The sequence below is a fragment of the Colias philodice genome, chromosome 21 (genome assembly GCF_061535455.1).
Source record: "Colias philodice isolate Cphi_HAF_F1 chromosome 21, ilColPhil1 Martin Lab GWU primary, whole genome shotgun sequence".
In the NCBI taxonomy this organism is placed as follows: domain Eukaryota; kingdom Metazoa; phylum Arthropoda; class Insecta; order Lepidoptera; family Pieridae; genus Colias; species Colias philodice.
In genome coordinates this window covers 5169204-5380138 of record NC_143106.1, presented here as the reverse complement: position 1 = coordinate 5380138, position 210935 = coordinate 5169204, and the positions used below count along the sequence as shown (strand labels likewise).

Sequence of the window (210935 nt, the reverse complement as noted above, 5' to 3'; positions counted from 1 at the left end):
TTGTTAACCCGGCGTCATTGTGGTAGAAAACAGATACGCGAACGTTGAGGTGGGTCAATATTACCCATAAATTTTATAGTTGTTATTTTTAAACTTTTTAAGAAAATTAGTATTTTGTGTTATTATTATAGGTTATAGGTATTCTGGTTTTGATAATATAAAATAAAAATAATAATTAACCAACGTTTTATTCACTTTAATCAACTTTGACATAAACTCATAAAAATAGGAACAAAATATAGACCTCTTACGTTTTGATGTCATTCCTACACTAATAACCAGTAATTTTGGTTACAAATAGCATTTTTATAAACTTAGGTCTAATATATTAGAAAAAAACTTTAACAAAGCTAATTAGAATCTTCGTTGTAAATGAAATCAATACAGAAAGCCATGATGCGTTCAGGACAAAAAAATTTTGGGCAAGCTTGACAAAAATGTTTTGTTTTACTATTTTTATTTCCGGACACACTAAAAATCTTTTGCGGCAATTGCAGGTGGCTCCTGTGATGATCCACCAATAAATTATCTGATTCTTTTGTCCATTTGTCATTGCTATCGATCAATTCCTGGCGAATTTTCAAATGTTCTAAGACCAGAGCAAGACCTAAGTTTTTCAAAAAATTACGTTGCTTATCGTTTGCTTTGTTTTTATTTATGCGACGTATTATAAGCGCATTAATTCCTGTGTGTCCAACATGGCATAAAAATTATCAGGGGCCACCTTTTGGAGTTACGACTCACATCATATGAGGCGCAAAGTTCATCAGCGACGTCAACCCCATATTTAGTTTTATTGTAAAAGGTATTGAATACGGGTTTTCGCTTTTCTCTGCTCGAAACACACTCTGAACTCTAACATGATCCTCTTCTTCTACTTCATCATCATAATAAGGTAAGTCTGAGTCAGACAAGAGTCTAAACCCGCCATGATACGTGATATTTTCTATTCTATCCGTTTATAGTACCTATTTTATAATAAGTACCTGTTGGACAAACAAAAACATTAAATTCACAGAAACAAGCAAAAAAAATGTTTGCAGACACCAAGAAATCATACACAACAGTAAAAATCGATAACTTAGCCATGGCGCGAAATTGTTACATCAATTGTGAGGATGGGTCATATTTACCTTTTTCGAAAATACACGCGTGTAGCTCCCAGTACACTCGACGTGGAAAGGATTTCATTTCCAAAACGTTTAATGTACATTATTAGCTCCAGCTACTACAAAGAACAGCACAATCGTGCACGTAATTACAAGAATATTGTGAATTATAAACAAGCCGGGTCATTTTGACCCAACCTCAATGACACCGGGTTAATTGTCATTATGTATTCGAACCCTTCTCTCCTCCCCACTGACCAATTCAATGACAATAATCTATTGCAGCCTGTCTTGTCTGTACTGTGGAAGTCGAATAGAGTGCAGTGGTGGATCCTGATTGATTAAATCTTTCTATATATATGTAACTAGTATATTATACCCATTTTAAAGTATCAATTATTTAAAGGTGGTAAATTTAAGCGCTTTATAGTTACTCACAAATCCACCGTATTAACGATGTGTAAAAGAGATCTATGTAAATTTGCTATGCACTTTTTAAATGAGCGCATCAACAGAATAAAATCTATTTAGAACCTAAATTAATATATCGGTGATATCAATTAATATTAACTGTTTTAATTTATTTAAATATTCTTTAGGTTAAATTATTAACGTTTTATCTGAAGAGTGACCTTATCCAGTGAAAATTAATATTTTAACATTTTAACTAAATATAATATTAATAATGGCCACCGTTGTACTCTACGGGGTAAATAATATCAGGTTAGGAGCACCATGGAATTGATTTGTAAGCTGTATTTAAAGCTTGCGTGCGACAGTTGGTCGGCATTACGATAAGGCTTCGCTATCGGCTTACCCCCTGTGCCGTTCGTACGTTCGGTTGTTGGTCACAATGAGGACAGCGAACGCGCACGCGGGGCGCGAGTGTAGTGCGTAGACGCGTCCGACGCCCGTTCCAATCTCCCACCACTGCTGTTTTTTAGAGATAGATCCTCATCATCACGTTAAGTCAGAGCGACAAATTATTAAGTATAGAAGTACCAAACCCTTAGTTAGCGTTCACGTATTATGTACATTGTAACTATTATTTTTTATATTTTACCATTGTATAGACCTTCGTCGGCGACAGGTAGTTAGCAATATTAAGTGCGAGGTGCGACAAGGTGCGCGGCGCCGCGGACGGGGGGCGGCACCGACGCACCGTTGTTGATTTCTTTTTATTTTTTGTTATATATTTAAATAACACAATCGACTTGTAGGTTTAATAATTATTATTATCATTAATTACTATATTGTAATATAATCTTATTAATGAAAAAATCAAACTGAAAATAAATAAATAGAAATGAAATTTAAACTTGTTTTCTTTCCATTCCTCATCAATCATCATACCATTGTAATTTGGCCATCATAGAAATATCTCGAAAAAACAATAAAAGGAAAAAAATGTCTACAAACAACAGGCAGTCTTAACACTGCAATGATTATTACAATGTGAGCTGGACATACAAACTATCTTTATGTCTATTCAGATAAATAAAATAAGTGTGTCCATTTATCATATTTAAAGAACCGCTTGTCATACCAAAATAACATTTACAATCGTTGTCTGAGTTTCTGTTTATAGCGGCTGGAGCAATTTGAAATTTAAACAGGTGAAATGGATACCTACTGAATCCTTAACTGCACAAAAATTCTTAAGTGACTATATGCAATTATTCCAATATCTGAGCATTGCTTTTAACCAAAGGAGATGTCCAAAAATGTATGAGCCAAAAACCCAGAATCGACAGGCAATGGATTGGCATTGAAGTATTATATAATAATACCTTGAAAAATACCAAGGGGGCAACTCTGAAATCGTTATAGTATAGGAGCTAGGAGCAAAATAAAATAACTAAGAAATTCCTTAAAAAACATAATATACATAAGTTTCCGTTATGTTGTGGCTTAGTATGACGATGTTAGAATGTTTTATCACTTGTGTAACACATAATAAATATCATATTTTACAAGCAACATAACAAAAACTCTAGATTTTGTAGTTTTGTTCTTTAAGTTTATAGATACCTACTACGATTGTTATAGTACTATATTATGTATTATTGGTAATTCTATGGCTAAAGATTGAAAAAAGAACTGTTTAGTATAGGAGCTAAGAGCCAAAAAACAATGTGAAAAATCGTTTGAAAATAATAAAAACTCGTTATGTTGTATATTAGAAAATCGTTTTTATTCATTTATTTTTATACTTAGGTCTAATCTTGTTAAGTTGTAATGATATTATAATCTACCTATCTATAATAACAATTACTACATTCGAATCTACAACAATTGTGTTACACATGAATGTACAAGCAACAACGATAATCTCATGCACATCATAATAATTTTCAAACGATTTTTTATTCAGTTCTATTGTCATTTAACTCCTATACTATACATATTATTATTTTTTATTTCCATTCTTTAGAAACAGAATTAGGCAGCAATAATACACACAGTACTATAGCAATTGTAGTATCTTGAACCAAAATAAAAACTACTAAAACGGAATCATTAGTCAGTTATGTTGTGACTTGTGATTGAACATGATGCTATTATGTTGCTGTTGCTTTTAAAATGTGTTGATGATAATTATCATGTATAAGTATAACACATGTGATACATTATTATAACGTCATAAGTTACAACATGACGTAATAGACCGGGAGATACTGACACAAAATTTCGAGTCATTTGTAACAGGATGGCGGTTCTACATGGGTCTTAGTACGCAATGACAAAAAGAAAAACGATGGTGTGAACGCTGGTACCGGCGGCTTAGTCGCGTGGGCGTTAGTCGAACTCGTTGGAAAAATAGCGAAGTCAAACGATTTGTAACACAAAAATTTTAGAATTTACCGATAGCCCATAAAAAAGAAGTAGGCGGTAGTGTCATGCCATACTTTTCCGGTGTGACTTACAGCCCGCCATACCGACGCGAATGTGTTGATTTAAAAAAAAACAATTCAACCATTTGTACCAGGCTAACTTTTGCACAGGTAACCATCGTCGTGCAGCCATTTACGAAAATCGCCATGCCATACTTTTCGGACGATTCCAAATGGTCGCCATACCGCCGAAAATCTGCAAATTTTTTTTTTCGCCGAACCATTTGTAACACCCTAAATTTTTTTTTCAACAACTCCTGAATGATTATAAATAGAAGTGTGATAATGCCATACCTGTGGGAGGTGGCGAATGTGTATAAGATTTTTTTTAATTGTATGATTTTATTCGTATTTTGAACGATTTGTAACAGTATGGCATTAATCTTTCCTATAAGTTTGAGGTTCAACAAATATGAATACAAAATTTCAAAGATCTAGGTGGTAGAAATCTTCACTTCTATAAATTAATAATAAATTTATTTATGAAGTATGGCAGCACTTTTTCCCCCTACTAGAAGTATGGCAAATATAATAATGGTCACATTTTATCAAATACTCTCCAAAAATCCAAATGCAATACTGGTACAAAAAGTTTGGCGAAAAAAAAAATTTTTGCAGATTTTCGGCGGTATGGCGACCATTTGGAATCGTCCGAAAAGTATGGTATGGTGATTTTCGTAAATGGCTACACGACGATGGTTACCTGTGCAAAAGTTAGCCTGGTACAAATGGTTGAATTGTTTTTTTTTAAATCAACACATTTGCGTCGGTATGGCGGGCTGTAAGTCACACCGGAAAAGTATGGCATGACACTACCGCCTACTTCTTTTTTATGGGCTATCGGTAAATTCTAAAATTTTTGTGTTACAAATCGTTTGACTTTCGCTATTTTTACGACGAGTTCGACTAACGCCCACGCGACTAAGCCGCCGGTACCAGTGTTCACACCATCGTTTTTCTTTTTGTCATTGCGTACTAAGACCCCTGTAGAACCGCCATCCTGTTACAAATGACTCGAAATTTTGTGTCAGTATCTCCCGGTCTATAAACTTGTTTTATTTTGCTCCTAGCTACTATTAGACTAGAGTAGATAATTTTTGAAACAAAAAAAAATCGCAGTCGGATGAAACCCATTAGAAAAGGAGGGGAATATGATAAAAATGTAAGGAAAAATAAATTACGGTCAATCCGAGTTCGGGAAGTGGGAGGGGGGAGCTTTTAAGAGAAAAAAATGGTCTCTCTCGATTTCCAACAAAACTACAAGTCCTACGGAAAAAAGTTCAATGGCAAAGTTGTAGGTAATAAAAGGATCTACAACTTTTGTATTAACAATTTTGTTCACAATACCTCAAAATTTAGGTGAAAAATTCAAAAAACCAAGTTTTTGGTTTTTTATTTTTATCTACTTCAAAATTTATTGTTTTTCTACGAAATTTGGTGAAAACTTACTTTATTATGTCCCAAATACACTGTAATTTATTTGATTGAAAATATTTATTTTTTCGCCTTATTTTGAAATAATACCAAAAAAACAACCTAATTTTCAATCGAAAAGTCACCCGTCAAAATATCAGCTTTTTTCAAAAACTTGGGGTGCCTTTTATTCATTGAAATCTCTACTTTCATATGGTGTAAAAAAAAATAAACACCACCATAGTAAATGTTCTCAGGAAATGCATACAAACAGTGTGAAAATTAGCTTTTACTAAATCAGGCACACTTCTCGAACTACCTGAAATGTTTTGATCGACATCATTTTGCTTTTGAATATGCTGTAAAATATTAAACTTTTAAATTAAATTAAATTAAAATTATTTTTCTTTTGAAATATTACCGAAAAGCCGATACAAGAGAAGATATAGAGTTCGAGAAGTGTGCCTGATTTAGTAAAAGCTTATTATCACACTGTTTGTATGCATTTCCTGAGAACATTTACTATAGTGGTGTTTATTTTTTTTACACCATATGAAAGTAAAGATTTCAATGAATAAAAGGCACCCCCAGTTTTTGAAAAAAGCTGATATTTTGACGGGTGACTTTTCGATTGAAAATTACGTTGTTTTTTTGGTATTAATTCAAAATAAGGCGAAAAAATAAATATTTTCAATCAAATAAATTACAGTGTATTCGGGACATAATAAAGTAAGTTTTCACCAAATTTCGTAGAAAAACAATAAATTTTGAAGTAGATAAAAATAAAAAACCAAAAACTTGGTTTTTTGAATTTTTCACCTAAATTTTGAGGTTATGTGAAAAAATTGTTAATACAAAAGTTGTAGATCCTTTTATTACCTACAACTTTGCCATTGAACTTTTTTCCGTAGGACTTGTAGTTTTGTCGGAAATCGAGAGAGACCATTTTTTTCTCTTAAAAGCTCCCCCCTCCCACTTCCCGAACTCGGATTGACCGTAATTTATTTTTCCTTACATTTTTATCATATTCCCCTCCTTTTCTAATGGGTTTCATCCGACTGCGATTTTTTTTTATCTTTTCATTATTTTTAAAGGCTTCTACCCCAGTCTATATAACGATTTCAGGATTACCGCTTTTGCTACATTATAATATATTTAATTATCAATCCATTGGTACACATTTCATTCCTGTCGATTCTGGGTCATTTTTTGGACAACTCCTTTCAACATTTCGTGTACACCGGAAGTAGGTACATATTGATTCCCTTGCGAATGTTAAAATTTGCGGAAATTTGCAACAGTACCTATCTTTTGATTGCGTTTGCGAAGTTTATACTTATATATTTCCATGGTTAGCTTATTAATTTGACATTTTCACAGCTTCAAGGGACCGTAGACTTTACCTCCACACGTAACACTTTCCCGAGAAAAAGGGTGTTGACAGATAGACAGACAGCTATAATGGTTGTGACTTTTGGCGCACAGGTTCTTAGCTACATATAAAAAAAGATATTTCTATACTTCCGTTCCTTAACCAAACAGACTTACTTTGCTTATCCTTGTCCTCATTCAATTTCTATACAATATGTAGTTAAGTATCGCCAGACGCTAAGTATAAGCATAGACAAATATACTAGAATATATAGACAAACATACACAAATATACACTTTAGATTCTATTAGTCCATGGTATAAGATATTAGGAACACTCGTAAATCGTAGTGACGGATATAAATAAAACAACAATTGAAGCATTAAATTACATATTTAATGAATTTTCATAACTCAATGCAAAAGTTGTAAACTATATAAAAGTCTATGTAAATATAGAGACGGCTTATTGCTCCATTTATTGAAATAACAAACAAAATAAAAAATGTAAAATAAATCCTATATCTACTTTATCGATACATAATATACAATGATTTTATTTTTACTTAAATGCTAAAACATGACTTATAAGCCACATGGCGATTAAATGATGAAATCATTTCTTGAAACTTTTGTTATTAACTGACTGCCAGCAGTTTCTGCTCAATATTTACAATAATTGATTATTTTAGGTAATATTTTGTAACTTTACCGATTTCAGGCGCACATCCATTTTTTATCTCATTATAAATTACACAATGCATGCAAAATAAAAAGTCTCTAATAATTATTAAAATTTGTGTAATTTGCAATAATTTTATAATAATATAATTGATGACGTAGATAAAACTTAGCAATTTAGTTTGACGTGCAAAATGAACTGTGTTCTGCATTTTAAGTGATATTCTACAATTATTATAAATCGTAATTTATCAAAAACTAGACGATTAAAAGATCTACATATAATTACAAAATGTAGGTAGTGGATTGTAAACATTTTTGGCAGCATTATTAGTATTTTCATATTTATGGAGTTTATCCGTAGGCACGCACTCATTTAACGAAAAACCATTCGTTAAGGAAATAAAACATAAACTTAAAACTTAACTAGATTATAAAGTTGTATACAGTCGTTTATGAAAGCCAGTTATCATCGTCGAATCATCGAAGCAATTTTCTTTACAAATTAATGAATACTTTCTCAAATATTCGTAAGTGCGCAGCAAAACATAAATAGGTGTGGCGTGTGCGTTTAAAATAAATTATATAAATGTGTAGTACAGATGCAAAATATTATTCTTTCGTAACAAATGTAAGCAACACAGTATTGTTTTATTCTTATTATACAAAAATAGGTTGTTTATGATTTATATACCATTTATTAATCTCTCTAAACATTTTGTATAGGCCTCGCTTTTTCACGTAATGCATGATCGAAATTAAGTTTTTTAGAATTATAAATTTCAAAAGTTCTGGTTTATTCCTTTTGTTGAATAATTTAATATAATTATGAGAAGGTAAAAACTAAAAAGTATCCTACAAAAAATCACCAAATTAAGAGACAACGCATATTTTGTTGTACTATTATTTTGATGAAAAAGAGACAGAATCGCCGTTATTATGGTATTAAAATGGTTTACGTTACGCAAACCAGTTTGGCATTATGTATCATTCAATTAACTTCAATAGTGCGTGTCGGCGTAATGTTTCGGTTAATGGGGCAGCAGACCAAATAATGTCGGTGTAATGTGTCGCCCAGTTGGGCATCAGACCAGTTGTGTCGGTATAATGAGTCGATCAGTTGGGCAGTGGACCAGTCGCGTCGGTATAATATATCGGTCAGTTGGCAGCGGACCCGTCGCGTCGGTGTAATGTGTCGGTCAGAGGGGCAGCGGACCCGTCGCGTCGATGTAATGCGTCGGTCAGTTGGCAGCGGACCAGCCCCGTCGGTGTCACGTGTCGGTCAGCTGCGGCGAGTGGCGCGTGGTGTCGGTCTACTGTGTCGGCGAGAACTCCGTGGGCTCGAGGATGCGGCAATGCATCTCACGTATGAGCGGCACGGTGTACGCGACACACTCGTCCCATCCGGGGTTCCGCCATGTGCTCTCGCGCGTTTCCCGACGGGCTTGCAGGTCCTTGTAGCCTGGAAGATAATGCTTTTTATTATATATGTGATGAAAAATTAAATTATATGTTCATGTATGTTTGATTATATGACGATAATGATTATTAAGTGCGTTGTTTTTTTTTATTATTAACTTCCATATTGCATTAACTAGGGCTATTGTAATATGTTTAATGTATTAGGAACAAAATTGGAACAAATCATACAAAATTAAGATTATAAATAAGTAAGTATTCAAGGAAGGAACGAATATATAAATTCAAAAAATAAACTCGCTCTAGTTACTTCATATTTTCCCCTGACTATGTAGCATTAAATATTAGAGAATGACGTTTCAATGACACTAACTTGCAGTCTATATATTTTTTCACTTGTATTAAGGGCTTGGTCTAGTAGTGCAAACAAATGCATCCTGTCATCCTATATGTAAATAATACAAATGTACTAAGGGAAAGTTGCTCCACTTAATTTTTAAAAATTAAATCATTCGTATGCATAATTTAATATTCGTAATAAGTACCAAAAATGACAATTTGAAACAATTTTCGTGAAAATTACACCGGGTGATTTTTTTTTTATCAGTACACAAAATTTGCGAATACTTTCTATTGATATCTTCAACTTCATGTTTATATAACTGATCAACTTTTACAAATAAATTTGGACGAAATATAAAAAAAATAAGCTTTCCATACAAAATGCATAACTCTATACATTTTTTTCGACCTAAGTTTCTTAGTGAAAGTTGTTCAGTTTAACTAATAAAACGGATAAACAAATTTTGTATATAATAAAAAAAATGTAATGTTTGTGTTAAAAAATTATAAAATAGAAAAATACGCAAATGAAAACAAAAGATATTTATTTCTGACTGGCTTCCGCCCGCGACTCCGTCCGCGCGGATGTCGGTCTTCGCGTCTTCTACAGATTTATTATATTATGTATAATATATAGATTTATATTGATAAACCTAATAAATCTTTTGCTAGCATTCTGATGCTTTATCGGTTGCACTGGATTTATCTCTTTTTTTTCAATCGCTTGAATGATATAGGATGGGTCCTTGATGGGCATCGAATGCTGAAGTCTCGAATCAATCAATTCTGACAGTAGGCAATTTATGTAAAATCTTGATAATGGTCCATCATTTTATTTTGCCTAAACGTTACATACTTTTTTATATATTCTATTTTTAACGAATGATTCACTCCAGTCCAAACAGCAAATAAGCAGACTTCTGCTTCTGCAACGTTTAGTTGTCCCTGAATTTGGAAAAAATAGTCATGATTCTTTTCTATGAAAAAAGTGTTATTTTTTGCATTGTATTTCAAATATTAAATTTTTTTATTTTTAACTGCATCTACCGCATTCATGTCTTTTGCCGGAATTAGACATTTAACTTCTACTAGTCCCATTTTCCCTTTTTGATACGGGAGTGTATAAAGTAAATTTTTTAGATATTTCTCGTTATACTTTTAAAAAGTTATTATTGTCATTTTGCTCATTAGGTAAAGTAATTTCGATATCAGTTTTAAGTTTTTTGATACCTGCAATAATAACGTCATAATCGCCTGCACATACTTATCGATTACACCCTGTATACAATCCACCATCCACATTCATAATGTTTTCCTGTCCTCCTCTCCTTTACGCTGTTCACCGATACATTTTAAATGAGTAAATCTGCTACCACTGAAGGATGTTTCATTGTGATCAGCAAATTTTCACCACTGTTGTCGATTATTTGTTTTTCATTTTTAATCAGCAATTGGGAATCATCAGTTTTGTTTTTTGCAGATTGGTGATGTACCCTAACAATACGTCGAAAAGGGAAAGCATCAACGAATTATCGTTTTCGTCCTCTTTTTTTTATTCTTCGCGTCTCTGTTACTTGTGTTTGTTTAGTTCTCAACACCCACTGAATTTTCTATGTTATTGTGATCTTCCATTACATCTGAGTTTTGATGATGTAATGATAATCCATTCGTTTTAATATTGGTACTTAGAGTTGGTGGACTAAACTAGAAATGGCGGACTAAATTTGTCAGCGCGTCTGTAAGATCAGAATATAAAACCAACACCCTGTATTTAAGTTACAAAATTAATAATCGAACAACATGCCGCTACGTTGAAAATGACTAGAAGAAAAAATTAAAACACCTCGGCATATAATTTTGGAGTAAACAAATCATTTTCCTTGGGGATTTCCCCGGATGAACTTGGGAAGTTCAAGTTCTCAATACAAGTTTATATTATATTTCGTATTTCTCAAACGAAAAATAAACATTTTTGGAACTTCAAAAAAAAATGTTGTGTGGTTTTATGAAACCACGGTAAAAGTGAAACTGTTCGAACGGTTCCGAACACTGCTTTGTGTAGCGCATGTCGCGTGTCGGTCGGCTGCCGAGTAGGTATAGGTACCTACCTACTCGGCAGCGGCGATACACGCGACATGCGTTACACAGACCAAAAAGTTTGAGACGATGTAATAAAAGTTTCACTTTAAAAATTATATTATAAGAAAATTTATGAGCTTACTTTAGTTTTAAAGAAATATACATCCCTTTACTGACACTCCGTAAAATAAAGAAATTGTTGCCAATCACCTTTGCAATCTATTTGGTTTCATTAACTTTATGTTCGAAGATAATTTTTTTTCTAGTAGTTACACGCGTATTTTTTTCGTTTATTTTCCATATCGAAATCAAATGTTTAAAAATACGAATATTTGCACAAAACTAAGATAAAAATAGTTTGGAAAATCCAAAAGTGCACGCCTCATAATTTTTTTTTAATAATTATTTATTAATTACTATTATTTTTGTTTATTTAATAACAATTAAACCACATCGAATCAGACCCTGAAAAATGAAAGGGTTCTATTCCTGAGCATACTCAAGCGTAAGAGAAAAAAAAAAGACTCGATTAGTAAAGTATTTCGGTCGCTATCGTGTTAACAAGAAAATCCTCCGCACATACAGACACACGGACGTCCAAGACAGAACTTTTTTAAACTGTTGTTTAACTAGTTTAAATAACAAAAAAGACATCAAAAATATCATGAACGTTAAAAATAGTGATTTTTCTTAATATGTGTGTGTATGTATTATCTTACAAGTGCAATGTATGATACATAAAGACATTTTAAGTTTGAAAAATCAGATGTTTTGCGCGAAGTGACAGTAGTACCCAACTCAACGCTTCGCTTATGAGGCGTGCAATAATCAATTAACAAAAATATTAAATTTAATGAAGTAGAGCAACTTTCACTTCGGTATGAAGGAAAATCGAGCGTAGAGCACACGTCAGAACGCTCCGGCCCAAGGAGCGCGACTAAAGAAATTCGCTAGGATTTTTCCTAATTATTTTAAATATTTTTTTAATATTTAAAGAATTATCAAAATTCAAAAAAAAATTTTTTAAAAGGATTAATACTCATTGGTCTTCAACCAACTCGAATAAATTAATGGAAAAAATAACTTTTAGCAGTATTTATCAATAGATTTTGTAAGGCAAAAAATGGGAAATTTAATGAATTTATAACGTTCTAATTAGGAAAATCATAAGTTTTTCGGCAATTGTATTCAGCAGTTTTTAATAACGACTATATAAGGATAATAATGCGCTGATCAGATTGTGTAAATTGTAATCGGTTGCAACGTAGTGAGTGCACAAACTTAGCTCGAAATGTCTTTGGGGGAAAGAGACTTATCTTGAAGGCCTGATTAAGGTAACATAAAGTAACTTTATAAATGTGAAAAAATTCACGCGCATTTCTTATATGTATAACACTAATTGATAAACAAGAAAAAAAAATTCAGTTTATCATTTCATTAGCCGGGAAAAAATTGTCAAATAACTTGTTGAAAACGCAATTTTGCTAGACTTAAATATAGCCTTAAATATACTAAAAGAAAAAACACCAAAATATGCTATAAACTGTACTGCATACTCACACCAAATATGATGAACATTGTAAAGCCGTCCAATCTGCGAGAAGTACCCAGCGAAGGCCTCGTTCTTAGCGCGACGGTACGTGAGCCCGCGCGCCCAGTTGTTGCCCCACTCGATCATTGTGCCCGGCTTTAGACTGGAACACAATATTACGATAATATTAAGATTCATTCTTGGTCATAACGATAAAACCTCGAGCAATATGTATTGCGTACCCATCAAAGCACACGATAAAGGAACAAGGGATAATATATTGTAATACATACATATTGTACTACTAATACTGCATTGCTCTTTACTTGAATTGATTGAAACCACAGACATGTATCAAGATAGACTAAGCGAGTGTATGTACTTCCCGTGTCCAAACTAAGATTATGAAACTTACTTGACGCTGGCCTACACTCAGTCCGCGCTTGCAGTTCGCCAAGGAAAGACGTGAAGCTGAATAAAGTAAAATGCCGAATTACGCCGTTATAAACTGTAGAAACTCCACAGCTGTGAGTGGCCGAGTTAGCAGAGATGTTTCCTTCAACCGGTAAGTAATTTTCTAATCAGAATATGCACTATTTATTTTAAAATCAAATAAAGAATATCTGTGGAAAACGATCGTGACAAACACGGATACCAAATCATACGAAATGATTCGGAATACATTGCGGCTTTTACTTGGCACGGTAAAGATCGAGTCGTATGATAACAAGCAATGAATAGCGTCTTCTCATTTTTCTGTTCTCATTTTTCTGTCCAATTTTGTGGTTAGTGATGTTCATTTGATGCAACAGTTCTCGATTCTAATCGATTTTATAATCGAACAGAAAAATGATAATTTGAAGGAGCAATTTTTCAGAAAAAAAGGCATAGATTTTTTTTGTCAAAACTCCTTATTGCTTAGACTATGTTTGTTTTTTCAGTTTTCCAAGTAACCCGAACATAAAAGAAAAATGGATTGATGCAACGGGACATAAAGATTGATTGATTGACAGTTTCATTACTTTCTTTCGATGGCCTCTCTAGTACGTAGAAAAAGCTAAAACACATTAGTTTACTTGTTAGAATATTAAAAGGTTTATAAATTTATTTTATCATTCCTCTGTCTATGGTAATTATCATTTTTCTGTCTTGAATCGATTTAGTAATCGATTACGATTCATTTATTTAATTACCTCTTAGACATAGATCTAGTTTGATCTGATTTCTTTCGATTTACTTCGATGGGATAGGACGATACTAGAATCGCCGCGCGAGTGGCGTCCTAATCGATTTAGCGTAAAATGAAATTACCATCACTAAAAAGCGCTCGTGACGTCATAACGCGTCAAGGTCAGTACAAAAAATATGACACGCTTGGTTTTCATACAGATCGCGGTACTTGCGTAGTCTATCTATGTCTGTGATTGAAACAGATTTGAGAGTGCCGCTGTGGAAAAGCATTAGTTCATTAATTAATTCCCTCAGTATTCTTTTACAAGCAATGCTTACTAGACATGGTTGGGCTTTATAAGACATTGAACATGAACTTCAAAATCTTTTTCGGTATCTATTTGAACAATACACAAAAATAAAGTGTAGTTTATAAAAGTATTAATGCGATAGATTAGATTAGTTTCACTGCTTAGTTAGCTGTCCGGACATTATTTTTGTTATTGTTCAATTATTATTACGACTCGTTTTATAGCTTAAATTTTAGAACAACGAAAAAATGTTCTACGCCTGTTTACACCTAAAAAAAACGCATAGTGGGGATAGAATGATCATATTCGCTCGTTTCATATAAATGCACCGTAAGACATGTCGCTTTCATCAATTTTTGGTAAAGATGAGACTTTTCTAATTGATATTATGTACTCAAGATTTTCGAATTTAAAAAACGATGTTTTGCGTTATACTATTTTATCATACCGTTGCGTTGTCATCCAGCTACAAATATTTTTCTCAAAAAATCCTATCATGTCCTATCTCTACTATAGAGTGTAGATCTATAATTGGCACTTAATCAAAATCGGTTGTTGTACTTTATACCTACATAGTTATCAACATAGATAACAATAATTAATAATGTTTAAGATCACGATTATTATTTATTGAACATATAGTAATAACAATACATATAAAACTTCGTGTGAATCTTACTATTTATCGAATATTGTACATCTGTATTGCAAGTCATCGGAAGTTTTTGATCTTAAAATAGACTTGTATATTTAGCCGCGCCGCGTTGCGATGCAACTCGTATTATTTATTTTTTGTGAACTTCGAAGCGTGTTTTGCGCAGATGATGTTTGCGTCCATAAGACACTTTTATTGCTTATATAAATTATGCGATTATACTACTGGTGGCTATCATTCGCCTCAATAAATATCATATAGATAGTGAATGTTTTTTGATATTTTAAAATACACAATAAATAAACAAATTATACAAACAGTCAGTTTGTATAAATTAAAATTAAATGACCTGCCTAAACACAACACAGCAGCAACACATAGATCTTGTAACAGCTGCCAGTAGATTCATTTCTATTGTATAAGTTAATATAATGATTTCAAGCCATAATTCTTTAAGCTGTTTACTCAACAGTGTGCCAAAGAATAATGCTACTCTAAGAACATAAACAACACATGTTTATGTTATCACATTAAACACATTTAAGCGAGAAATAGTGAAAGCGGATTTATTTTACATGACATAATATTATGTTAAGTTAATACTCTATTTATAGAGATACATATATTTTAATATAAAGTATATTATAATGACGTAAGGTTTCTGTATTGATACAATCATGAAAATTCTTTAATTAACACAAGTTTATCTCTTTCTTTTACATACTTTAATCATCTTAAACTACTAAGTAAGCTCTCCTTGGGTTACCATGATGTTTTAAAGTAAGTAGTATTATATCCAATATGGGAAAGTGATGGTAATACATGACCTACATAGTTCAGTCATTTTTCTAATATTTTGAAATAATACTGCTTTAAGACATCATGGTAATCCACCAGGAATGACAAAGGCATATATACCCCTATGTCACAAATAAAAAAAATTACCTGTAAGATCTAATTTCATAGATGTTGCTGGGATCTCGTTTTTCGCCAGACGGCCAGAAGCTGAAGGCAAGAAGGTATTGGAGATGACGAGACCTCACGAAATTGCCTCTCTCTTTTTCTAATGCTCTGTATTCCTGTTCAAAAGATTTGATTTATTTAATGTTTTATGTTTGTATCTACAATATAGAATCTAAAATTATATCCATAGAGATAGATAGTAAAACAAGCTAGTTAGGAGGATCAGTATCCTCTCTAAAATGACATATGGCATATTCTACTAATATTATAAATGTGAAAGTTTGTTATTCATATACAGGGTGTCCCAAAAAGTAGTGATGAACGGAAGTTGGGAGGTAGAGGACCTAGAGGGCTATCCGAATCACCCCCATGTATGTTATGCGATTTTTCGTATTTTCGGAGTTATGACGTTTTTTTCAATTTTTCTGCTATCGCCGAGTACGATGATATTTTCACTCATGATGACGTGAATTATTGCGCTAGATGCTTGATTTTTTTTGTGTGCTAAGCTGAAAGATAGGTCAATTCAGTATGGTAACATTTATTATCGTTAGATCTTCGAATGGAATAAAAAAAAGAGTTAAATGCCAAGAAAGATAAAATTATCCAGTATGTTCAAAACTTCAAGGGCCCCTAAAAAAATAAAATCACATAAAAAAAGTTTTCCATTTGGCTTTTAAAAACTTGCTCTATCTATCAGGTAGCTACCCTAAAAATTTAATTTTATTATTCAGAAGGCTTCAATCGAAAAATTGAAATCTAATGTGGTAAGTGCAAAAATTTTATTAACATGATGATCATTAAAACCAATAAATAGGTGTTTAATTACCAGAAATTTTTAAAATAACCCCTCTGTTGCTCAATGCAAGTGCGACATCACCTTAAAAAGTTGTCTTTTAAACGTCTGAATGCCCTTTTATCATTTTTAATGGTTTCTTCTGCTACTATGAATTTCGGGGTTATTTCGTCCAAATTGTGGCCTTCTTTCAAGTAGCCGAGGTCTTTTTAGTATCCCCATTGAAACAATTCAATGGGGTTTAGGTCGAGGGACCGTGGAGGCAAGGATTTAAGGCAGGCGTCACCGGTGCATGCGCAGGCTGCAACGACCAATCCATCTTTCAGGGTATCTTTGCCCTTTAGCCTAGCCTCCATGGTCCCCGGACATAAACCCTATTAATTTTTTTCCGTGGGGATACTACATAGACGAGAGACTGCCACAATTTGGACGAAATAACCCCGAAATTCATAGTAGCAGAAGAAACCATTAAAAATGATAAAAGGGCATTCAGACATTTAAAAGACAACTTTTTACGGTGATGTCGCACTTGCACTGAGCAACAGCGGGGTTATTTTAAAAATTTCTGGTAATTAAACACCTTGTTATTGGTTTTAATTTGTTTTTATTAATCATCATGTTAATTCAATTTTTTCACTTACCTCATTTAGATTTCAATTTTTCGATTGAAGCCTTCTGAATAATAAAATGAAATTTTCAGGGTAGCTACCTGATAGATAGAGCAAGTTTTTAAAAGCCAAACGGAAAACTTTTTTATGTGATTTTATTTTTTTACGGGCCCTTGAAGTGGTGAACATACTGGGTAATTTTATCTTTCTTGGCATTTAATTATTTTTTTATTCCATTCAAAGATCTAACGATAGTAAATGTTACCATACTGAACTGGCCTATCTTTCAGCTTAGCACAAAAAAAAATCAAGCATATTCCGCAATAATTGACGTCACCATGAGTGAAAATATCATCGTACTTGGCGATAGCAGAAAAATTGAAAAAAACGTCATAACTCCGAAAATACGAAAAATCGCATAACATACATGGGGGTGATTCGGATAGCCCTCTAGGTCCTCTACCTCCCAACTTCCGTTCATCACTACTTTTTGGGACACCCTGTATATAGGTATATAAAAGATAATATAGAGATATTATCGGTAGAATTTCATAATAATAAATTATTTTCACTGTGCAGTGTTTATTTTCCTTGTGATAACTAACACTAACAATCGTATTTTAATACTAGCTGTGCTTCACGGTTTCACCCGCGTGGCTCCGCTTCTGTTGGTCTTAGCGTGATAATCATAGTGATAATATATTATAGCCTATAGCCTTCCTCGATAAATGGGCTATCTAACACCAAAATAATTTTTCAAATCGGACCAGTAGCTCCTGAGATTAGCGCGTTCAAATAAACAAACAAACTCTTCAGCTTTATAATATTAGTATAGATTATCAAGTGTGTTTTGTTTAAAAAGCATACTATAATCACAAACTAATCGTATTTTTCTCATACTAATAATAACTGTGTAAAACTTAACATAATATTTTGCTTTATTTATTTACTAGCTTTCCGCCCGCGGCTTCGCCCGCGTTTTCAAATGGTTTTCAAAGAAAAACCCGTTCCCGTGGGATTTCCGGGATAAAACCTATCCTATGTGTTAATCCAAGTTACCCTCTATATGTGTGCTTAATTTCATTGTAATCGGTTCAGTAGTATTTGCGTGAAAGAGTAACAAACATCCATACATACAAACTTTCGCCTTTATAATAGTATTAGGATTAGAAGGATATCATATTATGACAAAATTAAAGTATTCATATATATATTACAACGTACACAACTACCTACTATTTATTAAAATTAAATTGAAAATCATGAAAAATATTCAAGTAATTTATTAGGTTAATAACTAAGTGAACAATATCTCACATATAAATATTACACTATCTCAAAAGAACTAAGATAGTGCATTCAAAAATTCACTCTTTCTTACTTTATTTTTATTTTTTTTTCTTCAAGGGTCAATTCTGTACATTGAAAATATTGAAAAAATAAATAGCAGGGGGTGTTATTGGATCGATACCAAACCCAAATATGTGATTAAAAAAATTTTTGTATGTCTGTCTGTCTGTATGTGAAGGCATCACGGGAAAACTGACGGTTCGATTTCGATGAAACTTGGTATAATTATACCTTATTATCCTGGGCGTAAAATAGGATACTTTTTATCCTGAAAAATACGTAGAAAAAAAATTAATCTTAATTCTTCAGTTTTATCCATAGACGTTGTTCTGTAGAGTGTAGAACCGCGAACACACGTTCCGTATTATTATAGGCCTAGCCGTATTTGGGTCCAATAGATATTTATAAGATGTCATTGTCAGAGTTACTCAAAATGGAGAAATAAACCATCCACGCGAAGACCGACATCCGCGCGGACGGAGTCGCGGGCGGAAGCTAGTGTTATATAAATGGGTTTAGTTCTGAAAAGAACTTTTTAAATCGGTTTAGTTACTTACTAAACGAATTATTATCAAGCGTAAATTCCGCACACGTCCATCACGTAGGGAGCCGACCGCGCGAGTAAGCCGCGCGGCAAGTTTATTTCGTGATCTTAACCCCCCTCCCGTACCCCTGCCCGAGTGACGCCTACAACGCATAGCTAGCCGAATACAGTTTATTTTTTAATTTTTTTTTAACTCGTGATATCTTTTGAATGGATTGTCAGAATCGAATAATTCAAAAAGTAATATAAAGATATTGAAGCAGTCTTAAATAATACATCGTTTATTTTGATAAGGGTTAATACCAAGGTACAAATAAAGAGCTTTTTGTAGCGGTGGTATTTTAATTTCTTTTTTTCAATAAAAAAACGCTTATTGTGACATGACTGTAATAGTTAGAGATATGCTGCCGCTGATTTTTTGTAGATAATGGTGTGTTCTAAAAAAATGTAGTATATCATTTTGTTCTATCATCAATAGTTTTCGCAGCGCACGCGATGTAAGGTAGTTTTTTGATATTTTTTTCACACCTTGGATTACGTTATCGTAATTTTAGTAAGGATGCCTATTTTTTTTGAAAATGAAATATAGCCTATGTCACTCAGAAATGATGTAGCTTTCCAACAGTGAAAGAATTTTTCAAATCTGCCAAGTAGTTTCGGAGCCTATTCAATTCATACAAACAAACAAACAAACAAAAAATCAAACCTTTCCTCTTTATAATATTTGTATAGACTTACAGGATTTTCTCTGAACAATATCTTTGCTTTGTCAATTTTCTCGAAGCCACCAACATACCGCCACAAATGCAATGCCTGGTCCATATCTCCCACAGAGACAGTCCATGATCCGACGAGCTCACAACCCAACTCAGGTTTACGAGATTCCACAAACTCTACGGAAGTTTTACTGGAAATATTCAATAAAGTGTTTGAAATGACCTGTGTTTTTTATTTACCTTTATTTAAAATGTAATATATTAATTTTAAAGTAAAACTTTCCATAAAGACAGGAAATTTCATAGGATCATTTGACATTTCTATAGTAAGCTCTTCATGAGAACCCTTTACAATGGGATGATTAGGTAGTATGGATGATTTAATGATTTACAACAGCTCTATATTTGTATTTTGTTACTATTTAAACTTAAAATTTCTCATACAATACTACACTCACAAACAGTGTAATAATATTGGTAATGTATTAAAATTTCCATTTTCAATTATTTGTATTGACTATTCCATGTGATTACTGATTATATTGACCTATAAGCTATAACATTCTTCTGATTTGTTGTTGTTGAATTTGAGTTTAACTTATTTCATTATCAATCAATTATTATACCTATAATGATTTTACACAATATAGGTATAATAATTGCTAAATTCTTATCAAGAACACCATAAGATGTTTATTTTAGTGTGATATATCTTTAGTTATTTGTTAGTTTTATGTAAACATGGATGAGGTCAAAGTTAGGGGCATGATAACACAATGTGTGAAGAAATAGACAGCAAAAATATAAAAGGTTGTTATAGTTTAAATGGCATACACGCTATTTTAAGACAGTTACATAACCATATTATATTATTTGCCGGTTGATTGCAAGATACTTTGTACCGTGTTTGACTTATTTATAACTCACTAGTTTTTCAGGTATTTATCCACAGAATCAGGCCTTATGTTGTGCGTATGTAGAGCGTATACAATCTCCTTGTCGCTAAGCATACGACTGTGGGATTCTTTAGTAGGTTCGATTTTTCGAACCAGAAGTTTCGAAAGCCATCCATCATCGGCATTTAATCTTGCACTTGTCGTAGCGATGAATCTAAAACAAAATTTTACTTGCAAACTTTGCAGATCACTCAAAGACAACTCACAACTTAATATACCTACAAACTCTACCCATCTTCGAAATTCAAAATTCAAAATATTGTACACTAAAAAAAAATAAACCTACCTTGCATTTTTTGGTACGCTTGAACTGTACACTATAATTCTATTTAAGGTATTCATCTTCACAACTCTAAAAACATGAATTTACAGTATTGAAGACAGTTGAACAATCTGCCGACGAGTACGATATTGACTTGTTATCAATTCATTAAAAAATAAATCACTTGAAGGTTATCTTGAAAATAGGTTTATTCCTCTGAGGTTTTAGGTTTTAAAAAGAGACATCTATTGAGCGTGACCTCAACCAATGATAATTTAGTGACAAGTGACACAGACCACAGAGCAAGTAAACAAGTGTATACCACAGTGTATACTTGCTCTAAAAAACCACAGTGTATACTTGCTCTGTACTGTATACCACAGTGTATACTTGCTCTAAACTGCTAAAATATGAAATCTGAAATAGTTTTGACAGATGGATATGTGTTTATTTTACGGTACAAACAAATATTTGTCACTTATTTGAACTATAAAACCTATAAAAAGCCTTTTATTACTACTGTGCTTAAGCGCAATACACATTGAGCCCACCGGGCCGCCGACATATGTCGGCAACTTTTTGTCGGCGGTCTAGTTGGCGGCTTCACTTATTACAAGTCGGAAAATTTGGTCGGCGGCATGTCGGCGGCTTGAGATGAGAAATTTATTTGGCAGTCAGTGATTGCCGTGTGTCGATAAAGGTTGTGTGGTTGTGTCATATAATTTTGGTGGTGTATCTTCGATAATTCAGTAATTAGAAATAATCTTAAAAATGGTACATGTCGTAAAAAATACAAGCACGTCACTACAGGTCGAGCGTCGCCGGGCAACTGAGCGCAGGCGTACCCAAGCCGCCAACATGTCGGCGGGTAACACACGCGGGCGCATGTTGCCGACATGATTCTTTTCATACAGGCCGCCGGGTTGTGTCGCCGGGCTTTGTCGGCGGCCCGGCGGGCTCAATGTGTATTGCGCTTTAGAGTATATAATTACAGTAGTATAGAGCGAGTGTATTGCACAAATTCCTCAGTGCGCATCGTAGGCAGATGAGCTATAGATAATATATAGATGTGTGTGTGACAAATAGGGATGGGTAGGTATCAATTGCGTGCCGAGCTATCGATAAGTTATGTAAATAAATAGGTATGTATCTTTTGTAAATTTTATGTTCAATGTGTCATTTAAGGAGAAATGTATGAATAAAGTATAAATATGTCATTTTAAATTTGTTTGCCAAGAGAATAAAGTGTTTATTCCATTTGAATATTTCTTGTATTAATTTTAAGTACTTAAAAAAAATATGTTTATGAATATCAGAAAAACGAGTTCGATATTAAAGTTAATAAAATAAAAATTCGGGTTTGGTGCTATTTCTTTAATAATAAATGAAACAATAATAATAATGTTTTAAAAATGTTAAATAACAATAAGAAATTAATAGTTATTTAAAATGATAATATAATAAATCATATAAATAATTTTTTTATTTAATTTTATCCATTCTACTATAAAATGTTCAAAATCAATTTAGCGATATTTCAGAAAATATATCGTAACATTACATACTTTACATTTACACTATAATACATTTGCATTCATAATATTAGAAAGTCTATCATACAAAACACACCACAAATTTATTTATAATACATTTTTAAAAGAGTTTTAATTTTAAAGTTAAATAAATAATTTGTTAAAATATAGTTCTTCTAGTAAACTTTATATCGAGTACAGCGTTGGTCAGGTCACATCACTATGATCACGTGGCGGCAGTGAGGTGCGCGAGCGAGCCTGCGCGTGTCCGCCTCCCACCTCCCCTTCACCCCCGCGATGCTAGATTTATTTTCATAAAAATAAGTATAACAATCGACTTACTGATGAAATGTGATACTAGATTTCAATTTTGTGTATTTTCTAGTATCGTTTTTGCAAGATATAACTGCAGATTTCACCATGTTTATTCCTAGATATGAATAAAAATCCAGAGCAACGCACTTCGTCAGCACTCAACCACGACTACGAGCGCGCGCGGTGGGAACGTCGTGTTGTTCCCACCTGTGCCTACCTACTGTTCCCACTTGGTTGTTCGTACTCTATAGATACTATCTATACTCTAAGCTACCTACTGTGTCTATAATAAAAAAAAAATCGGTATTAGGACCCACAGGTCCTTGTCTAAACGTGGTCTAAACGGTAATTTTTGGTTTATTTAAAATGGCAATAAGGCTTGTCAGAAGATCATTGATGAATGATGTCCTCATTGCTCTGAGATGTCCTCTGTCAAATGTCAGCTGTCCAATCAGCAGAAGTGTCAACATTAAATGGTCTTCGTTTATTTGTCATTATTTTATGTTATAAATAAATTAAGAAAATAAATAAAAATTAAGAAGGGCTACAAATACAACGAAGTTGGTGGATTAATTTCGCTATGGGTAAGTTAATGTGAAATTTAATCACTACATTTCTGGTAGGCTTGTTTTAGTGGGCGTTGTTATTAGTTTCCTGACTAGTTTATGAAAGTGATTATGATAATTTGTGCAGCATCAAGCGAAGTTACGAAGCTTCAGCAACATTTGGCGTTGCTGAAGGAGGAGTATGGGAAACTGCAAAGTCATTGCGCTGAAGTAGAGAGGAAGTACACCCTCGCTGCGGCGTCCGCCGGCGACTTGAGTGAAACTAGCTTTGTAGCGAGACTTTTGATGACAGTTTCTTCGTTGTATGGAAGAGAAACATATTCAGATATCGCGATTAAGCTACAGAACAAATCAATGCCTGGTCATAAGTTTGTATTAAATGCTCGTTCTGATGATTGGAATGAAGAAGCACTGAAAAACCAATCCGAATTAGGTAAGTTGAATATGCTAGCTATAGATATTTATTTAGCCGCATTTAGAGCATTTGTTTAGCCAAAATATTTTTTCACAAAAATAAATCATTAGTAATACAAATTGATTTCCTTGATGATAAATACATACTCCATATTGTGAAATAATTATTATAACTATCAGTAGACATAAATCTAATGTAATCTTTGAATGTCATCATGTTGAAAATATTATAATGCTGTAACATTCACCTATCTACAAAACTTACTGTTTTAAATAATCTTACAGATTGGTCATCTCTCCCTGACGATGTTGGGTCAGCTCTTCTCAAGTGGCTTTACACAGATTTGGTGGATTTATCAAGAGGGGATTCCTTTGCCCTCCAGTTGATGAAATCAGCTGCAAGTTTCAAGCTATATGGCCTTGTGGGCAAGTGTGAACAGGCCCTAATTGCATCTGTTGGTGTAAGGTGTGTATAATGTGCATATTTTGTTATTTTTTATTAATAGCAACCCCAAAACATTTGTTAAATAGGGCAAGTGTGAATGGGCACTTAGTGGCTAGTGCATCTCACCAGATGTTATAACTTTTACAAGTACAATAACATTATTTATTAAATTTTAATAATTTAGTAAGTATTTGATTTATAACAAGTAACAACCCAAGACTCATAAAATGTACCAATACTGAATGTATGTTGATAGTATAGCATTTGATTTTTTAATATTCTATTTTTTTATTACAGAACATGTGTAAAGTTTTACTCAGCAGCAGATGAAATTGGTGCCACTGCATTAAAAGAACACTGTTCTGGCCTTATTTCAGCACATTGGGATGATCTCACAGGTATATTACTTTGTTTTAATGTTAATTAATAAATTAATATTTCAGTACAATTTTCACACATAGTAAAATCTGATCCCATACTAAGCTTTCGCTTGTGTTATGGAAACCAGATGGCTGATAAACATACATATATAATTTTAAATAAATACTTATATAGAATATAGATAATTAACAGACCCAGAGCAAACATCTATGTTCATCAAACAAATATTTGCCCTATATGGGAATCGAACCCTCAACCTCTGTCTTGGAAGGTAGGGCCACTACCAAGTACCAACCTAGCCAACCGGTCGGTCTAAATGAACAATATATGTTTTTACTATTTTAACCCATTGACCACCGAGCACCCCGATCGGGGCGCGACACAATAGATTATCTATTGTGTCTGTGATTCCGGGGACTGATGGATTAACTATTACTTGTCCACTTAGTTTCAATTACTTTAATGCATCAGCTAATCATTGCTTGGTAAACATTTATAAAATTGATGCAACAGTGATGTCTAGTGGAGTAAGGGGCAGATTCATAAACCTGTTTCACTGATCTGTTTTCTTTTGGGAAAAGCAGGTAAACAGCCTTCTGTAGCCTGTCAGACCAAGATTTGTTTTTCTTTGTATCAACGAGGAATCAAATCCAAGACCCATTGTGCATAGGTTTTTATGGTCACATGTTAACAAGTGCACTAATTTGGTGGTCCAATTGATCAAATACAAGTTTAAAATAATTTCATAATTGAAATGTTACACAGCATTTTATACACAATTTTCCGACAACATCCATCAAGGCCTAGCCAGTTGCCTGTAAAATGTATGATATTCAGTTGGAAGAGTACATACTACATTCCTTCATCCACAATACTTTATATTGTGATAATGCATGACAATCTATTTGGACTATCAATTCTGTTTTAGTTAGATATGTCTATAATTAGGTGAGTATATTAATTGAGGTGCATTGCAAAATTATACTATATTAATTATTTTTGGTGGTGATAGCAATTTTATTTTTTTTTACTGACTGATATAATATTATATAAACTGATGATTTTTTCTATAGCATAATGTTGTCTATGGTTTTTGTTAATTAATGTTGGAACTTTTTCATGTAATTCACTATAATATTTTGATTTTTTTTTATGCACATAAAACGTATTTACAAGAAATTAAGAAATTTTACTACGATAAATCTATCAAATAGCTACATAACTTTTTAACCCTCAAAATACTTTTTTTTACTGATTGCATACAAAATCCTATTTATTATTTTTTTACTTATTTAGGTTCATTAAGATGTGAGTGCTCAATTTCAACCTACTACCAAATCAAAATTAGGGACTTCTTTTTCGTCTGTGTGTATTTTGTTTCCAGTTGTAAATATCTATTTTAATTGAATATTTATCCTGTGTATAACGATACAGGGGAGGACTTCGCGCACATGTCCTCAGCACTCCTCTATCGCATGCTAAAGAGCAAAACGCCGCAACCGCTGCACGGCGCGGTCCGCTTGCTGCGTGAGGATGTCGTATTCTTGTGCCTTGTCGAAAACCACGCTAATGTGAGTACACCTTTATTATATTTTTGGTGATGCAATGTGTACAGTACTTCCAAACTGATAATGCGCATAGAAATCTTCGTCATTGTTCGGCAACTGTCATATACCAGTGCTTCACATGTGTTCAAACGTGTGTGCATAATTTAACTAAGGAGGTGATTAGAATCAGAACAAACCGATAGTGCTGCGAAGGTAGCACAATTTCACTAGTTTGTTGAAATGTAACCAGCAACATTCATAAATATGCGTCACCAGATGTCACTGTGAATACAGATAACCAAAAGATTAATTAAAACACATTTTCAAATAAGTTATCTTATATTTAAATCTAAAGACTTGAGGAATGACGACATCATTAAATATTAAAAATTTTGCATACACATAGCAGTAAAATAAACGACAAAGTTTTGTATAAACGTACAAGCTACAGCTTATGTTTTATAAACACTATCCTTGGCAGTATAGAGCATTTAACATAACAATTATTTTATTAATAACCTAACTCGATTGTGATTATGACTAGGTAGTTGTTTATAAAGCTCGTGTGATGCTTAACATTTTCACGTGTCTTTGGATTCATTACTCTTAGAAAGCGCTTATATTTTTATGTTACAAAAGTATTTCGTCAAAGTGACTTGTTCATAGATAATAAAAAACTCAACTTTTGATGGCTTACGTATCTTTTAACATATAATAAAGCATTTACTAAAACTAAAAGAAAATACAGAATGAAATGACGAGACAACGCGAGCCATATTTGCCCAATGGCATAAAGAATCAATAATTTAAACAGTCCTAAAGTTAATTTTCCACCTCGTCACTACCGTAAAAAATATAATAGCGGGATTAACAGCATTGAAACGAAGCTAAATTGATTTTGATACGAGCTATTACAAAGATCCCCACGACAGTAACAGTCGAGAGTCTTTGTGGGTCTGTCAAACAAGTTAGGAACTTCTTGGCAACCATCATCGTAGGCATCGTAAATGGTGTCCACTGGTGTCCATTTGCCGTTGATTTTTTCTTGATTACCGCTCATTGTTTGCGCAGCACATCCTCGAGATATGGACACAAACGCCTCTGGAAATGAAAACGTTACATTGTATTTGTACGTTTACATTGTTGAAGAACTTTAAATCTTAATATGTACTATTATAAAGGCGAAAGTTTGTAAGGATTTATGGATGTATGGATGTATGGATGTTTGTTACTCTTTCACGTAAAAACTACTGAACCGATTACAATGAAATTAAGCACACATATAGAGGGTAACTTGGATTAACACATAGGATAGGTTTTATCCCGGAAATCCCACGGGAACGGGAACTATGCGGGTTTTCCTTTGAAAACGCGGGCGAAGCCGCGGGCGGAAATCTAGTGTATATATAAGTCTTTGTATAGCATTTTATGATGAATTTGGTGAAAAATCTTCATATACATAGTAGGTATTAAATGGTTCAAGAAATGAATAGTATATATAAAGTATACCACCAAGTAGTATTTAATTCATTTTTTTTTTGCTATAAATATAAAGTTAAACATATGAGGTAGATATTAAGTTCATAACGTCTAGAATCATAAAGAAAAAGTCGTAAACGTAAATAAACCGGAGGGAGGATTAACTTGATTACTTAGTCTCCATAAAGCAAAATAAATTTGATAGTCGTGGTGTGGTCGTGGGCAGAATACTTTAATTAGTCTGCTTAAATACAATTGAATTGTATTCAACATAATGCAACAATAATCGTCTGGTTATTTTATCCCTATGTAATATTATCATAAGGAAATTTGCATGCCCTCGAATTAAAGGATCATAATATGTTAGGTACACCGTACATGCATTAAAGTGCACCACATCTGTTTACAGTTGACAAATAGGTTCTCATAAATTTTATGGAAAACTGAAATACTGAATATTATGATAGAAATTTTACATATTATAATTAAGTACGATAAGCGCTATAAATAAAACAACACAAAAATGGTAAAATTTAATTTTTATGCATAAATGGTCTTTTGTCTGATGTATTTTTTTTTAATTCTATTGTTTGTTATTAATGCGCATAAATAAATTTTAATTTTTCTTAAATTATAACAAAACAGATAACCAGACAGTAATAGCCGATGAGTTTCCTCTAACTTCCCGCGGGATTACCGATGTGTGTAAGCCCAGTAATGAGTAACTACAATAAAGCTTTGTTACATTATACGGAAAACAATACATTGTAGCATTACTATTAATAGGTACTTTATGATAAATTAATGTAGTTAAATTCATTAATTAGGACATAGTGTCCGTGAAAGGAATGCTTCAGTATTGTTTTCGTTTTTATTATAGAGCATACCTTAACGAGATTTAAAGTAACGATTCCGACTGTATTTTAAAGTCCGCCCAAGATTCGTCTTAATACATAAATAATATTATCTATTTCTATATATTCTATAATATAAAAATGATTCGCAAAATGTGTTGGTAAGCGCTTCTCGAGAACGGATGATTTCGTTAAATATTTTTTTTTATAATATTCTTTGAAATACGAGGATGGATCTTATGGACAGAAAACGTAAACATGTACCAGGTCCACGGCCGAAGCCGGGGCGGACCGCTAATAAAATAGTAAACAACTCTATAAAATAAGCGAAATGTCAAATATCTGAGTGAGTATTCTGAAGACTTTTCACTAATAATAGTTGTGCTAAATATTTTGCAGGTAGGTAGAACAAAATATTGCACTGAAATCTATTATACTAAGAAAAATGTCAAATGACCAAATTTTTGAACAGGATTAAAACTGGTTTTACGGTTCTCCTCAAATAACGTTACAAACGAAGCTATCTAATTCTTATAACAACTGTCGATAATCTTTCGGTTCAAAAACCTATCAAAATATATGTATTTTGTATTTTCTTTTCTTTTTTATAAACGTGTTATTTAACAACATAGATAATTGAACCTACTTAGTTCACTAATTGTGCTGCTAAAAGTCATCTTCTATTAGCAGCGTTTACTATTGCTAATTGATTTTCTATTACAGTAAGTACATAACGCTAACTGTGCCAAATATAATATAAAACAAAATATTAAAACCATCCGGCTAAATCACAAACGATACTCTGACATGTGGTATGAAACTCGATATTAAATAGGTACTTGAAATCGTCAGATGTAAAGAGCTTCGGCAATGATTTCACGAATTACGCTAATTGACCGTCTTTGCATTCTGCGACATGTGTGTCGGCTTCTTAGTGTAATCAGTTGACCTAATTGTATGTAGGATAATGATGTACCTTAATGTAAAAGTTAGCGATGTACATACAAGGGTTCTGCATGAAACCTAAGGAATGCGAATCAAATCGAATAAAACTACCACTGTCTTTTTGTTTTACGAAGCTTATTTTAAAAATGTGGTTACCCAGCTCCGAAACAGTGTAAAATTTGAAGTTCTATATAATTGGGTGTAGCAGCAATATATTTTTCATATTGCTTTTCGTTCTTCGTAAATGGTTCAACACAAAATTATAAGTATGAGGACAAAATACAAGTTTCCTCGTTTAGTTATAAAATTCTGTAGCAATTATATTTGATTTGGAATAATTTTAATTGAAAAAGGAAACATAAGTTCACACAAGGAAAATCGTATGAATATTAATTGAGATTAAAAACATTTAGTTAATCATGACTGTAACAGACTGACATAACGCCTTTTAAGTGCTAGGTGTATCGCGTATTTAGCAACATTTGACACACTTTGCCTCCGACACATAAGGTCGCTCCAACTATGGCTAAAATATATTTCTTTGCGGTAATGCATATAGGTTTGTTCTTAGCACTGCCATAGATACTCGACATAGTATATTCAGTCAGTAGGCTTAGATATAATGTAGATTGTAGCAGGATGATAATGATAGTCATTATCGTCCGATAGTTATTTTATGAGTTACTTAGTACTTACTTCCATTTCCTAAATCTAATGAGGTTTCTCTCTTAAAACACATAGTGGAATGTTTGCAATCACCCAGGTATCTGTCACTGCCGTTGAAGGTTTGACATAATGGTATACCTTCGTATGTTTGTTCGGGCACACATATGTAGCAACGAATCGACGATGACACTGAAAATATGATAAAAATATGAATATTAAATCGATTGCGTAGGATCGTCGCGAGATATGATGAAAAATGATTTATCATAAGTCTATTCATATTCCAATTTCCAATAAGATTGTTGTGTCATTAGAATTGGGTTGAAATTTACATTTGATGATATTTTTCACACATTTATTCAAAAATTATAATTTCTTCACAAATCTAAATAATTAAATAAAAAAGGAAGCGTATAAGTATATGCATTTGAATAAATATTTAATTATGTGGGTTTGTAAATGACAGAGCCCTGAAATACTAGGTCAAACTCCATTGAAAGAAGATCGTATTCCCTGTGTAGGCGATATCATTTTCTTAATTCGATGGCCGTGCTCGATTTGAATTTAACTATGTATAAAGTTGTATTGCCAGTTAATGTTTTTTTTCTCAAATTATAGTATTATTTTTCTGATGTCACAAATGAAAACACCTGAAACAACTCTACGAAAAAGATCGAGTTATTTTTATTTGGCGTCGTCACACATTCAAACGATATTTTTTTTTTTTTTTTTTTGTGTGGTGTCTCTCAATGTTAGCCAGAAGGGCTTCTACATTTTAACGCGGACGCGGGGGTGAACTGAAGGTTCACCCTGGTAGCGACATGCACAAGGGCGTCCCCCCTTGACGGGGACCACGAACCTCGGCTTGAGCTGTCGCTTGAGTGGAGGAGGCCAGAAGGGCCCTAATCGGACGGGAAACGATATTTTATTATGCAGCTATTGAACTTGTAATTTAACATTGTTATTATAACTGTGTTCAATATTGTTAATGAGCCACTGATATGCCTTATCAAGTGCACTGTAATACAATTTTCAGTTTGCTGTACGCAAAATATATTGTTATATTTCGCATTTATAAATTACAATACAACAATCAAAATTTGTTACGGTTTGTAGGTCGAAACTCTCGAACTTTTATAACCACGTTTTAGTTAACTATTCCCAAGTTATAATATTATAGTAATAATTTACTAACATAAGCACCATATATTAGCATTCCTAGACCAGACTCAAAACAGATGCTAATGTGTTATTTTTATATTCTAACATAGATTAATCTATGCCACGCTTGTATAACACTCGGTTCGATAACCGTATAATGTATTCTTTTTAATATTATAATTCTCAGACCATGTCTACCATATTCCAGTAAACTATGATGATAAATATTGATGAAAGCACTTTACAATAATTAACGTATGCTAATCAAAACAGTTCGTATGGTTGGTGCTGCAAGAACAAAAGTGTTTAAAATTCACAATGAAAAATAATTTTATTTAAAATAATTTGATTTGTGAACATTTCACTGTAATGTCGGGCGGACCATTTAGAAAATTGGAATGTGAAACAAAAAGGAAAAGTTGCTAAATAGGTACGAGACTTATCTTATCAGGTACCTATCAGCCAAAATTTTGTTCTACCGAAAGTTCTAATCTACATATTACCGAATTTTATTAATCAATTTATTTACTAACGTAAAATAACTTCATTTCATGAGATTCTTGTTCTATTTAATAGATACCTACTTATTAAACGTTTTGCGTACGTACTTAATACAAAAAAAACATCGTTTTGACTTTTTCAGACATTAACGTTATCATTTCGGTTCCCCATTTATTTCTGTCTCCAATTTAATCAAGTCGTTTAATTAATTGCTTTGTACTGTCTGGTGTTTATTTAACTTTCAACTATTCGTGTATAACATTCTTTAGTCAATTTCAAAAGTTTTAATTATTGTCTTTACAAATATTTTGTGACACCTTCAAAAGAAAATAAAACTTGATTGAAACGTAGAATATTAAAAAAAATAAGAATAAAATATTACAACAGCTGTGTTGCCATAATTTATAGATATTTTGTCCTAAAATATTTTACTGAAACATCCATCATATTTTAATATCCAGATAGAAATAATATAAGACTTGTTTTAAAGTACATACTTAATTAGAGAATAAATAAATTTAGTTTCACCGTTTAAACAGTTTTGGAATAAATTTACTTTTACTGCCTTAAAAATATTAATTTTCCGTCATTCGCGCGCGTACTTTTGTAAAGCCGAAAGAAAACAGCAATTATGTTTGAAGTCAAACAAATAATACATAAGTATCATAAAATATATTGAAATCGAATTTATACAACGAATGTGTATATTTACAATTTTATTAACATCACAGCAAGGTCAGTAATAAATAACAGGATATCAGTTTAAGTTTTGATAGTACGTTTTAATTCCGTCTTTGTAGTGTTGTTCTTCCTACTTCAAAATTTGACTTGAATACTAATTAGATTTCAATTTTATTAATGTCCGTTAGACAATAAAAATGTGTTACGCTATATGTCACTGTCCTACTTAAATAAAAAAAAAATAGAATCATAAAAATTCACAAATAATACTTACTTTTCCAAAACAATGTTAACACGAGATAACGTAAGAGCAACTCCATAGTGAAACACGGTTCGCCACTCAAATGCTCTTAGAATCCATAAATCAAATAAACAAACTTGCATTAAAGCCGCATACGAGTTTTAAGTGTCGAAATTGCGTTAAGTGTGTAACGCCGACTTACGCGGTCGCGCGCCCGGCGCATATTGCTACATGTGCTTCGGCTGGCTTCGACCCACTGAAATCGCTCAAGTCATGATTCACAGGAAGTAAAGCCAGCAGTGGAACGGGTCTTCTCTAAATATCAAAGGAATAAGGCTCTCGGATCCGCGCGCTGGTGGTGATTCACGCGATCGATGCTGGCGCCGGCGCATTACTGAATCGCGGTTTGCCGCTCCGCTAAAGAATTTTATTTTTGTTACACTACGCGGACGATTTGCCCATTGTTTTGTTTTTTATCAATGCCTACGTCATGCGATAGATAATGGCCGTTGTCATATTATCTCGTCCATAGTTTTATAGATGTACAATAAATTTAATTATTGACAACTTCAGCCCTGCTCTACATTTGCGTTTTATGACTGCCTTCGAGTTTTCTTGTCGGCTTGTTAACAGCAAATAGCAATGGTTAATTAGAATACGATAGTACATAGTACTAATTAATGATGGTTTGGTGTAATTATTACTAAATATTGTTTATGATATCTATGCAGTTTCTTTCATTTTTGATTCAAAAGATAACTCTTTCTCCAATTGCATCAAAAACAACGTACCTAGAAGTATTTCAAAATTGTTGGCAAGTGCCAAGCGTACCTACTGAAGAGTTTATTTGTGTTTATTTTTAAACTTTTTTAATATTTATAGGTGTGGTTTGCCAATTAGAAGTGAAATGAATATATGAAAAAATATCACCTTGGCTTATGTCTCTTTAGCATGAATCGATACATTGTTGGCTACAAAAACTAATATGTACATTAGCTTACGAAGATTTGTAGACGCTCTAGGTACAGCTGAATCTAGCTGTTGTGATTTATCATTTAGTTATATTATTTGTCATGGATATCTTTTTGTTAAAATGGAAGCCATAATGTAAATTTTAAATATTCACATCTGTGTTAGCAATAAAATAAAATTTACGTTATATACAATAATTATTTTCTAAATGAATACACTTATCACTACCATAAATTAAAAATGTAAAACCTTAAACTTTAACCACTAAAGAGTAGTGTTTTATTGCAAATACGTGTGGTTGTGAAATATTTCACATGATATCAGTATCCACATCCTTTATAAAATGTGGCCACGTGATCGGGCAATCTGGCGAAATTTTTTATGTCACACGAGCGCTTTATCTGCATTATGATAGTCTCGCTTTTTAAGATATTTTTATCTGTGCAGTGTAATTCGTCTGTAGTGAACATTGCAGTTTATCTTTCTCAATTAGATGTGTATTTGATGATATCTTGGAAACGACTTAATGACAACATAAAATTAGCACTTACAATTTGAGATTATATGGTCCCTGAATTTTCATATCCAGTTGGATTTTCATATCCAGTTGGATATTGTATATATCCAACCGAATTTGCTCTCATAAAACTCGACAACTCTGTAAAATAAATTCGTGTTTGTGTTTAGGCTAGGAGTTAGAACAAAGAATTCTTTGAGGACTCATTTACTGTAAAGCGTCGTAAAAAACGTAGGATTTGTCTTTTGTTGTGTTAGAAACCGAGGATATGTCTCAAGGATTTTTATGTATGCAGTATTTATATCAGACATGTGTCGAACAGAATAAAGTGACAAACCATTCGCCAAACAATGACCCTTCCACGAGGTCACAAACCTCTTGGCGACGAAATTCGTAAGGAAAACTGAACAAATACAGCCTTTAGTTTGGATTGCTTGTTACGAATATTAATATCAGTGCACTGTTTATTTGTAGCACGGAATATTCATATATTATGTATTAAGTCATTATGTTTGCCTTCTTATCATCAAGCTGTTTAATTACATTTTTCTAATTGTCAGAGTTTACTACGTAATAAAGATTTGTCATAAAATCTACCCTACTAGAGTAAAATATCGTGTCCCTCCTTTGTTCGTAATAAAGCAAAAGGGCGCCAACCTTATGGTAATCGTCATATATGATATATGTATAGATATTAGATACATCCTGTAGGAAACATCCAATGAATCAGACAAAGTATTGTATTACTTGCTTACACATGGACTTTATTTTTTATTTATTACTATTTAGGTATATTCAGATTTCCATAATAAAAATGCGTATAATTCTAGGTATACAGCAAAATTATTTAGGTGGAGTGATATAAATTAATACCTAAATTGCCTCTGTTATAGTTTTAATGAAAGTGTGCGTCTAGGTCGTGTCGTGTCTCCAGACAATTTATAAATTAGGACATTTAGAATTTAATTAATAAATTGGCACGCAAATATTAGGTTAAATGTTTAGCATTAATATAGTCGGCCGAATATGAAACGAATTTTTTTTACATTGGGTATGTTATTATTTATTAAATTCTAACAGGAGTTTTTTATAAAAAATCCGTTATAGTGCTTATAAATGGCAATTGTAGCACACTTAGTATATTTACTACGCCTTAGAACTATTTAAACATGCTTATTATTATCTTTCTAGGTATCAAAAATACTAGTTTTTTTTGGCTTGCCGTTAATGCCATACTTTTTTTCATCCCCTTTACATTTTGCAGTCGCCATAAATTCTATTCCATCTATACATGCGAATCAATTTGGTGTTTCAGACGTGATAAAACATCTAAGAGACATAATTTATTTTACATAATATTTTTAATATTAGTATAGATTAGAAGATTTACCAAAAAGAAGATATGAGGGAGGGTCACAGTTCAAAATAAACTCAATTAATGATGTTTATATACCTCTGACTAATTGTTCTCCTCGAAAAATATTTACAAATTCATTAGGAGATAAAATTTAAAGCCGTATGATAATTTGTTAAAGATAAGAAATGTAATACGCTGTACGCATCGCTAAATTTTGAATGCCTGAGAAAAAATAAGTGAGAGTTTTAGTTATTACTTTATATAATCCTAACTTCTAATTAAGTAACAGAACTTATAAGTCTAGAACTACTGAAATTAGCATAATAATTAATGAATGTTATAAATAGACCAGAATCTTAGTGGAGTTTCGTTTGCAAAAATAGCGGACCTAAATCTGACTTCTGATATATATTGTATAGATCCCAGACATCCTATAGACAGATGTTGCCAACCAGTTTTGTGGTCCCCCTCTTCCCACCACTGTAATTAAATATGGCATACAAAGAAAAAATAAAAATTTCCAAAACATGCCGTGATCTATACAATATATATCAGAAGTCAGATTTAGGTCCGCTATTTTTGCAAACGAACATCTCCTTGGAGCCTGCTCTAAAAGATGAATGTTATAAAGTTTCACCACGGTGGAATGTAGGTTATGTCACTCCTGAATATCATAAGACAAAAAAATTCATAAAAAATTAAAATATTATTTAACTTAATTATTATGACAAAATGCTCCTCTGTGCGAGATTTCCGAGCATTATATAGATTGTAATAAAAAGCACAACAAATTTTTCACTTTTTTATTGAAAACAACTCGAAAACACGATAACAATATTCACAAAATCATTTTGATTCTGAATTCAAGATAACCTCACATCAAGTATGAAGCCTTCTTCTTAATTAGTAAGCATTTAAAGTACCGTTATCCAATGAAGGTCTTTGCCAATGCTGATATTTATCACACATTAAATAACTATTTGCTTATGAATTATTCAAAGATATTTCGGCAAATAAAAGCTTTGAAAATAATATTTTATGAATGCTACGTAAAAATTTAAAAAATGCAGTGATGAAGAAATATCAATCTGTTTTTAAGATTTGACACACTACTTATTTATATCTAAGTATTGAACTTGAAATATCTGAACTTTAGCATTCTATGCATTTTGTTCTTAAAATGTTTATAAGGAAATGAAGTTTTGTACACGTAATTAAAATATATTTGCTACTAAGGTATTTACAGTTAGAGCCCTTATAACTAACGGTTTGAATATCACAAATATGATTTATCACATAACATTGGTTAAGCACGAACATTTTGAATACATAATATTACAATTTACAATGATTTTTAATCGACAATAACATGAAATAATTAGGTGCATAATGCATACTCATTTTATTTTTTATTTTTCGACCACATTTCTCTTATGCTTGTTATATAGTACAAGATATTACAATCGTTTGTAGAATGATTATAATATTCATATTTTATCATGGAATTATTTGAAAAATTTCACATTTTGTGAAATTATATTGTTTTAAATGTAGATATTTTAGGTATGGAAATATAGCCGCATCAATTTGTTTATGTATTGATTGTTGTCTTAAATTTTTCACATGTCGGCTTAATCATCAATCACATTTACCTAACATGTCAGTCTATTCTTGGAATGATGTTTCTTGAGATTGCTCACTCCATTCCCACAATTGGCACTTATCACTCACAAGAGTATTAGTAACATTATTCTACATTAATTGTTGACTACCTAAGACTGTTGATATATTTCATTAGATTAAAAACGACGATGACACCCATTATGTCGGTGTAGCCCTCGTGGTTCGTGTTCGATGAATTGCATAGGTTGCTTCGACAGTAGCAGTACCTGTAAAAAGGAAAATTTGGTAACTAGTAAATATACACTAACTATAGTACACTTCAATTTCTAAATTCAAAGTGGTAATAATTAATTTTTCGTATCGAAACAATTTTTGATATCGTAGACTTATTTTGATCGTATAGTTATCTATTAAGTTATCACTAATTAACACTTAATAGGTAACTATACTGGTATAATTAAATACTGATGGATATCCATTTCATCTGTATGATGCATTTCATCATTATCATGCTGAAATTTCTCGTCTCAAGTATGTATCTTGCTCTTGCTCTATACTCTTGTAAAGATCACTCAAAACCACTCGATCTTTCTTTTGTACGTATCGCCTTTAATTTTTGTGTCAAGGTGAACGGTGACTAGACGTATCTTTTATTATGCTTATTAAAGAATACATGCTAATATCATTAAACATACTTACTTAGTAACCACTGCTCTTTCGCCTTTGTAGTCCGGACTCGAACAACCTTCCTCGTAGGCCTCAACGACCTCTGTTTTTGGTGACCATTTGCCATTCTTGTAATCCTGGTACTCGTGTTTTTGCTGAGCGCAGTCACGAAGAACACCGTTTATCCTCACTGAAATAGATAATAAGTTCCAATTAATGAACAGCTCTAATGTTTTTGTAAATAGTAATTTGTTTACGTATACTTTGTTTTGAAACTTAGCAAGTTCCATCAGAGACGAGTCTGTCAAACATTTGTACACCGCGTATGTTTAACGTCTGTAAACAGTACCCCGGCTTGTTTGTTTGGCTTCAGTTTGGAGTGTTAATTGCTGGGTTCGCGCCGGTAAATAACATGAAACCTTTGCCCATTGATACGGAATGTTTAATCCTACTGTTAATTCATTGGGGCCCCTTTTGCGATAAAATGCAAATATTTTCTTTAAATTTCAACTGTAGTAAATTGGATGTTCTATTATAATGTGTTTATCAAAGTAATCATACATTTTGTATTCAGATTTAGATGACTTGCAGTTTCATAGTAATCAGTAGTGTAGTTAATTATATTAAAAGTTTTTTAATAAATAATAAGTAGGTAGTAAATCTTACATGTTGATACTGACCTCCATTCTGTATGTCAAGGTAGAAATCCTGCTTCATACACATAGTTGAGAATGGACAGTCCACAATGAACTTATCAGAATAATCGAAGTGGACACACAATCGTTTCGTTGTGTTGTAATATTCTCCAGGTGGTGGATTAATTAAACACTGGTAGCACTGCAACGAAGATACTCCTGAAAATATAGTCAATATAATTAAAATAAATGTTTTCTGCAGTATGATACACCGAAGCATTTAATTTGGGGCATTTTACATAATGACATAAACAAGTTTCATTTCATTGAAATGTTTAAACCTAAAAGGGATCTGAATACATAAAAAATTACAAAGCATTTCTTAGAAGATTATTTTACTCGTACTATAATAACATTGAGATAGTTATCTTGCTAAAAAGGTATAATCAAGTACAAAACGTTCTTGGTAATTATATACACAGGAATCAGGATACAATTAAATTCATAACTAATAATTTATCCGCTTACTTAACACATTACACATAGCTATCAAATGGTTATGTGTTAGAAAAATTATCTTTAAATGAATGGAAGTATGACGTATTCAATGTATTCCGTGATACCATAATATTTCTGATGAATCAGAGCGCGTTGCTCCTTGTACGCCTACACATAGCATCGTACACTATAAAACTAATTGTTCTCCGAATTGGATCGTCTTAATCACTTGCCAGAGTTAATGGTTGTAGAATAATAATTATTTATGTATTATATGCAAAACTTATTTGAAAAGGTTCAATATGTATTATAGAGACACATTGCTTATTAAAATAATATGTCAAGTATAACTGTATTTAAATAGACAATGATTTATGTAAATGTTCGTTAAATATCAAGCTGGCCATGTACGACGACAATTGATGAAAGTTTAACATGTATGTTATAGGTTTCTTCAAGATATTATTTCTTTTGATAACTGGTTCTTACCATATTGATGTTGACTATTACGACGACGATAATAATAGTGATCAAAATGAAAATATAAGTTATATTGATTCAATAGAACGAAGACGCGGTTATGATGATTATAATAATCTAACATTTAACCTTGAATCAACAGAATACAATAACTTCTATCCACATAATAATATCAGTGATCGTACTTTATTATACAATACAGAAAATAATAAAACAATTGATAATTTTCCAACTTTAAATATTACTAAATATTCCGGTCAAAACATTAATATCGATAATCTGAACAGCCAAGATAAGTCCGAATCGACATCGACTTTCGTGCCAAAATCAGATATATTTAAGGATTACTTATATGCATATGAAGATGATAAAGAAAAAATATTACGCCAAGTTAATATTTCGCAAAATAAAGATAATGAAGAAATAGCCAACGACACAACTCAACTAAAGTTGAAGGATCATTCCGTTCAGTTTTATAATTTAGAACCAGCTGTTGAGAATGATATTTTAAAGGATATTATTAATGATACACAAAATGCTAATGTATGGTACGTTCCAGAAAAATATCCATGCTGGGAACTTCCACTATTATATGGCGAGTTAGGACGAAGAAAAATTACGTCAAAAATTTTCGGTATATATGGTGGCCATTTAAACAATGTGATAGATCCAGGGTATAATATTAAAGGCGATAGGTCGTTTCACCCACCGTTTACGCAAGTTATGAACCGATGGTGCGGTGTACAACCATGTTACGGCGATCATACTCTTTGCTTGTTCCCAGATGCAACTTTGTCAAAACTATGTGAGAAAGGGTATACGGTTCAAGTGCCGACTATTTTGGATCATATTGCTTTAGTAAATACAATTAATTCTATGCGTAATCAAGTTGCAAGTGGCGATTCTGATAGATATTCTCATTTACCTCCTGCAGCAAATATGCATCAAATAACTTATGATTATGATTTACAAAAGATTTCTGAAGCGTGGTTACGTCAGTGTCTTCCTGGGCCTGCACCATGCTCTGCTCTTGACGGGAAGTTTGTAACTCATCTTGAATGCACTAAATATTCTGATTTTTGTTGCGTTAGGGCAAGCGATTCAGCTTTTAAATGGTAATTAATTAAATTAAATAATAAATTAATAAGTTAAATCAACAGTGGATTTAACTTTAACTTTAATTTCAGCGCACCGAAATTGGAATGCTTTATCTCACCAGTAATAGGTTGTATTCATGAATGGTTTTGGAGCGGTGGGCAAGAAATAAAATTAGCAGACGTACACTGTGGACGAACATCGATTAAAAATTTTAATTCCGTACAATTGCTTTGGGCAAAAACTATAAAAGTTGGATGTGCCTTCGGGCAAAGAAATAACGGTGATGTACGGGTTGTATGCAACTTCGCTCCTGGTGCTCCATTTATTTTAGATACAAAGTTATACTGTGGAATCATAGGGCATAACAATATGTTAATAGCAAAAAACAATTCTGTCGAAGCAGATTTTCTCTCTTCGATAGGAATTTTTTGGGATGATGTAAGAGAAAGTGAAAGAAAGTTTCCTGAATTTAAACATACAAATAGCGTTCTAAGTTACTTTAATGTTCAGGAAAATGTAAAAACTATATGGGGTGTACAAAGTTTACACAGAATCTATAAAGATGGATGGATTAGAGATCATCTAGAAAAGCGGCAGAACGGTACAAAAGGGATGATTGCTCGCTTAGTAACGAAGTACACTTTTGTTGATGAAAGTGGAGCTCGTTGCGATACCAACGAATCCATGTATATTGCAGGAGAATCAGGCTCTTTGTGTGTGGAGCGAGGAAGAAGATACAAAAATTTATGCTTTGACTTCAGAGATCCAACACCTGGGTATAGATTAGTTGCAGTCGCTGCTCCCATTGCATTGTTTACCCTAATATTATATGACTTATTTAGCGGTGTTGTTAGACAATCTGAATAATTAATATTTTGTTGTGATTCATACATATTACTAATGGTTTTTGGAATATCGGCAGAAAATACATATTATATGGAATTTTGTCCATATGGTTATTTACTCTGCCGTATCCACTTATAGCGTGACTCATTGTATAGTTCAGCGCACCGCATCATTGAATTATTATTATTGGGCTTTAGTTACTGTTTATAATTTAAAAATAAAACTTGTGGTGTTGTCACTTATGATTCATACCACGTACGTTTGAGTGACCTAAAAATAAAAATGCTTTGGCTACTTTGATAAATCACTAAGTGTTTGATTTCAATCGTAATAAGGTTTCCTTTTTAATGAAAGTAATCGAATTATAAGTTTAGAAGTTCATCCAAAATATCCTCAATAAAAGGCTTTCCTAACTGATACACTACGAAGACTTTACATTAACGTGCACTTGCTTACATTTATGCAATTATTTGAGCACTAGCTGCGCTCCACGGTTTCACCCTAGTGGGTCCGCTCCTGTTGGTCTTAGCGTGATGATATATAGCCTTCCTCGATGAATGGGCTATCTAACACCGAAATAATTTTTCTAATCGGACCAGTAGTTCCTGAGATTAGCGCGTTCAAACAAACAAACAAACAAACTCTTCAGCTTTATAATATTAGTATAGATTACAGCGTATCACGCACTAATTATGGTTTTATTTTCAATTGTGAATCATAATTTAGTTTATTGGTTGTAGTCACAAATAACCTTCAGTACTGTTGGTTGTGGTCGGTGATTGGGAAATTATCTGAATGAGGATGCTCGCATAATGAGGCTATATTCGTTTGATAATAATTAATTAATAAACAAATTGTGTTATTTTAAAAAAACCTTCACGATATATTGAAGGTTCTATAAGAAACATTACACAGTAACACGAGATTTGAATGGATCGTGAGTCATGTAATAAAATGGATTTTAAACCTTTTTAAAAAGGTTCAATTTAATATTCCGAGTGCGAATTTCATCCCATCATTTAACGTTTACAGAATAAATAATATATTTTTTTAAAGTGATCTGAATTTTTTATCTGCATCATTATTTGAAATACTACGTAAGCAAGGTAAAAATTTGAACGAGAAACATACCTGTTGTAATCAACGACAAAGTCACCACGGCCAGATATTGCTCCATACTCGGTTCTGGCTCTCACAGCGCGTTTAGTCCAGTTTAAATTTGTGCAATTGAACTACGCTAATATTAGTTCAAAAGGTACACTCGTTCGGCTCTGAAATATTAAATTTTGCCCTATAATTTTACTTTGACTTTATTAAATTCTACAACAATTTTGTTGTGTATAAATATAGTTTACGTGAACGATTCACAATTTCTTAATTAACAATCGTCAAATTATATGGTAACAATTTGTAACGTTCAAGTGATAATAACCAATTCAAAAAATGTAGAGCACTTTATAATCAATCATTGGAATTGTACGTTATCTATACCTACTCAGGGATTTCCATATTGCATTGTAGAAATTAACAACAACATAATTTAATTCAATGTGTATGTGCAATGTGCACCTTAAAATTTTGTATGCCTGATCAGATTTTATTGTTTCCAAGGAGTTCCAAGGACAAAGAACACTGACGTGATAGTTGATAAGAATCGAGCTTTTGCAGATTTAGATTGGCTAATAGCTTGCAACTTCAAAATAATCTTTTCAAGTTATAAAAAGATACGTAATGGTCAATTTTTTTATCATGTTTTTTTTTTCTTGGCAGCAAACTTGCCTGGTGTGATCCTGGATCTGTGTTATTTCAATACTTCAACCACAATTTATTTTTTAATTCTACAACTCACTACATACCTAACTATTACTATTTCTCGTTTATGTGTGTGGTATGCAAACTAAGTAAGAGTTGGTAAAAGCTGTGTAATAATATGCTTTATGTGGTTTTTCGTAAAGCGTTGCCGTTAAATTATGGTCTATCGTAGTATAGGATACTCGTATTATACCATGGTTTCGTAATGCATAACCGGTACGATTATAAAATACTATAGTATTTGGCTCGTTCAATTTTATTGTCAAGGCCATGACCGAATTTTTTAGCCTTTCTATTTTTTATTAATTTTGTAATTTATGTAAACTGGTTGTATCTAATACAAATATAGACGTCAAGGCTAGTGACCCTGTAGTAAAGAAGACTTTGAGCTAATGAGAATAGAGGAATTTTTTATTTATGTATTTTTTTTTCAATTTTACCGTTTAGTAAACTCATGTTTACAGAAAGCAGAAATAGACAAAGCTATATTTTCTACAAAAAAGATAATGGACATTGCCTTTCATAGGTACAGTCTCTTCTAAGGAAATGTTTGGTAAAATATAACTAAGAAATAAAACAATCGATAGGTATTGTTTAGGTGAATTTGCAAAATAAAATAATTGTTTTCAGAATAAATTTAAAAACGTAATCGGAATTACAATTATTGTAAGGTTCACATATTTAACCTTCTGTCTAAGCTGTAGGTAGGTTTAAATCGCAGTTTCAAGGTGTAACGTTGATAACGTACTTACATATTTTAATACGATTCAATGAAGAATTTACGACATAAAAAGTTAACGTATAATGACCTCATATTATATGTTTGCATTAACTTTAAGTAGTATGTATTTATTTCAGTGAGTGTAGATTTATCTATCAATTCTTAATATGCACGGTGATTTATTATGTCAACAATAAAACATGACCTTGTATGTACATTTACTGCTCATTTATTATTTTAAATTTGAGGATTGTTGCGAAAAAATTCATGACATTCAAAGGGTCTTTATTAATATTTATATGTTACTGAAAAGCGAATCTGCGAATAAGGTGCTTTCAACGCGAACTGCGAAACGTTTTAAATCCGGTTATAAGACTTTATGTGCACTTACTCACTATATTTAGAGCAAAGCCGCTGTCTCTGAATTTTTAGGGTCCTCATTGTTTTATCGCTTCTAATTCCAAATTGCTTTTGGTTTTAATATTTCTGCCTCTCTGTTCGTATTGAGATAACCTTGATACACACTTCGTATGCAGACACTAAACTGCGTGAACTTGACACTATTTTGAAGAATCTATTTTGCCATATTTGTATGTATTAGGATAATAGATTTTTATTATACTTCCGATTTTGTACTTCCACAACCCATAACATGAGATCTTGATAGGACGGTAGATACTTATTTCTGATTGAAAGAACAAGTAGGTAAACAATGTGTAAGTAGATACTTATAAAAAGTATTTTTAGGAACAATGTTTTCTTCTTACGTAATAGAATAGAAAAAAAAATAAACAATAATTATTGACTGACAGCGCATTTATAAGTTCCATTGCAGACGTGACAGTGCGAACTGTAAATAAAAGATTGAATGCGCTGACCTAAAAGTTACACATGTCGTTTGTCAGTTTCACTAAAGTACCTATACAATATGAGTAGATAGTTTATGGCCAGAAAGTTGCACGGCGAGGATGTGGTAACCGCACTCAAGGATATGGGATACCGCACAATATCGGTTGGAGCTTTTATTTTTCAGGTTAAATGGCATACACGACCCTTTATCAAGTCACTTAGATTTTGCTCTTTCCGTGTATCGTTTGAAATGGGAGATACATCATCAAAATCATCAATATTTATATTGGTTTCCTTTAAGGGCTTTCCCCTCATTTGCAAGAATTAATTTTTATTACTGCATCTATTTATCTTATAATTTCAACCTAAATTTATCGTTATTCATACTTTTTTTTTACGTGAGGAAATTCTCATGAATACCGACTGCTTCGGGGGCAGCAGCACGGTTATGTCAGACTCCTACTGAGTAAAACCTCACGGTGGCCTACTTCCGCGCAAGTAAAGAGGGGATCCCGGGATCTCCGGTGGGAACGATCGTTATTCATACTAAATCAATAACTAGTCGTGTACCGACAATCCTCAGACACATTGTTTTTATAATAAATTTTTTTTCTAGAAAATAGTAGAGGCCTCGTCTATGTTTTGTTCACTTACTCTTGAATGATGAGTCTTAATCTGACTCACTGTGGAGTTGTAACAGCTTGGGATAATGTAATAAGAGATAGTAATAGTATATTAATGATCTTTGTCCTAAGAAAATTTGTTTATGTATGTATAATTTGGCACCGAAGAAATTAAGCGATGTGTAAACACGCGTATGCGTCATCTTTAAATTCATACGTTGCTGCTGATCGTTGTTGACATTAATATTCATCAATGATGTTTTCAATACCTTAATTTCATACCAATCAATGATAATTATTATTATTTTCAATTTAAATGTCAATTCCAATTGTATAATTTTTACTTCGACGTAATTCAAACAATGTTGTTTAATCGTTGAATTCAAACCCAATGCAATAGCAATAATTCGAATATTTTGATTATTGGGTTATAGCTGACACAGTTGAGTAGGCCAGCAGCTTCTAAAAACCGGGTCACTCGGTCCATTAGACGGAGTAAGTCCCCGAGTTACATCACATTTGATTGTAATTAACATTGCCGCGACAGTTCTTGCTACACTTGATGACCGTATCATAAGGGATTGTAGATAAGAGCTTCTCAATAAAACGTTCGAACGGCGAGTCATCAATGAACACAGCGATCGCGTAATTCTCTTTGATGAAGATTAAGTAGATAGTAAATTTGTATGAAAGAACTCGTCTATTTACAAGCTTGAACTATTTCATTATTTGGGTTTTTTGTTATTGAATGCTCTAGCTCGGTTGTGCTTAGATTGCAATCGATAAAAAATTAAAATGGATTTAAATTTTAATAATTCCAAAACAATGTACATTTGTATTATAATATTGTTTTTATAAATGCTTTTATGTCTGGTACTTTTAATAAGTACTAGATAAATCAGAATTTTATTTTATAGCTGCGAGCAAACTACGATATCAAATTTTATTATTGCACCTAATGTGGATGTTAATACATGCTAAAGCAAAACATTTTAGATAATTGTATTTCTTCTAACCTGTTTTTTGTCGCAGCCTTAATTTTATTATTTGCTCTTAAATTATTTACAAAAGTTTACCTATAGGTACCTACTTACTAAATTTACGATTTACAAAATAATTAAGATGTTTTTCGAATTTGGTTTAAGAAGGAAATATTTTCTTTACCTGATTTCATAAAAAAAAACAAACAAGAAACAAGAGCATATTCTAAATTACCCAAATTTTTATATTTATGAACAAAAACCCTAATAAACTTTCAAGGAATATTCTTCATATAATATTTACCTTACTATTAACGAACAATCACAATACTCTTATCACACTGGCTTATTATCACAAACGCACAAGATCACATTAACGACTACAATTTCTATCGTGTTACGAATGCAGCGAGCCGTCTTGGTATACGCGTGACTCAATGTGTAGTTTAGAGTTTACTGGGCGCACGCTCTCCGCCCAACCGCCTTACCTCAAGGACTTGTGTCATACTACGTAACATATTGTGTACTTGACCGTTCGATGGCTAGATCGCGAACAATTTAAACCTTGCTCGAATTAACAGCTCTAATAGATATAAATAGTTCTCACCTGTCTGATTGGGGTTTTTTAGCTGTTTTTGTAGTTTGGCGATTGCTATTTATAGATTTTATAGTATGTGTAGTGTTGAGATGTTATGATTGATAGAAAATGCATTTTACGCTAGCTAGTCTTGTTAACAAATCGCGATTGGCAATGCAATAAAATCGATAGGTATAGGCGTTGAATTCGGGAACCTCGTCCTTATCCTTAATCGTTGGATCATTCTCAATTGTTTTATTTTTGTTTTTCAAAACTGTAACGGTAACTGGTTCTTGTTTATTTGAGAAGATCCCGATACTTTTTATCCAAACAGGTTACAAAGCGTCAATATTAGCGTGCATTTATCGGATAAACACAATCTGTCGACAGTACTGATTTTACTCACAGTAATTTTAACGAAAAATTAAATTTCAAGGGACTTAAAATAAAAAGGCTCGCTTTTAAATTAATAAAACCGACAGGTTCGTGTTCGAATAAATAATTATTAAAATACAATATAATATAATTACTTTTACGTCAGACTATTAGTAGGTAGAGTCAGGTTATTAGTATCGCACACTATTTTGCGCCGTAAATGTAAAAAAATCAATGTAACTATTCTAAAAGAATGCTGAATTTTGGTTACCATGATGTATCTTGTATACTTACACTTAACGGTACCTTATACGTTTTTTGCGTTATTAAAATAATATATTATGCTTTTAACATATTAACATTTTTATTGATTAAATTACATAAACATTTACAAATCCTTATCATCGATCACTCGATATTTTTTTTAATTTATGTTTCACTAGCTGTGCTGCGCGGTCTCTGACCCGTGAACGATCCGGCGTGCAAATTCTAGTATGTATGTGTATAGTTTATGTGATACTTAACTGTAAAGTTTTATTCATGTCCGTCCTGTAGCTTTTCGTGAAAGAGTAACAAAAATACACTCATCCATCCATCCATCCATCCTCACATACCTACTTACACTTTCGCATTTATAATATTATGTAGGTTAAGATATTATTTTATCCTCTTTGCAGACAGGCGGGGGAGATATCGTCGTCCTACACTCCACAGTGTATGACTCCCTGTGGGGTCCATGTGGGATTTGTACCGATGCGATGCAACAACTAAACGAGCAATAACACGTGCATTATGCACACTTATTCAATAATAATTTCCCGCTAGTTTATATTGTTTATGGTTAATGTGGTATGAGGATGTAGGGATGATGTAAGTTTGTTCGGATTAGTGATTGCAGATATTGTTTCCAAAATTTTACAGAAAGTTTATCCCGCAAAATTAATACAAAAATTTACTAATTTATTAAGAATTATCTCCAAACTATAATTAACTTCGATAATTATTAAACAGTGTACAACTGTAAAAGTTGTCTATCATCTTAATAATTAATATTAACCTTAACTTTAACTATACATTAAAATTATTAATCGACAATCGACAAAGGTAAAGCTAAGTATATGTTTATTCAATTCTAGAAACATATTGCACATGACGCTTGACTTTTAAACGTTGCTTTTAAAGGTCTTAACACTTAAACATATCTGTATTTTTTTTGTAATATACAAGAAATATACGCATCTACAAAAACGTATGGAATAATTTATTTACGATTATTATTCGTTTGAATGCGTATTAGAACATAAATTTATCATATCATTTACATTTCTATTACCTTACATTAGCAAAGTTGGCAGACGGCATACGTATTGTACGATTCCACGAGCGGGTTCTACATCATTTCATAACTACTTCGTAATTAACAACTATCTATAATTAATGTATGTAATGATGTATGTCTATTGTTTATATAGTTATGTAACCGTGAAAGTATTCGATTACCATTCATCACATAGCACATGGCAGCTACGGGCGCGGTGTGTTCAGCATCTATAACATGTAGTCCATTCCATCTGTTGATTTTTGTCGATCGCTCTGTACGCAAGGAATGACACTGTTAGCTTCCGTTACCTCATTCGCATCATTGTCTCCACTTACTTAATAATTGAGTAAGCGTGACGTGAGATATTTTCATAATTTTATGATCGTCAAATATCGTTACGAACGGATCGAATAATCCAGTTCACCGATGTGTGAACTACGTCTCGACTGTGAAATTTTTTTGTTAGATTTATTAAAATCTAGAAACTATGTTTTATGCTAAAGTGCTCTTAAAATTAGGGAATACGGTGCTTTTAATTTAATTTAATTATTAAATGTAATGAGTTACTTTATCTTTTATATTAAAATGTATTATATTACTAAGATACGATTTTTACTTCTTAAAAAGTTATATAACATAAGGACCTAAATATGTTAAAAATAAATGCTATGCGATCATTCTCTTTAAGTTAATAAAAGTATCACGCAAATGGGCCACAGAAACCCAATGAAATTGATATACAGTATTCAACTTTTATAGCACTTCCCTTTGTAATAATCAGTTAAGTATTATAACAATATTACATTCATTAGCATTATGCTAACATTGCGCTATGAACAAATATTCTTAAATCTTAGTCTCGCGTTACCTTCGGCCTGTAGGCTGTAGACTGTAGTGTTATTTGCTCAAGCGGCAGCTTAGTGTTTGGAGACGACGTGAATAAAAGGGATTGTTAACCTAAATCTCGAGTGCTCATTTTCCATTCATTCTCAATGCTCTCCACTCTGAGCGAGCCAGTAAAAAAGCATAGCTTTAAGCGTCTCCATAAAAGGACGCAGTTCTTGACACGAACATCCAAAAATAAGTTTCTGATGTACCTAAATATGGTGTACTTTATTTATTTGTGAAATGTTTCTGGTATATAAATAATAATGGATACTTGTCCGAATGCATTATAACTATCATGATTAATTTTTTACCCGTTCGTACACTTTAATATTTGAGATATTTGAGGAAAATACTACCAAAAATGATCTTGAGGAAAACAATAATTAGGTACCTACCTAAAATGGAATATTTACGAATATTAATATGATTAAAATACAAAAAATAAATATGTATCAGTAGGTAGGTTATTACTTATTAGGTACCTTGAAAACTGAACATGTTTGTAATAATTACACACTATATAAATTGTTACAGTTAACAGATATAGTAAATGCGATGTCCACGAGAGGGGAACTGCCCCTAGAGCTGGCGTTGCGAGGTCGCAGCGCGTCCATCGCCACCACACTCCTCCAGCACTGCGCTGATGCAGATGCTCGAGGACCCAGGGGAAGAACATTGCTGCATAGAGCCATTGACGCGAGAGACGCCTTCTCAGCTAAGTTCCTGGTGGAGAACTCGGCAGATCCCAATCTGACGACAAAGTAAGTGAAATTAGAGGAAAGAAAAACTTGACAATAACACTATTAAGGAAGCTTTATACTGAAATATTTTCGGACTCTTCACTCATCTCATTTAAAATAATGCAACCGTATATGTCTATCAATGAATTGAGTCATTCGAAGATAAATTATTTAAGAATTATTCATGATTAATTGAGAATTATGAGTCAAGTTATTAACGTGCTGGTATTTGCATTCTTGGTTTGCACATTTTAAAATCACTTATGCAAAATTAAACGTAGCTAATAAGTATGTGATAAACTGGGGAAATGCGATTGGCAAATCACACGATGCATCGATAAGCATTCAAATCCGTATTCATTATTTATCACTTTCCCTATAAACTAGTGATCAATAACTAGTTAATTGGAAAAAATTATACATATTTGTGTTTCAATCGCTATTTCGTCATACAAAATTGGTACTGCTTACGTCCCTAGGCGTGACTTGAGTACTCCAATACAGGTTGTACCAACGAACGTCAGCGCCTAAACTATTGATTTATTACGACATAACCTGTTACGTTTAAACCAGCGTTAAATTTTATCAACATAAATTATTTTTATTGAATCCCCATTAAGAATGCGAATTGCCATATACATCCAAACACGCAAACGTGTTCCGCATCGGGTCAAGGTTTAATTTAAATTTTTATATTATATAATAATGACTGAACAGCAATTTGGGGCACTACGTATTAAACATGCTTTTCAAATTAACTGCCTTATAACATTACCATGTGGTCTTTTGCTAATGATATATTTAATGGCAAATTGTCTGTAATAAATTGCGAGAAAATTATTTGCCCTTTTTCTCTGCATAGATAATTACTGCGATTGCATTCTTATCCATCAAAAAATACTAACCTACTTTGATTGTATAAAATGATACATAACTGTTATAGATATGCTGTATAATCAAGGTAATATGTACTCCAAAATGACAAAACAACTACAATTACCTGACTCAACCGGCTTATGAAGAAGATACTATGTATTTGAATAAACATGCTTCGATAAACCTGTAGAACATCAGTTATTATAGACGTAGAATATCGACTTAATTTGCACATAATTTGTCCATATAATAGTGGAATTTAATGCGCAATAAGGATAAGTGTTGCTGGATGCTATATTCTCAGAATTGTTAAAATATGTTGTAAGATGATCTTGGTTATTATAGACAAGTACTGATTGCAGAGAAATACCTAAGGCTTTACTTCACTAAGCAAAGGAAATTAAGCATGGTTTTGTCTTGTCTTTAATAAATGTAATTATTATAACAATATAAATGTACTTCCTTGAACGTATACGTAAGTATTTGACTTACCAAGCTAATGAAAAGATTTATTTTATCATACACCAGGTATTTAATTTTGTTAATCGTAAAATTTTATTGATGTAACCTACATTTCTTGTGCGAACAATGGTTTCGTAATAAAAATATATAAGATTATTATGAAATTGTTGACTCTGGACTCTCACAAGAATATGACGTTGCATAAAGTTAACTATGTATAATGTTAATAGATTAAATTACCGTTGACGGAAACTAAACATTACATATTGAGTGTTATGTACTTAAACGCAACAATATTGTCTAGTTTTAACTTTAGTTTTCAATTTAAAATTATTTCTTCTATTAAACGTTTGGAAACTGTTATTTATTAGTTGTAATAACAGCATAGTTACAAAAATATAAATCATTTACGTTGAGAGTTTGAGTAACTCAGATTTATTGTTTTGTGTTATTGCAGAGAAGAGGGCGACACTGTTTTACACCTTATAGCCGGTCTTACGGCAAGTTCATGCGATCCGGAAACAATGGAACAAATGGTGGAAATTGCAGAAATTGTAGTGCAAAAAGGAACCGATATTAACCGACAGAATAGGAAAGGCTTGTACGTAATATCTTTCCACTGAAATTTGCATTTAAAATAAGCAATATGTTCATATTTAATAATGTCTCTTTTATTTCAGCACACCTCTTCATCAAGCAGTTATAGCTAGGAATCAAAAGATATTCGATCTCCTCCTTAAACAGCCTACCTTAGACACTAATTTGCGAACTACATCAGATGAGCATCCACCTTTGTACTACGCGCTCGTAGATGACAGGCGAGCGTCAATATCTTCGAGCGAGACTTTAGTCATGAATGGATCCAATCCTTTCGATACACCAGTCACGAATAAGAATGCATTCACTGAAGATCCCGTTGAAGGAAAGACTGAAAGTATAATTGAGAGAGGTTTCGCTGCCAAATTGTTAGAAAAGGGATGCCAACCAAATCCTCTTTATTCTGCATCAGGGGATAGTTTACTTCATATTTTGGCTCAAGGATGGTTTGAGGTAAAGACCGATAGCTTTTATCTTCCCGGATGTTTACAATAACTGCAAACTTGTTTTCATAAATAAATATATTAAAATAATTAAAAACATGTTGTGTTTATAAAAAAATATATATTTTTTATGAACACATAACTTGTTTTTAATTCTATTTTTATAGAACATTTTGAAATATTCTAAATAATAAACAAATTGAAGGTCAATGATAATTTTATACGCTCTCCGAAATCTATTAATAGTTTATTCAAGTTCAAAAACAAGAAAAGAATGATTACATAAATGACGCGTAATATTAAAAAAAAATCTTTTAGTTTATTTAATAGTCGAATTTTATCAGGAATCAGCAGTTTTCTTAGCATCTAACCTCAATGGTGATTTAAATCACACGAATGAAGCGGGGCTAACAGCACTCCATGCATCTTGTGCAAGTGGCTTGACCAAACTGACAGCCACACTATTGGAGCATGGAGCGAGACCTAACCTACAGACTGCTTATGGGGAACACGAAGATACTGTTTATAGGTATGTCTTTAATTTTCTGAATTATAAAGAACTAGCATTCCGCCCGCGGCTTCGCCCGCGTTTTCAAAGAAAAACCCGTTCCCGTAGGATTTCCGGGATAAAACCTATCCTATGTCCTTTCTCGGGTATCAAAAAATCTCTATACCAAATTTCATGCAAATTGGTTTAGTAGTTAAGGCGTGATTGAGTAACAGACAGACAGACAGAGTTACTTTTGCATTCATAATATTAGTATGGATTCTTTTTATTTTTTAAAGATAATTTTGGTTTGGTTGTAAAAGGAGTGCTCGGAGGAGCGAGAAATAGTAATTACTAGATTTCCGCCCGCGGCTTCGCTCGCGTTTTCAAAGGAAAACCCGCATAGTTCCCGTTCCCGTGGGATTTCCGGGATAAAACCTACCCTATGTGTTAATCCAAGTTACCCTCTATATGTGTGCTTAATTTCATTGTAATCGGTTCAGTAGTTTTTACGGGAAAGAGTACCAAACATCCATACATCCATACATCCTTACAAACTTTCGCCTTTATAATATATATTAGATTAGATGCAAACATCGTATTAGATAATACAAATAAATTTATATTACTCAGAGAAAGGAAAAGTTTTAATTTTATCGTATTATTTTAATTTTTCTAACAGACAAAACTTTGAAGATAACTTCTTATTTCAGACAGACACCATTACACTTAGCAGTACTGAACAATCACGAAGGATGTGTATTGGCTATCATAGAACATAAGAAGAACATCGAAAAGGGAGACTTGCCCGCGAATGATAGATCCAATGTTAGCCTTGTACCTAACCTTAATTTGAAGAATTCGGAAGGAGATACGCCTCTTAGTTTAGCTCTTACAGAAGGTAAGATTATTTAGCTTTTTTTATTTAATGTTCTGCTGTGTTATGTGCATGTATATCAAAAAAAGATACCAAAATCGTCGCCTTACTCCATGACGTGGCGGTATTGCCATGACGCGACCTTGAAATTTCACTTCAAAAATTCATTCATTTCCAACTTTTTTATATTAAAATTCTGCCAATGATTTATCCAACTGTTAAATACTGGAATAAAAGTTATATTGATTCTAAAACCTAGTAAATTCTTACGTAGAAATGTTTGTAAATATTTTTAAATAATACTATTTGTTTATTATACTAGGTCACAAGCACTTAGTGGCACCATTAATAGACGGTGGTGCGGATCCAAACGTACGCAATGGAAAGGGATTCACACTATTGCATCAATCCATCATCGAAGAAGATTCTAGAACTGCCATATACTTACTGGACCATGGCGCTGATATGAATATACTGTAAGTTACTTTGACCAAGGATTTTAATCCCTTTTAACCATTGAGGTATTATTATACACACTTTTATTTTTATTAGTTTCACCTGTATGTTTGTATGTAACCGCCCCGATTTTGACTTTAAACGGACAGATTGTATTCCAACTTTGTATACTTAGCGACAAAATAACAATTCGGGACCAGGCAAGCGTGCAAGAAATTAATTGATTTTTTATTTATACGCGCATATTATATCATCACTACTGCTCGAAACGGTGAAGGAAAACATCTTGATGAAACCGACATGTCGAAGAATCAAAAGTTCGATGACATGTGACTTCTGCCAACACTTGGCCAGCGTGGTGGATTACGGCTTGATCCCTTACGGGAGGCCTGTGTTTCCAGCAGTAGGAACATAATGTGCTGATGATGATTGTTTATTTTTTTCAATAATTTGAGTTGAACTTTGATTAAATTAATTTGATTAACCAGGTATAAATAACACGTTCAGGTTTAAATGATTAATATAGATGTTGATGAGCCCATACTAAAATTAATCTAAATAACGAGATTATGTGGCACAGCTAAATCTCATCATGTAATGTTCAATTAATCCGTACTAGTGTAATAATCGCCTTAATCAACTATTATAACGTATGTTTTGTTATTTAACAAAGTTGTGTTTGTGCTGGAATGTTTTGGATGCATATTTTTTTCTTCTTTCTTACTCAATCAAGCGAATTATTAAAAAAATCAATATTCTGATCTGTATCAAGTTATTTGAGTTAATAATGAGAGACTTATATAAACCAATAATTTTAAATTATAATGATTAATCATCAAACATAATATGATTATTAATTATATAAAAATAACCATATATTATGTATCAAGTATAAACATTATTAATTGTGTATTAGCATATTTTATTTGTACCATTTGTAATACAAACGGATATGCCACGTTTTCAAAATTTCTTTATTGCAGTTCTTTCATACCAAACCTTCCAAACTCTCCTACCCAAAGGAATTATATTCTATTCTCTCAATTTGTCTCCAGGACAGACGCGGGTGAGACCCCCCTTCAGCTAGCTATACACTGCCGCCTGGGTTTGGTCGTGGAAGCTCTATGTGTCCGTGGAGTAGATATGAGCAAGTTGGACGCGAATGGCGTACCTCCCTTGTGGGCAGCGCTCGATTCGGGACAGGAGGAAGTTGCTAGTGTAAGTATTTTATAATGCAGAAGTACTGGGATTAGCTCAAGGTGACATATATTTTACAGTATTGAGTGTTTTTCAATGTAATTTTGAGAAAGTAGGCAATTGAATGGAGCTCAAAGTGATTATGTCCAGATAACCTGGGCAAGTGTGAGGCAGCGAAAGCAAAGTGAAAACTGAATAAAGTAGAAGTGTGTATAAGTCGTAAAGCTCGAAAGAAGAATAAGAAGAATTTATTTAGATTAATTTGTTGATATTGTATGACCTTAAAATAGTTGCGTATATTGCATTATTTTTACAGATTTTAGTAAGAAATGGAGCTGATGCAGACTGTTGGGGGCCGGGGCCCGATGGATGTCTACAAACATTACTACACAAGTGAGTATTATATGCAATTCAATTGGATTCAGTAATTAACATTAAAATACTTTTAATAGCACGTAATTTATTCCTAATAAATATGTTGAAAATAATTCTTAATTATTTCTTTAGCTCGATCAATGTTCAAAGTTACAAAAATTCCCATTCAGCTGCAAATTGGTGTTTGGTAAAATTCCCCATCATTCCAGTACTTGGAAAAAAATACTCGAGTTCAATGGTAAAAAAAAATAATTTTCACGGTAACGGCAAGTTCAATAATAGATAATAAAAAAAAGACAGGTTGCACTCCGGGAGTGCCGGCAGAAGTGAAAACTTGATTATTAACGTTCAGCATGTTTGATATTTTGGAATGGTATCCGTCTTACGCATGGAATATAAGGGCTAAAAAAAACATCCGTCTTACGCTTTTTCGATCAGGCCACGTGTCCTGACGCGAGTTAGATTTTATACCCAACGCCGCTACAGAAGTTTTCACTTCAAAATATTATAAAAGTTATCGTCAAAAAGTGCACAAATTTCCACTGCGTTTCCACCGCTGATGAACTTAGTGCGTCTTTATTGACGTAGGTAGGTTATTTAGGACCGTGCGGGTTATTATCCTCTTTTTTTTCTTATTTTTTGTTTTACCCGTCTTTTTTAAATTTCAACTATATAGATTTTCTCAAAAATAATATTATAATATTAAATTAAAAAATGCCAATATTTTATAAAATGATATTTAAACGGACGTTTTGACGTCTTAATTTTCAGTTCTGATGAATTTAAGCACATAGATATGAAATTGTTAATTTAATGAAGTGTATCTTCGGCGCGTTGAGAGTAAAATTTCAAGGTCGCGTCATGGCAATACAGTCACGTCATGGAGTAAGGCGACGATTTTTGCATCTTTGAATATTGCCAAAGAAGTTTCACTTCTGACACGTTTGCTTGGCACACACGCTCTTTTTTATGTATTTATGTATTTGACAAAAAATTGTGTTTGTGTAATGCTCAAAGAATGAAATCGTTTATTGACCAAAAAAATACACACAAAAATTTAAGATCTTTATCGCAAGAGACGAGTGGCAGAATCGACTTTATTTTATATATGAAATTCAAGTTGTTTCAAGTCATAAAATGTTAAATGATGTTCTTCGTGTAATGATAAACTACTTAATTTTCAGAATGCATTATCGTTTTTCTTGACTAGGAATAATAAACTTTTACGTCGTTTTTTTTTAGTGAGCACGACGCGTTGTGGTGTGGTGTTTTCGGTTTTTTAGCATAATACATGTATTGTATACCTATAAGATCTATCTATCTATCTAATGCGCGCATACTTGAGTATTTTTATTTATCTATCAAACAAGGGCAATAGACGAGAACAAAGAATCACTGGCCACGTTCCTGATCCGCTCTGGTTGTGACGTGGAGTCGCCGCGGCGTGTGGGCCCCGCGGGCGAGGGCGCGGACGCAGCTGCCGACCGACACACGCCGCTGCACCTGTGCTGTACTTGGGGACTCACTGACGTCATACAGGTGACTTGTATAGGCAATAGATGGGAATAAAGAGTCGTTAGCCATGTTACTAAACCGCTCCGCTAACATGAAGACACTGCTGCACAGGGGTACATATAAAAGGTTACATGTTAGTTAAACCTAGACCGTTTCTTTTGTCACAATATAATGCAATTTACTAGTAAATTCGCCTTAGACTTTTCTGCAATGTGAAGAACGAAGGATTATCTTTAACGCAATTTTCATTTGGTTTTTGCCTTCTTAATATACGTTTTTTTTAATACAACCAGTTGTAATCTTTTTTTACCACTGAATAAAATTACTTACAAGTATTAATTACTGTATTAAAAATATTCAACATATCTTCTAGACACTTCTCGAACACGGTGCGAACATAAACTCTAAAGATGCAGAAGGAAAAACACCCCTCCACATCGCGATAGAGAACCAACACGCTACGATAATTTCACTGCTTCTCTCGCAACCGGGAGTTGACCTCTCAGCGAGAGATAATAAAGGAGTAACTCCGTTTGCGGCAGCACTCACTGCGAGGAATAATAAGGCAGCTCAGGCCATATTGGAAAAGAATCCTTCGGCCGCGGAACAGGTATTTTATATATTAGTTGAAAATATCTATGGCAAAAATATGTATGTATATTTTTCTTAGTCCATTTGAGATTGGTAACAAAGTCAGTATTTATTTGGTATAAATTAAATATTTTTATTATTTTACAGGTAGATAAAAAGGGGCGAAACTTCTTACACGTAGCAATACAGAAATGTGATATGGAGAGCTTGATGTTTTTGCTATCCGTGAAGGTAGATGTAAACTCGCGCGTGCAAGACGCCACACTAGCGCCGCCGTTGCACCTGGCGGCCGCTGCGGGAAACGAAGTGCTTTTGAGAAGTTTGCTATTGGCGGGAGCACGGCCCAACGATAGAGATGCACATAAGTAAGCATTTCATGTTAAATGTAATATTATAATTATTTGTAATATTAAAATGAAAATAGTTTTTGCTTATAGTTCATACGATTTATTTATACATTTGTCACGGGCCGCGCTATGCACAGGACGCTACAGTACAATTTGCGTTACGCACAACCGCTGTGCGCAACGCGTAACGGGTTAATCTCGTTAGTTTCGCTGTTCGATATTATGTATGTTGACACTTAAGTGCTATAACCCCGGGCGTAGTCGAGGTGGACTGTTTGTAACAATAATTATATTCTGTCTGTAGGCGCACGGCGCTGCACGTGGCGGCGGGCGCGGGCGGCGGCAGCGGCGCGGCGCTGGTGTCGGCGCTCGTGTCGGGCGGCGCGGAGGTGGGCGCCGTGGACGCGGCCGGCGACAACGCGCTGCACGTGTGCGCGCGCGAGGGCCACGCGCACGTGGCGCGCGCGCTGCTCGCCGACTCCGATATAGACGCGGCCGCTACCAACCTGAAAGGTGACCCTGTGCCGTGCGCGCTGTTCCCCGCTACCGGCACAACGCGCTGCACGTGTGCGCGCGCGAGGGCCACGCGCACGTGGCGCGCGCGCTGCTCGCCGACTCCGATATAGACGCGGCCGCTACCAACCTGAAAGGTGACCCTGTGCCGTGCGCGCTGTTCCCCGCTACCGGCACAACGCGCTGCACGTGTGCGCGCGCGAGGGCCACGCGCACGTGGCGCGCGCGCTGCTCGCCGACTCCGATATAGACGCGGCCGCTACCAACCTGAAAGGTGACCCTGTGCCGTGCGCGCTGTTCCCCGCTACCGGCACAACGCGCTGCACGTGTGCGCGCGCGAGGGCCACGCGCACGTGGCGCGCGCGCTGCTCGCCGACTCCGATATAGACGCGGCCGCTACCAACCTGAAAGGTGACCCTGTGCCGTGCGCGCTGTTCCCCGCTACCGGCACAACGCGCTGCACGTGCGCACAGATAAAGAAATTGGTTGAAAAGACAGTAAATTAATGTCTTATCATTATAATCTTGGTCCTTCGAGCCAGATGTCGATAAAGCCGTTTTTAAATGCACAATTAAAGTTTGCAACATACTTAACACACGTGTACTTACAGGTCGCAACCCACTCCACGAGTTATGTTGGTGTAAAAAGGATAACGCAGCAACGATATGTGAAATTTTCCTCGAGTTTATGCCAGATTTCCCCATCAACAGGACTGACTTACAGGTATTTATTATATTTGTTTTTTTTTTCATCAATATGTGGTGTGATATTTTTATATTATTTTACCATTTGACGACGCGGTTGGCGCAGTGGTAAAGTAACTGCCTACTGAGCCGATGGTCCCGGGTTCGATCCCCGGTCAGGGCAAATATTTGTGTGATGAACTCAATTATTTGTTCTTGGGTCTGGGTGTTATTATCTATATATGTATTTATTAAATATTATATTTATCGTCGCCTAGTACCCACAACACAAGCCTTAATTGAGCTTACTGTGGGACTAGGTCGATTTGTGTAATAATGTCCTATAATGTCCTATAATATTATTTTACCATGATTTTTTTTCGTAGGGTAACACTCCACTTCTCCTGGCGTATATGAACGGTCAAGCGGCGATGTGCCGCGTGTTGGTGAAGGCGGGAGCTTGTCTCGCACACGAGAACAAGGAAGGAGTTTCTATATTTAATTATCAGGTAATCCTAATACTTTCAAATTGACGTGTAATTATATCGGTCTGTTGTGTGGTGGTGTGTCTTATAAAAATGGTCATGTGATCTGCACAAAATTTGCAATTTCCAGCCTCCTAACTTTCTTCTATTATAACGTTCTAAAATAAGCATTTTAATCAAAAATACCTTATCAACGTGAAATAAAAACTTATTAAAGTAAAAACAAAACATTCAGGTAGCAACAAGGCAGCTCCTCCACCGTTTGTTGGACGCCTTGCCCGCAGAGGCGCCGTGGGCAGAGAGCGACCTGTGCCAAGAGTGCGGAACCAAGTTCACACTCACTATGAGGAAGCATCATTGGTAATTATTATATATTTTCATTAAATTAATAAAGATTGAACTTGAAAATAATTTTTGTTGGTTGTTGAAATTATTTTACAATATATTGGTAGGCACAGGTTTTATTGCAGCTACCCATATTTTTATAGTATTTATTTATTTTTTTTATATATTTATGGTTAGCAGGCAAGAGACAAATCCAGCTAATTAAAAATCATGATTCAAACGAGTTGGGTAATATAAATTACAGAATGTTAAAAATATTTACTTTACAAACAGAAATAGTGTGTAAAAATCACATTGACATAATGTATTCAAATTAATTAATTACTAATTACCGATCAAATCACATATGCTATTACACAATGTGGTTAATATTAAATAATTGTTTAATAAATTGTTCTTTTCCTCAGTCGACACTGCGGCCGCATGTTGTGCAACAAATGTTCCAGCCAAGACATCCCCATACTCAAGTTCGGAATGAACAAGCCCCAAAGAGTTTGCGAAATTTGTTTCAACGTGCTACAAGTTGGCGCCAGTTAGTTTATACAACGAGTGATATGTTTGATAGGAATGAAATTAGGGAAGGCTTTTATACGTTAAACGCGTTTATACATTTTAAATACTGACCTGTATAAGTACGTTAAGTATTTTATTCTGGATATCGGTTAAGCGATATTGTTTTGTTTCGGAAGTATTTTTTTCCTGTCACAATATATGTTGCCAGCTTAATGACGACATTTACGACTTGCTTGGGGAAATATTAAAGTAAAATTAAGATTGATGGAAATATGCTGTGTTTAGTGATGTGCTATAGAGTTAGTGCCTGTTAGTTATACTTATTATTCTGAGTACTATAAATATTTAATTGCAATAATATGCCAAGTGACCTTAAAGTAAGCAATGTTCGAAATGCCTCTTTTGTTGTAAATGTCGTTATTAAGCTTCTCCTATAAACAGTCTAAATTTATTCTTGCAGTAGATTAGACTTGGTGCCTCGCTTCACCTTAACGATAATGCCAAAGGTGTAGTGTGCTTTTTATTATATCGACACTCATCGATTTTATAAATGATCTTCATTGTGTATATTTATGTTTAAAAATTTATTCCATGAAATTTTTATAGTTTTGTTTAATGTTTAAAAATTTTTATATATTTTTTTATATACTTAATTATAATGGTGTTAACGATAATTTTGGAATTTGCATTTGATATATTACATTCCAGTACATCGGTATTATTTTAAATATTATTTATATCTGTTATTGCACCATTTGAGAGATGTGTGAAAATAGTCAGGCTATGAATAACATTTTCTATTTACGTAATGATTTATTTGCTGAAATAAATTGATATACATACTATAAATGTATTTTATTTTTGGTCTCTTGAGATCTTGGTTATAATAACATTAATAATATGATCAACTTTTGAACTCCAGGATATGAGTTAAGTGTGTGTTAACAGTAAATGGGCCCCGAGGCAGTCCGAATTTTTCCAGTGCTCCTAATAAAAAACCTTTTCTTTTAAAGGGATATTTATTGATTAGTTCTCAAAATCAATACATGTCTTGATATTATGTGGTATAAGGTAATTGACAAAAATAATAAAACGTAAAAAGATTAAACTTTGATTGTTTATTTACAAGAAATCTCCACAAAACGTCATACAGATAAATTAATTAACTAATTGAATCTACAACCCAACTGTGACATTACTAGAACATATGCAGTGAACATAACGGTTTTAACAAATAACAGCGGGGCAATAATCGGCTGTTTACTTTAGCCTTTTGAAGAGGTCTTTGTTGACACATTTGTCGAGGACATGTACATAATCAATAAGTTCTTCTTCACAGGTCTCGGCGGTGTTTGAGCGGGAATTTACTCGGTCATTGCATTCTTGGAATTTTGACCACAAATTTTGCAGTTCAGGTTTTTCAGCACACTGCTCCTGTAACAGACAAATAAAAAACATTAAAAAAGCAAAGAAATAAAGGCTGTTAAACAAACTAGTTTTACTTTTTTCTATAATTCACTAAGTATAAATTCAAAGTAAATTAATTAGGTTATGTTATGCTGTAATGTAAAACATTTTCACACAGAATAATTTGATTTTTTTAATATTTAAATAACTATAGGCACTACATATAACCTTATTTTATATAATTAACGTTTACCAATAAAACTGATACTGATTTTGAGAGTAAAAATAATTTACTACCTAAGGAGTTTAGACTAGAATACAAATTATGCTACAATCAATTAACATAATTTTATTAATACTTTATACCATTGAAACCATAGATACCCATAATATTTAGGGCAGATTTAAAACTCTTCTTGATGGTGCCATCTATAAAAGCAAAGATGTAATGTAATAATTATCAATTAAATTTTTAATATATAATTGTCACTGATGGGAAATGTTTCCATGGACAGAAATCAGCATTATGCTTCACTGAAACTATTTTTGTGTCTCCACCAGAACATAAAGTGTGTAATCCATAACGAATTCTCCTATCCTATGAATACCCATCATAAGTATAGTATTCTAAACAAGTAAAACATTGTAATTCATAAATGACAGTAAAATGTATACCAAATCAAGAACAAGAAGCTGATATTAAAAATAATCACAAAGATGTAAATTCCAATATTCTTCTAAAAGACTGTTTCCTTGTATGATGGAATGAGAATAATGGGTACCCAAGGATAAATTCTGAACAATGTATGTCTGTTTAAAGGTTATGTCTTAGAGGTCACAATTTCCCAACAATAAATAATTAATATGAAGTCTAAATGAAAATTACCCTAAGCTGTTGTTGTGGGTCAACCATTTCTTCTTCCTCGGCTTCTTCTTCATCAGCCTTTACCACGGGAATAATTTTTTCAGCCATTTTTCCTGAAACCACGGAATAACTTGCTTGAAAACTATGTAGACAATAAACTGACAAAGTTTACTTATTAAAAGCGTGTAGGTTATACAATTTCAATCACGTTAAATTATTAAAATTTACCAAAATCGGTGACGCAACACCCTTAGACCAAAATTATCAAATGCAAAATTCTGATTTTTCTGATAATTGATATCTGGCATCTGCTAACGTGAGTTGCCAGTTGCAATTGCAATTTTGAACTTTTGAAGTTTGAACTTTGACACTGACTTTGGTTTTTATTATTTTTTAAACTTATTAATTAATATCATGATGTTTAGTTCAATAAAAGAGATAAAATTGAAGTGGAAATACTTTTAATTAATAATAGAAAAAATGTGAATAGTATATAATACTTATTAGAAATAATACGACGGTCAAAATACTTAAAAAAATGATCCTACCTTTTTTCTTCTTGTTATCCTCAGATCACATATCATGAGCAATTTTGTTTATAAAACTTATCATGAGAAAAAATTATTAATATAAATACACACAAAAAACACAAGGAAATTTAAGCAATATTTTTTTAATGTGTAAACACAAGTATCAATTCCAACAACATTACGGAACTTTAAACGTTCTGAAATTAAATATGAAAAGTTTGATGAAAAGTTAATTCTGTGAACTATCTGAATGCTTCTTAAATTTTTCAATTCAATTATTTATGTACAAAATCTTATCATTTTTATAAAAAAAATATTATATACAATACAGTTTAATGATCCTTTATTTCGTCATTATGTTATGAATTTTGTAATGTGTAGATACTGTTTTATATGTGTATTGTGTATCATCATCTTAAATCGAGTGGTCGTCACCATGGAGAGTGCTTGCTGTGAAATTTTATTTAAATAATTACGTTTTATTAATTAAAATAAAGAATTGTTTTGTTAAACATGTGTTTTGTATGTAAGAAATTTGTACTTTCATACGGAATTGAAAATGTTGCGTCATTGTAGCTATATTCTTACAATATTTCAATTGTATAGATATCATAAATTACAATAAAATCATTCAGGTTTGTTAAAATGATTGTATATGAAATTCTTGTATAATTGTCAAAGATTTGTCTAAAAATATTTATCATGTTTTCTCTTTTATTGTTTTAATTTGAAGAGGTTATGTTTTTACAGTAATAATTGTAATTTAACTTTTCAGAATGAATGGAGGAATGGAGCATAAAACGCCAGGTCACAATGCAGTGCTTCATAAAGCACCAAAAAACTACAAGTTATTAATAGATCCATTTCTGGTAAAAGGTGCAACAAAACTGTACCGCTATGATGGAGTGGTACCTGGAGATCAAACATATCCTCCAGTTCAATGTAGAGATCCTAGATCTCAACTATCTAGAATATGGAATAAGCTGGAACCAGCGGACTTACCAGTACCTAGGTATTGAGCAATTATTGTTTATCTTATTTTGTTTATATGCAATATTACCAATTCAAACAATCATTATAATGGAGTGTTTCTTGTAAATTGCACTCTGTGAACAGTTTATACAGCAATTTGTTATAACACTACAGTAATTTCTGATAAAATTAACCTTTTATAAACTATAAAGTGTACATTTTTACAAATTATACTTGATGATTTATGGTCAAACTGTTTATACATTTTTGATCTGAATATCAATTTTTTAATGAAAGTGATTGGAAATTATGGAGCATAAATATAATTTAAAATGAAAAATACAAAAGCAATTACAAAATAACTTGAATTTTACTTATAATTGGGTTATAAAATTCTTTGTTTTTATTATACCATTTGCTCCAGTAGTACCAACATTAGCATTTGACATTCAATTTTAATGGCGGGAGTTTTAAATGCATACTACTTTTCATGCTTTATTTCAGATTTAGGATAGATAAAAATTATATAGGCATTCCACCAGCAGTTGAAATAACAATTGGAAATTTAAATGACAACATAGATAAAGCTTTTCTGTCTGATATGATGAATAAAGTAGGACCTTATGAAGAATTAACAATTTTTTATCATCCTTTAACAAATAGACATTTGGGATTTGCAAGAATTGTATTCCAAGAAGTCAAATATGCAAAGTTGTGTGTTGAAAAATACAATGGGAAATCAGTTATGGGAAAGGTAAGCACTTTCTTCATTATTTCAAAAAAAAATAAAATTCGTATTTTCTGCCTCTATAAGTTCTCCTGCTTCACCAAATCATTCTATGAAATATATAAATATAAGGTATAAACTACAAATTGCCCAGTAAAATAAACATACAATATATTGTGCAGATAATTGACCATGTACGCAAATGAAAATTGTTATAGGCAGAAACTTTATACATATCCATTGAGTTACTGTGTACTATGTACTAGAGAGGACATTGCTGCTACACTACTTGTACCACGAGTTAGAGCCAAGCTTCTCAAACATCGCTTATATCTATGACTAACTAGCCTCCCCACGCGCGCCCCGCACCGCCGTGATTCTCGCACAGATTTTGTTCCTGGTGTCCTCTCTATACGTAGTAATAATACCTCAATGACCATATCAGATGTTTTTGCTACTACTTATGACAAGCAAGAAGTAACAAACTGAATGTTTGCTTAAAGGAACTAGTAGAAGTTATTAGTGACCATTCAATTTTCACTTCCCAGTACAACTTGTCACTAACTAATTTCTTGTGTTGTTGCACAGAAAGTGATAACTTCAAGCAACATCACCATTGCCCATCAACAACAATGTTTATTAACTGTTGTTATTCAAATGTTTACAAATTCAAAGTCTTAGATGTTACAACAACTGACACAAATATTAATGTAACAATTACTATAATTTACACATTGTGCTTTTGGGAAAAATTATTATGCAATAAGTATTTTAAGTTAAGGCTAATTTGCTTACAGTTCATTGAAATTCTCTATATGAAAAACCATTACGTATTTATAAACAAGAAAATGTTATACATAATATTTAATAGCGTAAATGGTTTTATTATGAACTCGGATATAATTCAATTTTTGAAGTGAAAACTTCTTTAGCGGCGTTAGGCACTTTTTCTGTAATGGGTATAAAATCTTAAACTCGCGTTAGGACACGTGACCTGATCGAAAAAGCGTAAGACGGATACCATTCCAAAATATCAAACATGCTCAACGATAATAATCAACTTTTCACTTCTGCCGGCACTCCCGGAGTGCAACCCGTCTTTTTTTATTTTTATTAATAACAATTTAGTCTCTTATATGTGCCAATAATCTTTGAAAATATAAAAAACTAAATGGTAGATTATAAATTTGTTTTAGGTTTTGGATGTGTTACATGATGCTTTCGGTAAGAAATGTCAAGAGATGTACGAAGACAAGACAATGGATAAGAAACCGCAACCAATAATTCCTGCTATAAAAGTACCACCACAGGAAGATGCACGGCTGGCCAAGATTGACCCAGCGCTCAGTAAGAGATTAGAGGATACGAAAATAGTTGAAAAGGTAAGTTAGATTTTAGAACTTAAACCTTCATGGTAGGAGTGAAATGGCCAATAAATAAAAGAAGTTTTTTATTTTAAAGGCAAAATTTAAGCAGTTTTGATCTTAAATTCATTTAATATGCAACTTATTAATAGACTAGTGGTCCGCCCCGGCTTCGCCCGTGGTACCTACATGTTTAAACGATCCTATCTCTCAAGTTGAATCAAACTGCACATTGTGTGCGAATTTTATTATAATCGGTTAAGTGGTTTAAGAGTCCATTGAGGACAAATATTGTGACACGAGATTTATATATATTAAGATATTCGTATTTCTCTATACTATGTATTAAAATAATCGTTAACAAAATTAATAAAAAACAAATGTTCATTTTAGGAGCCATATTCTCGTTTCAAAGACATAGAACATAGCGATAGCAACACGCGGTGGTCGGACGACGAGCGTGAGTACCGCAGGGAGCATCGGCACCGCCACAGGAGCGACAGGGACAGAGACGGTGACAGGGATCGCGAGAGGGACAGAGACAGGGATAGGGATAGAGATAGGGATAAGGATAAAGATCGGTAAGTAACATATGGTCATAGTTTATCTAAAAAAAGTGCTTTTAAAAAAGAATTTGTAACATGCATCCTATTTATTATGTTGTAACATAGAAAATAGACTTTTTTATATCTTCTTATATATAAAAATGAATCGCAAAATGTGTTGGTAAGCGCATAACTCGAGAACGGCTGAACCGATTTCGATAATTCTTTTTTTATTATATTCCTTGAAGTACGAGGATGGTTTTTATGTAGAGAAAACGTAAATATGTACCACGGGCGAAGCCGGGGCGGACTGCTAGTTAAATTATAAATTTGTTGGAAACTTTTTGTTTTTATAATTATTTATGTGTTAATTCACAATAATAATGCAAAAATTTTATCTCATTTATTGATGTAAGAAGATTTTCAATTTTTTATTTTTTACAAGCAAACGATGCAAGAGGAAATGTAGAAGGAGGTAATGGAAACAGCTTATTTCTTAAGCGTTAAATTAGATAAAGATATTGAATTTGAAAATTTATAAGTTACAAACAATTTAGTTTTGTATTTTTAATTAACTGTATGTATTATAATTGTACTACACACTCATCGAAAATAAACCTTTGACGGTGCCTTAAGTAAAATTTTTACCCTCAACGGTTACAGACATCGTGACCGCTACGCGCGTAGTTCGGAGACCGTTGAGAGTTATGCAACGTCTAGCCACGCCTCTGATGTGCCCTACACACCTGCTGGACCTATGTCCTATGATCCTTACTATCAGTCTGGGTGAGTTGTCCTTTCTCACAATGGATTTTAACTTTTAACTAATGTTTTTAGTGGGTTATTTCATATTTGTTACACTTTTAGGTAGTTATGTGAATTCGATGATATGATAGTTATTTTTAAATGTGTCTGGCAAGATGTAAGAACCTATACTATTTACTACTATTTTATACACCTTTACTACCTGTTTCCTGCCAAAGCTAAAGTAACCACAATCCAAACTTGATAGTCGCTGGTCGTTCTTATCCATTTGTTCCCAACGAGTAACACCCTCAAATGTCACACTGTTACTCGATGGGATTTTTTTCTGAAAAAATTCCCAACCGGTCACACTACCAGTCACACTGTTACTCGATGGGAATTTCTTCAGAAAAAAATCCCAACCAGTCACACTGTTACTCGATGGGAACACACTGTTGAACTTAATGAAAATAAGAATTAAATCGGTTTTTTAAATTTTTATTAAAATCAACAAAATAACAACATTGGTAAATACAGTTACTTAATTACGGACGTTATACGTTAACATTCGTCATATTGCTAGTAATTCTCATTTTAATGTTTTACAATAATTAACAGTCCTTATTTCTAATATTAATTTGAACCTTTAAAGAAGAATTTTCTAAATATAATCAGCCTTATGTTTGCACTTTGCTTCGTTGCACTGCTCTGACTAATTCATTTTGCGTCCCTCTCCCCCACTTACGACACGTGGCCGCCGCCGTCGGGGCCGCGGGAAGAGGGATGCAAAAGTATTTTTACATTAAATGTGCATGGAAAATAACCGCCATTACACACTCGCGATAACTGATGTTGCCGGCTTATCATAACTTTATTTTGCTATACATAATTTTAATTGTCACAACATACTTATGACTAATTATATGTATTTGGAAAATTGTTTAAAGTTCAAATTAACATTAGAAATTAGAACTGATAATTGTTGTAAAATGTGATGATTTACTCTGATATATTATATAAAGCTGATTGTATTTAGGTACCTCCCCCCCCTTATTACGTGGGACTTAAATGTAGATGGCGAGATGTGGGTGTAATATTACACCTCTGCCTACCCCTTTGGGGATACAGGCGTGAGTCTATGTATGTATGTATGTATTTAGGTATTGTAATTTTATTTAATTATTTAAGAATAAAACGTTCAAAGGAGAATCACCAGCAATATGACGAATAAATGTTTTTAAAGTAAAAACCGATTTAATTCTTCTTTTCATTAACTACTGTAATATTGTGACTGGTTGGGAAATTACTAATAAGAAGTTCCCTTCGAGTAACAGTGTGACTGGTTGGGAAATTAGTAATAAAAAGTTCCCATCGAGTAACAGTGTGACTGGTTGGGAATTTTTTCTTAAAAACATTCCCATCGAGTAACAGTGTGACATTTGAGGGTGTTACTCGTTGGGAACAAATGTTCTTATCTGTGTAGGAGACTTACACAGAGAAACTTTCAACTTTTCTAAAATAAGGAATGTCTGGCCGTCGTGGGCTCTTGATATATAACTCAACTGCAAATTTCCCCGGATAGCCTATTTGACATTCTTATGCATTATTTATCATTTTAATATTAGATAACAGAACTTATCCAGTATGGTATAATAAGTTATATCTTAAACAGTTACGGGTACGGGTACGGTGCGGGTGCGACACCCGGCGGGTCGGGCGTGTGGTGGGACTGGCGGCACCACACGCCGCACACGCCGCACACGCCTCACACGCCGCACACGCCGCACCATCACACGCCCGTGAGTATGCGCTAGCTGTAATAGTTGGAACCGGTCCTCTATATGGCTGAGGGTACGAAACGGACGAGACGCGACGGCGATGTGAACAAAAGCAATGCATAGTATAGTGATGGGCACGAAACGGGCAAAAACGGGGAGGAGACCGCGAAAATATATACATATATATGTATAAATTTATTTATTTATTTATAAATCAATTAAAAACATATTGCTATTACCCTTCCACAGAAGAATTGGATGTGAACAATTTTTGTTCTACTCGAATATATTTAAGTTTATAATTACACAAGGGAACACTTTTAAAATTAAATCAAACTTCTCATAAAATGAATGTTGATACAGACCACAAAATTCAGTTTATTATATAAACCACAAACGTTCAGCTCTCCCTTTTCAAGGCTTGTTTCACATTGTCTAATGAAATTTTAATACTTTTAATTGGAGTTTATATAATTTTTTTTTGTATGTATTTAAATGTGTATGGTATTTTTACTGTCCTGCCCAGACATAGTGAAACAGCCTTACTCATAAATCATTCCATGTAATTTAAATTCCATATGAAACTCATTTCATGACCGTTTATTTCATTCATACCTATGCTGCTTTACTCGTAACAACATGTTAATTATAATCATGTGTTTTTTGTGTGTATTAAACAATTAAAAGTGTATCACAGAATTGGTCCAACCCGTTAATGGCTGAAATGTCCTCTTGATCATTTCTTTGTAAAATATGTATATTTTATTGATAGGTTTTAATTGTAAAATAACGGCAGTTTTGAGTATATTTGTTTATGTTTTTAACTAAAAGTTTTAATAAAAACATGGTGAAAAAAAATTATGAGCCATATGGGTTGGATCTTTTCTTTTCTGAGGCCATCGACTTTTATATCAAAGCCGATGGTTATATCATAAAAATGTATGTAAAGTCGGAGCGGCGCTCGCACGTGGCGCCCGACTGGAGCGCGCCCAGCGTGACGTCACGCGTCTCGCCCGAACGGAAGGAAATCAGAGAGAAGGAAAAGGTTCGACATTAGAGGATTTATTACGACAAGTAGTGGTTATTGGTTGCAAATTGAAAATTAAAAAAAAAAAAATATTTTTTTATTTAGAGGTCAAAAGTTCTGGGTTTAGCAAAAGCACGGGCGATGTAGATTTTTTACAGGTATTTCGCGCATGTGAAATACTGCGTAGATAAGAGTTTTATAGGATAATGGTGAGGGGTAGTTTGGACTTTGGAGTGATTAATTGTAGAGGTCTACACTGCATACCTTTAAGATAAATCAAATTTCTAGACTTTGTAAATAAAATATCAATTTTATATTATGTAGTCAGGTATGGTTAATTTATTGATAATTGCATGAAAATTTTAGGAAGATAGTTATAATTTTATACTTCTTTTATTAACTGCATGATAAACCTTTCGCATGTGCAAATTTCCTTTCATTTCATTATCTAAGTAGATTTAAAAACTCTTCCATAATTTCATTTTAACATTGACATTATTAAGAAATACAAACACTCACTTTATACCACTTTTTTAATACTACAAAGTTATTAAACGAAAATCTCATTTTTAAAGTGAAACTTTTTAGCTTATATGTTTTCAATAAATTAGGAAATAAAGAGCAAAAATGAAGAGGCACCTCCTCCCAAAGAAGATTCTTGTGAACCGGAACCGAAGCCTCCCCCACCAGCAGACGAACCCAAAAATGTCGATTTAGATACTAGGTAAGTGATTTCATTAATGTTACAATACTTATAATATTTTTGTATGATTTTATTGACTATTTTGGACTTCAAAATGTAAAAGTATGTTTATCTAATAGTTTTATATTTTGGCCAATTGTCACGTTTTTACAGACAATTTGTTCGTGGACTGAGACGACTAATTTTAAAATCTCCAGGATTACAAGATAACTATCATAGAGATTTCACTTCTAGCGACAAAGCCGCTCTTTACACTCTTTATTGTTTATATTTTTCTTTGATTCATCTATACTAATATTATAATCTATACTAATATAAAGCTGAAGAGTTTGTTTGTTTGTTTGTTTGAACGCGCTAATCTCAAAAACTACTGGACTGATTTGAAAAATTCTTTCGGTGATAGATATAAGATTGCCCATTTATCGAGGAAGGCTATAGGCTATATTATATCATAACGCTACGACCAACGGGAGTGGAACCACGGGGGTGAAACCGCGGGGAGCAGCTAGTTTACAATAAAAAAATTGTAAACGTTCATTGCTGAATTCCAGCATTTACTTGGCATATAATATCTATATTATTCACTTTGTCCAGGATCGCCATGCTCCTCAAAGGTGCGAGTGGGGGCGGAGGGCTGGCGCCTCCATTCCTCTCATTGGGCATCTCGCCGGAGGAGGAGGACGAGGACCGCCTGCCCGCTAAGATACCAGACTTGGACGCACCGCAACCGCCTTCTGATGATGAGGGTATGGGCTATTATATGGGTTTTTTTTTCTTATTGGTAATAGGGAAACGCTTGACCACAATCTCGCCTGATGTTAAGCTGAGATGTGGCCTAAGATGGAACGCGCTTCCCTAGAAGGTACCTGTTCACTATACGTTTGAAGACCCCGATATTGTACTCGTCGGGGAACTGTATGTATGTGATTCAAATAAGGTTATTCTTATCAACATTACATCAATGATCGTTTTAATGAATTATTATATTGTATTTCTTTCAAATGTAACTTCAAAATTATGATATGCTTAGAAAATCAATGTCACAGCTACAAATTAATTTGTATTAACAGCTGTGGCGTCACAATATGGCTCAAAATGAATCATGTTCTTATTTGAATCGCATTGCATGGGTATTTTAGATCACAAGAATATTTAAGAAGCAAATAAATTTATTAAAAATAGACATGTTTTTATGATATTTATTCATACTAATAAGTATTGAAATATTCTCACTGTATTGTTTAATTTTAGGATCGATAAGTGAAGACAGGGAAAGCATCATCACAGTAAATCAAGACCAAGACTTCAACGCAGAGCCGCTGTCGAAAACACCGTCGCCCTACCTCGATAGGGATAACTATCTCGAATGTCTCAAACTGACAATTAAAAGGGTGAATATTTATTATTTTCTTCAACATTTTATGATAGGAATAAAAGCACGTACCTTTTTTATTAAATTTAAATTATATTGTTATAATATTTTATAATTTGATAGCAATTACAAGAAGAAGAGAGGAAAAAGCTACCTCAAATAGACAAGATAGGTTCGGATATATCATCTTCAGAGGACGAATTGTTAACTGGGGAAAAGAAACACAGGTCTCCAGCACCGCTTGATAAAGACCAGGATAATTTGGATGATGATCAGGTAAATAAATTATAATTTTTCTTATTATGTGTTTGAAAAGCCAGTTATTTCTTGAAATGTCTTTTATACTCGGGAATCGATCGTTTTTGTACTATTTATGTTGACACATAAACAAAGATAAGAAGACTTGTTTTCTCCACAACTACCCACATTGCATTTGAAGTAGCAAAATTACTTGCATATTGCTAGTTTTTTCACCCGCATTGCTCCGCTTCTGTTGGTCTTAACGTGATGATATGTAGCCTATAGCCTCGATAAATGGGCTATCTAACACCGAAAGAATTTTTCAAATCGGACCAGTAGTTCCTGAGATTAGCGCGTTCAAACAAACAAACTCTTCAGCTTTATAGTATTAAGTATAGATTATTGTATGCGATATAAGTTTGATCATTAATAACTAAAGTCTTGCTCTTCACCATTAATATATACATTTTCTTATAACCAGATGTCGTTATCATCACTATCGTCAACGGAAGCGAAGATAGAAGAACAAGTGCCCGCAGAAGCGTACTTCTACCCGCCCTCACACGCAAACGCGCACGCACATATGCACCCGCAGTACTATCAGACTATGTGGCCGCATGCTGGTATGTTTACTTATTTATGTGTTTTATTTTTATTTTTATTTTTATGAAAGAATATGTCATCTGTGATCTAGTAATAGGTGTGTGAATAATCCGTAAGTTAGAAAAAAATGCTATTTAATTTATTTTTATTTTATAACCTAATTAATAATTTAAAAACGTTACAATAATAATATAAACTAGCATCAGATAACATAATGCAGACCGAGCAAAGTCGAATAGAATGTATTATGAACTTATTTAACTGTGCGTGTACGTGTGCTAACAAACTTTATAGCTACTTACTACTTACAAACTTAAACTTAGTCTGGCCAGCCAAAGCTGAACCCAGTGTTTTTTGTAGCGGCCACACTATGGAATGTCATCGTGGCGTTTCTGCGTATAGGTAAACCAGAATCTGATGGCAATTAGGGAAATCAAATTTTGAGTGTGCAACCCTAGGGAAAATGGACTGAACGATCTTGATACTGCGTATTTTATATTTTGTCCTCAATATCATTAGTCACATTACATAAGTGGACAATACTGTACTTAATAATGAGATATCCACTTATTATTATGTAAGTACATACTTACATAATATATAATATACATCTTACTTTTATACAGGTAATACATATTATTATTTACACATACCTATATTTGTATATTCATTATCAGTATGCCATGTGAAAATATCGATATAATGATAATGTAGATCAAAACTAGACTGCTTATAATTTTTTATAAAATAAAATAGAAATAAAATAAAACTGTGTATTTATTCGTAAGTATTAACAGATAAACACATTATAAAATTGACTTGGACAGCTTGGACTTGACAAATAGCCGTATTGGAAACTCCTGTAATAAGTTTTCATTAAATTATATTCTAATCAACAAACCACAACAAACAATATTATAGTTACCTACATATAATATTTTTTAATTTTATCAAAACGGGTAAGTCCAATTTACCAATAAAATCTTCAAAATTGAAAATTGTGATGTGTTTGACCCTTCTTCATGGAATATTTTTCTATACACATTATAAACAACACCTCTTGCTTGTGATCGCAGCGGCTTTTTCGACATTTTCGAAGATTTTTTTAGACAAAATCCTAAAAATTATTCATCAACTGCAAAAAAGACAAATAATTTGACAACCAATTTGATAGTTGTCAAATAAGTTGCCACATGAAAATCTTTTATTTCTTAAATATAAATATGCCAACTGATTCTGGTAGACCTATAGTTAGTTGTCAGTTTTGTTGAAAACGGTTCAAATCATTTGCTTTAATAACGTTTAAATCCTGCTGTGTTGTGTACCTAATGTACCTATATACTATGATTACCTTTATGAATATCAAAAGTATCAAAATGTTTTTTTCCTACTAAAGCCGATGTAATCAGGTCCATATTTTTTAAATTTGCTGCCCTTTACTGGGTTCAGCTTTGGCTGGCCACTCTACAGTCTCTAACTTTTACTCCATAATGAACAAAAAAAGTTCATAGTTCTTTAATAAAAAAAACACATTTTTCATTAGCATACGGTGGAGCACCATACGCTGGCGTGGCCCCCGTGGGCGGTGTGGGCGTGGGCCCGGCGGGTGAGATGCCGCTAGCCTACAGTGCAGCTTTCCCACCGCCCATCATTCCGGCTTTCCCACCGCCGCATCATCAAACGCAAGAGGTGATTATAATTTATAATTTCAGCGTACATTAGGAAAGTGGAAGTACTTAGTATTATACGCTCGTTCAATGTTGCAAAGTTCTTGATTTTCACATTATAGATAAAAAATAATATTTGATTGTACATATAAAATATTTGATTATTCAATATTCCAGACATCAGTAAAATATTTATTCAGTACTTTTCATGTAATTTTTCAATTATCAGGAACTCGACAACCCATACTATCCAACAATAAACTGCGTGATAGAACGAGTCACGGAAGAGTTGAAGCAAATTTTAAAGAAGGATTTCAATAAGAAAATGATTGAAAGCACAGCATTCAAAAACTTTGAAATATGGTGGGACGAGCAGAGTAGAAAAACGAGAACTAAACCCGCTAAGGAAGAAACAGGACAACCCTTACAAGTAAGATACTATTAAATTGAATGCTATAAAAATGTATTGTCAAAATAAATAATATTTGTTAAATACGATTATTATCTTGCAGGATATATCCAACAAAAAAGAAGAAACGGTGGACACGATAAAATGTATCATTGAGTCGAGAGACTTAGGTTTAGAGCTAGGTGGTTATGGAGCGGGTATAGGTCTCGGACTACGAGCGGCCATTCCAAAGATGCCGAGTTTCCGTCGTAAGAGAAAGATCCCCTCGCCTGTGCGTATGGACGATAGCTCTAAACGCCTCAGTGACCAGGTAATCTATAACCTAAATGTAAAAACTACCCTTATTTCCTTATTGTGCACCTTCTAAAATAAATTTTATATCACTTTAAGAACAAAAATGGAATTGTAAATGTATGTTAATTTAATCAAAATATTTCCGAAGTTATTCTCGGGAAAAATAATTTAAAACAAAAAATATGGCTGTATAATTTTTGTAACATGACGTGAATCAGGATAATTATTATGTTTTTAGTATTAAATGTTGCGTAAAAATTAACATGCTACATATTTTATTGCAGGAGGAAATTGTCCAAAACTCAGACGAAGAGAAAGAAGTTCCAACGAGTCCTCGCAACCGAACCGCAGGTTCATATTTATCTACGAGCAGACGGCGGCAGTCCTCCAGTTCATCGCGGTTTGTTTTATTATTTACGTATGAATGTTGTAAACTTATATTAAAAATTTCTGAAAATCACGAAATAGTGTGGAAAAGTTTTTCGTAACTATACTGAAGGTGTCGCTGGAGAATATAAGAAGAAAGAAATATTGATGAGATGGCAATACGACAATTTATTATGGGTTCTTATTTTTTTATAATTCAAAAAACGGTTGTCTCAAAACTTTGTTGCGGATTCATCAAAATTTTGGATGTAAATACTCTATTTACATCCTCTATTTAGAATTTGAATGGCAATTATTTTGTGTTCACTACATTATTTTTAAGCTACAATTTCAATCTACAGAATGCATAATTTATACACTCTTGCAAATAATGCATGATACCGTGCAATACAGGTCGTCGTCAAGTTCTTCAAGTCGTTCGTCCTGGTCGGGCTCGGAGCGTGCTGCCGCGCCGCGCATCTACTCCGATACAGATGATTCCGACTTTGATGAGACGCAGGTGCGTACATATAGCACTTATATTATGATAATCGCTCTTAAATCTTGATTTTGTCTCGTATTTAGAGTGGAGTTGTTGCAGAAGAGAAGAATTAGAATGTCTATTTATTATAATGACGTTTTAAAGCGTTGTTCCGTGGTTGCATTGCAATATAGAAAAGTCTTGTATCGTAAAATTATTAAGAATGTTGTTGGATATTATTCTTACTGTAATTATTTTCTGATTCAATAATTTATCGCCTTACAGTTTAAGGTCATATCGAATAAGGAGAGGCTCAGAAAGGTATACTCGTCATCGTCGGATAGCGAAGAGGAACAACGGAGACGAGGTAAATTTTTAACAATTAAATATTGAATATTAAATTCTATATATGCTTACTACTTATCTCTTTAATATTTTTTGAAGTCTTGAACTTAAAACGAAGCCCGAAACTTTATCTTATATCTGTGCGACCAAGTCCGAAAACTCTATCTTATATCTTTGCGTATTACCATTGTGCATTGTGCTATTTGACAGCCACTAGCACAGCAGAGCACTTAAAAATACCTCAATATAAATTTCCTACTCATTAAAACCCATAAATTACAGAGAAAACCCCGATCCCTCCGGTGGAAGCATCAGACGACCGCCTGGGCTCGCCCGTGCTGTCCCCGGAGCCGCCGCGACACTCGCTGCTCGACCGCGTGTACTCCGACTCGGAGGAGGAGAGGGAGTACCAGGTACATTGGAGAAAAGAGGGTATTTAGTATAGACCCTTAAATACGGTCAACGGTGTATCTTACTGAGCTAACTTTGTCGGCTCTGAAAAAAAAAAATTTGCAACATCTTTCATTGGTTCGCTCTGAGAGATGTGCCCAAAACCAGATGGACCGCATTCAGATATATTAGTCTCAGCAATACCTAACTAATTATTGTTAGGGTCGTTGTTCACATTGTGTTTCCAAGAATAATAGGGTTTTGTTTTGTATCATTTCCTTACCAAAATAATATGCATACACTTAAAAATATATTACATGACTGTTACTTTTTAGGAGAAAAGACGGCGAAACACAGAATATATGGCGCAAATTGAAAGAGAGTTCTTGGAAGAGCAACGACGGAAAATGGAAATGGACAAAGAGCCAGAGCCCGATAAACCACCTGACAAAAGGTAATTGAAAGAAAAAAGTAGACATATTTTCTTCTATTTATTTATTTTATGAACTATAGGGGACTGCTTGACCACGATTTCGCCCGCTGTTAAGCGAACATGTAGTCTAAGATAATTCATAGTTCTAGTTACTTTAAATTCATAATTCAATAGGCATAGGATGTCGGATGTCGGAATTTAGACAAAACTGCATTTTCAATCAATTTCAATTTCAAATAATAAATAAATTCATTTCATCAAAAATATTCAAAATTGAATTATATCTACAGTATACTGGAAGAAAAGACTGAAGAGAGCCGCGTCAGCCCAGTCAAGAACCATTTGAAATCTCCCGACAAGAGAAAACCAGATGTAGAGGAAGGTGAGATCAGTACAGACGAAGAGCCGCTCGAAGCGAGGAGAAAGAAGAGAAAGCAGAAGAAGAAGAGAGGAGAAGTTAAGCGGGAGAGAGCGGTTTCTGTTAGTGATAGCCACACGGATACGGCTGCTAGTGTTAATGGGATTAAGGAGGTTTGTTGTATTTTTTTATACCCCATTAAGTTTTAGACTGCTTCATAGGTTTCTAGATCGGCTTTTGAAGATATTAATGTAATGAGATATGACTTTCATCAATGCTTAATATATAAGTATATATTTAAAAAACGAATATGGTAAACATTAATGATAATATCTTAAATAAACTGAGATTATAATAATATAATCTGCATTAAATATGCAATTCGTAACAAGGTTCAATGTCTTATAATTCAGACCTTAAACTTATTTTATAAAACACTTATTTGGTCCTTTGAAACCATCTATCAAATTTATTATTCATATAGACCTTCGAAACGTACCGCATATCGCCGCCTATACTAAACTACAAACCTACCTAAACTTCAGTTTCTTAACGTTAACAAAAAAACGCTCTCACTCGGATTGGTTTTTGCGCCATGGTGCACAGTCAAGTTAATAGTATAACGTGTTTGATACTAATGTACCCGTTACTAGGGCAACGAGGCAGCGTCTCCGCCATCATCCCCCGTGTCGCAAGCGTCGCAAGAGTCGCAAGAGTCGCAGGAGTCGCAAGCGTCGCAGGCGTCGCAGGTCGCGCTCGACCACTCGTACTGCCGCCCGCCGCCCGACGCGCCGCCCAGACGGCCTTCCAACCATCTGCACCATGATCACGGTAAATGTGGAAATATAATTGTTATGGCAATGTTTGAGCTCATCGATGACGTCACTTCAATTAAGGGTCAATTTTGCTTTTGACATAGGCATTTCTAATATTTACCGTGACCGAGTTGAGCATACGAACATGACTAAACACATAAAAATTTTCAAAAAAAATATTTTTATGTACAATTTCCAAATTTTTTATGAAATGCAATAAACAAAGAAGAATCGTCAATTCTTCATATCCAGTCGTTACAGTATAACAAAACATTCAATTTATAAACAGGTTACACGTGGATGGCAGAACCGGAGGCCGAAGCGCCCGCCGCTCCTATCGAAGAGATCAAACCCAAGAAGGAGACCAAGAGACCGTACAAACGGAAACATGAAACTAAGAAACTCGCTGAAATACAGAATAAGTATGTACTGCTCACATATTAACTACATTCACCTTTTTAATATATTGTACTCAAAAAATAATATATGGCATATTCACAAGTACTTACTAACATCATGTTTTTATTTTTGTTTTAGGCTGTATGAACCTCTGGAAGACTATAGCAAAATACACTCAAGTGTTGTGTTCAAACCTCGCGATATTATGGCGGAGATGCAAGTTATGTACGAATTCCTGACCAGAGGTATAGACAGAGAAGACATAGAGTATTTGAGGAGAGCGTATGAGGCGTTACTAGCAGAGGATGCTCAGGGATATTGGCTGAATGATACGCATTGGGTAGACCATCCGCCAACTGATGTGGTCTATAGCCCGCCAAAGAAGAAGTCCAAACGGCACAATAATATCTATGAGGATCTGCAGGTAGGTTTATTTTTATGAACGCATAGTTGATGATTACGCATGATTTATATAATAAATGAAATTAGAATTTTTCTAAATAAAAAACACATTTTACACCCCCTTGATAAATAGCTCTTGCTCACAGCGGATTGCCCTCATTCATCATTATTATCACTAAACCAAATGAGGAAAGTTGTAAAGAGATTGTGTCAACCCATAAAAAAAATAGTTGCCCTTAGCTATTAAATTTTTCATCCAACTATAGAATAAATTCACCTAAACTCATTGAGATAATATTACTACGTATGGAGGAGACACCACGAACAAAATCTGTGTTATGTTAGTCACTTTTCCGTATTATTTGTATTATTTGTGCAATATCGTAACACACACGAAGGCATATTTGATGCGTTTCACTTTAAAACAAATAAAAAATGAGCGTGCAGTTAAGCCATATGGCTTATGTTGAATAAGTGATGTAGGCGGTGTCGTCTCCATATCAATCAATGTCTAAACTAACGTAAAATTGTCCACAACCAGGGCCACTCGAGCGGGTCAGCGCGCACGGAAGGCTACTACAAGATGGACGCGCGCGAGAAGGCCAAGTACAAGTACCACCACGGGCGGGCCGGCGCTCACCCGCTGCCGCACGACGACAAGCTGCGCGCCAACAAGATGCAGCTGCTGTCCCGCGAGGCGCGCTCCAACCAGCGCCGGCTGCTCACCGCCTTCGGTACGGTATCATCTTATATTATTTAGACACTAGCTTCCGCCCACGACGTACGTGCATCCCCGTTTTTCCTTGTTCCCGCAAGAATTTTGGGAAGTCCTTTCTTAGCGGATGCCTACGTCCTAACATCTACCTGCATGCCAAATTTCAGCCCGATACGTCCAGTGGTTTGGGCTGTGCGTTGATAGATCACTATATCAGTCACCTTTGATGTTATATATTTAGATAAATGAACAATATCCAAAAGAGGCAATATGGGGATCTTCAAGCGTAGAGTGAACAGGTATCTTCTAGGGAAGCGCGTTCCGTCTTAGACCAACCACATTTCAGCTTAACATCAAGCGAGATTGTGGTCAAGCGCTTCCCTAATCCCAATAAAAATAAAAAAGGCAGGAATAATATGGCTTGATAGATCGACGAAAAACCGTTTTTCGTTAGAACGACTCGTTCTAATTCTATCAAGATAAATTTAAAATTTTTACTTAAAATTATCTCTTCTTATATAAATTTTTATATTTCAGGTACAGACACGGATTCAGATCTTCTCAAATTCAATCAGCTCAAGTTCAGGAAGAAACAGCTCAAGTTTGCCAAATCCGGTATTCACGATTGGGGTCTGTTCGCACAGGTATGGAACTGCATCTATTATAATATCAAAAATCTCTAGTTTATATTTTTCATAATGCATAACCATTTTCTGTCATAACCATTTTCCATTAAGAATTGATCATCACTATCAATATCAAAAGCCATGTCATTTTGAATCGTATAACCTACAACACAAGGTCGACATTCCAGGAGCCGATAGCGGCAGACGAGATGGTGATAGAGTACGTCGGGCAGATGGTGCGGCCGATAGTGGCGGACGTGCGCGAGGCGCAGTACGAGGCGACCGGCATCGGCAGCTCGTACCTGTTCCGCATCGACCTCGACACGATCATCGACGCGACCAAGTGCGGCAACCTCGCGCGGTTCATCAACCACAGCTGCAATGTGAGTGTGTCCACTGCCCTTAAATGTGTGTGTGTGTGTGTGCGCGCATACATATAGCGTAGTGCTGAATTATTTGTATATTGTTACTTAGGGAAAAGTTATACTTGTGTCGTTAATAGAACGTTTTATAAATTTCTATTGTTCGGATGTTATCTGAGCCTTATAATGTGGTTGAAACTTGAAATAGGCAAAAAACAATTTGTGTGCCAAGCACACGTCTCTGAATTGAAATTTCTTTAGCAAGATTAAAAGATAACAAAATCGTCGCCTTGACGTGACGGTATTGCCATGACGTGACTTTTAAGATTAACTCTCAATGCGCCTAAAAAGTTTCAATTCAAAAATTTACAGTCATAATCCATACTAATATTATAAATGCGAAAGTAACTCTGTCTGTCTATCTGTTACTCAATCACGCCTAAACTACTGAACCAATTTGCATGAAATTTGGTATGGAGACATTTTGATACCCGAGAAAGGACATAGGCTACCTTTTATTGCGAAATATGTACCACGGGCGAAGCCGGGGTGGACCTCTAGTTCCATATATTATCCCAATAGCAATAAACTCATCATCAATCATGCAATAAAAATTCTGACTTCACACACACTGCAACAAAATGTAAATCCATATTTTCCTTACAGCCAAACTGCTACGCAAAAATAATAACAATCGAGTCGCAGAAGAAGATCGTGATCTACTCGAAGCAGCCGATCGGCGTGGACGAGGAAATCACGTACGACTACAAGTTCCCGCTAGAGGACGAGAAGATCCCTTGTCTGTGTGGAGCGCCCCAGTGCCGGGGATTCCTCAACTAAACTATTATTTATTGGCGTATAATAAACAACTAGAAAAAAATAATAAAAAATCGCTCGCAGTTTCATTAACTGGACTATTATTAACGTTCAAACTGGACGTACATAAAAGTCGCAAAAATAGAGTGCATAAAATATTCACTGAAATTTACACCTTATTTCGTTGCAGTAATGTTCAAAGTCTATTGTATTGTCGAGTTTTGCTTCGGACAATTTTTCAGTGTGATTGTGAATGGTTGTTTCTTGTACGTCAATGCTATTCATTAATTTTGTTATTTATTACCGCAATTGGATATTTGGAGTTTTCGGTCCTCTGTTGCGATTGAAACTATTAGATGGTTATTTGAAATTTTTCCAATAATTTAAATTTAATTTTGAAAATTTTCTAAGCACTCCGTGTACCCGTACAACTCGAACTGGAAACTTCATGCAGTGTAATTAAATCGAATTAATTTTACACAAGCCAATATATTATGCAATTTGTTATAGGCTGTTGTATACAAATGCATTGCTGTTTTTTGATTTAAAAACTATCCACAGTGACTAACAATATGAGTTCTGTTAGAGCCTCATTTGTGCCTATTACAAGAATGCGACTGTAAATATAACTTATGATTTTAAAACTGTCATAACAATTTTATGTATAAAATTGGTAATTAGATTCATCTCAATATAACTGTCATATAAATCTCATCTAACTGGTGCTCTTGTTACATCTAGTTCGCCTTTGTCAATCAACCAATAAATATTAAGCAATAAAACTTCATAATTATTATGTTATGAAATCTCAAAACGTGTAACATTTTACATATTATATAAACTAGAAGAATAAGGAAAACGATCTGGTCTGCGACCATAGTCCATGATACTATAGGTGTCACTAATGTTAGGTATCAACATCTGAAGTAACTCCATTTACGCAGGATTAAGCACGTGTAATCGTGACAATAACAAGTTCTTCCGAGAACACCGGACATGACTCGGCTCAAAGCCCTCAATTTGCACTAAAATAAATGATAAAACTGCCTCATATTGATTGATATATTTGTTTATGTATTGTATAAAGTAATATAACTGTGTGCTAGGCGTGTGGTCCGTGTGTTTTGATAATAAAGACCAGTGAAACTCGTGTATGCTATTGAAATCTATGGTAATATTTTGTATTATATAAAAATAATGTAATGACTGAGTATGAGATGTAATTCAATAGGCATAGGATGTCGGAATTTAGACACTGTATAATTTTGTGTTGTATATTTTTTCTGTGAATAAAACGATCTCTACTGTTCGTCAGACTTTTGTAGTACAGTTTTTAAGTACATTTGTCCTATCGGCGTTGTGTTTGACGGCACCAAATATCCGTTATTAGGAGATTATTTCGTAATTCTTAAGAAATTCTCTATGAGAGATGCGTGAAGGCTATTATTTTGTAAATGATGCTTAGATTGGCTCACATCCTTCCAAATGCACGTCTTTTATTGTAATTTCATATGTATAAGAATGTAAATAAAAATTCAACAATTACAATTGTCGTTTTATTACAATTAAAAATAATTCCTATTATAATATTTTTAATAGTTTTCATAAGGCTAATACGCATTATTCTTATTAATAAGCATGAGTAAAGTATGACCAATATTCTAACAGAGTCCACGTTCTATGATGAAATAAGCTGTCTATTTAATAAAAATGATACTGCTGTTAGAAATGAAAACTTAATATTTTAGTATTCAAAGTATAAATAACTTCGCATGCATGCACGCGAACCCATAAAATTTGCCGATACCGAAAAGCGCATTTTAAAAAGTGCTTCAAAAAATACGAGACATAATACATCTATTGTAAACTAGCGGTCCGCCCCGGCTTCGCCCGTGGTACATATTTACGTTTTCTCTACATAAAAACCATCCTCGTACTTCAAGGAATATAATAAAAAAAGAATTATCGAAATCGGTTCAGCCGTTCTCGAGTTATGCGCTATTAACACATTTTGCGATTCATTTTTATATATTATAAGATTTGTAATATACAGTATTGGACGCTTAATGAAAAGGAACGCATTAATTTCGACAGTAGCGAATAACGTACAACAAATACAAGGATCATGGGCGCACCCAACCATGGGTTCAGGGTGTGGCACTAGTATAAAATAGGATGTAACTAGCAAACTATACCCGAGGTCTCTCCCGGTTAATTTATTCATACAAAAAAGATTAAACCCTATAGCACCATGTATCTATAAGTACATGCAAAAAGTAAACATTTCATAGATTTAACAAGGCGCAGCCACCGCGTGTGCCATGAGCCAGTATTGCAAGCGCACGTAGTACACACACAGCACAAGACGCAACACGCGTACGGTTAATCGTGCGCGAGCTTTTTGTTTTTATCGCATTATTTTGTGTCGACTAACGACTTTCGAGTATGAATTTCTTATGGATATTAATTATTGTAGTTAGTTCCTAGATAATTTTGTTTTTTTTTTTTACCAAAACCTAAACGACTCGTTTTAACACAAGAGCCAGGGTGGGACAAGCGCATGAAATCGCGAATAGAAAAGGCTTGCTCATGTTGCAATATAAATTATTCTTTTCTATATTAATAAAATGCTCCAAGTACTCGCAGTAGGCTCACTGTACGAAAAATGTATTATTGCCTACATTGTTATGTATTTTTTTCCAAGTCTTCTAATCGGAGTAACTATTATATTTTCTGTCGCTGCTTCTGGTCAGTTTATTTTTTTGTTACAACTAAACAACTTATGTGCAGTCATGAGTGCGTTGGAGCACTTTTTGTGTAGGGGTAATTTTAGCTCCCTCTGTGCAATTTTAGAAGGAAACGATACACGGAGGAAACGGTACACCAAAATAGGTGTTAGTCTGACCTTTATACCTTTTTCTATTTTAATTGTATGTATTACTCCTGAATGAAAGTATAGCGTAAATGTATTGTAGAAGGGCGTTGTTGTAACATGTAAGGTATGTTAGATGTTCATATGTTTTGGTTTGAGCAGGGATTAACGAGAAATGAAACCATTGTTTTTAAAAAATTACTCTTTTATTGTTATAATAATAATACAAATAATAGACGACACTTGCGTCCTTACATACCAACGAAGACTTATCTAAGCACATAAGATAATCTTTTCATCAAATCACAGTACTCAATAATACAATAGTTAGAAAAATATCAATATATTCGAGAATTTCGAAAGGCAAGTATTAATATTAATTAATAATTTGTAATTAATCTTACAACTTACGTCTATATTAAGTTAAAGCTAAATAAATATCGTAATAATTAAAACATTATTCTAAATGACTAAAAAGTAGGAGGTATCGAAATATACAAACAGTAGGTTTTCCTTCAGTCCAAAACTATCCAAATAATTATGACACATTAAATATAGTTTGATATCTTCGGATAATCCGTGTTTGGTGTTACAATAACTGGAACATTATTATGTTTAGTGGCATTAAAAATATCAAATAAAATAAAAAACACTAATTATTATTGAAATCGAACCTGTCTTGTAAATATTTCTGCGCATACATCTTGTGTATTTTTGGTTGAACCAGTACCTTCTTCGCTATCAGTTTCAGAATCTGAATCAAACTCTGATATGACCGGCGAGCGCCTGCCGGTCGACGGCCGTCTCAACCCAACTTCCGTCGTCAATATCTCCTTAATTATATCATCGGAAGACTGTATAGATTGCATTTCTTTTCTCTGTTTGGTGCGCAATTGTTTCGCTCTGTTCCTGATATCGGCCAGGAATCCCGTGGTAACTTCTACGCTTTCGTGAGAATCGTCTTGTGGCGACAGATCTGTTAGTGACTGGGTTAGATCCGTCGAGGACCCTTTAGAGAACGTCGCTAAAGATTCTAGAGACGCCCCAATACTTTTAAACGCCGCCATGCCTTCGACGATAGAGACTCCATAGCCGGAATCTGTTTTCGACCGGATTATAATTCCACCCGGGGCTTTTCCTAAGAGATATGGTTCGTCAACTTTATAATTGAATATTTCTGGGGCAGAATAACATTCAGATGCTGTTGATGCGAGTGATGTCGTGTCGCACGTGCAGGGCGGGGCTCGGTATGCATCTTCACTGAGATAAATAATGGTAACTCTATCTTCGCCCACCGCATATAGGAATGGACTGATATATTCCCAACTGTGCACTGCTGAACTCCATTTGGGATCTTCACTTCTGGACCGTTTGCCATTTTCGTCAACAAAGACACCACATTCAGCGTAACAGAGGAGGATTTCGAGTGGTTTTTCTTTTATAAGAACTATTGCTTTAGGGGGTGAATGCTTTTTAGCAGCTGCAGCAACGATTGGCTCCTCCATACCGTATGTTTCTAGGGCTCCTGAGGGTAAATTAACTTTGAGAGGTTTCTCTCCCGCGATGTAAACGGCTTTGGGTGTTAGGAGGAGGGAAGTGGGGGGTCGATCGACGGTCAGAGAGCGAATAGCTTTGAACTCAGCGTCAGCCGCGTCGAATTTCAACAGGTACACTTTGCGACCGCATGCTATGGCCACACAGATGCCGTGCGTGTTGCTCGCATCGCTTGAGATTGCCTGTAAAAATAATAAAATTATACTATCCACAGCAAATTGATATCAAATACTTATTTTTTTATTTGTTACTACAGCAGTTGTTGAAAGACAGAAAACATTTTTTTGTTGTTCGATTTGCATATATCGATTGGTTTTTTTTTTTTTTTGTTGCAAAAACCTATACCTTACATAGCTCTAATTCACCAAGGAAAACTGCTTATACTTTTAATCTACCATGAAATTTGATTATCACCAATTCGAAAATAAGTATTTTAAGACACATACCTTAATCAAATGCGGCTTCGTATTGTCACTCAAGCGCAGCGTGCGCACAGGTAAGGCTGGTTTCAGACTATTGGCTCTCCTGAGCGCCGAGCCGAGCGCTAACAGGCCAGTGTGTGCCAGCCTTCCGTCAGCCAGTAGTAACGCTCGGCCAGCGCAGCAGGACAGTAGCGCTACTGGCGCCAGTGCGGGGGACGGACAGCCTTCCCACTCTATGGATACTGAGCCGCGGAGCGAGTACAGCCCGTCGGGGTAACCTGTACAATAATGATATTGTTTATTCCATAAGAAGTCCCTGTGCAGATTGAATAAAGCATTCGTTTAAATCAAAATTATAACATCTATCATCATCTATAATCTAAAAATTAATATATTTCGTTATCTTGTCTTTTAATATAGCGCTATCTATCGGAATTTATACGTTTTGTAGTGACCTAATTCGCATCATAATGAATCTTCTCATGGGTATGAGATGTTTTACTTTTGTGTCACTGGCATTGTTATTTTTTCTCTACTGTATTAGATATACATATAATTCACGTTTTTGTTCTATGAATAACGTATCTATCTATCTTATAAACTTACCGATAGCAACAGCATTGGGCGCGACATACAAGGCCGCATCAGCCGGCTTTTCCCTCGACAGTAATGTTTCAGGCACATATCCAGTTACTCGTGTTGCGTGTGACGCGAGACGCGAAAGCCACTCGCTGCGGTCGGGAATGCTTGAACATACTACGGTCGCTGTTTGAGTGCCAAGCGCTGATTGTTCTAGTTTTACCTGAGGGAATTAAGTTTTTTAAGAAATTATTATCACTTCAAACAATAAGGGCTACATTTACGTTATTATAGAAAAAATATCTTGCATGAGCGAATCATACAACTAAAGCTATTAAATACAGTACAACATGAAACTCAATCGTACTACATACTCTATCTAGTTATAAAAATTGTCTCACTCTGGTATTTTTATGTAAATAAGGAAGAAATGACAGTCTTCTCTTAAAAAAATGTAAGTACAAAAAATGATGTCGTTTTAACACTTACTACGATTTTTATCAATTACAACAATTTTAAAGCAAAACTGTTCATAACATAAGTAAATAATATCTCACCATAAACGCCCGGTTGGCTTCATTGTGTGGCAAGTCGGTAGCATCTTGAGCATGTAGATGCGCCCGTAGTTCGCGCTGCTCGTTGCTCAACACTAGCGCACCGTCACTGTACTTTGCGATCATTCGCTCTCGTGTCCCATCGGCCCTGAAATATCAAATAATTATTATCAAATGAAATAATATAAATCAAACTAGTTTTAGTACTTATTATCGCGCGGTGGTTTACTTCAACTTTTTTATTTGAATACATAACAAACATAAGTTTTTGCAATATAAAGGGTGGATTTTTGAGACGTCGACGAGGTCAGTAACGACAGCTACCAGAAGTCCACTTATTTTTGTTAAACAGGTATTGATACCTGCATTTTTGAAAATAAGAGGACTTCTAACGCATATTTTATAATAGTCCATATTTTTTTACTTACCATATAACTAATAAAGAATCCTTCTCTGGCACATTATCGCTTAATTCGAAGTTTAAGGGGCTGAAACAGTAGAAATAATACCCATTAGTGTTTAGCACAACATTTAGGCGCTGACTCCACGAGCGAGAGAATCGCGGCGATATTATCGTCGTGCCACGTATTTCTATACACTCTCTATGGAACCGTCTCCACACGGCGATATTATCGCCGCGATGCGACGAGTGGCAATGAGCGTGCGAAACGTCATTACATCGTCGCTAGCCCGCCGCGACTAGCAACGGGCCCGCCGCGCGCTCGCGACGATCGCGCAGCGGGCGCGCTGTCAAACGCAGTGTCATTTCAGCGTTGCCTCTGGTCTTCTCGTAGTTCTCTTCAAGGAAACGTGGCGATACCGTAACGAGTCGCCGCGAAAACGCTGCGATTCCGTTACGACTCGCGACGATACGCGGCGGAATTATCGCTCGTTCGTGGAGATTATCCGACGATATAAGGGCGGACTCGTCGCGATTCTCTCGCTCGTGGAGTCAGCGCCTTACGTATTTTGGAAAGATATATTTGAATTAAAACACATTTAAAGCATCGGTGGACGATTATTCATTAACAAAATACAGATTACTATACCCATTAGACAGTTTCTTCACTTTGCTTCCAGACCTTTCTCGCTTTGGTGTTGGTGGAATACTGAAAAAAAATCATTTTTTATTAAAATAAGTATGCAATCTCTTAATAATATAATTATAATAAATTTGCCTTTACAACTTACCTATGATTAGATAAATTAGCAGCAGACAGTTTAGCGCGCAACCTTTCTACTTCTTCGCGTAATTCCCTGAAAGTGAAACATATGTAAATTTTTACATGACAATGATTTACTTTAAAAAAGGTATTTATGAATTGACTCAACTGAAAAACAAAAATCTATACTAATATTATAAAGCTGAAGAGTTTGTTTGTTTGTTTGAACGCGCTAATCTCGGGAACTACTGGTCCGATTTGAAAAATTCTTTCGGCGTTAGATAGCCCATTTATCTAGGAAGGTTATAGGCTATATATGATCACGCTACGACCAACAGGGGTGGAGCCACGGGGGTGAAACCGCGCGGAGCAGCTAGTAGGTAATAAACTTAAAGTCATATCACAGGTAAATTATTCTTCAATGTAAATTTACTAACTTGAAGATTTTTTCATTTATAACATTAATAAATTTTAACCTGTTAACTCGTAGTAGCGGTGGCGATGCCGCTGTCCGCCGACCCGACCTTCCAAACAACTTGTTACTTAACGAACATTTCTTTCGACCAGCCTCTTCCACTTTTGCCTATGAACAAAAAAAAAAAGGATTTTAAACCATTTCCTAAGTTTTATAAAATATATCACTATCCAAAAAAGTATCGTCACCATAACAAATATCTTCTGTGAGATTGTGTTAAAACCAATAAGGGTTTTAATACAATCTCACAGAAGATATTTGTGTTAAAATCAATAAGGGTATGAAACAAATAATAATATGAAAACCTTACTCGATTACTGTTTTGTGGTACTTATTATTACATAAATGGTATAGAATGTAGACTATAAAATAGGATACCTGCAGGAAATCGATGAGTTTGGCCTGTTGGCGTATAGTAGCATCAGCTTTGGTCTCCCGCGTGCGCCACCACGCCGCCGCCGCTTCGTGTGCTTCACGAGATGCACACGCTTCTTCCTGTGTTGTTTTAGAATTATTATGTACGTATCCATAAGTTTTTTTGACGTGACAACGTCTTATAATTCGATAGAGCCGGCTGCACGCACGAAAAAAACATGACTCATGCGGCGTTACCTCGCCCTGAGGCGTTCCATGTAAGGCTTGAAGTGCAAGCGGGAGCGCGGAACGAGGGACAAAGAAGCACAATCGGACTTTGTCACGTTCAACTATCGTCAGTAAACCGACTTTACTGACAACCAAATTTTTTGAATAAAAATAGTATATTCCGCATTTCACTCTGTATACTTTAATAATCGAAATTTATTACAACAATATATAACATGTGAATAAAGAATCCTTTCCTTTGCATTTTTTATTGCATTGCTTTTGCATTCATGTCCTTTGCATTTCTTATTTGATATTTTTACATTCATTTAATTTAGTTTTCACACATAATCATCAGAACATTATATTCCCTCTGCAGAAATACGGGCCATAATCCACGTTCAATTTTTATTTCTTCCACATATTTCCTTTTATTGTGATAATCATGCAGACATGTGGCTATTTTAATTTCGTCTGTTAGGCTAGTTTACGAGATTAGAGCAAGCAAATTTACCTGTTGGTCAGCTAGGCTGGCTTGCAATCGCAACGCAAGCGAATGATCATTCAACGCACGCGTACGTAACGCCGAACACTCTTCTTGCAAATCGCGAAGTCTTCGCGCCGCTGAGGCGAGTGCTGCGCTTTGAGCTGCAGTCTCGCTTTCTAGGTTCGCCACGCGCCCTTCTAATTCTGATACGAGAGCCTCGCGATTCTCCAAACGATCCTGGCGATGTTAAATATAAAATTAATTAATTAATTTATATTCAAAAGTAAAATTTCAATCTGATTGTTAATTTTAACGTGATAACGTTTTTAAAATCGTTTTAGTCGGGTGACATGTTCAGAAACTTGTGTCACACCAAAACCTCACGAGCGCGATCGCAGGTATAACGAGAGAGAGACGGACCGATCTCCCGTCTCATCTCGAGCGCTGCCACCAATAAGACGTTATCACGTAAACATCTCGATCGTAAACCTACTTTACAAACAACCAATTTTTTAAGATTTTAAAAATAGTGGACATGTTTGATGAGAACTTTTATAGCATCAATTCATGTAAGTAGGTATAGTGCATCATCGAGGGTACTGCGGAAGTGGGGTTACTTCAAAAAAACTTAAATTCCTCTTTAGATGATTTTTTCCCTGCAATGAGTACGTATCGTGAAGGTATTTTATGGAAACATACCGATATGACAATAAAAACATTCATATTTATTTAATCAATCACTAGTTACGTGTTAATTTCATTGTATTGGAAATACCCCGTCATACGTCATTACTAACTTGAATTATTTTATAAATTTATTCAGTACAGTACAAAACTAAAATATGTATGTCCTTCTCGACTCACCTTCAAGCAATCGAGCTGCGCAAGCGCATCAGCCAGCCGCTCTCGCGCGTCGTCCTCCCGCTGCGCGGCGCGCGCTGCGCTCGCCGCCCGCTCGGCGCTCAGCCGCTCCGCTTCCGCCGCGCGCCCGCGGCACGTGTCTAGCTCGCTGCGCATGCGCTGCACCTCACCCTACACACACGAGATATTAATGGTCTTACCACACAACAATTTAAACACAGTCTAACTTTTAACCAGAGATCTGTCACTTTAATGTTACCTATGTTAAATACGACAAAAATTAAAATTAAAGGCTAAAATTTTTTGTGGTAAGACAGTATATTTCTAAATGTGTTATTTCGAAAAATACAATGTTATTGTGTGTATCTTTACTTAATTAATTACACTTTAAAACTTAAATTTTACACGTTAATAAAATAAATTAAATAATTTTTATATAAGTAGTTAGGAATCAACGTAAATTAATGGACTTATACATTACAATTAAGATTTAAAACATACCTCAAGTTCTTTGTTTTTCATTTCATGAATGTCTGCAAGTTTCTCCAGATCAGTCAGCTGTTCCTCCAATAAGCCACAAGCTTCTTGCAATGCTTTGTTATTCTGCCAACAAAAAAAATTACTACAAAGTTAATATAATCGCTACAAGTAATCATTTACATATTAAACTGAATGATTTTTAAACATAATTTATATTTGCGTTATTATAATCTAATAAGCGATTAATATCCCTTTTTTGCCTTCTTTGTTTCCATTTCACCATATAATTTACTCACAGTGGTTAAATGTGCGTGCAATGCAGCCAAAGCAGCATCAACCGCTCGACACCGTCCCTCCATCAAATCCCCAACCAACGCGACTCTCATACGTTGCGCCCACCGACCTCTTATCCTCAAACTACTCGGTTTCGGCCATACAGCCGGCTTCACAAAACTATTGTATGTACTCTCCATATTTACTTTATTAAAATTAACCATCTCCCTTAGATAGAGAGGAAAAACTGACACAGCCCATATCAATATTGAAATTAATCTGTGATGAATTCATTTGTGTAGGTAATGTTTGTTTGATTTCAATTTTGTTTAAAGTAATTGATACGTAAGTATAAACAGTAATTATAAACAAGTGGACAATGGACCAAAATCTCCGTGTCATAATAAATAAACATTGCCATTATTATGTCATGAGTAAGGTAAAGGCAAATCAAACGATGATATTATTGCTACGGAATTAAGAGATTACGAAATAAGAGCTAACAGATATATTTGGTTTATTCATATTCATCTGTAGGAATACGTGGTAAGTTTTTGGGCAAACTGATACCTATATTCATGCATCCAGTTTGCAACATGTCCAGAAAATGAAAAACATATATCTATACTAATATTATAAAGAGGAAAGGTTTGTATGTATGTATGTATGTATGTATGGTTTTCACGCATAAACTACTGGACCGATTTTGATAAAATTTGGCACAGACAATCTTTAGACCCTGAGAAAGAACATAGGCTACCTTTTATTGCAAAATATGTACCACGGGCGAAGCCGGGGCGGTCCGCTAGTCCTATATAAAATTTTCAACACAATTTATGTGCCAACAAAATTTTTTTTCCTATGTGATATATAATATTTATGTGAAATTCTTTCTGATTGTTCAGAGATCTTATTGATACACATTAAAGATATATAATTCCAACTGACCATCAGCAGTTCATTATTCTGCGCTCTAAGCGGCGACAGTTCGTCCCGCAACTGCGCCCGTTCCCGCGACGACAACTCCTCTTGTTCTTCCGCGTGCATTCTGCGCTTTTCACTGTATTGGACCTCGCTACGAAGCTTGCGGATGTCGTTGCGAGATCTAAATGTATGGATGAATTAATTAAAAACGTTTGAAGAATAGGGTATTCAGACAGTATTTGAATTCAGAATTTATCGGGAAAGTAATAAGATCTACATATTTTGTTCGTAGTTTGTTTTAACAGGAGAATATCGGATAAAAGTCCAATGTATTAACCGCTATAACAGACAATCAATAAATTAATAAAAAAAGTCGGAATTGAATTTTATTGATATTATAAAATATGTAATTCTTAATAGAATATTAACTTCATTTGAAGATTTAATTGAGCTTCCTTTTCGTCTTTAAAATAAAAATGTGCAACAGTTTAATTTTCTATTATCATTGCATCCATTTATTATATTGAAAGTTCCTGAATAGAAAATAATAAAAAAAATTAAATACAATACCTGTCTACTTCAGCTTGCAGCACATCGTAATTTTTCTGCAATTTATTCAACTGCTCCTGGTACCTCTCCATTTCTTTCTTTGTTTGCTCGTATTGAGGCTTCAAAGTGGCTATTTCCTTCTCAAGTTTCGACGCCTTTTCCTCAGCGACCTTACGCCCTTCTGATAAGGTCGATATTCTCTCCTCAGCACGTTTAAGATCCCGCGCTGTGACCTTAGCGTCTAATGACAGGTCGTTAAATTCTTTTTCCTGTGAAAATTACATTATTTTTTACGAACTTAATTAACATATTGAAGAAATATAACTTATTTGATATTAAAAAATTTATACCTTATTCAGGAAAAATATAAATCGTATTAAAATTACAAAAAGAAAACTTACCTTTCGCCACCTGGCGAGATTCGCACTTCTTGCTTCTTGACGCAGAGCAGCTAATTCATCGGCACGCGCCTAAATAATAGGATTTTATTATAAATAAATCTAACTAAGTAAAAACGGTTTTTTTTCAATTTTCCCTTCATATGTCTGGGAACTGGAACAAAAGAACTGGAAAACTTAAAAAACTCATCTTGGCTTTATAATACCAAAAATTGTCAAATTAAATCAACATTTTCAGACCTTTCATACATAATCTTCTTGAAACTTAGAACATACATAGAAAACATATTTTTTTATGACCACAACAGTCACCACAGACAGTATCCACTTTCAAACAACAATTTACACCAATAAATATAACTCCAAGTCACGTTATAATTACCTGTAACTGAGCTTCAGCCCTTTCCAATTGCTCCTTCAACACCGTAACTTGCACATTGACATGAGCATCCGCAACACTCTCCGTATCGCTCCTTGAATCCAACCGAATATCCGAATCCGACGTGTTTGTCGCAGCGTTGTTGTTGTCGTTGACTTTGTTGCTGTTGATATTGTTGCTGTTGATATTGTTGCTGCTGATGTTGTTGCTGTTGTTGCTGTTGACCTTGTTGGCGTTAGCAGTTGCTGCGTCGTGCGCTATGCATCTGACGCATGCACGATTCTCCATAGCACTCACTTCGCGTTCCAATTGACGAACCAGTTGTTCTAGTGTGGTGACCTGTGGAATATTAAAATCCATTTAAGATTAGTGATTTAATTTACGAATGTTTAAGTTAGGGAAATAGACAAAAAAACACAATCCTTGACATATAAAATGCATATTATAATTTATACAATATACATGCATATAATAATAATTTATTTAGAAAAATAATTGGAATAAATTAATAAAGCAAACTTAATTTTTTTCTCTAAAATCATTTTGTGAAGGTTCCCGTAAAGGTGAAGTTTCACAAAGAATATAATTATGAGAAAGGGCATTTGTATACTATTTGCACAAATACAAAAATTGTTATTAAAAAGAAGTTGAACAACAACAAATCAACAGTTACATTGATTAGTTTTTAAGAAACTATTTAGTTTTTTCTTAGATTTTTGATTTTAAATAATTTCGTTTCTAAAAATAAATTAATGACTTACTGATGCTGTAAACATCTGATATTGTAACATTTTTCAATATTAAAACATACAAGATAATATGAACACTAAAAAAATACATTTTTATTGATTTATATTTTTCACATTATCAGTAAAAACAATAATATTGAATGAACTTTCAAGAAAACGGTATAAAAATATCATCAGAGTTTCAAGAACGAACTGGTATTATCTTACTATCTAACCAAAAAAATGTTATCTATCATATATTTATTATCTTGAGTATCTCACTGACATCTTAAGTTGCATCGAGAATGCGTTATCAATATCTACCATACTCATTATGTAGCCACTTAGAAAGACGTGTGCCAAATTTAAAAATTTAATTAAATATTTAACTACTTAAGAAACATTTTTGCTTTTTATTAAAATATCGAGCGTGGTTTTGATGTTGTTATCTTTCAAGAGGATGAATAAGAAGAACAAAGAATACCCACAGTGCTAAGTCGTTTTAAAAAGAAACGAAAAAAAAAATCCCTTTTATTTTACATGTAAAAATCATTAAAATTTCCCATAATTTTAATTCCTTTCCCAAAATAGAAAAAACATCTTCAAAAATACCACCAAATTTAATAAATAGTATTTTGCTAATATACCTTCTCCTTATGCCTAGCGTCGTCTTGCAGCGCGCACGCCGCCCGCGCTTCAGCCGCTTCAAGCCGCTGCTGCAGTCTCACCTCCGTTCGGTTACTTTGCTCTTCAAGCGCTGCTTCGCGCTGAGCCGCTGCAGCTAAGCCGCGCTCCAGTTCCTACGTCAAGAATTATAATATGAAAAGGTCCTAATAAACTCAATAAGTATTAACAAAGTTATTTATGTGTGTACATAAATAACTTTGTTAATACAGGTATCAAATTATTAATCAATTTTTTTTTTTATAATTGGTTAAACTTTTTTTAGCAGTTAAAATAACTTCATTCAGAGTTCATTCTCTTTTTAAAAATATACGAATGCATTAAAAATTACAGATTTAATTAGTTGAAATTATTACACTATAAAAATGGCTTTTACTTGCATAAGAAAAGTGTATGTAATATTTTACTATGTACCTGAACTTGTGCTTGCAGTGAAGAATTTTTCATCTTCTCCTGTGCGAGTTGTGTTTGTGCATCATGCAGCTGCTGACTAGTTGATGCAACCAAACGATCCTTATCGCGTGCTGAGTCCTATAAAATATATTTAAAAAGGGCTTTATTTCGTATTATCTTATCACTTCCGAAAAATTTTAGCTTTGAAATAGCGAAACCAATATACATTATTCACTAATAGAATGGTCTGATAGACTACGCATCCATGTTCCCTCCACTCTTTAGCTGCGGTGCGTGCGCGTATATCACTTTGAAACGTCTGATTTGTGTACCTTTGGGTAGTATAACACAACATAGTCACCTGCACAGCTACCAAGCTATCTCTTGTGCGTACCCGTAGTTTTTTTTTCTTTTTTGTAGTGCGTCTACATCCCCATTGGCCACAGCAAGTCGTTCTTCAGCAGCAGTTCTTTACGTAGTTCCCGCGCAGCGCTTGCTTCTGCAGCCGTCACGGGGACCACCTATTTACTCCTACTGAGGGTTTAGCGGCGCAGTGCGTGCTCTATGGCTAGTATAACACAACATAGTCACCTGCACAGCTACCAAGTTGTCCCTGACGCGTTCCAGCTCTACCCGCAGTGCGTCTACATCCCCATTGGCCACAGCAAGTCGCTCTTCAGCAGCAGTTCGTGCGCGTAGTTCCCGCGCCGCGCTTGCTTCAGCGGCCGCCGCTCGAGCGACTTCTGATTCGCTCCCACTAAGCGTTTGGCGACGGAGTGCTCGCTCTTTGGCTAGTGAGTCCTGGATTATGTATTAATGTATAGAGTACATGGAAATGTAAACACGAGGTTTTCTTTCTTGAAAAGTTGTATCACAATACTGCAATACATTTTCTTTATAATAAAAATGAAGGATTTGGAAACAAATCAAACTTACAAAAAAAAAATGAATACTGTCTTACCAGTCATTACCTACATAATATTATAATGATGTTATAAAGAATAAATAAGAGTACTAACTACTAAACCCAAATACCAAAACTAAATTTAACACCGAATTTTCAAATTTACGAAAATCTACAATACTACAAAAACTACTTTAATTAAAGATTTGATATAATTAAAAAAATACCATTTAATATGGCTAAGAACTATAAACTTAAATAAATGATAATAATTTAAATGAAATAAAAGTAATTCAATCCACAAAAAAACTCACTATAGGTCGGACATTAATTTCTGTTAGCCACCTATGACGTAAATCTTGAACGTTTTGTACAATGTCCTGAGGATGGTGTTTTATTAATTCAGTCAAATAAATTAGCTTGTTTTATTATGACAACATAAATAAATACAAACAAAAATTTTTGTACCTAAATGAAAAAAATTTATAAGTTCCGTCATGACGGAATGCCTCATGAGGCGGGATAATGAATGACCCCTGGGCCGTTTACATTTTTTACTTTCGCAATGTCTTATACTGCTAGTCTACCCACGATATTTTCACAGACATAAACTTTATCGTACTTTGTACTAAGATTGGATGATTATACAATGACTAACAAAATCGTAATATGTAAATTAATGAATCCAAAAATTATTTAAAAAAATTTCAACTCACTTTATAATGTTTATGCTGCGACCTTGCAGTTTCCGCAGCCGCCAAAGCATTGGTGCATTCCACTTGCAGTTCCCGCACCCTTGTTTCTAGTCGAGCCATGTCTTCTCTTAGTAGATCTCTCTCAGTCTGTAGTTCTGACGCTTGTGCTTTCACAGCGCGGATCTCAGCGTTGCTGCGCTCTTTGATACCGGAGCTTAGTTCTTGGTTGCTCCTTTCTAGTGCCATTCGCTCTTCTTTTTCCACTTCAAGTTGACGCTCCAGTCGCCTGGTTAACAAATAAGGATAGTTCGTAAAGTTTGTTTGATGTTTAGGATTCGGGATCTTATAGTCCAGTCTACCCCACTTAGCGCGGTTTGGTCATTATGATTGATTTAAGTAACTAGTATTTTAAGGGGTAATATTGATGGTAAATTTTCGTTGAGAGTAAAATTTCAAGGTCACGTCTTGGCAATACCGTCACGTTATGCAGTAAGGCGACTATTTTTGTATCTTTGAATGTTGCCAAAGAAGTTTCACTTCTGACACGTGTACTCGGCACCCACGCTCTAACTACTAATATTATAAATGCGAAAGTTTGTGAGGATGGATGTGTGTGTATGTTTGTTCATTCTTTCACGCAAATACTACGGAATCGATTACAATTAAATTCAGCACACATATAGAGAGTAACTTGGATTACATAGGATATGTTTTATCCCGGAAATCCCACGGGAACGGGAACTATGCAGGTTTTTCTTTGAAAACGCGGGCGAAGCCGCGGGCGGAAAGCTAGTATTTTATATTTTGTCCCCCCACTCACTTGTTCTGCAGCGCCAGCGCGGTGATGTCGGCCTGCAGGCGCGCCCGCTGCCGCTCCGCCTCGTCCTCGGCCTCGCGCCGCGCGCGCTCCGCCGCCGCGTGAGCCTCGCACTCTGCTGCCGCTAGCTTACTTTGTAGCGAGGCGATTTCTTTAGCGCGAATGGTTGCTAGTTTTTCCGCTGATCTGATTGAATAATAGTTTGATTTATAGTTTCCACGTATTATGAAAGCTCGCTCGGGCTCCACCAACTGTTTTTTGTAAAATAATTTTTCAATTTTTTTAAGTTTTTACTTTTCCTGATGTTAACCGAAACAAATCCGATAAAAAATGGATAATTCGAATCCGCCGTTAACAAATTTTTGAGTTATTAATGATATAATAAAAATGATTTTTTACAGAAAAAAATTAATGCAGTGCTAATGTTCTCCTCGTTTGTCAGAGGATTAAAAATGATAAAAAATACGTGGAGCAGATAATCAGATCCATGAAATTATCACGACACTTAGAAGAATTTCCTTTAAGATGAATAATTAACAAAAGAAATGTAATAAAAACGACTTATTGCATCTTATATTACTTATTTTTTTATACTTACTTAAAAGTGGCCAAATCAATTGCAGTACAATCGTGAGAAGTTGTGAAACTACTAATTGTTTCCTCGCTCTCCTCTGGTGCCACAAATGAATATCCTATTGATCAAATTTTAAATACATTTTAATATCACCAAGACATTTTAAATTAACATGCTATCTTTTATAATTAAAAATAACGTAAACATCACAAAACCTGGTTACTAATGTACGAAATAGCAGTAACTATATTTTAAATATTAGATAAATATTGAAAACAATCAGACTATACAAATGTGTCGTACATTAATTGTTAAATACAAATGAAGTGTATACTGTATGAATCTATACAACAATGCATTGAACATTCATCATTAACAATGGACAATATACATTTTTTACTCTATCTGATATTAGTATTTTAATATTGCAATTCTAAAATATGTAGTCTATCATATTATTATAGTCAACTAGAACCAATCTAGAATTCGGTTCCTAATGGAAGCAATACACAAAGTTTGTTAATATATAAAAAAACATGTTTTATTTTATTAATTTTATTTTTAAATTTTTTTTTAAATTAATGAGATCTTTGAAAATGAATCCTGATAATTATAGCCTTTACTTATTATTTTAATATAATAAATTATCAGTGTGTGGGACAAATATAAACGCGAATACAATTATTGGATTTTATATTTACATGTAAGTATGTATAAATATTTTATTGCCACAAAATTAATCACCAATTCCACAAATTAAAATTAATGGTTCATTTTTTGTGCATAAATGAAGTACCTGCAATAATTTTCACAGTGTTATTACTAAATTGCACAAAACACGTTTTTCCCAAATTTTTTAGACTGACCTTTGTATGTTGACTGTTGAGTCATCTGAATTTAAAAGATTTGATAAAATACGAAAAAATAATTTGTTAAGTACCTTTAAAATACTTTTGTGACTAAAAAGTAAAAAGTAAACTTGATTTTTTTTTTATTGTTTTTATATATTGTTGAAATCATAAAACAGAACTGAATTTTAACTTTTATTTTTGTTCCGGAAAACACAATTTGCAAGGTTGAAAAATAACGACCGAATTTCAGTCACGACACTGAACAATTTCAACTTTATTAGATAAGAACTTTACGTTAGCGAAAATAACACTAAATTATGTTATGAGAATATTATTAAAACAAAATTTCTATGTAACCGGTTAAAAATTCCTTTTTCAAATAGCGCATATTTTCTTCGTCTAATCTTTCGTACTTCTGAATTAAGTATATCAAACTCAAACAATTACTTATTCAAATAGACTTCTTCTAGAAGCACTTTTGAATGTGTTTAATGTGTGTATTATAGTGTTATAAAAAGAAAGTGTCCATTAGACATTGTTTATTATGAATAAAGAATATGAAAAAATATTACATATTATAATATGTGGAATGTGGAAACCATATCAACCATATAAATAAATATATTTCAAAAGTCCTCACCAACAAACGGCAACTGTCCCGCAAAAGGAGGGCGCGTGCGGAAGGGCGCAGTGGACGCGGGCGCAGATATTCGTCCTGGAGACGACAAGTATCGCGCGTCTTCTGGCCCGCGCACGCTTGGTACCCATGGCGGAGCCTGGTGTTTGAACATACATATATTTTTTATTTTTTTTATTTGTATTCTATGAGTACAATATCCTACCATGTGTTAAGAAAATGGGTATGTTCTAATTTGTATGAAACTTTGTGATTTTTTTTTGTGTATTGTAATTGTGATAGACAATTTGAATATAGATTTACAAATAACCCTATAAAATCATTTTTTATCTAATGATAATGTTGTTCTGTAATGTGGGTAGTTTTAGAAATATGAGCGAATTTATTCTAAAGTTGAAACAATAGGTCTATACATTCAATTTAATCCAAATAATATAGTGTATTAACATAATTGATTGACATAATTCAGAATATCTAAAGACACAAACTTCTTCATTGATATTTCTAAAATTTCTCAATAAACTCCTATGCTGTTTCTTTCTAATGTTAGTAAAATAATAACATATGGAGAACACATTACCTGATCTCGTATAGCAGCAGCGTGCAAGGCAATATGCGCCAACGCCGGGTGTCGCAGCGTGTCCAGGTAGTTATATCTCCTCGCCGGTTGCACGCGCAATAGTCCACACACCAACCCGCGCCATGCGCTCGACGGACCGTTTGGTAACGCATCGAATGGCGGCTCGGAAGATGGATCGCGTTCGTACCTGGTATTAATAGGTTTAGAGACATTTATTTCAAAGAAATTAATAGTGAATACATATACACAGATTTACTGTTGATAATAGCCTAAAATTCTTAATTTTAGTGTAAGAGAACAATCTTCACGTGTATCGAAATAATTTAATAAATTTGATAACATCATGCCTGAAACTATTTTTTTTTTATATTTTAGGTATTAGAAAACTCAATTTTTCCTTTACAAATTAAAGGTTTTGTGCTATATTCATTATCGACTGGGCTCATTTTAAAGCAAGCAGCATCATGGAATATTTTTTTATTTTTTATATTTCTTACTTACGTTTGTATATTGCTAAGAACTTGCGCGACGGAGTCATCGTCGCTCGACGAAAACGGGCGTTTGAGAGTAACTAACTCAAATGCTATGACCCCCAAGGACCAATAGTCACATGTAGACTGCGGAAGAAATAATCATAGTATGAAGAAAACAATATGAAACTAAAGCAAAATAGCTATAAGTCAAAAGATTTAGTTACGATTCCAGAATACCATTTGTTATCTAATTAACCCAGTTGCTATTCAATGTTCATATTTGAGCCAATTATCAATTTATTGTCAATTCTACATGCAATGCAATATACATAATCAAATTCACATTGTATCATTCCTATTCGAAACTACAAACATGCAGCATCATTTTAAGTATCAATTACAAAAATATGTTCTTGAAATAATTATAATCTAATCTACCAAAATACACTTTACTTCATGGCCATAAACTAAACAAAAAAAAATATTTCAGACATTTTTCAGACATTAGAAATATTTCAAAATAACTTCAATTTCTACATATCCAGTAAACTCCATACATTAATTCTCAAGGCTCCTACACTACATCTACTACAATTAGTTCTACAATCTACATAAATCTAAAGGCGTTAATAGCGAACCCACAAGCGCAGTAGTAATGTGGCAGTACTGCATACACACAGTGTGTGTGTGTGACGCGCAATCGGCCGCGGCCAATAACTCTGGGGCTACATAGTCAGCTGTGCCTCCAGACACACACCCGCCCTCTGAGAGACGGGCGCAAGAGCCAAAGTCGCCTAGTTTTATGTGGCCACATCTGTTAAAAAAAAGGTTTTTTAAGCTTTGTAAAAAATAGAATTTGAGTCAATAGATAGTGAGGAATTAAAATATTATTAAGAGTAAGTTGAATATTATATGGATGAGAAGGGATAAAGTATTGGAGGGCTAATAAAATATAATAATTAGTAAGTTTATATAATAAGTTTATTGAATAAAATATATATATATATATATAGTTATAATTCTCAACATAGGATCTTTTCTTAAGATTTTCCAACAATAAATTACAGCAGTCTTTGATACATACCTATCTATCAGTATATTAGCTGGTTTAACATCCCTATGGACAAATCCCATCCCATGCAGTGCCTTCAAGGCGTGTGCAACTTCAGCTACATAGAATGCAGCATCTCTCTCTGATAGTGGGTGACTACAGCGGGAGAGAAAACTTGCCAAGTCACCACCATTACATAGTTCCATAACCAGGTATAGATTACTGTTGTCCTGCAAACAAAAAAAAATTATAATAATTCATGAGCATGAATAAAAGATACTAAAAATATTTATCAAAGTATCAGTATAGGTAGGTTATTTCAAATATTAAGTACACCTAACTAAAAAGGCAGTCAAACAAATTTATTAGTCAAATCATGCAAATTAATATAATAATACTTAATAAAGTTAAAAAAAAAAACAGGAAACCGAGTATTATTTATAGATACCATATAAAAATAGAAAATATTTCATAAACTACTTATTACATGAACATAAATGATGCTATTTTAATAAGCAAGGTGCACTGCAGCTGCACCTGCCCTTCTACAATATGTTTTAATTGGCTGCCTAGCCAATTGTATAATACCTGAAATGCATATTGCAATTTAGGAATCCACTGTCCTGATGCAGTTGCTAGAATGTCTCTCTCATCTGCGGCTCCTGTAACCCTTTTACGAGCTTGCTCTTTACGAACACTTTTCAAGGCATAAACATCTCCTGTTTGTTTTTCACGTACCATCTATATTTAAAAAACATTAATAGAATATAAAATTTACATCTTCATGAAAGAAAGAACCCATATTGGTTAGTTCTTTCAAACAATCCAATAGTTTTTCTGATGCTTTAAAGATCTAACCATACATATGGACTGCATACACACATGCATATAAACATACAGCCGAAAGTGATTTTGTTTTGTACTATGTAAGGATTAAAATGTTGTAGCATTGCGCTTATTTCGACTCGAATATTAAATAGCATAATATTGGGTCAACAGCTCTAAAATATAGAAATAAAATAAAGTGTACTTACATGTACTTCTCCGAAATGTCCCCGGCCAATAGTTTGTAGTATCTCGAAATCTGATATACTAATACGAACGCTACGTAGTTCTGCCAAGGCACTACGATCTAAAAACAAACAAGTTCATTTTAATATCTTAATCTTTAGTACTTACTTATGCTGTTCCGTTCTATATAATTGTGAAAGTTAAACTAAAACTATGTACAACTTGCACTTACATTTATCCACAAATATACGAACAAGCTCATCAGCTTTCTTGATGGGATCCTCATTGCATTCCTCGTATAACACGGTTAATGCATCCAACAAAGTTTCACGATCTATTTTCTTGCTTATTTTATTAGTTCCGTTGGTCACTTTACCAGTTATTAATCGGTTTAAACGCGTGATCCGCACGGCAATTGCATCTTTTGAGGGCTCCATTATCTTTGTATTGTTTCAATTTAATTAAAACACATCATTTTCTTATTTTCTCTTTGTTTATTTTAGTTATATATAACGTATACTCCGCACCAACCCTGGATCATGGCCGTTAATTTGAAATCCGAACAGTTTTACACTGACAAGCGACATGCGACAACAACAGCTGGAAAATGACATAGCTTTATTACAGTTACCATCTGTAAAAATAATAAAGAAAATTTTATGTTTTGGGGGTGATTCAGAGTATCAGCTTCTCTTTATACTCTTGATTTATAGTATGAAAATAAATAGAAGATTATGTATAATTATTTTCCGTAACTTTCTGCTATTGGTAAAAATTTTTTGAATGAAAGTTAATTAGTAAATTAGTCCTTAATAAAGTTTTTAAGAAAAAAATTCTTACAAAATATTGTTTTTATTTCTCTACATTAGAAGCAATCATTATTATTGCTATTGCTGTAGAATGAAGATATATTTTAAGATCATTAATTGTAGGCACTGCAGGCATTGAATAAATTAAGAAGAAAATGACTATGAGGCGCTATATAGTTTCTTGGCAAACACAGATTTCGACGTGCGCTATAGACTACACTAAATTTAGTTCACTGAATTTTTGTTTCAGAATGATAAGATATTAATTGAATTCTTATTTTAATTAAGGAACTGTTATAGCTAGCATCCATAATTCAAAAGTCAGGATGGATCAATTTCGGAAAGTACATCATTTTGTAAAACGTGAAAAGTCATGATTTCATTGATTTATTCCATTTTTTTCATTATTTATTTATTTTTATTTAGTTCATTATTTTTTTTATTACTAGCGGTCCGCCCCGGCTTCGCCCGTAGTACATGTTTACGTTTTCTGTACATAAGAACCATCCTTGTACTTCAAGGAATATAATAAAAAAAGAATTATCGAAATCGGTTCAGCCGTTCTCGAGTTATGCGCCTACCAACACATTTTGCGATTCATTTTTATATATGTATAAGATTTATTTAGTGTGTCATTTCCAAGGTCATTTCTATTGATGACAGAGCGTCGTCGTCCAAGGCGTCCACAGACATCAATATAATATCTGTGAGAGCTGTGTGTGAGAGCGTCGAATTTTTTTTTTGTTTTGTCAACATAATGTTACCCTACTTACAGAAGGGGATTTTTTGGCCGTTGGATGATAGTGTCCGAGGGGCGTTGTTATGAATTATAGCGTTTACCTGATCTTCTAATTTTTATTTACAAATAAATAAATATAACTATTGAATTAATCCACCTTTTTTTGAAGCAATTTAGGGTGATGGTGCATTTACACAATTGTACGAATAGAGAGGCGAATAACGAACATGCATGTAGTTACGTGTGATTCGCGAATACGTGTAACGACTGTAACCGATTTGTAGACAGGAATTTCGACCGTCGACCGATTAGTGATAATTTGGTGATAATCAAAGTTGAATTTGTCACTCCTATACGAATGTTTCGTCAAATTATATTATAGTTGAGACACGAGGCGAATAACATGAATGTGTAAAATGCACTAGGAATGATGCTACGCAAAACGTGGTAAAACCGCAAGATTGCAGGAGCTGGCTTGGAACCAACTAGTCAGTTTTACTCCCAAAGTCTCGTTTATATTTTTTTTGTTAATTTTTTCAGCTTTACTATCTTTCTCCAAAGTGGAAAAATCCCAAAAACTTGATATGTAACTTTGAATGAAAGCAAGAGTCGAACATAGTATTGTTGTATTCCACCGTTCAACCGAACTTAAAAAAGAAGGAGGTTCGTCTCATAACTGTCGATTTGGTGAACCAATTTTGATGATTCTTCTGTAATCTGAACTCTATTAAAAAAGGAATTGGCTACAACAAATCGTATTATATTTCACATCAATTTTGATGCAGTTAGCCATAATATGCCTCATAAACTATTATTTAAAATCGGTTATTTAAAAAATCTATAATGTGTTAAGTGTACTTAACTAACGTAACTGTAACTTAACGGAAACAATATGTACCTACTTCATAACTTTTTCCTAATATTAATCACAAATAATAATTAATTATTTGCGAAATATGTAGGTAGGTAGATATATGTTTTTGGGTTTGAACTCCATGTTTCCTGGCTTTTTAATACGAGTTATAATAAATGTTCTTTTATTGAAACATAAGGAAGACACATACCTACCTATGTCGTATTTATAATTGTATAAGGATTACCTATTTGTTATTTTTAATTTGTCCTTACACCTTAACCGGGCGACCTTTTTTTGCTCTTAATTTACCTTTCATTTAGTTACCTGCTGATGTAAATACAGTTATTATTTTACGTCATCAATGGATTATAATAAATATGCTATTTTACTACAATTCATGACGTTTTGCTTTATTTAAAAGTTGTAGTAAGTATCTAGTGTAAGTAAGTGCCTCCATAATAAAAGTTAATGACGTATTCCATGTATAGGTAGTTAGCATGGATATCATAGGAATTATTGTAGAATTAAGCAATTGTCACATATCAGCTAAATAGAATAAGTACACATTGATTCGAAACCCATTTATGGCTCGTCATTAGCACTTAATTTTAACATCGCAAAAATTATTCGTCTAGGTCAACGTGTGTGTAAGTAGTTACCTATTTGAATGATTAGACAATAATTTAATTAAATTGTATGTATAATTTACAATAGCTTAAAAGAATGTTACGAAAAAATACTTATTGGTAAATCCTAATAAAAGGGTAAATCGTTTTTATTATTATTTGGAGTTGTCAATTTATATCTTCTAACAAGATAAACAATAAATTTATTTTAGGAATAAAGCTACATCTGTGTGTGTGCTTTTTGACTTGGGTTCATAAGTCATAACCTTTTGTACCTCAAAACCAGTATTAGGAAAAACGAGATAGCGACGAATACAATTAAATGATTCACAAATCTTTGCCTTTTTTACTACCGAACTAGAACTTCAAGTTTCCGCAATAATACATCATAAAGCTTAATAACTCGTGTAATAAACCATGAATATAATAATTATGGTCCGCCGTTCGTAGGATGTTTTAGGTAGGTATTAATCAGTTCTTTAAAGAAACGAATCTTCAATGGCGGCGCTTATCATTCCCTCTCGCTCACACACGGCCGTACGGTATGCAAAAAAAAATGGAAAAATAAAATTACTAAAATGTATTTGATTTTCCCTATAATAGTTTTTATCATAAATTTACAATGACAATTATGCATTTGCGAAAGTAAATAATGTTTTATTGGAATTTGACAAAATATGTTCTTTGGGAAAAGTTGTTCAGTTTTATGGGCATATTACAAGTATTATGGGGATTTTATTACATTCTGTATACGTAAATATGATAATTCATATAAATACACAAATACAATAACAAAAAAGTTTGCCAACAAACAATTTGAAATAATTAATAAAATAATTATCAATTTACGTTATTTATATTTTCTTTTTTGCTGATCCTACCATCTGTCAAAGTCAGCTTTGGCCGCCATTGAAGATTCGTTTCTTTATTGAACTGACTAATACATAACTATGACTATTTAAAACAACAATATCTTCCGTAGACAATTATAAAAAAAAAGCTTAAAAAAAGCAATATCTACCTGATGAAAAAAAAAATAAATAGTAATGCGTCAACATTGCGTGAACTAATAATCCTAAATCTATCCTAATAATCCTAACTAATAATTCTAATCCTAATCCTAAAATGTTTGCCCCTAGGGTGAAGAATATAATATTTTCAGGTTGGTACTTTATTCAAATTCAAATGCAGATCTACAATTTAAAATATTTCTAAGCTAATATTAATTTACTTACCTTATTATAAAAAAAAATATCGCAAAAATTCACCGTCTAGGAGTAGGTAATCATATTGAAATGATAATTCCGTCGCGTTAGCGGTCATCGTCAAGTATCGATTGTTTATAAAAGTCGTGAATTTCGTTTTGCTAGCAGTTTTATCCTTACTCAGCTAGAGCACGGAACGTTACAGTTTTAAAATTAGAACAACGATTTTTTTTTTAATTATAATTTGTGCAGTGAAAGCGATGGCTTTTCTTCAAGGACCTTCACCAAAACAGGCGGAGATGATTAAGCAAGAACTTGGCGAGCATCCCGGTGACATAGAAAGGGGTGTGATTGATCTCCAAAGCATGTGTGCCGCAAATCCATATTTGCCACGACCTGAACAATTTGGTAATTTTTAATCATTTGTTTAAAGGCATGCCTGTGTTATTAAAACAAACTTAGTTCGTAATGCGATTTCCAACAAATTATAAATCCAAAGTGTATGACTATGACCCGAAATTCAAAATTGTCGACTGTTACATTTTTACGTGCTTATATCAGCAAATTACCTATGATACCTGTCGACTATTTTTTCTAATCAATTATTTTATTAATTTACGTTTATTATACTTATAACTAAAGGTGAAACTCATGAGCCAAAAAAAGATTATAATATTGAGAACTATTATATATATATACTTTAGGATATATCTATAGGATAAATCTTAAGGGTAAATCTGAGGAGTAAGGCAGAACGTTTGCTGGGACAGCAAGTAATATATGTATTATTTTTTATTTTGATAGATAGGGTATAATTATTATGATTCTTTAACTGGAATTTTAGAGTGTTCATGTACCTATGTCCTATAATACTTTGTTCAGCCGGCTTTTATTTTCTGCAAAAGATATAAGACCACTATCTTAATTATTCGACGTTCCTCAAAATGAAGACAGGTTTTTCATCAATAGTATAATATCTTTTTTATATTAGGGTATAAATTAGACTCTAGGAGTTCGTAGTTCTAGCAGGATATAAATTCCTAAAATACATCTACCGCTAATTTGAATATCTAGGTATGCCGTAGGTATGTGTTACCTATAAGTTAAAGTTATAACAGACGTTCCCAAAAAAGTTCAGAGGTGCTATACTTATATGCGTAGTTTTTTTTTCTTAATGTCAATTTAAAAGGTCAAGAGTTTAGTCCGTTTTCAAAGTAGTAATAAAAATGTGTGTTTATTATATAACTTGTAACATTAATTGGTGTACTAAGATATTGAAAAATTAACATTTTTGTGAAATTAGCATTGTTTTGTTTTTTTTATTAGCGGATGAATATATTTTAAACAATATGCGCGGATATTCGTATTTCTTAGTAACATATTACTATAAATAGTTCGAGTTTGGAAGATCGACCCTACGTATGTGTATATGTGCTTTAATTAGTACGATGATACGATCACGTAAAAAAGTACATACCTACCTACTTAGCAACTATTTGCTTATCTGTGGCTTTACCGTACAAATATTGTTCATTCAAAACTAGTTTCGAGTACTTAGGTTATTTTCATTTTCTCAAAAGCTCCGAAATCAATCGTAAACAGAAAGAAAATATTCTAAGTAGGTACCTATCTCCATATTATATTTATTGATATTTAGAGGTCAATTAAAAAGTTTTGAATCATTTTATCTCAGAAACCGTGACTCCTACGAAAAAGAGTTTTGAACCCTTTTTATAGATAATTTTATGATATCTACAATTTCGGTCAAAAGTAATATTAAGTATGATAAGATAAAATTGTAAAAACTACTATTTTGGTATATGAACAATTCATGCCTTCATAGACATAGTGACTCTCGATTTTACAAGGTTTTAAAATATATATCAGATTTGTAGACCTAGATAGGTAGGTATATTGTCACGTTATTCATAATCAGACACTTAAAATTTAATACCTTATTCATGGTGTTTTATAACTTAACTGCCAATATTTAAGTAATAATCTTTATTATTTGCAAAAAAGTAACTAACTACATATTTATTTTAATATCGTGCTAAATGTACAGCATGATATAATTATTTTTACCTTTTAATTTAGACAATTTTAATGTAAATTCTTGATTAAGAAAAGTTGGACCTGGATTGTATGATACCTACGATTTATATTATATACCGCGCGCGGCCGGCCGCTCTGGACAATGCTCTGGATACGTCCGTGTTCATACCTAGAAAGGCCATATAGATATGTATAGACTGAAGAAATGGTGCAATGACTTGCTCGTTCAATGTACCTACATCATGAATTTATTAACATGTTCCATTCTTTGTACGTATACCACAACCATTTCGATAGAAACACAATATAGAAATTACGATAAATCGCTTCATCCATCTAACGGGGCCCTAAGAAAAGCGTTTCTATTCTTTAAATAAATCAACAAAAGGTCTTGAATCGTTTCGCTATATGTTCATGTTATATAACAATAAACAACATAAACATAAACCATTCCAGTATTTTCATTCATTGGTAGTTATAACTTATAAGGTAATAACTAATAATTAAAAATAATTGTTTATTTACGTTTTGTATAATATTCCTACTTATACGTATTACCACATATTACAAAATATTTACTACAGCTACGTTATATCGTTCTATTTTGTGTCCAATATAATATAATGTGGGTACTTCAGCGATCTATTCACTATACAGCCTTATTGGCTTTATCTATATTCAGATAGGCGCATAGAAGAACTCATCTTTATGTAGGTATATGAAAATGTTTTTGTAGTAAGTTGAGCTAGAAACTTTGAGCCGCAGCTTACGTTATTTTATTTATATAATTTTTATTGTTATGACAAAATAGAAGAAACATCTCCTCACGTCTTTGGGAATTCGGCTTTTTACCAACTTTAAGGGACAATCAATAGATGCTTGAAATTTAAAAGTCTGCTTGTAAATACTTGATATTCATAATAAAATCATCATATTTAAATTAAAGGAAGGATAAGTATATGACGTAAGTAGGAACTTAATGAAAATGCAACAAATTAAAATGTAATGTGAATAAAAAATTAAAATGCACCCGAGAAAATACCTACATTTTAAATTATTCCATACACGTGCACACGTAATGTTACCACGTTACAATATAAAGAAGGTAATGCAACCTTTTTAGTATTCGAACATAATACGCTTTCGCAAATAATTGTAAAGCGGACTTTAATTGTTATTTTATAGAAGTCTTGGACCAAATAAACACAACAATGAGCTTTCTCATTACTTTCTGAATTATTATCTACTAGCTTCCGCCCACGACTTTGTACGTGCATCCTCGTTTTTCCCCGTTCCCGCAAGAATTTCGGAAAATCCTTTCTTAGCGGATGCCTATGTCCTTACAATGCTAACATCTACGGTCTGCATGCCAAATTTCAGCCCGATACGTCCAGTGGTTTGGGCTGTGCGTTGTTATTGATAGATCGCTATATCAGTCACCTTTGAGTTTTATATATATAGAAGATTATGAAACAATTCGAACTTAGTTATGCATAGATACAATACAAGTAAAATACTCTTATTTAATATTTTAATGATTACTTCGTATCACCTTTATAGGGAAACGGAAGTCAAGATCTAGTAAACAACCTCCATGCCATTACTCCGTTTCTTGTTTGAATAAAGGCCTGATAAAATATAAACTACCGAAATAGAGACTATAGCAGATAGAATCTTTAAGCCTGTGAAGGGGGTATCTATAGCTCCAAGAAGAGATTCATGTCTCTAAAGTTGCAGTATTATCCTATTTCAAGCCTATCTAGTAACACACTAGTAATGAGTATACCTAATGCCATGTTGGTCATTGCATATATGCATCAAGACTAGTCAATTCAAAACAAAGAACAGGAAGGATGCAACGGGAAGGTTACATAGATTATAAGCCTTGAGCTTTGTGACTTAATTGAAATGCAATTGCACTTTATTAGAGGTTATTGTCGTGTAGTCCCCGTGCCGATGAAACTTAGCTTGTTAGACAAGTTATCTCTATTTTTAAAGTAGCTGGCGTGTAACCTGTTTAACGTTTTACATAATATTATATAAACGACAGCCTATAGGAGCCCATAGTAATTAACGGATATCAGATTGATAAGGTGCTTCGGGGTAGAGATACATTAATTACTTATACTACGGAATCGTAACTATTTAGGGTCCAGTTATTTTTTTAATAAGTACTTTACTTTCACTTTTAAGAATAATCGGCATTTGTGGATTCTACTCATTCATTGTTTCAATAGTTAATCATGTTGCACCAGCAGGCGCCACCAAAATTTATATCGAAGCGAAGAACTCACAAAGACTTAAAAATAAATAGTCAATCCAATAATTAGGTATATTATTGCATAAAGTGCGTAATACAATAATTATAGTGCATTTGACTACTGTCCCACATTAACGTATACGTATAGTATGCAATTCTATTAAATGCTCCCTGTGTTGAAGGCTCAAGGCATTGTCATGTACCCATCTGTAGTTGAACATGCAAACCCCAAAGAACCATGAGGACTCTCACACACGGTTCAGCTTGTAATACTTATCTTTAAAATTCCCATGGTAGAGTTTTTCCACCATCGCAATATTTCTCTCCTACACTCTAGAATAGATCTGAACTTCTATTCAAGACACGCAAAAGAGGATGCGTATAATATTATAATTACAAAGATGAGCAGTTTATATATACAAGATAAGTAGAATGAAATGCGGAATCGAGGCTACTTATAGCTAAATGCACGTAATGTATTCAATGATTAAGTGTCTATTTACGCTACTCATGAAATAAACAAATAAAACACTGACTCTGATCAAAAACAAATTAGAATTATTGAATCAAAGTTTTCGTAAGAGCTTTTTCTTGCATATTGGTGAAAATGCAGAAAAAAGCTCTAATAGATAAAATTAAGAAAAGAGTGTGGAAACCAGCATGTCCAAGAATAACAAAGTTCGATGACATCTACCAAACCTGATCTGATGACCCAGGCGGATGAAATAATACTGTCGCATATTTCGTTATAGGTATACTCAAATAAATAAAAATTATATGGAAATAAAAATGCCCCTAACTTACATCTCTACCATCACCCTGCCCTCTATTCTGCATTACAAAACGTTGGTCGGAAAACTAGTTGGTTGGTTGTTTGAACGCGCTAATCTCAGGAACTACTGGTCTGATTTGAAAAATGTTTTTTGTGTTAGATAATCCATTTATCGAGGAAGCTTATAAGTTATAGTCTATATATCATCACGCTAAGCCCAACAGGAGCACTGCGGGTAAAACCTTGGGGCTACAGCTAGTAATAAATAGGCATCTAAATCGTTGTATTGTTATTCACAGATAACGCCTTAATGGAAGTATTCCTCCGAGGATGTCGAATGGACTTCGAGAGAGCCCGAAACAAGTTGGAGGCGTATTGCTACGCACACTCGCGGTATCGAGACCTCTTCATTCATCGGTCCCTCAACGAATCACCGCTAAATAATGTTTTCAAATTTCTGTAAGTTTATAAAATTTAATGCGTTACCTATAACACATGTTTTCATTTTCGTTCATTTCTTGATAATACAAAAATAAAAGTTTTTATTTGAAAGCTAGTGCCTTCCAATTGGTCCCTGCATATTTACATTTTGTCCAGATTATCCAGATCTGATAATTTTAAGGCGGTTTGGGATTTGGTACAAAATTAGATATTAATTAAAACCTATATTAGATATTAATTATTATCAAGCACTTAAATGCTATCTATATAAAACGAAATATTAATTTAAATGTATATTGTTTACAATAAATTAAATAATATTATCGATTCGCCCATTTAAAAAAATAATAAAAACAATGATTTCTGGTTGCATATAATATCAGCTGTAAATTATCTGACCTTTGAGATGTTGTACATTTGTTGATTCTTGTTTAAGTGCAATCTTGTATATTATGTAAATCGTCAAAATGAATCTATATTCCAATATACATATAATAAAATATTATGATCACGACCACGGAAGTATTTAGCGAAATATGTTTGTATTCATATATCTATACCTAACTACCTGCATTTAAAAAAATGAATCGAATCTTTATCAATTAAAAAAAAAACATTGGTGTTCAAAAATATGATTGCCGTATTAATCAATAAAACAAAATATTATAAGAATCTCTGTCCGCCGATTAGGTACGGTAAATCATGTCAATTTTATCGACCACATTAATTATTATAAAACTTATTCTGTTTATTTTAATTCAATATATGCGGACCTGTGCGGACGAAGTCGAAAATGCTTACAAGGTCGTAGAAATGATAAATTTTAATAGGTTCATGACATTACAGAAAATGAAAAAAAATAAAGCAACAAAAATCACATTTTTTATACCTACCTAGGGTACCTATGTCAGTCTGTGTGATTGCACTTGCATCGCGTGAAAACAGCTATGACGGAATTATATTATGCCTGCCTAAATTTAAGTTTATTATTCGTTTAGGTACATTAAAATACTTTGATTCATAGAGGTCTGATAAAGTAAATAACATCATAAGTTTAGCCTTGACCTTTTGTATTCACCAAATATCACAAGCACACTATCAATAGCTTTTTTATTAGAAGGATAATAATTTAGACAAAGATGTCTAAATTATCCTTCTAATAGAATAAATATTAATTTGCATCTTTCAGGGATATAGTACCTCTTCCAAAGTTAACAGACGAAGGTCTTCGTGTCACAATCTTCAGAGTAAGACCCAACTATCCAGAAAATTGTGTTGATATAAATGCAGCAGTGAAGGCTATATTGACAATCAGTGATGCACGCTTACGAGACGAAACACTTATATTGGGCGACGTCTTCGTTTGGGAGGTAATACTGTCCTATAATTAATTAATTTATTTAACTGTAGCCCGGCTATAGCACTCAGGGAATCAGGGATTATGTACATATATTCAACGGTGAAAAAAAATTTAAAATCGATCCAGTAGTTCCTGGGTTTAGCGTGTTCAAACAAACTCTTCAGCTACCTATATAATTTAATTAGTATATATTATATATTTGGATTTCCTGCTAGGTTACCACTTATCATATAACATTTATTTGTTAAATGTAGGTACCTATTGGTAAATGCTACCTATCCAATTATTCCAATATCAACTGTAAATAAATTGCCATAATCGAACATAGGTTTTATGATTACCACATTCACAATTAAAGGTACTTTGACCAAATTGGCCAGAATTAAATTACATACCACCTATAATATTATATTAAAAAACGTAAAGTGCTTAGTTTCTGTATAGCACACCTCACTACTTGTCAAAGCCATCAATCACCATGAGATATGACTTAGTTCACGAATGCAACACCAACTCCTAAATTGTAACGACAGTTGCACATACAAACGTAATCATCAACTACAGGCAACCCACGTGCGCGCGTCCATGGCCGCATATGTAGCAGCCGCCGCCAACTCGGTTCGACGCAGCATCTACCTCGCGCAAGCAGCGTACCCCCAACGCATGAAACGTATCCACGTGGTCGGCGCCGCGGGCCTCGTCGCCTCCTCTCTTAACCTCATGAGATCGTGCGTCAACGAAAAAGTCAGGAAACGGGTATGCAAATTACGTCATAATTCATATTTCGTATGAATATGGTTGATTGAAAATTTTGTGTATTTAACACATAAAAGGATTTCTGAACCTTTATTGTTACAACGTTAACAATAAATCCTCACTACTGAAAAACTTGAACTTGGTTAGAATTTGTAGAAACTACCTAATATGTGTAAAGGTCAGGCAGCTTAATAATTTAAACACATTTAGTAGTACTAATGTACTTGCTCGTAAATCATTTTTCAGACCGGAAATCAATCCAAAATAACTAGCTGTGCATATTAAGATTCCTTTAAATTTAATTTTTTAAATAGGTAGTTAACTACTAGGCATTTTAATTTTTCACATTTTGATAGTTCACCGCATTTCTCATCACCTAACTTAACTTAAATTTCAAGCCCAACGGACAAAATATTGTAAGATTGATCGGATCCCTGATTGTCATTGATCAATTCACCTTTTATAAAAAGTAGGAAAGCAGTTATTTGATATTACTCATTTTTCGTAGACTATAAAAAGGAGTCCAGATTTAGATCTGATTAAACTTAAATCTAAAACTTGAAGCTTTTTGGAAACGCTAATAAATATCAATTATTCATTTCAGTATTACTTGCACTCTAAAGTAGATGAATTGCTAGAACATTTCCCGGCAAGCATAATACCTGCGGAGTGGGGTGGTGAAGAAGAATCATTCGAAGTTCTCACAAAGAAATGGCGGCAGAGAGTCGATGACCTCCGAGAATATCTTAGAGATTTCAATGAAATCTGTCAAACTGCCCCGGAACCACAATTTGATATCGATATTTATGGAACTGTTGGAGCATTCAGAAAGTTAGAAATTGACTAATGTCGCCGTAACGGTTAAACAATAAAACGAGCTCCAGACAATGTTATTATCCAATCGTTAATAGAAACACATTATTGTATAAATGGGCTGAAATATTGATTCAGCCAGTTCATTTTACATGACATCCAGTTAGAAAAATTATAAAACAATTACCTTTAATTTATAGGGCCTATCCGTGCTCAAAATAAAGGTGATAAATAACCATAACCTATTGTTTCATGAAATGTTTGACCAGCAACATAATAAAACCATGTTATAAAAAGAAATTATGTAAGTAGTGATTAAGATGGTATTAATTGTAAGGACGGACGAATGGATCCGTAGACTTAGATTTAATTAGATAATTTAGCTATGTAATATAAGTATTAAACTGTTTATTATTCAATTTAGTTTCATTGTGTCTCTAACATACCTATACCCTGGTACCAAAAAGTTTCGGATAAAACATGCAAATTACTAAAATTAAAATATGAAACTTGTTTCTGGGCCGCAGCTGGGCTCTAAAACCAAGGCGTAGCGTCGGTAAATCAAACTGTTAACGTTTGTTATATTCAAGCGAGTCATGTTATAATTTATGAACGATTCAATAAAATGGGTATAACGGCCTGTGATCTTTATGGCTATAAAAACAAAATAATTTATTTCAAAACAAAAATTACGTATTCAAAATACTTGGGAAAACCAAGCAAATGTGAGACAGATTTCGTCTCGAGGAGAGCTGGAAGTAGGTAACATTTTGATTACCTACCGCGTGAATGGGATTCCATTAGTCTACCGCTATTTACCTAACTATTTCCAATTAGCATTTTATGTATCAATATTAAGTCATCTCTAATATATTTAAAAGGGTAGTATTTAAACGAGTGACTGTAAATTAAAGTTTTTGTTATCAAAAATAATTAATTGGGGTTACAGAATTACTAAGTGAGCGACTGACTGCGAGCTTAGATCATTAATTAATGATCGATTACTGCGAGCGATGAAAAATTAATAGATCAGCAACTAACAAACATTAATTGTCCGTATTTATGCAAAATGGAACCACTCGACAAATTTCGTTTTTTGCTTTTATTGAAGAATACTCATCCAAAAGTGGTCTAAATTCTTATACAAACAAGAACCACATGATTTTTACGTTGGAAACAAGGTATACTAAAAGCAGAAAGGAACCACCAGCAACAACGAATAATACCATATTAAGCAAAACCGAACCACAGCACCACGGGACTGCTTTGTTCAAACAAATAAACGATATTACTATCATGTCATTTTATACAAAACAGATCCACACCTACTTGGTACCATTATACATTACACATATTTCTATTAATAACAATTATTTTTAATACACAAAATGGAACCAGGTTTCTGTGGTATGGTTATGCGTAAAATAAATACATAATTTAATTGTAATTTTTTATTGCAAAATAAAACCACAAGCATTCGGTTCTATTATGCATAAATAAATATTGTAAAACATTCTGAAACCCATCATCGCTATATGGAACCAAATGCCTTGACTTGTTACAATACTTCTCATCTTTAAACAACGTATTTCATTACTTAAATAGCTCAAAGTGCAAAACTCCAATTTTTAAAGTAAAACGTCGAACATCTGTCAATATAGGTGACATTCAGCGAAGTAGTTCGAATACGTGACGGTGTTTTTTTCCTCCGCGAAGTAAGTTCTATTGTTTTTGTTAATTACCTTTAAAATTAAATGTGAAAATGTTTAGTAATAAATAAATAAGCAAGCAATGGGTAAGAAAAGCATTGGAGACGAACACCGAAGATAATAATGAAGATACAACGGGTAAGTAGTTTTATTTAATGCATTTAAGTACTTATTGAATCTGAGATGCAGGTACGCTTTATCCACTTTTGATTCATTCCCGATTGTGGTGTGATTTTAAGAAGATAGTTCATTAAGTAAGTACAAGAGGAATCCTCTGTGGATTTACGTATTTTAACGACAATGTCGTTGTTCACGAAGGCGCGGCGAGTCGAATTAAGAGATCATTTTGTTACGATTCATCTGTCATTGTGAGATGAAACTACTAAAGTCTAAACCCTGTTTTAAAAATAACTGTCGATGATCTAGGTACCTACCTACTATTTTGGTAAAATACGTTTAGATGTATTTCTGATGCCGCTGTAACAACAAATACTAAAAAACAGAATAAAAAAAGACGTGTGGCACTCGGGGACTGCCGCGGTAAAGCTATTGCATAGCATGCCTTCAAGCCACACCTCCGAGCCCGTCGGAGTGAGGTTTTTTCGTTACGGAATTTCTCGATTCAGTCCCCGCGCTCAAGGCCCGCGATAGAAGCTATGCAATAGCTTAATAAATATTTAAGAAACTCCCATACAATAAGCCGTGATTTGTTTGCCGTTTTTATAGATAATGGTACGGAACTCTTCGTTGCGCGAGTCCGACTCCCACTTAGCCAGTTTTTTGTACATGGCGCATGTACATACAACATACTTAGTCGTCTAGTAGGGACACGGCTTTATAAGAACTAATAATATTTTGCTGTCGCCATATACCTACGTATAAAAGCCACGCGGCTTTATTGTTTTGATTTAAAGCTTTTTTTCTTTTTATTACAGAAGATAACGAAGAACCTTATACGTCGCTGCCTCTGGAGAAGCTTTCTTCACCTTCTAGCGATATTCAGTCCATATTACATCTCATTCCACAAGATGCACAGTTTTTATAACAGTCTCATTAGTGATGATGCAATAGAAGACCACATAGATGGACTAGACACGGTGGATTTCGAAATCCAGTTTGATGATAACGTCGAATAAACGTCCTATATAAGTATTATTTTATATATTTTATTAATTAAAGCTTTAATTACGATATTATAAATACATAGTTTCATTTATATCATTAAATCCCTGGGATGTGGTTCCTTTTTGTATAAGAGAAAACCTATCAATTGATAAATGTTAAAAGGAACCACATGCACATTTTCTTAATTATCTAGAAAGTTTAAGAATATTCAGAGCAAATTTATATACACATACTTAAATAAGTAATTTATCAATGAATTTAAATAAAATAAATTTTAATTTTACTTCATCTGACAGAGCTGCAAATGTTTTTGTAAATCCTTTAATATCTCAGAAGTGCGTTTTTGCTGGGTGGTTCCTTTTTGCTTAAATACGGACAATTTGCGTTACATAAAATACAAAATGAGCAGCTTCATAATATTTGAGCGACCTAAGTAATAATTGTTTGAGTGACAAAATTACGTCTTGTATTATATTCATTATTTGGCATATGATTTATATGGATTTATTTATACTGAGTGGCATTTTATCTTAATTGAGGCATTTCGAATAGAAAAATCACTTTGAAAAATACTATAATGGACAGAGTAGGTACTATCAGTTCAATTTGTTTTTGAAAGTTTTATCAAATAACTATTTGAACAATTTATTCCAGTGTTTTTAGTCGCTCTAGATTGTGCTCTAGATGAACATAATTTAGGCGCTCACTTAGTTAAATCTATTCGCTCAACTAGTAATTTAGTCGCTCATATAGTAATGTAATCACGCAGTTAGAATTCTAATATATCAAATGGATTAATCACAATCCTCGACCTTTAGTACACTCAATCTATATTTTATTATGAAGTAATATTCGTTGCTTGTTTAGTTTATTTGTCGATTACTCAAATTCATACCGCTCAAGTTATTAAATCAGTATCTCATAATCAGTCGCTCACTTTATTTTCAGTCGCTCGTTTTATTATTCCCCTATATTTTAAAATATCTTCAGAATAAGGTCCAAATACCACGATTCCATCATCCGCGCTTTCAGGTTTTAAGTTTGTCGGAGAGCTATGTTCCGACAAAAATCATGTTTGATTGAACAATAGATTCACAAGAGATTTACATATTAAAGAAACTTGATACATATAATATATTATGTATATTGTATTCAATACTTAAGTAGTCAATAAGCATTAATTCCGTTTTCAGTTAACGTATTTTTACCATTGAGATAGATGTCTTTAAGCCACACCTCCGTGCCCGTCCCCGTGGAGGGGGGGAAGCGTGAGGTATTTTCGTTACGGAATTTCTGCATTCGGTCCCCGCGCTCAAGGCCCGCGATAGAAGCTATGTAGCACAAACTAAGTAATAGCATGGACAAATAGAAATAGCTTAAAAGTTAAAAGTAAATATCATGAAAACTGTTTGGTCATCCCTTTTATTTTGTAATCTAAGTGCTCATCTATATGAGCTTACACAATTTAATGCAATAGAAGACCATGAAAATTAAAAATACGAGACTGAAATATTTTGGCCAACAGATAGTACTTACATGGTACCACAGCATGGTACTTACATAAAGGATGAAATAATTATTGATTGACGTAAAATATTATTAATTTACATGAACTCTATGCTCAACCTTATCAGAAACAAGCCGCTCCGCGCGGTTTCACCCCCGTGGCTCCTCTCCTGTTCCTCCTCCTCCATTATAGAAGTTGCACACGAAATAAATAATAAATAAAGCAGAGGAATAACGGGTGAATCTTATATGAAGAATTGAGATTATACCCTACAAAATTACTGTGGTGTATATAAGTGTTTTAGATTGAATCGCACTTATAAATAAAGAAGTTTCACTTCAACAATTAATTATTTACCGCTAATCGCTATTTTACGAAAAACAATAAAGGATATAATATAAGAATTCGAGCGACAAGACCGAACTGGTTTGATACCCCCGCCGTCCGCGCATTGGGTCGCTTGCTGACTAGGCCCGTAGTGTGGCCAGAACGCGCGGATAGGAGAGTTTGAAAACTACGCGCGCTGGCTCGCTCATTACACACACATATGATTTATATAAGTCCTCTTATAAACGAACTCTTATAAATAGCCCATTTTGTAATGTTAATAAAGGTTACGTGGTTTTGTAAGGTTAAAAAAAGATACACGGGACGTGTGACAAGATTATGGATCGCGTCAAGGTATTGATGATCTGTGTGTTGATCGAAGTACAAAAAGTACAAAAAAAAAAAATTTTTTTATAGGCAAGGTACTCGGAGCAATTATCAAGCCTGGAGAAGTAACAATTAATTGAACAATATAGCACTAGTTTGGCCTTTTTGTCTTAGGGCAAAATGTCATGCGAAAAAAGAGGACAGATACAGTGCGACACAAAAGAGATGAAAATAAATGAGGGCGCCACCGTCGCTCATATAGCAACACTGATACTGCGACGCAAGCGATCTTGATACTATAGAATAAAAATCCAAAAATCTATATAATATAATCTAAAATAAATACCGCGATTTAAACCGTTATAATTGTTTCATTGTAGCAATAGTGTAATTTAAGACAAAAATACATTAGTATTTTAATTGACCTACCTAGGTCAAATTTTACTTAAATGTATTTGGAATTAGTTATTTTATAAAAATCGGTCAAGTGTTTAGACTGCAGAGGCGCACATAGAATCAAACATACAAACAAACAAGCATACATGCAGCTCAAACACATTACCCTCTTTCTGGGTCCGTCGGGTAGAAAAAAACAAGGCGATTTGAAAACCACATATTTTTATTTTTTTTTGTACATAAATTTTGTACATTAATATAATTCATCAAAATCTAAATATTCTACTCCTTCAAAGGACTGATCATCACTCTGTTTCGAAGTACTGGCAAGAGGGTACGGGGCATCTTCAGTATCTGTAAATATGATACAGTAAATATGATTTTTTTTCTTATGGTTTGATTGATTAATAGATAGATAGCTGTATGAAAACAGTTATCACTATACTATGTAGTAAAATCTAAACTAGGTACTTTATTTGAGGCTGGTTGGATTGGATATAACTTCTTGACTTAAATTGTGCTGGTCGCACTATAAAAACTAGTTTTTGTTTACATACAAATAACCTCAAATTAAATTGCGAAAACGTAATAATCGCCATACATACATACATTAAACACTCGTCACTAATGGAATATTCTATTTTACGTAGTACTGAGCAAAAATAAATGGAATCTCACCGGTATATTCTGCTGTACGTTTGTAAACGTTTTCCAAATCAGTCAATAAATTTCCAGCTTGAAATTCGGACAAACACCGAATAAAAACTTTATACACCACATCACGGGCACCGCTACGTTTAACCTTTTTCATGATGTCTCCTTTTTTATTTAAATTTCTTGTTCTAAATAACAATTTTATCTCAATGATTCTCCACTTCACGAAAAAAACAACAAATTTTTATTCAACTTGACAGCTACATTGCCAATTCAGGGTTGCCAGGTAATGAAAAACGAATTAGTTCCAAAATAATTAATTTCATCTCTTTTATGTCGTACTATATATGTCAGTTCGACAGTTTGAAATGACATGTGCCCATGTCAATTTGTTTCAGTGACCAGTCTGGTCACGGACGCATGGTGATTTTAATTATTATTTTTGAAGTGAAAAACGAGTGTTTTAGTTTAATTTGTTATTTTATGAAAAGACAATTGACTAAAGATAACATGGCTTGTGATGCTTAAGGCTGTAAAAGCCGTAGTAATGTGAAATCGGACGAAGATAGAAATTTGTCATTTCACAGGTTAGTGTTTTGATCAATTTTTTTGTTAATTGTATGATAAATAAGTTAATTTACCTTATTTTCTTAATCATCTATGTTTTATCTAACCGTAATCATTGAAATGAAATCATAATCAGCTTAGTTTTTAGAAAAAATGCAAAATATAACTTCCATAGTGTTGTGCAATTATCGATACTTGAGTAGGAACGAAGTACTTCATTGATAATGACTGCTTTAGGTTAGGAGAAAAAAAAGGTATTTAAGTATGGATTTTATTGTTATTTGCAGGTTTCTGGCTTGAGAACAATTAAAAGATGTTTGAGTTAAAGCTATAGCACAGGAAAAATTGGAAGCCTTCAAAACATTCTCGGCCTTGTTCAAATCATTTCGAATCAGACGGGAAGAAAAGTAAAGTGCTTTGCAGAGATGCTGTGCCACAAGTTTAAGGTGGCATCTATTTTAAATAATAAATATTCTAATTTGGTAATTAAGTATCGAAATAAAATGTTGTTAAAAAAATAAAAGTTTATTTGTTTTATTTGAAGCAATTTATTTTAAACTTGTACCAATTTTTTCCTGTGGGAATGAGTTATTTTCCTGTGGTAAATTGTAGCTTATATGTTATTCTGATGTTTAAACTTGTAAAGTTCCATAAAAACTCATTCAGTAGTGTTTACGTGAAAGAGTATCAAAATATGTCCATTCTTATATATTTTTGCTTTTATAATATTAGTAGGATACGACTATTGATTTGTAAAAAGATCAACTAGGTGGAAGTCAGATTCGCGCACGAAGGGTTCCGTATAATGTAAAAATACTATGAATGAATCTATGAAAACAGGAAAAAATACGTACCTTTTTACGAAACCATAAAAACAACCTAAACCGAAATACCTAATAATATTTTTTTATAAATACCACTACCATACAATGCAAGGCAGTCAATACGCATCGTAAATGAATAATTCCAAATTAAACGAATCTTAAAATTTGAAATTACCTATCCATAATTCAAAATTAAACGAATCTTAAATTATCTTCAAGCAATTTTATAACTTAATTTTTTTATTTATCGATATTTTAGTATTCGATAAAGTAAAGGCAAGCACTACCTTTTTAGAACAAAAAGTGGCTACATGTGGATTTGAATGCCAAGCAGATAACAGTGTGTTGTCTCTTTCTATCGCATTAATTAGGGTATTGAATAAAAGAGAGCCACTATATAAGAAACGTTCAATTAATTGTTACTTCTCCAGGCTTGTTAATTGCTCCGAGGCAAGGTAGGTCTCGAATTAGGTAAAAAAAAGAAAAAAAACGACGGTGTACATCACAACCACAGATTACAATGCATTAATGGACTTTGAGAGGCTGAACCTTATTTTAATATTTTTATAGTTTGATTGTTAACCTTTGAAGGGGTCGTCTATAGAACGCATGCCAATGAATTCAATTCATTATATTTTAATACAATTTTTTCGAAGGATGGCAATTAAAATATATCTTTTGAACGTTTTGTAATACGTCAACGTTTCAAAAATTGTTCGTGACGTATGACTATGACAGTTATTTGACATGTTCAACAGCTTATGTCATTACGTGGCCCGATGTTGGAGTCTTGGAAAGCGAAAGAAAAATAATACGAAAACAATCTGTTTTTAGTGTAAATTAGTACTATAATTTAATAAAATGAAGAACTGCAAAAGATGTATAGTTTTCCTATTGACTGTATTTGCTTTAATCAATTTAGGAAACAGTTATATGATCACAGTAGATGCTCATGCCGAAGAATGTTTTTTTGAGAATGTAGAAGCCGATACAAAAATGGGTAAGTTCAATTGCTAAAAGTTTGATAAAATGAAGGTATAAACGACACGTTTTTGTTAATTTAAACATAAATTTCTACACTTGCTCTTTAATATCTTGCGATATAGATACAAATTTAAAAATCTTTAACAGCATCGCATTATCTTAAGCTTTCTCATGCTCTATTCTATATATAATTACAGTAAATGTTTGCTTTAGAAATAATAACCGTGTTAAACTCCATTTACACCATTGTTTTCTTACAGGTTTGACTTTCGAAATAGCGGAAGGAGGCTTTTTAGACATTGATGTAAAAATTACTGGACCAGATGGTGCAGTCATTTATAAAGGAGAAAGAGAATCCTCTGGAATGTACACATTCTCTGCTCCAACAGCAGGCCGCTATACTTACTGCTTTAGCAATCAAATGTCAACAATGACACCCAAGGTACAAATGCATCCAATTAAAAATATATTATATGTTGAATTACCTTATTTAACCTTAAATCAAAATATTTGTACAATGAAATATTTCATGATTATTTGAATTTACCTTTTTTTTTAGGTTGTTATGTTCAATTTCGAAATTGGAGATGCACCTGGCAAAAAATCTGGTGAGAAGGAAGATGAAGCCAATCACAACAAACTTGAAGACATGATAAAAGAATTGGGAACTACTCTCAAAACTGTTAAACATGAACAGGAGTATATGCAGGTTTGTTGAAACATCTCTAAAACCCATTCAGAAAAATGGCTTACTAATTTAAAGTTGAGTAGGTGCTATATCTTCATTGAGCCAAATATTCCTTTGCCTTATTAAGAAAGTAAAAATAGAATGCACTTGTATTTCCATACTACTATCTTTGCATTCAGATAGTCTAAAATAGATTGTTTTTTCAAATTGTCTGTTATTCACAGATCTTGTCATCTACTATATAAAGATAAGTCGGGTATTCCTTTCTGATGCTATAACTCCAGAACACACAAACCAATTTCCACAGTTTTGCATTCGTTGGAAAGGTCTCGGGCTCCGTTATATATTTATAGCAAAGAATATGTGTCTCTGGTGGCGAAACGGAGTTCGCTGGGTTTGCTAGTAATATATAACTTTTTGTCTTATGTACTTATTAGATTATCCATAATCTTATCAGATGAATGAAGTGAAATATTATTGAATAGCCCTATTAAATGTATAGGATAGATCTGAATTTTTTTTGGTGGATGAATAAATTTTTTTTTTACAAATTAAGTAGATCAGACATTTACTTTGTCTATTAATGGGCTGTGAATTTATTTCACGCATAGCTCTGTACAGCTGAGTAAATGCAAAGAATGTGTTGTAATTTCAATTGTTTTGCAGGTGCGAGATCGAATCCATCGCGACATCAACGAAAGCACAAACTCGCGTGTAGTGATGTGGTCAACATTTGAAGCTTGTGTTCTCATTATTATGACAGTCGGACAAGTTTATTATCTCAAGAGGTTCTTTGAAGTCCAACGTGTTGTGTAAATACTAGTATATATAGTTTTTATAATAATAAATTATAGACTTTTTTCTACTATCTATTTATTTGACTACAATCTAGATCTTTTATTGAATCTTGTGAATGCCTGTTTTTTAAATGTAAATGTGTGGAAGTGTTGATTTTCAGTTCTTTTTGGGCAGTTTATATCAAATAATCAAAGTAATTTTTTGTCTTCATATTGCACTGTTGTAATATGAAATTGCTTATAAATACATATGCACATATTATATTGTTTAAACAGAATGTTGATTTTTTTAAGGTACTCAATTAAATTGTTTAAAAACTTTTCATAATTGAAACAATTGATTTGGTAATAAATAATACAAATAAATATTTATCAAAATAGTTTTATTAAACAATATAAAATATATTTTATTACAATAGCAGTGCTTATAGCACGGAGCATATTGATCAGATCTAAAGATATACTACAATAATCTATATAATATATAAAACTCAAAGGTGACTGATATAGTGATCTATCAACGCACAGCCCAAACCACTGGACGTATCGGGCTGAAATTTGGCATGCAGCTACCTGCATGTTACATCTACATGCTAGGACGTAGGCATCTGCTAAGAAAGGATTTCACGAAAATTCTTGCAGGAACGGGGAAAAACGGGGATGCACGTACAAAGTCGTGGGCGGAAGCTAGTATATCATAAATCTTCAACAATACACCAAATGATATTTATTCCTTTTTTAAAACTGATTGAGCTTATTATAAAACTGGTTAAAAATCTAGTATGTGATGAGACACTGGCATAGTGAAATTAAAAAACTTCATCGCAAAAACTAGTGATTTTATCACTATAAGGAAAAGGAACGCAAAAGTGAAATTAAAAAACTACATTGCAAAAATTGGTGATTTTATCACTGTAAGGAACGCAAATAATTTGTGATAACTATATTTTTCTTGTATAAAGATGCTTAGTATACATATCTAAGGTCGAGTTAAGTCGATCCTTCCTGTGATAAGAGCGGGGACAATAGTGTCAGCGGGTAGATGTTTAACCTTCTCTGTAGCCCCTGGTAGTTCGAGCAGCACGCTGGCCCCACTTGCGCTGAGTAAGCGACTGCTGCACTATAAACGATATGGAATGTGTAATTACTTATTTATTACGTGATTTGTAATTAAATAATAATTGATGTAAATTCATTCATGGTCTGGCGGTAATACTGTAAAGGCAACATGTACAATAATTAATTCGTTGATTTCGTTAATTTTTACCGTCCAACTTATTAAGTATAGATTCTCAAAAGTGAAAAAGTTATTTAAGAAAACGTTTCATATGCATTGTGATAAAATTGTAAGAGGCATACTTTATAGTGAAACAATTATGTCGCGACTTGCCACGGTATACGGCAAAGGTCGCGGCTTTGAATTTTTTCTTGTATTTAAAAATTACTAATTTATAATGCTTTAGAATTGTTCAGAAATAAACATTAAACAAAAATAAATCACTATAGTATGTTATTACAAAGTCTAGCCAACCTGATTGCCCAACACCGTGGCGACCGGCAGCTGATCCCCCGGCGGGAACTCCAACACCGCGCGCGCGTACTCGGGGCGCGGGTCGAGCGTGACGTCACGCGCGAGCCGCACACGCATGCGCGCGAACTCGCTGCTGTACCGCGTGCACTGGCGGAGCGCGCGGACCACGAACAGCAGGCAACATACGTACGCTGATACCGGGTTACCTGTGACAATAGAATAGATAAATAATAAATAAATGAATATTATAGGACATTATTACTAGAGATGAAACGGATATCCGGTAACTATCCGGTATCCGGCCGCTATAATACTATCCGGCCGAATACCGGTTAGCTACTATTCGGCCGGATATACATCCGGCCGATTAAAAAAAATAGCTGGATAAAAGAAACATACTTTTGACTAATTATTTGCTTTATTTAGCAAGAATCACATTTCCCCGAAATCAAAAATTTATTGAATATGTTACGAAACTTGCAAGATATTATTTTACTTGATTGGTATTAAAATTATTGCAATTAGATTATTAATTATTAGATAAATTACCTGCTTTTTTTCGCTTCGCCGCCACGAGAAATATTATCATTGCATAATAAACAAAGAGCTAACTTTTTATTTTCACTGCTTATGTCAAAGTATTCCCATAAAGACAATCTTTTCTTCACCGATGCCATTTCTCGTTGCTAAATCTTTTAGACCTATGTATAATATAATGTACTTAAAATAATAAGAGCACAATAAAATTATAACCTAAAAACGATCACGCACGTGTCTGCCCTGCATGTAAGCCTGCATGCAATCGACACAATAATAAAATTGTACAATTGTTAACTTCACTCATCAACGAAAAGACCCGAATCGAACTGAGTCCATCCTATCGTTCGCGCGTCGCCTACGCAAACGGCTAAGCATAGAAATCTAAATAACAAGACACATAGAAGTGCTGTAATGTCATAATTCGTATGAAAACCGCTGTCGCCAAAATCAACACATTCAAACCGAAAGCTAAACAGCACACACAAGTAAACTATGCCTTTTATTGGACAGCTTGATTTTAGTGAAAACTAACTTAACTATTAAATTAAGCTTTTGAATATGTATCCTAACGCACGAATTTACGGTTTATTTTAGAATAACATCCCTAAGTATATGAGACTTTTTGCTCCAATACGAACAAACGTGATAATAAGAATGGTCGACTGTGTCATTCATTGTTATTTCGATTACTATGGTGACACTCGTAATACTTGTAAATCTATAATATAAAAATGAATCGCAAAATGTGTTGGTAAGCGCATAACTCGAGAACGGCTGAACCGATTTCGATAATTCTTTTTTTATTATATTCCTTGAAGTACGAGGAAGGTTTTTATGTAGAGAAAACGTAAATATGTACCACGGGCGAAGCCGGGGCGGACCGCTAGTATTCTATAATTTTAAGGAAAAACGGCATTATTTCTAAAAAAAAATATTTTTCGATGAAATATTATTCCTTTATAAGTATAATTACAACTTGTGGAAGAATTTCCGCAATGGGAATTGCTGAAACACACCATGTATACACTCATACGTCTCCAGAGCAACTGAACAGTGACGAATGCACTGGTGATGTGCAAATCACCTGAGTGGCGACAAGGTCACGCACGCTTACGACTTCTAGTGTCTTGTTATTTAGATTTCTATGCGGCTAAGTTTCGCCGGATATTCGGCTATCCGGCCACTTGGTCGGCCGAATATCCGGTATCCGGCCAAACTGCTATCCGTTTCATCTCTAATTATTACACAAATCGACCTAGTCCCACAGTAAGCTCAATTAAGGCTTGTGTTGTGGGTACTAGGCGACGATAAATATAATATTTAATAAATACATAATATATAGATAATAACACCCAGACCCAAGAACAAATAATTGAGTTCATCACACAAATATTTGCCCTGACCGGGGATCGAACCCGGGACCGTCGGCTCAGTAGGCAGTTACTACTGTTACAGTTACCACTGCACCAACCGCGTCGTCATGGTAACCACGGTCATGATAATATTTTGTAGTGTTTATTTTACGCGAGTACATTTAAAAATTAAAGATTTTAAGGGAAGACTAAGGGAGTCTCCCTCCCTGATAATTCACCTGGTAATGCGAATATGAATTTAGTTTTCCCTTGGTACACGCAGGTCGCGAATGTGCTTGGCTTGCCGGGCTTCATGCGCACCCGGCCGAAATGGATCGTTGCATTGAAATCCTGTAAAAAATTCATTACATTATAGCAAACAAACAAAAATAAATAGTTGGTAATGAATAATTAAATATATATATTAAGTATGATAGCTTCATGAATAAGTCGTTCAATCATAGACGCCAGGCCAGGAAACACTCTTTCCTCGGTATAATATTAAAAACGACCTTATAATAAGTTTCAGAGTCCATATTCAAAGCTCACTATTATCCAGTTAAAAAAGAATCTTATATAAAATTGCAAGTGAAAATACATTTAAAAAAGAATAAGTACTCACATTAACGAGCACCGGTTTGAGCAGATCCCGCTCGCCCATAGACACGCCGCCCGTACAGACTAGGATATCCGTATTGGGTAAAGCGCGCGCAAAGGCCGCCGCTAAAGCTCCTGGCTCGTCGCGTGCGATACCACAGTCTGTACTTTCGTAGCCGTGCTCTCTGTTACACAAGATTAAATATATTTCATTATTATTACATAATATATGTAGTTGTAACTGTAGATAATAAAGAGAAGTTATAGATACAGTTACTCGATGGTAAATGATAAAGCTATGTCATGACGATTCAAAAGTGCTTTTAAACGAAGTCTGTTTTGAGTTATTTTTTACTCTTTATCTAAGTCTCATGATCGAATTTTCTACTTTAAAAATTTCGCATTAAATAATAGTTTAAATGCTATGAAACTAAAAATTAAAAACCATACCGATTGTTTAAATTCTTTCAAATTTAAAACTTACTTGAGCAACATCTTTAACATTATTCTATTCGAATCTCTAATGTGTGATGGACGCAAAACTTCATCCGAAGGTTCTTGCAATTCATTACCCGTAGACAATATCGATACCTAGAAATTAAAAATAATATTGAAGTTAGAAAAAGTAACTTTTGAATCCAATAGTTCTTGTACATTTCTTTTAATAAATTAAACAAACCTTTGGATGAGTTCTAACAGGCACTTTCAGATACCCAGCTCCTGCCAAGATACCGATTTTTGCAGCATCTATGACATCTCCTGGAACGAGATTAAATTTAAGTTTAAATAATTTTCATTCCTATGACTAATTTTAAGCCACTAAATATTATTATCATTTTTTATTTGTTTGTTTTATTTCTCCCTTTTCAGGGGTTTGTTTGCTAGGGGCGCGGGCTATTTAGCCAAGAGACCCTAGGTAACTTAGGTTTAACTATCGGTTACAGTAGTTTCGCTGTCACTAAGAAATTTTCGCACAATACGACAAGTATTTAATATAGCTGCCTTTTGCATTGTAATGTATGTATTTTTTGGTAGATCTAGAAGTTTCAGGCTATGGTGTAAATTAGTTGGGATAACTCCAGTACATGACAAAACTATTGGAATAATGTAAACAGTCCTAAGGTTCCATATTCGGAGAATTTCTTCTTTAAGTTCGGTGTATTTGTGAAGCTTTTCGCTGATTGATTTTTGTATGTTGTGTGTGTTGGGTATGGTGATGTCAATGAGATAAGCAGTTTTTGTGATTTTATTTACGAGGGTCATATCTGGTCTATTAAAATGAATGGTTCTATCGGTAAGAATAGCGCGGTCGAAATAGATTTTAGATGTTGGGCTTGGATCTAATACGGGTTTTGGTTTATAATTGTAATATGGTATAAGCTTTAAAGCTATGAAAATTATATTTTACAGCTAACTTTTGATGAAGATAATGAACTTCCTGGTTTTGTCGATGTGTGTAATCATTTTGTGCTAAGCTAGAGCATGCTCCCGTAATATGCTATTATTATATTGTATACGTAGTATATTATTATTAGTCTGTGTTATTATCTAGATAAGATATAGATTAAATAGATTGTAGCTTGATTATATACCTTTTTCTAGAAGTATAGCACCCAATGGTATGTCGAAACCAATAGGGCGTACGTCTTGGTGAGGTTTCGGAGCCACTAATATTTCTACCTCCAGCTCTGATTCATGATTGTCAGAAGCCTTTACTAGCGCTGTATCTTCCACCTATAATAAAATGTTAAGAATGAACACATAAATATAATAATAATATGTTTACAATTTGAATTATCTTATCAAATCATTCAAAAATGATGCAATTTGAATTATTCACATTATCTAATCAAATCATTCAAAAAAAAACAATCAATGTTTTGATTTAGCAGCTAATTACGGCTTAATGAATCAGTGAAATACTGTTATGCTAAAAAAAATTTTTCTACATTATTTATGAATTAACTAAGTAAGTACTTAAATAAGTCATGGGAGAATTTACAATAAATTTTTTGATCTCTAGTTTTTTTCTTGCTGATCGTTGATAAAACTCGAGAACTTTGAGCTTCTTTAGTTGATTTGCTTTTTGAAATGTTTTGTCCTAGTCCAAGGAAGGTTTGTAAGGTGAGAGTTTATCGTACTCCTAGCAATATTAAAATGGTGAGAATCATAAATAAATGACACGAAAATTAACAGGTCAACCAGAAAAAAAATAATTAAATCTTGAGAAGTGTCAAGGGACGGAAGGAATTTAATTTCTCTATGGCAGAGAGAGAGAGACAGAGAAACACGCGCACGCTGCACAACTATAGCAAAGTGTCGTTACAACTTGTAGTCTATTTTTTCGCCATTTTCGCTTTCAGCCTCCTTTCGCAAAGTGCGAAGGAACATACCTGCACAACACAATCAGCGCCCGCCGGTATAGGCGCGCCGGTGTTGACGCGCGCGCACTCGCCCGACACGAGCGGCGCGGGCGGCGTGTCGCCTGCCGTCACTACCGAGCGGACGTGACGTATACCCGCCCCGTCGTAGCTTAGACACGCGTATCCTAAATATTATTTGTTTTATTTTTTAATTTCTGGAAATTAAATAAGCGAATGCACTGTTTACATTCTTGATGGTATATAAACAGTGCATTCGCTATTCGCCTTGAGATTCCCCCTTGGAAATTAAAACTAACGAGGGGGTTGCGCAAATGCATTTCCCAACGTTAAAAAAAGGCTCATTCCAATGATGAAAAATGGCGGAGCCCTGCGGGTAAAAACGCGGGCAACAGCTACACAGTACACACAGCTATTGACGTGTGCAAATAAAAACATCTTATTCTGAAGCGATACTGACAATTTTTCGAAACTACCCTACATTTGCAATTTACCTTAAAATTTACCTAGGTACCCAGTATGGGATGTATATATGTATTATGATATGTGCCTACTGCCTACACTATTAACAATTACTCAAAATTACACAACAATATTGTTGTCCTTAAAAAAATAATTTCGTACAAAGTAAATATAAATACCTCTAGGTAATTGAATGCTAACCAATTGCGTCAACATCACGCTTGAACGTTTTGAAATCATTGTGAAAAGTAAATAGTTTATAGGTACTAATTTATAGATTAAGTTAGTGGGCGTGGTCCGCTGTTCCAAAAAAATATTGAGAATATCTTTCATCCCCTATTTTTTTATTAAAACCATTGATTATAACCACAAACCTGTTAAGGGAGTAGTTTTTTTGAAAAATATAAGTTAAATGTTTACCCAGTACAAAGTATACAATGCCAATCATTAAGTTTGGTCATGGTATGTGAGCATTGATACTGTTCTGCTCTAATTATTATTGATATATGCAGACATTTTCTATTGAAATTAAGGAAAATAATATAATAAGCTAAATAACATGGAATGTTATTCTACATATTTTCACCCACACATCAGTTTTTCAGTTTAATATCATTTAACACTACTTAAAATGATGTCTTTAAAATATACTGCTCTACCTGTTTAATTAAACTAAGTACCCAAATATTTACAAAAGTAATGTTTATCACTGAAGGCGAAACAGTATTATTATAGGACCAATTTAGATAACAATGTTGGTTAACTTCATACATATAATTATAAATTATTAAAACTTGATAGCACATTAATGAAATAAGAAGTCCTAAGTTATTTAAAAATTTAAAGTAATGCATAAATGGTCTCACCATCTTTGACAGAAGCTGGAAAAGGTGGCATTGGTTCTTTCGCCAAAATTGCTTGGGCTGCTACACGTCCAATGCTGTCTTCTATAGCTACCATTTCCACACCTTCTATCCATTGCATCATCACAGCATCAACAGTATTGAACGCTACTGACATTTCTAACATGGGGTATGGGGATTCCCGATCTCTCAAAGCCACCTTACTGATATCAACTTTACTCATTTTGTGCGGACAACCATCTTCTGCTTGCATTTTATCATGGACTAATCTGACTTCCGCTAGATCATTAGCTAGCAGAGAAACAGCATGAGACAATACAGGTTTCACAACCTCAATACATTCAATAACAGCTTTTTTACTACCAGGAAAATTTACAATCAATGTTCTATCCCTTATTCCTGCTGTTGCTCGGGAGAGCATTGCCATTGGTGTCTTTTTTAAACTTTCCAGGGTCATAGCTATAGGTATTGCTGGTACTTCCCGTTGGATCACAGCTTTGGTAGCCTCTGGAGTTACATCTCTACTACTTAACCCTGTACCGCCTGTTGTTAAAATTAAATCTACGTTTGAGTCGCAAAAGTACTTGAGCTCTCGCTCTATAATTTCCTTCTCGTCTGGTATAATGATGGTGTGTATGTAGGCATCGGGAAACTTTTCCTTTACCAACTGAACCAATGCTGGGCCCGACTCATCTTTAGAATGGTCTTTGAAGCAAGTATCACTTACTGTGATAATCACAACACTCTTCACCATTATGCATGTATCTGAAATGAAGAACTCCTAATAGTCAAGTCTTATTCCCAAAATTATTTTGAGTGTCATCTTTATCTGATAAGGGTGCTTCGAACATAATTTTTATCTATTAAATAAACAAAGATTTGGGTCAATATTAATTTTATCATAAATATTGTATAATAAATAGAACAAAATATTTTTTGAAGATTACCAGAAACTTATCAAGGTTAATTCAAAATATGATGAAATATATAATTTTCAATGTTTAAATATTTTACTTTAAAATATAAGTATTAACTGGTTTTAATTACTTATTAATCAAAACAAACATACAATTTATGCGTTTCTAAAAATATACCCTCTATTTTTGTTTTGGCACAGCAGCAATATAACTTTACGCAATTCTATATAATACCTAAACTAAATTTGCACTTTGATACGCAACCGTTCGTAGGTGCAAACCGCAAATAAGTACTGAAAACTTTGTGCGAACTGCGAACTGCGAAGTCAATAGATGAATTCAATTGACAATAGCAATCGCCAATCACAATAGCAATATAGCATTCTCTCAACGAGAGTTGACATCAGACATATTGACAGGTGACAAACGTCAATCCAACAATACAATCGAAATTCAAAATTGCCGCTCTTCTTAAAATGAAAATATGAATCCAATGTAAACAATACATATGGTTGTGCTTGTGACGAAATTAAGTATCATAGAAATTACTTCTTTTATTACAACAAATGTGCAAAACAATCATAATGTTGCAATAGCTTATACTTAGGTTATACATTAAAAAAAAACATATGTAGGAACTTGAAAAATACTTTAATACTCTTGCATAATTTTTCACAATATAATCACACATAATTTTTAACATTATACACATAACACAATTTCACGTCAGCAGTCAAGTATGGCAGGAACATTTTTATTTAGACTTGTCCTCTACATAAATTAATAGATAACACTGATTATACGAAAATTCATAAAAGAAAGACTAACTTATAACATAATCACATTACACTCTATTCATTTAAACTTAAGTATCATAAAAAATATTACATGATTATTTACTTCACACACTCTTTATATTTACTTAACAAATGATCAACAACAGAAGGTTCCAATTGAATAACTTTACACGCATCTATTAATTGTGAAAGGGGTTTATATCTTCTTAGAACCCGCTCATTGCCGATTGCTATAAATTTGTGTTTCGCTCGAGTCACACTTACGGCCAAACGACGTTGGTCGTTCAGAACCTCCCCATCCTGTTAATGAAAAAGGGTTTTTTATATAATATAGGTATATTTTGTGCAAAAAATTTAATCAACCTGATGCCTATTTATTATATAGATATAAATTTAGAAAACATTCAATAATGCAATGCATGCTGTGTTTTGCCTTATAGCGAAAAATTACTATATAAAAAACAAACAGTTATCATAATTCATATTCATAATACCATCGCATAATACAATAAGTATCTTTGATAAATTTTGGACATATTTTCCTCACCTTTACTTTATCATCTCGCAATTCCCGTCTTGTGCACGAATATATTATAACCGACTTGTCTCTCCCTTGAAACTGGTCGACGGTACTGACTTCTATCTTGTGTGAAGCTAGGCTTCTATGTAATAGGGATACTTGGTCTCTATACGGAGCTATTATACCGATATCAGAGTTTTGGACACCACCCTGGTAATGATAAATAGAAATAGACAATAATTAAGAATTTACCACAAGAATCCAACACTTTTCTTAGTTATCAAATATTAAATATTTATAAACAAATTTAATACTCTGTTTGAAATGGATATAATTCTCATAATTTTAATCTGAAATTTCAAGTAGCTTGTAAATTAGATTTTTACCTCAATAAGAGCTTCAACTAGCGCATAGACAACACAAGCCTCGTCTATATTTGTAAGTGCTTTATGAACCTGTTTTAATTTTGTCGCTTCCATGTTGAAAAATATTGCTGCGTCATCATTTTCTTTACTACAAGCAGTCTGAATCCAGGGCATACTACTTGATATTTTCTGTAAACAAAAACACAATATAGAATTCAAATTAGTAGAACTTAAATGAAGGATCGCTTATATATATTCTAGGTTTACTCAAAGGCAAATGTTCAAAAATAACAAAAACCAAATTAGGTAAAGAGTATTAAAGCACAAATATTATATTTTCCTTTCACTTTGTAAAATTCCTATAGTTGCAATGTATACAACTTGCAATTACAATATTTTTGTCTATGGCACGATAGTATATAAATCCCACAAGAAGACATTTAAATACTTATTAAGTACAATAATCAATTCTTACCTTCACATCAATATTCATTTTAGATTCAGCAACATTCTGGTTAGCACACTTAAGTCTCTGATTATACGCCACTTTATTAGCAATGTCCACGAGGGCTTGATTCATACGGTATTGCAACCGAAGTGTACTCGTAGAGTCTTCGCTCATCAGTCTATGGAACAGACTCTCTTCCATGCCTAGGCGCCTAGAAAACGTTTATTTGATAAATAATATCCACACAAATGTATGTAAAGCATAGAGATCTAGGGACCAATAAATAGTATTGACAATTATTAATTAAAAATTACATTACAGTAGTTTACAATTTTCCAATTTTTCATATCCTTCTCTAGCCACACAACAATGGGATAATCATCAATGTAGCACGGAAGAGTATCTCTATTGATTGCAATCATTTCAATCATCTCTTCTAAGGGAATCTTAAAGGATAAAGAAAGGTGCGCAAATTCGTTATTTCTACAACATTGCTTTTGAGCAATAAATGCAGCCCTTTCGTACATATGTTCCTGTGTGTTATTATTGTATAAAATTATGGTGTACAGCATAAATAAATAAATAAACATTGGATGTTGATAAACAAGTCGGCAGCGCGTATCAAATAAAACTTTTAAGTTATTTATTAAAAAGGATCACGCATTTACACATTAATAAATAAACAATGTTATTCAATAATTATAATATGAAATATACCTGGCAGCTTTACTTTTAACAACGGGCGGCAATTGTTCCGGATCGCCGACCAGCACAAAACGCTTAGCGGCAAACAGTGGCCGCAAAACTGTACATTGTAGCACCTAAAATAATGGTTTAAGAGAATAATTGTATTGTTTAAGAGAAAAATTAATAGTAGACTTGGTCTTTTACAGTAAAATAGTAACTTTTTATTACAGGTTTAATGCGCGTGCGCACAGCACAATGTGTTAATGTGCGGTAGACGTCGCTCATACACATTTTGTTCTTATTCTTGTTAGTTTTGTTCTTGTCTATTTAAATAGACATGTAAATAAACAATTTCCACCGATGAACGGTTTTCAGAATATCAGACTAATTAACAGATTTAGATTATATGTATATTATTTATTACTCAATTTTCTCATAACACCAGCATCAGCTGCACTAATGAATAGTGCCTACCATAGTATAAAGGGTTAAGGGAATAAATAAGTTATCTTCGAACAAAGGCACATCGCGCCGTTTGTATGTATGCGGCCGCCCGTTCATATACGTACGAAAGCTTGACGCACACTGCCCCTCGCGAGTACAGATAAACACCGGGACACGGAGACGGCCTACTTGTTCTCTTTATACTATAACTAGCTGCTCCGCGCGGTTTTACCCCCGTGGCTCCACACCTTTTGGTCGTAGCGTGATGATATATAGCCTATAACCTTCCTCGATAAATGGGCTATCTAACACCGAAAGAATTTTTCAAATCGGACCCGTAGTTCCCGAGTTTAGCGCGTTCAAACAAACAAACAAACTCTTCAGCTTTATAATATTAGTATAGATTAGTTCTCTTTACTATAATAGTACTGATTATACAAATTCAAATTGCCCACCTGAGTAGCTTCATCAACGATACAAACATCGAACGTGGTTTTGGACAGTAGTGCGTGGTTCGCGCCCAAACATGTCACTCCAACCACTTCCTATGGAAATTAAGTATATATTTACATATTAATGTCACAAATGTTTTATAATGAAACAAATAAACAGTCATTTTAAAATGACTACCACCAAGACCTAATTTGCTATAACTTTCAAATAGTAAAGTTTAATTAGTCGCATTAAAAAAATAATTTGGAAAATCCAAAAGTGCACGCCTCATAATTTTTTTTTAATAAATATTTATTAATTATTATTTTTGTTTATTTAATAACAATTAAACCACATCGAATCAGACCCTGAAAAATGAAAGGGTTCTATTCCTGAGCATACTCAAGCGTAAGAGAAAAAAAAAGACTCGATTAGTAAAGTATTTCGGTCGCTATCGTGTTAACAAGAAAAAGGATCCGCACATACAGACACACGGACGTCCAAGACAGAACTTTTTTAAACTGTTTTTTAACTAGTTTAAATAACAAAAATGACATCAAAAATATCATGAACGTTAAAAATAGTGTTTTTTCTTAATATGTGTGTGTATGTATTATCTTACAAGTGCAATGTATGATACATAAAGACATTTTAAGTTTGAAAAATCAGATGTTTTGCGCGAAGTGACAGTAGTACCCACCTCAACGCTTCGCTTATGAGGCGTGCAAAATAAAAAGTCATGATTACCATGGAATCATAAATGTTTGCTAGTTCCTCGGCAGTCGTGCAGGTTTTCGTCAGTTTTGCTTCGGTTTTTTCTAAAAGTTTGTGTGTGACACGTGATGTGGAACCTAACCGCATCACGCGTAGAGAATCTGGTAACCTATCAAATAATTAGTTACTATTAAAGATGTTACCTTAGTGTCAAAAGAAAAATATTACTTTAAAAAAAATCTAGCTGAATTCATGGAATAAATTTTTTGGTTATTTTGATTGTTTGAAACACAGAACAGTAAAGTAGATAGAAATGTGATGTGGGCGTGGCCCACGTGTCAATGATAAGTTTAGATCACCTAACTTGCTCTCAGTTGTGCGCAGAAAAATATTCGAGTCGGTTGTCAGCTGTCAAACCTTTTTTCCATATTTATTCATTAATTAGGACGTGTTGTTCGGTATAAAGAGTGCAAAAATGATAGCAGACGAAATAATATCAGCAATGAAGGCATTTCATACCGTCGGTAAGTCTTATTTTAATTTATTTTAATTATATTTTATGTTATAACTTCGCTTGTCGTAATTTGTCAAAATTGTATACAAATTACTATTATTAAACTAGTCGAAATGAACCTTAATCCATAAGAAATTAGTACTATTATAGATTGAACAGCAAACAAGACTTTCTGGAATATTATTGCAATAAACAAACGAATGTCGCTTTAGTGATGCTTGTGGTGCATATCGACAGTATCGATACTTTAGAAAAGACAAACATTATAAATATTAAATTTTATTTTATTTTTCCTTAGCTTTCATTTATTTAATTTATTTATAGATTTCCCAAAGAGGCTAATTTAAAAGAGAAATGGATAAATGCAACGTGACGAGTTAACTGGATGCCGAACAGTACTAAGCGGCCTAACAAAGGCCACCGATACATCAAACCTACGGCAGTTCCAAGATTTAAAATAATGCATATTTTCTGTTTGTATTTTGTAAATATAGATTTATACTATTCTGTTCCGTTTTTTATTTAATAATAATAATATAAAAAGACGTACTTAGTAGTAATAAACATACTCCAAAATGTGACGCATTATACTATACTCATATAAAAGAAAGAAAAAAAATACACAAAAAATATTTATTTGTGAATTATCGATAACAAGGCTGACATCCCTCAGAGCATAGCATCAGATAAATATCAAGTTAATGTCATTAATGTTGAGTGACACAAATTTCAACCTTATCTCTATGTGTTGCGTTTCAAATTTATATCTATCGAAAACTAACGCCCTCTGTTGTGGAGTAGCTGAATGTTTTCGAATTTGGAATTTCTGTGCAATGAGAAACAAAACAGCTAATATACCTAGGGATGTTATACTAAAATAAACCGTAACATGGTGCGTTAGGGTACATATTGAAATGCTGAATTTATAACCTAAGTCAGTTTTTACTCAAATTAAGATGTCCAATCAAAGGCATAGTTTACTTGTAGTGTACTGTATAACTATCGGTTTAAATGTGTGGATTGGCGACACTGGTTTTCATACTAATTAGACATTACAGCACTTCTATATGTTTTTACTTTTCTGTGGTTTGAAACATCGAAATCGAATACATGTTATTGAAAAAAAATATATTTTTGTTCCGATTGATAAAGAATGAATTAATACTAAAGTATAGAGAAATGGTTGAACTAAAATAAATACCTTGTCAAAACCGTATCAACAGCGGAATGAGTGTGCGCAGTGACCAACACACGTTGTTTGAGCGCCACCAACATTTGTATGAGGACACTGATTGTTTGAGTTTTACCTGTAAAAAGTTACACTTAACTTGGCATTTTATCATATTTTTCAGAAATATTCAGTATTGTCAAAGTTCTGGTGAACGAGACATGGAATTAAATTTACCAAACAACAACGATTCGCAAAAAGTCAGTCATCTATCCTATACACAGTTTATAGAAGTATAAGATAGATTCATTTGTAGATAAGTAACTTAGCTTAAAGATCGTAAAATATTCTTACCTGTGCCAGGCAAACCCTGGAGCAAAGCATAGTCGTTAGCAGCGAGGGCCTTCAACACTGCGCGCTGTTGTTCAATGTTCAAACTACGCATTAATTTGGACCCAAGTCTACCAACTTCTCTTGGTAATTTCTGTGTAAAAACTGGTGACTCTTTGTCGATTATAAGCCTGGAAATATAATTATTTTTTGGGGTTTAAGTTTAAATATTTAATATTAACATAACATTTTAGTTTTAAATATTTAATATTAACATAGCTGTTTAGGTTGCTTTCAGTTTGTTGGTAAATCATAATATCACAAATAGAAACTTTGTGTTACCAAAATGCACGGTTTTTTAAATACTTTTAAATACACTATTTACTTTACAAAAAATACTTACTTCCTTAATCTCAATGCTCTGTCGCTATCTTCCATGAGAACCCCTAAATTAGTTAGATTCTGTACTGTTGTAGCGTATGATTCATACGTGTCTATATGAAACTTTGTGGTTTTACTGAGGCGCAAACCGAGGTTCCTAAAAACAACAATTTATCAACAAAGGTCACAAAAGTGTGTGTTTTATCCCAATATACTATAAGTCGATGAACAGATTTCCATTATAATCTAATGAGGGAGTCCTTGGGTATCCCTTAAAAAGTTAAAATGATAAAGAAGATAAATAAAACCGATCTAGTTTATTTTTAACATAATCTATTTCAGATGTATAACGAACTAGCTGCGCCCCTCGGTTTCACACGCGTAGCTCCGCTCCTGTTGGTCCTAGCGTGATGATATAGCCTTCTTCGAAAATGGGTTATCTAACACATTTTTTAAAACGGCAGTAGCTCCTGAGATAAGCGCCTACAAACAAACTGCTTTATAATAACAGTAGTATAGATAAGCCAAGTAACGAGTACAGACCTCTCTAGATGTATATGTATTTCATTCTGATTAGCCACAGTGACGACTCCAGCGGCAATCCACGGTCTGTCCTCAACACTAACTATGGAAAATTCGCCCTCTTTTGGTCCATCGTTTGCTTTTGTACTTGGCAATTCGTCACCTATAAATATTTATAGAAAGTAAAATTATTGAATCAATATGAATGTAAGACAAATGTATAAATAAGTAACATTATCTAGAATCCAGGGGTACATAATATTTAAATAATGTATCTTTTAATAAAAATTAAAGTATAATAACAAACCTTTCGTTCGTTCAAAAACATGTGCATATCTGTCCTCCAATAATTTTACTGATTTTAACGTCAAATTCGCTGCGCAAGTACCCCGCTTGGCTCTGAAAAATATTATTAACATCTTGTTCATTAATAAACAAAATCGTTAATGTTTGACTTGCTTGTTTACCGAATAACCCATAGAACTATACCTGACTAGAATCACTCCCGCGACTTGTGGTGATCGATTTTTTTTCTACATATCAATTTGAAATAGTTGTTGATATCAAATCAAATAAAGTTCTATGCACAAATATCTGCCGGTAAATTATAAGATAATACAAAATTCTTATTAAATAAATAACCAATCATATTCACCTTTTCTCAGCACTATCCGTCCACAAAGCGTGTAAAGGAGAATTGGACATTTGTGCCTTTTCTTCAAGCTTTAACAAACTGGTCCAATGCAGGAAGTAAGTGACATGTGTCGATTCTAAATGCCCAAGAGCAAGATTTCTTAGTTTAGTTAATGGATGCGAGTCTGAGACTTTCACGTCGTTTGTATGCCTGAAACAGTTCCATAAATAAAAATAAAATACATGTATTAACAGCAGTTAGTTTATATTTATACTTTAAAATAATGTCATGTCAAATAAATAAATAAATAAATAAATCATTTATTTCACTTAAAACATTTAACAAATTAGAGCGACCCAGGCTCCTAAGATAGTAAGAACTGTTTTTCAGGAGCCTGTGTCTTCTATTTACAAATCAGAGAAAAATCAGAGACAAATTAAATAAATCAATCAAATAACAATGAACAACTAGATTCCCAATCTCACTCACACATTGTCCGAATCAAAACTCTGCCTTCGCGTATATTAGGCAGAGTTTTCTTATAAGCGTTACAATATAGTATTATGCTGAAGAAACTTAATATTTTTTGATATGAATGGTGCAAAGAATAAATAAATTTAAAAACACACCACAAATGTATGGAACAGAGTGTCAAATAAGGGCATTTCGTGCATGCACCTTCGTGATGAACAGGATCCGGCAGTGATTGTTGCAGAACCTGGGATGCGTCTTCTATATCTAACACTTCTTCTAAAAATAAAAAACTCATTTATTACATGAGAATAGGTAAATTAAATAGATTCAAATAATTACAACATTAATCAATAGATTTTTTTCAGTTTTTGGGTTTTTACGCACTTGAAGTTTGTAGTAGGCTCGAAAGAGACTTGAGAAATCAAAATTGTAGATTTTTATTATACTCAGATTAATTTTCCGTAAATTATGTTTAAAACTGTATTCGTAAACGATTGCTCTAACAGATGGCATTTTTATTGATGACCTTTTTAATACCTGTTTTCATATCGTTCGGTCCAGCCGCTAGATGCTGTACAAGCTCATTTCGCAACATTATAAGATCGCGTCTCTCTGGATACCCACAACTTACTTCTCTTACGTCCACTTGTTCTCTATAAATAAAAAATTTTTACATACCCTATTTCAATATGAAATTTGGTACAAATATCGAGTCGGTATCAGCATTGTAGCTCTAGTAACTAGCTTTTAGAGCTACATTAATTATAAACATAAACAATAAACTATAGGTAACAATTCTATTGGGTTATTAATAAAAGACGAATATCAATCAAAACTAATCAGAACACTACAGATATTATTTTGATGCTATTTATCAGCTACACCACAGACTAAAGATTTTTATATATAATTTACTCACTTTAAATACAATAAAAGCCCTCGCTGCAAAGTGACAATAGGATCCTCTTTCCGCTGCAAACTCAACATCATGCCATACAACACAAGTTGTCCTCTGTGCTCGGCGGAACCTGACGCTCTCCCACTTTTTAATTCTAATGGCATTATTTCACGTTTTTTCCCTAAAATATTTATTGAAGCATGTTTATGTATGAAATTCATTTTTACAGACCGTTTGGCTTAGTTGGTAGTAACCCTGCATTCCAAGCCAGAGGTCGTGGGTTCGATTCCCACCCAGGGCAAATATTTGTGTGATGAACATAGATGGGTGTTAATTATCTATTAAGTATTTATTTAAAATTATATATGTATGTTTATCAGCCATCCGGTTTCCATAACACAAGCGAAATCAGCGGATCAGACTGTGCCGTGTGTGAAAACCGTCATGAAATATTCAAATACTAGATTTCCGCCCGCGGCTTCGCCCGCGTTTTCAAAGGAAAAACCGCATAGTTCCCGTTCCCGTGGGATTTCCGGAATAAAACCTATCCTATGTGTTAATCCAAGTTACCCTCTATATGTGTGCTAAATTTCATTGTAATCGGTTCAGTAGTTTTTACATGAAAGAGTAACAAACATCCATACATCCATACAAACTTTCGCCTTTATGCAGCAAACCAAATACCGCATTGCTGTGCGTTACCTATTTAGGAAACGCAACGAAAGTTTTTATTTGAAATGAATCATAGCGCAACTACGCGCATGAAAGCGTAAAAAACCTTCACGATGCTGCAGTTTTATCCAAGATCGCGCATTCCCGGACTGTGCTGCCTGATTCACAGTAGTGTAATAATCGCCTGTCTGTTTGCAGGCCTGTTTGTGTCTAGACGAATTTTTGGAATGATAGGGTCCAATTAAGTGGATGTTTTAAAAAAGAAAGAGAAGTTTTGCTGGGCATGGTAAAGGTGACATTTTCGTCGGTAAAAGAAATAAATTTTCATTAATTTACCACTTCTCTCGTGAATAGTCACTTGGAGAGTAGCATCTATTTTTCCTTTTAGTCCCAATTTTGGGCAGCAGACATTTTCTTCTATATCCAGAACCTCATCTATATGCCCATTCCATTTGGCTTTCTTGTTATCCTGTAAAAAATTTGACCATTTTTATCTGTCTCTATACTCTCTTTTATTTGATGCTAAAATCTGTCTTCGTTTTGATTTGATAACCATTTTTACCTGCAATTGATTTTTTCCCACATACAACTGCATGAAATCAGCTAAAGGTGTAATATACATGTCCATGTTATTGCGCGCTTCTTTTTCACATATACCCGCATCATAGAGCCTGTGTATAGACTCCTTTATTAATTCATCACAAATAGCTCGTAACTCCGCCACATTTGTAATATGTTTTGTTAATGCTTTTTGCACTAACTCATGTATTAGGATTCCTATTGTCATCTAAAATGGTCAAATGATATTTATATCAAAAATCAATTTTTTTATCAACAAATAGTAAAAATACCCTAAGTATAAACTTATTTTCATTTTGGAAAACATTGAGAGCTATTCATTTTTCAATGAATAATTTCTACTTTTACCGTGTTAAAACTTACATTGCATTAAATCCTTAAAAGAGAGCAGCAGAAAAAAGTAATAAAAATTAATAAACAAAAATCATATGTATATAAAATAAATAAATATAAAAAAAATATTTTTTTATTATTATTATTTTTTTTGTAATGAATTATTGAAGAATATAATAATTAATAAATATACAAACAGCAGTATTAGCAGAATCAATGCCTTTCCATCGTTCCTGAAGTATAGCTTTACGTTTACAAAACACTCCTGCAACTACACTTGTTGTTGATATCAGATGGTCTGGTCTTAGGGAAAGTAATCCATATGTGTTGTTTATAGTAAATTGACCCATTTCATTCTTACAGGCTAATAGGCTCACTATTTCACCAGGTTTTAGAGGTGTATTGATCCTAAAATAGTAATTCAATGCAAAATACAAATAATTATATCATATATCCATACTTATATTATAAATGCGAAAGTAACTCTGTCTGTCTGTCTATTACTCAATCACGCCTAAACTACTGAACCAATTTGCATGAAATTTGGTATGGAGATATTTTGATACCCGAAAAAGGACATAGGCTACCTTTTATTGCGAAATATGTACCACGGGCGAAGCCGGGGCGGACCTCTAGTATAGCTATATTTATTAAAGTGAATGATAAAATAGCTGTGATACTTTCACAGCTGAACTTCTGAACTTGTTTTGATTGAATATAGTAAAAGAATATTTCAAAGAGTAAGCTTGATAAGGGCTTTTCAAAATTATAAAATGCCCATAAGCACTACTATTGATTGCCAAAGCTAAAAACATTTGGCTAGGTTTTTGTTAATAAAATACATACCATACACCTTCCACAAAACAAGTACATCTATTATCTAAATCATTTTTCAATCTTAGTTCTAACTTCATGGGATGGGAAGTTATTGATAAAACTTCACAGCGCTGCATACTACTTAAATCCAAATCTTCTTTACAAACCTAAAAATATACAAAATAAAGATCAACCACACCACACTATTTAACAACCAAAAAGAGTAAATAATAAAATATTTTATTCACTCTAATAAGAATAAATTGAAGCATAATAAGAGCTTTCTTAAAAAATGCTTACTTAGTAATTTTTATTCTTTATTTCGCATAACATATGATTTTAAAATCCTAATTAACTTAAATAGCATAGCCATATAATCTGTTTATTATTGAAAGAAAGACACTTGTAGCTTTATATTGCATGCCAGTAGAATGAATCAACGCCATAAACCATACAATATTGCTTACCTCATCAACTTCACCAATCGCCCATTCTTCACCAAACAGATCATCAACATTTCCGTCAATTTGTTCAAACTCCAATACTCTCACAGTGGAACCACATTTTGATGGTGAACTCTCATTTAATCGCAATGGTAATTCTCTTAAGCTTGGTGATCCTACGCTATCTGGGAAAAGGACAGTTGTATAAATATATAAATGCTATATTGTTCCCAGGTGTTTTATTTATAACCAGGTATATGAATATTAATAGTTTGCAGGGTCAGTTAAACAAAAAATCAAGTGAAAACGAAATATTTTCTTTTGTTGCTGCAATAAATGATATTAAGAATAACACAGATTATATTTTTCATTACTAACTTAAGAAATATGTGATAAGAAATTATTTTTAGACATATTGTATGTTTTAAAGCTAAAACATAGCTACAAAGATACTTACTTTTTGGACTTTTAATTAATGAGGCATTTGGACTGCTTGATTTATTCAAACTATTAGATGTTTTTTCAGGTGTCCTTAAAACTTTAATCAGTTTATTTGCTTCATAATCTTTTGCATTTGAAATAACTTTGTTAGGTGACATACTTTTAGAATTTCTTTGTTTTCCATGGTCAATATTTGATAAGGGTGATCTGTTTTTGGTATTAATACTTTTAAAATCGAGTCCACAGTCATCACTGCTATCTTGTAAATTATTTCTTTTCATACTAGTTTCATTGCAATTATATTTTTCCTGAATGGATTCTTTATTCTTAGTATTTTGATCTACTTTACATTTCTTAAAAATATTAATATCTAAATTCTCTTTTACTGGTGATTTTTTTAAGTTACAGCGTTCTTCTTTTGGAGGAGATGTTGCTTTACGTTTTCCCAGTTTTATTTCATCAATCGTTATATTCTCTGAAGATTTCTTTTGTATTCCTTTAGGTGGAACTTTGAAAAAATGTGTGATAGACTTTTGACCGTTAGTCGCTTGAGGCTGCACCTATAATATGACAATTTTAGTTTAAAAATAGGTTTTTATTGCATTATTATATTATATGAACATTGTAAGGCGTATCATTATTATATTTTAATAACTTACCTTCTTCAAACTCAAACCTTTAGGCATCTTATCTCTTCAAAAATAATGTACCTGATCAAAAATAGACGTGAAGCATGTTAACAATATATAATCTTATATGAGAAATAATCAATTTCCCATGATTTGCTTGATTATTTAAACTTTATTCTTGTAAAATATCAATCAATGACTATTATTTACAAATAAAACCCCGCGAAATTTGCAAATTTTTACCATTGACATTTGACATTTTGAAAGTGTCACTTTGATTCCACAGAGAGCCACAGATTTGCAGAAAAAAATAATACCATTCACCTTAAGTCAAACCCACAGGTCAAACCACAACTCAGTTTATTAAACCTTACCACCCTAAAACACGGCAAAACACAAAATAATAATAAGTAATGATATTAATTATATTATAATATACTAATAGCGTGATAATAGCAATGCTCGCGTCACGAATTCACGATGGTTCACGTTCACACGCCCCGTTTTCCACCCCGTTTTCCAATTACAGCACTAGAGCGCATTATGTGGCATAATGCTTAACGTTGAATGTTCCAACTACAGCAACGCTTCGCACAATCGAGCACTAGAAAAAGTAATGCGCGTGAATTGATGCGTGCAATCGATTTATCGTTAGTAATCTAAGGGCGTATTCAGAAAGAAAGGTTGAAACTTATAAGCGCTTATAAGCGCTTATCGGCGCTTATAAGCGCTGGTAACCCGCGCAGGAAAATATATGAACATGCGCTTATAAGCGCCGATCGGCGCCGACAAGTTTGTTGAAACTTGTTGAAACTTGTCGGCGCCTATCAGCGCTTATAAGCGCATGTTCATATATTTTCATATATTTTCCTGCGCGGGTTACCAGCGCTTATAAGCCGATAAGCGCTTATAAGCGCTTATAAGTTTCAAGCTTTCTTTCTGAATACGCCCTAAGTTAGTAATTATTAATTGTTGGAAAAAATTGTAAAGCTTTCGTTTCATTGTAGTTTTTTCGAAATAATCAAAGTTAATTCAAGTTGTGTTAAAAAAATAAATATAAGTATGGATGAAGGTACAAACATTGGAAAAAATGTTAATGAAATAATCAAAATCCAAATTACTTAAAATAACCGTAAATATTTTTCAACCAATTATTATGTATACCGTTTATTTACACATTAATGAGGTTATTGCTAACTCTATGAATATTTTTTTTTTTCAACACTGAACATAGGGCGTATTCAGAAAGAAAGCTTGAAACTTATAAGCGCTTATAAGCGCTTATCGGCGCTTATAAGCGCTGGTAACCCGCGCAGGAAAATATATGAACATGCGCTTATAAGCGCTGATAGGCGCCGACAAGTTTCAACAAGTTTCAACAAACTTGTCGGCGCCGATCAGCGCTTATAAGCGCATGTTCATATATTTTCCTGCGCGGGTTACCAGCGCTTATAAGCGCCGATAAGCGCTTATCGGCGCTTGTCATGTTCATATATTTTCCTGCGCGGGTTACCAGCACTGACAGGAAAATATATGAACATGACAAGCGCCGATAAGCGCTTATAAGTTTCAAGCTTTCTTTCTGAATACGCCCTTAGCGCAACCTGCTGGTGCGTTTCATGTTCCAATTAAGCATCAGCATAATTCGGCATTGTGCAGCACTGAGTCGCATTATGCTCTGTAATTGGAAAACAGCCTATGTGTCGCGGTTTTCTCTACCGAATCGGTTTTTGCAGGGTTCGGTTTAGTGGCACTAGTATTTCAAATTTAAATGAATGAGTTCACACATGTATTCGGTTTCATGACTTGGCAAAAAATCGAATCTTGCTGAAGTTGAGATCTGATTTTGCGAGTACAAACCGATCCGGCCATATTATTAAAATTTCAGATGCGGTGCATTTGGGTGCATTGTATAGTGCACAGTTTAACATTCAATACGTATCGATCCTTATGCCGTTTCACATCTGTGCTTCACAGACACGCGCTCTTGCAATAAAAGAACCGCATGGTGTTTATATACGGGATCTCTAGATAAGAGGCCGTCGGATACGAAAATTCAAGATACAGTGTTGTCAGGTGGCTGAATAGCTTTTTTTTTTTTTTTTTTTTTACAGTACAATAGGGGAGCGCTTGGCCAGCTGTGTGAATACAACCTTATCCGATGAAAATAAGATTCGGCAAATCGTGTCTCTGTATGAACGTAGGGTTACGTAGACAGAGAAACCTCTGTCTACGTAGGCCCGTAGGGTTAAGTGTTTTTTTTGTGACACTGACACTGGACTGACATGCGTCTCTATCTGTGACAGACACTTGACATTGACAGATCTGCTGACTGCTGGTTCACATGTGTTTATTTTTGTAATCACACTTCTAATGGTTAAACATTTAATTAATTTTTGTGAATTTAATAAAACAAACATTTGTGGAAATGTCTAGGAGACCCGAACACCAAGCTCCCCCGGAAGTGGTAAAGTGACGTCCTGACTTGATTTTTTTAAATTGTAGACGTACATAACTTTAACTTAACTTTATCTATATTTTAAACATTCTTCTTAATTTTCAGTTTTATAACGAAGATGAAGCTCGAAAATATACACAGAAGTAAGTAAATACTTACGTAAAGTACTTACCTAAAATCTATTTCAAAAGAACCTGTAGACACAAACCTCTTAAGCATGGAGGAATTTCATAATTTTTAATATTAAATCTGTATTGTTAGTGTATTTCATGTTTGTGTTACAGTTCTAGAATTATAGACATACAAGCACAAATGACAGAAAGATGTATTGAGTTACTGTTGTTACCGGAAGAATCTCCCTGCTTGCTGTTAGACATTGGCTGTGGTTCTGGACTCTCAGGCTCTGTGCTCGAAGAAAATGGCCATATGTGGATTGGTATTGATATCTCTGAAGCTATGTTAGGTAAGTTTTAAATCCTTTTTTTTACGATAACATGAAAATCAATGAAAAAAGTAATAAGTGTGTCAAATTATAGTGTAATGAAGGTTTTCTATCATCTTATAATATAATTTTAAATTGAAGTTAATTGATTTATTGAAGTATTTTTGTATAAATATTGTTTACCTCTAAATATAACATTAAATCATATTTTCAGATGTAGCAATAGAAAGGGAAATAGAAGGGGATGTAGTCCTATCTGATATGGGCCAAGGAGTTCCATTTAGACCTGGCAGTTTTGATGGAGCTGTCTCAGTATCGGCCCTCCAGTGGTTATTTAATGCTGACAAAAAATCTCATAAACCAGTCAAAAGATTATACACATTTTTCAGCAGCTTATATGCATCACTGGTATTTACTTTATTTATTAATTTTTTTATATGATAAATTAACATAATTTAAGCTTGTTTTATAATTGATTTAATGATCAATTTACTTAATCAAATGAAGTAAAGTTAAATAGAATCATTATGTGATTGTATATTTGCATAGCCATCAAAACTATTGTCTTGTATAGTTGTACTGATTAACATTTTTTGTGTGTTTTTTAAATTATTTTTTGTGTGTTTCAGTCTAGATCAGCAAGAGCAGTATTTCAGTTCTACCCTGAAAATGAGAGTCAATTAGAGTTACTGACATCACAAGCAATGAAGGCTGGTTTCTATGGAGGTGTTGTTATAGATTTCCCCAATTCAGCAAAAGCAAAGAAATTCTTCTTAGTACTTATGACTGGTGGGGCCGCACCTTTACCAAAAGCTCTAGGTATTTTTATAAATAAATTATATTACATTCAATATAATTTTTTTCAGATTATTGAGATTTTTTATTAAAAAAATATTTTATTTTTTACATTGCATGATTTTGGACGATTTATAGATACCTTTTTATTTTATTGATATAGGCACAGATGAAGGGGATGACAATAATCTTGAAATAAAATATGCAAGGCGAGAAGCATCTAAGAAAGCTCGGGGTAAACCATTAAAGAATACAAGAGCCTGGCTTTTAGAAAAGAAAGAGAGAAGACGGAAACAGGGCAAAGAAACCAAGCCGGACACAAAATATACTGGAAGAAAAAGAAGTGGAAGATTTTAAATACCTATATTTATCTAGTTTATAAGAATATATAACAAATTTATTGAAGAACATTTTTGTTATCTTTTCACAACATACTTCCAAACAGTATCAACACCATGTCCTATTGTTTCTATAGGCACCATGTTTGGTAAGGGAAACCTACATACAACTATTACAGTTTCATTTTCTACTTCCTTTAACACCTTTTTTTCAAAGTCATTCATCATTTGTTCAACTCCAAAAATAACAATGTTGTTATACGGCTTCAAATCAAAAGTCCATAAATTTCTTTTGAAAAATCTCGTTTTGTTATACTGTTTATTAAAAATAGACGCTATTCTCGAGTAATACACCAAAACTGAGTTTAGTTCTACACCATCTGCTGCGAATCCAAGCTTTGCAGCCGTAAAAACAATTCGACCATCCCCTGAACCGACGTCTAGCAAGGTGCCTTTTCGACCTTTCAGAGCTTTTGATACTCCAAGTAATTGTTCTGTAGTAGCCGGCACGTAAGGTAGACACACTTTTCGAAAAGCTGGCGATACAAATGGTATGCATATAATACTGACTCCAACCGCTAAACCTCCAGTTGCATATATAAGCGTCTTTCCTACAGAAGATAGTCTCGCATTATTTTTCGTCCCCGAATCCTCTAGTAATGATAAATCCATAACTTTAATTCAAAAAAGATTATTGTTATCAAATTAGAGTACACTTACGAGGTTATGTACATAGGTTATGTATAAAATTTGACATTAATCAGCTGTTAGTAGTTGTCAGTTGTCCTTGTCACTATGAGTTATGCTAGGCGTCCACTAGGCGGATCGGGCCGGGCCGCATCGCAACGCAAAAATACGCCGGCCTATGTTTTGTATGAAACATCGTCCATTAGCGACGGATCGGGTCGGGGCGGGCCGCAACGCATTGGCGGATATCGCTTCGCAGGCGGATTTCTGCCAGCGGTGCGCTGCGGCCCGGCCCGCCCCGACCCGTCTAGTGGATGTGAGCGGCGAGCGTCTGTTAGATAAAGGCGGTCCGCCGCGCCCCGTACAGGTGGACGCAGGAGCAAACAGCGCGTCCATTAGAGACGGACCGTTGCGATGCGACCCGCCCCGATCCGTTTCTAATGGACGCCTAGCATTAAAAGGTTTTTCAAATTAGACTATTTGAACATGTAAGTATAATTAGCTAATACATTTATCTTTAATATTAACTTATCGTATGTATTGCGAGCAGTTTTATAAGCGGAGAATTTTCCGAATATCCAATCAGTCTATCTATTTATGAACGCGACGCTATTACTTGCCAATGTCATTTGGCATTCGAGTTTCGAGCATTGAGAAATGAGAATTGTCAATCATTTGTCAATTATTCCGGGTCGGCTTCTGGATTTAATGTGGATCTAATAAATAATTGATTACAGATTGTGCTGATTATATTATTTTTCAGTCAAGACAATTCTTTAAAATGACTGCATTCGAGGAGTTCGGTGTCCTCCCTGAAATAGGGAAGGCAATAGAGGAAATGGATTGGACGTTACCGACAGATGTTCAAGCAGAAGCAATTCCTCTCATATTGGGTGGAGGAGATGTTTTAATGGCTGCAGAGACCGGTAGCGGAAAAACTGGTGCATTTTGTTTGCCTATAATACAAATAGTGTGGGAAACACTGAAAGATATTCAAGAAGGGAAAACGAGTAAAATTATAACACAAACGTCCACAGAATGGACAATGTCGTTTTTTGATCGAACCGAAGCTTTAGCGGTTACTCCAGATGGTTTGCGGTGCCAGTCGAGAGATCAAAATGGCTGGCATGGCTGCAGAGCAACGAAAGGTGTTCACACAAAAGGCGCTTATTATTATGAAACTACTGTTACCGATGAAGGTCTATGTCGCGTAGGCTGGTCAACTCAAGCGGTGAGTTAACATTGTAACCTATAACATGAAATGTCACAGCTTTCCAACAAAACAAAATATAATATTAAACAGCTGTTAAATTGATATCTTAGCCTCTATTTAACTGTGCCTATTCATATTCAGCCATGAAACGAAGCTGCATGGCAAATGATCTAGATCTGTAATATTTAACAATTCGAGTTAATATGTTGCCCTAATATTTATCCATTTATTATGTAAAAGGAAAAAAAAAATGATTTATCTTTTTTCCAGGCAAGACTAGATTTAGGTACTGATAGACTGGGATTTGGATTCGGTGGCACAGGCAAAAAGTCAAATGCAAAACAATTTGATGATTATGGTAGTGCCTTTGGAAAAAACGATGTAATTGGTAAGAAATAAGTTTTTAAATGCTCATAAATTATAGTAATTTCTAGTATTTGATTTTAGGCTGTTTTTGTTTTTATAGTCTATTGTTGAATTGTTGAACTAAAACAATAAAAAAAAAACAGTCGAAGTACGTTATCTTGATACACTGTTTAGTGGATTTAAAAACATTTGATTTTTATTTGGAACTAGCTTTCCTTCTGTGGCCTCGCCCCTGTTTTCAAAGAAAAACCCGCATAGTTCCCGTTCCCGTGGGATTCCCGGGATATAACCTAGCCTATGTTACATTTAGAAATTAAAGATTTTAACAGATATAAAATGCGAATTTTTCATTATATTACTATCCCGTCCCATAAAGTGTGCAAAATGTCGGAATAATAATATAATGAATAACTCATGTTTAAAATCTGCTTAATCCATCAGTCCCCGGAATCACAGACACAATAGATAATCTATTGTGTTACTCGGTGGTCAATGGGTTAATAATATCATGTATTTCTGTCACAGGTTGTATGTTAAATTTGAATAATGGTGAAATACAATACACTAAAAATGGAGAATCTTTGGGGGTAGCGTTTAAGCTGGACCAGTCTCGCAGGTCAGATTGTTACTTCCCTGCTGTTGTATTAAAGAATGCTGAGATGAGCTTTAATTTTGGTGCAACACCATTTAAGGTAATCTATGCTTCATAATTTTCTGTATATATTAATTTGCTATAATATATCATATAACTGCATTACTAAAGAAATTAAATATTGATAAAGAATGTTTTTCATTATTAAGTATCATAGTTTACGCTTCCTCTATAGCCTTAAATATTTTTTTATTAGTATTACAATAGCTTTATAATAATAATAGTTAAAAATATTAATTTTTCTTGCAGTACCCACCACCAAAAGAATACATAGCTATTTGCCAAGCACCAAAGGATTTTGTGAAAGTTAATATTGTGTCTGCTGGTGCAGCAACTGGAGCTACAAAACCAGTGAATAATGCACCACAAGCAATTATTATTGAGGTATTTAATAGTGTAACTAATAAAACTAAATTAGACTTTATTTGTGTTTTGTTCAAGGTCTATATTAAAGTGGCTTAAGTTATTTTATAATTTAGTATATCATTCTTTATGCTTATAAGACTATTGTCCGTCTATCACAAAAAAGAACTGTTCATTCGTAAAACAAACCAAAGAAATGTTTAAGGCTGCAGTCTAGCAAAATTGCGTTTTCAACAAGTTATTTGACAATTTTTTCCCGGCTAATGAAATGATAAACTGAATTTTTTTTTCTTGTTTATCAATTAGTGTTATATACGCAATGCGCGTGAATTTTTTCACATTTATAAAGTTACTTTATGTTACCTTAATCAGGCCTTAAAGATAAGTCTCTTTCCCCCAAAGACATTTCGAGCTAAGTTTGTGCACTCACTACGTTGCAACCGATTACAATTTACACAATCTGATCAGCGCATTATTATCCTTATATAGTCGTTATTAAAAACTGCTGAATACAATTGCCGAAAAACTTATGATTTTCTTAATTAGGACGTTATAAATTCATTAAATTTCCCATTTTTTGCCTTACAAAATCGATTGATAAATACTGCTAAAAGTTATTTTTTCCATTAATTTATTCGAGTTGGTTGAAGACCAATGAGTATTAATCCTTTAAAAAATTTTTTTTTTTAATTTTGATAATTCTTTAAATATTAAAAAAATATTTAAAATAATAAGTAAAAATCCTAGCGAATTTCTTTAGTCGCGCTCCTTGGGCCGGAGCGTTCTGACGTGTGCTCTACGCTCGATTTTCCTTCATACCGAAGTGAAAGTTGCTCTACTTCATTAAATTTAATATTTTTGTTAATTGATTATTTTTATCTTAGTTTTGTGCAAATATTCGTATTTTTAAACATTTGATTTCGATATGGAAAATAAACGAAAAAAATACGCGTGTAACTACTACAAAAAAAAAATTATCTTCGAACATAAAGTTAATGAAACCAAATAGATTGCAAAGGTGATTGGCAACAATTTCTTTATTTTACGGGGTGTCAGTAAAGGGATGTATATTTCTTTAAAACTAAAGTAAGCTCATAAATTTTCTTATAATATAATTTTTTTGAAGTTCCAAAAATGTTTATTTTTCGTTTGAGAAATACGAAATATAATATAAACTTGTATTGAGAACTTGAACTTCCCAAGTTCATCCGGGGAAATCCCCATACGGGGAAAATGATTTGTTTACTCCAAAATTGATCCGAGGTGTTTTAATTTTTTCTTCTAGTCATTTTCAACGTAGCGGCATGTCGTTTGATTATTAATTTTGTAACTTAAATACAGGATGTTGGTTTTATATTCTGATCTTACAGACGCGCTGACAAATTTAGTCCACCATTTCTAGTTTAGTCTACCAACTCTAAGTACCAATATTAAAACGAATGGATTATCATCACATCATCAAAACTCAGATGTAATGGAAGATCACAATAACATAGAAAATTCAGTGGGGTTGAGAACTAAACAAACAGAAGTAACAGAGACGCGAAGAATAAAAAAAGAGGACGAAAACGATAATTCGTTGATGCTTTCCCTTTTCGACGTATTGTTAGGGTACATCACCAATCTGCAAAAAACAAAACTGATAATTCCCAATTGCTGATTAAAAATGAAAAACAAATAATCGACAACAGTGGTGAAAATTTGCTGATCACAATGAAACATCCTTCAGTGGTAGCAGATTTACTCATTTAAAATGTATCGGTGAACAGCGTAAAGGAGAGGAGGACAGGAAAACATTATGAATGTGGATGGTGGATTGTATACAGGGTGTAATCGATAAGTATGTGCAGGCGATTATGACGTTATTATTGCAGGTATCAAAAAACTTAAAACTGATATCGAAATTACTTTACCTAATGAGCAAAATGACAATAATAACTTTTTAAAAGTATAACGAGAAATATCTAAAAAATTTACTTTATACACTCCCATATCAAAAAGGGAAAATGGGACTAGTAGAAGTTAAATGTCTAATTCCGGCAAAAGACATGAATGCGGAAGATGCGGTTAAAAAAAATTTAATATTTGAAATACAATGCAAAAAATAACACTTTTGTCATAGATAAGAATCATGACTATTTTTTCAAATTCAGGGACAACTAAACGTTGCAGAAGCAGAAGTCTGCTTATTTGCTGTTTGGACTTGAGTGAATCATTCGTTAAAAATAGAATATATAAAAAAGTATGTAACGTTTAGGCAAAATAAAATGATGGACCATTATCAAGATTTTACATAAATTGCCTACTGTCAGAATTGATTGATTCGAGACTTCAGCATTCGATGCCCATCAAGGACCCATCCTATATCATTCAAGCGATTGAAAAAAAAGAGATTAATCCAGTGCAACCGATAAAGCATCAGAATGCTAGCAAAAGATTTATTAGGTTTATCAATATTAATCTATATATTATACATAATATAATAAATCTGTAGAAGACGCGAAGACTGACATCCGCGCGGACGGAGTCGCGGGCGGAAGCTAGTCAGTAATAAATATCTTTTGTTTTCATTTGCGTATTTTTCTATTTTATAATTTTTTAACACAAACATTACATTTTTTTTATTAAATACAAAATTTGTTTATCCGTTTTATTAGTTAAACTGAATAACTTTCACTAAGAAACTTAGGTCGAAAAAAATGTATAGAGTTATGCATTTTGTATGGAAAGCTTATTTTTTTTATATTTCGTCCAAATTTCTTTGTAAAAGTTGATCAGTTATATAAACATGAAGTTGAAGATATCAATAGAAAGTATTCGCAAATTTTGTGTACTGATAAAAAAAAATCACCCGGTGTAATTTTCACGAAAATTGTTTCAAATTGTCATTTTTGGTACTTATTACGAATATTAAATTATACGAATGATTTAATTTTTAAAAATTAAGTGGAGCAACTTTCCCTTAGTACATTTGTATTATTTACATATAGGATGACAGGATGCATTTGTTTGCACTACTAGACCAAGCTAGGGAATGCAAAACCCGCCAAAATTAAAACCCGGGATTTTTTTCGAGTTCTATTTCAAAAAACCCGGTTTTCGGTGAAATCGAGTTTAAAATGAGTTTTTTTTTGTAAGTACTTTTTTAAATAAATTACATGGAAACAAATATAAAATGTTTAGTTTATTTATTACGAAGTAGGAAATAGGAATCAGTTTTACAATAATCAACTTTAGACAAAGTAATTCGCTAAACTAAAATATTGAAATTAACAAATTAACTTATAAAAATGTAATTCTTAACTTAATAAACATTGCTTTTAAAAAGGTTTTTTAAAGTATTTTAGGAACGTTTTATCTAGTGCGTTATAACGTTAACGTTAAATCTTATGCGGCGATTACACCTAACGAGTACAGTGGCGAGTCAGTGTCCTCGGCCGAGTGCTCGGTTGGTATAAACACTTCAACGAGTGCTCGGCCGAGTACTCGGCCGAGAAGAGCGGCGAGACAGTCACTAGAATCCCAATTTGTTTACTCGGCCGAGTACCCACTCGCTATCCCGCTCGGCAGGTATAAACACGCACTCGTCGCGTCACTCGGCCACTCGCCACTCGTTCGTTTCGTCATTGTATTTTTTCAAAGAATTATTATTTTTATTCATTATTTCTAATAAATCCCACAATTCGTTAATAATATCTGGTAACAGCCGATTTAAAACCCGTTTAAATTCTTTTTTTTTCGTTCCATTGCAGACGTCCGCGTCGTGATCAAAACTGAACTGACTCGCCACTAGTGAAATACGTGTAAACACCCACTCGGTTCGGCAACTGTCTCGGCCGAGAGCGTATTTACTGACTCGCCACTGTACTCGTTAGGTGTAATCAGCGCATAGAAACAAACATCTCTTATAAGAAAATTATGATGACAGTTGAAACGGTTGGCGGTTTTGCTTCACAAATGTCACTTTGACAGTGCTATAGTGTTGCCGTTACAAAAAAACCGAAAATACCGAAAAACCGGAAACTTGTTAAAATAACCGAGTTTTTTTATCGTTTAAAATATCACAAAAACCCGGGTTTTCGAATTTCGGTGAAACCGGTTTGCATTCCCTAGTCACCAAGCCCTTAATGATCTATTCACATAACTGTTTGTTAATACAAATTCATAATTCTTGCAGCCTTCAAGAGAGTTAGCGGAACAAACTTGCTCTCAAATTACTTTATTCAAAAAGCATCTAGACAATCCTAAAATCAGGGAACTTCTAGTTGTTGGTGGCATAAATGTTAAAGATCAAATAAATCAATTGAATTCTGGTGTGGACATTGTGGTGGGAACACCTGGGAGACTTGAGGATCTTATACAAGGAGGTATGTGAATTTTACAATTACTGTTAACATAATGACTAAAATAATTAGGAAAAATGGTATGGTAATATGAGAGACTCACTTGAGAGGAACTTTGTTACAAAATTATGTTATTGAATATGGGCCATAAATTAAATTAACAAAAAATGGGTAATTTTTTTTTATCATAGCAGCATGATATTTTTGTAACTGAATGAAAATGTGGTGTAGCAACTACATATTTGTAAGTATCAGCTATATATATATATATGTATGTTAAGATTTCAACAAGCAGTAGCATTATAGTATAATTATAGCCTACTAGCGGTCCGCCCCGGCTTCGCCCGTGGTACATGTTTACGTTTTCTCTACATAAGAACCATCCTCGTACTTCAAGGAATATAATAAAAAAAGAATTATCGAAATCGGTTCAGCTGTTCTCGAGTTATGCGCTTACCAACACATTTTGCGATTCATTTTTATATATAAGAGAAGATAGGGCATGTTGTAATCAAAATGAATAAGACGTTTATAGACATTATAGAGATGTTATAACAGCTTTTCTCATTACATCCGCTTTTCTCATACTATATTTTATTGCCCATAACCAATATAGACAAAAAATCCTTGAAAATTTGGCACTATGAAGCATTTTGTCCTAAATAATAACTATTATTTAGAACATATTACAATAGATGGACTTTCTTATTTATTTTAAATAGTATTTGAATAATAATAATTTACTTCATATTTCTAGGCTATCTAGCGCTTACTCATTGTCGTTTCTTCGTCCTGGATGAAGCTGATGGTTTGCTCAAGGCAGGATGTGGGGAACTCATTGAAAGGCTCCACAGACAAATACCGAAGATCACGTCAGATGGTCGACGGTTACAGATGGTTGTGTGTTCGGCTACTCTGCATGCGTTTGAAGTTAAGAAAATGGCGGTATGTATATAAGATGTCAGAAGATTTTTTGTTATTGTTTTATTTTATTTCTTTCATATTCAGAACTTAAATTAAATAATAATTTTAATAAAATAGTTAAAAAATATTTATTACTATCCAGAAAATACATGTAGTGATAAACTACGATAACATGGCGCGCCCCTCCAAAATTCAAAACGTTTTAAAGTATTTGTGAATGTATTTACAATGCACCACCAAGATTCACAACGCATGTGTGCGTAATGAGACGGCCGTCAAACAAAAACAAATCCACGGATTTGTTGCTCGACTAGTCACGCTCTAATCGCTCATTATTATTAGTAATGGCGCTGCACTGACGTATTCTATGAAAACGACACGTGCGTTGTCTTGGGCGCTCGGCAACTTATGATTAGTTGACCAACAAATCTGGACGTAAAGTACTAAAGACGAATACGTACAACTACATACAAACTCCTTCGTAAGGATGTCACTACACACATTGAAACAGTAATTTGGAGGGGCGCGCCATGTTATCGTAGTTTATCTCTACATAGTTATTATGCAGAACATAATGTTACATTACAGTTATAATATAATTAGATACACTCCATCAAAATTTCGTTGTTATAATAATATGTTCAAATCATATCTGTCAAAAGTTAAAATGATATACTTTTATACAGGAAAAATTGATGCACTTCCCCACTTGGGTCGATTTGAAAGGCGAAGATTCAGTGCCGGAGACAGTTCATCACGTGGTCGTTAATGTCGACCCTCAGAAGGATCGCGCTTGGCAAAATCTTAGAAAGTGAGCTTGAATATTTATATGAACATGTATAAAAATTAATATAGTTTGAAAAAATATAAAAAATAAACACGCTTAACCACATGATATTATTACATTGTCATTGATTCTGAATAAGTGCATAAAGTTTGATTATACAATAATTTCATGTATAACTTATTAGAGCGTGTTTTTAGTTTTAAAACTAATTTATGTTATTGAAACTACATATTTACAAATTTTTCCCATTGAACTAATAATCCTTTACATTTATCATTTTACAGACAAATAATGACGGATGGTGTTCACGCGAAAGACAACATTCACAGTGGAAACACGACGCCGGAAACACTGTCGGAAGCTGTGAAGATCCTTAAAGGGGAATACTGTGTTAGAGCTATCCGGGAACATAAAATGGACAGGTATGTGGTATATTATTTTGTATATGGTTAATATTTATATACGACTAGCTTACCGACAAGCTAATACATATTTATTTGTATTTTTTTTTTTCAATTCACAGAGCCCTACTTTTCTGTCGTACAAAATTGGATTGTGACAACTTAGAGAAATATCTCAAATCATTTGGTAATGAGTTTTCGTGTGTCTGTCTGCACGGAGATCGAAAACCCGCGGAGAGGAAATCTAACTTGGAGTTATTCAAGAAGGGACAAGTGAAATTCCTTATTTGTACTGATGTTGCCGCCAGGGGTATTGATATTTCAGGATTGCCGTTCAGTGAGTATTTGAATTTTTATGAAAAAAATATTGAACTCATTGTAACTATAAAATCTCCATTCAAAAACAATGAATATATTTGCTACATTTCAAATGTAGCTAATTTATTTTGTATTATTCTGGTACATTTACATCACTAAGCAAAATATAATCAAAATCCGTTCAGTGATTTTCGCGTAAAAGACAAACACACAAACACTTATACTTCCCTGCGTATGCGCATGTTAAGGTAGGTTGATTGGTTTGTACCAAGAAGCTTATATCTAATACACTGGAGATTGCACTATGACCATTAACTTGTAACAAGAAAATATGACGTTGAATGACGCCTGTATGTTTTTTTATCCCTTTCACACCAACTTGAACTTTTGCGTTTCCAATCTTATTTAGGATTTTAATAAAAAAATATCTTTTTTTACAATTAAATTAATTTCAGTGATTAACGTAACACTACCGGACGAGAAGTCCAACTACGTGCACAGAATCGGTCGAGTCGGACGCGCGGAGAGAATGGGGCTCGCTATCAGCCTCGTGTCCACTGTGCCGGAGAAGGTATTGTAAATAATCTATACTAATACATATTATAAAGCTGAAGAAGTTTGTTTGAGCGCGCTAATCTCAGGAACAGCTGGTGCAATTTGAAAAATTATATAATTTCGACGCTATCACCAACAGTAGTGGAGCAATGTGTGCAAAACCGCGGGACACAGAACGTCTATATGTCGAGACCAGGCGAGGGCTCAGGAAATAAATTGATTTTTCAATTTATCTGCGCATGTTGATAACATTACCATGGCTTCAACAGAGAAAGAAAACATCGCAAGGAAACCGACATGTCGAAGAATCAAAAGTTAGATTTTTTTGGTTCTGACTTCTGAGCCCCTATTAACATTTAACTCACATAATTCCTTATTGGATACATTTTGAGAGTCGTACCGCAGATGGTGTTCGTATCATAAATACATATACATTAAAAGAGAAGATTTTATTGTAATTCTTTTAGTTTATTATTGTGACTAGTCTTCCGCCCGCGGCTTCGTCCGCGTTTTCAAAGAAAACCTCGAATAGTTCCCGTTCCCGTAGGATTTCCGGAATAAAACCTATCCTATGTGTTAATCCAAGTTACCCTCTATATGTGTGCTAAATTTCTAGTATTAGTAGTATTTGCGTGAAAGAGTAACAAACATACATACCTACACATACATCCATCTTCACAAACTTTCGAATTTATAATATTAGTAGGAAGGAATTCTCATCTAATAATGAATTACAAGGTGTGGTATCACGGCGAGTGGTGTTCGTCCCGCGGCCGCAACTGCTACAACACGAGCCTGATCGACGACCGTCCTAAAGGCTGTTGCATGTGGTATAATGAACCGCAGGTGAGAATTTCATTTATAAAATATCAAATTTATGTAGCATGTTATATTGTTACAAATCATTTCTAAGATTTTTTTTTTCATGTTGTTCTTTTCGGATTACTCATTCTATCTTAACTAGTACCTTTCTGACTATGTAAAATCACAAAATAGAACTGGCTACTTTTATTTTTATATATAAATGCTGTTTGTTATAAATGTTGGTAAAGTTACCAAAGATTAAGGATTGAAGATGATGCGAAGACAAATATTTTTAAATTAATCTTGTACTCTTTTTAAGCGCATACACATCGTATTTTTAAATAATACTACCAATTGGGATTCTAAAACTTTATTATATTTCAGTACTTGGCCGATATTGAGGATCACTTGACCATCACGATCCAACAGATAGAACCGGACATGAAGGTGCCGTGCAACGAGTTTGACGGTAAAGTTGTCTACGGTCAGAAGAGGCAACAAGTCGGCACTGGATATGTGGTAAGATAATCACTAAGAAAATTAAAGAATTAAACTGATTTCAAACGCTATTTATTTATTCACTTTGCGTGGTCATGTGGACTAATAATTAACTAGCTGTTCCGCATGGTTTCACCCGCATTGCTCAGCACCTGTTGGTCTTAGCGTGATGATATATAGCCTTCCTCGATAAATAGGCTAACACCAAAATAATTTTTCAAATCGGATCAGTAGTTTCTGAGATTAGCGCGTTCAAACAAACAAACAAATAAACTCTTCAGCTTTATAATATTTGTATAGATAAATCGTTTAAAATCCGTACTATGAGTACTCTCGTAAAATGAAACGAAAATACTAAGATACTTAATCAATAATCACTATTCATATTGTTCTAATTTATATTATACAATACATGCAAAAGTAACACTGTGTATGATATGTTTACACGCCTAAACTACTAAACCAATTTATCAAATTTGGTACGCAGATAAAGTGGGCCTTTGGAAAGTATTTAGGATAGTTTTTAACGTGTATAATTGGTAGGAGGAAATAAGAGATGAATATTTCCATGAAGTGTCCCGTAAAATGCATGCGCTGTTGGCGAAGTCACGGGCGCAAAGTTAGTAAATAATAAACCTTTAATTTAACTCCGAAATTTCTTTAGTATTAGATAATTTGCAGCAGAATAATTAATTAATATAATAAGAATGTTATCATTTTTATACGTTTTATCTCCATAAGAACCATCCTCGTACTTCATGGAATATTAATAAAAATAATTAACGAAATCGGTACAGCCATTCTCGAGTTTTGCGCTTACCTACACATTTAGCGATTCATTTTTATTACATAAAATAAAGTGATAAGGAAAACATGTAAACAATAAGCCTTTACCTGCGAAATTTATTTTGGAAAATTACTGACTGACAAATTTTTACGTCTTATCGCAATATCTTAGTCAGCCTAGTAAATTTGCTACTCGTTTCATGAACACTGTCCAGTATAATATTAATTAGATTAATTTGTGACTAATATTACGGATAAGTTTCATATCAATTGCATCTATATTTTTTTATGTTTACAGGATCACGTTAGTCAAATGGCGCCCGTTGTGAGATCCTTACAAGATTTGGAGTCGCAAGCTCAGATGTATTATTTAAAACTACACCATAATGTAGCAGTTGCTTAAAAACTATTGTATAGATAAACCTCGTTTTGCCAATATTGCATTAAAAATGTATAACAGCTAACAGCAAGTGACTGACGTAATATGTTTTAATTTATTAATAAAATGCATTTATACCATAATTATGTGACTCATTTCTATCTCCTTTACCTCTGCCTTGCATTTGTATTAAACTTTTATAATAATACATAGCAAGTTACATTTAATTTTTAATGGTTAAAACATCACAATCGCTGTATAATGTTATTTTATCGTTTTCCCATCTATTTCTATGATTGGTGTTACAAGGGAGAAATAGATAAATGTTTGTTTGAGACCAAATTAATTTAACGAAAAGTATCTTTTAGAAGATCGACAGTGTCCCAACAAAAGATAACAATGCGATTATTCCAAATAAACAGACAGTAGATGAGCCTCACAGCAGCAGCAGCAGCTTTTAGAGTGCAGTGTAGTTTCATCCAGTGTTATCCCTAAAATGCATGTAATATATCCGCGTTTTGCTTCATGAGTACCGAGTAATAAATTATGCCAATGTGTCCTGATAAAAATAAAAATTAATATTATTTGCCTGAGAGTACAGACAGATTCAGCCTGGCTAGAATAAGAATCTATAAACAGCTCAGCTAATATTAGGTCTATATTCTATGTAAAAAAGTGTGGATAGGTTTTAGCGCTCCGTGAATACTATTGTTATCTCTTTTTCGGTTATATAGTTGAATCGTGTTTGAAGTCTAATCGTGTGTGCGAGTGTGCTATTTTCGACGATCGAATGTTGTATTGGTAACCTACACGTAACCTAACTATGTACATCTTTTTCTGACGGAATACCGAATAGGGATGTTGATATAATAAAAGAACTTATTTGTTATAATTTATTTATTTCATTCAATAATGGCAGTGCGTGGCGGACCGCATAATCTAAAATTGCTTGCTAAATTGGTACAAATAATTTCTATTTCTTTTTCGGATCACTTATTCCTAAGACTTATTCTATCTTAGTTCCTTTCTGCCTACAGATGTTAAGTACAAAAAAGAACTAATTTTATTTTTATATGTATACTACTATAAAATAAATTATTATTGTCCATTGTGTCCTGATAAAAAGAACAATTAATATCATTTGCCTGTGAGTACAGGTGCAGACAGATTTATCCTGACTAGAATAAGAATCTCTAAACAGCTCTAAACTAATATTACCTATATTCTATGTAAAAAAGTGTGATAGGTTATTACTTGGTTATTACCGCTCCGTGAATACTTTTGTTATCTCTTTTTCGCTCACTATAGTCATGTGTGTGTGAATCATGTCATCACACTTTGAAGTCTAATAGTCTGTGCGTTGCCATTTTCGACGATGGAATGTTGGATTGGTAACCCTTTTCTTATTGGAGTAAGGATGTTGATAAAATAAAAGAACTTATTTTTCATAATTTATTTATTTCATTCAATTTTCGATCACTACTGATTGATTAATATATTATCATTAGGGCAGTGCGTGGCGGCCCGCGTATTAATAATAATTAAGTCTTACAAAATCGCTACTTATGAAAATAGCTTTTCACATTACATTAACTATTGTTCGTACTTCCTATATGTATAATAATTCACATACAAACAATAACATGTAAAACAATGATGTATTAAAGTTACTTAAAATTAAATTTTCATTTTACCTATAAAAATATTTCATTTGTATATTTGGTGTACACGAGTAGGACGTGTGTTTTATTGCAGTTATATTATTGATGGCCATAATTAAAAAAAAAAGATACGCGACGTGGAATTATTTCACTAAGATAAAATTAGCTAACAAGAAAAGAAATATAACATTCCAATGATTTTCATAAAGTTGCATGCAAATCCAAATCAGATGAAAATTAGAAGATTCAAATGACAGCAAAAGAAAACAATAATTAATCCACGTCGCGTTTACGAGTATGTATGCACTAAGCTATTCAATCAAATATAAATATAAACTAGAACTAATTCTATCGCTACTCAAACGCCCTACTTAATTTTATTAAATAAAATGCAATAAAAGGTGTTCGAAAATATATTACTATTTAATTAACATTTAAAAGAATTACGTTAAATATGAGAATACTAACAAGAATTTAAACTAGATATTTTACTTACAGACTCAAAAAATCTAAGCCTTTGTGGGTAGTTATTAAATAACTTGTAGTTAGGAATCCATATAAGGCGTTAGTTTAGAATTATTCGGGGAGTAGGAACTACAAAAGCAATATTATATTCAACATACCGAGTCTTCCTTTAGTTGAAAAGTGACCTTATTTAGGACTTCTATTCAATTCAATAAATTAAGAGAATCGGCATTCTCATCAACATGTGATTGTATTAAAGTATGCAAACCGTTAAAATCCATGAAAGTAAAAAATATTCATAAAGAACATAATATTATATTAATATAAGAGATAAATGTTGCTGTGTTAAATAAACGAATTCAACGATTTGCATATTTAACTTCAGATATTACTGAATTAATCGATAATGCCATACTAAACTTAATATGAAAGTATGTCCATCCAAACCCTAATTTACATAATATCGAAATACTAATAATTATTATTATAGAAAACACGTCATAAGTCCCATATCATACCAATTAGTCATTAGCGAATTTTTTAACAAAAGTGCACAATCTATATAAGGAATACCGAAATTATTGCTTGTGGACGGCTATTTTAATCTTAATACAGGAAAATGGTGCAATCGAGAACACGTCGATGTATAACATATTCGTTCTTATGAATGAGTCTATATCACAAACGCTTATAAAATCATTTGTGTTGAATGTACTTATATTAGAGAGAAAAAAAATATCAATATTTTAGTCCAAGATTATTATTTATTGCAATTTAACACTGTCTTTCTTATAGATGTCCCCGTTGAACTGAATAACAGTTTCCCTCAAAATAAGTTGGTTTGACTTGTGATGGACAAATATAAATTTCTGAAAATATCTATGATTATGAGAATTCAAATGCATTTGTACGATGTCAGACGAGGGACAATGGGAAATATTTTCTATTTTTCATTGCTCAGACCATTAGTTTACAAGATCTGCGTCATAAAGCCTCGTAACAAATCTTTTGTACATCTTTTAACGATTTACGATATAGTTATTATTTTCTTATTGTAACCCAAACCACAAATCGGTGGATCTTAACACATTCCATGAGCAATACGTACAACGCTCTCGCAAAACTCAACCGCTTTATCTTAAGAAAAGTACATAAACTATTCGAGTTTGTGTTTTGAACTTAACTTGAGAAACAAGTGATTAAATCGTTAACTTAATTTAAAACATAATACTTCAATATATGATGAAGCATATTATCCGTAATATACAATATATTATATTCAGTACGTTTATACTTATTTTGTACAAAAAATATCCTAAACTTCATTGGTTTTGTCCATTCGCGTTCTTAGTTAAATAAGGCAGACTTCGAATCAGGGATCCGAGTCTCTTTTTGGCGATTCGATTTTATCCAGAATTTTTAAACCGGTGCAAAATTCCCAAATTAGTTCATATGACATGTTTCATACGTTATTTATGTAACTATGTCTACACGTCGTAGAACATGTCACTAAAATAGAAATTGCAACTCACGCAAAATTCACTCTTCACGTTTTTTGTGAAGGCTGAGCCTAATAAGGACATTGGTAGATGATTCTTGGGTTTTAATGATTTTCTCATCTACCATCGAAGCATTCAGCCTACTATTAAACGTACCAATACTCGCTTCCACTGGAAATTCTCTGGGTTTAACCGCTATTGTATGATATTACGTAAACAGATTCGCAGTTAAACCGAGCATTCTCTACAACTAAATGTTGTTTATTTTGTAATCTTTATTGGCTAAAAGTGCAATGAAAATAGCTTCTCATTTGCATTAATTATTACAGATGAATATCAGAGGCATCCATACGATTATTATGTTCATAACATGTACTGTTTCTTCAACACTCCGAGTAACGTATCACTAGCCTACAATCAAATTTAATCTTCTCTTTAAGTAGATATATCCGTAAATACTGATACTATGGAAATACTTATTTTGTAAGTTTGTCTCATCATAAACATTTCCGTATACCTTCGTCTAGGAATACAAATAGGTCATTTGCTCAATATCAGCGCAATGACGTAAATGTATAGCAAATACTCGTCATTAGAGGATTAAAGCGAGACTGCATGCTATCCCATTCACTCTCATCACTGTAACATAAGCTAGACAGAGACACTTAATATTACTCTGTGAAACTTTAAGAAAATCTTTTATTTTCCACTACTTCTTTGGCTAGTTACAAAAATGGGATAGTATGATTTCAAGCTTAATTTTTCACCTTACTCACAAGTTTAATCCTCGTGGCATAAGGCAATACAAGAACCACCCTGTTCAAGTATCAAAACTATTCCTAGGCCACTTGTGTCACTACATAACATTATATTAAATATCAAACCTTACATAATTATAACAATCAAACTTAACAGCTAAGTTTAAATTAATAAATAATCCTTAGTAGTCAAATTGAGATTTCTGAAGGCAATCTGTAAATAAAGAAAATTATATAAGAATTAGATACTAAACAAAATTATTAAAAAAAAATTGATGTTAAAAATGATAAGATTAACTTTTTAAATATTAATAAGCTCTGTTTGCAATTTTTATTTGTCTACTATAATTAAAACCACACATAAACAGTACAATCAGTCTTTTAGGTGTTATACTTCACTTAGAAGGAGGCACAACAGAAAATTCGAACTCATAATTCACAATACCCACCCAGGTCAAAGCGCAAGCCAGGGGTGATGACGCAGGGACTCCTTGGACCGATCCCCATAGTCGTATGTAAGCTCCTCGCCAGGGGATATGTCCTGTGCGGCCAGCAACACCAGCCTGGGCCCGTCCACCCACACTGCTTTGGTGGACAAGTTCCCATTGCGAGAGTGGTTCACTAAGCGTCCGAGCCGACCCGATTCCGATGTCGCATCGATACTGTAACATGATTACGTACACATTTTTTACACGCTTTATATTAGCATCACCTGTATGTTTGTTTGTAACCGACTTCTTCGGGCGCGATTTTGACCCACTTTAAACGGCCAGATTTCGTTCAAACTTTGTAGATTTATTGAGGACCAATGACAATACACTAATTTGATAAAATTTTCTATTTTTTAGTTCGGTTTTCTATAAAAAGCGTGTGTTTTAGTTTTTTTAACTATTATTATTTCAAACTTTTCAACACTTTTCACTGTTAGGTAGAAATAGCTTTGAAATATCCACATACTCAAGATTAAGGATTTGTTTCACTGCTTGTTGGAAATATTCCTAGTGGCATATTTGATTTTCATACTTTATTAAATAAAATAATATAATTTTTTTAATACAACTGACATAGCAAAACATAACATTTCAGAAAACTGAATCTGGCATAAATAGTAAGCCTTGTAGAGAAGTTTAAGTTACAGCTACTACACTTATTTCTTTATCGTTTATCTCTTCTTTTTTCTTTCTTCTACTTGAAATAGTATAGCCAATACATTTTAATTATATATCATAAAAAACAAACAAAACAAAACATACATAAATTTAAAGTTATAATTTTGCTCATAAAAATCATCTCACCAATACTGTTGATCTTGCAGTCTAAAGTAATACATATAGCAGCCAGCGTTGGGGTCCTGTGCGTACTTGCGCTCCCGCTCTCGAGCCTCCGCGACACCTACAAGCTCGCCGACATACTCCACTACATACTGGCCGCGGTGGAAAGGACGCGTGGCTATAACTCCGCGACCTTTCCCATCGAAATAAGCAACCTGTAAAGTCATTGATATTTTTATTCTTCTAATAAATTATCTTTTATTTTTGGATAATGCATTTATGTAAAGCAGGACCCACAAGAGTTGCAAGTGTAGTTAGAAGACATAACATCCCATAAATTTCCATAGAAGTACACAAAAATCAGTGTTTTTAATTTTTATCGGAAAACAATTCTATGTTTAACAAGAATTTTAGTTATGTAAACTTAACTGAGCTTTGCATACTTTTGTAATTGATGCATTGAGCAAGCAAACATAGCAAAAATATAGATATTATAGGTGTCAAAATGTAAAAATCACCTGTAATCCATCCTCTTTTTGTTCCCTGATGGCTCTCTCCAAGTCCCTCATCTTTTCAGCCATGACACATTTTGAAGTCTTCCTTACACTGCGTCTCACAGGGAAGTATTCAGTTAATTTATGATTGCTGCCATTCACAGCCTTAGATTCAACTTTAGCAGTCTTTTCTATTGGCGGGGGAGAAGGAGGGTTCTCTATTTTGGGACTTTTTAACTCCTCCTTAAAATATTCAGTGAGTTTGTGACTTTCAGCTGTTCGGGCAGCTGCGCGGGTTGCGCGAGATCTCACATTGATACCGTTCGTCATTATGCTGATACCGTTGTTGGTTTTAAGAGGTTTTGATTTAATTTCTTTCTTAATTGGTGGTTCTGATGTTACTTCTTCATTTTCAGTTTTTGTTGGTGTTGCAACCACTAATCTGGAGGAAAATGATTGATTTATTATCTAATTTCACAACTATTTCATCTATACTAATATTATAAAGAGGAAAGGTTTATATGTATGTATGTATGTATGGTTTTCACGCATAAACTACTGAACCGATTACAATGAAATTTAGCACACATATAGAGGGTAACTTGGATTAACACATAGGATAGGTTTTATCCCGGAAATCCCACGGGAATGGGAACTATGCGAATTTTCCTTTGAAAACGCGGGCGAAGCCGCAGGCGGAATTCTAGTATAAAATAAATTGAATATGGCTATTTTGGAGTTATATTTTAATGTAAAAATATATTTTAAGTACCTGCGCTTTCTATAATTTCTTTTGGGCTTTACTATCTTTTCTTCAAATAGCTCGATGCGATGAGGAGTTTTAACACCCTCCTGGGATGCCATCAGACTATTGACTGAAATATTTTTTAATAAATAAGTTGTAGGTACATCAAATTATTACTGCTAAAACATATATGTAATTCTATATTATTTTAAATAAAGAACACAAGAGATACTGTTAAAAAAAATAAAAACGTTATCTGAACCCACACGCATTGCAATTGCATATTTTAATAAATTATCAAAGGAAGGATTTTTTTTGACATAACCTAACTTTTCTACTACCCCCAGGAACAAAGGAATAATAGCTACTTGAAATAAATTACTGGAATAGCGTTAATTAAACGAAAAAGATTCACTCACCTCGAACCATTTCAACTTGAACTTGATTAACACTGAATAAAAGCCACGGAAATGCATCGAAAAAAATAGACCTTTCGGATAAAAACAAATAGGTAGACACAAATTACAAGTGTTTTGTAATAGACCTTGTCAAATTCAACTGGTAATTATTAAACAACTTGTGTGCATATTTCTAAGATTAAAAACTCTAACGTCACATTTTAAGCAAAATATATAAAAACTATGAAACTACATTAGTTTTGTTATAAATACATTTAAAATCGACAAAATTTATTCCCAAAGCATCACTTGAAATGTCAACTGTTGGACGAGAAGCGACAATAGACAACCAATAAACGCTTTTTTTTAGAAATGGACGCTTACTTTCTATAGTTTATGAAAGTAAATTATCGGGATTCTTGCTCTCTTAATAAATTTGCTTGCGTGATAAGTAAGTCTATTACAATAAATAAATAATAAATAATTTTTAACAATAATTATTAATATAAATTATATTGTTTTTCTGGGGATCAAATTAAATTTATACGACAGAACAAGACATATTCTATGCATTGAGCATTAATGGGAATTTTATGAAGAAAATAGAAAATGTTTCAATGTGGTTGTGGGTTTCATTATTATTTACGTGTTATGTATTTACAAGACAAACTGCCACGTGTAGTTTATCAAAAATATGGCTTACAGATTAACAATAAAAAAAAAAAATTAATAATCTGGGTTTACTTCGTAGACAGAGAATTGGTTTCTCTGTCTACGGTTTACTTATATTATTATCCTTATTATTATCAAATATCAATTATGTCAGTGTCATTTTTGTAAAATACGAGGCAATTTGAATTTAATTTTGTTTGCATCAAAGAGAATATAATCACTACGTTTTAGTTTGCATCAACAAAATAAATAGCAACAACACAACATATTATTTATTAAATTACGTATTATTTCATCAATTCTTAAATTTAATAGGCACGATATGGCCAAAAGAACTTGTTATGTATGGGATCAAAATTTATTAGAACAATGTGATCGTTTGCCTGCTGTTACTAATAGAGTAAGTCGAGTTAATTAATATTTTTATTAATGAATTAAAAAATCTAGACAACTCTTTTTAAACAATTCGTTATTTACAGGCTTCTATGATACATAGTCTTATTACAGCATACAAGCTTACGGAAAAGATGCAAATTGTAAATTCAATTCCAGCAACAGTTGAAGATATAAAATTATTTCATACAGAAAGGTACCTAGATCATTTAAAAACCCTGGAAGTTATTGATGAAGATTACATGTCTCATACACAAGATGAAGAGTTCGGAATTGGTAATAACAACAATGTAACCCAATGTGGATAAAGTTAGACATGTTGTTAGTTATTATTAAAATTATTAATATTTACAGGATATGATTGTCCGCCGGTATGCGAGATGTACAGGCTTGTATCTGTTATAGCTGGAGGCTCCATAACTGCCGCAAAATGTCTGCTTCTAGGCATTGCTGATGTAGTGATCAATTGGTGTGGTGGATGGCACCACGCACAGAGGTTTGAAGAATATGTTGTTCTAAATAGCTTTGTATTGAAACAGCATTATATTAAAAAAAATATCATTGTCTTTGAATTATTTTAGGTCTGGTGCAGAAGGTTTTTGTTATGTTAATGATATAGTATTATGTATAGAAAAGTTGAAACAAAAATTCCAAAGAGTCCTCTATATTGACTTAGATGTTCATCATGGTATGGTAATATTACATTTATTCAGTTACTAGGTGATCATTTTTTATAACTGCTCAATTCATTTTTTAAAATTTGCTTTTTAGTTTACAGTTAATCTAAAAAAAATTTTTTTTTGGAAGTGCTTTTGTCTCTTATTAATCTCTTTCGAAGTCTTATTAATGAGGACAATTCAAATAAGATAGGTATAATATCTTTAAACACACAACCAAAATAGTAAAATCATTTTTTCACAGGTAATGGTGTCCAAGATGCATACAACTTAAGTAAATCAGTGTTCACACTGTCATTGCATAAATATGAGGCTGGATTTTATCCAGGAACCGGCTGTATAGATGACATAGGCAATCTAACTGGCAAAGGGTTCATGTGCAATGTCCCACTGTATGCAGCATACTGTGATGATACATTTGAATATGTGTTTGAAAAGTGGGTAGTGTTCTAGTTGACAGGTGCAAAAAAACTGCTTTCAAGTTGATAGAATCCTGTTCATAAGTGAAGTATTAAGAAAGCAATTTTTGTTTTCAGAATATTTGAGAAAGTATATGAAAAGTTTGAGCCAGAAGCAGTAGTTGTACAATGTGGGGCCGATGCACTTGCAAGAGATCCAAATGGTGGTGCTGGGTTGACAACCAAGAGTTACTGTAAATGTATTAGGGATGTATTGAATAAGAATAAACCTACAGTTCTTTTAGGTGGAGGTATGTTTTCTGCCTAGTAATTTTTGGGTAATTTTAGTATTTGACACCTTAATTGCAAAGCTCAACTCCTATAACATAAATTTACTTAACTGATTTAACAATAATTATGATAATAATTTTTGATGTGACAATGTCTTATAATTCGATAGAACCGAACACGCACGAAAAAACATGACTCATGCGGCGTTACCTCGCTCTGAGGCGTTCCATGTAAGACAAAGAAGCACAATCGGACGTTGTCACGTTCAACTATCGTCAGTAAACCGACTTTACAGACAACCAATTTTTAGAATACAAATGAAAATTTTCTATTTTTATTGCACGCCTCATAAGCGAAGCGTTGAGGTGGGTACTACTGTCACTTCGCGCAAAACATCTGATTTTTCAAACTTAAAATGTCTTTATGTATCATACATTGCACTTGTAAGATAATACATACACACACATAACCCAGTTGTTACTATCGTTCTTTTAAAAGGACGCACCATAAATAAAATTGTTATTAACAATGAGGGCATTTTTGAAAAAAATGTTTATATTCGTTTGAAACCTCACGGTTGTAGGAATTGGAAAATTAAAGTGTTGTGTCGTTTTATAACAGTGGTATATTTTTAAATTATTTTAGAATTTCAGTCATTTTCCATTGATAAATCAAGTTAAATGTATTATCAATAAATTACAACAAATTACTTGATTTATTTTAAATACACGTAATTTGAAACGTGTTTTATCAGAAATATATATTACCTACTATTAGATTACATTTTATTTGTGATATTTATGCAGTTTTAATTGCCGTTCTTTTAAAAGGCCAGTAGTAATATGTACTACTACAGAGTACTTTTTTGCGCATGCACTCTTTGAAGAGCATCACAGCATCGGCGAAGCCATGGTGCTCTACTATGGCGGCCATCCATGCAAGCAATTCATAAGAGGGAAACCAATAAGATGGGGGTATGAATTTTGGGTGGGAGCGACACGGTTAGGTTGCAGAGTTTGGTGTGATCCATACCAAGAACAATCGAATGATGTTGGTAATCAACACAAATACCAAATGCCTCTGGGATTGGGTGCAAGCGTTGTATTACAGTATGCCGATGTACTGCGACAAATATAGGGCAAAGCTGCATTCCATTTATTTTTTAACAACTTTTTTACGTCCATTCATCTCATTGATGAACTTCGAGTACGAGGAATAAAGGCTACTGGCACAGTACGGGAAAATCGCGTCGCGAAATGCCCTTTGCCTGCTGCCTTTGAGAATTGAAAAAGACACCACGAGATACATTCAAGCATCAATCGACCAGAGCAGAACAAATTTATTTTGCAAATGGAATGATAACAGTGTTGTGACTGTTGCATCAAACGTTGATACGATTCAGCCTGTGTCTACGGTAAAGAGATTTTCACAACAACAGAAGAAAAATATACATGTCGTAAAAAAAGTACGAGAAAATGGGATGGGAGGGGTGGACAGATCCGACCAGAGCATCGGTTTGTACAAGACATCTATCAGAGGCAAGAAGTGGTATTTTTCTTTGACTTGTCATGGACTAGATATGGCAGTACATAATTCTTGGCAAATATATAAGTAAAAGGGGGCCATTATGATTATCTCCACATTCGTAGAAGTGTTGGAACTGCTCTGCTCGAAACATATAAGAATGAGGAACGTAAAGGTGCTAGAGTTTCCGTGAAACCTCTGGATTTGATGGAAAAGATCACATCATTAGGTACAGAGACAAGCAGCTTCGGTGTATAGAATGTCACAAGAAAGCCAATTTCTATTGTCCTAAATGTAATGGAACCTTGCATTCTAAATTATGTTTTGAAAACTTTCATATTGCTACATAAATATATGTGAAATGTATGTTGTCATTTTAATATCATAGTCTACCTACTTAGTAGTACATATTACTACCGTCCTTTTAAAAGGACACCATTTTCCGAGATTTCCACGATAGATAAAATTTTTATACTATTTTTCCAGTTAAACTTTTTGCAATATGGACACAATATGTAAATTTCACCTTAATATGATAACAAAAATTGTTTCAGTAACATCTGGGGAAAAAACACTATTTTTAACGTTCATGATATTTTTGATGTCATTTTTGTTATTTAAACTAGTTAAAAAACAGTTTAAAAAAGTTCTGTCTTGGACGTCCGTGTGTCTGTATGTGCGGATCCTTTTTCTTGTTAACACGATAGCGACCGAAATACTTTACTAATCGAGTCTTTTTTTTTCTCTTACGCTTGAGTATGCTCAGGAATAGAACCCTTTCATTTTTCAGGGTCTGATTCGATGTGGTTTAATTGTTATTAAATAAACAAAAATAATAATTAATAAATATTTATTAAAAAAAAATTATGAGGCGTGCACTTTTGGATTTTCCAAATTATTTTTCTATTTTATAGGAGGATATAATCATAGCAATGCAGCAAGACTTTGGGCTTCTATCACAGCATTAGTTGTTGGAGTTGATTTAGATGAAAATATACCTGAACATGATTACTGGCCACAGTATGGACCTGATTTTATGCTCAATATTCATCCATTGCTGACCAAAGATGAAAACTCTAGGAAATATCTAGATCATTGTATAGCAAGAATTACAGGTACATATAAGATAAAAAAAGTCAAAAATTTTGCTGTGAATGTTGAAAATTTAACTTATATTAACATTAAACAGTAAATAATAACATAACATATTTTCACAGATAACTTAGAAAAACATCTGGGCTCAAATACGCGCCAAAAACATAAGAAATGCAATCATGATGCAATAGAAGAGGATAATAGTGAAATTGTACATATGAGTAATCAATTCAAGAAATACAAGATGACACTTTACCATAATAATATGACTAATACAGAAAGTGATACCTCCAAGACTGATGTATATAATTTTATTGAATAAATGTTATATGTAAATCTTATATTCATTTTATTTCCTTGTTTTTTTAATGACACAGTTGTAGATTGATTTTTTGCCATAATAATATAATAATGTTTATTCGCAGTGCAGTCAAAACTGTTTTTATCAATCTGGTAATTGAGGAAAACTAAACTTGAAGTGAATAATAATGAGGCAATTAACAAAATATGAAAAGTAGTTAAATCTGTTCACTATTTTTTGAATGAACAACCAATGGAAGCAGTTAAAATTAAATTTTTCGGTTTATTTTTCTGAGCAAGATAGCCCATAAAGTGTGAATCAAATATCCAGTTTTATATTTGTATTATTTAACATACCGAATGTCCTTGCTTATGGCAAAGCGATGGTTATATATAAGTAATTTAACAACTAATTAATAATTATTCTACAAAATAAAAAAGCAACTTGAAAAAAAATATTTATTTAAGGTTCTTTCACTGAACAGTTCAACACACAGCAAGATATATAATATTAATGCATAAACTTATAAGAAAATTAAATAATGTAGTAATCTGTAAAGTGAAGTTGAAAATGTGACAAAAATATCTCTACCAATAATATAAAATATATTTCAATTTATATTATATATTATTGGTTGACATTCACACATTCTAACAATAGGCGCATAGAATAAACTTTTGTTCTTTAATTTATAAACTGTTGATTCAGTAATCATTTATATATTATTATGTATTTACATATCAATACAGTTTAGGCCAAAGCCACACATTACCTGATGTTCATTGACAATTTAAAAATTACAATAATTAATTTTTTTTGACTTCTCATCAACAGGAAATAAAAAGAGACATGAAAATATGAAACATATCTTCATATGAAACTAATAATTTAAGTAAAGCATCCATAAACCACGTCCCAATCAAATTTTAAAGTCATCTAGTCGAAAATAAAAGATGAAGCGATTAATTCAAGCCGATCATTATCTATTACATCTAAACTGATTTTACATACAGTGCATAGAGTATTGCAAGCAATGTGGACATTTAATATGATTATTATTTTTATCCCTTTAGGCATAAAAATACATAAACAGCTTTAGCTTAGTATGGTCTAAGATGATTAGAATCTTGTATGAATTACTCAAACAACAATGTAAATGCAGTTCTTATTTGAATGACTATACTGTTATATTATGTGTAACATAAGAAATAATAAAATAAGTATCTATTTTTATCTAGCTGAGGCTATCATAATAACTTCACACAAGCGGTCTAATCACATTAGACTAACTTTGCTGTAAAAATAACTCAATCCATAGTTTAATCTGTTGGTCTCTTTTCACTATGTTTTTTGGTAAATTCCTCTGCATTCTTTGTGAACTTTTTCCTGTCTTTAAGGAATTCTTCAGCTAACTCTGCACGTAAGGGATGTTCAGGTTCTGGATCATTGACAAGCGCAACAAGAGCTTGGATAACTGTAAATTACAAATTTTGTTGAATTTTCATTGCCACTGAATGCTTTTGGTCAATTTGTTTTATAGGAACACATTTAGGATACATACCTTGATCAGTCTTAGTTGCTGGTTTCCAATTTTCAGCACTAATGATGGGTAAACAAACTTGGCCCTTCTCATCAATATTTGGGTGATAGATTTTAGTTTTAAAACTTATTTTTGGTGGCTTGAAAGGATACTCTGCAGGGAAGTTAATCTCAATACGGAATGCACCTTTGTTGTAGGGAGGATTGTCCTGTACCAGTCAAAAAAAATTTATGTTAGAAAAATGTATTATTTTAAAAACAATATAATATGACGTAAATTACATTGTGGCATATTAGATGTAAAATATAATTTTCAAACTAGGACATACTTACAGGAACAATCAATCCTTGCCAAGTTAATATATTTGATTCATCAACCTGAATGTCCCTAAAAGATTTCAGCCCAGACTGTCTGATGTCATTGAGCTCCTGAAAAATGAAGATGTAGTGCTTCTAACTTTGTACTTTATAGATACCGATAGGATTTAAAACAAAATTTAATATCTAATCTTATTACATATATAATATGTGACACCGCTTTCACATTTAAATCGATTTTTTTTTATTTTAAATTTTCTTAGGAAATATTGTCATGAGAGGTTTCACAAAAAAATTGCGATCGTAGACCTTACCTTTTGAAGTCTTCTAGTCGCTGCCATCGTAATCTAATTTATAGAATTATAATTACTTTAAAATTCAGAATACACTCGTGCTATTATCTTATTAAATAGCTGTCCACTTTAACAACATAATTCGTAATTAATATTGCCGAAAATATGAGTCAGTTCAGTTTCAGTAGTGAATGAAATGTCAATGAGATGTCTATCGGCAGAATTGAAGGCGGCCATTGTTGTTCAGTTCCGTTATACGGTGTATCTGGTATCAATTTTATGCTGAAAGTCATCTCAATTTAAGAAGTTGATAACAGCTATATATAACACAATTATATTATATATTAAATTCAAGCTCTGCCAAACAACCATCAGTATTTCTAGAATATTTCAATACAGATATTATTTAAAAAGCAAAGGTGACTAATGACTGATCAGTCATCGCTGTGAATGGTTTTGTTAAATTTCTACCCCCATCGTTGCGATGAAAATTGGTACTATGGAAATTCATTTTGACCTCGCGGGTGAAGCTGCGAGCAACAGCTAGTTATTCATAATGTTTTTAGTTGGTTTTCAATCACGAGTTACCTAAAATGGGAACCTGAAGAGTAGTTTGTTTCTGTTCGATTATTGCCATGATCGAGATGATTTTTATCTGCAATTTGTGAAAATTTTGTAGTATCGTGTGATCTTGAATTAAATTATATTTTCTGATTTTAATTTTATCGACTCGCGTTAACTGCGTTTTACTGCATGAGGAGCATAATAATCTCTCACACGTAATATGAAAAGACTTTGGATTTAAGTACCACAAAAATGGGAACAACAAAAAAATTACACATGACAGAATATATATTTATTCAAATGTTCATTTACAAAACAGGAGCTATTTTCTACTTACGAAAACCCTTTAGTTACAGTTTCGTATGGCGAGTAAAAAAGAAAATAGCTCGATGGATTACAACATTTTGCGCCCTTCCACATTAAACGACGAAAACGATGGATATAAACATACCCATGTGGAATCCGCCGCTGTCATGTGGAAGGGCGCTTTAAGCCAAGAACATGAAACGATTTAAATTAGCGACCCAAATATTTGCATAAAAGACACTTACTTTACAATAACAACAACATGAAAATTTAGGCTGGTAGAAACGTAATCGCCGCTGAAACGTAATTTTACCGACTTGGTAATATTTACCGAGTTGTTCATTAAAATTTGTGACAGGTGCGTTGTTATTACACGTATCTTTCATACAATCATTCGAGTCGCTATTGGCGGAGCTTTGCAGTGAGCACTTTTCCTCGGAGTTGATGAACGGTAAGAATGTGTTGGTGTTCACTGTATAGCTCAGTATGTAGTTGTGCTTCAATCTTCGTGTCCGCGCTCGTCGTCGCGGCGGCGGTTGCGTTGGCGGCGCCCCCCCCAGCCCTCGCGCGGGCGGTCGCGCTGCCGGCCTTCGCCCCTCGGCGCGCCGCCCCGCTGGAAGAACGACCCTTGCTTCTCGAAAATACGCTCGTTTGAATCCACCAAGTTGCCAACCTAAGGAAGATAGAGGGATTAGTTTTATTATAATGTTAAGTGAAACTGAAAATCAAAATAGTGCAAAAAATTATGTCCTAAAAATTGAAATCGGGGAGGTTATGTTTACAATTAGATAGCCATAATATATTAAATAAATGTAGTTTAGCTATTAAACAATTAAAAATTTAATGATTATAAAAAAGTATAAATTACCTTGTCAGCAAGTTGTAGCGCCAGCGCTTGCATCCTAGTTGGTTCAGAGCGGTGAAGTATCGCACATTCGCTAGGATCATCCAATGATGCAAGCAGTTCTTCATTAATAATCATCTTGGAGACGAGAGAGTGCACGCGTTGGCGAGGCAGTTCAAACATATCGGCCAATGAGCGGAGAGATAGAGATGCGTATACGTGCGCGTACGTAAACAGGTACGTGCGTAGGGACTCTTCGCGTATCAAACGACCAAGCATCGCGCGAACGTTGTCAGCACCTACCATAAGATCCCAAACCTGAAAAAAACATGAGTATTGAAAAGGAACTTTGATTGGCAAATTGATATGCAGGTACTTATCAGATGCAGGTGTGTGAAAATAATGTAACATAATTTTAATAGTATGCATGACAAATTAATTACTATTTTAATATAAAGATTTTTCAATTATACCTTATTTAAATAAGACTGAAACCAGTATAGTTTTATTTAAATACATAAAAATGTATTAATATTAATTTGTTTACTTGTATAATTATTTAAATAAAATAACTTGGTGTGGTACATTTAATTGTTAAATAAATAAGTTAAAACATAACAACATACCTTAGCGTTCATCTTTTCGTTGACGATGAAGTTGAGACATGCGCGCCAGTCACCGCGACGCATGGCCCGAGCGGCGGCTACAGCGTGCTCTCGCATCGACTCCGGCGGTCCCACGAGCGCTTGACGCTCACTAGCACGTAAGTTCTGGTAGAATGTCTTACTTATCATACGACGGCGGGCATCGAATTCGTGAGCTGCCATGTAAGGTATTTCAATCAACATAGCGGACACCAAATATACGCATTCCAGCAATTCCAAATTAATATGCATGTGGAAGGGCATTTGACGCTGCTTTTCAATTTTCTCCTGTTCTTTAGAGCGCTCGTGTTGACGTTGGGGCAGCAGACCTTGAGCCAGTAACTCCTTGGGTTTTCCAGTCATCATCAGTTCGGCGAGACAGCCGTGAGCTTCCTTCACATTCCCGCGGCGGAATGCGCATAAACCCAAATTGGCCATTGTACGGTTGTACAAAATCTGGGTGCTAGGATCAGAATGTTGAACATTTTCTTGCAAATGAGACATAAGCAGAAGATCGCGTGCTTGGAACCAATTATCGTGCAAAGCATGGTGGTAGATATGAGACAGGATTGCACGCGTTCGCAGACGGTCCGATTCATCATTTGCATAGATGTATTTACAGAAGCGTTCCATCTTCTTAGTCGACGTCTCCTCACCAGGAGGCAGATCCTTCTTAACGGCACGTGGATCGAACTTGTAGTAAAGATGGTCGATTTTACGAAGATACGCACGACAGATTTCTTGGGGAGAACCATCTCGTTCTACAACTTGACATACGCGATCAATCAATGCTGATACCCTAACTTCATCCTTCAATCTCTCAACATATTCATTAGAATGGGGGTCACATTCTTTAAGAAGTTTAGTAAATTCATCATCCAAGCGCTCAAGTGCAGTGAGCAAACATCCACGAACTTGGAATGGAGGAGTTACTAATTGCTCATTTTCTTCAGTAATCATTTCACTCAGTACCATATCTTCATGAGCTAGCAAAATAGTAACCATATGGTCGACGTTTTCAACGAGCCTAGACCAGTATTCTGGTTTCATAGCATCAGACACTTTAGGGTTATAGTCGAAGAGTGCAGCGACAGTTGCAGCACGTAATTTAAGTTGAAGAGCATCCCCAAGATTGTGCTGTTGAGCAACAGTCCTAAGTTCATGCAAAAGTTCAAGTTGAGCACGGCGATCGGTACGCTTACGACCACGAGCGGCGCTAATCTCACCAAGTTTCTTCACAACTAAAGCAGCATCTATGTCACTATCCTGTTAGAACAATGAAAGCTTTAATATACACCATGTTAATGCAATTTAAAAAACTTAGCTACATGTAAACAATATACAGAAGACGGCGATTATCGATGACAGCGAACTCAAGAAACAACCCAGTTACAGTAAGTTCAACCCAGTTAAAGTGAGTTGCATAATCGGATAAAATTATGATATACATCAAGTACTATTCAAAAAAATACCTTAGCAAACATCTTGGGTTTATCGGAGGTTGCTGCACCTTTGCGTACAGTTTCCCACTCTCCGCCATCGTCAGCTGGATCTTTCTTGCTAACTTTGCCAGCTCGTTCACGTCTCTCCCTCCTGGCCCTACGCCTGTCCCTCTCTTCATCATCATCTCTTTCAGTGGTACGCTTCAAGAATCTTTCACGGAGAGTGGTTGCACCTCGAGTTTCATCATCAGAGCTGGAACTGGATTCCGAAGAGCTGCTACCCCAGTCCATTGAATCGGAGGACTCGTCATCTTGAGGTGGTGGCCTACGAGGTGGCTCAGGTGAACGGCGAGCTTTAGGTTTCTCTTTAACTTTTTCTTCTTCATCAGAATCGTCAGATGAGGAAGTATCTATAGCAAATAAAAATTGGAATTAGTCACATCAATGAATTAATTTGTCAATTATTTTAATTTATGAAACATAGAATGCTATGTGAGACCCAAATGAGCACATTTAATTACTTAATAGACTTTTAATATTGAAGAAACCAAAGAATTACAGCAGTCTTGATTACATTCATGGGCCCTCTATACAATGGGCAGCTTGGGTGAATAGATGCAATCATGATAGAGGTCCTTGGAATGTTGCCCATTGTGTTGAGGGCCCATAAAATAGTAAATCCAACATAAATATTTCAAATATTAATTTATTGTTAACAATTTTTGTCTTGTCTGTCTGCCTGCTTTTTACAGATAATATCTGGAACAGTGAAACTTTTTGATAATATTTTCACTGGCAGACCATTTAAGGACACCAAAATCGTCACCCTTCCTCGTATTACCATGACGCGACCTTGAAATTTTCCTCTCAATGCGTCTAATGAAGTTTCACTTCAAAAACAAATTTAATTGAAAATCCTTTGATCACACTTATGTGATTTACTTATAGGTACAAATGTTTATAAATAATGCTTTTGTTGCATCACAAAAAATTATCTTCTTGCCACTATTTTCATCATAAATACTTCTAAGTTAATTTCACCATATTTCATAATGAAAACTTATAAAATCTTGAAATTTTGCAATATTATCTGTTCTGAATATGATCAGTAGGATCATGATAAATTACAACTTAGTACATGCTCAAAATACAATACAAAGTTAAAAAACTTGACAACAAACCTTTACGTTCATCATCATCATCAGGCAGGTCAGGATTCTCACGGAACTTCACAATTTCAGTATCAAACTCCTTTGCATACTTCCTAAGTTTCTGCCTCAGAGATGTTAATGCTTTACTATTGCCCTTAGACATAGCCTTCCTGCTGTCACGGTCATTCCATGCACCAGTTACCCAATCTTCCAATTCCGTAAGGGCTCGGATGAAAAACCTAGGAGCAATTCCATTTTCTTCCTTTTGAATAACAGAGGAAGCTCGAGTGTAAGCTCTCTGCAGCTCTTCAAATGATGCCAAGGCAGAGGAGAAATCTTTGATCTTACGATGATTTCTAATTGAGTGAATAATTCCTTCCAATTCCTCATACCTCTTCTCTTTCATAGAACGCACAACGCGTTTGGTTTCCTCTTCATCATCACTAAACTATAAATGAAATGGTAAAAGCTTTAAATGCATATCTGATTTACAATTTATTTTATTTAATACGAAATATACATCATAATTTACTAGCTTACCGTGTATACGGGTGCTGGGGCGCGTACTACCTGCTCCTCTTCAGAAGAAGTCTCTGAATCAGAGTCGGTCCCAGTTGCGAAGAATCGACTCATGATTACTCCAGGGCACTACGATTACCTGCATTCAATGATTGCAATTAAAGTTACTCCTTGTAAAATTTTATGTTATAATATGCACATATACAATAAATTCAACGTTATTACACGATTACAGACGACAAAATGTGTTAAGATATTTAAACTAGAGGTTATAATTATAACTTAATGAAAACAGTAAATTATACCTTCGAATATAACAAAAAACACAAGATCCACTTAAAGCACTTGCAGAAGTTGATAATTTCATGAAAACGACTTTAAAATCATTAATCTACAAGAAAAATTATGCGCCCACGAAACACTCCACACGTCAAAAGAAACACCGCCTGATAGTGATGTTATCATTTATCGGTATCGGATAATGTCGAAGACCGACGAGTGATGTCTAACTGCTAGGTATTTATCGGTTATGATTATTATTGTACTATTTTTTATGTATATTAATTTATCTATTATATACGATTTGGTAGGTAGGTACTGATAATAATATAAATTTTTGAAAATGTTTCTTAATTGTTATATAATAGGCCGTGACCACATAACATAACATGAAATGATACAATAAAATTTGTGTTAAACGTTTTAAAGGAAGCTAGCAAATCATTTGCAATAAATATTTAAATTTAACGCGATTGGTGGCCGGCTGGTTTAGATTTTTTATATAATAGAGGTAAATATATATGTACTTTATTTTCTATTATTTCAATTATTCCATTCCAAATTATATGTAATCTGTACGATTTTTGACATATCTATTCATGAGTTATTGACAATTGACATTTGGTCGAGATTCGAGATCGAGAACAAAATGGGAAAGGTTATGACGAAATATGAGAAAATGTTGAATCATTTATAATTAAATATACAAAAAAGATGTCCTAGTTATACGAAAAATGTATATATTACAGGAGTAAACGAGAATGGAATTTTCAACTTTGATAGTTCCTTTAACTAATAATATGTGTCGAACTTGTTTAGTAGAATTTGATTCCAATGACGCCGCCATGTTTATGAATATACAGGATCTCATTGAACATGAAATTAATAAAATAAAATTAATAGATATCTTAGTTTTCCTAAATTGCTTGGAGGTATGTTTAATGAAATATTACACGTAAAGTGATTTTCATCAACTTATTTTGTAAACTAATTATTTATTTTACTTTCAGCATAATGATGAAGAAAACTGGCCTCAAGGAATGTGTGCATCTTGTGTATCGACAGCTTTAATGGCTTATAGCTTTAAACTGAATTGTTTGAAAGCTAATGCCACTCTATCACAAATATTAACTCTGCAACAACAGCCTTCTCATCAATCTGATATAGACAATATTGATATAAATGTTGTTTATCAAGATCATGAATATGAAGTCCCCTTATTTAGCAGTCAGTCTGTTCTAGATTTTGAATCTAATCTGCCTTCTAATAAGGAACTAACTCCATTGCCTCCAGTCACTGAGATAACATCTACTGAACATCCACCACGAAAAGAAGGAGAGAAAAAATATTCTTGTAGCTTGTGTAGTAAATCATTTACTCGCATATATAGTCTGAGATACCATATGGCCACACACAGTGACTTTCGCAAACATTTGTGCCCTAAATGTGGGAAAGCTTTCTTTACTTATAATGGACTAAGTCAACATCTGCGATCACATAGGGAGACAGCCCAGTTCAAATGTGGCTTCTGCAATAAAACATACAAATCGAGACAGTCCCTTAAAGAACACTTTCGTGTAGCACACTCAAGTAACCGCAAGTTATTTGTTTGTGTTACTTGTGGAAAAAGATTCACAGCAAAGTCAACACTAGTGATGCATACAAAGACTCATACCGGGCAAAAAGAATTTGCCTGTTCATTGTGTCCTAAAACATATACAAGGGCTTCCTACTTAAGAGCACATGCACATATACATAGTGGAAGTGAAAGACCCAGAAAATTTCAATGTCCTTACAGTAATTGCAATAGGAGTTTTGCAACCAAGCATTCACTGTTAGTCCATATAGCTCACACACACAGAACTGAAAGACCCCATAAATGTGATATTTGTATGAAGGGTTTTGCTACTATGTCAGGTTTAAAAATACATAAAAATTCTCACACTGCTAATAAAGAGGTAACTTGTGAGACTTGTAATAAGACATTATCAAATAAGAGAGTATTACAAAAGCATATGAAGGTACATGGAGTGAATGAGTGAAAACTTTGGTATTTTGTTTTGTAGATGTAGGCTTTAAATTTGAATATTGATTCAGTGTCAAAAATACTTATGACTGCTAATTGTTTAAATCAATAAAGTATATCAAATTTAACAGCTAGTATTCAATGTGACCCCCTTATTTTTTTTTTATCATGAGTTATATTTTAACATTTAGAATAAAACAAGTCAATAAGATAAACAAGTATAATATATTTGTAGAATGTACATTTTTTTAGGATACAAAAAAGGTGAAACAATATGTACATTAATTACAGCGTTAGCATTGAAATAATTGATAAGGTGCATGTTATAGTGAACATAATGAACTAAAAGATAAAAATACTTCCCTGTACCATTGACATTTATCCATCTATTCATTTAAACTAACTAATTTTAATAACAATACATGCATTATAAAATAAATCTAAAATAAAACAAAGGTACAGTTTCTTTTAAAAGTTTAGGAAGTAATTTTGCATACTATGTCTTGGAATAAATCTCAAATTTTATCAATGTATGGCAAAGGAATGTTATTTATTATTTGCCAAGTAGCTTATTCATTTGTTTACTTTGGTGACCAATTTTAATATCAGCTGTATCAACTTTATCATGAATTTCATCTATCAAATTGTTCTGAGTTTCAATTTCTTCACCGAGAGCAACACCTAAGCCTTTTAACCTTGAAATGTGATGTACCATTTCATCTAAGTTTGCATCCAACATTTTATTAATTCTCTGTGAGTCAGAAATTGGTTCTAAAGTTGCCTGCTCTTGATCCAAGCCACGTAGACGAGTAGTAGGGTGGCTACTGAAGCGTTCCGTTGGAGTGGTTCCACTCCAACCATCCAGGGTCTCGTCCAATCTTGCACTTGGACCGGGCTTACTGCTAGTGGAGCTAGGTGATGCCTGGCTTTTTGGTGGTGTCTGGTCTGATTTTCCAGAAAGATAGTTTTTAAAACCATAAAACACTGATTTAATACCATTCAGGTGTTTCTGACTGTATGTTAAATTTGTGTTTATATCGTCCAGTCTTCTGCTGGTGTTTTGTAGTTGTTCTCTCTGACGGGCAAGTTCTTCAGCAGTAGCAATTCCAATTTGTTCAGATTCTCGCAATAAACCTATGCTTCTCGAAGATGAATCTAGAGTCCTTTGCTCAATTTCCTTCTGTTTTTGGAGCATCGTTTGTCTTTGTCGTTCCAAATCGGAGATATACGAAGATGTTTGGGATTTAGGCTGGGGGGGCGGCCTCCTGGATGCGTAGCTATTAACGAAAGTATCATCGTCGACATCTTCATCTTCAAATAGATTACTAGTGTTGCTTATGTATCTATGTCCGGACATTCCGCAAGTTCTTCACTTTAAAATATGTAATAATCAAACGCAATACCTAACACAATTAAAGGACAAAGACTTAATTTACTCACTCAATAAAAATTATCGGTACCTTTTTAAAATCGATACTGTCTTTTTGGAAAATACACGTGTAAAGTTTATTAATATTAATAATATTTTGTTTTTGGAAAATAAACGATATAAATAGAAGATCTTAGAATGTGTAATCTGGGGTGTAATTCGTAAAAAGCAAAAAAGTAAATTGATTACTATTGAGTATTGACGTATGCACTACTGACACCTACTTTTTTTCTTTCATATGTCGAATGGAAGGTAATTGGAAAAAACGGTTATTTAACAAAAAAAGAGCGTAAAGCACAGTCAAGTACGTGTCAGAAGTGAAACTTCTTTGGCAAGATTCAATGATACCAAAATCGTCACCTTTAATCCTTGACGTGACGGTATCGCTACTACGTTACCTTGAAATTTTACTCTCAACGCGCCTAAAGAAGTTTCACTTCAAAAAGGATTGATCAGGTAATTTGGGTAATCCGTAATTCCCGGTAATTCCACAGTAATTGTTCCACAGGTAATTCATTACACTGATTGATGCACAGATTGATGACTTCCTTTTCTTTTTGTCTATGGTGGCTGATATCGTATTTCTAATCTGTAGGTTCCAAGGAGTTGACTTTTGGGCTCGCTTTTGGGCTTTGGAGTTTGGCAGCAGTTGGCACTTGGCAGCTGTCACTTTTGTGCATTGTCCAATGTCATTAGATAATTTGATGTATTTTTAATATAAACCTAACTCTTTTATTTAACAACTTATTATCATCTTATTATCATTAACAAAAAGTTATTTCTTTACAAATAATAGTATGTGATATAGATTATTAAAAAATGTTAGCAGCGAAAGGTATATTTTAAGAATATAATATTTTAACGTACTTTATTTACAATGTATGATGTAGCTGTGTTAGTTTTGCTTATTTATTTAATTCGGTTGCAGTAAATACGGAGACAGAAGAACAGAATAGGATAAGATTTCAAGTGGAGCTGGAGTTTGTTCAATGTTTAGCTAATCCCAATTATATTCATTGTAAGTAGTGAAGTTTGTAGTTTATCCTTTAATTTTATGAAGATGCCTTGTAGGTAATTAATTGTTTGAAGAAATACTTATGTATTATATATAAAGCCTTATTACTGTGGTTTACATTATTTACACACACACATACGATCCTGCACAGTATAAAAATTTTTGTAAGGTGAACCAAAAAATTTAAACTTCGACTTTAGCCATTTATATTCTCATAAACTCATATGGTTAAGCTTATGTATATACCGTTTACCGTTATACCGTTCATAAACGGTTTCACATTAAAATAAGCTGTAACAACTGTAAACTAAATATTAAATTAACAATAAAACCGCTGTGAAAATGAAAAAGTTACATTCGTCTCACTTGGGTGTGAATGTGAATTTCTTTGTGGTTATTGCTTTAAAGCTTATAATGGAAAGACCCATTTTATTTTAATTACCTGAATAATAAGTAAGAAAAGGCTTATTTATATTATTTTTTAAAAGTATAAAAATTAAATTTAGTATGTGTATTAGTTCTAGCTCAAAGAGGATATATGAAGGAGCAAACATTTGTAAACTACCTGAAGTACTTACAGTATTGGAGAGAGCCAGAATATGCAAGATATCTCAAATATCCAATGTGTTTGCATTTCCTAGAACTCCTACAGCATGAAGCATTTAGACGGGAGTGTGTCTCTGCTCAGGTAATTACAAGATTTTGTGTGTATGTGAGCTCAACACTTTATTAATTTTGTTAAAAACATGCAGTGGAAAAGTGCAGAAGGAATTTTATTATACAGTAATACACCGACTTACGCTACCCTGTTTTATGCGAATTCGGAGTTACGTGGTTTTACTTATGACCTTTGCGCGTAATGCAAATTAGTAATAACAAGTCATTTGACACAAAAAATACAAAATATATAATTTGGAATGTAAACTAAATAATATCAAAGATTTTGAATGGAAAATAAAGATCTCAGAATTGGCAAAGATACTCATAATGCTTAATCTTCGCCTAAATCTGCACATAATTTTATAGATTATTTAATGGAGATTAATACTGGTAAAAATTGATGAAAATAATTTTAAACCAGAAAGAATTAATGTAGAATTAGAAAAAATAAATTTCCCATCAATTAACGCTTTTTTTCAGTTGAGACATGATAGCTTGTGTAAAACTTACTTTATATTTTAATCATATTGTTTTTTATTAGCTGTAGATCAACTATGTGTAGATTGATATTGAAAATGGTTGTATTATTTAGCATCGTTTAATAGTTATCAACGTAACACTAAAATTATATTCTTTTCGGCAAAGTAATGAGCATTATGAGGCGTGCACTTTTGGATTCTCCAAACTTTTTAAACTACTAATGATTTATTTGATAATAATGTACATCAATTCATTTTGATTCAATTTAGGTGTGCAAATTCATGGATGACCAGGCAATATTGTTGTGGCAACACTATACAAGGAGACGAACCAGGACATTACAACCACCTGATGCTCCAGCGCCTCCAACAGCACCAAATTCCAACCAGCACGGTCCACCAAGACAACAATCCTGAAGTGGCCATAAATTGTAACTAATGATATTCAATGTTGAGAACTTTAAAAAGAATCTGAGTAAGACAGTGTATTTGAAAGAGGTGAATGTGTTAATATCAACTTTTTATGATGAGGTAAGTTAGATTTTGTTTATAATGTCTACAGCAAGCTCTATTCCCACTTTTGTTTTCAAAACTGTTAGACAATATTATGTTACATCTGGTTCTAAAATAAATTATGTTCTAAGAAAACTTGGTATACACTCCAATAATTGTAAAAATAAGTTTAAGCTTAAATTAATTAAATAAAATAGGTTTTATAATGAGCAATCCTGTGTTTATTTCACAAATGGTTTAACTTGGTTTCTCTGTCTCGCTACGCAAAGGGCGCGTAATGTGACATAATATAGCAGTTCTACTGCACTCATCATACTGAATCCCATGCAGAGGCCCAGTAGTCCTCCTGTATTTGCTGAAATACAAATAATATATTAAAACAAGCAACATGAAAACCAAATTGTAATATATAAATCCTTTCCGGTCTATTTTTTGCATCGTCTATGTAATGACTAGTAGTTATTGAAATTAAATATGTATAGCTTTTATTTTTAGTCTTCAAACATGATCTACCAATCTATAAAATGAATCAAGAATTTATGAGAAGAAGAAATTATATATGTATAATATTTTGTACTCACATAAAAATTCAGTGAGTCCAAATATTTCTCCTTTCGTAAATCTTAGGAATGTCTTATCTTCAAAGTAGAAGTGTATAACCAGCATATTCTTTCTGAAATTGATATAACGTTTATTACATTTTACAGTTCATTATTAAAATGTCTATTCATTATGAAAACTACGTTGCGATTATGAGAAGAAGAATTGCACTGAAGAATTGCATTAAATAAATAAATAAATAAATAAAATCTTTATTTGAATTCATACATAAGTTTGACATATTGGATTGGGGTTCAGGCCCCCTTACTAGGTATAACCTGTATTAAGGGGACCTGTTCCTTCCCTAATATTGATCCCAAGTTTGCATGAATTGAAACATAAATTTAAGAAGTTAAGAAAAAGCTAATCCAAAGTCCAAATTAAACAGTGTGTGTATTGATGGGTGTATGAATATGAGTTCGGTTGTGCGTGAATGTGTGTGTGTGTGTGTACGTGTGTGTGTGTGTGTGAGTGTAAGTGTGTGTTTGTGTGTGTGTGTGTGTGTGCGTGAGTATTTATAATAATGATCAATATACGTGATATATTTTCAAGACTGTCATAGTCATAGTTTTTAAGCCAGGTTAAAACCGTTTTTTTGAATATATTCCTATTGAGAGCTTTGACTTTATGTTTTTCACTTAACATATTGTAAAATCGAGGGGCATTGTCATTGGGCCTTTATCATCCAGAAGTTGATACAATGATTTGATTTAGAAATCTAATGATATGAAGGTATATCCAAAATTAACTATTTAGGCTGTGTCCGCATAGCGATATGTCACCCTTCCGTTTTTTCTCGCGTATTAAATTCCGCAATCAGAATTGAATCTAGTATCTACGCCCTGAGAAAAAATTTCGGGCGAGTTTTGGCTGTTGAATTCAGTTTTCAACTGAGAAACACATGTTAAATGGATGGATCTTCTCAATAGCGCCGTTTGCACGACTGAGTGAAACGCGCGAATTTTTTTTGCAGTGCGGATACGTCCTTTAGATTCGATGTGACAGATTTGCGAAAAAAACGCCGCGCGGTGAATACCGGGGATGGTCAAATAACAAACACAATTTGGAATGGGCAATTTGTTAGATGAACCAAATCTTATTATGGTTCTACAATGTACTTACGTAAAGTATTCGGCTGTAATATTGTGCGACATCTGCAGGCTGGTGGCGTAGTTCATTATAAGGTTCTTATCGAGTGGTGCGGTGCTCAAGCGTTCCAAGTAAGATAATTCGGTGCATGCGGGAAGGCACTCGTCGCAAGATGTAGTTTGATCTGTTAATTTTAATAGACGAAATAAAATTTATTGTAATAAAATACTCGTTTTCAAATCATCATTTTCAGTAGAACCTTTCGTTACAATAGTTTTTTAAGTTAAGTTTTGATTGAGGTATACTTACATTATAAAAGTGTTAATATGGATCTTAGCTAAAGTGTAAAGTCTGTCGTATAAGTAAGTTAACGATACAATAAATAATGGCTTACCAGCAGGAATGTAGTTTCTCATATTATTGTAGCATTTAGCGTCAGCTTTACCGCATATTCTCGTTGTTTTATTTTCTAGAAGATGAATTTATTTTCCAATAAGCGAATAAATGAAATATGTTTAACATAAAATACGAATTATTTATCTTACTTGGCATAAAATATAGAACACATTTGCATATTTCAAGCATTCGTCGTGCTTCACATTCCATTTGACAATTTTTGAAAGTATACGTTCTAGAAAGAAGAAGAATATTAGGTAGAAAAAAAATGAGGCATGTCCTTATTTAAAAAAAATATATTTTTTTAATTGTAGGTACCTGTAGAAAACTAAATCTTTCTCGCTAGAAAATAAGCAAAATCTTTTATTTACGTCGATGTCTTTGAGAGCAGCTTGGGCATCCAATATTCTTGGTTTGATAGCAACTCTGGCTTCTATTCCAGGTCCGTATATTTCTCCTAATTTTGCAATTTTCGGAGTTTCAGTTGGATTGTGTAGAAGAATCTTCAATAAGGATATTGTCAAATATATCATAGAAAATTTTTTGAACATTTTTTTTGATAAGGATAGTTACATATCGATTAAAAATATTAAATATAAATACAAAAATATGAAACACATAAACATACTTTAAATCCAGTGCTTTTTGTAGACGCGCAATAATATTCAGGCACGTTTGCATCAAGTATTAAAGTCAACCCGTGGTCTGTACCAATTCCTAAAATAAATCAAGTTGGTATAGAATTAATACTTTCACAAAAATAGACAGACTAAAGATATCGTTAAAAGATTCTTCTCTTGGAAATACTTGTCCTATACCATAAAATAGAGGTAAATGCATGATACCATTCATGTGAGATTTTTTTCTACGTTAAGTTCTACGTTCTACCTTTCTTCTACCTTTTGGTTTCCAAGGAAATCCATCTTGTGGTGCATTATCAGGATAGCCATTTTCAGGCGTCCAGTCGACTGCAGGTAATGGAAATGTTATATTCAAATCATTGAGATCTCTTCTGCAAGATATTTCACATATTACAATTTCTTATACCTATATACGAACTAAAAATAATCAAGTAGTTCTACACTATAAAGATCATAATCTTACGGATTGCGAAACATCATCTCCCTATGAACTACATTAAAAGTACAGCACAATCCTTCATCAGTAAGTTGCGCATTGAAGAGGTCTTGGCAATTCATGGGTTTGGAGTCCCAGGTGCATATTGCTAACATTTCTTCACACGGTTGCGTAACCTGTTAGAGATTATTATTTGAAACATATGTATTTCTATATTAATAGGTTATATAATACGTTACTCACATTAATAAGAAATGATCGTGTGTGATCCCAATCAGCGCTTTCCGCGATGATATCTTCGAAAAGATCGGCGTCTTTTTGGGACGAACATAGGCTTTCCAAAAGCTTCTGGTCAACTGAAGAGCTAAAATATTCAATATGTTATTTAAGAAATATATTAAAATGTATTCTTATTTATTTAAACCTGGTTGCATACCCATAAGCCACGTAACGTTCAGCTACAGATTTTTTAGCTTGGTTGACGTTACAGATAGTTAATGCTGGAAACGGCAATTTATTCAAGGGCATGTCCTCAGGGTTTATGCTCACAATCATGGGTGATTTGCTCCATTTTGCATATACATTCAAAATAAAGAATCCTGCGCATATTAGGGAACATACGAAAGCGGTTAGCCAGAAAAACCTGAAATAGAGTTAATAAGCTACTTATTATTTGGTTATACTATAGTACAACATTTTTTATTAATTGTTCTACAAATATTAACCAAAATTACCACCACCATTAACATATTAATTAAGAGAACGTTAAAAGTAATGGCCGAATATTTTAATTAATTTCTTACAGTGTTTTTAAAATAAATGTGCAATTAAACACTCGTTAAATTCCGTGCGTACCTTTCAAGCCACGTTAATTTCTTCTCTCCAATATATCGTAGGCCGTGTAAGGTAGATGTCATTAAATATTCCCGAAGATCATTTGTAAGATCTTCGTAATTGTTTGGTTTCTTTATATTATTATTGTTCAAATTCTGAAAATATTTTCAGGAAATAAGTTGATATGTCGCATTCTCCAGTTAAATAGTTTAACTGTGGCATAACATTTCTAGTTTAGGTATTAATTAAGATAATACCATCACGCGGTTTTGCTTACTTTTAAATTGCTCGTGTTAGATTTATTTGTGTTCCAACTGTACCAAGTAGAGGCATAAGGATGGTGGACCCACTCATTTTCCTGAAATTAAAATGCGTATTGTTATTAAAATATTATATTGTGAATCTTCTACAACTTTTTTCGGTTTTACCTTTTTCGTTGAATTCGAAAGTTTGGAACTCCGTTTTCCGCGACTTTTATAAACCATGTTTGGCGTACAATATTGATCATAAAATGATAACAGAGCACAAAGCACCGGCGTGGTCGCCAACAACTAGTCGGCATTCCGAGTTAATTTCCCATAGCCAATATTTGCGGTTTAATCGGTTGATTGCAGCGATCGAATGATACATCGTCCTTGCAACGCCTCCAATGCTAGCTTTGATGGTTAAATTATATATTTTAACACCGAATTATCTGCTTGTCCCTGTAACTTTATCATGCAATTGCTTTAACAACTTCTAATCGTAAATCAAGTTACTTTAAAGCCTATAATTTCTGTGCGTGGAAAATGATAGGGGTAGAGTAAGGATATATTGTTCGAGGATTATTTGCAGTCTTACTGCTATTTACCTTAGTGTAAATGTAATTTTGTTTATTTAAATTCTTATTCGTTTGTAATTATTTTTTTTAAACTAATTTATTTACGTGTTCTTATATTATTTTGATTCATTGACTGAAATCGAACATGCTCTATAGGTATATTACCATTAAATATTTAGAAATTATTATACAGACAGATGTCCATAAAGATTTCATGTCCGTAAATGTCTAATTTTATGTTTTTTATCATTTTCATCAGGAAAAACACGCGAACATAATAATTATGACGTGCATGGTAGTAAATTATCTACCATTAACTTGTTACTTTTAATTTTTAAGCATTCGAAGGGGGATACCTATATATGCTTAAAATACATATTTCCTGGATATTTTTTTGTGTAGAGTTAATTATTCGCAGTTGCGTCGTTGCTAGTACTATTTATAGGAAAGGTGATCACAATTACATTTCTATCTAAAACACATGTTTTTAATGAATTGATTTGCACTGCTAATGTATGTAGGGAATATAGTTCTAGGAAATTCTAATTTGTAGTTTTTATTGTCTTTTAATTACCAACAGCCTAAACACTGATGTTCGGTTCATCATATAGCATTTGTCGCTATTCGTATTTCTGTATAAATGAATGTACACATTTTTTGTCGCAATATTGTAGATGTTCATTCAGCTTAATGTTGTTCGTTAAGGTTTTAAATAAAAAAAAAGAGCTGTTGTATAATTTACCGTTTAATATATTTCGTTTATTACGCATACATACATTTATTATTTAGGTATTATGTACAAATAATAGTCCGTTTAAGAGAGAATTTCTAAAAAAAGTAACAAAAAGCCATAAGAAGGGATAGGCTGACGCACTTGCACTTTGAAGATTTCCTAAACGAAGAGGAGATCGAAGGGAAAGGAATGGCATCTCGACGTCTCTCTAGGACGTCATATGCTCGCGGTCACCGGGAACGCGGGTGACGTGCTAGAGGTGTCCAGGTACCCAGGAAAGGAGGAAGGGCTTCAGTTCCAGTGTTGCTGGGGCGCGTGGGCGGGGGCGTTGTGCGCCACTTGCGAGTGAGCTGCTAAGTGGGCGGCGCGCGCGGCAGCAACTTCAGGGGTTTCCAAGATACCAGCTCCGTTCTGGGCCAGTCTGATCTGAGCGGGAGGTCCTTGCCAGTGTCCACCGTTGTTGTTGTTGTTCCACTGGTTGTGAGCGGGGGCATTCCATTGGTTTTGGGCTGCGGCGTTCCACTGAGGTTGAGCGGGAGCGGCGTTGGCGGCGGAGAGGGCGGCGAGGTGAGCGGCGCGGGCTTGCGCTACTTCGGGGGTTTCAGCGACGGGAGCGGGGGCGGCACCGGCAGCGTTCCAGGAAGGAGCGGCGTTCCATGATGGGGCAGCGGGGGCGGCGTTCCATTGGTGAGCGGGAGCACCGTTCCATTGGTTGGCGGGGGCAGCGTTCCATTGGTTGGCCTGGGCACCGTTCCATTGGTTGGCCTGGGCACCGTTCCATTTCTGGTCAGCCTGTTGCCAGTACTCTTCGTTGTCCCACCGAGGGTCGTATGAGCCATCGTCTTGGGGGTTGGGGTTGTTCTGTGAGGCCTGTTGTAACGCTGAGAGGTGGGCTGCCCGGGCTTGCGCTACCTCGGGTGTGTCGAGGATGTTGCGTCCGTCCTGTGACAGGGCGATGTTGGCGGGTGGGCCGGCCCAACCGGATGCGTGGGCACCGCACGCCAACGCCAAGCAAGCTACTACGATCTGAGAACAAAGAGAAATATTTACAATAAATGGCGCGAAACTGTAACATTATATGGGTATTGCAATATTGACGGACAGTCATATATCTCAATAGAATAATAATTGCAACAAGTATGTGCAATACTATAGTGAGATTGACAAGTGCCAGTGCTTATTGGATTATAATTTATAATAATCCGTAAAAGATTGTAATAATAATTATTCAGAATCTAGACTAAGATATGTGGTATTCCTTCATTTATCTCAATAAGTCTTAATTACAAGCATTACTTCTGTTAAACTTGATAGTTAAATATTTAATTGATAAATCCGGTCGTTAAAATATTCTAAGTGCTAGTTTAAATTTTATTTGTGCCCTAGTTTGTGTAAGTTGCTGCGTAATTTTATGTTATTTATAATAATTTAATAGTTACGGCAACATTTAAATCCGGAGAGTGCGAATAAAAGTGTTATTATTGCATAAATAACACATCAAGACGCTAAATATGGCAATGGTTTATTCAGTAACATGTTTTAATATCATGACGTGAACAATATGAATAAAGAATCAGGAATAACAGCGTGCCAATATATTTTTTGCATTGATTAATAATAATTGAAAGCCCTTGATACGTTAGCGACGGGTAGGTATATCAATGTTAACCGGTATATCAACTATTAGAGTAAGACGAACGTATTATAACTGCAATTTCTATGTAAATTCTTATGAAATGACGTGTGCCATGAATGAGAATAAAAGAGAGAAGAGAGAGATTCTCAAAAATTTAAAAGAGTAAAGAACCGTAAACACGTACTTATCAGCAATGTCATTATCACCCTTTTACGTGTTAGTAATAAATAGAGCATGATAGAATTGATGGAAATAAGATGAGATTATGATGGAATTTGCGGCGAGCGTAAGTTCAGTATCACGTAATGATGTCAGGGCTCAGGGCAGTGGTCAGATCGGATCTGTCCGCCTGCCGTTTATATTGACGACGTAATAACCGTGCTGATTTAGACGTTTCTAATTTGTGCGCTCTATTGAACATTCATAAGCCTGTGAATATATTGTTGGTGCGCTACTGAATTTTGTATGCGCTCTGATTACGTTTTGCAAAAATTATTTCGATATACGATAAAAAATTTAGAATAACTAAGTGCATTTACAATTTATTATAGTTCTATCATAGAACATTGAATGAATAAGCAATAGATAACATTATTTCACATTCCACTTAATCCGTTTCAAAATTGCCCAAATATACAATGATATTGCAAACCTACTCACGTGTTATGAAAATGTTTTATTGTGGGTAAATTTTATTATTTCTAAAAGCACGTGACGTTACAAAATATTTGATAAAATCGTGGTTTAAATTATTTAGTAATGATTCGCCCTTGATTTGCGACTTTTATGTTCGTGTGGCGAAATTATTGCAATGTGCAAGAATTATTGTATTAGTGGAAAAATATAATAATTTAAGTTTTGCATTTAATATTTTAAGGAGTCTGTAGAATTATTTACTGATGAATGTAAAAAAAAAAACACGATGAAGAAACTCGAAATGGTCTTTAATACCTATGTGATCCTACATTGTTGTCCCTCGGACAAAGGCTTTTATTTACAAGAACCTACGCTTTCATTTGTTATTCATGACAAATAAAAGTAACGCACTAAGTGAATGGCGTCAAGGTCTGAAGGCTAGTTGAAGGTCAAGAAGCAGGAAGCCAGCCTTCCGGACCAGCCCACCGTCACATTCAGCAACTGGTTACCCTCGCATATCAAATTGACATTTGCGTTCTTATTTTCATTTGCCCTATTTATTATAGGTACACATACCTACATTTCTACGGATCTTATTTGTAAAAAGAACGTAGCTTCTTCGTAAGGATCTAACTTTTAGGCATGTCGTGATTTCCGAAATCTTTCAAGAACTAATTTGCACACAAAGGAAAATATTAATGCGCTATACGGACAGGATATGCCGTTTTTCAATCTAGCTTATCATTAGACCGATAAACTTTTAACCACTAATCTTTTAATATCGGTGGGCGGTCCGTAATTAGGTATAATTGTGGTATTGATTAGTGTCGCGGTGTGCGTGGGCATGCCCTTCTAAACAAGCTTGCGATGGAATGCAGACAAAAAGCCCTTAGTGAGTGGCGAGGCGAGCGTGATCTGGCTTGGACTTCTAGGTGCCGCGGAAACGGTTGCTGGAATCACTACGCTACAGGTGTCTGTCTTGCCCTAATTTTATTTACCACTTTGCCTGATGGATTTTTTTTGGAATGTTTCTATTTGCGCATCTTGCAGACAGTTATAATCGCTACATGAGGTGGTATCGTTAGAGAAAATTATTTGTAAGAAAAGCTCTCTGATGTGACATGTAGGATTTAGTATCTAAACATGGGTCTTACTAGCAATACACTAAACTTTGCTAGTAGTTTGAGGAATCGCATGTCATGAAAGTCTTAATCACGATATTTTGCAAAGTTATGAGGTCTCAAGATAAGTCTAGTGAAATCTAGAGATAAAAATCATAACCGTGGCGATGGTATATACTTCCTTAAAAGTCATGTGAACCGATAAGGCTATAAAATGTCGCAAATTTTACAAACTTCCTATTTATATAATTTGCAGACATACCATGCAACCCGAATTACCCAACTATCATATAAATAAACAAGGCAATAATGCGTATTTGGAGCTTAAATTCGTTTTAGATGACCAATCAAATATACGTCAATGTCCATATTGAATCATGATGAAGACAAATTTTCGGCTACAAATTGTACACAATGCCTCGTTAAGCATTCGATTCACATCAATTCGATAAAATCACGCCGGCGCTAGTGTCGGCGGCTGTCTTTGTGCGGCAGAAATAATAATCGAATGAGGTGATTGTTAATTGACTTTAACACTGGTCCAGTTGACATTGCGTGCGTAAATGGCTCATGATCGGGTAAGATGACTTTATGGGTGAAGCCGACCGAGATCGCCTTACTGAGTATAGTTGCACTTAGGTGTTGTGCTTGAAATATCATTTTTATAAACTGTCAATAACAATTATCGTTTCTTGATTTTATCGTTATAACGAAATAAGATTAAGCGTTTATATAGCCCTAATCGGTTTAAGATTTGCAAGTAACGTTTAGGTCCGTACAAAATTAACATATTTTAAGGAAGTTGATGGTCGCTAAGATTGTGTAATTATCGCTCAGACTATTGACAATAATTGATTTAAATCGTATGATAACGATATTTAAATTACTGCACGTAAATGCAATTTTAATACTTGGTTAAATGCAATTTTGACTCAATAATCATTTATTTATATTCTTTTTTATTATTATTGGGAAATCTTTTTTTGATGTTCTTCCGACAATAAGTGATCTTGTAAATTTATTATTTGTTATTTAATATTATCGAGTTACCAGTTACGTACTAGTAAAATATATTCATTTTTCCTGGATACTTTATTCTTACCAGAAAAAATATTTTTTACATAATATAACATTTTTGAACCTATGATGATATTATTAATGTCTCATTGATTAGTCCATACATATTTTTATTCCACATTATTGACACATGTATTTTTTAATGAAACGTTGCATTGCGATAAGTAGATAAAGTCGTTAAATATATTGGAAGAAATCTTAAAATGGATCGAAAAAATGTTTGCAATGACAATGACCTAATGAAGTCGCGTGCTTGTAACGCTCCGGTAACTTTTTAATTTTCGACACAGGCCTACTTACTGCTAGTTCAACTCGCTAATTATTTTAATGAAACTTTTAATAATGAAAAAGTCTAGGTTTAAGATTATTTAATCGTTTCACGGATCATTAAACAATTGAATGAAGTAATAAAACCGTCTCGCGTTTTTACTTGAGAGGATGACCGAGCGCAATTATATGATTGTGAAAATACATTTTCGCATGCTCTATATTTTAATGAACTTTGTTATAATTAAGACGACTGAAAAAAAAGTTAAATTATATGGAATGGAAGAAGATAAAGACCAGATTTATTTGTGAAAACAACTTGTCGGACTGACACAAAATTAGATTAGTTTCTTGAATGAAGGTTAAATCCAGCTTTTGTGCAGGATTGGGTTGGTTGTTTGAAAACAGTTCAATAACTTGTTTAGATCAGATACAATGCTCTATTATTAAAATTATCGTAAGCCAATACCTTGTATTACTGGGCCATTTATCAATTGAACATTACATTTGTTATTGTGATTAATGATACATTTGAAGTTTTAGACTATTGTTAATATCGCGATTAAGTTATCGTATTTGATCAATTTCATTTATACCAAAATTTATTACAATTTATAGTATCAATAGCAGATAATAGGACTAACTTTACTTTTTACTTAATAAACAGAAAAGCAAAGGAAAAGAAAGCTTTTACGAAAAGTACTTACCATGGATTTCATTTTTGTGTAAAGAAGTAAAGCACAGAAGTGAAAGAAAAAAGGAAAGAAGTTAAATTGTTATTTAGTGTATGTATAGCGCTGATGGAAGACTAGGGTCTTCCAGGAATCGCTATGTTGAAGTGCAACTTGCGTCTGTATGAAATGAGGGCGGGAGCTGGCTTTTATAGTTCGGCGTGTGCGCAGAGGGGGTGGCGTAGCGCTCGCGCGTGAAAGTCTTGGGACATGCCATTGATAATAGGCGAATATCATAGGTATACATTTCAATGGCAATGTTTGGGCTGATTTTGATATTCATATTTTTCTTATGTGTATCATTATCCAAAAAAAGATGAATTTTGTGATCTTGAGAAGTTCGCTTTTTCAATTAATTACAATTTTCGTAAGTGAATCAAATTCGCATGTAAATCACTAACGGAAACTGCGAAATAGGAACGTTCTGAATATTTTGATAAAATGTAGGTAATTATAACTTTTAATATAAGTCCGATTTACGTCAAATTTAAATAAGGCCCGACATAAGAACTTTCAATCACAACATATCAATCACCGTACACAACAATTGTAAAGAACTTAAAAAAAATTTACTATCAAATGGATATTTGTGTTCGAAACAAATATCGAATCAAGAAATATGTACTTTTTGTGAAGTCGGTTAATAATGATATTGATCAAGGGGGGAAACTAATAGTGTACTTACAACTTTTTATAGGGTTACGTGTGGTTACGTTTTACTTTCTGTCTATATCTTGTTACTATGCGAAATAAACCTTCATTACGCATATTTAGCTAAAGTACCCACTTCCTTTTGTTTTTGAGATTTGACCAACGTTCTGATACACCTAATAAATATTGTAAATCAGTTATGAATAAAATTCTGTAGCTTCAGTGAACTCAAAAAGGAGATAAACTTTAAAATTACGGAATAATTGTGATCAGATAAACATAAGGTTGCCGAAGATGGTTTTATTTCGATAAATCGTTCTAGTGCCCTTTTCGGTTTAATATGAAATTCTTGAAGTGGATTGTGATACTTGAGAATATAAATTTCGTCGCGTTAATGAAGACTCACGTTACGACCTCTACAGCCAAGGTGCTACGTATTGATAATCATGTATCAGGTGATTCACGCTTCATCTGATTTTTGCTCTTGGCACAACAGACTAAGTGCTGTTATTTACTTAATTAAATTGTTAATAAAACATGTTAAATTAGAAGTGTTACACATTTTTTTATTAATGACGAAACGACGAAACGAACTTAAGCGTATTTTAACTAAAATGAAATAAAACATTATAAAAATGAACCTTATCACAAAATATAAATACAACAAGTGTTTGAAATTTTTTATTAATATATTCATAATCATCTTGAACTTCTTAAGCTCTACGTTAGCGTACTGAGAGAAATGACTGTTCAATTTTTGTCATGGTCGATAAAGTGATCAATATCTATATTCATTGCACTTATTGAAAAAGAAAATACATCGACTCGTGCGTTTTGACCTACGCAATAAAAGGGTTCTATTATCTATGCATTGGAATTATCAATTTCTGCAACGTGTATCTCGAGCCTACATCTCATGAGCGTTAATAGTAAACTACCTACATAAATTTCTTCTAAAACTTAATAATAAAAGTAACGAATAGATTTTTTCTTCTAAAATTAAAGTACACATAGAGCAATGTACCTACCTATGTATGAAAATACATTTTGATGTAACTAAGTAGATATTGTGTATAATATAAAACGAAAAACAATATTTCTTATTTTTCTATCAGTATGCATTCAAATACTAGATAACACTTACATCGGTTATCAGGTGAAATATTTTTTCTCATTTCTTGTTCTCAGTCTAATCTCACTACCTAGATCTTGTAGAGCAAGTTTGATTTGTTTAGTTTTTGATGTTTCGTAACATAGTTGAGATATGATTTATTTGTAAGTTTAATTAATTTATTTGTTTAAGAATGGTCCGTTATGCAAGGATCATATTTGAATGCCGCAGTTAACACTAATTAATTATGTTAATAGGATTTTTTAAAAATTGACACGGCGGCTACAGTTTACTTTGTAGTTTAAACCAAAGCTAGTAATTCAAAAGTCATAAATAAAGTAAACCGTTAGAAATTAGAACGCGATTTATTTGTCTGCCAGATTGTCTACATCTCGTGACTATTATAGTGGAAAATAAATGCTATAATTTATAAATAGTATTTCAATGTATTTAATATTGCAAACAAAAAAGCGCTCTATAAAAAAGATTATCCGTCATTTTAAGGAATATTTTTCTTGTTGAATATTGTACTTTCATGCTTTTACCTATTAAATATCATATAGGTATGTGCAACTCAACTGCCAACTTATGAAAGTGAAGATATGTATCACGCATAGCGTGTGAGATTTGTGGGGAAATTTTTATGTTTGATAAATTCCTAACATGAAGACGTCATACTGATCAATCTGTTAATAAACGGGTCCGTAGTTGCAATAATGCCGTTAAAATAAAAATAGATTTTCTTCGGTTATAAATAATAAAATTAATTAAAATTTGTTTTCATACAATGAAGGTTAGACATAAAATGTGTATTATATAGAGCACAAGTAAACAATGGTCTTGAATAATTTCACAATGCATAAGCTCTTAACTGTTGCACGTACGGCCGAAAGCATAACATTTATCATTTCAATGTTTACGGCGCATGTTACCCGATCAATGCTATATTTTACATAAACAGATATCTGCGGCCATATAGGGAGCAATATTAATAAAATAGTCACATTATTGAGGATTTTTCATAGAGCGTAGTTAATTGTACGATTTAACTTCATCGTATGCACGTTGAAACATTCTATGCATATTACATGACCATAAATCTTGTGTTAAAGAGCTTTTATCGGTACTATAACTTTTATAGGTTGTTTATAGAAATTGTATTTTTGGTTGTAAAAAGCAACAATTTGGAGAGTGAGCTGCGGAATTACAGGATTTGCGGCGGCCATCTACGTTCTTCCATCGGCATCGGTCGTCGACTGTCGAGTCGTACAAATTGTACGCATCGCCAGCTCATCTCTATTTAGTCCAAAGCTAGTTCAATACCTAAAATAATAACGAAATATGAAAGAAATATACAGTATGCAATTTACCGGGTTACCTACTATTTGTAATTATACATTAAACTATAATAGTGAGGTTGAGTCTGAAATGGGATCATGACAAGTATCTTTTCCAATTCTACTCTACAAGACTCTTTTTTTAACAAAAACACTAACATATTACATACTCCATCTACAACGAAATACGAATACCTACCCATTAAAATAAGATTATCGGATTACTGTCCAATTGTAGCAATAAGGAAAGAGTTCAAAGAATATATATTTTATTATAATCTGTAAATTATTATTTGAGAAGTGGCGCCCACCGACATTGGTGTCATGGTGACGCCCGTGTAGGGGCGGAATTGTTCAAACGAAACACGATGACGCAGCATTTTAAGAGCATGTTCGAATCAATATTGTCAAAGCAATGTTAGTCCATTGAATGAGTCCCTCCAAGGGGGGTCTAGAGTGCGTGAGTTAGTAACGTAAGATGTTTCTTCGGAAACATGTCAAGAGTCCCTAGGTAATAAACATACTAAAACCCCGGGATACTAGGAGGAGCCCCGGAGTGGGGGGAGGGGGGAAATGGGTCCATTTTTTCATTTTTCGCTTAAATCTAAAAAACGGTACATGTTAGAGAAAAACTTTCAAGGAAAAGTTGAAAGGCCATAAAATTATCTACAAGTTGTACCTAGATCATTTTTTCCTATATCCTACCGTTTCTGAGTTATACGCAGTAAAAAATGATTTTCGCTCAAACAATTTCCCCATACTACACATCAATCGATCGAAAAATATTTCTTTCTTCCAAAAAACTCAAATGTGCAACTTGTGACCGGTACTGATAGATCGCTCTTAATTAGGTCTATAATTGGTAAAATAAACACATTCCTCCATGGAAGCCTTTAGGAGGAATCGATTGTCAAAATATTATATTAGGGTAGTTTGAGTTACTGAACTTGATCTTTTTATTTTTTTCTTCCAAAAAACTCAAAAGTGCAACTTGTGACCGGTACAGATAGATTGCTCATAATTAGGTCTATCATTGATAAAAATACCAGATTCCACGACGGAAGCGTTTACGGGGAATTGAATTTTGATTAGGGTAGTTACTGAACTTGATCTTTTTATTTTTTTCTTCCAAAAAACTCAAATGTGCAACTTGTGACCGGTACTGATAGATTACTCTTAATTAGGTCTATAATTGGTAAAATAAACACATTCCTCCATGGAAGCCTTTAGGAGGAATCGATTGTTAAAATATTATATTAGGGTAGTTTGAGTTACTGAACTTGATCTTTTTATTTTTTTCTTCCAAAAAACTCAAAAGTGCAACTTGTGACCGGTACTGATAGATTGCTCTTAATTAGGTCTATAATTGGTAAAATAAACAAATTCCTCCATGGAAGCCTTTAGGAGGAATCGATTGTCAAAATATTATATTAGGGCAGTTTGAGTTACTGAACTTGATCTTTTTATTTTTTTCTTCCAAAAAACTCAAAAGTGCAACTTGTGACCGTTAGAGATAGATTGCTCATAATTAGGTCTATCATTGATAAAAATACTAGATTCCACCACGGAGGCGTTTACGGGGAATTGAATTTTATTAGGGTAGTTACGATACTTGAACTTTTTATTTTTTTTCTTCCAAAAAACTCAAAAGTGCAACTTGTGACCGGTACCGATAGATTGCTCATAATTAGGTCTATCATTGATAAAAAAACCAGATTCCACCATGGAGGCGTTTACGGGAAATTGAATTTTATTAGTGTAGTTAGTTAAAAAGTTCAAGTATCGTAACTACCCTAATAAAATTCAATACCTCCTAAACGCCTCCATGGTGGAATCTGGTTTTTTTATCAATGATAGACCTAATTATGAGTAATCTATCAGTACCGGTCACAAGTTGCACTTTTGAGTTTTTTGGAAGAAAAAAATAAAAAGATCAAGTTCAGTAACTACCCTAATCAAAATTCAATTCCCCGTAAACGCCTCCGTCGTGGAATCTGGTATTTTTATCAATGATAGACCTAATTATGAGCAATCTATCTGTACCGGTCACAAGTTGCACTTTTGAGTTTTTTGGAAGAAAAAAATAAAAAGATCAAGTTCAGTAACTCAAACTACCCTAATATAATATTTTGACAATCGATTCCTCCTAAAGGCTTCCATGGAGGAATGTGTTTATTTTACCAATTATAGACCTAATTAAGAGCAATCTATCAGTACCGGTCACAAGTTGCACATTTGAGTTTTTTGGAAGAAAGAAATATTTTTCGATCGATTGATGGGGAAATTGTTTGAGCGAAAATCATTTTTTACTGCGTATAACTCAGAAACCGTAGGATATAGGAAAAAATGATTTAGGTACAACTTGTAGATAATTTTATGGCCTTTCAACTTTTCCTTGAAAGTTTTTCTCTAACATGTACCGTTTTATGAGATTTAAGCGAAAAATGAAAAAATGGTCCCATTTCCCCCCTCCCCCCACTCCGGGGCTCCTCCTAGTGTCCCGGGGTTTTAGTATGTTTATTACCTAGGGACTCTTGACATGTTTCCGAAAAAACATGTTACGTTACTAACTCACGCACTCTAGAACTTTTTATTCAATGGACTATGTTGCTTGTGTTATTTATAATGTACTTTGTTGGTATACACGATATAAATGGTTCACGCGTTAACGTTATGGTTAACTTAACACGACATATTTTTATTAATTTATCATTATTTAGTGACAATTATTTTCACAATGGTCCGGTTGTTAAGTATACGGTAAGTACTCGAGTGACGTTCAGCATTGGCGAAAGTGGTGGGTTGGATCTTCACGAATGAAAATATCATAATATGAAAATTTGCATTTTTATAGGTAGGCAGGTGTTAAAAATCGTAGATATACCTCAATAAATTAACAGAATACGTGTACTAAAATATAACAATACACAATAAATATAATTTCGGTTGTTAATTGCAGCCCAGTCTCAATTATATGTAGGTATAAAAATTCATTAAACTTTTTACCTTCTAATTAATTTTTGCTTGAAACTTACAAGTTACAACTGACATAAAGAAGGATTACAAAATACCAAATATATTTTTATATCTATATGAACTGGTTCGAAGAGTTTTATGTAAAAAATGTAATCATTATGTGCACAATAATGGCTCGAAGAGCTTTCCCATATTACCTATAATAAACGTAGTTATAAATTAATTTCGCAGCTAAATTTTTCATAAATAAAAGTACCCTGTTGCGTTGTAGTCATCTCATATATTTAAAACTTACTGATAAAGGTAAGTAAGATGATTTATAACATATTTATTGTCCACGCATTTCGTATAATAGCCTGTTTTCATTGAATACATACATATAACCATTATTCAACGTTTTAAAGAGATTAACTTTGAGAGAAAATATATATTTAATTTTTAAATTTTAAACGTACCTAACGTTAAATTTAAAATTTTGAATAACCTACATTATTAAACTACATTAGTGATTAGATTCGATTTTAAGCCAAGTTATTTCAGAAAAACACTATCTGTGTTGTAATCCAGTATACTCTCTTCACAAACGCAAAGGCAATTATCGCGCAAAATATAAAATATCAGTATCAAAAATCACAATCAGTAAACGA

General features: G+C 33.5%; 24 protein-coding genes and 1 long non-coding RNA gene across 32 annotated transcripts; 11 read left to right on the top strand and 14 right to left on the bottom strand.

Moving 5' to 3' along the window:
* Positions 1–7162: 7162 nt before the first annotated feature.
* On the bottom strand, positions 7163–21399 carry Nipsnap (protein nipsnap). Its single transcript, XM_089708957.1, has 6 exons — positions 21195–21399; positions 20880–21062; positions 19975–20143; positions 15921–16054; positions 12869–13002; positions 7163–8930 (listed from the first exon to the last, which is right to left on the bottom strand). The coding sequence occupies exons 1-6, from the start codon at positions 21248–21250 to the stop codon at positions 8782–8784; spliced, it is 825 nt and encodes a 274-aa protein (XP_089565083.1). The 5' UTR covers positions 21251–21399; the 3' UTR covers positions 7163–8781.
* Positions 21400–23444: 2045 nt separating this feature from the next.
* On the top strand, positions 23445–62094 carry LOC149478886 (ankyrin repeat and FYVE domain-containing protein 1). Its single transcript, XM_089708416.1, has 21 exons — positions 23445–23601; positions 23711–24016; positions 24283–24463; positions 24740–24840; positions 26258–26394; positions 50271–50497; positions 52272–52415; positions 52495–52864; positions 53199–53383; positions 54055–54242; positions 54541–54694; positions 55730–55892; positions 56188–56264; positions 57617–57785; positions 58135–58371; positions 58500–58717; positions 59004–59212; positions 59823–59935; positions 60282–60404; positions 60616–60740; positions 61133–62094. The coding sequence occupies exons 1-21, from the start codon at positions 23598–23600 to the stop codon at positions 61260–61262; spliced, it is 3561 nt and encodes a 1186-aa protein (XP_089564542.1). The 5' UTR covers positions 23445–23597; the 3' UTR covers positions 61263–62094.
* LOC149478889 (uncharacterized) lies at positions 26697–33274 on the bottom strand. The gene is made up of 3 exons (XM_089708414.1): positions 32932–33274; positions 30345–30503; positions 26697–27471 (listed from the first exon to the last, which is right to left on the bottom strand). The coding sequence occupies exons 1-3, from the start codon at positions 32975–32977 to the stop codon at positions 27212–27214; spliced, it is 465 nt and encodes a 154-aa protein (XP_089564540.1). The 5' UTR covers positions 32978–33274; the 3' UTR covers positions 26697–27211.
* LOC149478887 (uncharacterized) lies at positions 36534–47056 on the bottom strand. Its single transcript, XM_089708413.1, has 5 exons — positions 46880–47056; positions 42722–42861; positions 38714–38887; positions 38067–38223; positions 36534–37633 (listed from the first exon to the last, which is right to left on the bottom strand). The coding sequence occupies exons 2-5, from the start codon at positions 42765–42767 to the stop codon at positions 37513–37515; spliced, it is 498 nt and encodes a 165-aa protein (XP_089564539.1). The 5' UTR covers positions 42768–42861; positions 46880–47056; the 3' UTR covers positions 36534–37512.
* Positions 39496–42727, top strand: LOC149478888 (uncharacterized). Its single transcript, XM_089708417.1, has 2 exons — positions 39496–40761; positions 40834–42727. The coding sequence occupies exons 1-2, from the start codon at positions 39602–39604 to the stop codon at positions 41609–41611; spliced, it is 1938 nt and encodes a 645-aa protein (XP_089564543.1). The 5' UTR covers positions 39496–39601; the 3' UTR covers positions 41612–42727.
* Positions 62095–62337: 243 nt separating the features above from the next.
* LOC149478885 (cytochrome b-c1 complex subunit 6, mitochondrial-like) lies at positions 62338–63855 on the bottom strand. The gene is made up of 3 exons (XM_089708415.1): positions 63739–63855; positions 63532–63623; positions 62338–62672 (listed from the first exon to the last, which is right to left on the bottom strand). Exons 2-3 carry the CDS (start codon positions 63616–63618, stop codon positions 62499–62501), a joined length of 261 nt encoding a protein of 86 aa, XP_089564541.1. The 5' UTR covers positions 63619–63623; positions 63739–63855; the 3' UTR covers positions 62338–62498.
* Positions 63856–64453: 598 nt separating this feature from the next.
* Set1 (SET domain containing 1) lies at positions 64454–84541 on the top strand. Of its 2 annotated transcripts, XM_089708909.1 has the most exons (29): positions 64454–64675; positions 64816–65052; positions 65517–65766; positions 66936–67121; positions 67497–67684; positions 68312–68434; positions 70065–70191; positions 71120–71215; positions 71809–71921; positions 72495–72646; positions 73152–73291; positions 73396–73548; positions 73994–74135; positions 75659–75804; positions 76012–76212; positions 76295–76501; positions 76770–76885; positions 77266–77371; positions 77618–77699; positions 77960–78090; positions 78403–78521; positions 78791–79031; positions 79512–79689; positions 79963–80095; positions 80211–80496; positions 81016–81208; positions 81727–81833; positions 82004–82198; positions 82844–84541. In XM_089708909.1, exons 2-29 carry the CDS (start codon positions 64817–64819, stop codon positions 83015–83017), a joined length of 4521 nt encoding a protein of 1506 aa, XP_089565035.1. In that variant the 5' UTR covers positions 64454–64675; position 64816; the 3' UTR covers positions 83018–84541. The 2 variants fall into 2 exon arrangements, with proteins under 2 accessions (XP_089565035.1, XP_089565036.1); XM_089708910.1 differs by lacking the exon at positions 71120–71215.
* A 1718-nt stretch (positions 84542–86259) lies between these two features.
* Positions 86260–105518, bottom strand: LOC149478883 (uncharacterized). Of its 4 annotated transcripts, XM_089708350.1 has the most exons (32): positions 105176–105518; positions 104967–105064; positions 104521–104673; positions 103966–104162; positions 103524–103695; positions 102910–103025; positions 102409–102595; positions 101832–101967; positions 100365–100458; positions 99770–99952; positions 98971–99235; positions 97968–98151; positions 97712–97737; positions 97372–97488; positions 96921–97073; positions 95549–95884; positions 95170–95238; positions 94790–95037; positions 94244–94400; positions 93044–93145; positions 92546–92713; positions 91709–91918; positions 90991–91107; positions 90614–90720; positions 90166–90231; positions 90024–90083; positions 89403–89462; positions 88978–89122; positions 88448–88643; positions 87866–88119; positions 86540–87601; positions 86260–86463 (listed from the first exon to the last, which is right to left on the bottom strand). In XM_089708350.1, the coding sequence occupies exons 1-32, from the start codon at positions 105378–105380 to the stop codon at positions 86455–86457; spliced, it is 5652 nt and encodes a 1883-aa protein (XP_089564476.1). In that variant the 5' UTR covers positions 105381–105518; the 3' UTR covers positions 86260–86454. The 4 variants fall into 4 exon arrangements, with proteins under 4 accessions (XP_089564476.1, XP_089564474.1, XP_089564477.1 ...); XM_089708348.1 differs by having other exon boundaries at positions 86260–87601; XM_089708351.1 differs by having other exon boundaries at positions 86260–87601; positions 103560–103695.
* A 3807-nt stretch (positions 105519–109325) lies between these two features.
* On the top strand, positions 109326–118054 carry LOC149478882 (alpha-tocopherol transfer protein-like). Of its 2 annotated transcripts, none has more exons than XM_089709076.1 (5): positions 109326–109586; positions 114565–114724; positions 115896–116076; positions 116631–116822; positions 117427–118054. In XM_089709076.1, the coding sequence occupies exons 1-5, from the start codon at positions 109439–109441 to the stop codon at positions 117667–117669; spliced, it is 924 nt and encodes a 307-aa protein (XP_089565202.1). In that variant the 5' UTR covers positions 109326–109438; the 3' UTR covers positions 117670–118054. The 2 variants fall into 2 exon arrangements, with proteins under 2 accessions (XP_089565202.1, XP_089565203.1); XM_089709077.1 differs by lacking the exon at positions 109326–109586 and adding an exon at positions 113005–113563.
* Positions 118055–118520: 466 nt separating this feature from the next.
* On the top strand, positions 118521–120851 carry LOC149478881 (uncharacterized). The gene is made up of 2 exons (XR_016317386.1): positions 118521–119482; positions 120280–120851. It is a non-coding gene; the product is annotated as an uncharacterized LOC149478881 (long non-coding RNA).
* A 4964-nt stretch (positions 120852–125815) lies between these two features.
* On the top strand, positions 125816–127609 carry CHOp24 (transmembrane p24 trafficking protein CHOp24). Its single transcript, XM_089708459.1, has 4 exons — positions 125816–126071; positions 126316–126497; positions 126615–126764; positions 127410–127609. Exons 1-4 carry the CDS (start codon positions 125933–125935, stop codon positions 127557–127559), a joined length of 621 nt encoding a protein of 206 aa, XP_089564585.1. The 5' UTR covers positions 125816–125932; the 3' UTR covers positions 127560–127609.
* Positions 127610–127906: 297 nt separating this feature from the next.
* On the bottom strand, positions 127907–136020 carry cin (Molybdenum cofactor synthesis protein cinnamon). The gene is made up of 9 exons (XM_089708454.1): positions 135270–136020; positions 133954–134108; positions 133153–133294; positions 132240–132319; positions 132045–132151; positions 131586–131745; positions 131203–131314; positions 129072–129277; positions 127907–128660 (listed from the first exon to the last, which is right to left on the bottom strand). The coding sequence occupies exons 1-9, from the start codon at positions 136018–136020 to the stop codon at positions 128520–128522; spliced, it is 1854 nt and encodes a 617-aa protein (XP_089564580.1). The 3' UTR covers positions 127907–128519.
* Dna2 (DNA replication helicase/nuclease 2) lies at positions 135892–149888 on the bottom strand. The gene is made up of 24 exons (XM_089708453.1): positions 149455–149888; positions 148812–149355; positions 148379–148539; positions 147942–148078; positions 147293–147503; positions 146746–146970; positions 146520–146652; positions 145533–145692; positions 145151–145266; positions 144769–144889; positions 144161–144349; positions 143813–143904; positions 143527–143668; positions 143006–143140; positions 142627–142793; positions 142306–142411; positions 140624–140759; positions 139900–139989; positions 139031–139134; positions 138341–138524; positions 137887–138054; positions 137528–137710; positions 137072–137280; positions 135892–136031 (listed from the first exon to the last, which is right to left on the bottom strand). The coding sequence occupies exons 1-23, from the start codon at positions 149479–149481 to the stop codon at positions 137080–137082; spliced, it is 3732 nt and encodes a 1243-aa protein (XP_089564579.1). The 5' UTR covers positions 149482–149888; the 3' UTR covers positions 135892–136031; positions 137072–137079.
* LOC149478877 (18S rRNA (guanine-N(7))-methyltransferase) lies at positions 146344–153527 on the top strand. Of its 2 annotated transcripts, none has more exons than XM_089708458.1 (6): positions 146344–146490; positions 151988–152025; positions 152167–152345; positions 152539–152732; positions 152954–153143; positions 153283–153527. In XM_089708458.1, the coding sequence occupies exons 1-6, from the start codon at positions 146467–146469 to the stop codon at positions 153474–153476; spliced, it is 819 nt and encodes a 272-aa protein (XP_089564584.1). In that variant the 5' UTR covers positions 146344–146466; the 3' UTR covers positions 153477–153527. The 2 variants fall into 2 exon arrangements, with proteins under 2 accessions (XP_089564584.1, XP_089564581.1); XM_089708455.1 differs by lacking the exon at positions 146344–146490 and adding an exon at positions 151748–151891.
* Positions 153486–154206, bottom strand: LOC149478876 (ATP synthase subunit C lysine N-methyltransferase). The gene has a single exon (XM_089708460.1). It carries the CDS (start codon positions 154127–154129, stop codon positions 153536–153538), a length of 594 nt encoding a protein of 197 aa, XP_089564586.1. The 5' UTR covers positions 154130–154206; the 3' UTR covers positions 153486–153535.
* Positions 154207–154807: 601 nt separating this feature from the next.
* On the top strand, positions 154808–166676 carry Ddx1 (ATP-dependent RNA helicase Ddx1). The gene is made up of 13 exons (XM_089708426.1): positions 154808–155375; positions 155628–155745; positions 156249–156415; positions 156625–156759; positions 160916–161105; positions 161839–162026; positions 162692–162816; positions 163077–163214; positions 163316–163530; positions 163967–164082; positions 164805–164912; positions 165255–165389; positions 166453–166676. Exons 1-13 carry the CDS (start codon positions 154926–154928, stop codon positions 166555–166557), a joined length of 2190 nt encoding a protein of 729 aa, XP_089564552.1. The 5' UTR covers positions 154808–154925; the 3' UTR covers positions 166558–166676.
* Positions 166677–167977: 1301 nt separating this feature from the next.
* Positions 167978–174163, bottom strand: Set8 (SET domain containing 8). Its single transcript, XM_089708353.1, has 6 exons — positions 173846–174163; positions 173454–173556; positions 172706–173123; positions 172212–172402; positions 171366–171578; positions 167978–171130 (listed from the first exon to the last, which is right to left on the bottom strand). The coding sequence occupies exons 1-5, from the start codon at positions 173853–173855 to the stop codon at positions 171371–171373; spliced, it is 930 nt and encodes a 309-aa protein (XP_089564479.1). The 5' UTR covers positions 173856–174163; the 3' UTR covers positions 167978–171130; positions 171366–171370.
* Positions 174164–174665: 502 nt separating this feature from the next.
* LOC149478873 (histone deacetylase 8-like) lies at positions 174666–179355 on the top strand. 2 transcript variants are annotated; one of them, XM_089709114.1, is made up of 9 exons: positions 174666–174691; positions 174728–174896; positions 174976–175165; positions 175244–175385; positions 175471–175577; positions 175811–176003; positions 176103–176275; positions 178694–178894; positions 178997–179355. In XM_089709114.1, the coding sequence occupies exons 2-9, from the start codon at positions 174819–174821 to the stop codon at positions 179194–179196; spliced, it is 1284 nt and encodes a 427-aa protein (XP_089565240.1). In that variant the 5' UTR covers positions 174666–174691; positions 174728–174818; the 3' UTR covers positions 179197–179355. The 2 variants fall into 2 exon arrangements, with proteins under 2 accessions (XP_089565240.1, XP_089565241.1); XM_089709115.1 differs by lacking the exon at positions 174666–174691 and having other exon boundaries at positions 174803–174896; positions 175004–175165.
* A 264-nt stretch (positions 179356–179619) lies between these two features.
* Ubc10 (ubiquitin conjugating enzyme 10) lies at positions 179620–181555 on the bottom strand. Its single transcript, XM_089709116.1, has 4 exons — positions 181347–181555; positions 181048–181143; positions 180737–180923; positions 179620–180649 (listed from the first exon to the last, which is right to left on the bottom strand). Exons 1-4 carry the CDS (start codon positions 181371–181373, stop codon positions 180495–180497), a joined length of 465 nt encoding a protein of 154 aa, XP_089565242.1. The 5' UTR covers positions 181374–181555; the 3' UTR covers positions 179620–180494.
* A 611-nt stretch (positions 181556–182166) lies between these two features.
* Positions 182167–187258, bottom strand: eIF3c (eukaryotic translation initiation factor 3 subunit c). The gene is made up of 7 exons (XM_089708992.1): positions 187101–187258; positions 186817–186934; positions 186307–186724; positions 185156–185535; positions 183666–184949; positions 183064–183357; positions 182167–182868 (listed from the first exon to the last, which is right to left on the bottom strand). The coding sequence occupies exons 2-7, from the start codon at positions 186907–186909 to the stop codon at positions 182695–182697; spliced, it is 2643 nt and encodes an 880-aa protein (XP_089565118.1). The 5' UTR covers positions 186910–186934; positions 187101–187258; the 3' UTR covers positions 182167–182694.
* Positions 187259–187687: 429 nt separating this feature from the next.
* Positions 187688–189228, top strand: LOC149478870 (uncharacterized). The gene is made up of 2 exons (XM_089708544.1): positions 187688–188006; positions 188085–189228. The coding sequence occupies exons 1-2, from the start codon at positions 187836–187838 to the stop codon at positions 189114–189116; spliced, it is 1203 nt and encodes a 400-aa protein (XP_089564670.1). The 5' UTR covers positions 187688–187835; the 3' UTR covers positions 189117–189228.
* Positions 189229–189306: 78 nt separating this feature from the next.
* Snap29 (Synaptosomal-associated protein 29kDa) lies at positions 189307–190737 on the bottom strand. The gene has a single exon (XM_089708545.1). It carries the CDS (start codon positions 190455–190457, stop codon positions 189654–189656), a length of 804 nt encoding a protein of 267 aa, XP_089564671.1. The 5' UTR covers positions 190458–190737; the 3' UTR covers positions 189307–189653.
* A 437-nt stretch (positions 190738–191174) lies between these two features.
* MED31 (mediator complex subunit 31) lies at positions 191175–193444 on the top strand. Its single transcript, XM_089708548.1, has 4 exons — positions 191175–191364; positions 191458–191547; positions 192063–192232; positions 192954–193444. The coding sequence occupies exons 1-4, from the start codon at positions 191349–191351 to the stop codon at positions 193098–193100; spliced, it is 423 nt and encodes a 140-aa protein (XP_089564674.1). The 5' UTR covers positions 191175–191348; the 3' UTR covers positions 193101–193444.
* Positions 193331–197735, bottom strand: LOC149478867 (pickpocket protein 28-like). The gene is made up of 14 exons (XM_089708549.1): positions 197621–197735; positions 197470–197550; positions 197214–197347; positions 196795–197001; positions 196602–196722; positions 196386–196534; positions 196181–196293; positions 195910–195998; positions 195600–195784; positions 195431–195516; positions 195280–195354; positions 194919–195069; positions 193778–193869; positions 193331–193551 (listed from the first exon to the last, which is right to left on the bottom strand). The coding sequence occupies exons 1-14, from the start codon at positions 197675–197677 to the stop codon at positions 193418–193420; spliced, it is 1674 nt and encodes a 557-aa protein (XP_089564675.1). The 5' UTR covers positions 197678–197735; the 3' UTR covers positions 193331–193417.
* A 1004-nt stretch (positions 197736–198739) lies between these two features.
* Positions 198740–204354, bottom strand: LOC149478866 (pupal cuticle protein-like). The gene is made up of 2 exons (XM_089708546.1): positions 204190–204354; positions 198740–199771 (listed from the first exon to the last, which is right to left on the bottom strand). Exons 1-2 carry the CDS (start codon positions 204199–204201, stop codon positions 199037–199039), a joined length of 747 nt encoding a protein of 248 aa, XP_089564672.1. The 5' UTR covers positions 204202–204354; the 3' UTR covers positions 198740–199036.
* Between the last annotated feature and the right edge of the window lie 6581 nt (positions 204355–210935).

What these genes read in the sequence shown, in the direction of transcription:
- Nipsnap (XM_089708957.1), bottom strand. Translation starts at nt 21,250, where the DNA reads ATGAATACCTTAAATAGAATTATAGTGTACAGTTCAAGCGTACCAAAA. An exon ending in TATTGTTCAGAGAAAATCCT is followed by an intron (nt 16,055 to 19,974) that starts GTAAGTCTATAC and finishes TCTTTTGAACAG; the next exon opens with GAATACAGAGCATTAGAAAA. An exon ending in TATGAAATTAGATCTTACAG is followed by an intron (nt 13,003 to 15,920) that starts GTAATTTTTTTT and finishes ATTGTGTTCCAG; the next exon opens with TCTAAAGCCGGGCACAATGA.
- LOC149478886 (XM_089708416.1), top strand. An exon ending in GAAAAACCAATCCGAATTAG is followed by an intron (nt 24,017 to 24,282) that starts GTAAGTTGAATA and finishes ATAATCTTACAG; the next exon opens with ATTGGTCATCTCTCCCTGAC. An exon ending in GACAGGAGGAAGTTGCTAGT is followed by an intron (nt 55,893 to 56,187) that starts GTAAGTATTTTA and finishes TTATTTTTACAG; the next exon opens with ATTTTAGTAAGAAATGGAGC.
- LOC149478889 (XM_089708414.1), bottom strand. Translation starts at nt 32,977, where the DNA reads ATGGAGTTGCTCTTACGTTATCTCGTGTTAACATTGTTTTGGAAAA. An exon ending in GTTAACATTGTTTTGGAAAA is followed by an intron (nt 30,504 to 32,931) that starts GTAAGTATTATT and finishes TCATATTTTCAG; the next exon opens with TGTCATCGTCGATTCGTTGC. An exon ending in ATTAGATTTAGGAAATGGAA is followed by an intron (nt 27,472 to 30,344) that starts GTAAGTACTAAG and finishes TTTCATTTCCAG; the next exon opens with AGGCGTTTGTGTCCATATCT.
- LOC149478888 (XM_089708417.1), top strand. Translation starts at nt 39,602, where the DNA reads ATGTATGTTATAGGTTTCTTCAAGATATTATTTCTTTTGATAACTGGT. An exon ending in AGCGATTCAGCTTTTAAATG is followed by an intron (nt 40,762 to 40,833) that starts GTAATTAATTAA and finishes CTTTAATTTCAG; the next exon opens with CGCACCGAAATTGGAATGCT.
- LOC149478887 (XM_089708413.1), bottom strand. Translation starts at nt 42,767, where the DNA reads ATGGAGCAATATCTGGCCGTGGTGACTTTGTCGTTGATTACAACAG. An exon ending in TTTGTCGTTGATTACAACAG is followed by an intron (nt 38,888 to 42,721) that starts GTATGTTTCTCG and finishes CTATATTTTCAG; the next exon opens with GAGTATCTTCGTTGCAGTGC. An exon ending in GAAAGAGCAGTGGTTACTAA is followed by an intron (nt 37,634 to 38,066) that starts GTAAGTATGTTT and finishes TCCTTTTTACAG; the next exon opens with GTACTGCTACTGTCGAAGCA.
- LOC149478885 (XM_089708415.1), bottom strand. Translation starts at nt 63,618, where the DNA reads ATGGCTGAAAAAATTATTCCCGTGGTAAAGGCTGATGAAGAAGAAGCC. An exon ending in ACCCACAACAACAGCTTAGG is followed by an intron (nt 62,673 to 63,531) that starts GTAATTTTCATT and finishes TGTCTGTTACAG; the next exon opens with GAGCAGTGTGCTGAAAAACC.
- Set1 (XM_089708909.1), top strand. Translation starts at nt 64,817, where the DNA reads ATGAATGGAGGAATGGAGCATAAAACGCCAGGTCACAATGCAGTGCTT. An exon ending in TCAAACTGACAATTAAAAGG is followed by an intron (nt 73,292 to 73,395) that starts GTGAATATTTAT and finishes ATAATTTGATAG; the next exon opens with CAATTACAAGAAGAAGAGAG. An exon ending in CAGTCCTCCAGTTCATCGCG is followed by an intron (nt 76,886 to 77,265) that starts GTTTGTTTTATT and finishes CGTGCAATACAG; the next exon opens with GTCGTCGTCAAGTTCTTCAA.
- LOC149478883 (XM_089708349.1), bottom strand. Translation starts at nt 105,380, where the DNA reads ATGGAGCCCTCAAAAGATGCAATTGCCGTGCGGATCACGCGTTTAAAC. An exon ending in CTGCTGCTATACGAGATCAG is followed by an intron (nt 101,968 to 102,408) that starts GTAATGTGTTCT and finishes TTCAAACACCAG; the next exon opens with GCTCCGCCATGGGTACCAAG. An exon ending in CTGCAAGCTGAAGTAGACAG is followed by an intron (nt 94,401 to 94,789) that starts GTATTGTATTTA and finishes CCATACATTTAG; the next exon opens with ATCTCGCAACGACATCCGCA.
- LOC149478882 (XM_089709076.1), top strand. Translation starts at nt 109,439, where the DNA reads ATGGCTTTTCTTCAAGGACCTTCACCAAAACAGGCGGAGATGATTAAG. An exon ending in AATAATGTTTTCAAATTTCT is followed by an intron (nt 114,725 to 115,895) that starts GTAAGTTTATAA and finishes TGCATCTTTCAG; the next exon opens with GGATATAGTACCTCTTCCAA. An exon ending in ACGAAAAAGTCAGGAAACGG is followed by an intron (nt 116,823 to 117,426) that starts GTATGCAAATTA and finishes TATTCATTTCAG; the next exon opens with TATTACTTGCACTCTAAAGT.
- CHOp24 (XM_089708459.1), top strand. Translation starts at nt 125,933, where the DNA reads ATGAAGAACTGCAAAAGATGTATAGTTTTCCTATTGACTGTATTTGCT. An exon ending in TGTCAACAATGACACCCAAG is followed by an intron (nt 126,498 to 126,614) that starts GTACAAATGCAT and finishes CTTTTTTTTTAG; the next exon opens with GTTGTTATGTTCAATTTCGA. An exon ending in ATGAACAGGAGTATATGCAG is followed by an intron (nt 126,765 to 127,409) that starts GTTTGTTGAAAC and finishes ATTGTTTTGCAG; the next exon opens with GTGCGAGATCGAATCCATCG.
- cin (XM_089708454.1), bottom strand. Translation starts at nt 136,020, where the DNA reads ATGGTGAAGAGTGTTGTGATTATCACAGTAAGTGATACTTGCTTCAAA. An exon ending in TGCTATACTTCTAGAAAAAG is followed by an intron (nt 132,320 to 133,152) that starts GTATATAATCAA and finishes ATCTCGTTCCAG; the next exon opens with GAGATGTCATAGATGCTGCA. An exon ending in CTGTTAGAACTCATCCAAAG is followed by an intron (nt 132,152 to 132,239) that starts GTTTGTTTAATT and finishes TTTAATTTCTAG; the next exon opens with GTATCGATATTGTCTACGGG.
- Dna2 (XM_089708453.1), bottom strand. Translation starts at nt 149,481, where the DNA reads ATGCCTAAAGGTTTGAGTTTGAAGAAG. An exon ending in GACTATTCACGAGAGAAGTG is followed by an intron (nt 145,693 to 146,519) that starts GTAAATTAATGA and finishes TAAATATTTTAG; the next exon opens with GGAAAAAACGTGAAATAATG. An exon ending in GTTAAAAGTAAAGCTGCCAG is followed by an intron (nt 138,525 to 139,030) that starts GTATATTTCATA and finishes AACGTTTTCTAG; the next exon opens with GCGCCTAGGCATGGAAGAGA.
- LOC149478877 (XM_089708455.1), top strand. Translation starts at nt 151,853, where the DNA reads ATGTCTAGGAGACCCGAACACCAAGCTCCCCCGGAAGTG. An exon ending in GCAGCTTATATGCATCACTG is followed by an intron (nt 152,733 to 152,953) that starts GTATTTACTTTA and finishes TGTGTGTTTCAG; the next exon opens with TCTAGATCAGCAAGAGCAGT. An exon ending in ACCTTTACCAAAAGCTCTAG is followed by an intron (nt 153,144 to 153,282) that starts GTATTTTTATAA and finishes TTATTGATATAG; the next exon opens with GCACAGATGAAGGGGATGAC.
- LOC149478876 (XM_089708460.1), bottom strand. Translation starts at nt 154,129, where the DNA reads ATGGATTTATCATTACTAGAGGATTCGGGGACGAAAAATAATGCGAGA.
- Ddx1 (XM_089708426.1), top strand. Translation starts at nt 154,926, where the DNA reads ATGACTGCATTCGAGGAGTTCGGTGTCCTCCCTGAAATAGGGAAGGCA. An exon ending in CACAAGCAATTATTATTGAG is followed by an intron (nt 156,760 to 160,915) that starts GTATTTAATAGT and finishes TAATTCTTGCAG; the next exon opens with CCTTCAAGAGAGTTAGCGGA. An exon ending in CGGGAACATAAAATGGACAG is followed by an intron (nt 163,215 to 163,315) that starts GTATGTGGTATA and finishes TTCAATTCACAG; the next exon opens with AGCCCTACTTTTCTGTCGTA.
- Set8 (XM_089708353.1), bottom strand. An exon ending in AGAAATTATAGAAAGCGCAG is followed by an intron (nt 173,124 to 173,453) that starts GTACTTAAAATA and finishes ATTTTCCTCCAG; the next exon opens with ATTAGTGGTTGCAACACCAA. An exon ending in CTGCAAGATCAACAGTATTG is followed by an intron (nt 171,579 to 172,211) that starts GTGAGATGATTT and finishes ATCATGTTACAG; the next exon opens with TATCGATGCGACATCGGAAT.
- LOC149478873 (XM_089709114.1), top strand. Translation starts at nt 174,819, where the DNA reads ATGGCCAAAAGAACTTGTTATGTATGGGATCAAAATTTATTAGAACAA. An exon ending in TGCCTGCTGTTACTAATAGA is followed by an intron (nt 174,897 to 174,975) that starts GTAAGTCGAGTT and finishes CGTTATTTACAG; the next exon opens with GCTTCTATGATACATAGTCT. An exon ending in AGATGAAGAGTTCGGAATTG is followed by an intron (nt 175,166 to 175,243) that starts GTAATAACAACA and finishes TAATATTTACAG; the next exon opens with GATATGATTGTCCGCCGGTA.
- Ubc10 (XM_089709116.1), bottom strand. Translation starts at nt 181,373, where the DNA reads ATGGCAGCGACTAGAAGACTTCAAAAG. An exon ending in CGACTAGAAGACTTCAAAAG is followed by an intron (nt 181,144 to 181,346) that starts GTAAGGTCTACG and finishes TTCATTTTTCAG; the next exon opens with GAGCTCAATGACATCAGACA. An exon ending in GGCAAGGATTGATTGTTCCT is followed by an intron (nt 180,924 to 181,047) that starts GTAAGTATGTCC and finishes TGACTGGTACAG; the next exon opens with GACAATCCTCCCTACAACAA.
- eIF3c (XM_089708992.1), bottom strand. Translation starts at nt 186,909, where the DNA reads ATGAGTCGATTCTTCGCAACTGGGACCGACTCTGATTCAGAGACTTCT. An exon ending in AACCCAAGATGTTTGCTAAG is followed by an intron (nt 184,950 to 185,155) that starts GTATTTTTTTGA and finishes TTGTTCTAACAG; the next exon opens with GATAGTGACATAGATGCTGC. An exon ending in CGCTACAACTTGCTGACAAG is followed by an intron (nt 182,869 to 183,063) that starts GTAATTTATACT and finishes TATCTTCCTTAG; the next exon opens with GTTGGCAACTTGGTGGATTC.
- LOC149478870 (XM_089708544.1), top strand. Translation starts at nt 187,836, where the DNA reads ATGGAATTTTCAACTTTGATAGTTCCTTTAACTAATAATATGTGTCGA. An exon ending in TTTTCCTAAATTGCTTGGAG is followed by an intron (nt 188,007 to 188,084) that starts GTATGTTTAATG and finishes TTTTACTTTCAG; the next exon opens with CATAATGATGAAGAAAACTG.
- Snap29 (XM_089708545.1), bottom strand. Translation starts at nt 190,457, where the DNA reads ATGTCCGGACATAGATACATAAGCAACACTAGTAATCTATTTGAAGAT.
- MED31 (XM_089708548.1), top strand. An exon ending in TAATCCCAATTATATTCATT is followed by an intron (nt 191,548 to 192,062) that starts GTAAGTAGTGAA and finishes TATGTGTATTAG; the next exon opens with TTCTAGCTCAAAGAGGATAT. An exon ending in GGGAGTGTGTCTCTGCTCAG is followed by an intron (nt 192,233 to 192,953) that starts GTAATTACAAGA and finishes GATTCAATTTAG; the next exon opens with GTGTGCAAATTCATGGATGA.
- LOC149478867 (XM_089708549.1), bottom strand. Translation starts at nt 197,677, where the DNA reads ATGGTTTATAAAAGTCGCGGAAAACGGAGTTCCAAACTTTCGAATTCA. An exon ending in AAAGATTTAGTTTTCTACAG is followed by an intron (nt 195,517 to 195,599) that starts GTACCTACAATT and finishes TCTTCTTTCTAG; the next exon opens with AACGTATACTTTCAAAAATT. An exon ending in TGTTCTATATTTTATGCCAA is followed by an intron (nt 195,355 to 195,430) that starts GTAAGATAAATA and finishes TTCATCTTCTAG; the next exon opens with AAAATAAAACAACGAGAATA.